Genomic DNA, 243,793 nt, shown 5'->3' on the forward strand with positions numbered 1-243,793 from the left:
GGATGGTTATATGAACAGGAAGGGTTTAGAGGGATATGGGCTAAATGCTGGTAAATGGAACTGGATGAGTTTAGGATATCTGCTCAGTGTGGACAAGTTGGGCCATGCTGTATAACTCTATGACTCTTTGCTTATGTGACGATATTATGGCTTTAAGATGTATATGTTCTCCTTTTTTTTTCAAATGAAGGAAGGTTGAGACAGAGGCACTGAGCAGTCTGCTCAAAGCCAATAAAGAAAACAGTTATAGAGCCTTGGGTTCTTCTTTAAGTTGGAACAATAGAAGCAGTCTGAATGGGTGGGGTCAATCACCCACAGAACCAGGATTTAGTGTTATCTTTCAGTTTAAGGCTAGATGTGGAAGCTCTTATTCTTCTCTATTTTATAGCTAAAACTCAGGGTTCTCTTACTACTCCTAGAATTCCATGTGAGAGAATCTATCTTACTGAATCTGCCTTTACTAAGGTATGTTTGTGGGATGTTACCATATTGGCACAGTTAACTAATAGTAGTTAAAACACATGCATTATTTTGTTCAGCATTTCAATAGAGTTACATGTAAGCCAATTCTTCTTTTTTTAATTTTGTCTATATTTTAACTGTAGTGTAAAAATAAAATGTGTTTTGCTTAATGTCGAGTAGTTGGCTAACCGAATTGCACCTGGAATACAACACCTTACACTTACATTTAAAATAAAGTAAAGTTAGTTTCTAGGCTATCATCTTAATATATTTTGAGAGGGTTGATCTGGTCTATAATACTTAAGAAAACAGTTCATGGGTTTAAAGTAGTAGGGTTAATTTATCTACTAAATAAACTTGCAAAACTATCAAAATAATTTCTAAATTGGTTTCATTCATTTCAACAAATTTCTAATTCTGAAAACTGAGGTGTTTAGAAGATGGGCAATTGGACATCAAGTCTGTGCTTGATTAGCCAATTTCAGATACAACATTGGCACATAATACACACATCGGACTTAGAAACAAGAGTTGGCCACTTGGCCCTTCCAGCCTGCTCTGCCTCTCAGTCGGATCATGGCTAATCTGATTGTGGCCTTAAGTTAATTTTCTAGTCTGCTTCCTGTAAACTTTGTTGAATCTCAACTGTGGCTCTGTTAACTGCACTCTTGCTTCTGAGTCACAATTGGCTCAAAAGTCCTTTGAGACATCTGGTGGTTATGAAAAGAGCTATATAAATGCAGCTCTTTTATCCCCTCTCAGAGAATCCATAGATTAGGAAGGGTTAAACAGATTGTGTTTCATTTGCTAATCAGTAACTAGCTTGAAAGTAGATGTGCATGATTTGATTTGATTTGATTTTCTGTCACGTGAATTTATTAAAAATCCAGCGAGAATTGTTGTTTAGTGTCACCACTCTCTAGCGTCATCTTACAACACAGAAAATAAACCAAAACAGAGAATACACAGCCTGGAAAATAAACCGAAGAAGTTCATCTTAGAGTCTTATCTCAATAAAGCTAGGTGGTCTTTGGAACAGCTCTTGCTTGTAGCTCAGCCATGGGCCTGGATCCAGGCTCCTCCATTCTGAAGCTTTAAGTCCCTGATTCTAAATCGACAATGCTGCTGCAACTGCGCTTCACTGCTGCTGGTACAAAGGGTCACTACTTTCCGGCACCATCTCACCTCCACTAATGCACCCTCCTCAATGCGTTCATGCTGGGTCATCCGAACCAGTGCCACAGGGTCCTATGCTGGGACCAAACTCAGCACCATTGCTGCCTTTGCCTGTCTGGTGCCTGGGCCTAGCCACAGAACCGAAGCCTCAGCTCAGCCTGGGTGTCTGGACCGGGGAATTAAGCCTGCTCTTTGTTCGCCAGGAGAGCTTGGGCTGGAGTGGAGTGACATCAGCCTCATCCTGCCTTCGCTGCCACCAACTCCAGGACACCTTCTCCTTTGTCACTTACTCAGCCTCATTGCTTCGTGGGCTCATGCCTCCACCTTTGTTCATCATTCGGCAAGCATGCATGAACATCAGGCAAGGATAGGAATGGGAGCTAAGATCAGCAACAAATATCAGGCAGATGTCAGAGTCCTTAGGACAGATGGGAAGGGAGAAAAATGGCTATAAAAAAAGCCACCAGTTTTGACAACGCAAATGGTCCTTTTCTAAGAAAAAATAGCACAACGCAGTATAGTTGAAACACATTATGCATTACAGGATTGTAAACAAGTGTGAGGGACCAAGAAAGGGTAGACCACGTACTTTCCAGATGGAATGAGGTCAACTATAATGGATGCCTAAAGAGACTTGAGTATTCAGGTGCATAATTCTTTAAAATGTCATGAACACATACACAAAATAAACTAGAAGTTTAATGGAATGCTGGCCTATATATCTGGAAGACTGGAGTATAAGGATACAGAAGGTATGCTGCTGTTATATACAACCAGGGTCAGACTCCACTTGGGAATACTGAGAGCAATCTGGCCATTACACCTTAGGAAGTATATCGTGGCATTGGAAGCAGGACAGCATAGGTTTATAAGAATGATACCTGGGCTTCAGGATTAAGTTATGAAGATAGATTATACAAATTAGGTCGGTTTTTCCAGGATTTGGATGGTTAAGAAGTGACCAGCTCAAAGTTTTCAAGATATTAACAGAACGAGACAGGGTAGACTCAGATAAACTATTTCTACTAGTTAGGGATCGTAGACATAGGGGGCATAGTCTGAGAATTAGCATCAGGCCATTCAGAAGAGATGTTAGGAAGCACTTCTACACAGAAAGGGTGGTAGATGTTTGGGACTCTATTCCACAAATGGCAGTGGATGCTGGCTCAGTTGTTAACTTTAAATCTGAAATAGACATTTTTTTTGTTAAGCAAAAATATTAAGGAATATGGGCTAAAGACAGGCAAATGGAGTTAGGCCACAGATCAGACATGATCTCATTGAATAGTGGAACAGGCTTGAGGGGCTGAATGGCCTCTTCCTGTTTCAATGTCTCTCTGCTCCTGTTGTAGAAATGACAATATTGTACTAAGCCCAGCTAGCTGCAAAATCATTGAATCATCTATTTCCTATAAATCATTGAAATATTTTTTAATGAAAATGGTATATTACTATTTTCTAAAGATGCTATGCAGCAGTAGTCACATTTTTTGTTGGCAGGTCATCCTGAGATATCTCTTATGGCACTGGTTAAATATAAATTACAAGTCATGTGAAGAGCACAGCCATTGCTTAAACAAAAAAGTCTCACTCAATTTTTTGCAACATTACTGCATTATCTTTGCACAAGATTTCAGGGTAAAATAATTGCACCGAAAGGATGAAATGACAAATTGATGCTACACGATTCCAAATCTATTCTTTTTGCCTATGTTACACCTATCACCCCTGTCCATCTTTCTAACAGGAATGCTCTAAATGTGAATGTGTTCTGAAGCTCATTATTAACACTATCAAGTAAACAATCCGTCATTATTCTTGAATGGTTTGCAGCCTGCATAATATATGATGAGTTTGTTTTCTAGCTGTACAGAACATCATTTATCAATCAAGGCTCTTAGAACAAAAGGTTTTCATCAGCAATAACTCAACCCACACATTGATCATTGCTCACTTCATTTAAAAGGATGAGGTTATGAGAAAGAAAACACATCTGAAAAACCACTGCTAGACTTGCTATTAACTCAGCAGAGTTGACATATGGCTGTAAAATAGGAGGCTCTAACTTGAGAAGCCAATTATCGCACAGAGCTCATTTGGTGCACTAATAGGGCAAGCCCTGAAAACGTCGAAGATTTACCATTTGCACATGGTAGCCATGCTAAATACTCGTCTGTCGTGACATGGACCAATGCCAAAACAGACCAATTGTGGAACAGCCTTGGAAAGTCGCATTCCTCACTGTACTCTAAAATGGGAATTCTGAAACATTCGACTCAAACCTCAAATCTTCATCTCTTTAACCTCAAGCAGACTTTCCATGATTATAGGGGAAGTAATTACTCTCACTCCTGATAACTCATGCCCCAGGAGTAAATCAACTCCATGTACAAGTAATTTCTAAACTACCTGACTAGCACTTGTCCAAACAACCTCACAGTCTAAATGGATTTTGTACAGTGGAACAGGGTTACACTTCCCACCCATCTCATTTACCAACACTTAGCTTTTCATTGAACACTCTGGAGGGAAAATTAAATCCTTCTACAGCAAGTGAGTTTGAGTAGACCCCTGTGTTCCTTCATATTATGATTGGTTTGTATACATTATTTGAAGAATAAGTGACTATTTTCACATAAAACACTTAATGCCTTTCATCTACCCTACTAATTTCTTCTCCACTCACAGCCATACTTACCTCCAGGCTCTTAGCTGTCATTAGAGCTACAACTTGATTAATGGCATTTTCCTTTTGAGTTCCCTTTTCACATTCATTCTTGCATATTCCAATAAGTCCCATGGGGTTTCCTCGCAACTTCCAGCGTTCTGAACAAATGTGTCAAAACGTGCCCCACCTTATTACACTTTGGTTTTGATTTTCCCCTCCACCCCCAGTACTTTCCCTTCTGACCTGTGGAGGAGACATTGGGATATGCCCAACTATCCTTACTTTTATCTTACCTCTTGCGACTCGCCTCTTTCACATTCCCAAATTATGAGGATGACCGAAAAAGGTTTATTTTCATGGATCTGTTTACGATCGCCTACAATTGCTGCCTGTTTAGCAGTTGGTCCTCAATGTAAGTTCTTGTTGTGGATAGTAGGAGTTTTTAAATTCCTCTAACATAACAATCCCTCTAATAGGTTCATATGTGGTTTCAGCTTCTAAAGTACATACCTTTTAACCCTTTCTGATGCAATGTAGATCTGCCCAAGGTGTTTCTTTAAATTTCATAACCTTTGCCTACATGCCTCAGGCACTAACTAATATGAAGCCAATACAACTCTTTCCCAGCATCGTAATCCTGAGAAAACTCCTCCGACATGAGGCATACATTTCCTATCAACTGTCAACTTGATCTACATGAACAGTGTCAAGTCTGCTATTTTTCCCAATTCATTAGTCTCACTATTTTGTCAAGTGACACAAACAATGCATCCATATCCTTCTGCTCAAATCCTGCTACAGACTGCACAAACTGAAACACTTCCTTGCTGGACTTTAAGTTGTTAATCAGATCGCCCCTCAAAACCTGAATCATCATCTGAAGTCTTCTATTTCAACTGCAAAGTATGATAAGCTTTAATCTGCAGTTTGAGAGGGAGAAGGGAGAATCGGAAGTGTCTGTATTGCAGTTGAATAAAGGGAACTATGGAGCTATGAGGGAGGAGCTGGCCAAAGTTCAATGGTACAGTACCCTATCAGGGATGACAGTGGAACAACAATGGCAGGTATTTCTGGATATAATGCAGAAGGTGCAGGATCAGTTCATTCCAAAGTGGAAGAAAGATCCGAAGGGGAGGCAGGGGTGGCCGTGGCTGACGAAGGAAGTTAAGGACTGTATAAAGATAAAAGAGAAGAAGTATAACATAGCAAAGATGAGCTGGAAGCTGGAGGACTGGGAAGCTTTTAAAGAGCAACAGCGGATAACGAAAAAGGCAATACACTGAGAAAAAATGAGGTATGAAAGAAAACTGGCCAAAACTATAAAGGAGGATAGTAAAAGCTTTTTTAGGTATGTAAAAAGAAAAAAAGTGGTTAAGACTAAAATTGGGCCCTTGAAGTCAGAAACAGATGAATTTATTATGGGGAACAAGGAAATGGCAGAAGAGTTGAATAGGTACTTGGATCTGTCTTCACTAGGGAAGACACAAGCAATTTCCCAGATGCAATAGTGGCTGAAGGACTTAGGGTAATAGACAACTGAAGGGAATTTATATTAGGCAGGAAATGGTGTTAGATAGACTGTTAGGTCTGAAGGCTGATAAGTCCCTGGGACCTGATGGTCTGCAGGCAGGGTACTTAAGTAGGTGGCTCTAGAAATCGTGGACGCGTTGGTAATCATTTTCCAAGGTTCTATAAATTCAGGATCAGTTCCTGCGGACTGGAGGGTGGCTAATGTTGTCCCACTTTTCAAGAAAGGAGGGAGAGAGAAAACAGGAAATTATAGACCGGTTAGCCTGACGTCAGTGGTGGGAAAGATGCTGGAGTCAATTATAAAAGATGAAATTACGACTTATTTGGATAGCAGTAACAGGATAGGTCAGAGTCAGCATGGATTTACGAAGGGGAAATCGTGCTTGACTAATCTTTTGGAATTTTTTGAGGATGTATCTATGAAGATAGATAAGGGAGAACCAGTGGATGTAGTGTACCTGGTCCTTCAGAAAGCCTTTGATAAAGTCCAGCGTAGGAGATTGGTGAGCAAAATTAGGGCACATGGTATTGGGGGCAAAATACTGACTTGGATTGAAAATTGGCTGGCTGACAGGAAGCAAAGAGTAGCGATAAATGGGTCCCTTTCGGAATGGCAGGCGGTGACCAGTGGGGTACCACAAGGTTCGGTGCTGGGACCGCAGCTGTTTACAATATACATTAATGATATAGACGAAGACATTAAAAGTAATATTAGCAAATTTGCTGATGACACAAAGCTGGGTGGCAGTGTGAAATGTGAGGAAGATGTTATGAGAATACAGGGTGACTTGGACAGGCTAGGTGAGTGGACGGATGCATGGCAGATGCAGTTCAATGTGGATAAATGTGTGGTTATCCACTTTGGTGGCAAGAACAGGAAGGCAGATTACTATCTAAATGGAGTCAAGTTAGGTAAAGGGGAAGTACAACGAGGTCTAGGTGTAGCAGGCAGTGAAGAAAGCTAATAGCATGCTGGCCTTCATAACAAGAGGAATTGAGTATAGGAGCAAAGAGGTGCTTCTGCAGCTGTACAGGGCCCTGGTGAGACCACACCTGGAGTATTGTGTGCAGTTTTGGTCTCCAAATTTGAGGAAGGATATTCTTGCTATTGAGGGAGTGCAGCGTAGGTTCACGAGGTCAATTCCCAGAATGGCGGGACTATCATATGTTGAAAGATTGGAGCGACTGGGCTTGTATACACTGGAGTTTAGAAGGATGAGATGGGATCTGATTGAGACATATAAGATTATTAAGGGATTGGACACTCTGGAGGCAGGAAGCATGTTTCCGCTGATGGGTGAGTCCAGAACCAGAGGACACAGTTTAAAAATAAGGGGTAGGCCATTTAGAACAGAGTTGAGGAAAAACTTCTTCACCCAGAGAGTGGTGGATCTCTGGAATGCTGAACCCCAGAAGGCAGTGGAGGCCAACTCTCTGGATACTTTCAAGAAAGAGATGGATAGAGCTCTTAAAGATCGTGGACTCAAGGGTTATGGGGATAAGGCAGGAACAGGATACTGATTGTGGATGATCAGCCATGACCATAATGAATGGTGGTGCTGGCTCGAAGGGCTGAATGGCCTACTCCAACACCTATTGTCTATAAAACTTTAAGCTTATATTCATATTCTCTTGCTGTTTCTTTCTCTCTTGTCATTCTAATTCTAATTTTCTTTTTCCATTACTATCGTTTCCATCTCATTTTTCTTGACCTTTCTTGCATCTCCAACTCTTTCATCTTTTCCTCGTTCTTAAGCTTTAGCCATATCCTGATACTATCTGATACTGATGTGGCACTATCAGAGTGTCTGGTCCCTTTATTGTTTCTGCTGAACCACATGATAGTACCTCAACTATTTTTGTCTTTTTAGCTCTTTCAGGCAATGCTACCTCTCGTTTGCCTTCCAATTCAATCAGCTTTGACTTTGAAAGTTCACTTAACACTTTCAGGAGCAGCTCAGCCACCTGTAGAAAACCCTTTGCCATTTCCAGTACATTTCTTAAATCTTCCACAAAGCCTCGGCATTCTTCTTTACCTGTGTTATGGATTAATACCATACCCAAATCCTTGTCATCTCTATGAAAGTATCTGGCACCTGCCCCCAAAATCTTTCACATTTTAGTGGAGTAGAATGCTGGAAATCAAGCTTGCTATTTCCAGAACCATCCCAAAAATTAAAGATATGATCAAAGCATGCAAAGTCCTCAGTTTACTTATCAGATGGATTCAGGCTGATGGAAAGCATGGACCAAAATTCTATACTGAACCAGAACTACTGTTTATTCCAAACAATTAGATTCTAACTGTAAATAAACAACTATGAACAATTCACAGATTACTCTATTAATTAAAATTGTAACCCTTTTAAACACCCTCTCTCCTATACACTCATAAAGACAAACAAGAAAACATTGCTGCTGTAGATGGAGAGAAATGGGCCTAAGCTATGTCTGCCTCTTGTAGGTTACACTGGCCCGAAACCCCACCTCTTCCTCCGTTACATTGATGACTGTATCGGCGCCGCCTCATGCTCCCAGGAGGAGCTCGAACAGTTCCTTCACTTCACCAACACCATCCACGCCAACATTAAGTTCACCTGGACTCTCTCTAATACTTCTATCTCCTTCCTGGACATCTCTGTTTCCATCTCTGGCAACCACCTGGAAACCAATATCCATTTCAAGCCCACCAACTCCCACAGCTACCTAGGAGACATCTCCTCCCACTCACCTTCCTGCAAAAAGCCATCCCCTATTCACAATTCCTTCGGCTCTGCCGCATCTGCTCCCAGGACGAGGCATTCCACTCCCGTACATCCCAGATGTCCTCGTTTTTCAAGGACCGCAACCTCCCCACCCCCGCCGTGGTCGAGAACGCCCTCGACCTTGTCTCCCTCATTTCCTGCAACTCATCCCTCACACCCCATCCCCGCAATAACAACCAAAACAGAATCCCCTCTCATCCTCACATACCACCCCACCAACCTCCGGATCCAATGCATCATCCTCCGACACTTCCGTCACCTGCAATCCGATCCCACCCTTATCTGTTTTCCAGAGGGACCACTCTCTCCGTGGATCCCTTGTCCACTCCACACTCCCGTCCAGCCCCACCACACCTGGCACTTTTCCCTGCAACCGCAGGAAGTGCTACACCTGCCCCTATACCTCCCCCCTCACCCCTAGCCCAGGCCCCAAGAAGACTTTACACATCAAACAGATATTCAACCAGAACATCCGCCAATGTGGTATACTGTAACTGCTGTTCCCGTTGTGGCCTCCTCCACGTTGGGGAAACCAAGTGGAGGCTTGGAAACTGCTTTGCAGAACACCTACGTGTGGTTTGCACTAAACAACTGCGCCTCCCAGTCGCAAACCGTTTCAACTCCGCCTCCCATTCCTTAGATGACATGTCCATCCTTGGGTCCTGCAGTGTCACGATGATGCTACCCAAAGGTTGTAGGAACAGCAACTCATATTCCGCTTTGGAACCTTGCAGCCCAATGGTATCAACGTGGACTTCACAAGCTTCAAAATCTCCCACCCCTCCAACCGCATCCCAAAACCAGCCCAGCTCGTCCCCGCCTCCCTAACCTGTCTCTCCTCCCACTTCAGGCCCCACCCCCATCTCACACCTACTAGCCTCATCCCACACCATAGACCCGTCCATCCACCCTGGACTGACCTACCTCCTCACTATCTCTCCACCTACACTCACCTTTACTGGCTCCATTCTGACCTCTTTGACTGGTCTGCCTCCTCTCCACCTATCTTCTCCTCTATCCATTTTCTATCTGCCTCCCCCTCTCTCCCTGTTTATTTCAGAACCCCACCCCCTCCCCCATTTCTGAAGAAGGGCCTAGGCCCGAAATGTCAGCCTTCCTGCTCCTCTGATGCTGCTTGGCCTGCTGTATTCATCCAGCTCTACATTTTGTTATCTCCCTTTCAATAGCACCATTACTCAGGATTTGATAGAGTGTTCCTTTTGTTTCTGATTCCCTCATTTCCCCAGGGTTTTCCTTCAAGTTCTCTTACTTCTTCATAGGAGGCACAGCACAGCTTCACAAATTTACGAGTTATAAAGTCGCTGATTTATTGGCTAAAAGCAACTGCTTACAACAACCTCTCAAAGAAAATAATTTGGCTTTTTTCAGACTTTCGGTTTTTTACTGGAGAGGATGAGACATACACACACATCATTCACGCTTTCAGTGGTCTGAGGGTTTCTGCCTGTATTGTTCACACTGAAGCTGGTCAGCTTCTGAGGGCCAAATTAGATAGTTTTGGTCAGGCTGATGGTCTTTGTCATCCACAGCAGGTCTCAACTCCACAAATCAATCGACAAATTGAATCTCAATTTGAGTGTACTTCCTGGTGCTGGTCTGTCTACAAATGGCTTCCAACTGCTTGAACAAAGCAGAAGTGTAAACATAACCTAAGTTTCAATAACTTGCATTTTAAAAGAGCAACAATTCTTTCCACAGTCCTTGGTTTGAAAATTGTTCTTTTCCCGTCTTAGCTTACACCAAAAGTAACACAAGGTGGTATTTATAAAATAGATACTCATCTTCCAATTAAGTGCTTTATGTGTTAAACTGATTTCTGGCTTCATTATGTTGAAACTCATGCTTGTTATACTTACCCAGCATGGGGTATATTGACATGGGATATAATGACCAAAAACCTTTCTTTATGCTGTGCAGTAAAATCCTGTTCTGTGAACAATACAGTGAAATCCCTCATGACTAACTGATGAACATTCAGTGACAGTTGAATTGTTAAGCAATGATCTGAGCACAGGGCATAAACATCGAAAGCTTTGAAACAATCTGTATAAGACGCTCCCTGATGATTCAGACTCATTTTAAACAGGCCTTCCTTTTAACTATTGAAATGTAAAGCATGGGGAGAGTACATTGAGATGAATAACTGTTCAGGGAGAACTTGAAAATACTGGGATAACTTGCCCCATTCTTCTGTCCACTAATTTTTGCCTAGACATCAACGAGCAAACACAACACCAATGATTTATTTTGCAATTTTTACCTGGCCCTGATAAAACCTATTTGTGTTGCAGAGACGTTGCATCTAGTCCACTGGTTCTGGATTACAATCAGGCAAAATAGTCAAAGTCCTTTATTCTGATTGCTATGCCTTCTGATAACCCCTTCTGAGGCAAATTGCAAGAATATCAGGCAAGAAAAGATCAGTCTTGGCTACGATGTATTTTAATGTCAGATGGCATGCCAAAAGTCATTACCAAAGCCCACAGGTAAGCAATGACCACAAGGTAACCCCATGCAGTGGAATTACACCACGGTGGGTTTCAACAACCACTAAAGAAAGGCTAGAGGGAAAAGTCAAGAAGAAAATGAAAGAGAAAACAAGCAACAAGCTAGAAAATAGTGTAACAGAAAGAGAATAACTAGTTACAGATACAAAATGAATTAGGAGGGAACTAATTGGCAAAGACTAAACAGTCATGATTTTTACAATTGCCAAGCTATTTTTACACTTCCAGTGCTCTTATTTAACAGGGCAACTTACTGAATAGTAAATACTCCCCACGTTTCTGCCATGTCTGATCATTATCTCCATTCCAAGATTAAATCTATCTAAAGTATTCATAACATAATATCTAATGTAACAGTGATTTCCTTTTACATACAGAGTATGATTTTGCAACAAATAAAACAAATTCTTATCTATAACGTATCATACAGTAAGTTCTGTGTTACTGGATTCGTAAATGTGGAGGCCCTGGTGTTGGGCTGGTTTGAACAAGGTTAGAGTCACATGACACCACGTTATAGTCCAACAAGTTTATTTAAAATCACATGCTGTCAAAGCACTGCTACTTTGTCAGTTGAAGTGACGAAGCGGCAGGTTCCGAAAGTTTGTGATTTCAAATAAACCCATTGGGCTATAACCTGGTGTCATGTGACTTTTGAAATTAATTCATAAATGTCATGACAAACTACACAAGGAAATTGGCCTTTAATAATGTGTGAGTAGGTGGAGGGAATTGCATATAGGATTTCTTTATCACAGTAATTGATTATTTGAATACTTGTCACATTTCATTCTTTACAATTTCTGTCAAAATAATTATGTAAAATTGTTTTTTTATCATTCCAACATTACAAATGTATCATTAGGGAATGTCAAAATTGAACCAACAAATCATTTGACTATAATACTAATAGCTTTGTCCTGTTGCTGTTTACTAGTTGGATGTTGGAACCATCTACTATTCTGCATTTATCCAATCCTTTTCTTTCTCTCCTCTCAACAAAGTCTTAGAATAACAGTGTCAGAAGCTCTTTTGCCTGTCATTCCCTCTGAACAAACTGTAGGAAGTGCAGATTGGTGGGTATTCAGGAGTTTTTGATTTATTTAAGTATATGGGAGGGGAGATTGAACCATTTAGATGAAGTCTATGGTAGAACAGATTGCTCCTATAACCTTGAGGATGGATTTGATAAAGTTTTTCTGTCTTCCCTCTATTCAGGTTTTCTACTGATTATTGATTGCAATTAACAATTGTGATTACAAAACAATTTATATTGTTTCCTTCAGTTTCCATCACATTCTTGGAAACAATGGCAAACCACAATTTTATTACATAAGCAATCAGGAGGATCATCTGAAACAGGATCCATATACCTTACTATGGATCGTAACATACAATTCCTCTCTACTCGATGATCAAGGATCAGCTCTGTCATCTGAAACTTAAGAATTCTCCCTGCTCCATCATCTCTGACAGGTAATCCTAATTGGTTTTTGATACACAGAAGTGTATTTTGCTTTTGTTTTAATACCCACCTTTCTTTGTACCTTTGATACTATGCATCTTTCCTAACAAGGCACATCAATTTTTCTTTTGAAAGGAGCAACTAAATGTTTTGCACAGTGTAGACATTTCAGATTTACATCTGTATATTTGCAAATGAATGGAAATTTACCTACTTTTGTTCATTTAGAGTTCAATTTTCAGTTCACCTCAAACATCAAGTACTTACGAGGCAAATACGATTTAGTATGAATTTTATGCCATATAACTTACCAATATCGAATCAAATGTACAATACAAATTTCAGAAAACAGAACAGCAAAGAAATAAAAATCAGATGAAGCCCAAGGTAAAATTTAAGGTTGGTATTGTAATACAGCTTCTGCAAGTCAGCACAAAGGTTGGCAAGTCGCTAATATTCAGGCAGGTTCCTTTTTTGAAACAGTCACTCAGCTGGTGTGAAATGTACAGCTTTGGCTGCAGTGTGCAGTACTGAAATGACATGCAGAAAGACATAGTGTGTTGATGACAGATGATCACAGGCTCTGCCTTGTAAATTTGCAAGCTTCAACATCAATCGTAGACAGCAAAATAAATGTGATCCATCAGATTTATTTCTTTTCAGGGTTATGTCCTACAGTTTTGATAATTCTAGAGGAGCCACCTGATACAATATTTGTTAATTTGGCTATGGGGCCTGATATTATACGATTAAAATGTTAGCAAGTGCCACACTAAATAGTGCAGGTAGATCACATTTCACAACATATTCATGCTATTTCCTATTTCTTATGCACTAATCAAAGAGTTTTGCTGATGAGTGTCGCTTTGTGCGCCCATGACAGGATCCACTTCACTAAAATTGTAAGTCAAATCATTAATCAGGACTTTTCCAGTTGGTAATTACTTCAGATACTAACACCTGAAATCTGAAAGTAATTTGATGTTATGCCCCCAGTGAAAAAAACAAACTGAGAAGGAAATGCAGTCAGAAATTGCTCATAGAAAGTTATTCTGAAGCTGCCATGTTGCATGTAAATTAGGATTTGGGCTCAGATACATTTCTACAGCAGATTCAATTCCATTCAGTGTGCCACACAAGAGGACCTGAAATTACAGTAAGGGTGTAAATTTGTTGTTCACTACTACCCAGTATTCGAATTTAATGAGATTTATCCTTGAGATCTGCATTGGCCGATGTGACAATGATATGCATGTGGTCTTTAGACTGTTGGGCACAAATGTGATTCTCCTGATATGAGGTATGTATTCTTGACTTCTTAATGGAGGTTGCTCACAAGACTTAACCCACCTTCCTGCATGTAGAACGGGAGATCACTGGCTGATTGTATGCCCATTACTGGCGTGTCCTCTTCTGAAAGTCAATCTATTTCTATACTTTAAAAGTGAACACAAAAGTCTGAAAAGTATGGCTGCCCAGGAAGTCGCCTGATTTTGTTTGTGAATTGAAACAAAATCCCTGTCCCGGGAAGGAACAAATGAACATTCTAGACTGATATGGATTACCACATTTTCCAGAAACCAATTTAAAATGGTATTTATCAAATTTAATGGGTCAGTCAAAAGCAAAGCCACACACAGTCTCAAAACTTTCAAGGTCTTAAGCAACAATGTGGGATTTTGGATTCAACACTCACACCACCCTTTATTGGGAAAAGGACTTTGAATTTGTTCAAGGTCACATAATGAAGGAGTCAGGTTTTGTCCATGTTTACAAGCTGCTTGAAGACTGTTCTAACAAAGCCATCAAATTGGTGCAAGAATTCAAAGCAGCCTAAGGAAATTAACAACAATGTTGTTAAAGTAAGAGATCCCATTCTGAAGAACCTCCACCTATTTCAACTTGAAGCTTAACTGAGAACCAACCTAATAAAAATTCAAGGACACGAAACCCCACTTCCTTAATTTTACAAGACATTCCTTTCAACTTTAAATCATCAGTTTCATTCAAGCAATCAGATGTGCCATGGTAGAGATGAAGACCACAAAGCAGAGACTGAGTTCACTTCCACTTGTATCTAACCTCGGCAGATGTGATGAAGCATGTAAGAGCTGACGAGTTAATTCAAGCTAAGCATCGGGCTGAATCATCACAAAAGCTTAGAGTGTTCTGCTGTGTTCTGCAGTGGTAGTGTCCTACATAATGAACTAGAAGATCCAGTTCAAGTCCCACCTGCTCCAGATGTTTGATAACATCTCTGAACAGGGTGGTTAGAAAATAATAAGTATGTGAGATGAAACAACTTTCTTTATATTTTTACTTACAATGGCTTGCTCTTGGAATTATTAATTTAGTTACAAAAGTTGAGGTTAAAAACACCTCTTTTATAAAAAAAGTAAGAAACATTGGCAATAAAGGGAACAAATAGGGCTGAATTTTACCAAAAAATGACTAAATATCAGTTTCACTGAGTTTCATGGTGTACTCAGCAATGACAGAAACATTCACCAATATATTTGAGGGTGCCCAGCCATTTTTATGCCACAGCTTTGCACTTGATCAAGCACCACCAGCCAACAGTAACCCCCCCCTCACAGTTGCAGTTTTTGAAGAATTGTCCCAGAGATGGCCAGCAGAGGCAATTGGCTCCCAGATTTGCTGACAGGAACCTGGAGGTCCTCCTGGACAGCTTTGTGCATGCAAGGTTGCCATCTTTCCTCAGGACCAGAGGAGACAATGATACCCGACTCTACCAGCCTCACTTGAAGATGCCATCCCATTGCCCATAGTGCAGAAGAATGCCCATTAGTGACTAGAGTGAAAACGTCATCACCTTCTCTCTACTATCTCACACTCTAGTCCATCCCTACTACCGCATCATCTCCCACCAAAGCTCATGCTCTACCTCTCACACTTTTACAAGCAATATCGTCTCTCATTCTCTCTCATCTACAAATCCACCCACACTACGAGCCTTGCATTAGCGTCTGCCCTTCTTACTCATTCATTCAGAACACCTCACTACTTTTCCCTCACCTGCACCACCACCAACAGTTGTGCCAGCCGTGTTCATTTCACTTAACCCCTACACTTCATCTCATTCCAGGAGAATATGGCCCACCATAGTACATAGAGAACCAAGAAAGTTGATGGAGTGCTTGACATCGATTTCCTTCCATCTACAAGGAGAGAGTGCTTGCCTTAGTGTGAGAAGACAGAGGTTGGTCATCATGTGATGCCGAGACTTGCATGTCCCTTCAATTGAAAAGGGTAATACCTTTACTGTGCCGTTCTCCCATTACTGCCATTGGGAATACATTCTTAACATGACTGAGCTTCTACCCTTATTTCCCAAAACTTAGTTTCTCCTTTGTTGCCTGCAAGGTCCATTGGCACCTGCACAGTTCTGCTTTGAAGAGAGTTGAAGATGTCATCTCCTCACCCACTTCTCAGACATCCCTTAGAGGATGCCCTAGCAAGGCTGCCTTTTGCGTTCTTCACTAGCTCCCTCAGTGGATATGTTAGCTAGGTTAGAGATTTGGCAGCACATTCTGCCAAGCACTTCACTACCACGTCTCCACAGGTGGTCGAACAGGAAGCAGCACCTGCACGCCCCTCACCTCCCCCAATGACCCCTGCCACCACCAACCCTATCACTAGCACTCAGGAGACTGCCAGAGACCAGGCACTTACTCAGACCCAGGGAGGAGTAGACCCCACGCTATGGGGAATTCTTAAATTCACCAAACACAGGCAGATTTATCAGAGGCAAATTGTCGCTACCAGTGCTGTTTGCTCCACACTAGCAAGCGAGAGCCTGGCAACCTTTGTGGACTGATTGTTTTGGAGAGCCATGTTCAATAGTCTCAGAGACAGGTAGACATGCACAGACTTGTACTCCTTGATAGAGCTATTTGTGCTCAGCATCAGCCACAAGGTGACACCAAGACACAGGTGATGATCTCACTCCTGGTGCCCCTTCCTCACAATGAGACAAGATGGTGCCAGTAGGTACCCAGGCAGATGAGGAACCACACACAATTTCCCCTTAGAATATACGAGAGAGCCACAAGCCACCCCTCCACCCTGTCTTCCGCCCTCAATCATGTGGGTGTTCAAACTGAGAAGGGGAAACTGCAGCTGTACAGGATGCACACAGTGTCTCCAAGGTCTGCACCGACAAGATTCCCCGGGGTTGCCCACCAGATTTCTGCGTATGGCCATATAATATTGAAACCCAGTCTGAGCAATATCCATCCTTCCCATAGTGTCCACACTGGTATGAAACTTTGCCAGGATTGTATGAGGGACTGCCAGATGTTATGGGAGCTTCCGTCCATTTATGACATTAACTCTTATTTTAACAGAATGGACCACATCGAAGAATCAAAGTGTTAAGCTGCATTTGCAGTTTGATACATGAGAATGCTGACCTTGGCAGTACCAAACAATTTTCAGTCTGTGACCATTATACATTGAATGTGGTTTGCTCTGAGATATTGCAAAGTGGTCACTGCCCAAGGGCTGCAGGCTCACATGCTGGGACCTGTTGCCCATGACAGACAGGTACCTGCTCTGACTTTCAAGTCAGGAATTGCTGCAGTCTTGTCCCTCTCCAGTACATCATAGAATTGGAAACCCCATGTTCATGAGGTGAAGTTGGGTACTAATAGCTTGCTAATTCATGTAAATAGGCCGTTCATTGCTTACTGGCGAGATTTTCATCTCACCATTCACGACTTGGTTGCAGAATCAAATTTTCCTTGAAATAAATGGAGAGAATTGAGAATCTCATTTTCCCAATCCTGGATTCACTAGAGGTCCCTACATTGTACAGGGGCTGGTAAGGTTCCACGCATTAATTTAGCCTGCCACAAAGGTTAGAGACCAGGCTTTTCCAGCAACAAATCCACATTGTTACTGAACATTTGGAGTACCAGATGGTATGGTTATTAAATAGTCAAGGAGGCTGCAAATTTTCAGCTAAAAATCAAGCCCAGGGCATGCTTTAATCAACAACGAGCATCTACCTACAGTTGGAGTCAGTGTGGTTTTGACCAAGTCCAGAAATTGTAATTGTTAATGGTCCTGGCCTGGTTTGTGCTATCAATGTGATTTTCTAAGTACTAGAGGACTAGTAAAGACTTCTAGAGGATAGCTTCATGAAAAAAACAAGAATTCAAATTAAGAGCAGGCTTGGGCTAACCAGCCCTTTGAGCCTGCTCTCCCATTCACTACACTCAAGGCTGAGTTGAAAACTCCAGTTATTCAATATTCTCAGCAACCCCTATTATGATTTACCTCGTGCTTATCAAGGATTGATCTGCCTTTTCCTTAAAAAAATATACAAAGACACGGGCTAACCCTTATCACATTTTGGCCACATGTCATTTTCATTAAGTTTCAACATTTGCTGAATAATCCTGAGTGTGTGAAGAATTATGCTAACAACCATGTCACAATTGTCAGTCAGACCACAATGTAGCAAACATTTGCGTACTGCCAGCTACATATATTAATACATATTGCCCTTTCTTTGCAAACCGAAAATAAATATATATGCACTGAGCCTGTTTGTCAGCTATTTTGTTAATTTCAATCATTCACTTTTTCATTTCTCAGGGTAATGCTTTGACCAGTCAACATGTTGTTCAACATTCAAAGTCTGGGAATCAGCTATTAGCCATTAGAAACAGTGCATTCTCCATGACAGGGCTCTCCTAAGTAGTTTCTACGTGCTAACCAATCAGCACAATCCACAATTTAAATGTTAGCTTTCCCCTTGAATTGATATTATTGTGAATTGTCCTGATGAGTGCATGATAAAAATCTTCAATAGATTCTGTAATTTTTCCTTCCTTAAATAAGGAGGCCAATACAGTAGTATTCCAGTTGTTGTCACACCAGGGCCCTGTTTAACATAAGTATAACCTCAGAGGGTCTAGGCACGAAACATCAGCCTTTTTGATCCTATGGTGCTGCTTGGCCTGCTGTGTTCATCCAGCTCTACACCTTATTATCTCTATAAGTATAACCTTCTTAATTTTGCATTTGATTTCCCTCAAAATTAACAATTGCATTATCTTACCTTTCCCAATGACTTGGGTAGCCGCATAATAAAATTTTATGATTCATGCACTAAAGCGGTCTCTGCATCTCAGAGCTCTGTAATTTCTCACAATTTGGATAATATGAGTCTTTTTATCCTTCTTCCCAAAATGGAAAATTTTGTGTTTTTCCACATTAAACTCTATTTGCCACGTTTATGCCTACTCACACAACCTACTTATATATTTCTGTCGCCTCCTTATGTTCTGTTCACAACCTAATTTCCTGTCCATCAGTAACTTCATCAACCATACAATCCATCCTTTCATCTAAGTAATATGAGTTGTAAACAGTTAGAGTGCCAGCACCGATCCCAGCGGCACATCATTCATTAAATCTTGCCAACCTGAAAATGACCCTTAGCCCTGTTAAGTAACCAATTGTATATCCATGCCAACATGTTATCCTCTACGCCAAGAGCTTTCTGTTTCTGCAATAAAGTTTGATGTGGCTTCAAAAAAATCTAAGTACAGCACATCTAGCATTTCCACAGCACATTACTTCTTCAAAGAACACCAAAAAATTAGTTAAACATGTTTCAGCTTTTGCAAAATCATATTGATTCTTTTGATTACTTTGAATTTTTCTTCATGCCTTGCTGAATAGCATTTTTAACTTCTAACCTCTCCAAACCTCTCCCTGTGATAAATGTTAAGCTATCTGGCTTGTAGCTGCCAGTTCCCTCCCTTTTTGAATAAAAGGGTTACATTCTCTACTTTGCAATCTGATGAAACCTTTCCCAAATCTAGGAGATTTCAGAGATTGAAAATCAAAGTATAGGCTGTTGAGCAAGTCCCACAAATTATTTAGTGTCATTTCCTTGTTAATTGTAATTTTCTTGAGTTTCTCCCTTTCTCACCTTTGCTGATTTATAGCTATTTTTGGGACGTTATTTGTATCGTGTAGAGTGAAGATTGATACAAAATAATCGTTTGATTCACCCGATTTTTTTCTGATATTATTGATTCCTCAGATTCACCTTCTTTAGGATCAAAATTCACTTTGTTAATTTCAATAGAGAGAAATTCTTACAATTTTTTTTAATGTCTAGATGGTTTTCTCAGGTATTCTAACTTTATTTGCTGTCTTCCATACTGTGTCCAATATTTTATGATCCTGCCCATCTTTGCTTTCTGTTTAAAAGTGGTGATGTCTTTAACTAATTTAGTTAACTATGGAAAGTAGAACCTTCCTTTCTTACACATTGGAATGTGTTTATTCTACATATTCTGTAATATCTCTTTAAATGTCTGCCAATGCATCCCTATCAACCTACCCATTAACATAATTTCCCAATTAACTGAAACTAGCTCTATTTTCACGCTGATGTAAATGCTCTTATTTCAGTTTAAAGTACTAGTCTAGAAACCATTTTTCTCTCCATCGAAATAAATGTAACGTTCAAAATATGCTGTCATCACCGCTGACCGGGGTATGTTCATGGTGAGGTATGCTTGTGTTATTTATTTTGATTGTCAATTTCACATTGTGTGCAATTGAAATTTGTTAGGACTGTAGTTTCAAAGTTGATAAAGCCATTACAAAAAAACAGTAGTCTACTTAATTGCTGGCATTCACCAATGACATAAGTTATCAGGCATCAGAACGAAATGTAATCTTTCAGGTAGTTGTGACTAACTTCACATAATTACATTCTTTAACATCATTAGAAAGCTTTGGACTGTGGGCAATGTTGAACTCCAAGCTGTTTTTGGCCAGATTCGGGATTCCTTGCAAAGGACAATAGTAAAGAGTATCTGGTGGTTTGATTCTAAACCTCCAAATTAAAAGATTGTTTTGATAATGAAGTCTGGAATTTATGACTGTATGACTGCCAACAAGGTAGACAGGACAGCAAGTGAGCGAGCCAATGACTTTCCATGCCTCCATAGCCAAAGTCTTAAACAAGCTGCAGCTGGAGCGTGCCAGTCAGTCATCAGGAAGCTATGTTAAGGTGGTTGCCAAAGGAGCAAATGCTGTTAAACAAAGACTGAGGGCTTCACTGAGATTACAGAAATCTCTTCAAAACAACCAGAGGTGCTGCAAAGCAAATTAAGATGCCAGAAGCTGTGAGATCACAAGCGAATATTTAGAAATAGTATTAATCTGCAAGTGCGCATAATTTTAAGATGTCCATAAATTACATCAGGATGGCACTCAGTTCAGCATGTCTATACTAGTCAAAAAAGAACCGTTCAAACTAATCCAGCTCCCCAGCTGCTGGCCTCCATCCCTGCAGTTTACAGCACTTCAATTGCAAATCCAAGTGCTTTTGAAATACGATTATGAATTCACTAACAAGCTTTTATTTTGTGAGTTACTCCCCCCACCATGCTCCAGGTGAAACAATTTCTCCTAGCTCCCTTCAAACGCTTAAATCTTTGAATCAATGCTCCTTGGTCATTGTCCTCTCTGTGACGAGAAATAGCTCCTCCCTATCCACTCTAACCATACCCCTCAAATTTTTGTGCATTGCAATCAAATCTAACCTCCACTTCTTTATTCCAAAGAAAAGTTTGACACAACAATAATTCCAATTTATTATTCAATGGGGTATAGTCATTCATCATTGCTAAAAGTTATTCTGGGCTAGAATTAGTGACAAGTTCACTGGCAAACCCCAGGCTGGTCAAGGAGCATTCTCAGGTTCCAGACACAGAAATATATCAACTTGGCACTTGAGCATACAATGAATTGAAGAGATGGCAGCACACCATTATATAATCTCTGGAAGAGCCAGAAGGCAAGTATTTATTGATGATGTTTGCACTTAAAGTCTTCTAATATCCTACGCACAAGACAACTGCATGGGTTAAATACTCTTGTCCTGAATCAAACTAAAAGTAACAATGATAGAATGAGGTGTAAGCTGGCTATGATAAATTGTTGAGTATGGTTTAAAGGGACGATAGTGGTTAAATGTGGCAAACATTTCAATAATGCATGAATGAACTCTAACACAAAAATAAAACAGGAAAACGTGGCTTGACCATGGCTACCAAGAGAAATGGAAAATAATGTTAGATCTGAGGAAGGGGCATACAACTTGACTAAAAAAAGCAGCCGACTTGAGTATATGGAGCAGTTTAGATTTTAACAAGAGAGCAAAGGGATTGGTTAAGACAGAGCATGAGAGTAAGCTTGAGGGGAACATGCAGAGAACTGATGGTAAAAGCTTCTAAATGTATGTGACAAGAAAATGGCTAGTGAAGACAAATCTGGGTCCCTTACAATCAGAAAAAGGAGGAGTTATAATGGGAAACAAAGAGATATTAGAACAATTAAATACATTCTTCACAAAGGAGGATACAAATTATGTTCCAAAAATGTTTGGGTCCTTGGGGTTTTGTGAGATGCTGGAGCTGAAGAAAATCAGTGTTTATAGAGAAATGGCATTGGGTAAATTGATGGGATTAACTCTCCAGGACCTAATAATCTACCCAGAGTATATAAGAATTTGTTCCTAGAAATAGTGGATGCTTTGATAACCAACTTTAAAAATTCTAGAGTCTCTGGAACAGTTGCTATGGATTAGAAGGTATGAAATGTAACCTCACTAATTAAAAAGGTGGTCGAGAGAAAACAGGGAATTATAGACCAGTTCGCTCGACATTGGTAGAGGGGAAATGCTACAGTCCATTATAAAGAATTTAAAAGCAAAGCTCTCAAAAAATAGTGACATGACTGAACAAAGGCAGCATAAATTTATGAAAGGAAATCATGCTTGACAAATCCATTGAAATTTTAAGAGGATGTAACTAGTAGCTTTGATAAGGGAGAGCCAGTCAATGTGGTTGGCTTGAACTTTCCAAAGGCTTTTGAAATGGCCCCTGATAAGAGATTAACATGTAAAATTAAATCACATGAAATTGAGTGTAGTTTACTGACATGGGTGGCAGACAGCAAACAAAAAGTAGGAAGAAACTGGTCTTTTTCCAGCTGGTGGCAAATGTCTAATGGAGTACTTCAAGGATCAGTACTTGCACCCCCAAGCTATTAAAAAATGCATATGTTGATGACTTGGATGAAGGAACTAAACATAATATCTCCAGGTTTGCAGATGACACAGAGCTAGTTTCAAGGCCAAGCTGTGAGGAAAATACAGAGATGCTTCAGTATGGTTTGGACAAGCTGAGTGGGTAAATGCTTGGAAAATGAAGTATGATACTATTAAATGTGAGAATAAAGACCACAGAAAGACAATATAAAACAAGGAGAACAATTCTAAAAGGAATGCAAGAGCACAGGGACTTGGGTTTAATTGTGCACAGATCATTGAAGAAGGCAGGATAGGTGATGAAAGCAGTAAGTAAGTAATACTATTTTCCTGGTTTTATTACTAGGATGGTTAAGGACAAGAACAAGGAGGTGATGTTGAACCCATGCAAGATATTGTTAGACTTCAATTGGAGTATTCTGCACAACTATCGGCACAACATTATTGCTAAGGTGTGAAAGCATTGGAGAGAGTAGAGAAGTTGTTGAGAAGAATGGTTCCAGAAATGAGAAATTTCAGTTTTGAAGATATATTAAAGAAGACAGGGTTGTTTTCCTTGGAGGGTAAAAGGTTATTTGATGGCAGTTTCAAATCCTGTGCAGGACAGACAGAGTAGACTGACAGAAGCTGTTCCCTCTCATAAAAACAAAAGATTGAGATGGCTTCAATTTAAAGCAAGGATGATGTGAGAGGATATTTTTTATTCCACAGTGAATAGTTAAGATAGAAAAAGTATTGTCTAGAAATGTGTTGCAAGCAGGTCCAACAAAGGCATTCCAGTGAGCATTGTATGATTATTTGGGCAGAAACAGTGTGCAGAAATATGGGGAAAAGGCAGGAGATTGGCACATGGGAACGGAACTGGTGCAGGCAGAATGGATGGAAAGCAACTTGGTGATTCTGCAATTCTAACAGTAAATGGCAGGTGATGTATTGCATGTGGAGGAAGGTGAGGTTAAAGGCCATTTTATCTGATTTGGGGCAGGAAGGAGTCTATTTTAAGTAACTGGTGATGTATAAACTAATATGCAGCATTGCACTAGAGTACTTATAAAAAAGCACGTGTTAAATTTGCCCTGAATTGTCTTTGAATGAAAGCTAAAAGCAATTGTTTATCATAAATCTGTTGAGGATTTTGGACTTCAGATGCATTTCTGGCAGATAGTTCTGCAAACATGTACACACGTATCCTACATCTACTGTGGTTTGTGCGGCATAGCAAGGTGAAGTAAAGATTCTAAAACTTTATCTGATGGAATGAATATTTAACAGGACATGCTTGGTGGGTACTTTGTGATCAAGAGGGTGGAGAAAACGGACTCCCCTTTTTGTAGATAGTTATACTGCTTGGTGGAACAGTCATGTGGAGTTCCTGATTCTGCTGTTGATTTCACAAAGCCTGAAACCTATACTGACTAATTGGCAAGCAAATGTCCAATATGGTTGAAAGAAGGAACCAGTCGAACTTTTAGAGATCAACTTGGGTCCAAGGTAAGATACTAGGGGGTAGAAATTTACCAAGATATCCTAAATTACTCTTGTTCCATTTGCCAGCATTTGGCACATATCTCCCCAAACCCTTCCTATTCAGGTACCCGTGAGATGCCTTTTAACTGTTGTAATTGTACCAGCCTCCTCCACTTCCTCTGGCAGCTTGTTCCATACACATACCACACCTTGAGTGAAAATGTTGCCCCTTCAGACCCCTGTAAATCTTTCCCCTCTGATCTTAAACTAGTGCCCTCCAGTTTTAGACACCTTTACCCTGGGGGAAAGGCCTTGGTTTATTTACCCTATCCATGCCCCTCATGATTTTGTAAACCTCCCTAAGGTCACTCCTTAGCCTCTGACACCCCAGGGAAAGTAGCCCCAGCCTATTCAGCTTCTCCCTATAGCTCAAACCCTCCAAACCTTGTAACTCTTTTCTGAACCCTTTCAAGTTTCACAACAGTGTCAGAAGCACAGTTGACCAGTTGATCAAGCTCACTCAGGCTGTATGTTACTTTTCTTTTAGATCCTTGCGATCAATGTTCTCGTCAACTTACAAGCAGTGTTACAATCTTAGCTGATGCTAATACTGGACAAGTCAGATCCTAGAATGAAACCTGGCTTTGTTTTGTCTCTTTTTAAAGCCATGGCAGTCAATTAGTAAACATATTCATAGGACTCTGCAAGTGTACTTTAACACAAAGAGTAAAATATTTATTAAACAAAGGAAAAAAAGTGAACTGTATTACTCCACACAAAAAGGTTGGAAAGATTTCAGCCTATTTACTAGAAAAATGATCCAATGGAAAGATTTCAGCCTACTTACTAGAAAAATGATCCAAGTGAGCCTTACCTCAGTTGTTGGTAAAGTGTTGGAAAAGGTTATAAGGGATAGGATTTATAATCATCTAGAAAAGAATAAATTGATTAGGGATAGTCAGCACGGTTTTGTGAAGGGAAGGTCGTGCCTCACAAACCTTATTGAGTTCTTTGAGAAGGTGACCAAACAGGTAGATGAGAGTAAACCGGTTGATGTGGTGTATATGGATTTCAGCAAGGTGTTCGATAAGGTTCCCCACAGTAGGCTATTGTACAAAATGCAGAGGAACGGGATTGTGGGAGATATACCAGTTTGGATCGGAAATTTGCTTTCTGAAAGAAGACAGAGGGTGGTAGTTGATGGGAAATGTTCATCCTGGAGACCAGTTACTAGTGGTGTACTGCAAGGGTCGGTGTTGGGTCCACTGCTGTTTGTCATTTTTATAAATGACCTGGATGAGGGCGTAGAAGGATGGGTTAGTAAATTTTCAGACAACACTAAGGTCGGTGGAGTTGTGGATAGTGACGAGGGATGCTATAGGTTGCAGAGAGACATAGATAAGCTGCAGAGCTGGGCTGAGAGGTGGCAAATGGAGTTTAATGCAGACAAGTGTGAGGTGATGCACTTTGGTAGGAGTAACCGGAAGGCAAAGTACTGGGCTAATGGTAATATTCTTAGTGGTGTAGATGAGCAGAGAGATCTCGGTGTCTATGTACACAGATCCTTGAAAGTTGCCACCCAGGTTGACAGGGCTGTTAAGAAGGCATACAGTGTTTTAGCTTTTATTAATAGAGGGATTGAGTTCCGGAACCAAGAGGTTATGGTGAAGCTGTACAAAACTCTGGTGCGGCCACACTTGGAGTATTGCGTACAGTTCTGGTCACCGCATTATAAGAAGGATGTGGAAGCTTTGGACAGGGTGCAGAGGAGATTTACTAGGATGTTGCCTGGTATGGAGGGAAGGTCTTACGAGGAAAGGCTGAGGGGCTTGAGGCTGTTTTCATTAGAGAGAAGAAGGTTGAGAGGTGACTTAATTGAAACCTATAAAATAATCAGAGGGTTAGATAGGGCGGATAGGGAGAGCCTTTTTCCTAGAATGGTGACGGCGAGCACGAGGGGGCATAGCTTTAAATTGAGGGGTGAAAGATATAGGACAGATGTCAGAGGTAGTTTCTTTACTCAGAGAGTAGTAAGGGAATGGAACGTTTTGCCTGCAACGGTAGTAGATTCACCAACTTTAGGTACATTTAAGTCGTCATTGGATAAGCATATGGATGTACATGGAATGATATAGGTTAGATGGGCTTCAGATCGGTATGACAGGTCGACACAACATCGAGGGCCGAAGGGCCTGTACTGTGCTGTAATGTTCTCGGTTCTATGTTCTAACCTCATGTAATTCCTTTTATCCCAACAATATCTTCACAAGAATCAAACGCAAGAGAAGATTCACATCATCACCACACTAATGCTCACACTCAAGCTGGCACAGTTGCAACTGGTTTATGTTTGGCAGACTCCTAAACATTTACTGGATGCTTTGCTGGCATCTTTCCCTGAGATACCTAGAAGAAGCTGCAAGCTGAACAACTATTACTTTAACGTCTGGAAAAATACAAATTCCATAAACTGTCTTTCTGTACGTCCTTGGACCCTTGCCGTGAGGTAACAGCACACATTTTTCTTGACCGCTTTTAAAAAAACATACATTAAGCCATTTTTTTACCTCAAGGGTTGAAAAGTCTCATGGAAAATTCAAGTATGCTAAGCGACCTGTAGATCTCCCATTGCAAAAGCCTGTGAGAACTACTATAAAATTAAAGTAAGACTATGACTTCCTTTTCTTTACACATAATAATACAAAAAAAGCCTTAGATTTATACATTTATACATCTCAGCAGGAAGAAACTCACTTCCAGGCTATTAAGCTGGACAATTTTCATTAGTTAATGAAGGACTCTTGCATACTCATAAGGGTCAGTCAGCCCTTTCTCTTGGCAACATTAGATAAGTTGAGTGTGTTCTTATGGAAAAGAAGTGGGCATTCTATATTTGGAAAACAGGAACACTGCATGTGGGCTTCTTGGTAAGTCAACTTGAAGTCTGTTAACTGTAGGCTAGGCAGGCAACTAATTTGTTCTGAGTACAAAAAGAACATGATCTTCAGGGAAATAATATAAAGCAAAGGTTAAACAGAACAGTTATAACTGCTGCATTCTATGAAAATATATTAAGCCATGACTTCTATACCTTGCAGCTTTGAAGCCAAAGCATCACAAATAATGTTTAAATTGAAAACATTTTATAACAGGGGAAAATCTGTTTTTAATTTTCATTCTTGTAGACTGGTGCCCAAAAGCTGCATTCATCTCCACTTAACCAAAAGGAAAATTCACAGCAAAACCATTTCTATAGAAATAAATTATAAATTCCCAAATTGATATTAGCTACATAGAAGTCAGTACTAATGCAGACCACATTTGATAGATACAGTAACCAAAGATAATGTTCTTGGCTCTTAAGCAACATTTAATTCTTGGAAAAGTGCTGCTGGGAAAAAAAATCTACTACTGAGACTGCTCAACAACCTGGAGACAGTTGGCAGATAAAATATGGAAAATGGCTCAATGTATTATAATCATTTGCAGTATTTGTGTAAATGACAAAATAGTTCCAATAAAGATTCTATCACAATCTAAAATCTCTGGGAAGGTTGACAATTGACTATCAGCAAAACCTATGCACATGTCCATAAGATACTCTTAAATTTTCTGAATAAGACATTATGGTTAATGTTGTAAGATTTGTGCTTGGCAGAAACTATGAGTTGGAAATAGGGCTCTAACACTAATGGTTACTTCTGTTGTGCAGGTTTCATATGACTAGATTCCATGAACAAAATAGAACTTCACAAACTTACCCTTTTGCAACAGACTATGCAAGATTCATCTTGTAGTTGTTACTTACTTCCTTGCATGGTCCCCTTCGTTAGCAGAACTTTGGGTATCTGCACCTTGTACCAGGTAGGTCATCTTCTCTGCAGACAATAATGTGGTGGTATGATTAACCTCTACTATTCAAGCATGTATTTGTTGAAGGGAGAGACGGTGTTATATATTAAATTTCAAATCACCATAATTCCCATATCTCAGAACTGCAATTCCCCGGGAGAGCAGGAGTCCCGGAATGTATATTAAGACAGTAGTCACAGTGTGACTTTGTTCGTCAAAAGATACCTTTCATTTACTCACAAACAACCTAAACTCTCTTTATTGCTAACATGAATATTTCAATTTTTCAGTTTGGGTTAAAAGTGCAGATACTTTGTGGTATTTAAGTGGATTTAGCCAATAACTGAATAACTATTGTATTTCCTTTTTCTGTCTCTCCAGAAGGTGTTAATTGTTGAATTGATTAAAACAATTGAATTTGAGGGGTAGTGTACATTTTCTCTTGTAGTGCAGTGGAGAGCTTCATGTTTAATGTTTATTGGACAACTTACATTTTGAAGAGGTGTGGAATAATGAATTTATTTCAAGTTTTGCAGAAATGCCAGCATTGATGTCTTTAAAAGAGGTCCTTGAAAGCCATTGTGGACATTTGTGTTTCTTTTTATTTAATAAGGTTTCCTATAATTCACATGACTGGTCATTACAGCTTACTTTACTATAACCCTCAGCTGGGGCTTTTTGGATAATGACTGGAAGAGAAGTGTTTTAGTATCTGGATTAATTAGGGAACAAGATGTCTATGAGGAAGGGCTACTCAGATAATTTATTCTTTTTCTGAAAGAAATTCACTTTTGAAATTCAGGTGCAACCTATCTGTCCTTCTGGAAGAATAAATGAAAGAACTCTCACTCTTAGATTTCCTGAGCAAACAGTGTCTGCTAAACTCCAGAGACAATGGTACATGATTATTAACTGAGCCATACATGTGAGAACAGAGCAACATGCTTTGGAGCATTCTGCGCCTTATCCTATTGGCTTTAGGTATGGCCATAATAGGCATAAGCCATTTCTTTATTGCAGCTTCATTGAATAAGTATTATTTTGAGAAAAAAATTAATAATTTTGTGTCTAATATAAAAGCTATTTCATAAATATTTCTATTTCAATCTGATATAGATAAGGTATATTCATGAAGGCAATTCGTTTTTAACTGCAGTGTGTTCAGTCCGAAAGAGCATGCATGCAGATCAGGAAAATGACCATAAAAGTTTCTCTTGAAGGTGATGAAAACAGTTGAACCGTAATATTTCTTGCAACACTGAAATGAATCAAACTACTAGCAGGTACAATATGTCCCTAAGTAGAGGTAGTGGCAGAAGATAATATGCTATATTTGCTGTGCATTGATACTCATGAGAAATAGAAGTTGAAGGGAACTGATGGCAGGGAAACCAACAGGGAGTTATTAGAATGGTGACTGCCATAGATCTGTGCAAAGTCAGCATAACTGAAATGATTACATAAAACTTAGACATTGTCCCCTGCCACTTAATAGAACTGGAAGTGAACTCACTGGTGGATTTTTTTTTCAAATACACTAAGAGTTTGAAGAAATCATTCATATCAGCTCCATCTTTTAAAAATGGTTAAATTATTCTGCAATTCAAAACACAAATCCTGCTGATACTGGAAATCTGAGCTAAAAATATGAAAATACCGAAATGCTTAGCTCAGATAGCATCTGGACTGTGTGAAGGATTACTGATAAAAATTCATCACCTGAAGTTTCAGACCTCTTTCTTGATCACAGTTGCTCCTGACCTGCATATTTCCAGTAATTTCTATTCCTTTTACAATTATTCTGTTCTGAGCACAAACCTTTTTATGATCCACAGGCGTATACAACCTATATCTCAGTTTCTCACCTACGTTGATTATGCCTGGTGTTGTTTAGAGTCACACCCCTTCATCATCCTTCAATGATTTTACATTTTAAAAATCTCTCGTGGCATGAGACTGCGTCCCTTCACTATATAACAGGCGAGTGTTAGAACTGGGATTCACAGACATTTTGGAATAAGGCCAGTTGAGAGTAACCATCTCCATTGTACCCATGAGAATACTGTATTCTAAGTAGCTAACTTTGTGAACAGTTGTGCACCTGTTTTCTGTGTGCTTAACAACATTAAAGAACAGGACTTCTGCATCCCAAACATCCAGAATAGGTTGTGGGGATAGTGTATGGAATTCTGAAATTCCTTCCAAGCCATTTTTGCAGTAATAAATCATGTGGCATTGAATTATCTTGTCTACACTGCAAGAGTGAGCAATTATTGGCTTTTTTCCTAGTGATTTTCATTCAATTCGCCCAGCTCTACTTTCTTTCAGACAGGTGCCCAATTATGTAAAATTCAGCTTAAAATGCATTGGGTAGCTGGACATTGGGAAGACCAATTCATTGCATTTTCCCAGTCGTGAGTAAATGGGGGATCTGCTGGGCAATCATCTCCTAACTTACCCGTTGAGGGTCTCGCAGCAATTGAGGCCATTATATGACAGTCACCAAACAGGCATTGTCGTTCCATATAGTAACACCACTGAATTGCTGCAACTGTTAGATCATTCAAGTCCCAGATAAAATGCTGGTAGCGGTACTGAATAGAATCTTCATGTATTTTTACTGTTTTTTAATCATCGACTGATGAAGCTGTAAACATTCCAGGTGATAGGAGTTCATATTACAATACTTAATAACAAACATGACAATTATTGGCAATATTTATGTAGAACCACTGGACAGCTTGTTACAGACAGCACTTTACAATATATTAAGTCAAGGAATAGTCAATAAATTTGAGACATCATCAATAACTTAACATTGGTAGAGGTTATAGAGCAAACTTGATTTTAAAAACTGATTATCAGATACCCTAAATGTGTCCAATACTTTTAACATGAATTGTTACATGCAAGGAATACTGTTTACTGTGTGAGACAACTGCCCACGCTTGATGTTTGTGATATTGAAATGGTTTTAAATGGGTTGATGGAGGTCAAAATATGATGGATCAGAATTACCCAACTGCTCCCAATTTTACAATCTATCTCCATCTTCAACAATGGTAATTGTACAGAATGAAATCAGTTAAATTCTGAGATTTTAAAAGGCATTTTTGTTGAATTCATGAGCAAATGCACACACAATTTACAACAAGGCTTACAAATCATCATTAAGATAATTTTCATGTGGTAAATTTGTAACCCCATGGTAATGGTATTAGGTCTGTGTTATTACAAGGGCGGCATAATGTTTCAATGTTATAAATGGGAATTGCCTATCATCTGATCAACTATCTTGTCTGTTGCCCATGTAGTTTTCTTAAGTCTAGGTACAGATTTGATTAAAAGTGTTTGATCAGTAACTTGCAGAGGGATTTTTCACATCACTTTAATTCATTATTAATGCACCTTGCAATGACACAACCCTACTGCCACATCATTATCATGAGGATAGGAATTACTTACTGGTTGGTAATTATCTTAATGATGGCTTATAAGCCTGGGAGAAAATTGTGCATGCATGTATTCATGAATTCGACATAATTACAGCAAAATCTCAGAATTTGACTGGTTACATTTCACCATGTGTCCGTTGGATAGCTTTACTCATCAATTGTTCAACCAGAATATTTTTCTGAAGGAAGATGATTTCCATGTCTGTGGGTCTGAAAGGGTTAATACTGAGGTGTACCATAAGCACAACATGTTTTGACGATGCCATATTGACTTGTGAAGTGGATCTTGAAAGAGTGAGACCTGATAGCTGATCCTCCTCAAAGTACCTGTACCGTTGATAGTATCGAGGGGTATTGCAGGCTTCAGTGAGACATTGACAGAATGCAGAGCTGGGCTGAGAAATGGCAGATGGAGTTCAACCTGGATAAATGTGAAGCGATGCATTTTGGAAGGTCGAACGTAAATGCTGAATATAGGATTAAAGGCAGGATTCTCGGCAGTGTGGAGGAACAGCGGGATCTTGGTGTTCAAGTGCACAGCTCCCTCAAAGTTGCGACCCAGGTGGATAAGGTTGTTAAGAAAGCATATGGTGTTTTGGCTTTCATTAACAGGGGGATCGAGTTTAAGAGCCGTGAGGTTATGCTGCAGCTCTACAAAACCCTGGTGAGACCACACTTGGAATATTGTGTCCAGTTCTGGTCGCCCTATTATAGGAAAGATGCGGAGGCTTTGGAGAGGGTGCAAAGGAGGCTTACCAGGATGCTGCCTGGACTGGAGGGCTTGTCTTACAGGGAGAGGTTGACTGAGCTCGGACTTTTCTCTCTGGAGAGAAGGAGGAAGAGAGGTGACCTGATCGAGGTGTACAAGGTAATGAGAGGCATGGATAGAGTCAATAGCCAGAGACTTTTCCCCAGGGCAGGATTGACTGCCACGAGTGGTCATAGTTTTAAGGTGTTAGGAGGAAGGTACAGAGGAAACATCTGAGGGAGGTTTTTGACCCAGAGAGTGGAGAGCACATGGAATAGTTTACCAGTGGTAGTCGTGGAAGCAGAGTCATTAGTGACATTTAAGCGACTGCTGGACATGCACATGGACAGCAGTGAATTGAGGGGAATGTAGGTTAGGTTATTTTATTTTTGGATTGGATTATTCCACGGAACAACATCGTGGGTTGAAGGGCCTGTACTGTTCTGTACTTTTCTATATTCTATGTTCTACATCCATCACATCAATGCCACCTATAGTAGTTACAAAAATGCAATAAACAACTTCTTGTTTAATAAAGAATCTCTTCTGATTAGACCAGTAGCTGATGTTCCTCTACCACGCAGGACCAAGCAGGCTCTGTAGATCGCTGAACTTCAAGAGAAGGGCTGTAAAACCTTAATCATGAACAGCATTTCACACAGTCCAGTGAGCTTGGCTGTCAATACAGTCAGATCTACAACTTAAAGAACAAAAGCTCCACATCCTATGCATTCCAATTGAAAGAATTTGAGCTTTCTAGCTTGCTGATTTTTTTTCTATCAGTAGAAGGCAAGGTTGAGTTTGGACATATTCTCACCAGAGAACTGCAAGTTGCGAAGATTTAATTGCAAAAGGAGAGATTTTGTGTTTTTGCAGACAAAGAGAGATTTTTTGCAGGGAAGGCAATCAAAATTATGCAATGACTGAAACAAAACTGGCACAATGTTGTGCACAACATTTCGCTTTGATATCAGACTGAAGTACAACCAGAATAATTCTATTGCTCAAAGCATTTCCAGCTTCCAAAAAATCTATACATTTGCAAATTATATGGCTCAATATTTTAAACTCCAATGTCTTTCAATTTCTACATTGAAGACAAAATCTCCAAAAGTATTTATTTCATCACCTGCAGAAAGCTAAATATAAGAAATATAATTTTATTGGATCTCAGGTGAATAAACCACTTCCCACTGTATTCCAGACTGAGAATTGACAGAACACAATAAGTCAGGTTGTTTCAACAGCTAAAGTGGATTGAAAGAGAAAGCATCAAAATGCAGTTTATGATTTCAATGTATGGCACTATCACAGCATGTAGGCACTGAGGATTTCTTAGCTGAACATACTACAAGCCTCTTTGAAGCTTTTTTTTCAAAATCTGAGCTACATTGACATTAAGGAATTCATCAATTCCGTGAGATGGAGTGATTCAGAACTACAAATAGCTTGGATTGAAGGCCTAATTAGCAAACTACTTGAGCACAACTTTTAACACAGGTGTGCCTTCACTGCTTCACAGTATGCTTGGGATAGATTAAATTCATTCGGCTTTGATTGCAATCTAAATCAACAATACAAAGCTGATACCTGAAACAACTGGAGCATAATAACAGTTTACCATTGAATCACAGGATTGTCATAATTATAGAGATTTTTGTTTCTCCCTGGTGATTAACAATGATCAATGTCCAATTAATGTATTTGGTTAGAAGCCTCTCTGCTCTGATGTGAGGTGGCATGATCTAACCTCGTGGGACCATGGCTCATCTGCATAATGTTCAAAACACAGCGCAGAATACCACTGAGGTAACCCTGTGGGATTTCTGTTTGCATACTGGTAAATTATGAAAAACAGAACAAGCAGTGATATTTTTTGTTTCTAACAAAAAAGGGCACTCAGTGCAAGTCATTCACTTGGAAATGAAAGTGATTCATTCTTCTTATTTAACTTGCAAACAAAAAATAGACTATAATCTATTAAAAGCTTCCTGGAGGCTAAAAAGCAAACCAATTTATTAGATGAAGTGATGGAAACACAGAATGTGAAGAGTAACTGAAATGCTGGCAGAAAGGCAAAAGTTAAGGGAGCGGAAATCAATTAGGTATGACATTTTAAGTATGGGCTAACACACCAAATATAATTCTCAGATGTTCAATGTTCATGTAAAGACCACAGGAAAAAAGCATAAATTTCTGTTTTAACATGTTACGTTATCGATAAAATATATTCAGGGGCTGGAAAGGCAGATTTTTGCAGAGTAGTGGAGAATCCCAGGGCATTTGCAAATGGAGGGCAGGACCTGGTTCTGGAAGTCCTGCGTCAGTTTGTGACACATCCCATTTTCAGTAGTAGGGGAAATGGGGGCAAGATGTGACTTACACATGTGAGAAATGCAAACTCAGGAGCACGTGGGGAGGTAATGACCCTGTGGTGCCATTGTTGGTTTGTTAATCGAGAGACCCAGATAATGTTCTGGGGACCCAGGTTTGAATCCTGCCATGGGAGAATGTGGAATTTGAATTCAATAAATATCTGGAATTGAGAATCTAATGATCACCATGAACCCATCGTTGATTGTTGGAAAAACCCACCGAGTTCACTAATGTCCTTTAGGGAAGAAAACTGCCATTCTTACTTGGTCTGGCGTACATGCGACTCCAAGCCCACAGAAATGTGGTTGATTCTTAAGTGCCAATTAGGGTTGGGCAATAAATGCTGCCTAGCCAGCAACACCCTCATCCCATTAATGAATAAAGGGAAAAAGATTCAACTCTGTGCTGAGTTCAAACAAATCTTTGAGGCAGGAATCTTATCTTGCAGTCCTGAGGTTAGGATCATCTCGAGATGTTATAAATGTTCTTGAAGGACAGATCATATCTACAGAGTTGTCAAGTTATTTAAATGAGCAGACCTTTTTAAAAAAATCAAAAAAATCTGCTTGCCTGAGTCCATGAGAATGGAAAAAATCTGTTCTAGCAGTTTCAAAAGCTGTTTGTTGATATCATCATGAAGACGATAATTAGAACTTTATCAATACTTGGTTGCTTTCCATAATCTATAATTATCACCTTTGAAGTGTTCTAAATTCACAGTTCAGCAGTTCAAAGAGGCTAAAAAGGATTTGACATGAACTTATCAATAGAAATGTGAGTTTTCCAAGGGAGATTAAGTACTTGAAAATGCTTTCATGAATGGGAGTTTGTCGACTTTGGCAAAAGCTTTAATTGATATTTAGATCTTTGTTTAATTACATCTCAACCTGCCTCCTGATGTCTGCCTGTATTGAATAGTATGCACATTGGCATAGAGGTAATAATGTCAAGGTGAGAGGCCTAACATGAGACGCCATTAAGTTGGCATGGCAATTTTAAGGTGTTGGAGTTGGTTCATCGGGATGAGGTTTATGAGTTGATATGTGTGGATCCTGGTGAGCTGGTGGATTTTTGAACAGCCTGCTTTTGCATCTGGCACCTCTTGTAGCCATTTTCAATCTGAGTCCAGGGCAGCAGGCCTGACTCCATCCCACACCAGCCATAATCCCCAGAACAAAGATACCCATTCGAGGCACTTTTTTTCTTAGGGTTGTGCACTAAATCAGAATATGGCCCAACACAGGATACCTGCCTCAGGACTGTAAAGCCACCCTAATGTTATTTATTTTTATAATGGAATTGTTACATTTCTCTTATGTCGAGAATGTGAGTGCAGAGTGGTGCTATATTTCTGTCTGTGATGGAACACTATGAGCTGAGCTTGTGAATACTAGATCATGGCCTTGTTGTCACAGATGGGATGTGCACAGAAGTTTGGCACTTCCTTAATAAGAAGGGAAGAGACTGAAAAATAATTGATCCAGTCTCTTCTGAACATCTCCTGGCATTGGGTACAGCACATAGAAAGAAAAGAGTGCTTATACTTAGATAGAGGACACACTAATCTCAAAGCACTTTGCAGCCATCAGAATATACTATTTTGATGTACGCAGCAAAGATGTGACCCATTATTTTTGGTTATATTCAGTGATTTGACGCAGGAGAAGCCTGAAAGAAAACAAAAGAAAATAATCAGTTTGCCTGAACAGAAAAATGACCAGAATCCTTTGAAAGTACTTGGAAAATACAAGTCCTTTCTGTGGCATTGTTTATCCATGGTAAGGAATTGTATTGTACACATACAGAGATGGCAAAGGATGCTAAAATAAAGAATTTAAAAGGCTTTAAAATGTTAGAATTCAATTCAGAGATGAAGATTGTTAGCTTTGGCTGGATGCCAAAAGTTAAGACCCAGGCCTCTGTGGGACTATAAGGCTTCCAAGAACCAAACCTATTGTTTAGATTTTTAACATATCCTAGGCAACCTCACATGCAAGTTTAAAATTGTTTTGTAACCTATATAAATTTAATGGTCATATTTTACAAAACATCTACATAAGGTCAGTTGAGGGGAATTCAAATAAAGCTGAAAAATATTTCCTCAGTAATTTGATTAGTTCATTTTTGCTACAATTGCTGCATTGAATAAAAAACAAATAGTTTGAATTTCATATAGGTAATGGATTATGTTGTTACTTTTTTAACCTACAGGTTCCTGCCTATCACTGTTTAGATAATTTAAAGGATTGTTAGTAATTGACTCCCCCACACTCTGCATCAGTGACACTTTCTACAATGACAAGTAATTTACATATTCCACAAACTAGGTGGCACAAGATGCAACACAATTATTTATATCGGTATATTAGCCATGATATTCTGCCATAACTTTGGCAAGAGGTCAACTGAACCCCCAAGGAACAGCATAAACTGTCGGAAATGTAGAGGCCTGGCATCATTTCAAGGCTGTGATTTCTGAGCAATCCTCAGCAACTTAATCCAGTGAATAGTTGATTCATACTGACCCGTAACATCAGTCCTGAATCGACGTGGAACATTGGAATCTGCCAGAGTTGGCAGATGTTGCTGTTGGTCATGGAGAGGATCAGGCTCTGCACATGTCTACTAGCCAGTTTCACACAGAAAGAGAGGCTACTTTTATTGACAAAATGCCACATAACCATTGACCCTTGAGAGGTCATCCCTTGGTAAGGGGAATAGAGGAGGAGAGTCAAGGTGAGGCTATTAGCATTAAAAAGATTTAGAAGCCAAATGGATTTCCTTTAATTAGGAAACTGACAGAGTTAAGCACGCATATAGTGAGATCAATTTTCTTATTCTTTCACAGGATTTGGAGTTGGTAGTTAGACTAAAATATATAATCCATCTATAATTGTCCTTGAGGTAGTCGTGAGATACCTTCTGGAACCACTGCAGTTCATGTGGCATAGCTACATCCTCAGTGCTGTTTGGAAGAGAGTTCTAGGATTTAGCTGAGCAACAGTGAAGGAAAAATAAACGAGTTCCAATTGCTGTTAAACAACTTGGATCTTAAAATCACAATCAGTTACTTTCACTATCCACAGTTAAAGGGTTTATTGCAGAATTGTTCAAACCCAGAAAAGATGTTCACTATAAATGAACCAACAATTAACAAGACAATTTTTGATCTCTGTAAATATTGCTACAATTGTTATTCATGAGCAATTCTATATGTCACAAAATGAAGGTTTTGGTTCCAAAAATTCATAATTTAATGGAGTCTAATTTACTATTTAATGCTCATGCCATCTAACACTGTTGTATGTTTTCAATGAGTGATCATTGCAAATCATATTATATTGCTTTACATTCTTTTACATGTATGAAGATACATGCTTTGCATTAATCTCATTAAGTGAACAAGCTACTTTCCAAGAATTAGAAACATACAATTAATAAAAGATCATGTATGGTTCATGGTTTATTGTCCACATATCGATAAATTTCTGGAATCACCCAGAAAAAAAGACACACTCATAGAGTCATACAACACAGAAACAGACTCTTCAGCCCAACCAGTTCACACTAACCATGTCCCCAAACTGAACTAATCCCACTTGCTTGCATTTGGCCCATATCCCTCCAAATCTTTCCTATTCATGTACCTGTCCAAATGTCTTTTATATGTTGTAACTGTACCTGCATCCACCATTTCCTCTGGCAGTTTATTCCACACACAAGCCGCTCTCTATGTAAAGAATTTGCCTTCATGTTCTTTATCAGATTTTTTTCCTCTTATCTTAAAAATATGCCCCTTGTTTCGAATTCCCCCAACCTAGGAAAAAGATCCTTGCTATTCACCTTATCTGTGTCCCTCATGATTTTATAAACTTCTATAAGGTTATCTCTCAATGCCCTGTGCTCCAATGAAAAAAATCCCAGCCTATCCAGCTGGAAGACACCAAGAACTCCAGATCCTGGCGTTAGAGACAACACTGTGTGGAGCTGGATGAACACAATACGTCAGGCAGCACCAGAGGAGCAGGAAAGTTGATGTTGTAGGTCGGGACCTTTCTTCAGAACTTCTGAAGCTATTTTTTTGTAGGAATAATGAAGCCACCGTTAGTATCAAGTACTGCTAGATCACTTGAAAAGTGCATCATTCTTTTGATATGCAAATTTTTGTAGCTACATGAAAATAAGTGAGTGACAATATGTCAAACTTGAGCATAGCCCATGCAAATTTCCTAGATATTACAATGGTGGTTTTCCAAGGTGGTGTTTCAGATGGAAATTTCAGAATTTTGTCCAAATCTCTTTGATAAATTCCCTACTAAGTTGTAAATCTGATTGACAGGCTTGGTTTCCAGTTGGAGAGAGAAGTCTTCAGTGCACACAGCAGCAGCAGAGTCTCAATCCTGAGTGGAAATAAGGGTTGGGGGTGGATGGTTGAGGGTGAGTGGTTGGGGGTGAGAGATATCCAATGACTCTGAATGGGAGGGCCATTCTAAGGATACAATCCCTGATCTCAAGGGTCTTAGCATAATGGTGTATTTGATGGTGCGGGGAGAAATCTTCAGGGCAGCCAGGTAGAAGCAATCCTCTTTGTCCTGGCTCACAAGCAATACTGTAAAGAAATTTACCTTTTCTCTGAAGCTGTCTTTGCTTCCTTTTAGCTGCGTAAAATCCTGAGGTTTGAAAACATGGCTAGCCTAGGCTAAACAAGCAAACTTTTGAGTTGCCTTCATGTCTACCCATTCTCCTGCCTCCACTGAACTCAGTTGGATGTGGGTGTGGGCCAGGTTTTTAAAACTTTAACTGAGGACCCAACTCCAACTCAATCCCTTTTGGCTGTTCAAATTCAGCCCACATAGGAAAGAGAGATCAGGCAAGCAAAGGAAGGATACACCTCAGAAAAGCATTGTCAATCAACTATGCAATCATGAAAACAATTCAATATAGACTGCCAGGGTTTATTTTTGTTCTTTCTTAAAGGGAGCCTGCTAAGAACAAATAGGGAATAAAAGCCGAAAGAACTGTTGATGCTGTGAATCGGGAACAAAAACAAAGTTGCCGGGAAAGCTCAGCAGGTCTGGCAGCATCTGTTCTGAGGAATGGTCACCGGACCCGAAACGTTAACTCTGTTTTTTCCTTCACAGATGCTGCCAGACCTGCTGAGCTTTTCTAAGAATAAATAGAGTGTTCCTTGAGTGCATTTTCATGCTGCACCTTGATTATGACCCTCAGTGTTAGCATAATTCTAAAATGACATGGGCAGGAGAGTGCAGTAATGCATCCAAGGTGCCTCGGTGGGGGAATCCACATGGAATTTATTCCAGTACCAACTTGGCAGTATAAATGGAGTGTTAGATCCCTTGACTGGTGCTCAAATTACTCTGCTAATAAACCACAGTGAATGTTGGAACATCATCATTTTAAATAGATTTATGTTGCTGTTATATTTATGTTCATGATTTAATATTGGCATCTAGCCCTTGATGCCACGTAAACGAATGTCCTGAGGTTGCAACAGCTGGAACAGGGAATGCCAGCAGAGTTGCGTGTGTGACTTCTTCACCTGTGCATGTTCCATTTGAACAATGATCTAATAATTGCATAGCTTTCTCTATGATTAACTTTAAAATGTAAAATTAATAAAATAATAAATCAGTCTTGGCAGTACAGAATACATTTGGTATAAGGCAAAATGTAATTGGAGGAGGGCCAATTTCACTGGGTCGGGAGCAGACTTGTCCTGGGTAAACTGGAATAAAGATTGACAAGCAAAATTGTAAGAGAACAATAAGGTGATTGGATGAGTCAGGAAAATTGGAATCATAGAATTCTAGAGTATCGAAACAGGCTATTCAGCCCATCAAATGCACACCAACCCTCTGAAGACCATCTTACCCTGACCCATGCCCCTGCCCCATCTCTGCAACTTTGCATTTCCCATGGCAAATCCACCTAACCTGCACACCTTTGGATTGTGAGAAGAAACCAAGGCACCCAGAGGAAACTGTTCATAATCTATATTAATAACTTGGACAAAGGGACAAAACAGACATGGGGTGAATGTGCAAACTCCTCACAGACAATCACCTGAGGCAGGAATCTAACTCAGGTCCCCAGCGCTGTGAGCGACCATGCTGCCCAAGGAATTAGTGGTATATTCCCACATGATGTCAGACCACAAGAAGTAAGACCAGGAATCAGCCATTCAGCCCATCATGCCTGCTTCAGCCTTCCATAAGATTGTGGCTTTGACTTCAGCTTCTTGTCTGTCCTATAATTCTTGATCCCCCATAGATCAAAGCTTTGTCTAACTCAGCTCGGAATATATTCAATGTTCCAGCGTCAGTCCTCTTGAGGATAAAAAATTTAATCAATGAACAATTTGCAGATAAATAATTCCTACTCATCTCCACCTTAAATCAAAGGCTATTTATCCTTGAACAGAGCCACTTTATTTTAGACTCACACGAGGGCAAACGTCCTCTTGGCACTTTCCCATCAAATCTTCTCAGAATTCATTCTGAAGAAGGGTCTTTGGACCAGAAATGTTAATTCTTTTTCTCTCGCCATAGATGGTGCCGGACCTGCTGAGTTTTTCCAGCATCTTCGGTTCTTGTTTCGGATTTCCAGCATCCACAGTTCTTTTCTTTTCTCTTAGAATCATACAAGTTTCAATAACTTCGACTTTCTTATGTGCCCAGCCTGTTTAATTATTCCTCATGAGCCAATCTTTTGATCTTAGCAGTCAACCTAGTGAACCTTCTCTGGGCTGCCTTCAACACAAATATATACCCCTTTAAGTAAGGAAATCAAAACTATATATAGTACATTTGGTGTGATCTCACCAGTGCCCAGTACAATAATTATAAGATTTCCCTAATTTTGTGTTCCATCCCTCTTGCAATAAAAGCCAACATTTCAATTTTACTTGCTGTTCTTGCATTTCTTTTTGTGATTCATGTACAAAGACTCCCAGTTCCTCTGTGTTGTTGACTTTTGGAGTCTTCCTCCATTTAGATAATTTTCTACTTTTCTATTCTTGCCAAAAAGGAGTTGCTCACATTTTTCCCATATTATACTCCAACTGCCAAATTTTGCCCACTCACTTAAGGAACCTACATCCATTTTCAGGCTTTTGATATAGACTTGTTTCTCTACTTTATGATCTGCAAATTTGGTTACAATGCACTGGTCCCTTTGTCCAAGTTATTAATATAGATTATGGAGAGTTGACACTGATCCCAATGGAAATTCACTTGATGCAGTTTTTCAACCTGAAAATGAGTATTTACCACAGAGCTCTGTTTCCGGTCAGTTAATCAATCTTCTCTCGAAACGAACATATGACCTCCAACATCATGAGTGCTCATCTTTTGCACTAAACTTTTATGAGTCACCTCATCAGATACCTTGTTGAAATCCAAATGCACTGATTCTACTGATGTCTTCTAATCGCCCAGAGACACAGAAGACTTACAGCAAAAAAAAGGCCATTCAGCTCTTCATATACGTTCTGGATCTCCAAAAGAGAAATGCACTTAGTACCATTCCCATGATCCCCGTTAAGTCTCATCCTCTGAAGAGCCAAGGCACACGTTTTCTGTTTTTTTTCCCAGCATATCCACTTGCAGTAATTTTCAGTTGATATTTATTTTCTTGTCAGTGTTCCCCCATAACCCAATTCATCCCTTTATTATTTTTGACACAATTTAATGTTCCTAAAGCAAACAACATAATCAAATACTATGCTCACCCTAGTCATACTCCCTTCCACTCTCTTCCATTGGCAGAAGATATAAATTTGGAAAACATGTGCAAACACTCATACTATTGTAGTTTCATCAATTTCAATTTCTCGTTAAGTGTCTGCCACTTCTTATTTACTATCTTACTTTTAAAGCTATTTTTCTATTCTACTTTAGCCAATATCTTTCAGTGTGCCTGCAATTGCCTTTATTGAAGTTTGAGACACTAGTTTCTGACTCACATTTCTCATTCTTAAACTGTGATTTCTGTATGTTATGATCACTGTTACCGAAAGGATTCTTTATGATGATGCAAATAAATAACCCTGCTTCCTAACATATAGCCATATCAGGTTGCAGACTTGCTTGCCAAGCTGGTGTACTTGGTTGTAGGCGTTTCGTCACCGTGCTTCATAACATTGTCAGTGCACCTCTTGTGAAGCGTTGGTGTTCTATTTCACCCATTATTTATATGCCTCAGCTTGCCCGGTTCTGTTTTTCAGTGGTTTGTGTGTCGGGTCCAGTTCAATGTGTTTGTTGATGGAGTTCTGTTTGGAATGCCAGGCCTCCAGGAATTCCCTGGCATGTCTCCGTTTGGCTTGTGCTGTTATAGATGTGTTGTGCCAGTCAAATTCCTGTTCTTTTTTTTCCATGTGTATTGAGACCCGTGAGGATTGGTTGTGTCTGTGGTGGCTAGTGACGTTCGTGTATGCTTATGTTGGCTTTCTTCCAGTTTGGCCGAAATAATGGATCACAGTCTTTGCATGTTATTTTATAGTTTACAATAGTTTTATTGGTTGTGGGTATGGGGTCCTATATGTTTGTCAATGGCTCCCGCAGAGTGATTGTTGGTTTGTGAGCTACACTGATACCTAGGGGTCTGAGTAGCCTTGTGGTCATCTCTGTATGTCTCTGATGTATGGTAGGATGAATAGTGAGTCTGGCCATATTATGTCTTCTTGTAGTGGTCCATTACAGAGGTAATGGTGGATTGTGCTTTTTGCGTATCCATTCCTTTTAAAAACTCTGCATAAGGGGTCCTGTTCTGCTTTGTACAACTCCGGGTTGCTGCAGTGTGTTGTGGCTCATTTGGATAATGTCCTGATGCAGCTCCGTTTAGTGGTGTTGGGGTGGTCGCTGGTGTAATTAAGATGCTTAATTATGTGATTATTACAATGTAAATAAGTAAAAAGTAAAGTGCTAGAATTACGTAAACTATGTCAGAGAAATTTAGGGGATGTTGGAGTATAATGGTATATGCAAATGACACCTCACCATTTCTCACCATTTATCTGACCTTTTATTAGCTGAACTACCCCACCTCCTTTTCTTTTCATTCCATCCTTCAAAAATTTCAAATACCCTTGAATATTCTGTTTCTATCTGTGGTTACTTTGCAACAATGGATCTGTAATAGCTATCAAATCATACATATTTATTTCTATTAATGATGGTCCATTCATCCAACACTTTATGAATGTTCCACGTATTCAAATAAAGAACACTAAACCAAATCCTTTTTTAAACACTTGCTCCATACTTTTACCTGATTTGCTGGTACACCCTTATGTTTTAATGCTCTGCCTTCCTGGCACTCTCTAGTTTTTATATCAATATTCCAGCCCTGTACTGCTGCCCTTCTCTTGAACTTTCTAAGTTTTCCCTGATGAAAAACACACCCGGTTCTCCTTAGTGTAAAGCTCTCTCTACAGCCTCAGTTAAACAATTCTTCAAGGAACCAGTTCCACTGCAGTTCAGATGAAGGCCATTCCAATGGGACAACGCTGCCTTTTCCCCAGAACTTGTACCAGTGCCCACCAATGAAAACCCATTCTTATGACACAAATGACAGGTCGACACAACATCGAGGGCCAAAGGGCCTGTACTGTGCTGTAATGTTCTATGTTCTATGTTCTAAATCTTTAAGCCATGATTCAGTTCTTTGTTCTTATTAATCCTGTACTAGCTTGCTCATGTTTCAGAAATTATTACCTCATTATTATTCTTATTATTTAGTCCATTTGCTCCATCAGGACTTCTTTCCTCGTCTTACCTATGCTGTGGATCAAGATAACTGAACTTCTTCTTACCCCTTAAAGTTTCTTTTCAGCCGTGGGAGAAATGTCTTTAACTATGGCACCAGATGAGTTACACAGCATTTAGGACAGTGATTCCCAGCTTCAGGATCTATATTGCCCTCTATTACAACTACATTCCTTTTCATTCGTCCGGTTGAATGGTCCCCATCACTGAGGTGCCATGGTTAGTTTGCTCAAATTCCTGGCTGCTGTTGTTCTCATCCAACAAGCTTGAAGAACTTGGAACCTGCTGGGCAATTGCAAGGATTAAGGTTCCTCCATTGAGATCCTCTGGGTTTCTATACGCGCCTCACTGGCAGTCACATCTTTCTGTCCCTGAACACAGACCAAATCTGAAGGACCTAACTAAAATAGTGTGCAGAGATAGTAGAACTGCTGATGCTGGAGTCAGCAATAACACGGTGTGGAGCTGGATGAGCACAGCAGGCCAGGCAGCATCAGAGGAGCAGGAAAGCTGATGTTTCAGGTTCGGACCCTTCTTTGAAATGGGGCAGGGGAAAGGGGCTCTGAAATAAACAGAAAGAGGGGGTTGTCGGGCAGCAGAAGGTAGTTGGGATGGCAATAGGTGAGTGCAGGTAGGCAGTTGTGGGGATTGGTCAGTGAGGTGGGAGGAGTGGATAGGTGGGCGAGAAGACGGACAGGTCAAGGAGGCAGGGATAAGAGGGGCTGGGGAAGGTAGGTGGGATGGTTTTAATGTGGACTTTAATAGCTTCAACATCTCCCCACACCCAGCCTCATCCCATGACCAACCCTCCCCCTCATCTCCACCTCCTTGACCTGTCCGTCTTCTCTCTCACCGATCCACTCCTCCCACCTCACTGATCAATCTTGACCACTGCCTACCTGCACTCACCTATCACCATCCCACCTACCTTCCCCAACCTGACAATCCCCTCTCTCTATTTATTTCAGAGACCCCTTCCCCTCCCCCATTTCTGAAGAAGGGCCCTGACCCGAAATATCAGCTTTCCTGCTCCTCTGCTGCTTGGCCTGCTGTATTCATTCAGCTCCGCACTGTGTTACTTTAAAACAGTGTGCAGTTGCCTTCAGAAACAAAATGTCCATTTAACTTGCTGCTCCCTGAGACTTTGTTGTTCCAATTTCAGCTCATCAACTTTAAGGCAAAGTTCTTTGAGCAACAGCACTTATTATAAATGTGTTCGCTGTGGATCACACACGCTACTCCTTCTCACATGCTACAGCTGTGACCCATGATCTGTTCTTCCATTTTTATATTGCTTTATGTAAACAAACTAAAAACTAATTAAATTTCAAGTTGAGAGTAACACTCAACCAGTTACTTTATGAATTTGATATAACATTTATGTCTCCCCATCACAAGTTTCAATCAATGGCCCAGTTTAAAGAGAAGAGAAACAACTTATATTCACCAGTTCACTACCTTCTCACCCAATTAACAGCAGTGCCCTTCAGTTCTCAGCTCACTCAGTCTCGGTTTCCCTCTGTCTGGTTTTTGTAAAAGGCCATGCATACCTCGTCCCTTAATTACCAAATTCCTAGAGTTAAGCACTTAGTCTAGCCGTATGTTCTCAAACTAAATCTTCAATGACGCTGCTTTGTGTGAGTGTATTTAACCTTCTATACTTATAATAACTGCAATTCCAGTGAGGTGAGTCAGCCACTGCTACATAGGGAATCAGTCCTAAATAGTACCTAATTAACCAACCATAGCTAACTCTTAAAGCGAACTTAGTTATTGTGGTGATTGTAATGAGGTCAGCCAGCCGGGCTTCATCAATTATCAGTTCCCTAATTGTGGGCTGTTAATTGGTTCCAGTCAGGGAGCCCAGGCTGACATATAAAAAGGGAAGTATCAGAATTGCTGACACTCGATTAGCTGACTCAGAATGAGGCAGTTCAAAAAAGAAATCGAGGACCGTTCATATGTAAATAAAGGGTGATTTGGTGATAGTCCCTGTGTAGTTATTTCAGTTATCAATAAATAAGGTTGAAAGAAATTACAATTTACTAATACAGTCATGTTAAATGCTAAATGCAAGTTTTACTAGATTTTAGGAAGGGATAATCCCACAGAATTTCCAGATTTACAAAATTCCAAAAGTTAAGCACTCCATCTTACTGTGCTCAGTGTTCATGTGAGGAATAAGAATGCAGAGTTACTAAAACAGATACTTCTAGATGAAAAATAACATAGAGAGTAAGGTGAGGCAGAAAAACTGTGCATGACACATGTCACATTGATGGTATAAATGAGAACCAGACTGAACATGGAAGATTCAGAGGCCAAGTAGAAAAGGAAATACAGAAAGCAAAGAGAGGGCATGAATTAAGACTGGCAGTGTGAATAAAAGGGAATCCAAAAGTCTTCTATATGCAAACGAATTGTAAAAAGGTTAGCCAGCAATCTTCTTTGGATATGCTGGCAGTGCCAGAGGACTGAGGAGTTGTAGAACTTATACCCGTGTTTAAAAAATGTTAGAAGTGGTAGTGATGGGCCAGTCTGTTTAATCTTTGTAGCCAGAAAATGTTTTATAAGACTTAAACTAGTTGAAAAGAAAACTAACAACCACTTAGTCAAGTGCATATTAATGACACAAGGCCAGTCTGATCAATTTTTTTGTGAGGTAACAGAACATGTTGGTGAAGATAATGCAGTTAATGTGTTTTATGGGACTGTTCTGAGATCAGAGTTGTATCATATCAAACACCTAGGATTGTATAGGCTTTATGTTAGGTAGAGTGGGGCAGGCTTCTGAGGAGTGGATGTTTTTAACAAAGTGAAAGCATACAGCAGCCTTGTCGGGTAGCTATGCAGATATGAAGGGACAGAATGTAAAAACATAAAAACAAACAACAAATAGGGTCAAAGGTGGAAGAGATGGTAAAACAGCAAAATGAATGGCTCTATACTTAAATGTTTATAGGGTACAGAGCTAAAGAATTAACGGCACAATAGACGTTGATTGGTTTGATCTTATTGTCATTACAGAGACATGGTTACAAAGAGATCAAAGGCAGGAACGAAAACATTCAAGGGTATGTGGCCTCTGGAAAGGACAGACAAGAAAGAAAGGGTGTTGGGATAGCTTTGTTCACATAAAATGGAATATTAGAACTAGTGAACTAATGAAAAATGATCTGAGATCAGAAGATATACAATCTTTATGTGTAGAGATAATCAAAAATAAGGGGAAGACAACACTGGTAGGTGTGGTGTTTAGGACTCCTGTATAGTGTAGTAGCTATACTGTAGGACACAGAACAAATAAGAGATAATGGGGGCATATAGAAAATCATGGATACTTTTAATCTTTATGTAGATTAGATTCAAAGAATGTATTTGTTCAATTTCCTAGAACAATATGTTGTGGTTTCAAGCAAAGATCAGGCTATAGTGGATCTGGTAGTATATAACAAGGCAGTTTTAATAATTAAGCTCAGACAAGAGATCCCCCAGAAAACAATGTCCATGATATCATAGAATTTAACTTCTAGATTTTTAAACTGAGAATGGTGGGCCAGAAACAAGGGTGATAAACATAACCAACAGTACTTACAAAAGAATGACAGCCGAACTGGACGAGTATGACTGGGAAACGTGATTAGCTGAAAAAGTCAGTTGCAGAATAATATGTTTAAGAAAATAGTTCATGACTTCCAGCAAAGGTACATTCCAGTGAGGAAGAAGGATTCTAGGGAGGGGATAAACCAACTATGGTTAACCAAAAAAGTTAAGCTTCGTATCAAATTGAAAGAAAAACATACAAAGTGGTAAAGATTCATGCTATGCCAAATGATCGGGACAGTTTTAAAAGACGAGAAAAGATGACCAAAAAAATGTGAAGAGGAGGGAGATAAACGTTGAGGGATAAATCAGACAGTAGGGGTAAACTAGCAAGTAATATAAAATGGGCTGTTTTAAATATGTGAAAGAAAGAGAAGGCCAAAATAAACGTAGGCTCCCTCGAGAATGAGGCTGGGCAAATAATTATGGGGAACCAGGAAATGACATAGGAGTTAAATAAATACTTGCGTCAGTCTTCACGGTAGAAGATATTCATAGTATTGCAAAAAAACTAAGTAGTTAACAGGCAAAAGGAGGATAGGAGATAAAGACATTAACTAGGGAAACTGTTGAGGCCAATAGGTCATCCAGATCTGATGGCTTACACCCTAGGATACCAAAAGATGTAGATAAGGAGATAATGGATGTAATCTTCCAAAAATCTTTAATGATTGGAAAATTCACTGAGTCTTGGAAGACTCCCAGTATAGCACATACATTCAAAAAGGAAAGAAGAAAAGAAATTAACAATAAGCCAGTCAGCTTAACCACTGCCATTGAGAAAATATTAGAATTCATGGTAAAGTGTATAATAGTAGAGAGCTTAGATTAGATTATATAATCAAGCAGAGTTAGCTTGGCTACATGAATGGGAAGAGATGTCTGACAAATTTATTAGAATTCTTTGAGGAGGTAACAAGCAGGATAGTTAAAGGAGGAGCAATACATTTCACACATTTGGATTTCGAAAAGGTGTTCAATGTAATACCACACGTAAGGCTACATCATAAGACACGACCCCCTGATGTTGGAGGTAGCATTTTCGCATGAATAGAGAATTGGATAATTAATACAAAATAGAGTAGGGGCGTTTTCAGGATACCACCCTGTAGCTAATGGCACACACCAGAAAAATTGTGGCTGGGGCGGCAATTATTTACAAAGTGAATTTGTTATAAGGAAGCTGGGTGGGACTTTTTTCTCTGGAGCATAGGAGGCTCAGGGATGACAATAGAGAGGTTTATAAAATCATGAGGGTCATGGATAATATGAATAGTCAAGGTCTTTTCCCTAGCAGCCCTGGAGGGCATAGGTTTAAGTTGAGAGGGAAACAATTTCAAAGGGACCTGAGGGACAACTTTTTAAGAAAGAGGACGGTACGAATATATAACAAACTGCCACGGGGAGTGATGGAGGGTGGTACAATTACAATACTTAAAAGGCATTTGGATGTGTACATGGATAGGAAGGTTTAGCGTAGACCTGGTTTGCACAGACAAGTTGGGCTGAACAGCCTGTTTCCATGCTGTGTGACTCTATGACTCCATGGCTTGGATGAGGAAATTCAATTTACTATCACTATGTTCATGAATAACATAAAAGTAGTTGGAAGAGCTGGAGGTGAGGATGACAAAAGAGTCTACTGTGGGATATTGATAGGTTAAGTGTGTGTGCAAAAAGTTGGCAGTTAGAATCTAGTATGGGAAACATGAGGCAGGAAGAACAGAAGAGTGGAGTGTCATTTCTATGGAGAAAGATAACAGAAGGCTGCAGCAGAGAGAGGGATTTGACTTCCTCGAGCACAAATCACAAGAAGCCAGCATGCAATTCAACAATTAATAGTAGAGGTGCCAATGTTGGGCTGGGGTGGACAAAGTCAGAAGTCATATGACACCAGTTATAGTACAACAGGTTTATTTAAAAATTTTTTCAGAGTGTTGTTCCTTCATCAGGTGAAGCTCTGAAAGATTCAGATTTCGAATAAATTTGTTGGACTATAACCTGGTGTGATGTGACTTCTGAACAGACAAAGGAATGCAAATGGAATGTCGGGCCTTGTTTCAAAGGTATAACAATAGAGAATTCTTGCTAAAAGTAGACAAAGCACTTGTTAGACTACAGTTAGAATACTGTGAACATTTTTGGTTTCCTCACCATACTGACATTGGAGGAAGTCCAGTGAAAATTCACTGTGTTGATCTGGAACATTGAGGAATTTTCTTACAAGGAGAGGTCGAATGGTTTGGTCCTGAACTCACTGAGGTTTAGCAGAATGGGAGGAAGTCTTATCGAAACATAGCTTTCTAGGAGACTATGCAGGGTAGTTGCTGAGATGCTGTGTCTTCTTGTGAGAGAGTCCAGGACCAGAGGGCATAACCTCTCAGTAAAGGTTTTCCCATTTAAGATAAAGATGAGGCGTTTTTTTTTCTAAAAGCATCATGTATCTTTGGAATTCTTAACAGCAGACAGCTTCAGAAAGTGGCCCAACAACTATAAACAAGGCTAAGAAAGACAAATTTTTAACAGTTAGGGAATCAATTGTTATGAGGCAATGGCAGGAAAGTGTAGTTGAGGGTTATCAGATTAACCATGATCTCATTGAATGAGAGAGCAGACTCAATGGGTTGAATGGCCTACATCTGCTCCTACTTCTTCTGGTCTTATGTCAACTTCAAAATAGCATTTGATTATTTGTTATATAACAGTTTTTCCAACAAAGTGGAAATCTCTGGATTAAGTGGTAGCGTCACAGCACAAATCCAAAGTTGGGTATATGTAGACAAAAAGAAAGTATGTGTGATGTGTTATTCAATGGACTGAACAAAGATATTCAGTTTGTTTCCTCAGAGGGTGGTACTAGATACACTGCCTTTCTTGATGTATATTAATGAGTTAAACATGGATGACAGGGAAAAAATTAAAGATTGCAGATGACACAAAATTTGGAAGCATTGTGAACTTTGTGGTGGACTTAAAGAGTTCATAGATGTGCTAGTGGAATAGATTGCACATGGCAGATGAAATTTAATGCAGAAAGAGGTGAGGTGAAATATTGTTGTAAAATTGAAGTTGCAGACCATAAGCAGACCATAGGATTGCTCTCTCATTTGAGAGAGATGACTGGTAAGGGAAGAGGTTGAAAAGGAGAGTCCTTCATGGTAACCTAAATCAGTATGGGTATTGAATCTATGCAGTTGGCATCACTAACCAGCTGGTCAGCCAAGCAAGCTAAATAACCCTCTTTTACTCTAGTAGGAACCGCGAGAAGACATAATGTAAGTTAAAGGGCACAATTCTGAAAGGGAATATTCTGGGAGTACATGGATATAAATAGTTGAATATGACAGGATATGTTAAAAAAAATTATGAAGACATACAATCTCGGGCTTTATTACTAAAAGTATTGAGCACAAAAGCAAGGAAGATATGATGAAATTTTATAAAACACTGGTTCAGCCTCAATTTTGAGTATTGCAATCAATTCTAGGATACTGCATTTTAGGAAGCATGTAAGCATTAGCGAAGGTGCAGAGAAAACATAAAAGAATGTTCCATGCAAGGATGAGGAATGTATGTTTTTTGGGTAGATTAGAGAATCTGAGGTTCCCCTCCATTGAGACGTGGAAGATGAGATCAGACTTGGTGGAGGTGAGGTTGTTGACTTGCTCGCCGAGCTAGCTAGTTCTTGTTCAGACATTTCATCACCATATTAGCTGGTATCATCAATGGAGCCTCCGATGAAGTGATCCTTGCTATAAATGGAAATCCCCGCAACTTCATCCTTAGAATCTTACTAAACGGACAGCAACAAGAGGATACAATACACCTTAACACACTGGCCACACAGCCCTACATCAAGAACATATCTGAACTGACAACAAGACTCCAAAGACCACTAGGAATCATGGTGGTCCACAAGTCCACAGCCACTCTACAACAAACACTTACAAGGATTAAAGGCCCCATTCCCACAACATGCAGAACCAATGTGGTTTACAAAATACCATGTAACAACTGCCACAAACATTATATCAGACAGACAGGAAGGAGACTAGCCATCAGAATACATGAACATCAGCCAGCAGCAAAACGGTGTGATGAACTCTCCTTAATATTGGTACTTGGACAATGAAGGCCATTAGTTTAAGTGGGACAAAGTAACCATAGTAGCCCAAGCTAAACATAGAGACGTGTGGGAAATCCTAGAGGCATGGTTCTCCACCTGTAATGCTATCAACAAATACGTAGTATTGGACACCATATACAAACCCCTACAGATCAAATCTGGAAATGACAGTACTCACCATAACAGACCAGACAGTATAAATTCCAAGTGGAGTAGAAGAACATCACTTCATCGGAGGGTCCACTGATGATGTCACCTAGCCTGGTGATGAAACATCTGAACGTGAACAAGCCAGCTCAGCGATCAGGTCAGCGATCAAGTCAGCAACCTCACCCACAACCTGTGCTACAGATCTTTGCCAAAACTTTAAATTTGGTGGAGATATACAAAAATCATGAGAACTCTGGACAGACTTATTAAGAGAAGGACAGTAAAGAACCAAATGGTGCTAATGTAAGGTGATTAGTAAAACTCCAATAATGACATGAGAACAATCTTTTATACATGGCGATTGGTGAGGGTCAGAAATGAGAACGTGGTAGAGGCAGATTTAATCTTGGCTGTCAAAAGGAAATTGGCTAAGCGCCTGAGGAGGAGAGTTATCATAGCTTGGAGGAACTTTTGGGGGAGTGGGATGAGCTCAATAGCTTTGTTCTCCTGTGCTATAAGCATTCTATCTTTCAATTCTGACATCGGTGGGTTTTAAGATAAAGACAGCAGATACAATGCTTTCCTTCCTCTTCGTTTAACACCTAGCCACAGCCAAAAAATTCAGAGTAGTTTACACAAGTTAAATTTCCCTCAACTGCTCCATCATTTCAACCCTTTTGAAAACACCTTACCTGGAGGGACTGGAGATTTTGTTTGCTGTTGTTCCTACTTATTAGAGTCATGGAGGTATGGCATAATATCTGATGCATTAGGAACAATGAGATGAGTCTTACCACCTCCAGAAGGCAAGGGGGACTTACCAATACCCGCCCCGACCCGTACGTTTTCCAAAACCAGATGATAATATTACGAACATAAAACATGCTTCAATGCATGGATCTGTTCCCTAACACAGGGGTAGGCCAAGAGTAAGGTGGAATACATGTTCCATAGAAGATGGGCTGATTACTCTTTCAGCAGCCATAAGCTAATAAAATGCACTCACACAAACTACTAGCAGCAACAGCACTGCCATTATGGCTGGAATCAACGTCTATTTTTTAGAACATATCATCTGATATGTTGATATTCTTCAGAATATCTTCAAGCAATCAAAGAATATTCAATAAAGTTATTTAATTCTTTTAATGTTAGTTTTGGTTTTTGTGTTCACATCTACCCAGCTCAACACTTCCAATGTAATCGGACTGTGTCAAAATGTGTTAAAATAGACTCATTTGGCATGCAAAAATGAAGGGCAGCGTCTTCACTTCAGCAATGGCAGGGTTGATTCTCTTTATTTACAAAACAAACGGAGATTTAAAATCATGGATAAAATAGAACTAAGGGCTTTTCTTTCTCAGGTTTTCAGTGTTTCTTAATTGTGTGAGCACTGCACGACAGTGCATTGGGAGTCTTAATTAATCATACCTAAAAACCAGTGAAGCTTCTCTCTGTCTGGTACCTGTGTGCATTTAATTTTTCAGCAGTTCACTTGGCATTGTCAGCTGTCTTGTACTGTTTGAACTATGTTGTAGTAAGCCTTTTGAATTTGATATTCTTACCATTCTCAACGAAATCCAGATTTCCTTCAGCCGCAGAATGAAGCTGGTCTGATGAAATGTTATTGACTGGAAATGTTAACTTTGTTTCACTTGTCACAGATGCTGCCTGAACTCCCTTGCTGAGCATTTCCAGCACCTAAGTTGGCACTACAAAGTGGTGCTGCGAGCATGCTGCATTGTTAGAGGTACCAACTTTTGGCAATAAAGTTAGGCCCGAGGCGATCTGTCTCCCCACGTGGGCATGAACAAAGACGAGGGTATTCGTCTAGAGCCCTGGTTGCTATTCCTTCCTCATACAACTCGACCAAAAATAGTTACTTATTTGAATTGAATACACTGCAAATCACAGCTTACTTGTTTTTTATTTATTTTATTCATGAGAAAACTAAATTGGTCCTCATTGGTATGTAAGAAAATCAGATGTGCTTGTGGAACTTTACAATAATGTTATTGTGCAGTTATTGACCGTCAGAAGGGTCACCGGACACGAAACGTTAACTCTGTTTTCTCCTCCATAGATGCTGCCAAAGCTGCTGAGCTTATCCAGCAACTTTGTTTTTGCTCCTGATTTACAGCATCCGCAGTTCTTTTGGTTTTTATATTCCTCTGCACATGGTTTGAGTCATTCTCATCACTTGCCTTCTCACCTATTTTGTCATCAGGAAACTTGGCTATAAACTACATGCACTTTCTTTATCCGAGTCATTAATGTATTTTGTAAATGATTGTAGGCCAGCATTGGTCTCTTGGCACTCCACAAATTACAGGTTGCTATCCTGCAATTATTTTCATTATCTCAACTCTCTGCTCTTTATTATTGAGCCAATCCTCTATTCATGCCAATATACAAACTCTTATCACTTTGCCTCTTATTTTATTCAATAGCCTAATGGCTGGTACCTTATCAAACACCTTCTGAAAATCCAAATATCCACTGTCTCCTCTTCATCTATCTTGTTTGCTACCTAGTGAATTTGTCAGGTATGAATCCCTTTCTAAGGAGCAGGAATAATTTTTTGGCTGCTTGAGCCTGCTCCACCATTCAGTCAGATGAAGGCTTATTTGACTGTGATATTTAACATTCATTCTGAGAAATCCCATTACAGCTGGCCTGTCTGAACTGCAATATTTGTTGATTAGGTACACTGAATGTAGAAAAAAGTGAATTTCAAAAATCAAATATCATGAAAATAAGATGTCCTTGTAATTTAGAAAATGTAGTAAGGGTGGAACCTTTACCTTCTGGCATGTGTCTCTTTCAATTATAATTCATAAAGATGCCCTAATTTTCGCACAGTTAGCCCCACTTTGTGTGCAGCCTCTCACACAATGTAATTCATTCCCCGCTAACAGGTGAATGGGTCACAGAGGCTTACTGTTTTCACTATCTGCACTGAGGATTGTACTGCCTTACAGCAGATGTATGAGAACAGAATGCGACAGGGAGTGTTGTCACTTGCAGTTGGCAACTTGACAGAAAAATGTGATTAAACTTGCCCTGAACATAGGGAAACTGACTCACATTCCAACCACAACCTGGCCTCATGACTACTTATGGTCCAGGCATTATGTTCAAAGGAAAGACATTTGTCTACTCATTGGATACTGTACACTTGGAATCAAATTGAATACCATTGTGCAGCAAATCACATCTTACCTGTCTTTTGCTCATTTTATTCATGAGAAAATTAAATCGGTCCTCATTGGGATGTAAGAAAATCAGATGTGCTTGTGGAACTTTACAATGATGTTATTGTGTACTTACTGAGATTGTAGGACAAGCATTACTGATTGTCTGCAGCTCTCCAGACTGATACTCTCACATCATCTTACACAAACAGTTTCGTAAAAGATCCTCCTCAGAACAGACAGTGCAAATCATTGAGGGAATGGAGAGACCAGATTATGAAAAACCATTGTGTAAATTGGGGATGTTGTCTCTTTAAATGACTAGGCTCAGAGTTGCTCCAGTTGCTGTTTTGATGACACTAGAAGCACTCAGTAATGCAGATGAGGACGGATTATTTCATCTTGGCCAGAAAAGGCCACAGTATGTTTTTGATGAGCTTAAATTCAAAACTGATCGATGGAAAATGTGGGCACAGTGTTAACAGTTCAAGATCACAGCAGCAGAGGAGGCCAGATGCAGTTCAGGAATTGAGTGACACGGGCCATGTTTTTAACTAACACAGCCTTTAGCATTGGTTGAAAAATCCAGAATCACAATTAGAGTGATGGTTAAAGTTGAGAACTTTACCTGGCATTTAAGGATTTAATTTGGCAGGATTTGAACCATTATAGAATTATCAAATGGAATGATGGAGTCTCAATGTGGAAAAACCCTCTGGTTATCTACAGCTTCCCTAAAGATCCTGGTAGGGGCTGGAAGGGCCTGTGTGAAATGCCTGCGAGACCACCTTTTCAAATCAATTGTTGTAGTTTGTAGAGATTCAGGAGGACAGCAGCGGGACTGTGACATCTTACGTGTAGCTCCACAGCAAAACGCAGTTCAATGATCTCATCAGGACTGCAAAGGTAAGGGGCATCCCACATTAAAGTGTGAACCCAGTTACTCTGAAATCCCCAGCTCTTCATCTCACAGCTCTCTTACAGTTCCACTTGTTCCTCTCACAGCCCCATCTGAACATCTACCATTGTCATGACAGGAGTAGGGAACATTCAGAGGGAAATGCCAGCCAAAAACAAAAGTTGTTTTAAGTGAGCATATTGGTCTACCTGGACCACTATTTTGAAACATACAAATATACTGGGTTACACTAGTATGCCTCATTTGCCAGATTTACTGTGTTTTTCTTCTGGGCTAGAACTCAGGAGAGACAGAGAAGCAGGATTAGCTATTCAACTACGGTTATCCTGACCACTACAGAGGAGGAGACAATGGAGATGAGCTGAGCGGTGGAATGGGTGCCCCTTGAAGATGGAGCGATAAGGTCGTCCTAAATATCCTTTGATTTAATTTGATTTATTATTGTCACACGTACCTAGGTACAGTGAAAAATTTTGTTTTGCCTGTAGTACAGGCAGGTCATGTAATGCAAAATGCAAAGGGTAATAGAGAAAGAACAGAGCAAAGAATACAATGTTATGGCCACAGAGAGGGTACAAAAAGAGCGAGTTCAATATTAAATTTAAAATTTGTGAGGTCCATTCAGAAGTCTAATAACTGCAGGGAAGAAGCTGTCCCTGAATCTGTTGGTGCATATATTTAAGCTTTTGTATCTTCTGCCTGACAGAAGAGGTTCCAGTAACAGAAACAGCTAACACACCACCACATGTCTTGGAGCACTAACTCAGAGAGAATTGTTGACACTAGTAACTGAAGTATGAATGTCTGCACAGTAGAGATATTGAGCTCTTCCCTTGTCTTTGCTCTAATCCTCACCTTTCACGTGCCAAAGATCCTTCAAACAGGAGCAGGAGCTGTAGAAGGTCAAGTCTCTTTGAACCCGGAGGCAGCACTGATACAAGAGTCAACATGCATTATCCACCAGCTCATAAACACGCACTTTACTGGGACTTCTCATGTGGTCAGTCACACTTCACAGGTGAGCAGGAGCAGGTACTGGAGGTGGCGAAAGCAGCGGATGGTTACTGTCAGAGAGTGCAGGACAAATTGTCTTCACATGAACATATAGCCTAGCCCACAACAATCATCAACAAAGAGGTCTACACAGGAGCAACTGGAGAAAATGTTTGAGGTCCTGCCATCCTCTGAAGAGCTGTTGAACACAATTGGAGGAGTTAACATCAAACTTGAGGTCACAATGACTCCTTTGCACTGACCGTCTATTCCATGAAATATGTGGCTGCCTGCAGTATCAAATATTGTAGGCAATACTGTGCTTCTGCAATGCCCTGAACTTTCATTCTGTCAGCTTAAATATGGTGGAAGCGAGCCTTGCTTTGGTGTTCAGCACCTCACAGCAGTGGAGCAAAGTCCTCTCCAGATAACAGCAAAATGCAAGCAGACCATGAGTAGGGAGATGGGGAAAGGGCACATCAGGTGCGGGAACTGCTCTAGGTGGCTCTCAGCCTGCCTTCTTCCACTGCCACCCCATTCAGGCAAAGCCACACAAATTGCCCCTTGCCTGGAGTTTGCCCTTACATGGGGCAGGGCCAAAAGTCTTTGGAAGGATCTTTGGAGAACTTCATAGGAAGTCCAGTAGCTCATGTATCAGAGCAGAGGTATGACTAACCCACTTCTCATTGCACTCGAGTCACAGGCATAACATCACATAGAAATAGGAAAAAAGAAGAGATAAACTCTGTTCTGAAGAAGGGTCATCAGAGTCAAAACATTAACTCTGATTTCCCTCCACACATGCTGCCAGACCAGCTAAGTTTCACCAGCAATTTCTGTTCTTGTTTCAGATTTCCAGCATCACTGTGCTTTGTTTTAATGTAGAGACCTTGCAGAAGCTTGTCTTTGAAGATTCCTTGCACTGAAGATGAATTCAGTTTCTGAAATTTGTTTCTATTCTTTTGGTAACTCAAAATGGTGCCAGGTTCACTGTGTCTTTCTAAATATATGACAATATTGAGTTAGTTATTGTCACAATGTTCATGCGCAATCGTCTTTATTTCAAATCCCCATTGCCCACTCATCTCCATTGCCCTACCCAACAGCCTTAAGAAAGGTGCTAGAGTCTAAGACAATCAATGTTCCTCTTATTACAATTCCTCCTCATCCAAGGTATATGTCTTCCTGTGGTTCCAGTTCTCTCTATTACACCATATTGTGCCAGGCCCAACAGACCATGACCATTCAAGGCACTCCTGCTGGTAGGCGTATTTTAAAAGTGCTTTTCAAAGGTAACCCTTATTCTCAATGAGCCATCCACTCACTCTGTTCAAAGGTGTGTGGGAGATGTGGCTTGCACAGAACAAAATTATCCTGGCAGCTTCGAAGGATATCTTGCACAGATGTGGATGGAAACTGTCTCCTGGTTAGTTTTCAGCTGATTGCTAATGGAGTAAAACCCCTTTCAACTGACAAATACTCCCGGGTGATCTGAGGGAGCTTTGATAGCAACACGTGTCCCTTGTATGATTCTGTCATCCTGTGGGAATCCAGTCAATTGCAGCAAAAGTAAGAATGCTTCACACTCACATATCACCGGCAACAAAGTGGATGTAAATTGAAAACATGGCATCAGATACAAGTGGGAGACACACTTGCATGAACCAGATTTTCAAATCCTTCAGATTCCACCATTGGCTCCCTGGAGGAAGGTTGTGGCAAGGAAATTCAAGTTGTGGTGACCTTGAAGTTCTGTGACAATGCACGCCCACTCGCTCACCTGTTTCAGGAGGTTGCATGGAAAATCTCAGAATCCTGAGGCACTGTCACTCTGACATGTCCAGAATGCTGATGCTGTGCATGTCTGAGGGGTATCAGTTTCTTCAAGCTGGAGTTCAGCCCCTCAGGCCTGGGAGCAGCTGAGGGAAATGCAGCTCCTGTTCCCATCAGCCTTGATGATCCCATCTCTACTCTTGCTGTTCCTCAATGATTCCACTCCCCACCATATCATGACAGTGGGGATGAGCCCCAATAGTCCAGCTTGAGGACCTTAAGTTGGAAAAAACATAATAACCTCAATTGGGCTGAGCACAGATGGACTATTGGGGCTCATCCCCACCCAGCAAACAATATTGAGATCTGGTCAGGGATGAGTTGAAGACATGCAACATATCCTTAACACCACCTCCGGCAAAAGTAAACAATAGAATAAACATTATTGTGTGCTTGTAAAGTAAGAATAAATATTTGAAATTGATATACAGTAAATGGAATAATTATCAAGAAAATGTCAGGAAATTTTGATTCCAAAATGAACTAATGCGACATCAAAATAGTAACAACTAATTTGAGACGCTTGCAAGAGTAGGAATAAAGTCTGTACATGGGCAGAGAGGAAATATCATTACAAGGTTGTTGATGAATGTAAATTGGATTTGATTCTGAAAGAACAACAAACTCCTTAAAACGCTACAAGCACCTGCACAGAAATAGCCTGCAGCAGTTTTGGACCAATGAGTATTTAATGCTATCAACTATTAAATTAGCTGATCTCTTTCAGTCTGGATAAATCCATGGAATAGTCAGAAAGCAAATCCAAGCCACTCTGGTATTTGTTGGCTTTAAAAATTCCAAGAGCAGAATACTGCATGTGCTGGAGCTGTGGAACAAAAACAGCTAGTGCTGAAAATATTTAGTCAAACATTGACTTTTTATAAAGCAGAGAGACTATACTCGGGAGATAAAGATTAATCAGCTGGGGAAATCCTATCGGGTTAGCACCTGAAATGCATTAGATTATATGGACACCGCGGAATAGGCTTTCTTTAAATAGCACATACTTCCCTTTATGCAATATTCTGACTTCCTCAGCTTCCAGCTGACCTAGTCTATCTGGGCACCGAATGTGGAAAATCTCCTCTAATATGTTTGCAAGTGTGTTCAGCTTCAAACAGTTCCAATACAGGAACACGCTTGTTCCCCCAAAGTAATGTTGCTCACTCTTCAAGCATTAACTTAACCAAGATGTTTCTTTTATATATTTCTAATGGCATTTTTACTACTACAATTTCAGCTGCGGTCTTGTTTTTATATTTGGCATTTAACAGATCCTCTTTTTGCCCAAGTCTCTGGGTCATCGTGCCCTAGCAACTGACAGTTTCCTGATGAAAAGCCAGGATTAACAGGCCTCTTACTTTTCCCACCACCTTCTGCGTAACAAAGTTCCAACAGGCTGCTGACTTACAGCTGTTCGGTCAGTGAGCTGATATTCTGTGAGAGTGAGAAGCATGTGTCAATAAAACATCCTTTGTACCAACATGATATGTGCCTGTAAGCTATGGAGGAACTGTATTCGCCATCACCATTTAGTGGCCGTTCTGTTGGTATGAAGATGTACTAGCTAAAATATTAATTTATGATGTCATACCCCTTTATTTCAAAGCAAGGGAGACTAGCAGCAGCCACTGAAATGTTGCATTTGCAAACAACACAGACACCTGGTCTATAGAGCTTTCACGGAGATGTCACCTGGCTCAGTTTATGGGTGTAAATTATACTTTGTTTGAACTAAGAAACTGTCAGAAAGAAACTGACATCGGGCTAATAATCTTGCCCTCTCTCTTTTTCTCTGAAATCTCTCTCATCAATGTTTGTGAACTGAAAACTCAATAGTGGAGTTATTTGTTGCAAACTAAGAATTCCTGAAGAGAGCAGTCTGAATCAACACCACCGTTTCAGACGTAAAGAGAAATTAATGAGCCATGATTCTTCCAGCCAGAAATACCTAGACAAGCAGCTCTTTGGAAAGTGACTCTTAAGCCACAAAGTAGCACTGCACTGCCTATGAACAGCTTTTGTCTGACTTTAAGTGTTATTTGCCTGGGTCTTATGATCTGATACTCAGTGCCAGTCACCTCTTTGTAGTGGGGCTTAAATCCATGCCAATGACACAGAGCTGAGAATTTGCAGAGTTTTACTGTTTATTTCTCACAAGAAAAGCGGGTTGGGGGTAGGAGAGCATTGTTTTTGCTTCAAATAATTATAAATGCTTTTGATATGAGTCTTATCTGAAACATTCTGAAGAAAAATTATACCTGACACAAATGTTCGCTCAAGAAATAACAAAGTGTGGAGCTGGATGAACACAGCAGGCCAAGCAGCATCTTAGGAGCACAAAAGCTGATGTTTCGGGCCTAGACCCTTCATCAGAGAGGAGGACGGGGAGAGGGTTCTGAAATAAATAGGGAGAGAGGGAGAGGCGAACCGAGGATGGATAGAGGAGAAGATAGGTTGCAGAACACCTCAGCTTGGTTCGCAATAAACAACTGCACCTCCCAGTCGCAAACCATTTTAACTACCCCTCCCATTCCTTTGACGACATGTTCGTCATGGGCCTCCTGCAGTGCCACAAGGATGCCACCCGAAGGTTGCAGGAACAGCAACTCATAGTCCGCTTGGGAACCCTGCAGCCCAATGGTATCAATGTGGACTTCACAAGCTGAAAAATCTTCCTTCCCCCCACTGCATCCCAAAACCAACCCAGCTCGTTCTCTCCCCCCACTGTATCCCAAAACCAGCCCAGCTCATCCCCGCCTCCCTAACCTGTTCTTCCTCTCACCTATCCCCTCCTCCCACCTCAAGCCGCACCTCAGTTTCCCACCTACTAACCTCACCCCGCCTCCTTGACCTGTCCGTCCTCCCTGGGCTGACCTATCACCTCCCTACCTCTCCACTTATACTCTCCTCTCCACCAATCTTCTCCTCTATCCATCTTTGGTCCACCTCCCCCTCTCTCCCTATTTATTTCAGAACCATCTCCCCATCCCCCTTTTCTGATGAAGGGTCTAGGCCCGAAATGTCAGCTTTTGTGCTCCTGAGATGCTGCTTGGCCTGCTGTGTTCATCCAGCTCTACACTTTGTTATCTTGGATTCTCCAGCATCTGCAGTTCCCATTATCTCTGACAAGAGAGAAGGCACTCTACTTGCTCCATTATCATTATTTGATGCCCTTCCATCAGTTTATAGAAGCGTTGGGCACATTATATGGTCAAATTCTCAGCTCTGAGTCATTGGCATGAATTTAACTCTCACTACAAAGTGTGGACTGGTACTGAGGGAGTGCTGCACCATTGAAGGTGCCAGCTTTTGGACGAAACACTAAAGCAAGGCCCGACCTGCTATTCCAGGACGATATAAATAATTTCAAGGCACTAATCAGAAATGAGCAGACGAGTTATCCCACCATCATTGCTGAGATGTAGCCCATAACTAAAGTCAGTGAAATATTATTTCATTGCTGTTTGAGGGGTTTTGCAAGAGATTGGTTACCACATTTCCTGCATATAAGTGCTTAATTGAGTGTAAAACATTTTGGGATATCCTGAGGTCATAAAAGGCTCCACATAAATGTAATTGCTTTTCTGTGATTTAAATATTTTATTTCATAGTGTATCAGGGCAATGACCCTCAATTGTTCAAGTTAACTGTGGCAAAGTGTCTGTAGAATACAAAGACCATTACTTTGTTCCTTTATATATCCTCCCTAAAGTGCCATGACTAATGTTCAAGCCTCAGGGCACCCAACAGTGCTGTGTCCATAATTGCTGTTACAAGTCCACTATTTGTTCTAAAGCAAAATATTCACATGGTGTTGTGCAGATTCTATTGACATAGTCAATCTTTGGTGAGTTCTAATAACATGTGATGTAAAAACTGTCAAGTCCTAGAGTTTTGATTACATGTATTAAAATAGTCACAGGAAAATCTTCTAAAGCAATTTAGTGAATTACACAATATTCTGAGGGAACAAGCTATAAATGGTCTTTGGCTGGCACTCCAATTGTGGTCGCCATGTAATGGCTTTGGCCTGTTTCCAGATGTAATATGCTCTGGAAATATCCCATCATAAGAAAAAAAAGCAGATGCTACATTTATTCTACTCATGAAAATCTCCTGTTTCCTACACTATAATAACGTAGGAAAAAAAAACACACGAAAAACATACAATCACGGCTGATCAGCCATCTCAGCACCCTGTTCCCACCTTGTCCCAATACCATTTGATCCCTTTTTGTTCTAAGAACTAAATCTAACTCATTCTTGAAAGTAGTCAATGTTTTGGCCTCAATCATTTTCTGTGGCTGAAAGTTCCACAAGTTTACCACCCCCTTGGTACAGAAATTTCAACTCATCTTGGCCCTACATGGCCTGCCCTGTATCTTAACCTCTAATTCCTAGTTCTGGGCTCGTAATCATCAGGAAAATTCTTCCTGCACTTACCTGTCGAGTCCTGTTGGAATTTTATACATTTCTATGAGATTCCCCCCTCATTCTTTCAAAGTCTTTTCAAAATGTCCTGTTTTTAAATACTTTATAATGGACTTGAGCAATTTCTGCACTAGCACTGCAAAGCTAATCGGCCTATAATTCTCTGTTTTCTCTCAACCTGCTCTTCTAAATAGAAGGGCAACATTCACTAACCTCCAATCTATTAGAACTGTGCCAGAGTTAATAAAAACTTGAAAGACAACCACCAATCTTCCTCATCAAATCTCAAAAACTTCAGACACTCATTTTGTTTGATGAATAAACAATAGAATCTGTCCTTCTTCTGTGACAAAAATAATTCCGGCATGAGATTCCAAACTATTTTGGCGTACTTTGTTCAAGATAAATGCAGTCTACTCTTGTCCTTACAGATATGCCACTTAGTAGCTTCCAACAAGCTGATACTGGGATTTTTCTATTCATCTCAGGGCACTATTAAATTACTGATTTTTTTCTGGCTGTCCTTACCTATGTTCTTCAGCTTATTATAGGGTAGATTTACCTCTGCTTCAGTAAATCAAGTGTTGACATTTCAAAGGTATTCAATTATAGGTAAGTTTTCTCAGTGTGAAGCCTCACTAAACCTGACCATGGGCTGGATGAATGAAGTGACAATACTGCAGCTGTACCTCTGACCTATGCTCACTCTTGTGCAGAGGTTTCACACAAGCAGGGCAGCCTCTTAATTCCTGCTGTTAGAAATCAAGATAAATTCACTTTCCTCATCTGATTAAAATGAACTGATTCAAATTTATAATAGCCACGGACATAAGTAATTTATTTTTTGAAATTGCAAACTAAATAGTATTTTCATGGTCCTTGTAACTCCATCAGATACACATTATGCTTACAGGTGCAGATGGCAGTCCTTCTTATTCAAGTCCCATATTTGGACCCTGATTTCCACAAAGTATCAGTTCTAAAAAATTACACTTGGTGGGCTGTTCAGAAGTAAGTAGTAGACTTTTACTACAACTAAATACAGATACTGCTTTGACTAAATACTGTACAACTGTACAGTATGTCAAATCTTTTTTAATAGTAAAAAGGAATTGGAAGCCGTTAACTCTCGAATGATCACTTGAAATGGGCTGTTAAGATCTGGTTAGAAACTTGCGCAGAATCGCCTTGCCAGTATCCTTTCATTTGACATATCTGAATGATTTAGACTGCTTCCATGCTGTATGACTCAATGCAGGGGGGAACAGTGAAAAAGTTTGCAGCCAGTGTGAAAAATGACATAGTTTTTGAGAAGAAGACTGCTGTAAATCACAGAAATAGGCAGGTCAGATGGGTAGGAAATTGGAAAATGGAATTCAATTTGGAGATAGGTAAGGCAATGCATTTGGGGAGAACAAACAAGGCCAAGAATATGCAATAAATGACAGGACACTGAAAAATCTACAGAAACAGGAGAAATTTAGAGTGTATGTCTACTGTTCACCAAGGTAGCTAGATGTGCAGATAAGCTGGGTAGAGGACATATGACATATTTTCCTGAATGAGCCAACTCCATGAACGAAAGAAATTATGCTAAAACTCTATGAAATACTAATTAGGCCACCATTCGAGGATTGCTTCAGTTCTGGTGAGCACTTTACGGAAAGCAAACAATCCTACAGGAGAAGGTACAATTTCAAAAGAATGTGCTGGGTCTCAGGTATGTTCACAATGTGCAAAGATTGGATAGGCTGTTGTTGATTTTTTTGAAACAGAGAGAGTTCAAGGGAGTTTTAATTGAGGGATATAAAATTACGAAGGATCTAGATAAGTGAGTAGAAAAGTCTAATTTCCCTTGATGGCAAGGTCAATAATGAGACGAAACTAAGTCTGACCGTTAGGAGGTATGTGTCAGCTCAACCTAAACCAGGGCATAACAAGATATGAATAAAACTGATTGAAATCTAAACAAACAGAACACTACCATTTGTGGCATGATATCTCAGAATTTGATTACTGTTGAAACATGGTAACATACACCTTTAAGGGGGGCATATTTTTAATACAGTCATCACTTACCTCAATATGTCATGATGTATTAAGCCCATGACTTGTTGGGCAGTGTGAAGCAACAAGTGATAGGAATGAAGTATACCATACTTAACTCCCCATGAACATTATCAATAAATGATGTTCACACAATGAACCCGCATTATTGCCTCATCAGTCCTTGTGGGCTATTGGTGTATTTACATTGAGAGGAGTACAAAATGATGTAGCTTGTGGATCCTGAAAACGCTCAATGTTTAAGTATACCATCAGCAACATGTTGGCGGCATGGTTTAGCAAATTTGACTGCAAAATACACAAGGCTACACCTTTCTACATTCAGCTGAATAAGACAATGCTGTGAAAGAGAAATAACTATCAAAAATCTCACCATGTGTAAGGATATTGTACCTGTGCAGGGACTGTAATACTATACTTTAGTTCTGATATCACACCTAGCTCTGGCCAGCAAGTATTGAGTCCGAGCAAAAATGTGCAAATTTGGAAGAGCTTGAACTCTAAATTCTAACTGTGAAGCTAGTGCAGATTCCTGCAATTTAAATAGCAGTTTCTGGTGTGAGATCCAGAGAGAGGAGATTGTATCGCTGTTGAAGCTAAATTCTGCACATGGGGCTGGGGAAAAGAATTGATGTAGTAACAAGACTGAACAGCTAAAGGAAGGTTATGAAGCAGCCAGCTCCAATTCACATCTAAATTTACACACACGGAACTTAGAGCTAAAGTCAGGAAAAAAGATCAGAGTGCGCAACCATGCCACTATTGCAAACAGGAAATAACCTACAACCAGTTAAGGCAGTGGCCACTGAAGGTGCGGAAACTCAGCTAACTCAGCCCTGGAAAAGATGGAAGATACTCATATGTCAGCCAAAAATTACAGATAGCATCAAAATTCCTAAACAAAAAAAAGCAAGATGACCACAAAATTTACAATACTCAATTGGAAAGCATTTTTGAGTTTAATTAGTTCCGACAACATCTCATGTTTTGATCCTGGACCTCAATATTTTCAAAATCAGAATAACAAGTCTTAAAAATCAGAATTGCTATAGGCAACAAAGGCTTCTACAGACTGAACTTGTCATATATTTCTGGCAGTCATCCGAAAAATCCCAAAAATGATCAACTCGAAGATCAGCTATGAGTAGAGCTCAGTCTTCAAATACACTGTCCAGAATTCCTGTCTTTTAGTGAACAACTGACAGAGACAATTGACCCAACCAGAAATAGACACAGAGATATGAGTTGTGATTATATCTTCATGGAAACCCAGCTAACCAACTGAAAAATCAAACTTCTGATAGGGTCTGCCCCAATAGAGGCTTTTCAAACTAACTTCTTTGACTAACCTAAAGATTACACTGTGGAAGCACTACTCTAGTGCAGAGTTAAGTACAAAGTCTTACCACTAGTTTGACAGGATCTACAGGCAGTGTGTAATCATCATTCACCATTGGCAAAATAGTCATTGCAAACAAGCCTAGTAAATGATGTAGCCACGCAGAAAATGTCCAGCTTTTAATGGCCAATGCAATGCATGTGATACCAGTGGACAATGAAAACACAAAGGTAGAAAACAAAGATTAGAGCAAGTGGTTTAATGTCACCAGGAACCTCAGACAACAGCCAGTCAGATACAGTATTCAAATAAACAAGAATACATTCCAAACAGCAATAAAAAGAACATTCACAAAATGTCTAATCAAGTTATCTGGTCGGAGGATGAAGGTGATTTTCAACACCTCAAGTGAGCTGACATTCAGGGCAGTGAATGTTAAAGAATGTACTGGCACAGTGTTACCAAGCTTTGCAACTGTGCAGTTTATATAGCCACAGGTGCAGGGTCGGGCTAACTCATGTAAAAAACTGGACAGTGATGCAGGTAGAAGCATCCTTCCACTGAAATGCATGCCCCCATGGAAGTGCAGAAAAAACGCCAGCCATCATTTTACAACCTTCCCAAAAAAGTGCAAATAAGCTCCACAATCAGGAAAAGACTCTCTTCACAATGCAGAAAGCTGTGATGACAATTACAATGGTCCTTAATCACAATAGATGCCTGTATAAACATGGAAAAGACATTTGCTTTTAGAGGTAAATGCTCACAGTATTGCTTTTCTCTCAATGGTCACTGTGCACAATAAATTGGACGAAGGAGCTTCAGTCTGCTTTCTATTCGGCGGTCTCAAATGACTGAGTAAGGTTATACTAGTAGTTTCCACTGCAGGGACCTGGAGAAACTAACCTCACAGTCAAAGACTAGCTTCAGGTGATGTTAAGAAAAAAACCTTAAAAATTGTTATAACACTGTATGCTGTCAATGGCCAGCCTGCTCACTGCTCAGGCAAAGAGATGCATAGCCCTCAATCTCATCCTTAAAATAGACAAAGTTGTCTGTCAGAAACCTAGTTAATGAGCTCAGATAGTTCATAAAACTCACTACAGGCTTTGGAAAATTTAACTACATACCAAATCACACCGAAGGCAAATGACAAACCCATTGGCTTGTTTGCACCCAAGAAAGTCCCACACACACTTAGAACCAAAGTAAAAATAGGAGATCTAAACTCTGTGCCAAAAGGGGTTCTTTCAAAAATCACACAACCAACTATGCGGGGCCCTGCAACCATGCCAGTTCCTAAACTCAATGGATCTATGAGAATTTGTGTTGACTTACATTGATTGTTTGATTGATTTATTGTCACATGTACCTAAGTACAGTGAAAAGCTTCTTTTATAAGCAGTAGAGGCAGATCATAGTAAGCAAGGATGTACAGATCAAAAAGACTTAGATAAAGGCATTCAGGTTTCACTGCACAGGGCCTGCACTGAGTGAGATCAGCGTTAGCAAGATCAACATTATTTGAGGCTAGAAAGTCCATTAATCAGTATGATAATAGACCATAAGACCATAAGACATAGGAGTGGAAATAAGGCCATTCGGCACATCAAGTCCACTCCACCATTTAAATCATGGCTGATGGGCATTTCAACTCCACTTCCCTGCACTCTCTGCGTAGCCCTTGATTCCTTCTGAGATCAAGAATTTGTCGATCTCTGCCTTGAAGGCATCCAACGTCCCGGCCTCCACTGCACTCTGTGGCAATAAATTCCACAAGCCCACCACTCTCTGGCTGAAGAAATGTCGTCTCATTTCAGTTTCAAATTTACCCCCTCTAATTTTAAGGCTGTGCCCACAGGTCCTAGTCTCCCTGCCTAATGGAAACAACTTTCTAGCGTCTACCCCTTCTAAACCATACATTATCTTGTAAGTTTCTATTAGATCTCCCCTCAACCTTCTAAACTCTAATGGCCAGGAAGATGCTGTTTCTGAACCTGCTCATGTGTGTGTTCAGGCTTCTGTATCTTCTGTCTAAAGGAAGCAGTTGTAGGAGATCATTACCAGGATGTGATGGGTCTTTGATGATATTGGCAGCTTTTGTGCAGCAATGAGCTGTGTAAATAGAGTCCATGGTTGGAAGGTTGGCTTCTGTGATGGTTTGGGCTGTGTACACCACCTTCTGTACTTTCTTATGGTCCTCGGCAGCAGCAGTTGCCATACCAAGCCGTTATGCACTCAGATAGTAGCTTTCAATGGCGCCTCTGTAGAAGTTGGTGAGGGCCCTTGTGGACATGCCAAATTTCCTGAGCTGCCTAAGGAAGAAGAGGTGTTGTTGTGCCTTCCTGGCTGTCACATCCATGTGGGAAGTCCAGGACAGGTTGTTGGTTATTGTCACCCCAAGAAGCTTAATGATCTCCACCTTACTGACATAGAATAAAGACATGTTGTCAAATATCTGGCCTATCAGTCAAAATTATAACTGACCACAAGCTCGTGATGAGAATGCAAGAGATATCCCACGGAATCCATAGATTTCTATTGTGGCTGATTCAGTATGAAATGGTCACAGCATACATACAGGGAAACTGAAGATTATTATTGATGCTCTGTCAAGTATCCCCATCAACAGCCCCAGCAAGGAAGACAAAAAAATGTTCAAAAAGTCAAAACAATTACAACTTTAACCATTACTATTGGTTAACCACAATGAAGCTGCTGTAGGAATTTCATGAGGCTCAATTAAATGATGAAGAGTGTGCACAGACCCACACGGTGGCTCAGTGGTTAGCACTGCTGCCTCACAGCACCAGGGACCCGGGTTTGATTCCACCCCGGGTGACTGTCTGTTTGGAGTTTTCACATTCTCCCTGAGCCTGTGTGGGTTTCCTCCCACAGTCCAAAGATGTGCAGGCTAGGTGGATTGGCCATGCTAAATTGCCTGTAGTGTTCAGAGATGTGTAGATTTGGTGGGTTATAAGGGGCTGGGTCTGGGTGGGATGTTCTGAGAGTCGGTGTGGACTTGTTGGGCCAAAGGGCCTGTTTCCACACTGTAGGGATTCTATGATCTGTGATCACATATTCCACCTGGAGGCCTGGCCAACACATATCGTTGTTGCACTGAGGAAGGAGAACTCTCAAGTCTGCATTGTTCAAGCAAGCAAAGATTTCATCTATTTGCAAGGGAGAAGTTCATTTCAGTTACTCAAAAAGAAACATCTCAAATAAACAAAGTTTTCAATACACATCTATAATTCTGAACTTGATGCAGGGCTCCCCATTATCTCTTCCAACCTTGGTTCTGCTAGTTTCTACAGTAAACTCAATCTTCTTATCTGGTTTCAGCTTCCCTTATCTTTTTTTTCTGTGTGACAATAAACAATCATTACAACTGAAATTGAACATAACTACTGCTAAGACCATTACGCACTTTAATTTCAGCCTTACGAATATTAACCTCTTTGCCCCACTTAAGTACCCAATAACACAGTGTGGCAGCAGCATATTGAACAATGCCATAAAGCTGTATTATCAATTAGCTTTTGTTTCAGTCTGAGCCGTTGGTAGTAATACAATCTCTCCATCTGGACATTCACTAGAAGATTCCACAGAGACATCTGAGCATTTCCAAGTCCCATGGCACAGCAATATACATGATGGTCTCCTATATCCCATCCTCTTGAGACAGTGGTTTTCAACTGCACTAGCCACATTGCTCATAGAGAGGAGCAGAATGAATCTCTTCTGCCATCCTTCTTTCCAGCTACACCATGGAAAGCATTAGTATGTTTCTCTTTGAGTTTAAATGGAGTGGTTTTCTCATCTTTCACAAGCCTTATACTGGACACAAGACCACAAACATGTACAACCAAAAGATAATCATTAAGGGACAAACCAACCTCATACCTTCAATCAGAGAGACGGTGCTGCTCAGTTTCCAATACTGGGCAAGGGCATCCAGACGTAACTGAATAAAACCAGCAGTGCAAGTGCACATTGCTGGCCTGGATCCAGTAGCTGAGATCATACCCTATCTAAACAAAATAGAAACAAAAAGCTAAATGGCCTGCATTCTCTGACCCCCAGAGGAATACTGTAATAACAACTGTATCAAAAATTGAGGATGCTGAGTGAAGCAGTTTGAAATAAATTGACTATCCACAACCTCTAAAAGAACCCTGTCCATGTTCAGGGAGAATTGACGAAGGGGGATAAAAACTGGGCAGGCTGTGAGGGGGGATGATGTGCCATAAAAGATTAAATATATGTTCATGCTGAGAATAGCTACTGAGCATATACAAAAAGATGTATGGAACCACAAAGTTCCAGAAACCATGTGCCCTTTTCCAACTCCCTGGAAATAGTTATGTTAACTAAAGCCTTTTGGTGCTTTTCGTTTCTGGCAATTATACCTTGTTTTATTTTTTCATATGGAATGTGGCTTTGAGCATCACTGGCAAGCCAGCATTTGTTGTCCATTTCTTCATATCAGTAACCAAATAGAACAATGCAATGCAGCTTTAATGTGTACTGCAGTTAACACAAGTGTAAGGTGGATTGAATAAGAAATAACAATTTGAAATGTTCACTGTCATTTTGCAACTCACCTGTGAGTTTACATTAACCACTTTTAACGTTCATGACTTCCACTAAAATGTGGGGAGTGGAATCAGTTTTAGGAAACAGAACAAAAAGAATAATAGAGAACCATCAATCCATTAACTTCAGTGGGAAGCCAAAATGTATGAAAGAAGGCTGCCAATTCTCAATGGCAACTTTCCACTACTGTCAAAAGTCAATTTCACCCCCATCCGTTTGCACTGTAACACTGTGAATTATTGTTTGAACTAGTAAAAGCTTACATACAGTTGGAACCAGTTCTTTCTAAATTGATATATTTATTGGAGGAAATAACTAATCTGCCAGTTTCAATAAGAAATACTTCCCACATTTTTAAATTAACGTGTTAACAATAAAAAAATCAGTTCCTGTATTTTGTTTATATTTTTTAGTCAAACGGTTTTTTTTTAACTTTGATTTCAGTTATCTGTGTATTTTAATGTGCTTTTACTCAAATTAACCTGCCAACAACCACAATTTAGAGTGTGTCTTTAATTCACACAAAATCTTTTCGCTTATGCAGAGTTAAAATTGAGTGTAATTATTTGAGGATAGCCAAGTCGTTAACAAAGAATGAAAAGACCAAAATTCATATGCCTGCCTCCCAAATAGAACCAACAAATAGCTCCATTAGAAAATTACATTTGATAAATCAGCAACAAATCAATGTTACAATAAGTAATTCAACACTAAATGTTGTGAGCTGACTATTTAAAGTCTCTGGCAGCTGTCCCTTAAATTAAAGCAGCATAAATTCATATGGATGTAAATTTAGTGTATTCATGTTAGCAATAAATAACATCCAAAAATCTGAGAATACTTTATCAACCAATGGAAAATATATGTCAATCATATGTAAGTGTTGAATGAATCAAGTTTCAAAATGGTAGAATGAAGACTTTACAGAAAATATTGAAGACCCAGTATATAAATTGAAATGTTCCCTATTTTGTTCTGCCACTCAGAAAGTTTTCATATATCCTACGATTGAGTGAATTAAATACCATTAACACCAATTAAATAGTAAACTAAGGAGTTGGGAATTGTCAAAGGAGCGTTATTATTGCTGCAGAGACATTAACTGTTTTATTTTCACAGTTAGTACATGATTCCTATTTTTAAAAAATCTAAAGCAGAATTACCCATAACTGCCATCCCAATTCCGGTGTTGCTATTGTGTCAAATTTGAGTTTCCCTGGGTTGCCTGAGCTGAATGTTGTTCTCAATATTCCAATACTGTTCACTCAAAACGAGCTAAGTTCATTCACTCATTCAACATTTCTTGGTACGAGAAGTAGTAGCCCATCCTAGCTTTCAGGGAAATTTTAATGCTTATTCATGCAAGTTACAGAAACAGTGGGAAGGTATTAGGAAATCAGTTAGAAATGGTCACATTGTTGATTAACACCTCAGGCTATCAATAAAACAAGCCTTCTTTCAAAACTGGGGAAGAATTCCCTTTAGGTTAATTAGGTCATGAATGGCATATTGGTTACACAAAAAGTAAAGTTATTCACAGAAAGGTCTGTTTCTCTTTCCATCCTGTAGGTGATCTGCATTTTTTGTCACTGCCAACACTAAGCTTTCTGAGACTTAATGGACTGACACAACTTAGCTCACAGGGGTTACTCAAAAAAAGGTATTTGGAGTGTTAAAATGTTGAGCTATTATTTTTTCCATTATGTAGATGTGTCTCATCCTTGTTTCAAATCATTATTAAATTATACACGGCTTTTCCCTACCAACAAGAAGCAAAGACTGGTATGTAATCATCTCCTAGAGATGTCCTTCCTGGACTTCACTTGGGAACTTTGTCGTGACCTTTACTCTTCTTGACAAGTATAAGTAACCTTGCCAACAAATTTTTAAAAAGGACATGACTGTTTATAAATGACTACATGGTTTATGCATCAGTATTCAGCAAGTATCATCCATAGAAAACAGGATTCTTGAATTACTTAGGAAAAATCTTGAGTTTTGCAACAAAATTATCAAGTTATATCTTACCAAATATTGTCTATCCAGTCTTAGAGAATGCAAGTTTTGTGTGGGACCTGTATGTGGTGAGAAATATAAATAAAATTGAAGTGATCTAAAGGATCCCTCATGATTCAAAACAAATCAGCCTGGAAAATACACCAGTGTCACATCCCTCATAAAAGATTTGGAATGGGGATCAATACAGCAAAGGAAGGCAAAAAATATACTGACTACGTTCGATCAACTATAGAATGATAAAAATGGCAATTCTGTCCGATGGTGATAAAACATGAAGTTACTATCCTCACAAACTATAAAGACCCTCTGTTTCCAAAATATTTACTAAAGGAAATAGCTACAGCCCCAATATTTTAATCTTTAGATTATTACTATTTTTGGAGTGCCCTGCCTGCCAATGTAGTTGCCCTGCCAAGTCCTTGGATAAGCATAAGGATAACGATGGGATAGTGTAAGGGGATGGGCTTAGATTGGTTCACACGTTGGCGCAACATCGAGGGCCGAAGGGCCTGTTCTGTGCTGTCTTGTTCTGTGTCCTATGTTCTATTTAAGAGTTTTCATTTTTAGGACTAGATTCTCAGCTAGACATGTCTGGTTAGTGAGCCCTACCCAAATGGATATTGTTGGAATATGGAAATTAGTTTGTGAGGTAACAATGCTAAAGGCAGACGAAGCAAAAATCTCTTTATGGCCTCCCCATTCCCTACGTGTAATCTCCTCCAGCTCATTTGCTTCCAAGATTATCACAAAGAAATAAAATAAACAAAGAATTGCAGATGCTGGAAATCCGAAACAAAATCAGAAATTTCTGGAAAAGCTCATCAGGTCTGTGGAGACAAAGCAGAGTTAATGTTTCAGGTCCAGAGATTTCTTCAGGACGAAATAAAACACCCACATTGTCCCTATACTGGGGGCTAACATCAGATTTAATAATTTGGATGATACCCCTCAACAAACCATTCAAGGATTATATTTGTTACGCATGGAACAGATGGATGTTGATGGAGGAAAAGCCTTCACACAGAATGGATTCAAGCATGATGGCCTGCATGATGTTTATTAATGTTAACTAGTATATAAATTTTCATCAAATTGTTCAAAAGATGCAGAATATCCAATTAAATGGCCAGAGGTTCAGAATCTGAGAGCACCATTTCCATTCCAGAGTGGGGTCCTGATGATGAACCTATTGCACAGTGATTCCAAGGAATTCCATTAATTCCTTATTGGATGTCAAAAACAAACAAATTTGGTGGCTTTTAAAATGCTTTCATTGTTAGCAAAAGTATCTTTGTAAATTAACTTCTTCAATAAACTGTACCACAGTGATTCAATGGGAGTTATCAGCGTAAATTTCATTGTCACATTTCAAAATGGTAATCACCTACACCCACCTTGTTGGTGCAAATTTTATACTTCATGTATAAGTTGACCCCCACTTTTGGAACGATATTTGGATGTATTCAAGTTTCAATCTATATGCCAGATTTATGGTAGCAACAAGCTACTTTTTTTAGAAAGACATCAGCCATGATCAAATGGAAGAGCAGACTCAAGAGGTCAAATGGCTGAATCCTGCTCCTCATTCTTATGACTAGGTACTTACGTACTCACATGTTGTGCCAAAGAGTAGTGGAACATGATTTCCTCCATCATTTAACAGTAGATTCAGATAATTGAAAGATGTGAGAATTATTCCACAATTTACTTTATTTCCATTGAAATAAATCAAACTGGGAGTTTTTACAAAGTGGAGCTTACAGAATCAGTCGACTGTCACAAGAAATAAACAATACTTGAGCAGTCTCAACATTTGCTACCTGCATTTATGTTTGGTGTAGGAGTGTGATACAGCTACTCCTTCCACACACATTTTATTGAGTCATCCTGGCTACCAGCCTTAATCAATCTGGCAAACTCACTTAGTGAATTGCTGTCATTGAATAGGACATGTGGAGAATAAAAATACCTTCAATAAAGAGGGATAAAACTCAATCGATGTATATTTACAGTTACACAGACTCTATGTAATGGGTCTTATCATGGGAAAAGATAAAAAAGATTAGAAGATTTTTTTTCACCTAGAAGGTAAGTGTAACATAGAATTCTTTACTTAGAGAAATGGCTAAAACTGAAACACTACTTAAGTGTGAATTGGAGAAGTATTGGTAAAGGAAGAATATACAGTGATAAATGGGAAAGGGAACAAAATAGAATTAAAGAAGATTCTTTCAACTAAAGAGGTGGAATTGACACAAACATGATCCAAATAGACTTGTTCTGCACTGCAATTTCTACAATTTTGTGAAAAAATGTAGCCATTAATAGTTTTAACCATCATCATTTATATAAGTTTGTGATAGTCCATAAAAAGCCAACTATTCTATTGAAAAGTCCAGTTTAACTGATTCGAATGAACGATGGTGAACATTTATCCTTTCTCCTGCAGCCTGTAAAATTAATTGCTTACTTGTTCCCCATAGCCATGTAACAAAAGCTTCAGAACATCTCAAGAAATTATTTATTAAAGCTGGAAATTTAGTGAAGAGCGAGTTTATATTGCCAGTCTGGTGTGAATCTGCAGCAAAGTTTCTGTCAGTGACCAGTAAAATTTTGATTGCGTACCTGTCACATTGTGAAAAAGTTGACAACATGATGTCTATTCTTGCCTGACTCATAAATATAGAAATGTTTATTGTCAGTCATTTGTTAGCCAGTTGCGTCCTTTCTTTTGTTCAAGACTTGAGCACAAAAATCAAATCTGATCCTCTAAAGCAGTAATGAGGATGTGCTTCACTGTCAGAGTTGTTATTTTTTTGACAAGATATGAAACTGAGGCCCTTTTGGCTGTATATAACATATCCCCTTTCACTATTTTTAAAGAGAACCAAGGAGTTATCCATGGCACACTAGCCAATTTTTATCTCGCTATCCATTAAAGAAATGACCTGGTTATTATCAATTTGCTGTGCATGGGAACTTGCTTTGTGCAAATTGACTGTTGTGTTTCCTATTTAGAACAGTGCTTACATTTCAAAACTTATTTCATTGGCTGTGGAGCTCTTTGTTACAGCCAACGGTTAGGAAATATGCTATATAAATGTGTCTTTTTTCTTTATAATGCTTGTAGAAAACCGAGAATACCAATAAAGCTAACAAAACAAATAATCCCACTTTTGTTTTTGCCTGGGTTTAACGTGAAACTGATCCAAATAGTCAAACCATTTGCTTGTCCCTCACTCTCATCAGATATTAAAGCTCCCAGAAGTGAAATTACAAGCAGATGGTTGTTACAACAGGAACAAACTTAAAACATATACTTCAGCCTCATGACTTAGACTTTGATGATTTTACAGATGCTCCTGGTTTCTTTTTGTAAGAGGAAGGAGATTGACCTAGGAATGGATATGTACTGAGACATATACTGTGAGAGTTGCTGACCTGCCCAATATTTGAACAGCTGTACTGAAATTTCAAAGATATAAATCAGTCTGAACCCAACAATCCATAGAGATACCAGCCTTCTCCCAGAAAACAGCAAAAATCTGATCGCACTGCATTTCTGTGAGAGTTTTGACTTCGATTGGCTGTGCTTGAGAGTTTCTGAGTTGCATTTCAAAAAATGGAATCTACAAAGTAAAGGTTCTAAGGGGACAGATCTAGGACTGAGAATCCTAGTGTGCTATTTAATATAAGCAACATGATTTAGCCCACCAGCTGGAAAGTTGGTGAGAGACCCCTTTGGGGAGTGCCTTTCACATGGACAGCGACCACCCTTTCTCAGAATTAAATAACCCAGGCACAGAAATCCCACCCACCCTATTCCTGTGAGCTGACAATTATTGAAAGCAGCTGATTCAGGATTGATGGTCTCTCATTAAGCTGTGTCTTTCTCTTTTATCTTATTCTTAAATCTATTGGGAATGGCACTGTATTGTGGTGTCATTGAAAAAGCTTTTCACTGTATTTTACTGTTTTTCTCACTGTAAAATACAATGACAATAAAATCATTCATTCATCATTCATCATTATTTTTCTTTTATGTTTCTTATTTATGAGTTGCAGTTGAGAATTGAACTCGAATAGCAGCTTGTTTTTAAAAAAAAGCAGGAGGAGAAAACAAAAGGCTGATGTTAATAGTTGGGAACTGGCCTGAAAAGATAATGCAGATTAACTGCTAATAGTACTCTAGACAAACCGGCGCCAAGATTTTTTATGCTCAGGAACTTGCAGTTGTTTGGAAGGACTGGTGCTGACTAGCCAAACATACAGAATGTTGAAAAAAAGAGAAAACCAACAGTGAACAAGTAATAAATCACTCAGAGATAGCAAGAACTGCAGATGCTGGAATCAGAGACAACATCGTGTGGAGCTGGAGGAACACAGCAAACCGGGCAGCATAGAAAAGCAAGAAAGTTGATATGTCAGATCAGGACCTGTCTGAAGAAGGGGTCTGACCTGAAACATCAACTTTCCTGCTCCTCTGATGCTGCCTGGCCTGCTGTATTTGTCCAGCTCAACACTGTGTTTTCAGTGAACTGGTCATGACTTCTTCTTTGGAGAGGAGACATTTGGAGTTGAAATCTGTGTCTAGTTTTGCTCTTTCTAGTTATTTCCCAGTTATCAACTTGTTGAAGGTTCTGAGAAAAAGATCTCAGTTGTAAGAGATAAGTAATAGTCTCGAGATGTCAGCAAAGCCATTTGCATTGTCCATCATTATGGAATTCAAGCAGGATATAAGTCCTCCCCCCACACATGTATTAAATCCCATCATCAAAGGGATTTCACGAAGGCCAGATATTCATTGTTGAACCGGTTGTCAAATTGGCAAATTATACCATTTTTAAAAATTTTCTTTTTGATTTATCCATAACTGTGTCTGTTCATGAGTGGGAGGTTTGTATTCAAAGTATATTGGGCTGAGATCACAAATATTAGATTGTCTTATTGTTTATCCTGTGTTGTGCTAAAGTTTAATCAATAATATCAAATTATTAATTTCTGTTGAAATGATAAACTTGGTGTCCAGGATCTGGTATTCATAAAGCCTGGTTAGGGGCAATTAAGCAAATTTGAGGGACATGGATGCTTTAATTTCACAGTGTTCGGAATCCAGTGATAGGGAGACTGATTTGGTTTTGTTTACTATCCATGTGTCAAAACACAGCCAGAAACAACGTCAGCTGCAGCAATGAATTCTCCAATAGCCCAGGATCACTGAGTAATACTAAGTCCCATAGAAAAGAGAGTGAAGGAGTAGATTCATAGAGTAAGCATTGTAAGAAACGGAGGTAGGCTAGGCAGTACAGGTGTACAATTATGGCAATATCACTAGGCTAGTAGTTGTGTGGCCCAAGCCAATCCTTCAGGTGCGTAGGTTCAAATTCCACCACTGCAACTGATGGAGTTATCTTTTATTGGTTGATCTCGAATACGAAGTTCTTGTTATTAAGGGTTAATATGAAACTGTTATTGATTATTGTAAAAACATATCTGCTCCACTAATGTATTTCGAAAATCTGAAATCTTATCTGATTTGAACTACTTGTGACTCCAAATCTACAGCAATGCGGTTAATTTTAAAAGCATTACTTGAGAATGTCTTTCTCTCAGTCCAAATAAACTTATGTTTTCAAAAGGGATAATTTAATAAGGATTTCTTGGATTAATGAAAAGACTGAGCTATTAATGATTAAACCCAAGAGCAAATATTAACATAACACATACATACACCTAGAAATAACAGGTGGGTCCAAAAAGATAAAAGTTTAAAAAATATATGGACCAGTCCCTGAATTGTTTATGAAGAGAAAAAGTTGACCATCATTGTTAGTGTGGTGGATGCTATCAATGACATTGACATCTGTCATTAAACAATCAATCGATTTCAAGATTCTTGTCTCTTCAAGCTGACTGAAACTTTTCTGTCCTGATTCTTGTCTTCAATGGCCACTGGAATCACTTGAAAATGAGAGAACGTCTTTTGCCCTTTTCTTTTCCTGCAGTGTTTAAATGGCTGTTCTCACAGCTGTGAGACTCAGAGCGCAGCAGTCCTAACATTAGGACATTAAGCCACTAACATATACAGACCAGATATGATATTCCCTTCTAACCTCTGTCCCAATGCATTATTAAAACAGAAAAAGATCATATGCCTCTCTCCCAGACTGTTTTTGTTTTACTGTCATTTTCACAGTCTGATACTATAATTTCAGTTTGTGATGTATTTTTCTCCTTTCTCTGATATCTCTTCAGCTCTGATATTCCAGTATATCTCTTTGGAGATAGCCAAAGAATTCACTACTAACAATAACCTTTTCCTTTTAAAAAAACACATTGTAATTATACCTTGATATGTCCATAGGTGGTCTGCAGTTATGACCACAGACATCATTGGGGAAAAAGGGGGTGCTGAACTAATCACAGCCTATGCATTGAGAAGGATGCCAGATTTAGCAGCTGCAAGGGTTAGGCCGACACCAGAACTTCATCCATAGTGACCAACACTAATCTTCAATGAGAATGGTGTTAGACATTGCCACTTGGTCAAATCCTGGCATATCAAAGGGATTTTGAGGTCGATCCTTTCTAAGATTACAGCCCACTGTTTCTGTTTTGACATTTCATGCCGTAGAAATATGCGTTACTGAAAATCTTAAAGATTGAATGTAATGCCATGGCCAAATAAGCAAATTTCTGAACTGTAGTCATAATCCCATGCCCTGGCTTGATTTTGATTTAGTTACTAGTGGTAACCTTCCATATGGTCTTGTTATAACATGGTTGAGAGGGTTCATATCTCAAGATGGAGCATAGTTGAGACAGTACTACGACAAAGTCCTTTATGTGGGTCAGTTAGCTCAGTTGGCTTGTTTGCAATGCGGAAGTGATGCCAGCAGTGTTGGTTCAATTCCTGTACTGTTTGAGGTTACCATGAAAGACTTTCCTTCTTGACCTCTCCCTTGCCAAAGGTGCAGTGACCCTCAGGTTAACTGCCACCAGCTGCCTCTCTCTAATGACAGAGAGCAGCCCTGTGGTATGGTGGGATTATGGCTACTTTTACAAAAAGATTTTTTCTATGATATGAAGACAGAGACAATCAATTCAAATCACTCAAGTTTTATTCCTTTTGATTACGAAATGTTTATATACAATCATGTGTGGAATGAACTTCCAGAGGAGCTGGTGGGTGCAGGTACAATTACAACATTTAAAAGACATTTGGATAAGTACATGAATAGGAAAGGTTTAGAGGGATATGGGCCAGGAGCAGGCTCTGATTGAGTTTGGGGTTATGGTCAGCATGGACTGGTTGGACTGAAGAGTCTGTTTTCATGTTGTATAACTCTATGACTATGACTCTATATGCAACTAAAATACATAAATCCACACATAATCAGTTCTCACTTGAACAACCAATGCAAAAATATTTTGAGTGCAAAATTGACAAAATTACATCCCACCTCTTTAAAGAATTGACGTATGTCGAAGAAATCAGTAATTTTAACTGAATTACCCTTGTAATTTGTCTCTCTCATTACTTGAAGGGGCTTTCTCACATTTGCAGCTGTTAAATTGATATTGGCTTCCAACCATCTCAGTGATTTTTCTTGGCAGTAAATAAGCGAATCAGGCAAAGTGAAAATTTCCCCAACTCTGCCCCTTAAATCATCAGAGGCTGCCATTTCATCGGCTGGTCCTAAACCTAACTAGGTGTTTCATTGTTAAAATAAGAAAACTGAAACTGGCACAGTGGCTCAGAGGTTAGCACTGCTGCCTTACAGCACAAAGAACCTGGGTTTAATCCTTGGGTGATTGTCTGTTTGCAGTTTGCACATTCTCCGCATATCCATGTGGGTTTCCTCCCAGTGTTCCAGTTTCCTTCCACAGTCCAAAGATGTGCAGATTAGGTGTATTGGCCATGCTAAGTTGTCCATAGTGTCCAGTGATGTGCAGGCGAAGTGGATTAGCCATGGGAAATGCAGGTTACAGGGATAGAGTAGTGGGTGGGTGTGGGTGAGATGCTCTTTGGAGGGTTGAGTGTGGAATCATTGAGCCACATGGCCTGCTTCCACACTGTACGGATTCTATGAAAGCAGAATCAAGGATCCAGCATTAACAACGATTGCTATTTCATGAAAATTAAATATCATTTCTAAATGCATATGTCATACAAAGTGAGGCTTAAAATTAAAAATGTTGACAATAAAGTTACACTGGATTGATTTGCTGGCCCAGTAGCAATAATTTCATGTAAAAATGTTGCTGTTCAAAAAGGACCCACACTCAACTGTGTTCAGTACTATAGCAAACTGTAGAATAGGGCCTCAATGTGTTTACTTTTGTGGGTTGTCAGGGCTTTTTCTGCAGATTAAAAGCATGAAAGGGCTTACATATGTTGTATTGTTATGTACAACAGTATGAATAAATAGTAAATAGGATGGGTTTAAATTCAGTATGGGCTAAAGCATCAAATATCTTTTTTTTAATCACTGCAAGAATCCTATATTAAATACGTTTCGATGATTTTAGTCAAGCCCTTTGATGGACATGGGCCAGTAGCTTAATTTGCCACTAGTTTGGCAATCTCATTCATTATGGCAGGCATGGGGAATGAATAAGTGCCACATTGGAATAGCCGCTCAGGGGCTGAGGTTGCAATAGATTGCTCAAATGGAGATAATAGGAGCTTAACTCTGTTTCTAGCCTTATCCTGAGGATCTGATGCGTAAACTGTTTGCCTGTTTTATATTGCATGAGCCACTGGGCTCTCACTCCGTTGGGCTGCAGGTTACGCAGCAGAACCTGCTAAGACCCAATGCTGGGTAAGATATTTATTTTTCAGCAGGTCTTCTGGTCAGTCTGTCCGAGAAAACACTGGAAAGTTTCAGATTTGACTTGCAGCTCACGGATCACGACTCCTGCTGTGGGGCCTTTAGCAGCTCTAGCCTGTTGTAAAAGCAGCTGAACGCTGTTGACTTTGAGAGTGCCACAGGCAAAGGCTGATTAAATAACCTCGAAGGGGAAGGAGGGGTTCAGTTCTCTTTGAGCTTAGTGATGTTAACATAAATGAAATCACAATTTAATTGCTCAAAAAGTGGCTGTATTGAGGAGCTATTTGCTTTTGGAAGTGAAAGGCAATATTTTCTCGTTAAAACATTGTTTGACTTTTATCTTCCATCCGAGATGGCAGTGGATTACATAAAATCCTTAGTAATGTCTTTTAGAGACCATTTTCTTGAGAGTTTTCTATTAAGGAGAAGCAGCCTGCATAAATCATTGGTCAATTTACTGGCTGAGTTTGGTTATCACTGCCATAGGCACATTAAAGTAGAGCTCATTGCATGGCAAGTAATAGATGACTTTTACCGGAAACTAGAAGGCTGGAAGCTAATAGGAAGTTTGCATTTGAATGTTAAGGCTGATGTTTTGTTCCAGTGATATGTGTCCCACTATTGGTTTGAGAACCAGTGGAAACCACCATTTGCTTCTTTGGGAGAGATTCTAGCCCCAAGAACTGCAGTCGGAGGCCTGCAGCTCCCCATTGCAAACGTACCACCAAAACTGCTGCCAGAGATATTCCAAGGTCTATCCAGAGGACTGACATCCTTGGGGACGGTGAAAAGGGGCTGAACGGAAGAATGTTACCAGGGTGAGTGTGACCCCTTTCCAATACCAGGTCTCTCGATCAGGCATTGAGCACCTGTCAATGAGAGACACCCCTACACAGGGGAGCACAGGAAGACCCAACAGGTTTTGCAGGGAGGTCTTGGGAAAAATGGGAAATGCGTGCAAGTCTGTTTTTAACCTCAGACCCCCCATTAAATTTCAATGGAATCAAGAATAATAAGCTTTAAGCAGCCCAGTTATTAAACAACACTGCTATCTGATAGAATTCCTCCTTGATTCTAGCTTATTAGGGGGTACTTTTCCCCAGTGCCAAGAATTGAATGATTCTGATTCTTGAAATTTCACACTGAGCGTAGCAGCATGCCTGCTGTAATCAGCTCCTCTAAATTCAGTATTTTCTTCTTCATTCATTCTCAGGGTCAGGGTGCTTCTGGCAAAACAGGCATTTATTCCTAGTTTCCCTGAGAAATTGGTTACACAAGTGACTGAGTGCCTTACCAAGCCCCATTCAATGATCATTCTTCTTAGCTGAGATTACACAGGGACGGTCAAATCACAATGAAACTACAGTGGTTATCACAATGGAGACCAACCCTGCCAACATTGGATGTCCGTCTTGGTGTATTTGCCAGCACGGCCAAGAGAATCAGGAGCAGCAGCTCCATGTGAATGTGGCACAGAGGCTTGAGGTTTACTCTGCTGCCTAAGATCAATTAACTCAGCAATGTCAACCGTGGACAATTTTATATCATTGGATACAATTACTCAGCTTTTTTTATTGTTTGTGAATATAGGAAGCCTTCTAGGTTTTGATTCAGTGATCTTTCCCATTTGAGTTTTCCCATGGAGTTTATGTTGTCCTTCAATGTGTGAAAGTTTATCTTATCAATGGTACCAGCCCACCAATTTTCTGAATATATGATAGGTGGTAGACATTAACAGGATCATGTCAGTAGATCAAGGACTTTTACTGGAAAATAAAGCTAGGATATTCTTGCTTTATATCAATATAATTTAACATTATTTTAAAATAATCCCTTTTATTACTGGGCTGAATCATTCCTTTCTGTGTTTATACTTATTGCTTAACATCTATCCAATATGGAAGGTTTTAATCCTATATACCATCTCTTCATCTTTTGATCTATTTGTACACACATATGTAAGATACAGTCTTTGCATTCATTTTATCAGTTTTAAACTTGTATTATTAATGGACTTTGGCTGGTGCAGCCTCTTATGTGTCATTCAGCAGCATAAATTACTGCAATTCTTTTTTCTGTTTTACCCACTGTTTCTCATTTGTTATGACTAGCCAGATATATCATTCTTTGATTTGTGTTAACAGACCAGTTATTGCTTTTAAAATCAAATGTTCAAATGCTGTTCTCAAATTGAGAACTTGAATTGAGGACTTTTTAACAAAACAAATATGCATTGCTGATTTTACCCTGAATAACTGACTAAAGTACTGTGATAATCACTCCACTGCGTGCTGCATAAATGTATGTTAATGTGTTCCTGGATCAGCAGAACAAGGTTATATTTACCCTTATTAAACTAAACTAATAAGATTTTCAAATGGCTAAATATCACCTTGTATTCAGTTATCCCTAGTCAAATATTTGAGCTCTTTTGCAATACAAACCCTTGCCCTATGTAATTTATTTTTGTATGGAATAAGAGTATATTTATTACATATTAATGAATACTGTTAATAATGCATGACAGTATCAATAAAATAACACATGGCAATAACCATGGTAAATAAATTAACAGTTCAAGAGCATTTTTTTGCATTTTAGCAATAACTCTGCATCTCAGGTGCAGCCAAGAAAGGTTAATGCTTATATGCCCAGGAATGTTTGAATTAATCTAACCCAAACAATCCATCAGAATTGACAGCTTATTTCGATCACAACAGGTGCCATTGCACTTGCCTTTGGGGGGAGGCTACTCACGGCTGCGAAAGGCAGTGCTTTCTGGATGAAGCGCCCCCATTAATGATAAGCGAGGCCACTGTTAAACTGTGAGGGTATGTCACCAATGCCATTTTGTTGGGCGATCAGAGAAAAGAAATAGGACAATAAAATCCAGCTGTGACGGATTAGCAATCACATCCATATTTAATAAGCATAGATCAAGTATACTACTTCAATTATCATTATGTTCACCAGATAGAACTTCATGAATCAATACAGCACTTTCAACCTTAAGTGTCTCTATGATTTATTCTTTTTATGGGAAAAAAGCACTCAATTATTCTATATCAAACGCTAATTCTGAATATACAAAATCTGGCAAGTGACAATGTGAATTGAAGAACATATACATTTAAGGAAAGAATCATCCTGAACTTTCCAATCAACAATCTACAGAGACCTAAAACACACTTGTAAGTTCCTCTTGATAATTGCCACTACAGTCTCTATATATGCTAATAGATCTGTTAATGCCTTACTTAACATTCTGTAGGCATACAATAGCAACACACAGCAATGGATACTGTGTTACAGCAATGATGAAGTGTGATATGGCAGTGTTTAGGAATTCAATTTTTATTCAATACAGAAGGGACTTAAAAGTGTGTGATGAATCTTCTGAAATACTAATCTCAAAACAGCATCCAATTTCTTTTCATCTGTGTGGCAACAATAAGAATGCAGTTCACACAGAGTGCAGTATGTGTAACTATTATCATGTGTCCGATGCATGTTCAGTGTGGAAAGCCTGTCCTTGTGGAAGTGATTTATCATTGTGACACCTCACAATGCCGAATTGGCATGGCCAAAAATGACGTCTCAGATAATTGAATGCAGACCAGAAGGAGACTGAATAAAGAGACCTGCATTCACGCTTGTACAAATCTTTTTTCTCCATTTCTGCTGTGATTTGTAAATGGATTCTAATTCTTTGGTCTACTTAAAAAGTGATCTGTCTCTCCACTCGGACCATATCTCTTTCACTTGTACCTTCAGTCTAATGGAGTAGCTATAAAATGCCACGCATTGTTTGCTCGCTGTTATCACTGCCTGTATGTAATGACTTGTAATTGTTGCTGGAGTGTGCTCCCAAGCTTAGAGAATTTAGATGTAAGCCTCAGGCAAACAACATCAGCACCCCCTACTGGTATATACAACCATTGTAGCCTGTAGATCCTTTATTGTTGATGTCAGATCTCTGACAACCTTAATCAATTATAAGCTTCGAGTGGAGCTGCAAATTTGATCATTAGGATTTTTGCTTCTGTATTCACAGTTCTTGTATCCCCAAGAAACAGAAGCTATGCTTCAAAGTTGGCATGTAATTCAAATCCTGGCCTTTTCTGCAAATTTACGCAGATACTTTAAACATTTAACTCATTGCCATTCATTACGCATGACATGGCATTCGACGTGAGGTGTATTTGTGGACATAGGGCACCTACACAGAGAAAATGTATAATCTGTTTTTAAATTTAAATTGTATACATTTTTGCCATTATAGATTATATATTGCATGTGAATTGCATATATCAAGGACAGTTGCACACATTTAAACAGTGCCACACAGTGAAACAGCCGGGGGTGAAATTGCTAGGTTCTGATTCTGAGTGAGATTATAAAGGGTCATTTTGAATTCTTGTCGAATTTCAAAACTTTAACTTCAGATATAAGAGGAAAAACACACCTCTTGTTGTCAAGACAAATTGTAATGTGTTTGGTTTTGTTTTACTGAGTTCGTTTACATTCATTGTCAATATGGACAATTTGAACCAGCTTTCACCAAACGTTACATACATGTTTTAGATTTCCTTATCGACTCCCTGTGCAATCATGATGCTTTGTTTTTGTATATGAGTGCACTGCAAATAAAGCATGGAAGTCACTTACATGCGGGGCCACATCTTGTGTAAAACTGTAGATGCACATGACCAGGTTGGAAATGTTACTGAACATCTGGTGTGAAATACCCAAAGGTAATGCAGTGCCAGCACTCAGTTCAAGTGCACCTCACGAGGTAAGAATGTTTGTCAGCAGTAACTTTAGTGGAATCTATAGTGCCTTAATCTACCCTTCAGGTTAAATAATTGCAGAGGACTGAGTCACACAGGATTTCTGGAATTATGACATTCAGCACACCTACTTCACAGAAAAATAAGCAGCAATTGGGATGTTTTAAAATTCCCAGCACATTAAATAGCCAAAAGCTATTATTTTCCTCTCAGTTATCCATTTATGTGGACACCAAAACCAGACAATGAAATGAATTGTGCAATTTTTATGAGCAGGCATTTTAACTGTTGCAATTATGCTGCTTAAGCATTAGCACAGCTTGATTAAGGCACTTAAATGAAATTTATTCATCCAGCATTTTAGCAGAAAAATTAACCCATTTAGTTTGAAATAGGTTAACACTTCCTTTTAAATATCAAGCTGGAGAATTTTGTTTAAGTATCCCAATGCTTATGTGCACACAGCTTAATTCTAAGGCCTTAATCTTTTGGCAGCTATAAGCTGTGACTAAATAGAACAGATGGAAGACACAGTTGGTAGGATTTGCAAAGTGGAAGATATTTATTTTACATATAACAATGTAACATCCTTTTATCATTTTGGTTCTGCCTTTTCATCTTCCCTTTTTAAACAGTTTTTTTTCACTCTCATTTCACTGACTTTTCGTTTAAAATGAAACTTCACCAAGATTAAATGGTTTTGTCATCTTAAAATTATCCATGCAAGCAGCCAGCAAAACGCTCACTTTTTTGCCTCTGGCTATCACCTATATACAAGTGACTTAGCAACAATAGCCAATGGTGTTGTGATTGTGACATATCATCAATCAACTCCCATTGAAAACCATTTATACCATATAGGCAGATGGTCACACACATGGTCATTGACAAATAATTCATTAATGATTGCTTTAACATGGTGCGGATAGGAATTTACAAGGAACTATTAACTAGTGTGTTAGAAAAAGTGCACAATGAAAATTAAAGCCTCATTTAAGTCACCATGCCTTCCAAACTGTGTTCTGAAATGGTTAAAATAGATTAATGCTTTCTTTATTAAACTGCAGCATTTCAGGATTTTTCTGAAAATCTCCAAACACATTTTTGCTACAGTCTCAATTTGGACAATCCCTGTTTCTAAATCAATACAACTACACTGAGGGAGTGACCTTAAATTGGCAAGATAATCAGTGGAAATGGGATGCTGCCAATTCAGTATTGAACAAATGTATAAACCCTACAATTTAGAAACACAAGCATAATAATTCTATTTGTTGAGTCTGGAATTTAGATAACAACTAAATTAATAGATAACTGAATCATATATAAAGATACCAGCAATAACGAATCTATTATCGATTGTCAGAAAAGCCCATCTGGTTCACTAATGTTCTTTCGGGAAGGAAACTGCTATCCTTGCTTGGTCTGGTCTACATTTGACTCTAGACCCACAGCAATGTGGTTGATTCATAACTGTCTCCTGGGCAATTAGGGATGGGCAATAAATGCTAGCCCAGCCAGTGATGCCTTGGTCCCATAAATGAACAAAGAATAGGTATTTTGTTCAACAAATCGAAAGCAAAGTTTTACTTCACAGTAAAACGTTCAGCTCTAGACTAAACAATCAAACAGAAACATGGAAACATGTGATAATCATGTAGAAATAAATTCAGCGGTAAATAGGGCAGCTGTGGATAAGATATTAGAAGTGGGAATATTGAATTAACATTATATTAAAATGATATTAAAATTACAAACCAATACACTCCCATTCCTACTTTACAGGGACTGAAGTATACATTTATTTCAATATGAAGGAACTGTATAATGAATAGGGTTACGTCAGTAATTTTCAGTCCTCGATCTGACAGGATTGAATTAATCAAATCTCCAAATTTCTTTGATTTCTCTGGCCTTGGTGTGGTGATAAATCAGGTACGCTACATAAGGGATTTTCAGAACATTGTACAAGCGTTGGCCTAAAACTTCGGATCTGTATTAGAGCTGTTGCATCTGATACTGATCAATCAGAAAATTCTGCACTTATCTGGATATGGTTAACAGAATCTGATTATCTCTGTAGCAGCGTGAAGAACTCCCTCAGCACAGAAATCCACATGGAGATCTGCAAATAAGGATTAAAAAAACACCCTTTTTAAAGGCACTGGCTACTAACATGGGACATTTAAAAATCCAATCTGAAGGTTTGTGAATGGGTGAGTGAGTGAGTCGGGGAGGTAACCGAGTGAGGTTGTGAATGGGTGGGTGAATGGAGTGGATATGTGAGTGAAATGGGTAAATGGGTGAGAGGCCTAATTGAGGTAAGATAGGCACAAATGGATTGGGGTAGTTGAGTAGCTGCGAATGAGTCAAGTTAGGTTAGTGGTAGCCAAGTTATGTCAGGTTGTTATTCATGTCAAGTTTGAAGGATAATAAAAGTGGGATACAGCAGGTGCTGGAAATCTGAAACAAGCATGGAAAATGCTAGAAAAGTTCAGCAAGCCTGGCAGCATCTGTGGACGGAGAAACAATGAATATTTTGAGTATATTATGAATCTTCTTATTCCAGAGATGTGACACAGAGTTTAGTCACAGAGTTTTAGAATCATAAAGTTATACAGCACAGAAAAAGACCCATCGTTGTGACTCGTCCATGTCACTAAGCCTCCCAAACTACAACTAGTGCCATATTAGGGTAGCAACATATAGAGCTGGATGAACACAGCAGACCAAGCAGCATCATAGGAGCAGAAAAGCTGATGTTTCGGGTCTAGACCTTCTTCAGAAGGAGTTTAGTCAAGTTTTCTTCATTTCTGAAGGAGGGTCTAGACCTGAAACATCAGCCTTCCTGCTCCTCTGATGCTGCTTGGCCTGCTGTGTTCATCCAGCTCTACACCTTGTTGTCTCAGATTCTCCAGCATCTGCAGTTCCTATTATCTCTGTAACACTAGTACCGTATTCTTGCTTTTGGCCCACAGCCTTTCCAATTCATGTACCTCTTCAAAAGTCTTTTAAATATTGTAACTGTAACCACCTCTAGCACTTCGTCTGGCAGTTCATTTCACATACGAAACACCTCTGTGTGAAAAACTTGTCCCTCAGGTCCCTTTTAAATCTCTCACCTTAAAAAGAAATACCTAAATACTGTGAAGCAAACCCATAGAATAAAGTGCATATACGCAAGTTGGTGTTTAGCGATGTTTAGAGAACAGTGATGAAACTTTAAATTCACTCTTTTAAAATGATAGTGTTCATTCAATTGCCTTATGTAAATTTTAATTTGGGATTTTAACAAAAGATGTTATTATTATTGACATTTTCAAGTTTTCTAGAACATTTTGATGCCCAATACTTCGGCAAAATATGGTGAGGCGCAAAGATTATAGAACAATCACCCTGTACAATGGCCTCCGCTAAAGGGTTTGAGTTATGAGCAGAGGCTAGATAGGTTGGGTAAAAAAAATGAAAGAACTGCAGATGCTGTAAATCAGAAACTAAAACAGAAATTGTTGGAAAAGCGCAGCAGGTCTGGTAACATCTGTGGAGAAAAATCAGAGTTGACATTTCTGGTCAAGTGACTCTTAATCAAAACTCATAATATATGAGTGCAATTATGTACATGCATTGATATAATGCTTACATAATCATAGGAGGCTGTAGATATATCTTACCCATTTTATTCTTACTTGTACACCAATTGTTGTGATATTTCTATATGTAATATATATCAAATACACATATCTGTTTCATAAACAGCAATATTTCAATAAAATTCATAGACAGTCGGTATCATTTTGCATGATAAATGATAGTTCATAGGGCATGAAAACCATATTTTGCCTGAGGCAGGCTTACATTGGTTTACATTGAGGTTCCTACTGCTTGCTATGGAAGCGAACCACAAATCATAATTCGTCACTTCCCTTCTTTGTGTCGTATAACACCATTTGTGCAGCTTCCAGAAAACTATTAAGGAAAAGAACCTAACATTAAATATTTAAAAAAAGAGTTACCTTCATGTACAGGATACATTTTTAAGGCATTGACACCAGTCTGCCTGGTTCTAAAACCAGTGGATTTGCCCTCAACACTGTAATTCCATTATCCTTAAGGATCTGCTGTCAGTAATGGAGAGATTAAGTGCTTCAGGGGAATATACCATTTGAATAAGTCTTTTCTTATGACTTAGACCTTGTAAGCTAGGTGTCAGCCCTTTCTGTGACCTCAAGAATTGGATTTGCAGAAGCACCTTTCCATTTTGGATGATATTATCTTCTTTGTTTGTCAGGACTGTATCATTATAGAACTGAGCAGACAGTATAATTGGTTCCAAGCCAATATAGACTGTAGAACAGTCTTAGGACACATTTACACTAATAGGACTCATTTTGTGAGGCTCCTTTCCCAGTATAGAACCTTATAAGCTAATAGGGATTTTGTCAGATGCACTGACTGTCAGTTTGAATGTGGCCTACAAGAATGAAAACTTTGGACTTATATAAGGCACTTTGTGATCTCAGGTCATTAATTTGTGCTTTGTTTTGTTGTAATGTGTAAAATGCAGCAGCCAATTTGGATAAACCAAACTTCCAAAATAGTACAGATCCTGGCTATCTGAAAAAAAAGCAAACATTTCTGGAAATTCAGGAAGCCCAGCAATATCTGTGGAGAGGCAAAGCAAAGTAAGAGAAAAACTGAAATATACCAGGAAAGGAAAAAAATTGGGAATCAGAGATATGGTCTGAAGTTGTGGAAACACAGTTGAGTGGGGAAGATTGTGAAGTACCTAATCAAATGATGAGGTATTGGTATTGAGTGACACTAAAACAATGCAGCAGACCGTGGATGGTGATATCAATGTAAATGCAAGGCAGAGAATTAAAATACCAAACAAGCAGAAGCTTAGCATCATGCTGTACACTGAACAAAGTGTTCTGCAAAGCAATCACCTAGCCTGCAATTGGTTGTCCCATTCTTTATAACTGCAGTGAAAATAAAACTATCAATATTCATCTATGGGCAGCACAGTGGCTCACTGCTGCCTGACAGCACCAGGGACCCAGGTTTGATTCCATCCTTGGGCGAATGTCTGTCTGACATTTGCATATTCTCCTTGTGTTGGTGCGGGTTTCCTCCGGGTGCTCCAGTTTCCTCCCAGAGCCCAAAGATGTGCAAGTTAGGTGGATTGGTCATGCTAAGTCAACCATAGTGTCTAATGATGTGCAAACTCAGTGGGTTAGCCATGGGAAATGCAGGGTTACAGGGATAGGGTAGGGATGTGGGTCTGGTTGGGATAATTTCTGGAGAGTTGATGTGGACCAAATGGCCTGTTTCCACAAGGTAGGGGTCCAGTGACCTTTCTTCAGTTTTGAAGAAAAGTCATTGGACTTGAAACATTCGCTCTGTTCCTTCACAGATCCTGCCTGGCCAGCAGTTGTTTTTGTTGTTACTTCAATTTTCGTAATATCTGAGAGGTTCATGGTCAAAAATCAGATTTGGAAAGGATCGTGTGGGTCTAAATGGCTGCTGAGATCGCTAACAAGCCTCAGAAATCCACATGGAAGAGACAAAAACTGACTGCCCTGGAATGACCAATTCAATCAAGAAGATCTGAAACCCAGTGAAGTCTCTTGAAACTTATACCTCTTGTTCTGTTCATATTATACGATGACATCATATATTGAAGTTGCAATGTTACCTGCAGAGTTGGAACAGTCAATGAGGCATATAAATGAACCATTTTCAAAAGGATGCTTTGAGCAACAAGTGCAGGGAGAAAGCAACATGGATTGAGAATGACAAGTACACAGAAAGATCCTCCCTCTCTGTATCTCAGCCTCAATCTTGACAAACTAGAATCAGTGAAAAGAATCCTAGAAAAACTACCATGGACTGAGAAATCAAGGATAGTTATAAGTTTCACCTCTTCTGAGGAAACAAGGCAATAGCTAAGTGGTTAGGTCTCAGGATTCACTCTCGGAAATCTAAAAAGTATGGAAATGGCAACAGTCTCTACCTCCATGTTGATACTAAACAATCTTTCTCTCGCCAACTTCTTTGTAAGCTTTGTTTCATGTGTGTGTTGTATTTTTTGGGAGGAGGTTTACTAAACTTCTTCTCATATACAAAAGACAGTCTTGAAATTCGCTTCCCCTCAGCTTTGATCTGATTAACTAAATGTAACCCAAGTGTGGTAACCACCTGTTTAAAAAAAAAGGTGTTTGTCACAACTTACTGCATGGATGTTAAAGTACATGGAATTCACTACGTTACCTGAAAAAAAATTTGGGAGCTTGGATGATGAGGAGAGAGATGTTAAAAAGGCAGGTGTTGCATCCCCCGCGGTTGTCCATAGTCCGGTGGCTTGGTGGTTGGCACTACTGCCTCACAGCACCAGGGATCTAGGGTTCAATTCCAGTCTTGGATGACTACATGTGTGGAGTTTGCACATTCTCCCCATGTTTGTGTAGGTTTCCTCTGGGTGCCCCAGTTTCCTCCTACAGTCCAAAGATGCCCACGTTAGGTAGGTTGGCCATGATAAATTGCCCATAGTGTGCGGGGTAGGCATATTAGCCATGGCAAATGTAGGGTTACAGGGATAGGATAGGGGACTGGTTCTGGTTGGGATGCTCTTTAGAGGGGCTGTGTGGATTTGATGGTCTAAATTGCCTGCTTTCATACTTTAGGGATTCCATGACTTCATGTCTGAACTACTTCTTAAAATGCAAATAATCATATGCAGGATGCCCTCCCTCGAATGGGTAAGGTAGAACTGAAATGGATTTTGCAATCCCAATGGTATATTTACCTGTACTGAAATCAATTACCTTCCAGGTACATTGTCTCACACTCGATCCTTAACAAAGAGAGGTGCAGGCAAGCAGGTGTGAACACCCATCATGAACCCGCCTCACCCATTATGTGTCGGTACAGCTTCCAGGTTTGATTCATTGTTACGGTCACATTATCAAAACTGAACTTCAGATAATGAATCTTATTACTTCAAATATCCAGGTAGAGACAGGTTTATTAGGCAGCCATCACACGAAGGACATTCTGTGATCAGACAAACGGAAACCTGCCTAACAACAAGGCAGCGCGAGGGAAACTCATTTGTCTTCATCTGCATAGATTTGCTCTCTGCAGAAACTTAGCCATAGCCTCATTTATCCAGAGAATGAGAAGAGAGAAATTATTCAGGTCTGCAATGCATGAATTTCAAAAGTATTGAAATTTAGATGTATGATTTAATACTTGCATTTCTGTTAATAAGCTAAATGCATGCTTTGTCTCAAGAAACCATTTGCAACTATGACATAAAACAATCCAATGTCACAATGATCAAAACAAATAAGCTTTTACAGACTTATTTGGATATTATGAATAACAAACTTCACCAACTTTCTATTATCTAGTTTAATTTACTAATTGCTGAAATTGCACTCAGTCCTTTTTCACATCAATGGTCTAAATGAAGCCTGTTGATTGTTTTAAACCTAAGGATGCATTGTGCTAATATGAACATCAGCACAAATTTCAGGTTAGATATATGTTTTGCCATATGTGGTACCACATCATAGGATCAGAAAAATATTTCCATATTGTCAGGGTTTTAAATGGATAATCTTCAAATCTTGAATGTGGGGACCCCTAAGAGGCAAAATAAATTGAAACTGGGTTTACATTACAACTCAGTATTGATGTGATGTGGCTTCAGTTTTAACCTCATGAACAATAGATTTCTTAAAGCTTGAATTCATTTAAATGGAGGGAAACGGGATGTTGGGATAAATTTTCCACTTTATCCTCACCTTTCAGTTTTCTGCAACAAGATGTATTTTAGACACAGAGGTTTAAACCTTTTCAGACTTGTGAGTTTCAGCAATAAACATGAAGCAGGCTTTTGTGGATGTTTAAATCAGAGGCAAAGATGAGACTGAATCTTACCTTTGGCTAAGTGTCACTTCCGCTAAGTTTCGTGGAGGGCTTCTCTTGACACCCACCATTGCTGGACGTTTTTACTGTTTCAGGGATATCCTGGAGGAGATTGGCATCCCTGGTTCTGGTACCATATTCAAAAGGATGTTGCGCACCTGGACAAGAAGGATATTCTGGAGCCTCCCTGCATGGCTGTGTGTATATCAGATGGCAAACCAAGGGAGATTGGTGCACCTTTTCATTCACAGGGACTTTGAGCTGCATTAGAGGAGGCACATTCTCTTCTACCAGGGCTACCGGAGAAGACCACACCTGCAGACTCTGCCAGCCTGGTTTGCAGACACGACCCAGGTCAATGCAGTCTCCACAGTTCAGAGCGACAATGAGTATTGCAAGGCGAAGGTCAATGACCACCTCCACTCAGCCAAAGTAAGTGCTACCATTATCTCTCTGTCAACCCCATATTCTCTCTATCTTAGCAGTGGCTGAGCACCCAAATCCTACCCAGGCTCACGCCCTCCTACCTTCATTTTGCATGCAACATCTTCCCTCACTAACTCTTAACCGCCTCTAGACATCCAGAGCACTACCCTGCATGTCCTCAGTACTGCCTGCCAACAGACCTTCTAATTTTTCTTTTTGGTGCAAGTGACTGCAGAAACCGGAATTCAATGCCTCAGTGGCTGATTACGCTGTGAATAGAACTTTAGAGAGAGTACTGCTGCCTACTCACTTACTCAGGGAAGTCAACACCTTTCCTCCATCTGCCATGTCACTAACAGCAATGCTACCAAATGTCATCTCACTTACTCACTCACTCCCTGTGCCTCATGACAGAATGGGCCCCACAATAGGATTGAAAGGACGAGGATAGGCGACAGGCTGCCAGATATTTAGCTCCTCACCTCCTACCAGGAGAGTATCTTGCTCCTTACCAGTGAGAACAGGGACTGCTCCTGTGGAGAAGTAGAGATGTCCATGTCCTAACAATGAAGTAAGAATCATTGCTCGTTGGAGATCAACCCTCCCATACACCCCACTGTCAATGTATTTTTCACCAGCCACAAATTCTAACCCTCAGTCTCTCTTCTGGGTCTTGCAGGTATCAGCGAGTTGTCCACATTGGCCAAGGTCAAGAAAGCCACTCTACTGGGCATCCTTCCTCCTCCTCTGAGGAAGAGAGCATAGATTTCTCAAATCAATGCGCTGGCAAGGCTGCCCCCTGAATCCTCTACCAGCTCCAAGACTTACACCGTTGTGGGTGTTTTAGTTAGGCTGAAGTCAGGAGTATTGGATGGTGATCACCTCATAACCAGTCAAGGAAGAAACACCTCAGGTAACTGGCACAAGGAGGCATGACCAGGCACCTGCTCAGCCCCCCAGCCAAGGCATAACCCCATAGTGTTGGTGATCGGAGACATCAAAAAAATGCACACACAGACACAGGAGCAGCGGGCAGCTTTATCACGGCCAATGGCCCCACAGTGCAATGCTGCAGCAAGGTCCTAGACACATGAGATGAACATGAGATGGCTTTTGTAGTTCAGTCTACTTCCTATGGAAGCCAGGGTGCTTCCAAGCTTGATGCCCACTCCTCCCACATAATGCCTTACCCAGCAATGTTCTATTGTCGCCTCCCCCCCACCATTATTGTAATCCCTTTGCACCCCAACATTTTCCCCTGTGCCCCACCATTAAGTTCTCCAGCCTGTCTCCTGTAACACTGATAACCTGATAAGCATTTTCAAGCCTTGGACAGATTTTGGCCCCTTCCGTTGGGTAACATGGCTAGACAGGCCCAAATGATACTGACCAGACCCCTGACCGTTATCTGTACAGCTCCACAGCAATGTTTCCATGAGTCCCTAGACTGGCTGCACTGGACCCACAGGGCTGAATGTGAACCACTTCTTGGACTGGACAGGTATTGACACCCCCCCATGACCAACCACCCTGACTGTTCCCAAGGACTGTTATTGGAGCCTCCCATTGATTTACTGTGACAGGACCTTCCTTGACTGACTTTGTACCTCCCTGGACATCAGTAAAGGCCACTTACCTTGGACTTTGAGATGTGGTTGTTTGCTTGAAGCACAATCAGTGTGTTTGATGTGTAGAGATCTTGCATTTGGTGCACATGCGATGTAGCATTGTGCTGTGCACCAACATGTCTACTCCCATCCCCCTTGATTCTTTTTGCCTTTATTCATTAACAGGTTGCAGACATTGCTGGCTGGACAGCATTTATCGTCCATCCCTAATTGCCCAGAGGGGCAGTTCAGAGTCAGCGGCATTGCTGTGGGTCTAGTTATATGTAGGCCAGACCAGGCAAGGATGGCAGCTTCTTTCGCTAAAGGACATTAGTGAACCAAATGGGTTTTTCCTGACAATCGACAATGGATTAATGGTCATCGTTAGATTCTTAATTTCAGATATTTTATTGAATTCAAATTCCACCATCTGCCATGGCTGGATTGAACCTGGGCCCCCAGAATATTATCTGGTTCTCTGGATTAACAGGCCAGTGATAAAGCCACTAAGCTAGTACCTCCCCTTGATTACTGACTGCCAACGACCACGGCAAGCTGCCTGACTTCATCTCAGGCACTAAACAGCAAGGCACCACAACAGCAGCGGCACTATCCACCTTTAAGGTCTGGCCAAAGGAGAACAGCACACAAAGAGCAAGGCAAGACAGGGATGCAGTGAACCTGCAGAGAAACACAAAGCCCATGAGCACTAAGGGAGAAAGTGAGTAACCTGGAGACACAGCCTGCTCCAGTTTGCGAGCTGGTGTCCATCCGAGTGTGCAGTGTCCTTACAGCAGCATTCTGATGCTAGTTGCTGGTGTATTCCAATGTGCAGCATTAAAGGACAGGAACATACTGTAAATGGATCAGAGATAACACAGAGAGGCTGGCATATGTCAGTTACCAATGTCTGTGGACACACTGTGTATGCAGCAGCTTGCCCGTAGAGCATACCCATGAAGTGCACCCTCAGATGTTGGTTCCTGGTCTCCAAGATAGTGGCCCAGAGGAGTAAGTGGAAAGCTGGAGTCACCAAGTACCCTCAGACTTCCACATTGGCATTTAACTTACTCACAGCAGGTAGTACAACAGGAAGCTGTGTGAGGTTAGATTTGGAGTTAATGAGAGGGATACCAAGCAATAATCTCCATCAATAGGCAGCGTGGTGCTGTCTAGTGAGAATCTTGGCTTGGTGCCTGCAAGTCCATTGGATTATGTAGCTGGTGCTCCCAATTTCAGGGTAGGCTTTGCTTGAAATCTCATAAGATTCTCGCAGATTCCCCATGACAGTCTAATTGCTCAGGGCCTGGGAAAATTCTGCCCATCATGTTTATCCACCCACCTCTCTCATAAACACAATCAAACACAGTCATCTCGGCTCACTCACTCACATGCACACACAGAAAAACAAACCGTAATGCACACATACACGCATATGTGCACACATACGTGCACATGCACACATGGAAATACACACACGTACACATACACACACACATGCATGCACAGACACACATACACACACACATGCATGCACAGACACACACACAAATACACAGACACACACACACACACAAACCTGATGAGTTCACTAAACATGTTGGCTCACGGTAAACCTCATTAGCAATCATTGATTTTTTTGAATCAATAAAGCTTCTCTGTGCTTGTTTACCAAAATATCTTAAAGCATTAAAAGGTCAGATACAACAAGCTGCTCAGGTAAGTTCATATTTATAACCACAGATCAAACATTTACAACCGAATCTAAACTCCACAAGTTTAATTTTCATGACAAAATTTAGCAGACACTTGTCAATTTAATTTGAACTCACAAATTCTACAGGTACAGGCAGCATTGTCTTCTTTTCAATACAATGTCTAATAATTCCAGATGTGTAATAATTTTGTGGTGATAAATTGAAATGGCAGTTTTGCGAGTTTTCATTTTAAAAACTGTGGGTTTAATTACTAACTCAGTACTCATGGCTGGATTTGAACCTGGGCCCCCAGAATATTATCTGGGTCTCTGAATTAACAGGCCAGTGATAAAGCCACTAGGCTAGTGCCTCCCCTTGATTACTGACTGCCAACAACCACGGCAAGCTGCCTGACTTCATCTCAGGCACTAAACAGCAAGGCACCACAACAGCAGCGGCACTATCCACCTTTAGGTTCTGGCCAAAGGAGAACAGCACAAAAAAAGCAAGGCAAGGCAGGGATGCAGTGAACCTGCAGCGAGACACAAAGCCCATGAGCACTAAGGGAGAAAGCGAGTAATCTGCAGACACAGCCTAATAAATATAACAAAAATAAATATAACATTTTTTAACATTTGTCCATGACATCTGGGCATCACTGGCTATTCAGTATTTATTGCCCATCCACAATTTCCAAGAGAGAATTAGAATCAATCATACTGCTGCGGAACTGGAATCACACATAGGCCAGACCATGTAGTCTTCCTTCCCTAAAAGGAGGACCAGTTAGGGTTGGACAACATAAACAATGATTACCTGGTCACTGATAAACTAGTTTTTGCATTCCCAAGTTTTACCTTCTACTGCTGTGGGATTCAAATCCATAGCCCCAGACCATTAGCCTGGGATTAGAATCCCGAGAATGCAGAAAGAGGCTATTTGGCCAATCAAGTCTGCAAAATCCCTCTGAAGAGCATCATGCCCAGACCCTATCTCCGTAACCCCGCATTCGCAATGGCCAATCCACCTAGCCTGCGCTTTGGGGAAAATTAGCATGGCCAATCCACCTAACCTGCACATCTTCACCCGAGGCTAAAATTGAACACAGGTCCTAATGCGGTGATGCTGCTGTGCTAGCTACTGAGCCATCATGTCACCCAGCATTACGAGTTCAGTAACAGTACCATGACCCCAATACCTCCTCCAATGCACTGTTAAAGATGTTGATTTATAGAAGGTGGCCAGCCATCGTACTGGTTTAAGGAACTGACCTTTTTGATAACCATCTAGAGCAGGCCATGTCTAAGAGGTTGGAATTAGGTCACAAATGCAACTGAGTGCTAATGTGCTACATGATTTCTGGGTCAGTTCATTTGCATCTTTATTTCCTCAATACAGTTGTGGATAAGGTTCGAATCTGGTGTTAAATGAAATTTAATGGGATGAGGGCATTGGGAGCAATTAATTGTCAGTGCCATATGAGAGTTCAAAAACCTTGGAAGATTTTAGTGAAGACCAAAGGGATGTCAACATATTAACAATGATTGCTGACCAGCCAAGCTGAAAGCAGATAAATTGTCTATCATCTGCTAAGCAAGAAAGCTGATTGGCAAAGTTTATTTTAAAATAAAGAATCCTTCACGTATCCAAGCCTGGTTTGATAGAATGCACTCATTTGGAGGGCAGCAAAATTCCCATTCTATTGGTATGCCAGCTGTTCCTGTTTCACAGGCTGCCTTTGGAGCCAGAGAGGTGGTGTTTTCGACATTGTTGGTAGGGCGTGGGGTCGATCATTATCCCATTGACCATCTTTTGTCCTGTGAGAGCAAACAGAGATTCTACCCCCTTGAAAGGCAGTCAGCAAGTGACGGAGATGAGATAAACTCAGACCTGGCACTCTCCTGGAGGATCTGCTAGTTTCCCTCCAGAGGAATTTCAATGCTAATAGCCCTGTATTGTATTTCTCTATAAGAAGCATCTATCTAAAAGGAAAACCGGCTGAATGGAATCAGTTGTACCTGTGAGCATTCTGCTTTTCATGACCTTGAAGTCTGGAGGACCTCCCTACAACTTGATTGAGTTTTTTTGAGGAGGTGACAAGAATGATTGATGAGGGAAGGGCAGTGGTTTTGTTTACACGGACCTTGATAAAGTACCTCATGGCAAGCTGGTACAGAAAGTAGAGTCTCATGAGATCCAGGACGTGCTGGCCAGATGGATACGAGACTGGATTGGTCAAAGAGAGAGTAGTGGTGGAAGCATGCTTTCCTAAATGGAGATCAGTAACTAGTTGTGCTCCAAAGGGATCAGTGCTGGGACGTTTGTTGTTTCTAATCTATATAAAAATGATCTGGAGGAAAACTGTAGGTGATCTGATTAGTAAGTTTGCAGATGATACCAAAATTGGCAGAGTTGCAGTTAGAGAGGAGGATTGTCGAAGGATACAGTTGGATATAGATAGATTGCAGACTTGGGCGGAGAAATGGTAGATGGAGCTTAATCCGGAAAAATGCAAGGTGATACATTTTAGAAGACCAAATTCAGATGTGAATTAAGCAATAAATGGCAGAACCGTTAGGAGCATTGACATACAGAGGGATCTGGGCGTACAGGTGTACGGATCCCTGAAATCAGTAACACAGGTGGATAAAGTGGTCAAGAAAATGACTATATAGGAAAATAGGCCCAAAACGTCAGCTTTCCTGCTCCTCTGATGCTGCTTGGCTGGCTGTGTTCATCCAGCTCTACACCTTGTTGTCTCAGACTTAAAAAGGGGACAGCAATTTGACTTTGTGTCTCTTTTTAACAATGTCTATACATTTAACTGGCAGAATCAGCACAACTATGTGTCTTAAAGAAGAACAGAAAGTGCTGGGAAAGTTTGTTACATCTGGCAGCGTCTGCAAAGAGAGAACAAAATTAGTGGTTCAAGTCCAACATGGTCCTTCTTCAGAAACCCAAAGAAGAATCAGCAGTCATTTGCTTTATAAACATGTGGCTTTTTTGGGTTTATTGTTCACCAGCTTGTCAATAAATCAATTAAATACAGGTCATCATGAACAGCTAGATGCGAAGTGAATATTTTACAGGTCTTTGATTTTTTGATTTGTCTGGTGCATTTGAATAGAAAGAAGATTATATATTTATTATGTTCTTATGTCCCTTATATTACTTCCACCATTCCCCCACACCATGCAGTTCTACAAGAATTTTCTTAGGATAGACCTGAACACAATTTTCCTTTGCGTAAAATACTGAAAGACAAAACAAAATTGACACCATTTTACGTAGCGCTACCTACCATTTTCTTTTAAATTAATGGAAAAGATGTCCTAATGTGAGTATTGTAATGAGCTTAGCAATGAATCAAAATGTCATAGTTCATCCAATTCAAATGCTCCAATTAATCCTCTGTGTACTGCAAGAAGATCTCCTGAACACACTTATTAAACATGCTAAAAGGCTTCGAAAGGAATTTTTAAAATTGCATTGTATAACTGGATTTTCAGAAACCAGGACAACCCCCTGAAGCTATGAGAAGGTGGAGTTCTATAATGATTGACATACTGGGTGACCCATGGCAAGAGTGATTGCACTGGAGAGGCTGCAGAGGAGATTTGCCAGGATGTTGCCTGGACTAGAGAGTTTTAGTAATGAAGGGAGATTGGATAGGCTGCGGTTGGTATCCTAGGTGTAGAGAAGACCAAGGAGGGACAAGATTGACATGAATAAAACTATGAATGGGATAGACAGGAAGGAACATTACCCTTTGGCAGAGGGATCAATGAGCATGGATGTAGATTTCAGGTAAGAGGCAGAAGGTTCAGAGGGGAAGCGAAGAAAACCGTTTCACCTAGAATGCGGTGAGAAGCTGGAATTCACTGTCTGTAAGGTTGGTAGGGGCAGGACCCCTTATAACATTTAAGAAGATGTGCACTTGTGATTGCCAAGGCACACAAGGCAATGTGCCAAGTAAAATAGGATTAGGACAGTTAAGTGGCTGTTTTTGACCTGCACAGATTCAATAGGGTGAAGGGTTCATTGTTATTATTATTATTATTATTATTTCATTTCATATTTAGGGATGAATTTAACAAGAAATTGGCAACTGACATTTTCATCAAGGCTTTTCATTCCACAGGTCCTAACCTGTTTTCCCATGCTATCATCCCAAACTCATTAACCAGGCATGGTGCTCCTTTCATCTAATGCTCGCCTGATTCTTCCACTTTGCCAAAGGTGGAAGCATTTACTCCTGCAAGGGCATTCTGGGATTCTTGGCGCTGGCACCACATTTAAACCTTTGTGTGTACCCAGCCCATACTTGACTCACACAGATTGTGACATTTATCCTGGACATGGGAGATAAGGGCTCATGGAGGCCTTAGTGGACTGGTTAGTGCAGAGGAAGGCCATTCTCTTCTCCATGGGCTAGCAGAGGTCACGACACCAGAGCCTGCTAGTCTTGATGCCACTCAGTTCAGTGCTGTCTCAACCATCCAGAGGAATGCCCAGCAATTCCAAACAAAGTTCAATTATATTTTCTGCTCCCCTAGTATAAATGCCATAATATCTTAACTATTACTTCTTATATACTCTATCTTTGCTACTGCACCCACCTCCCACTAAGTCTTGTGCTTACCTCTCTTACTGTCATATGCAACTTCTTCCCCTCATTTCATTCACCCAATGCCCCCAGGGTCCTAACCTTGCATTACTTCTCCCCCATCTGCACCAGCACTAACAGCCATGCCTGTCATTTTCATCTCCCTCTGTCCCTTCCTCTGCCTCAATCCAAGATGAATTGGCCCACAATAGGGCAGAAAGAGCCAAGACAGGTAATGGGCTGCCTTACATGCGGCTCCACCTTCCCTCGAGGAGAGAATTCAAAGCCCTCTGAGTGGCCGACTGGCCGTACCCACACCACTGGACCAAAACTGGTCAAAGCCAGTGACTGACTGTTTGGAGATCTCTTGATTGACAGCAAACCCCCTTGGGATTTGACTGAGAACAACTCCCCTTCGATTCTGAGACTTAGCCATTTGGCTGATGCACAGACAATGGCATTGCCACATGTGGTCTGTTGACTGCTGGCAAAATTGAGATAGGGCAGTGTCGAATAGCAAACTGTCCGCTCCCTGGTCTGACTTCTGTAGGCAACCACAACATGATACCAAGGTTTGTGTCTGCGCTAAATGGCAGAGCAGGGCAGAAGGACTGTGAACCAGGGTCTTCGGGGGAAAAGTGCAAAAATACATGGCTATGTTAAGGTAAGGCAAGGCAGAACGGGAATGCTGTGTGTATCCAAACAGACACAAAGTGAATACACAGCAAGCAAGAGCAGCCATGGTTAAATCCATGAGTGGGGTTCTTGCCCCTGCATGTAAACCATCCCTGCAGCAACAAAGCAATGAGAGGTGCCCATAGGCTCCAAGGGATATCCCTCCATGAGAAAAAAAAGGAATTTAGGGATTAAAAGGAGCCAATTTAGCCAGGTTTTTTTTTTGACTGCAGAATTGAAGGCCAGAAACATGCTGTCAATGGATGAGAGATGTTCATATGGTGATACACTTGAACACTAAATTCTCCTCAGTCTGGCATAAAGGATATCCATAAGGGATAGGATCATTTTAAAATGAACCTAGCCATGATAAGCCCAGCGGATGGGTGTATAAAAAAGGCAGTTTAAATATCAGTTCATCACACCTCACCCAAAAGCTTGACAATTTGGGGTCTTCTACAATATCCAAAATTAATAAAATGGGAAAAATTGAAGTTCGTGTCCATAACTTCAACTCACAGCAGAAACAAGAGTTCGAGTGGGTAATTGTCATTTTGAAACCAATTTTTGAAAAAAATTCAAATAGCTTTCTTGAGGTTGCAATACTATTGTAAAGAAATGCTTGTATTTAGTGCCAATGCATTCCTATTGGATTACAGGAAGCTATTTTTCAGGATTTAAACATTCTCTCCCTCAAACAGTTACAAGATTTAGTAAGGCACTTAGGATTAGAACTTCACTTGAAAGCCAGAAAATGCAAGGCTGTGCCATGTTAATATGATAAAGCAATATCCCTATCATCAAGAAGGGGACAAGCAGGTAATGGCCAGTCTCATAGCCACCAACTAAGGATGAGGATCACAAATGAAATCAAGGAAAATATGGGTAAGGCCCATATTGAACACCGTATCACCCAGCTCGCCAATACAAAAGCACTGAGACTCCTATTAGCTGGGCTGCATTGTGGCACAGTTGTAATCATTGCTGCCCTACAACGACAGGGGCTTGGGTTTTATCCCAGCCTCAGGTGATTGTCTGTGTGGAGTTTGCACATTCTTCATATGTCTGCGTTGGTTTTCTTTTTATGATCCGGTTTCCTCCCACGGTCCAAAGATGTGCAGGTTAGGTGGATTAGCCATGCTGAATTGCCCATAAAGTCCTGGGATGTGCAGGTTAAGTGGGTTAGCTATGACAAATGTGGGCTTATGGGGTTATGGTGAGGATCTAGGTGTGATGCTCTTCAGAGGATCGGTGTAAACTCAATGGGTTGAATGGCCTCTTTCTATAATTCAATTCATCCACCTAGGCTCAAGCACGCTTATTTAGGTTGCTCACTACATTGAAAGGTTTGTCTAAAGTCAAGCCAGGATGAACCGTCCCACTCTGCATGATGTGGGAGTGGCCCATCCAATAAGGAAACAGGTCGGTCCAGGTATGGGAGGAACTTAACCATACACAGCAACATGAACTGACACAGCCTAACAGTAGTCACCGAAGTCCAGATGTGCTAATGCCCAAGTAAATCCTATTAGTCAAATTATCTCAACATTTAGAGATGTAATGCCAGGTACAGAGAGACCACAGTCAATGCCAACTACTATGTGTTCGTTTTTGTGGCATATGGAACAAATGCTGGCTAATGGTGTTAGATCAGTTAGGATGTTAGGTCCATGTGGATGAGTTGGACCAAAGAGTCTGTTCAGTGCTCTATAATTCAAAAGCTCTATGGGACCATTGAATCCCAGAAGGCCTCCATCCTTCTACGAGACCATTCAAGAATTGTGCACATTGCCAGGAAAACAAATGTGATTGCAGACCACCTTGTCCAAAATCGAGAAAGACCTGTTTTGAACTAAAAATATCCAAGTGGCCAAAGGTAGAGGAATGAATGGTTGCAAGAATGTGTCTGTTGTTTTGAGTTCTTTTTTGGGTTTTATCCATTTTTTTTCTTTATGGAATGAAATAAATAAAATTTCATTTCATTTGTCATGCAGGGCAAATGTCTTGACCATAAATCACCTACGGACATAGCTTTTTTTTTGAAAGAGGACTGATACAACTGCAGATATAATTCTGTCTGGAGAGAAATTGTAGAATACCAATCTCCAGTTGGTCAATGAAACTTCAAATAGAAAGACTAAAAAGAAAAGGTAAATAAAAGGCTGACTATCCAACCCTCGATCAGCAGGGGGTCATCTCCTATTTCCATGTTTGTTTTACGCTTCCAGAGATATATGAAAATAGGTGTCAAATGACACCTTCAGCTCTGGTCTGGAATATGTAGTGGTTTGATATATTAGTGCATACACTAATGTGTTGTAAAGGTAATAAAATGTGAAGCTGGATGAACACAGCAGGCCAAGCCACATCTCAGGAGCACAAAAGCTGATGTTTCAGGCCTAGACCCTTCATCAGAGACCCTCTCTGATGAAGGGTCTAGGCCCTAAACATCAGCTTTTGACCTCCTGAGATGCTGCTTGGCCTGCTGTGTTCATCCAGCTTCACACTTTGTTATCTTGGATTCTCCAGCATCTGCAGTTCCCATTATCTCTGTACTGTAAACGTCACAGCTTTGAGAACAACCATTATACACACCTGTATTGCAGGTCATGGAAGGAAAATATTCCTATTTAAATCTGAGTGCTGCCAGCCATGGGTAATATCCAGTGTACCAACAACAATGTTCAATTATCTACTCATCACGAATGACTCTGTATATCTTCTTCCCACTTTTATGATTCCTAATCTGTACGCATGTGCGTTACATTACTACTTCTTCTCACATTTAGTAACCAATAAACTTACTTTCTTTGTTAACTCAAGAAAGCCTGTTTAACTTGGTCATTTTTAAAATGTAAATTCATTTGTCCGGGGGAGAAGTGTAAATTAAGCTTGTTGGGACTGACCAAGGGGAGAGGTGAATAAAGAAGGGGAGACAGTTCATCCCACCTTAACTAGGAGTTTAACAATTTGATGCATTCCATCTGGAACAACAAATTGGAAACCTCATCCGAGGACTGGTGATAACACTTCACAGAATCCTTACATTTGTGAAAGCAGGCCATTCGGCTCATCAAGTCCACACCGACCATCCAAAGGGCATCCCACTGAGACCCACCCCTCTACCCTGTAATCCTGTATCTCCCATGCCTAATCCAGCAATGCTGCATATCCCTGAGCAATTTAGCATGGCCAATCCACCTGACCTGCACAGCTTTAGGCTGTGGGAGGAAACAGGAGCACCCAGAGGAGCACCACGCAGACATGGGGAGAATGAGCAAACTCCACACGGACAGTCACCGGAAGGTGGAATCAAGCCCACCCTGGTGTTGTGAAGCAGCAAGGCAAACCCACTGGACCACCATGCCATCCCAAGAGCTTTCAAACACCTGTAGATTGAATATTGCAGAACCATTCAGTGTTATTAGATTTTTCAAGTCTCTGACCAGGAGTCGATCGCTAGAAAAAGATGCTGAACGAGCTGGCTCCACTTCCCAGCAAGCAGCACAGCCGAAGTTTAATTGGATACAAGTGACAGGGGTTGAATGTCACTGGGACAGCGGCTCTGTTGGAGGAAAACTGGGATCATCACAGCCCAAACAAAATGTCAAGTTAATCCAGTCAGTACACAGAGGTGAAAATCTATTCTTTCCCCTCCCTTGTCAACCAACAAGCACTCGGGGAAATACGTAAATACATTTTCGGTACACACAAAAATAACACAGCCAGTCAAAGCGGTGTGCACAGACCGACTGAAACAACTGATGATCAATGAAGTCATTCTGCTTTTACCTGCCAGACCTGAGACACATTGTCAATGATGATTCGCTCTGTGACCGCATTTGCAAATCCCTCGGGCTCGTTCATACTGCAGCAGTCTGTCTGTGGCTGCACAGGGATGACGCATTTCTTTACAGCGAGTGGGTGTTAATCAGTAAACTGCAATTAAAATATTTGTAATTCATAGGATAGTGATTCACTGCTTTTCTGTACATCAAAGAATTCCTTCTCAGGCAATCAGAAATAATCAAATGAAAGTGACATAAGGCTGGCTTTGAGCTGCACGGAATTTTATTGCATTTGTCAGTGTACATTTAGCAGTTGAAAATAAATATTTTAATTTTAGAACACACTCTCCTAAAATTTCAATTAAGAAAGTACTTTCATAAGCCATAGATATTTTCCAATTAACCTGCTCAGAGATTTAATTACACATTTCTGGGACTCCTAACTCCGAGGTTGGGCCACTCTCACGGCATCAGAAGAGCTCTTAATTTTTTTAAATGAACCAGTTCGGGCATGCTGTGACACATCTCTGGAACAAGTAGAGCTTGAAGCGAGGCCTCCTAGATCAGAGATAGGGATGCTACTATTCTTCGAAAAGAGCTCTCTTCCATCAGCAGTATATTGATTAGATATCTATTATCCTGGGTTGGATGATGGAGTGATTATCTATAACACTAAAATAGTCATTGCATATGTGCAGATGCAGGATGTGATGGCCACTGGCCACAGGGAGTATTTGAATGTCTCACTGGTGTTACCAAGCCGGGGATAAGGACAGATGGAGGGGAAAAGATGAAGCTGATGTTCTATTTACCAGCAGTGACTATGGAACTAATCTCCTCAGTTGCTACTCCTTCATTATGCTCTCTGCACCACCAGTCCCTCTCTAACCAACACATCACCTGGTGTTTTCTTATGTTCTTGTGGATTTTGTAACTTTTGATGCTGCACATTAACAAATGCTCTGAGAATCCAGGTATAGTATACCTACTGACTCTCCTTTACCCACAGCACATGTTACTTTTACAGAGAACTCTAGTAAATTGGTTAACATGGTGTCCCTTTGACAAAGCCATGCTAACACTTCTTGGCGACTTAGTTTTTTCCAAGTGTAAAGCAATAATTTCCACAATGTTCAATTTTAACATTTGCCTCAAAACCTCAAGCTAACTGGAAACTATAATTTCCATCTTTCTGCCTCCTTATCTTCTTGAATAGAGGAGTCATATTTGTTCATTTCCAGGCTGATTAAACCTTTCCTAAATCTAGGGAATTTTGAAGAATTAACAGCAATGCATGTAATACAAGGTTAACTACCTCTGTTAAGACTCTAGGATGAAGTTCATCAGAGCCCAAATAATTGTCAGCCCACAGCTTCATCAGTTTACTTATTTACTGCTTACACTGCAATTGTAATTTCACAAAGTTCCTCTAATCTTTCCACTTCCTGACTTACAGCTATTAAATGGACATTTTTGTATCTTCTGTTGTGAAGATTAGTAAGTCTCAATTTTTACTTCCTGGAGAACCAAGTTTACTTATATTTTTCCTTTTTAAATACCTGAAGAAATTCCAGGAATCCATTTCCACACTCCAGCCAGCTTCCTTTCCAACTCAAATCTCTTCTTCCTAATTATCCCTTTAGTTATTCTTTGTTGTTCTTTATATTCTGACCTTTCATCTGACCAGCCATTCACCTTTGCTGAGTTATGTTTTTTTCTTAAGTTGAATGCTTAACCTAACTTCTTCAGCTTAACACAGATAGTGGGTCCTCCCTTCAGATTTGTTCTTTGTAGTAGGAATATTCTTATTCTAAAATATCCACTGAAATGTCTCCCATTATGTCTCTATTGATCTAACCTGTAGCCCAGAATGCCAGTTCCCTTCAGCTAGTCCAGCTTTCATGCCCACATAGTTGTCCTTACTTAGACTTAAAATATTAATTTCCTCCATTTCCAGTGGTTGTAAAATTCAAACAAATTGTTATCACTGCTACCTAAGAGAATCTTTAATCTGAAGTCATTAATTAATCCTGTCACATTACACAATATCACGTCTAACAAAATTTGCTGTCTGGTCAGATCCAGAATGTGCTGCTCTAAGCATTTATCTCAACATCATTGAATGAAGTCCACAACCAGGCTATTATTGTCAATCTGATTTTGTCCACTTTATATGTAGGTTAAACTCATTCATGATTTTTGCTGTCCCTTTATTACAAGCACGGACTATTTCTTCTTAAAAACAGAAAGAACTGCGGATGCTGTAAATCAGGACCAAAAACAGAAGTTGCTGGAAAAGCTCAGCACGTCTGGCAGCACCTGTGAAGAAAAAAATCAGCTACCAGAATTTAGAGACACAATTATCAGGAATGGCTGAATACACTGAGGCTCATATTTCTCCTAAAAAGCTGAAGAAGTGAGAGTGCTTTCTAATTGTAAAGGTGATCCGCAAGACAGATGCAGCACAGCTATTTCCACATTTTAGGGAGCCCAAAACCAAGAGGCATAGAAATATCAGAAAGACACTAATAATTCCAACTTGGAGTTTGGGAGAAAATGTTTTACTCAGAATGGTGAGAATTTACACACACAGTTACAGATGTTTGCATTATATTATAGGAAATACATCACTACATTGAAGAGAATGCGGAAACCTTCTTCAAGATTGGTTCCAGGAATATGTGAAACTTCACTTATGAGGATAGACTCAAGAAGCTGGGATTCAGACAGAGATAAGAGGAGATTTGGTACAGATTTTCAAAACCATGAAGGAGCTGAATAGTGTAGATTGGGAGCAGTAGTTCGCACTTATAAAAGATTAAACAATGAGAGGCTGTAGGATTTAAAATTATATGTAGATGAAGCTAAGGTGATTTCTTTCTATATTGTCAATAGTTAAGGTAGGAATACCCTGCCTGAAAATGTGGTGGAGGTTTAACTGAGGCATTCTAGAGGGCACTGGATGATTGTTTGGATAGTAATGGTGTGCAGGAATTTTTGCAACAAAGAAGGAGATGGGCACAAGATAATAATGTAGGTGCAGCATGATGGCCCAAATGGCCTAATTCTGCTCCATAACAATTCTGTGATTCTGTGAATGTGGGACTGTGTACCAAATGGAGTGATTAAGGCATGTATCTTAAATTCATTTAAGGGGCAGATAAGTAAGTTCATGTAAAAAAATTAAAATGTTTAAAGGATGAGTTAAGATGGTAGGAGGCTCATGTGGAGCATATGTAATGTCCTTGTCTTAACTTGAGGTGAAATAACCTATTTTTGTATTACAAGGTCTATGATTGGTCACAGTGACGTGCGGTTTGAATTGCAATCCGACAATTCCATAGTCACTCATCTTACAGATATTTCCTGAATTGTTTAAAATCGAATTTAAGCTCTCAAACTACAATGATGGGATGGGACCTCTCATTTTCTGGATTATCAGTGCAGTAAGCCAAACACTTCTCTCTTATATCCCCAGGATGACATTAGAGTATCAGTAAGGACTTAGTTTCTAGAAGGGAAGGATTGCTGCTGGAATTTCACCTTGCTGAACAGGTTGAATGGCAACCTCACTCCACAGTTTCACAATTCAACATAACAAAGCCCACCATCTGCTGAAAACAACTACACATGGCACATCGACTGATGCCAGTAAAATCAGCAAGCAGATCTTGGCAGACATAATGCAGTGGAGAAGATGAGCTGTGCAAACATTTTCACAGCTACAGGCTTCAGGCTCAGATTTGAAACCTTCCACAACCCACGACAGATGCTACAAGCACCTTACTGCTGAGCCTGAACTCCTTCGGCCATTCTGGTATTCAGATAGCTCCTGAAAGGGAGGATCTGATTGGGGGAGGAATTGTTTTGACCATTTTTTCTCCCTCAATCTATCACTATTCCATGAATAAGGTAACCTAAGGTTTTTGTTGCCTCTGGCATTGCCTGTGGTGTATCTGCTACTGTGTAGTTTGTAATAGTTGCCAACACCAGGTGGAAACGTATTAATTATGCATCCTGCTGCACATTCAATATAATTAAGATCACTATGCTCTTGTGCACACACAATTTTTTTTTGGTTGTTTTCCACACATCAACCTTCTCCCATCCCTTTCTCTACTGTTGAATCCATGGTGTATTTCCATGTGTTGTACTTCAGGTGTAGCCAGTATACATCTGTGACAATTAACAGTGAGTGTTAGTTGGCTGTCTGCCCTTGGAAGAAGCACACAAAGGTGCTCTTGTGAAGCACAAGGATGAATTTTAAATGAAAATGTCAAGTTTGGATTGGTTTGGTTGTGGTGGGGGAGGGGGGAGACAGTGGGGGGGCGGTGGTGGAGTTTAAACTCTTAGAAAGCTATTTACCATCCCAAACTGCCTCCAACTTGTCCATTTCTGACTTGACAGAAACTGGGTTCCCTGCCAACCTGACCCAAGGAGGCAGATTGCAATTTTAAATATGATAACAACGTTCTTAGCCTATCATTCAGATTTTCAAATTCGACAGCTTCTGGCCGTAAGGAACTTGCCTGAGCAGGCTCTGAGAATGCAACCTGTTTGGCCCCTTTCTGCCTGGGAGTCTTAAATCTATCACTCGCCCCAACGTACTGTGCCCCCACCCCACCCCTGTGGGTGAAAATTCTTCCAGAACCACTGGCAAAAATTATTTGTCCTCAGTGGTCTGTTCCTATCCTGTATATTCTATGTAACATTCCATGATACTCTGTCAACGTTCACCACTTGGGTAGGCCACTATGACCCTTAAATAAGGCGTCCGTGAAGGACTATCGCCCAAAGAATTCTACCCTCCTTCAGGAAAGAGAGAAGAAAAGCACATTTTTCCTTGGGTTAATTCAGTTTTCTTTGCCACCCACACAGACACACACACACACACACACACACACACACACACAGGCCATCAATGTGCAAGAGAAAACTGAGATTAAAAATAACTATTTTGAAAATAATTATACTTTGATTATAGGATCAGAGCACAGGATCTACCGCATAATGTAATTTTGTTGAGCAAGTAAATAATTAATGATAGAAACGGTTAAATCATGCCTTTTTGTCAAGTCCTTCACTGCACTGCTAATGTAAGATAAACCTTGCTTTTAGTAATCGTACAGGCCTCCATCAATATTATTCTGCTTGAGTATTCAAAGTACTTTCAAGGACATTAGAGCCAATGTATGGGGATTACGAACATGTTTATGTTAAACACTCAGTTGGTATCTTGCCAACATATTAGTAAAAATTTTGAATTTATATGAAGTCATTAAAGAGGGATTGGAGTGCTAATATAATGACAAACAAATAGTGTGGCTTCAGAAGATCACTTTCTTAATAGTGAAAAACATGATAATTTGAGCTGAAAAAATTATTTGTTTAGTGCCTTGTGTTTTAATCTAAATAAAGATCATAATTGAGTTGATTCCGCTGAACACTTAACGCAGCATCTGTGAAAATGAATTTTTAATAATATTCTAAAATCTGACTGAAAGCAAAGAGATTAATATACGTTGAGTGTGGCAGAATTATCTAAAAGTGGCACTAAAATCTGTTCTGATTGTATTCTAAACTAATCTAATTTAAACTCAACTGATCTTAATTACTGGATTAACCGCTGTTTATTTCAGTAATGAAAATTTGTGGAGCTCAAAAGTAATGCATGGCTCTCCCAGATGGTTCCATAAGTAAATACAAGGGCTAATCTCCAATCGACGGTAACATGACTTGTGCTCTCTGCAATTGTATCAACTCAAATCTGTGGGATTCGTTCAGTTACATAATTAAAATATGTTTACTGTGTGTTTCCAGTGCAGTCCAACAGCTTCACTTGACATGTCTTTGCTAAATCCAATTCAATGATTAGGGTCCTTCCTCTCTGTGTTCTTGCAGAATGCCTCCACAATAAGTTATAACTGGAGAAAATAACTCAATAAATGTAAACTGACTAACCAAATATGCATAATTTCCGCTGCTCCATTCCATTACTAATATAGTGCATTCATTATTAGGTAAAATGAACCATAACAAAATACTTCTGGTTCAGAATTGGGTCTATTTTTGGCTGCCTTAGAAATTCATCTTTGGTAATATTCAAATAAACATTTTCTGTTAAGAACCAGTACTTACTGAAGACCAATAGATATCTTATTGATTGTATTCTTTATATTAATAGTTTCTTTGTTAATAGTAATTTGATTGTACAGAATTTGGCTATTACTGAGAAGGTATATTTGTCAAAAGGAAAACACCATTAATACTGTATGAAAATATTGCACTGATCGATTAGAAAGCGGATTGTGATTGGTAGTTGCATTTTCATGGAGATTGTACCAGTTAATGATGCCTGACAGTTACTGTTTAAATTTTAAATCAGACAAGTTGACTGTGATTGCTCATGATATTGCCTTGAGAAATGAACCAGTGAATGGCTGTTCCCTATCTTGCTGAGTTTAAACAAGCACAGCCTGTGTGTACACGTGTTCTTTCCATCTACAAATAACAGGCCCAATCAGTTTCAGCCTGCTTTAGTACTTCAGCATTTCCTGAGAATTGTCTTCCTGCAAGACAAGAGATTTGAAATATCAGAGCTAGGCTTAGATGGCTGAAGGAACTACAAATATTTGAGCAAAGGGAGGCCATAAGAGGTCCAATCCAGATAAATGGTATGGTGTTGGAAGATTGGAGAGCTAGAGGCTACAGAGAAAAGGAAGCAAAGTTTTGAGGATTTCAAATTGGAAGTATTAGTGGATGAGGATCATGGCCTTCTGGATGAATGGGACATGTTAGAACATGAGCAGCGGAGATAGAAAAGGCGCAGAGGAGGTTTCAACATCTGAATCAGCAGAAAAGATGAATGGTGTTAGAGAGGTAGAAGAAGTAGTCTATGTGATTGATATGGGGTTGGAAATTCTGTTCAATGTCAACTAGGACAGAAAGGCCAAACTGTCAGTCAGTGTCAGACAGTGGCTCAGGAGGAACGTGGAAACAGTGGCATGCAGAGAAGCAGGGGATGGCAACCATCTACCACCACTTTATTGGAAGATATTGTGGGGCAATCAGGTCTGAATTTTGAAGAGACATTCTGATAGATTTACTAGTGGGATCAAGCGAAGAGATGGAAAAGTAGAACCAGGTTTCACCAACCATCAAGCGGTTCTGATACTACATATTCACATGATGTTGCCAAGGGATAGAACATAGGTGAGGATGGACAAGGAAAGACCTTTGTGAAACTCTTAAGGTAAAAGCTCAGGGTGGAAAGAGAAGCCATAGCTGGAGATTTACTGACAATTGATGGACAGACTAAAGCGAAACCATGTAAGGAACATTCTAGCCAGCTGATTAACAGAGAAGAGGAGCTTCAGGAGACTGGTGTGATCAACCACCTCAGAGGCTGCAGAGAAATCAGAAACGATGAGAAGGGATTACTCACCACAGGCATAGTCATAATGGATGTAATTTGTGCTTTTGATAAGGGTCATTTCACCACTGTGACAGTGGTAGAAACCTGACTGGGGAGACCCATGCATGCAAGGAAAGGTGGACCACAAATTTAAGAAGCAGTAAAATGTTCAGAATTGATGGGGAGTTTGGAGATTGGGCAGTAGTCTGCAAAGTCAAAAGACCAAGGGTGTGAGCTTTTGAGTCAATTTTCCAAATTCTAACCACTACCTGCGACAAACCTACCTCAGCAGAATGCTGCCCGGTTCTCAGATTTTTGAGGCCCCAAAATTTAATGACAGGAGCAAATCACATTTCCAGTTCTGAGCACAAAGACGTGAAGTTGTATTCTCTTATTCACTGAAATAAAATTCAAGAAAGTTCTACATAATTTAAACCTATTAGCCCTTGTAGACTGATGTAGTAGAGACATTGTAGTGAAGGCAACATTTTATTTCATAAAATAATGGATGTGTTAATTACCTTCTGGTACCTGATGATAAAAACCTCTTTAACATGTGTAATATTAGGGTGTAAGAGTCTTTCTTTTCTAATCTCAAAAGTATGAGTTATTCATTAAAAATCTCTTTGTATATATAGATTTTCACAAAAGCATTTCAGTTCTGTACAGTTTCAAATCAAGTAAATAAACAAAATATCGGACTTTGTCCAAAAAATCCAAAGACCTCTCTTACACATACAGTACTAATATTTACACATATTTGAGGCACTGGGAGGGTCTGATAACTGAATAGAGCCCCATTTAGCTTCAGCAGGAAGACCCCAGACAATGGTCTTTCCCCACTGTGCCTTTGCAGCAGCTGCCCCAAGCTTTAGTGTGTTCCTTAACACGTAGTCCTGGACCTCGGAATGTACCAGTCTACAACATCAGTCAGGGTCAACTTCTTGCTCTGGAAGACCAACAGGTTCGGGCAAACCAAAAAATGTCTTTCACCGAGTTGATGATCCTCCAGGCACGGTTGATATTTGCCTCGGTGTGCGTCCTGGGGAAAAGACTGTAGCGCACAAAGTCCCGCATCATGGAGCTGCTCAGGATGAATCTCAACAAGAACTACTGCATCTTCTTCCAGACTTGCTTTGGGAAGTTACATTCCAGAAGGAAATGTGTGACAGTCTCAACCTTCCTGCCTGCCACTGCTGCCACCAGCATCCCCACGATATCAGAGTGGAAGAGTCAGATGGTGAGGGCCCCAGACTGCAAGGAGGCATCTCAGACAAGCTCATCTCTGTGCTTTCCTGACATCCTCCCATTAATGTTCGAAATAGGCTAGCTGGATAGTGGGCAAGAGCAGGAAACCTGGGGAAACCAACACCAATTGTGGAGCTCCCTTTTCTGATCTGGTGAAGAATGGCCAACTCGACATGGGCAGAATTGAAATGAGGTCCTTTTGTATAGCTCTGACTCAAGCCCTGGTGTTGAGACCTTGCTGCTTAATCTTGAATGCCTAACCTCCAAAGACTTAAAATGTCATTATTGCTGCTCTGTTTTTGACTGAAAATTGACTAAATATTCCTGCTCTTATTTATTAAAATAATAGTTTAAATCCTTTTAATCTGCTGTCTTCTTAGTCAGGTCAAAGATTGATGTGTGTATGTAATGTGTGTTTTCATACAGTTTTAGCTCATACTAGGGGACAAAATATTGTTTTCTGGCTCTCTGCTGCCATCTACCTGCATTCCTCCTTGAACAGCAGAAGCATTATGTCATTCATCAAGGAAACCAAACCATAGCCCATCCCATTTTGCTCTCAGTGTGAGCTGGGTCATCAAATTGACCTAGATTATATTGTTTCTCACAGCCCCACTAGAACACTGCTTTCGAACTGCAAGTCAATCGGAGCAGGCTGGGACTTTGCTGTCTGGAAAATAGATTGATTATATCTAAGAGAAGTCTTTACAATTGCAAGGGCCATCAATAGGGTGGCTGTGAGAAATTATCTTGTGTATGAATTCAGAAGAAAGCATTATCAATATCATTTCATCACTAACCAACAGATCAAGTAAAGAATTTAAGAGGAATTTCTTTACGCAGAGGTTGGTGGAAATGATCTGATTATTTTTTGACAACCTGCAGTGTGCCCTGCAGTTTGACAGCACCATTTCTGCCAGTTTCATGTTTAAGAACAAAATATAACAGGGCTGTATCCTAACCCACACACTGTTGGGTGCCTCTTGTCCCTGCTCCTGATCATTGTATTCGCTGCAGTTATGGGAAGGTATTTACCCACAAGCTGGGCCAGATTATTAACTCTACAATCTGTCCAGACTGAAAACATGGATAAAGTTCTTGCACACCTTGAACAAAGAACTCCTCTGCATGATGCTCAGCCCCCAAAAAAAAACTGTAGAGTGGAATCTTATGGAGTTCTGGGTGACATGGGCTGTGGTGAGATTTATGAATGAAAAGTCTGCCCAGGCTTATCACATGTTATGAGCATCTCACCCAATTACCTGACAAATGGTGAAGTACATTTCTCACTGAGCAGCAACTAAGGGGTCATACTGTGATTGGGATCTTGCTGTACTGGAACAGTGTGATAGTGTTTTCCCTCTTTGAGAGAACTATGGGTTTCTGTGATCACTGTGATGGCACCTGAGGAGCAACTTTTTCCATTAGAGGGTGGTGCATACGTGGAAAGAGTTGCCAGAGGAAGCAGTAGAGGTAGGTACAATTATGACATTTAAAAGACATTCAGACAGGTACATGGATAGGACAGGTTTAGAGGAATATAGGCTAAATACAGGAAAATGAGACTAGATCAGTTTAGGAAACCTGGTCAGCATGGACAAATTGGGCCAAAGGGTCTGTTTCCATGCTGTATGATTCCAAGCTTACAAGGAGGCCATTTCACTATGTGGCTGGAGAGCTAAATGCCCAAAGCTCAGCTTCAAGGATACTTTGCTTTTACTTACTTGTGGGATGTGGACATCACTGGCTGACAAGCATTTCTTGCCCGTCCCTAATTGTCCTTGAGAAGGTTATGAGGAGCTGTCTTCTTGAATGGCTGCAGTCCAAGTGCTGCAGGTAGATATACGAAGCTGGTAGGGAGGGAATTCCCAGAATTTGACACAACAATGCTGAAGAAACAGCAATAACTTGCCAAATTGCGATGACGACTGGCTTCGAGAGGAACTTGCAGGTGGTGATATTCACATGTATCTGCTGCCCTGTCCCCCTGTAAGAAACTGTTTGCGGATTTGCAAGAGGCTATCTAAGGATCTATGGTAACTTTCTGCAGTGTGCCATGCAGCTGGTACACCCACTCTCCTGAGCATTGGTGGTGGAAGGGATGGATGCTTATGGAAGTACTGCCTGTCAAGAGGGTTGCTTTGTCCTGGCATTGCACTCATCCAGGCAAGTGGCGGGTATTCCTTCACACTCCTGACTTGTGCTTTGTAGATGGTGAACAGGTTTTGGGAAGTCACGAGGTGACTTACTCACTGCAGTATTCATAGCCTCTGAATGAGTCCAGTTGAGTCTTCGGTCAATGATAGCCCGAAAGATATTGATGTTTTGGGATTCAGGGATGGTAACACCATTGAATGTCAAGGGGCAGTGGTTAGATTGTCTCTTATTAGAGATGGTCATTGCCTGGCAATTGTGTAGCGGAAATGTTACTTGCCATTTGTCAGCCCAAAGCCTGAGTTTTGTCCAGATCTTAAAAATAAAATGGAAGAACTGCAGACGCTGCAAATCAGGAGCAAAAGCAAAGCCACTGATAAAACTCAGCAGGTCCAGCAGCATCTGTGAAGAAAAAAAAACAGAGTTACATTTGGGTCTGTTCTGAGGAAGGCTCACCAGACCTGAAACAATAACACGTTGTTTTTTTTCCTTCACAGATGCTGCCGGACCTGCAGAGCTTTTCCAGCAACTTTGTTTTTGCCCAGATCTTGTTGCATTTGAACAATAGACAATGGTTTCCCATCTCTAATTCCAGATATTTTTATTGAATTCAAATTCCACCATCTCCCATGTCAGGATTTGAAACCAGCTACCCAAATCATTAGCTGAGCTTCTTGATTAATAATCTAGTGATAATACCATTGGGCCTCTAGAAGAGAGCACATGTGACAGGACCTGTTTATTATGGATTGATATCTTCTGCCATCATTAAAAAGGCATCATGTGAAGATGCCACATCCCATGTGGATTTGATTTGTTGTCTGTAGATCATCTTCAAAGATAGAAGGATGTTGATGACAACAATGAGAATATGGAACTCATAGCCACAGTTGTGAAACAGCTAACAGTGATACATTTAAGGTGAGAGAATAGTGGTCAGCGTGGGAAGAGTCAACTTGAATGCAAAGCGGCACATATAAAGTATAAATGTAGGCACAGATCAGTAATTGGATTAAATGGCCTATTTCTGTGCTGTGGTTCTGATGTGATTCCAGTAGGAATAATCTAGAAGGGAGACACTAGTGTAAAAATGGAAGGTTTTCTTACAACTAATCCTATAAATGCACTCAATGCTTATGCAGTATTGTTTTTGAACTATTTGATATGTATGTTAAAACATTTGCAGCAATTTGATAGACTAATGTTGTAGCTTTTTAATAATTTAAAATTTACAAAGCCAGGGCCAAAAACATTGAAAATTATTGTCGTGCTTTAAGAGTATATTTCATTGTTGAAGCATTTTAACAGTAATTCATGTAACAGTGCAGCCACTGTAGTTGTTCATCAGGCCCAGCCAAATAGTGAGATATTGTGTTGGGGAATGGAGTGGGAGACCTGAGAGATATGGGAGTCTTAAAAGGTATTGTGTAGCATAAAGGAGGAAGGGTGCTGAGTAGCACAAGATGTGAGGTATAGGGAGCTTTTGCGCAATATTGAACACTTGACTGCAGCATTGAGAAAAAGAACTAGACCTTCTACCAGCTCACATCTGCACCCACATTCCAGCAGCACTCCATGTGGCTTACAAGTTGCATTGCAGACACAACTCCTCCATGAAAAGACAAGATTGCCAAAAAATTGTGCGCATGAGTCAGTTGTGCTTTTTGGAAACTGGGAAAGTCACTTTTCCAAAATTTACACAAAATGCTGGGCCACAGCTCCCACAGTTTCCCCAACTGTCCAATATATATTACTTTTCATTTAGAGTTGGCTCCTTTCACACTCACATGATAAATAATCTTTTATTTTAATAGCACTTCCATGTTCCAGTTAAGTGAAGAGTTTTAACGACTATGAAAACAACATTGGACAATTGCTTGAGAAAGAGGCATCACAAAACAATGTGGAACAAACAGGAAAATGGGATGATGTACACGAGGTAACAATGACGCATTTGTGGTACATTTTTCATGACGTCTCGAAGCAATAGGTAGCCAATGAAGTACTTTTTAAGTGCAATCATCATCTTACCTTGGAGAAATGTAGCAGGCAATCTATTTCAAGAAGTGTCATGGGATGTCCTCTAACTTACAAGACACACAACAACTCTGATGACAGAGATAGCATTCCAGCAGCACTCCCTCAGCAGAGCATTAGTGCCTTAGCAAGGATAATGTGACCAAGACTTTTAAATGGGGAATTACCCCAAGTTCCACTGGCCTGAAGACAAGAGCTATTGAGACAATTGATATCTGGATGATGGTTCAGGTCGGGAAATAGACTGGCATAAATTTGATAGGCCAAATGGTCTAATTATTTATAAATTCTACATTCTATAACTTTTTTAAAATCAAATAAATTCTACAGTTTGATTATTCTTAATCCAGCATTAGGGGAATGGTTGCTGAGGCAAAGTACTCCAGCTGATAAAAGATCGTTTAAGATCTTAGGACTTCGCAAAATCAGCTTCAGCAGGACTTCACATAAAATCACGGATCCCGGAAAACCTGTAAGTAGTAAAAACTGTAGTACATAACTACCACAACCCAGACAAATAGCATGTAAAAGAAGGTAACATTGATCTTGGTTCTGAGCTGAGGGAGACAACTGCCCTGTACAGGATACATCACATATTACCATGAGGCATGATAGATTTGGAGATAATTTTGTTTGCTCATCAGCTTTATTTCTGTCTATTCTCCACAAAAATAAACAGCTGATGTGAGTAGTTTGCACTGTTTCCTAGGGCAGCACAAAGCAACCAGGGAGAGTCAAGGACAGTCACGGTGTATTATTGACTTGGCAAAACGCTCAACAATAATGGATTTGTACTGTAGAATTTGCCAATTTTTCTTTTCGGTCCCAGAAGGACTGGCTCAAAATGAAGATGTAAAAGAATAAATTAGCAAACAAGGATTTTATTATGACTGTGGATTTTCCAAACACCATATTTAACTGTAATTAATTAGCACATGGGTTGATTGCCGAGATTCTGTTGGCTCCAAATGCATTGTCCTCTTGTTCTCTCATTCTATTCTCTGTTTTCTATCATCTATTGTACCTCTGTTGTGTGCATTAAGCTATTCTCCAACTGTCAGCTCAAGTCATCATTTCATGATAGATTTGCTGAGACAGTCTGGTGAATCGTAATCTAGGATAGTCCTGTGACCACCACCCCCACTCCTCCCCAATACCACAGGATTGTTGTTGAGGCAACAATTTCTCTTTGTTTCCGTAAATCATGGCCATATACCAGATTAACAAAAGAATTTTGACCAATTAAAGTGGCACATTGAAACAAAGGTACTCTGACAAAATATTGATAAGGTTCGACCTGAAAGAAGAGTCACTAATGACACAATATGGGTCGAAGTGTGCTCTCAGGATTTCATATGTGGATCTAAACAATGTTGTGCAGGAGATGCTATGTATTCTAGCCTTCTCAAAATGAACGCTCTCATTGCATTTACTTTCCTAACTGTCGACTGAACCTGCATGTTAATCTTGAGAGAATCCCGAACCAGAACTCTATGCATATCCAGCTACTTGGTGTGGGTGTCCTCAATGATGAAGAACATTGAGTCCCTGAAAGGACCTACATAACTGGATGTGTAACCGAGTCCAGGGCTTACCCAGATGTCGCTGTGAACATGGGGGAGCTGCTGGCTCATAATTTTTGTCTTTAGCGCGCTGAGCACTGCCCCACCAACGCACCTCTGTCTACATCCAATTCTGGCCACCTGGCACAACATCACGCAAACATCTTCATTTTGGAAACTCCTGGATGAACCTGGCAGAGGTCAGCCATTATCTAGCAACAATCTTGGCTCAGGGCAATCACCCTTGAACCCCCTCCGCACCCCCCCCCCCCCCCGCCCCCCCATAATAATATGCCATCCTGTCCTGTGATCTGGTCTCTCCAGTTTCAAAAAGGGTTCAATTCTGGTTGTGATGTCCCTTTGGTTTCCCCCAGCAGCTGTTTCAATTTCGCCCAGACCAGATCTTACTGTATCTGAAGTCTGATATTATCTACCATGACTGGAACTGTGTCCAGAAAATTTAAAACCATTATGGACCCTTACAGTACGACTGGTGGTGTGTTTGCCAGCGGGAGGCAGCACAATGCATCCTCATTTGCTACTTGACCTCCCAGGCGGTGTTCAAACTTGTAATTATACACACTCAGTATTAGAGCCCACTGCTGACTTTGGCCTGAAGTTATGGGCAGCACTACCTTGTCCTCTTTTAAGTAGGCCCAGCAGGGGTTTGTGGTCCATGAATATGACATACAGCTGCCTGGAAGAAATCTCTAAGGACTATGACCAAGTTCTCTAAGTAGTCTCTACTGGTCTTCCCTGTTATTATCACGTCAGTTGGACAAATGGCAACCTGGACTAGACCTTATGAAGTGTTCTCCATCATATGCTGAAAGATTCCACCAGCTGACGATACCGCAAATGGCAGTCATGTATATTGGTACAAACCCTTATGGGTGTTAATTATACTATACTTCTGGGAATTGTCATCTAATTGCAATTGTAAGTACATGTAACTTATGTCCAGCTTCATGAAGGAAGGCGTCTCCTGCCAGTTTTGCGTATAAATCCTCTATGTGAAGGATTGGATATTTATCCAGCTGCAAAAAGTGGTTTCCTGTTTGTTTAAAATCCCCACAAAAGCAAACTGATTTGTCAGGCTTCAAAATCAGTATGACCAGTGCTGCCCATTCTGAAGCTAGATCGGTTTGATGACTCCTTCACTTTCCAGCCTTCTGATTTCTGCCTCTACTTTTACCCATAAGGCAAATGGCACTCATGGAATTGCTTCCTGGTCAACATGCAAGGTCATCTTGGCTCTTTTGGACATCTCTAGACATTCCCAAGAATCTTTTTGGGCACTTAATTAGGACTTCACTCAGGCAGTCATTTCCTAATTGAAAAATGTTGAGCCAATCGAAATTAATCTTTCTCAACCGTTTTCATCCCATCAAGCTTGGGCCCAAGCCTTCTACTATAAGTAGTGATAACTGACCTAGATGCTTCTCAAAAGAGAACGGAATTGAAGTTGTACCCTTAATCTGTAAACGTTCCCCTGTATACATTCTCCGTTTTAACAGAGGTCATGGGTTGGAGTCCAGAGCGAATTTTGTTAAAGGCTGAATTATTCTGTGCCCACTGAAACAGTTGCACCAGTATCGACCTCCATTAGAACTGGGTGACCATTTAACAAGTTATTTAGTTAAATTAGTTCTGATTTGGATGTTACTAAGCAATGTAACTGTTCCAAACCAGATGTAGGTGGCCTTTCCAGGTTATGCACTCTCCTGGATATTGGCCAATGAGTTTTCTTACTCAATTTAGTTCTAACACCACTTTTTTGTTGTCTCGAGTCCACATACTGGCAGCAACTACAATGGCTTGCCAGCCTGGACGCTGAAGAAAAGTTTGACCATTTGGCCAAAGCTTGGCATTGTTTTGAGGTTTTGCTGCCCTCGAGTCTCTCTGTTCATGGTATGTCCTGAGAGAGGCTATGCAATTGCCTTCACTCAAGTGGTGTTCCACAAGCTCAATCAGACTGGCAAGGATTTCTACTTCCATCAAAATATCCTGCAACTCATATGCTCCACCTGCTGAATTTTTCAAAGATAAAGCCAGTTGCCGTGCTTATTTGAAGCCCACTTGAGCTTCAGTTTGTAGGCACTTTTGCATGGTTACATCAATAATCCCCACAAACCAAACAGCCTCTCAGCATCTCATTAAGGTTGTCTTAACCATGTCAAAAATCCCAATGTAGGTTCCCCTGGATCTCACAATTGTCGAGTAAAACTGACGGTGTTTCAGACAGAGAGAAGGTTTGGGTCATAATATCCTTTAACTAAATTCATCAACTCTTGAAAGCTTTAGTATCTGGTGCATCAGGGAAAGTTAGGCTCCTAATAACCAAAAATGCTATGGGTCCACAAGCTGGCAGGAGAAATAGTCATTGTTTTTCATCTGCCCCAATACCACTTGCTCATAAAATATAACGCACATACTGGGCCCAGTCTTTGACAGCAGGAACAAATGAGTCAAGCTTCCCAAATGATGTAAAAAATGCTGACCTAACTCAAAGATGACTGTTGTGAGCAAATTTCTTCAGGAACATGCTCTCCTCTCATCACCGCCAAAATAATTCCACACAGGCTAGTATCCACTTGCAAAGTCACTCTTTATTTGCATGTGGAGAATCTTTGACACAGCTCTAGCTCCCTCAAAACCACCTCTTAGAGTTAACAGGATGTCTGACACTCCTATTCCTAGCTGTCAGCCAAGGCTCGCTGATTGGACCAGATTAACAGCCCCAAACAGGGAACTCACATTCTATGACATCTACCTGGCTGATTTTGTCACAATGACTACACTTTTAAAAACAACAAATAAACATTTGGCAATACAGAACTTGAGTAAAACTGAAAAGGGCCTTTTCATTTGCACTCATCAGAACAATCCGCAAGAATACTGTGGCTGTAAGAACAGGTCAGAGCCCAGGAATTCTGTAGTGAGTAACTCAGGTGCTGATTCATGGAAGTCTACAAGGCGCAAGTGAGGGGTGTGATAGCATATTTTCTACTTGCCTTGTTAGTGAAATGCCAACAATACTCAATACTATCTAGGGCACAGCATCCTGCTTGATCTACATTCCATCCACCATTGTGAACATTCAACCCCTTCACCGCTGTCACAATGTGGCAGAAGTATATATCATCGACAAGATGCAATTGCCAAAATATGTAGTACTAACCTGCATGATGCTCTGTGTATCAGCTGTACATTAAGGGAATGGAATTTTTTTGTAATTGCTGTACATCTGGGAATTTAGATGCAGCATCAAAGCAATAAGCCTGCAGTCAATGCCACCCTCCACCATGGGAAATCCTATTCTCCTGGTCAGGCCATGTGGATGTTGTATCTGCCTCTCTCTGCCACTGTTTAGCTTCATGCTCATTTAATATGCCTGCATACAAAGTATATGTCCTGCATGGTGATGCTTTTCCTGTTTTCGCAGTTGGCTTCTCTATTTTTGTACCTTTTTTATATTCTTACTGCTTTAGAAATTATTATTTTAGATGTTACTGCTTTGAGAAAAAATAGTTGAGCTGTGCCTGTATGTGGCATTTCTTAACAAAAGAGATGTTAAGGTGATATCCTTCATGTATTTTTCCCAGTTTTGCACTGTTTCTGAAAGAACTAACAGGCAAAATCAAACAACAGCAGAACACAGGTAAGCACTTACATCGAGGGATTTTTTTTTTCCCTTGGAGTTTCTTAGCTGTACATTGTCCTAGGATCAAATTCTAGCTGCACATTTCATGGCTTCTTGGAAAACTACAGTTTTTTTTCAGTCAGATACACTGAAAGAGACATTCAAGATCTTATTTGTTTGCTCCAATTTCTGAAAAGAAACAGAATACAAGAATATTGAGCAGGAATAGGCCATTCAGCCCCTCAAGCCTGCTCCTCTATTCAGTAAGATCATGGTTGATCTGACTCAATCCTCAACTCCTCTTTCATACCAGCTCTTCATCCCCTCAACTCCTCAATATCTCAAAAATTTATTGATCACCTCTAACGATACTTCCACCAATCTCTGTGGTGGAGAATTCCAGATGTCCACTATCCTCTCAGAGAAGAAAATCCTTTGCATCTCAATTTTAAATGAGTGTTCCCTTATTTTTTAACTATTTGTCCCAGTTCAAGAATCCTCCACTTGTGGAAACATCTTCTCAATATCTATCATAATCTTGTCTGTTTCAATAAGATTATCCCACATTCTTCTAAACTATAATGAATAAATGTCCAATCAGGCATAACTGTTCTTATTAAGGAGTCAGCTCAATAAACCACTTTAGAACTGCCTTCAATGTCAAAATATCCTTTCTTACATACAGAGACCAAAACTTTACACAGTGCTCCAGGCATAGCCTAACCAATGGTCTGTACAGTTGTAATAAAAACTCCTTAGTTTGAAACTCCATCCCCAGAAAAAAGGCCAAAATTCCATTTGCCTTCTTAATTATTGCACAACCTGCATTTCATGTGCAATAAAACCCCAAACTCTGCAATGCACTTTTTGGACTTTCTCTCCATTTAAACAATATTTGCACTGAAGTTTATGACCTTATTCTACCATTCATTAAACTCCAGCTGCCCACTCACTCAATGTTTCCATAAGTCCTCATCACAACATGCCATTCTATCTATTTTTGTATTATCAGAAATGTGGATGCATTACATTCTGCCCCACCTCCAATTCACTAATGTAGATAGGAATTACATGCAACCGTAGGACTGATCCTGACTCTATATTCCGTGTGTTAACCAATCTTTATAATCGACACTAATTCATTACTCCAATACCATGGAACTCCTACATTATAAATGACCTTTTATGTAGCACCTTACTGAATGCCTTCTGAAAATCCAAATAAACGTCTACCAGTTCCCCTTTATCAACTCTGTTATGTCCTCCAAGAACTTTAGCAATTTTCGGCAACCATGATTTCCATTTCACAAAACTATGCTGATTCTGTTTGATTGTGGTCAGCTTTTTAAATGTCCTGCTGTTTTTTTCCATAATAATGTTCTCTAGCATTTTCCCAATGACTGATGTTAACCTAACTGGCCTATTCTTTCCTGCTTTCAATCTCCATTCCTTCTTGAACAGGGGTATTACATGAGAAATGTTCCAATCCCAGAATGCTCCTGGAGTCCGGTGAGTTGTGGAATATTTCGACCAATGTCTCCACTATCTTTGCAGCTACTCCTTTTAAAGCCCTTGGATGCAAGGCCATCAGGTCCTGGGAACTTGTCTGCCTTTAGCTTGTCTCATACCTTGCTCTTCATGATACAGCTTTCTTCCAATTTGTATCTTGCTTACCTGTTATCTGACATTTCTTGTGAACTTACTTTGAATATCAATATTTTCCCTCTTTACGAGCTTCTTAGTCATCCGCTGCTGATTCCTAAAAAAAATTCCCAGACCTCTGGTCTACCATTAGTTTTTATCATGTTGTATCCCTTTATTTTTGATTGCATGTTCTACTTGACTGCTGTCATTAAGCATAGATGGTTTATCCTTCTCACGGAGTTCTTCATTTTGACCAGAATTTTTTTTGGTTGAATATTATGACATACCTGCTTAAATGTCCACCACTGCTTTCCCCTTACTATATTTTCTTAGCCCACTTTAACCAACTCCTTCTTCATACCTCTGTCGTTTCCCTTATTTAAGTTAAGGGCATCGGTTTGAGACTCGAACTGCACTCCCTAAAACTCAATTTGAAATTCTATCATGTTGTGACTGCTATACCCAAAAGATCCTTAACTATGAGATCACTGATTATTTCTATCTCATTATTCATTATTAAATCTAAAGTAGCCTGCTCCTGGGTAAATTCTGCAACAAACTGCTGTAAGTAACAATCTCAGATGCATTCTGCAATTCATCTTTCATATAACCACTGGCCATCAGATTTGTCCAATCAATAGGCAGACTAAAATCATCCATGAACATCGTAATGCCCTTCTTATGTACCACTATTCAGCATTTCTAATTCTAGCCATGTGTGGTCAGGCTGTTTCCTCTGAGTATATATTTTTTTATGTATACCTTCGCACTAAGTGGTACAAACATAACAAAGCCTTTTTCACTGTATTAGTCAATAGTGGCAAATTTCATGAGCTGTCCCTGAAAGCTTACTCTCCAGCTCTAAGGATCAATGTTGGACTGGCCACTTGAACTGCTGCGCTACCCAATCAAAACAGACAAAAAAAGCTACCTCCTCTGCTTCTTGAAGCTTCAAATTCAAATGAGCAAACAGAGTTGCCTCTATTCTTAAGTCTCAGCAATGCCTTCATGGAACACAGTAGGATTCCTATTCTTCAACCTGAGCTGTCTTAATTCAGTCTCTTTCCTGACAGTTTCCCATAAATTCTCTCTCTTCTCTTCTTGCTCTTTCCAAGCTTTCCCATCAATGTGGACTTCACAAGCTTCAAAATCTCCCCTCCCCCCACTGCATCCCAAAACCAGCCCAACTCGTCCCCTCCCCCCACTGCATCCCAAAACCAGCCCAGCCTGTCTCCGCCTCCCTAACCTGTTCTTCCTCTCACCCATCCCTTCCTCCCACCTCAAGCCACACCTCCATTTCCTACCTACAAACCTCATCCCGCCTCCTTGACCTGTCCGTCTTCCCTGGACCAACCTATCCCCTCCCTACCTCCCCATCTATACTCTCCTCTCCACCTATCTTCTTTTCTCTCCATCTTCGGTCCGCCTCCCCCTCTCTCCCTATTTATTCCAGAACCCTCACCCCATCCCCCTCTCTGATGAAGGGCCTAGGCCCGAAACGTCAGCTTTTGTGCTCCTGAGATGCTGCTGGGCCTGCTGTGTTCATCCAGCTCCACACTTTGTTATCATTTCTCTCCTTTTCTCTTTTCTTTCCCTTCCCTTTCTTTCCCTTCTATATCCAATTTTTCTTTGCTTTTACCCAGACTAGCCTGCAGACAGCTCCAGACAGGAACATGGTTGAGCCTTAATTGCCCTCTGAAATGGCCTAGCACGGCTCCTAATTGCATCAAACCACCAAAGAAAAGCCTCAAAAGAGGAATGAACTCAGATGGACCACATGGCAAGAACTGAGGTTGTGGAAATGACAGAATTCTACCATTCAACTCATGTCCCAGACATAACCAAAACTGAGTCCGAGGAAGGGCTCAATCAGCAAAGGTGGTGGTACAGATGGTGTACAGTCAGGAGGGAATTTCCTGGGAGAGCTCAACATCCAGGCAAGGAGACCTCCTTTTGATTGCCACATATTGTCCCCTCCCAACCCCAATCTTGGAATCAGTTCTCCTGCATGTTGAAAATCACTTAAAAGAAACACTGATTACGGCAAGGGCGCAGAATGTACTGTGGGTGGGGGACCTCAATGTCCAACAACAAGAGTGATTGGCAGCACCATGACCAACCAAGCTGGTTGAATCCTAAAGGTGGTGAGGGAACCAAAAAGAAGGAGACACAAAGTTTGGTCTCGTCCTCATCAATCTGTCAGCCACAGAAACATCTGTCCAATACAGTGGACGGTTGGATTGACTTTTATGCAATCCTTGTGGAGGCAAGGTCCTATCTTCATCCTGATGATACCCTTCATCATGTTGTGTGGCATTATCACTATCATTGGTACCCATGAGGCATTACGGACCATCAGCAGCAGAACCATACTTTTATAGCCTGGCATTAGCTTCCACTCTACCGTAACCATGAAGCCAGGCAATCAATCCTGGTTTAATGGGTAGTACAGGAAGGCATGTCAGCAGATACCTACCTAAAAAGGAGGCATTAACCTGATGAAGCTACAAAACAGACTGCTTACTTGGCAAACCCCATAAGCAACAAGTGATAAGCAGAGCTAAACGATTCCACAACCAATGCATCTAAGTTCTGCAGTCCTGCCACACCCAGTCATGAATGGTGGTGAACAATTAAAACTCATTGGAGGAGGCTTCATAAATATCAACTTCCTCAATGATGGGGCAGCCCAGCATATCAATGAAAAAGACAATGTTGAAGCAGTTGCAATAACCTTCAGCCAGCAGTGCTGAATGGACGATCCATCTTGGCCTCTTTCAAAGGTCCCTAGTATCACAGATACCAGTCAATTCGCTCTGCATGAAATCAAGAACTGACTGAAGACAATGGATTCTACAAAGGCTCTGGGCGCTGCTAACATTCCAGCAATAGTACAGAAGAATTATGCTCCATAATTTTTGGTGCCCCTAGCCAAGCTGTTCCTGAACAGCTGTAACATTGGCAACTATCTAACAATGTGAAAAATTATCTAGGTATGCCCTGTATACAAAAAAAGCAGGACAAATCCAACTCAGTCAGTTAGCTGCCCAGCAGTCTACTCTCAATCATCAGTGAAGTGATGGAAGGTATCATCAACAGTGCTATCAAACAGCACCTGCCTCGCCATAACCTACTCAGTAGTGCCCAGTTTGGGTTCTGCCAGGGCCATTCAGCTTCACAACCACTGAACTCAATTGTGGTTTAACAATTCTGTCCTGTAGATTTTTCAATCATGCAAATAAGGAAAGGCAAAGCACATTGACTGTCTGCTGAGTTGGTTGGCTCAGCCAGGATGGTGGTTGCATATTATAATCAGCATTCCCTGGGTCAAGGAAAAGGAATACAAATCAGCCTGCATTCCCATTCTTAGCTGGTTGGCAGTGATAATGGCTGAAAAAGCTGACAATGTGTGTTATTGGCGGATGAGATCTGGATTGGGCCTGGCTGATATGTCACACACAAACCCATTGCATGTATACAAGATGTCGGAAAACATCTGCTGCCATCTGTGGAATTTCAAATGTTCTGGAGAATGGGAGAAACCAGGCAGCTGAGGAAATGGAGCTTGAACTGTCATGTTCGGATGAATATCTTCGTCCACCGTGGCTTACAACTGTGGATATTCAAATGATCTCTAATGTCATGACATGTAAATAAATGTTTTGGGCGCTAATCATTTCACACACCACATGGAACACTGTCAATCAAGACCATCATGATTACAAATTTGACACTTTCTGTGCGTGTTTGTCCAACTCTGCTGATGATAATTGAAACTGCCTTAAGAGTTTTATGTAGAAATTCAACTTGCGAGTTTTCTACAAGGCTACACAGAATTCTGATCAAGAAAACATTTGTTTCACCACATTGATGGTTTAGAGTTTATGATCAGTTTACCTGCTCTGATGTGTCTGTACATTGACTCATCAAGGAATTTCACATTTTTAGCAATTGATATGCAACTTTAAGAGATAAGGTAATGATTTTAAATTTTCACTTTTATGCTTCAAAAGTCAGCAAGGAAAAGATGTTTGATTAAAGCATTAATATTAAGGGAGCTTGTTACATTGGCAGTCAAACATTAGAGAGAAAAGATTATTTTCACATACTTTCAAATCAGGCAATAAGAAAATTTATTCTTTACACTTTTACTCTGTTTTAACACTATGGGAAGCTGCAGGAACATGGTGGCAGCTGTGTTTATGTCAGAGATGGATTAGCTTTGTCTCTGAATGCTTAATCCTCAATAAACATCTGTGTGTGGTTTGAAGCTACTGAACCAGGCATAAATCGCCACCTACCGAGCATAACCTATGATGGAAGAAGACAAGCACTTTGGATGATGAAACACAAGCTCATGCTGCCATTTTAACATCAAATAAGTATGTATGTTATTCCTACAGTCTTTGAAAAATTTATAATTGTACCTATTATGTCTCCCTGCTCCTCACCCTGCTATTAATATACACTGAAAGGGAAAGCAGTTTCTGTCATCATGCATACCCAGGGAGTGCGGCAAAATATAATTAACTGACTTAGGAATCATTTAGTTCACTGCATCATCTGCCAATGAATTCCAACATGATCTTGCTTATTATTTCAAGAACAGAGTTGGAATTTATGCTTTGTTGTTAACCTCAATCCAGACACTATGTAGATGTTAATGTGACTTTTGAGAGCACCTAAGACAAAACTTGCACCTTTCAAAACCTCAGGAAGTTCCAAACATTTTACAGCCTTTGAAGGAGAGTGACTGATGTAATGTTGGAAGTGAGGCAAACAATTTGTGCTCATTAAATTGCAAAAATAACAATGGGAAACTACCAAGTCATTATGGTCTCAGTGATGTAATAAATATTGGCAAAGACATCAGGTGGAATTCTATGTGCTCTTCTTCAAATGGTGCCCAAAATAGATTTATCTATAAAGGCAAATGGGCTTCAGTTTGCCATCCTACTTGAAAACAATACCAACAACAGGACAACTCCCTTGGTATTACAGTGGCATATCAGCTGAGATTTGTGCTCAAGTTTCTGAAATGAGACTCAAACCCATAATCTTCTAATTTAGAGGCATGCATATTATCATTGAGCCACTGCTGAAATAACAATGCTGCCTTTCTTCTGTGATGTAGAGTATGGTGAGACAAGGTATCATTAATCATATTGCACATATAATCTCTTACTATATTTGCATGACATGGCTTGTTTTGCATTCATCAGTATAAGGTTTTCATGTTTAAGGTCCATGTAGAGGCATTCCATGGCCCTCCTGGTGGGATTTCTCCATGTCTCACCATATGCTAAACCATCAAGGGTCAGATGGCTCACAGAGATGGCTGCTGCAAGACAAGGGCTACCCTCTGCTAACAAGGCTGATGACCTTGTTAGACAAGCCCATGACTGAGGCCCAGCATAATACAAGGTACTCCATTCTACAACAAGGGAAATGGTGGACACAACAATGGGCCTATTGAAGATAAAGTTCTGATGCTTGGATTAATCTGGGGTTTGGACCTTACAGTACATCTCAGACAGAAAGTGCTGCATAATCCTTGCATGCTGTGTTCAACACAACTGGAGTAGACAAAGACAGGATGTGATGGATGCTGAAGAGTTTGAAGACAGGCAACATTCTATCGAGGAGGCAGATGAGGACATGAAGCTGAAGGAGACATCACTTTCAGTACACTAGAGTGGTGCAGCATCAGGTACAACAAGTCAGACAGGGCTTAAGTGATCGACAGTGCCAATAAAAGTAGGTCATCCTTGTCTGTTCTCAGAAACAACGGCAATGTTTTCTGAGCTAGTAGGAACTGCCGATGCTGGAGAATCTGAGATAACATGGTGTGAATCTGGATGAACACAGCAGGCCAAGCAGCATCAGAGGAGCAGGAGAGTTCACGTTTCGGGTTAAGACTCTTCTTCAGAAAATGTTTTCTGTTTGTTTCTTTTCCTTGTTTGAGCTGCTTCTAAATAAAAGTGCAAGTTTTCAACCATTTGTCAGCTTTCTAGTAGGTGATGGCCCCATATTGACACACGAAGAGAAGTTAACCTATGCTGGGCATCAGAGAAAGAGTCGCACTCCCTCAGACAGAGCTTTCAGATAGGATGAGGCTAAGGATGGGTATATGGTGTAGCTTTGTAACTAAATACCAATACAATCATAAATAATCACTTGTGTTTGTAGCAAAGTGTCAACTGTGCCACCTATGAGCCTTCAGAAGTATTTTTTGACTCCCTTCCCATTCCGTGCACAGTAAAGAGCAGTGTTTGACCTGTTACATGGCTGGGCTATAAAAATAGCACTGGTGCCTGTAATCCTGGGAGGTCCCAGCAGTGGTCAGTACTTTCACTTATAGCAAAAGGAAAGATAAGACAAGCAAGGTGCCACAGAGGCACAGCGCTGATGTGGGTTTTGAAGAACAGGATGTGAAATCTTGTGACAGCCCACAGAGAAAAATTTACAATGAAGCTTGCCAAAATGGACACTAAGACCTCAGACACCAAATGGTCAGGACCCACAATGCTAGCAACATCCAGGATTTCCATCCAGCAATAATAAAGGAACAAAGAGTCATGTCCAAATCAGGGCGCTTTGTGACTTAGGCAGAAACACGGTCATTTTCCAAGGTGGGCATTGCAGACAATGCCACTATTTGTTACACATCGCTAATTGTCCTTAAGATGATGGTAGTGAGTTGCCATCTTGAAGCACTGTAGTTTATCTTGTGCATGTTTATTCTCAGTGCTTTGAGAAAACAAGTTCCAAGATTTTGACTCAGCAACAGTGATAGAGTCACTTTATGGTTCCAAGTCAGGATATTGTGTGGCTTGGAGGGGAACTTGTATACAAATGGGTGCGGCTTCATTCTGACTTAGAGATATCTATTGCCAGTAACTGTTGTCACCAGGCTTATTTGTGCATGTGTAGCTGGTCATTGCGAAGGACATTTTGCATTTGTCCTAATCTCTTCATTATGTAAAATATACAGAGCAGAAACAAGTTGCGTAGGCCAACGCTTCAGTAATGCTATTTAAGCTGTTCACAGGTTTTCTCATAACTTCTCTATTTTATTTTGAGATACCTTTCTACTCCCTTCTTGTCTAGTATTTGTCTAGTTTCCTTTGAAAACATCTAAGCTATTTGTCTCAACCACTTTCTGTACTATCAGTTCCACATTCTAACCATTACCTGAGCAGAGAAATTTCTTTTTACTTCTCTGTTGAATTTATTAAGCATTCAACTACCTTGAAAAAATGAACCTTTTGAATTAATTCTCCCAAAATTATAAATGTTCCTGCCACATCTACCTTCTCCAACTGACTTATTATCATAAAGAGTCCAACAGGTCAGCTTTAAGTCTAAATAAACTTGTGAAAGAAAAATGCCCAGAATCATAGAATGGTTGCAGCACAGAAGGTGGCCATTCAGCCCATCATGTCTGTAATGTCCTTCAAAACAGCAATTCATCTAGAGCCCTTGCCCCCTACCCCTGAATTATTTTCCTTTTGACCTGTTATCACCTGTTCGATAATTCCTAAAAGTCATCATTTCTCAGTTCATTATTATCTTTGCATTTTAAAAACATATTTTTCCAGTGCTTTTACGTCATTTTTGGAGACAAGAACAGTGTACAACTTTTAAGTCATGTATACATATAAACAAAAGGAAATGTTACTAACATTTTTATTGTTTTTTTGATATATTGTTCACTTGTTTCCCTGGATACTTTTCTATTCCATCTTCTGTTTAAATTAATGGGATGTCAGTCAAATTTTGTGTTATCTTCCGAAATGCGCAGAAGTGTGAGGTGTAGAAAAAAAACAACATTGTGGAATTTGTATTGTTGCTGCTCAATATTTTGAATGTTCTGTCACAGACACAGAAGGCTGTATTATTTTGAAGTTGGAAAGACTCTGTTGCTAGGGTGGAGGGTGGGGGAGCACTGGGGGGGCAATAAATGGCAGTGGGCCCCAATTCCAGGGTTTCTGAGTTTCAGGATCGTCTTTTATGTGCGCAGGCTGTTTCAGGTTGCAAGCTCATGACCTGCATTCTGGAGCTGGTACAGGGATAGGTATGTTCTAGAATTTTTTTCAAATTTCACACCATGTCAGCTTTTCAATGAGACATGGTTCAGAGCACCACAGAGTTGTCAGAAGTCATAGTTATGATGAGAGAACCATTTGGGAGGTAGGTTCAAAATGCTTTCCCTATGCCCTTTTGACAAGCTTTGCCCCTCCACCTACCCACCACACCTCCAAGATGTGCACTTGCGCTTTCATACTCATTCAACTACTGTAGACGCTATCGCACACGTTAATAATATAATAAAAATAGGATATATTTATAAAGCTTCAAAAAGACTCAATCATACATTCATAACGTACCACTCTGTTAAGAAAATTTCCTTTTACCACAGGCCAACAGAAGTGGCAATCATTCAGATTCTTCAACATATCATTAGTAGAAAAATGCAAACATTTGAAACCTTGTTGTCTTCGTAAATTAATATTGTACAAATGACAGAAGAGATCAGACAGCCAGAATGACCAAACAATCAACACATGACCGGGGGGCTGTCTCATGGGTGTGTAGGTTCTCAGCCAAGACTCATTACATATTCTTGACGAAAAGTCCATGAGGTGAGTTGAGAAGAAGCAGCATTGTAACCTGGAATGGCCCAGAAGTATGGAGGAGAGAACTGTTAAATGAAAATAGCTCCTCATCATGCATCAACCTGGTGACATGTCATCCACATCTAACTAAAGAATGGCACTTTAAGAAGCAGCTATTTGGTAGACACTTGTTCCCAAACTAATTAGGACTTGGAATCAGGTACACAGCAACACAAAGGACTCTCAAAGCAAGTTAAAGTAACAAACATACCCAATTTCTATACTACAGGATATCTCTGCACACCAACAGAAGACATTGTGCAGATCACTATTTCACCACTCTGTCTGTAAGGAACTGATTCAAGAATCCATCTACTAAGTTTAAGCATGAGCAATTTTAATAACAGCATCTAACAATTTAGCCAGTCATATGAAATCCCCTGAATACCGTTGATTGCAGCCATAGTTCATTTATCTAAGCAAACTGGGTTTTCTAAGTGTACTGGTAAAATTCAAATCAAACATTTTTCACAGTTTCAAGAGGAGACAAAGTGCAAGTCTGCTTCAGGGAAAGATGGACATCTAACTCTAGAACCTAACAAGTCCTCTCAAGAAGACATATAATTATACATAAATATCGGGTACGATTAGACGCAAATCTTTGGTATTCAACAATATCTCTGATGAATGGATTGCTCTGGTCATCCTTTCAGTTTGATCTGGTAAAAATGAACTCAATAATTGTTGAATGTTGCCTGCTGTTCAGTGTTAGCATCAAGGGGGTTGCATATTAACTTACAAAAATGGAGCTAGCATCTCTTCAGGAAAAGATGGATCAGAATATTGAATCAGAGGATGAATCACCTCCTGATTCAACAAATCTTGTCAACCAGCTACAAGGCACAAATTGTGAGTATGACGAAATACCTTATATTTATTTGGATGAATGCAGCCCCAACACTCAAGAATATTGATATCATCCAGGGCAAAGCAGCCCCTTGGATTAGCACCACACACATATACACACTCTATCAGCAACATTCAGTAGTAGCAGTATGTACTACCTCCACAAAGCATTGCAGAAGACAGCACCTTCCAAACTGACAACCAGTATAATCCAGATGGACAAGGGCTATAGATGCTTGGGAAGACCACCATCTGCAAGTTCCCTTCCAAACCACATCATTCTGACTTGGAAATATATCACTGTTCTTTCAGCGCCACTCAGTCAAAATCCTCCCTGGCCAGTGACACACAGATCCTGTGAATGAGTCAAAAAAAGCTTGAGCTTCGCATAATGGACAGTCATGGTTCCAATATGGCTCCATTATGGATTACAGTTAGTAAGGACGCACTTCAGGAAAAGGTAAGGGGAAAAAGAAATTGAATGTGTCGATAGGGCAGATGAGATAAAGTAGGAAGAAACTCATATGGTGCAGAAGTAAAAATAAGAGAAATTTTGGTCAAATTGACTTTTTTGCAAACAGATGAGCATACAAAACAATAGCAGAAACAACCCATTCAATCCTTCTTGCCTGCTCCAATCAATAACATCATGGTTGGTCTGTTTGTGTTTTGAATTCCACATTCTCGTCTATACTGGATAACCTCTGGCTCCCCTATGTAACAAGAAACTAATCACCTCTATCTTTAAAATATTCAATGACCCTGCCTCCACTGACTACAGAAGCAGAGTTCCAAAATCACACAACCCACTGAAAGAAAAATAAACTCCTCATTTCTGTCCTGGAAAGGCAACACCATAATTTTAAAACAGTGCCCTCTAATTCAGGACTGACCCACAAGAGGAAACATCCTTTCCATGTCCACCTTGTCAAGACCAATCAGGATGTTATACACTCCAATCAACTCACCCCTCTTCTAAACTTCAGTGGAAATAAGCCCAGCCTGTCCAACTTATTCTCATAAAATAACACACTTATCCTGGATCTCAATCTAATAAACCTCCACCGAAATTCATTTGCATCCTTTCTTAAGTAAAGAGACCAAAACTGTACACAATGTTCGAGATGTGCTCTACTTGCTGCCTTGTATAACTGAAGCACAACATGTTTTTATGTTGAATTCTTCTCATATTAAAGGATAGCCTTCCCAATATAGTCCATTAGCCTCCTTGATTACATGCTGTACCTGCATACTAAATTTTTATGTATCTTGCACTGGAGCACCTAAATCCCTGGAAATCTCTGGTCGTTCACCACTTATGTCATACTCTAGACTTTTATTCTTCCTGCCAAAGGCATCCACTTCTCATTTTACTGCACTATATTCCATCTGCCAAATTTTTGTCCGTTTGCCCAACTTATTTATATCCAACTTTACGTCCTTCTCACGTTTCTGCCGAGCCTGATGTCATCTACAAATTTGGCTACTGTGCCTTTGCATCCCTAATTGAGTCATTGATGTAAGTTTTAAAAATTTGAGGCCCCAGCATAGTGTCCTGCACGATTCCATTGTCACATCCTGTCAATCAGACAAAAACCCATTTATGCATTTTCTGTTTTCTGCCAGTCAGTTAATCTCAGAAACATTATGATACATTACCCCCTACACCACAAGCTTTTATTTTCTGAAATACCCTTTACTATGGCAAATATCTTCTTGAAATCTAAGTACAGTATATCTCCAGGCTCGTCTTTACCTACAGCTCATGTTTCTCCTTCAAAGAACTCCAGTAAATTGTTTAACTTGATTTCATTTTCATAAAAACATGCTGGCTCTTCCCAATGGCCTTGATTTTTTTTGTATGTGCACAGCTACGACCTCTTGAATGACTGATTCTGACTGCTTCCCCATGACAGGTATCAAGCTAGCTGGCCTATAGCTCTACTTTGTCTGTCTGCTTACTTGAATGGGGAGTTTATATTTACTGCTCTCCAGTGTGATAAAACCTTTTCCAAGTCTAGGAACTTTTGGAAAATTAACACCATTTCAACTATTGTTTCATGATCCACCTCTTTTAAGACCCTGGAATGGTCCATCTGGGTCCAAAGACTTGTCAGTCCAAAACTCAGTCAATTTAAATAGTATGACTTATTTTGTGATTGTAATTTCATTGAATTCCTCAATCCTTTCTATCTCCTGATTTACAGGTACTACTGAAATGCTGTTTGTATTCATTATGGTTTAGACAGAAGCAAAATATTTGATCACTTAATTTGATATTTCCTTATTATAAACTATCATTTTCTCATTCTCACTCTCTAAAGGACCAAGACTTGCTTTACCTATTCTTTCCTTAACAAATACCTGTAAAATCTCTTGTTATACTAGTCAGCATTTGCTCATAATCTAACTTGTTCTTCCCAATTAATCTTTTAGTCATTCCCTACCATGGTTTCTATTCTGACCTATCATCTGATCTGCCATTCACCTTGCAGTTATATGTCTTTTCCATTAATACTGATGCTTGCTTTAACTTCTTTAGTCAACCACGGATGGTGGGCCCTCCCTTTAGAACTTTTTTTATAGTAGGAATGTAATTATTCAGAGTGTTCTGAAATATCCCTTTAAATATCTGCCACTGTGTCTATATTGATCTATCCCCTAGTCTAGAATGCTAGTTCACATCAGCTGGTTCAGTTGTCATAACTACATTGTTACCCATTTTTAAAATTAAAGTACTGGTCTAAGATCCACTTTTCTCCCTTTCAAACTGAATGTAAAATTCAATCATGTTGTGGTCAATGATACCTAGAGGTGACTTAAGTAGTTGTTTAGTAATCATATCATGTTCCACAGTAGCAAGTCTAATATAACCTGCCCTCTGGTCATGGTGTAAATTCTAAGCAAATCTTACGCTCCATGCTTAATTATTCCAACATCCCCCATGCCATCACCATCACTCACTGGTCTGTTCACAATCCCTTGTGCAAGCAGAATAGAACATGATATATTTGTAAGGACATTTTATGTCAACTGACTCAACATCTTGTTGACATAAGAAGACAGAAGATAAATTCATCTATCACAGTTCACAGCAGGAAGCTGCCCTTGAAGGAATCTTTAATATTCTGGTGTCTAGGTGTCAAAAGCTAGTGGCTTATAATTGAGGTAGAGTGTTGCCGTCCATCCTCCTTCCTATCCTGGTCTAAAGAGCTATTCAGCAGTCAATGATCAAGGATTAGAAGACATAGTTTATTGTTTAAAGTAACTATTCACAGGTTATGTTAACTCCTGAGCATATTAACTATTACCAAAAGAATTAAAAACTCCAACTGATTCAGCACCCAGAGTCCATGTGGCATCATTAGATCTTGTGGAGTTCAGCATGGATCAAATATGGAACAAAAACAAAGTTGTTGGAAAGGCTCGGCAGGTCTGCCAGCATTTGTGAAGAAAAATTCAGATGTAACGTTTCGGGTCCAGTGACCCTTGCTCAGAACTGAAACTTTCGTTCTATCGCCCTATCTCCAACATCTACTTTATGAAATGTGGTTGCACGCTTTTGGATCAATTTATTTTACATTTTATGTTTTCTTAAGGTGTCACCCTCGGCTCGATTGTAACATTCTCATCACTGAGTAACACACTCATGGATTGGTGTCACACTGCAGAGACCTGAGCACCTAATCTACTTCTGTGCAGCACAACAATGGGTGTTACTGCATCTGATGTGTTGCTTTTCAAATGAGGTGCTCAAATATTACACCATCTGCCCTCTTACTAAAGGATCTGTTTTGTAGAGGAATTGCCTTTGTATCCAGCCAACATTTATCCTGTTACCAACAGATTAAGCAAGAGTTCATTGCTGTTGATGGAAGCTTGCTGGGCACAACTTGCTGTGTTTCCTACATTGCAATACTGTATAGGTACTTGATTTGGTGTAAAGTGCTTTGAGATGTCGTAAATTCATGACAGGTTATATTTTTCTTTGAGTGGTGTGAGAACTTTTGAATGAAAAGAAATAGTTGCACTTTAACAATGTTCGCCACTTGTTTTGTATCAACATAACAGTGTACATGTGTGACAGGTCGAATGCAAAGTGCTGCTCCTTACCCCTGGTAATTTGTTACTACTGCAAAACTATCCAACTTCCCACCTGTATGTAGTCCTGGCATTCTCCCTGAGACCTATACACACCGAGATTACTTGCCAACTTTATCAGTTTACACTGCATGGACTCAGAGATCTGAAAATGGCTGCACCTCATGCACAGTTTAGTATTTAATTAGAATACTAAACTTAGAAATTAGGTTAGGTTCAGTATCAGGAGCTTGAAATGTAACAAACTGGAACACAAAACAAACTATTATTCATGGTTTTGGGCACTGTATGGTAGACACTTCTGTACTCCACCAAGATAAAGAATCTAATAATTGTCCTGTCCTCACTGCTGATACCAATCTCTTATGTCAGATATAAGCTGAAATAAGATGTGTAGATTTGTAGCTCAATTCTTCTTGGTGATATTAGTCTGTGCTATCGATTGCATGTGGGAAAGGATGCCTACATAACACCTTTGGCAGGAGATACATTTAATTGTGATGAACAGTAAATAGGTTTATTACATTTAATTAGTAGCTTGTTAGAGCTCTCAGAGCCTTATTTGTTGTTTGTTCATAGAATTCAAATAGCCTATATTTGAGCTAAAACTTAGAGGTGCTGTTAAACACCCTTTAATTGTTTCTTGTGAGACATTAGGTTCAGTGTTAAGAGTAAGTTTGTATTACAGGTACGAAAACATTGCTACTCAGTACTTGTCACAAACACACAACCAGTGGTAAAACCAATTAGCTCTTCCCAGGATCAATACTTCATATCCCAATGAGCGAAACCCCTCTCATGATGTCAGATAACCCTTTCAGGTCCCAACTGCCTTATACAACAAAGAACTCACCCACAGTATCACATTGATTTCAACCTACTTTACCTACAGTCAGCATTAAGGGACAATTTAACAGCGTCACTGCATTTTCAGTTCAATTGTGTATTATTTGAATCCCAGGAATGAACCATAAGTAAGGCTCTGAGAATTCTGACAAAAACGGAAGGGGGAACAAAATCATTTGTCTTTAACAAAATGTAAGTCCATGAAGAGCAGATTAAACATCTTGGGAGCACAAACTTTAATCTAATTATGAAGACTGTTCTAATTAAAGATCAAACCCAGAATTCTTTAGGTTCAACTTTGACCAGGAGAAAAGAGGATCATGATGAGACAATTTCTGGTTTGTCAGGACATAACCCTGATCTTGAGATCTGGATTCCCAATTCTCAACCTTGAAAACCAAAGTGATCAGAATAATAGCTGACAACAACTTAAAGACAAAGAAACACATTGAGCCCAATTATAATTCTCAGCAAGTGGAAAGATTTTGAATTCACTAAAATCTTGGCCATTCTACATACTATTTTTAAATTCTGATCCTTTACAACTTAACAGTTTTCATGGAATCTAATTTTATTTATCGTTGAATCATTTATTTACCCAAGCTTAAAAAATGTGTCCCATAGGGCCCAAATTTAAGCCTTTGAATTTTCATTGTAAGAAAATCCAAAGTGATTCAAGTTGATAAAAGCAAGAAAAGTACATTTCTGCCACTTTTGCAAATACTATTATATGACAAAAGGTTCATAAATTTCCACCCACATTTCAAATTGCAAGACATTCTGTAATGATATTTGAACATGAAGCTGATGTAGTTAAAGTACATTGTAGACCTAGAAAAAGCCTTGAGGAGTGTTTGTCATTATGGCATTACAAATCGAATGTAATAACGATAGCCTTTATCACAGCTAATTTTTAACATTTTTTGATGTGGATTAAAATGACAAAGGAGCAGGAGAGACTGTGCTGCTGCCTAAACCATTTCAGTTGCTTCCTTGTTAGGTTTGTCAGCATTTTAGAGAAATTAATACTTAAATGCTTTCTTTTCTGTTATCCAACTGGTATTTTTCTACTTTTACAATAGTATTTCTGAAAATGTTTTACAATATGAGTCTGGCTCAAATTCAGCTCTTTAAAACATCTTACTAGCCAAATTTCTTTTGGATGTAGTGTCAAATAAATCATTTATGTACAGGTATGCTCATTAAATTACATGCTCGGATAGATCAGTGAAGCATAACCAAGTAATCTGTTTCTATGTGAAGTATAATGAACTAAGCCTCTTCGTGCTGTTAGAACTTATGTGCTAGTGTGCATATCACACTTCAACTAATCTAACTGCCATCATTTGAAAGTGCTTTACTAATTAACACCTCAACATACAATTGGCATTTTGATCTTTTAATTCATTCACAGGATGCGGGCATCACTAGGCCAGTATTTGTTGCCATTCCTAATTGCCAAGAGGGCAGTTAAAAGTCAACCACATTGGGTCTGGAGTCATCAGGTAAAGATGGAAGTTTCCTTCCCTAAAAGGCATTAGTGAGCCAGATGGGATTTTCCCAAACAATTGACAATGGATTCATGGTCATCAGTGGCAGGATTCAAACCCACATCCCAAGGACATATTCTGGGTCTCTGGATTAATAGACTAAAAATGTTCCCAGTTTGCCATTACCTCCCATACGTCACGTAACTTATGTTTGCCAGAATTAACCATTTATTTCAGTTATTTTCTAAGTTGGCTTGTTTATTTTTAATTGACTAGTTCAGTGATCATAGTTTTAATTTCATGATTCAGAATTTGTTTTAATATTAAGTCTTGGTTTCTGGAAATTATTCCTGAGTTATCATTATTGTGACCTCAAACTATCTAATATATGGTCCTACACAATTATATACATGGTGTGTACATGAGGTTGTAAACTCCTCAGGGAGGTGTGTTCCTACTGTTTCCCGAAAACTGTTGAGTGACAAATACTGCATTTGACCGATGCAGCTAAATCGATGGATACAAAGTCTCTTGCAATCTTCCTTCATATAATAATGAGACTATTTAATCTGCCCCACGTTCAGCTGTCATGACCCTTACAGTTTTATAACATAACTGCTAATTGACTTGCGGACATTGTAAATTGATCATCACCATCAGAAAATGCATTTGAAAGTAAATTAAAATTTACAATGAATCTCATTCTTAGAGGATTGCATTGAGAAGGGCAAAGAAAAGGAGATAGCATGTGCTTGGGATTGATCCTGACTTTGAGCAAATATGTAAAATGATTGCTAACAATTCCGTGGTCTGATTACAACCCTTGCTATCTTTATTTCCATTGACTTCCACAGAAATAACTGTCAGAAGAGCTGTTCAGGCAAGCTAAAGATTTGCTAATACTCATGTTACACACTCATGCAAAGTTCAAACCCTGATCAATGACTGAAGGCTGCTAGATGTAGTATTCTGCACAAGTCAATGCACAGTTACTCAGTGATAAGTGAAACACTGTGCAGATTCCGGACACAAGTATCCAAAAAAAGCATAATCCTCCATTACCTCCACAACAGACCACAGCAAGAAGACACAACATGGCCAGACATACTAGTCACCCTACCGTACATCAGGCACATATCAGAGATGACCACAAGACTACTCAGACTCCTAGGTGTCAGGGTAGCCCACAAACCAACAACCACCCTGCAACAGCTACTGATGAATGTTAGGGATCCCATATCCACAACCAATAAAACTAACATAATATGCAAATTATCATGCAAGAACTGTGAGAAACACTATATAGGCCAAACTGGAAGAAAACTGACAATATGGATAGATGAACACCAACTAGCCACCAAGAGACACAACCAATCCTCACTTGTTTCACTACACATGGACAAAGAAGGACACAAATTTGACTGGCACAACACATCCATAACAGCACAAGCCAAACAGAGACACGCCGGGAATTCCTGGGGGGCTGGCATTCCAAACAGAACTCCATCAACAAACACTTTGAACTGGACCTCATACACAAACCACTGAAGAACAAAACCAGAAGTAATACCAACCACCCCAGCAAACTGAGGCATTTAAATAACAAGCAGGACAGAACACCAACATTTCACCAGAAGGACACTGACAATGTTGCCTAGCTCAGTAACCAAGTCTGCAACATCCAGCTTTTAGTATTTTCCCATCGAAATAAAAAATTGAAACTGTCACCATACTGTGTTGAAACAGAAAGAACATTCCCTGATTATATTGTAAATGGTGTTGGATATGTTATTCTTCCTGTTAATCTTGGACTGGCAATTCAGTTTGCCCTGAATCATGCGGAAGGTTTCATTGTTTTCGAGCACAAGGAACATCATAAAATGCTGTAGGCAAAAATTATTATCAATCTATACTTTTCAGACAAAACAAAACAAAAAAGAATCTCAGGGCAGATTCATGAATATGCAAGATAAAATGGATATAATACTTCTTTACTTGTGAAAATATGAGTTGGTTCAGCCACTCATGCTTGTCTGATCAATATGTTTGTGGGTGTGATTGTGCTAGATAACTGGCTCAAGCATAAGCAGTCTCACTTGGGTCTTCCTTAATGCAATGCCTTCACTGTCACAGTGATGGATACCCTCGTTCAAATATGCTGATTCAATCTCGCCTCTGTGCCATTTTCACATAACCTGGGCCCTAATAATAGCTTCATCTTCCACTACCAATTAAAGGAGTTACAGCTATGAATTTCAAAATTCAGTTAAATATCGTCTGTTAATTCTGAGAAAATTACATTTGAAATGATAATGTGCTTCATTTTGAGAAACCCAGACAGGACAAACAAAAACATGCTGCTAAACAGATTAATCAACTGTATCAAATAAAGATTCAATTAAGTAAGGCTGACCAACCGTTTAATCTCCCATGGCAGAAGCTTCATAATGACAATATGGAGCAGCACCAAAATATAGATTTTAGATTTCAGAATATTGTAGCAAAACGTTATTTACCTTTTTTATTTGTACCTAGGCTTGTAGTTAAGCTGTTCAGTTTGGGTTCAAGTGGATCCCTTTAACGCTGAGGCCTTCTCAGCTCTGTAGAAAATAGCTGTCACAAATTATTAATCGGCAGTATAATGCAATGCAAAGTGGAGGTCTGCAGAATGTGTTTAGAAATCAGATGAATGTGTACATGTTGAACTAATGTCTGCAATTCAAAGTTGAGAAGGTACATGTTCAAAAAGTCCTCAGCACTTTTGGAGACATTTTACATTCAATGGGAAGGGAAATGAGACAGTCCATTAACTTTTCATGTGGCACCTTAATTACTGCCTTTTGGAAATCCGAATACACATCATTGACTGTAGCCCCAAGTCAACATTTTTTAATAAAGTCATAAAGATATGCAGCACAGAAACAGAACCTTCGGTCCAACTCATACATGCCAACCAGATATTCTAAATTAATGAATTTCCCCTTTGCTCACCCTGCTTGTTGCATCCTCAAAGAACTCAAAAATATTTATCAAATACAAGTTCAACTTAATTGTATATCTTATTTTCAATTTGATACTATCCAATTTTCTAGAACAGACAAGCCGACACAGCTTAATTTTTTAAGACTGATTTCTAAGCACATTCCGCAGGCCTCCACTTTGGATTAAATTACATTGCCAATTAATAACTTGTGACAGCTATTTTCCACCTTGCTGAGAAGGTCTCAGCATTAAAGGAAGTCACTTAAACCTAAACTCAACAACTCAACTACAAGCCTAAGTAGAAATAAAACTAATAAACAATATTTTGCTACAATATTCTGAAATTTAACATCTATGTTTTAGTGTTGCTATCCCAATGGTACAGAATAATATTGGTGCCAGTGTCCCCTGCATGAAGATCAGTTTCTCCCACATCAATCTTCAAACTCACATTCAACTCACTGAGCTTGTGTACTCTATGGCAGTTTAGCCTTGGTTCAAGTAGTAATCCACAGATTATTACTTTTGGTGGTTCTGTTTTTAAATTTAGTAGCCAGCTGATCATACTGCTGTAGCAGAACCTCTTTATCAGTTCTAACATTGTTGATGCCTCATGGACTACAATAATTGGATCTTTCCCCTCCCACTCTAAAGTTCCTCTCCAGTGCTGAAGAGATAGCCTTAACTCTGTCACCAGGCATCAACACATCCTCAAAGAATCAGGTTGTCAAGTGTGGAGAACAATATTTATTCCCCTACTGTACTGTTCCTTGCCATTGTCACATTCCTTTTTACTCTTACACTTAAATTGTACCTGTGCCAAGGCATTGTTGCTAATTTCTGCATCGTTGTGGACAAATCACCACAAGTTACCTTTAAATCAACTACTTATTGAAAAATCTAACAGACGATCAAGTACGGAAACTTTATTACATGTAGCAATCAAAATAAGACCACAAGAAAGCAAATTAGGCCTCACATCCCAACTTAGCCATTACCCGATTACTGGTGGAATCTGGCCAGGTTTTCACCAACAGTGATAACAAAGTGTGGAGCTGGATGAACACAGCAGGCCAAGCAGTATCTTAAGAGCGCAAAAGCTGACGTTTCAGGCCTAGACTCACTTTTTCTGATGAAGTGTCTAGGCCCGAAACGTCAGCTTTTGTGCTCCTGAGATGCTGCTTGGCCTGCTGTGTTCATCCAGCTCCACACTTTGTTATCTCGAATTCTCCAGCATCGGCAGTTCCCATTATCTCTTTCACCAGCAGAGGTCTGTTTCTGGAAATGTCCAGGGTTTGATCCTTATGCAGTGTTATGCTTCGAAGTTCTGCTACTGACTTGTTCTGTCGTTGGATTCTTATACAATTTTGTCTCTTTTAAGTTTGTGCTGTGACTTTGTTAATGATTCAATAGATTCTTACATCTAAATTACCACAAGTCTGAAACTTGCCTTCCTAGCAGAAGTAGTTTATTTGTTCCTCATGACGTTTGGCCTTACTGTCTGTTCCAAGACAATTTTCTTGTAGTTAACACCTTAAGTTCTTTTGCAGGGCAATCAATTGTCCTTGTGGCAAAAAACATTCAGTTTATCAAGGAGGTGTCAAAGCAGTTTTGTCTACATAATCTCAACTTCCTCCTTTCCAAGACATGGCTAATTACTTTTAATTCCTACATAATTTGTCCTTGTCCTTTAATAATTTATTCCAGACAGAGTTATTATTGATACCTTCCATGTATCACAGTTTGTCATTGTTGATTCATTCTATCCAAAAGCAGTTGTAAAGTTCTAAAGTCTCTAATTTCCTACCAACTGCCCCACTGTCCTGTTCTAATCCGCACAACTCCAGGAAGTTTACATCTGATGGGCAAGTGCAAGGAGTGAATTTCTTTCAGCTCTACTTTCTGAATCCATAAATTGTTTACCAGGAACCAAATCTGATGTACCTAAGCTAAAGGGTGTGACTATCTCGTGGAACAAAATGTTAGGATGACTTTCTGCCTCCCTGATGCATTTCCCAGATGACAGTTCATCAAATCTAAGATGAAGGTTCTCAAACTACAAACATTTATTGCAAATATGGTTGCTATGGATCACATTGGTGGATACCAGCTCTCACATGCTACAGTTGCAACACATCATCTGCTTGCCGTCATTGTCATATTTTATATAACTCACTAGGAGTCAAGTACAGAAATATCATTTTACAATTATTTGTAGTTTTATTCAGTCAGTTAACTGGTCAAAGTATAAATTTAAATGAGTACGTATACCTTATCATACTTTTCAGAATTACTCCCCCATTTCAGTAAAACAAAAATCCTTCCGTCATTGCCCCACAATTGGCAGCTATGCTGCTTGGCCTGCTGTGTTCATCCAGCCTCACATTTGATTATCTATGTACTTACATGGTTGGCTCCCAGGTTTTGGAATTCCCTCCACAAAGCCTTCTACGGATCCATTAGTTTCTAAAAGTGCCTCTTTCAAACTTTCTCTTCAACCATGTCCTTCTGATCAATGATGTCTTTTTTTCATTGGTGTCTTTTTTAAAATTAAGTATTAATTATGTATTAATTTTGTATTAATTATGTGTGGCATGGTGGCTCAGTGGTTAACATTGCTGCCTCACAGCACCATGGACCAGGAATCAATTCCACTCTCAAGCAACTGTCTGTGTGGAGTTTGCACATTCTCCCCGTGTCTGCATGGGTTTGCTCCAGCTGCTCTGGTTTCCTCCCACAGCCCAAAGAAATGCAGGTTATGTGGATTGGTCATGGTAAATTACCCATAGTGTCCAGGGATGCACAGGCTAAGTGGATTAGCCATGGGAAATGCAGACTTCCAAGGACAGGGTAGGAGCGTAAGGCCTGGATGGGATGCTCTCTGAAGGGTCAGAGTGGGCTTGATGGTTCGAATGGCCTGTTTCCACACTGTAGGGATTCTATGAACTCTCTGTGAAACACCTCTAGGATTTCTTTGGCATTAAAAGCACTGTGTAAATGCAAGTTGTTCTATATAAACAATTAGATACAAAGTTAAAAGAAACAACTCAGCTCTCTATGTGACACCAATATTCACCATTTTCAGAAACCGTGAACTAAATTAGATCTTTCTTCAATTAAAGTTTAAGTACAAGATTCACTTAGGATTCTTGAATATATGTTTCAAAAACTATGTGTGGGCAGAGCATTCTGTTTGTTACAATGCTTCCAGAGAGGAATTCCTGAAATATAATACCTTATTACAATGTTTCCTTTTTTCACATTTCTGTTAAAATTGAACAGAAAATTGAGCAAAAAGAATTTTAGTTAAAGCTTTCAGTGACATTTACAGTTTGATATATTGGCTTAGTTGCTTGAACTCTACTTTCAGTATGAAGTTAGAATAATAATACATTTATAAACAGCTATATTTTTGAAATGAAACTGTAAAAAAATTATAATTAAAATTATGAAGTTAACATAGCATCTTTGTATCTCTAAACATTTCCTTGTTCAATTTTGTTTTGCAAGTTTAGAATTGAATACTTGATTGCCTTTTGCCTTAAGATTTTTTGAACTTATAAAATCATTTACCTTCTAAGATAATTTTGTGCAAAATACTTTTAAAACAATTTCTGAGGAAGGGTCACTGGACCCAAAATGTTAACTCTGGCTTTTCTTCACAGATGTTGCCAGACTTGCTGAGGTTTTCCAGCAACGTCTGTTTATGCTCTTGATTTACAGCATCCACAGTTCTTTCGGTTTCTAAAACAAACTTGTTGGATTTTGAATTCTACTGAATAATTACTTTTCTGCATTCTGTTTGCATTGGTTTGAGTTCAACTGTTCAGTAAGCAACCCAGCAGTTTCGAAGGCTGTGGCTTCATTTTTCCAGACACCTGAACAGAAAGCCCGGCCTGACACAGCAATGCCTCAGAAAGGAAGTGCTGCACAGATGATGGCATTGTCTATCAAGTGAGTGGTTAAACTGCAACCCACTTACTTTTACAGATAAAGGTAAAAGATAAAAAAAATCCAGAGGATCCCTTCAGAGTAGATAATGAGTTATTTCTGGTGTGCTGGTTAAATTTATCCATTAGACAGTAAAACAGATTAACTTGACTTTATCACTTTACTATTTTTGAGGCCTTACCGTGGAAAAATTTTTCCAACACTACACAATGCCTACATTTCAAAAGTAATTCATTTGCTGTAAAAGTGGGTAGATATCAGGAATGTTGTTGTACAAATAAACATTCTTTATTTTTTGGACTTACTTCGGTATTAAGAGTATAAAATTATTTTAAAGATAATCAGATGGGGAATAATCCCACATCTAATTTGTTTTACTGGCTTTAATTATGGTCCCTGCTGGAGTACTCTAACAAGCTAAAATTGTCTAGGGTTCAGTGTAGCTTGGAAATCTCAACTAAAAAATTCATAAATATGGTGCAGAAAATAGAAAAATGTCAACATTAAAATAGAGTGCACTCACTCAAGCCAGGCTGAGATACAATTTGAGGAACAACGAAGAAATCTTCCTTCTTTATTTCACTCTGCTGTAACTGCATTTTTGATGCTAACATCAAACACTTGTTTTCATATGGGCCATTTAATACAATAAAATATTCCATGATGATACATACAAGCATTGTCAAAGGCAGTTTAACACCAAGCCACATAAGATTATATTAGGACTAGTGTTGAAAAACCTGGTCAAACAGGTAGGTGAGAACAAATGTGTTAGAATAGGAAAGAGAGGCTTAGGTAAAAATCTTAATCTTATCTGTTAGAGGCACAGCCATCAATGATGGAATGATTAAAATTGGGGATGCTCAAAACGCCAGATTTATAGGAGCACAGATATCTTGAAGTGTCTTACAGCTGGAGGACAGATCAGCAAAAGTAGCTTGAGTCAGGATACAGAAATAAGCGGTAACACAGTGTGGATGTGAAAATTTTCTGAAAAAGGCTCCTAACCCGAAACATCAACTTTCCTGTTCCTCTGGTGCTGCTTGGCCTGCTGTGTTCCTCCAGTTCCACACCGTGTTATCTCTCACTCCAGCATCAGCGGTTCTTGCTATCTCGACACAAAAAAGTCTTTTGGATTACCTTTATAGAGGGTATAACCTGTGTGGCTAAGTAGAATTGGAAAAGTCAAGCCTAAAAGTAACAGAAGCAAAGATGAGATGAGGTGGGGGTGCTGGTGTTGGGAGGGGCAGAATCCGGTGATGTTACAGATCTGAAAGTAGCCAGTCCACGTGGTGACGCAGATTTGTGGCTGAAAATTCTTCTCTGGTTCAAAGTCAGGTGTAGCTTCAAACAGTTGTCAAAGACAAGGATGGTGTTAGTGATTAGGGAGCAGAACTGGTGGCAGGAAAAAAAAAGACAATGGCTTTGGGCTTCCTAATATGTCAATTTAGGAAATTTCTGCTCATCTGTCACTTAATGTCAGACAAACAGTCTGATAACTTAACGACTATGGGGAAATCAAAAGTGCTGGAACTGTATATCACAAACGAACTAGTGGAACCTGTTGTTAGGCTTTTGGGTGATGTTGGCTAAGGATACCACGTAGATGTGAAATAACAGGGTGCTAAGTATAGATACTTAAGCAACATCAGAGATACAAATGTGGGTCTAGGAAGAGACTATAAAGCTCTCAAATGCAGAGGGATCTAGATGTTTTAGGGCATAAATTGCAAAAGGTTAGTATGCCAATAGAAGCAAACTACAGGAACATTGCAGATACAGGAAAGCTAATAGAATGTTATACTTTATTGTGAGGGGAATTGAAAAGTCGGAAGATTATCCTTCAGTTATACAGGGCATTGGTGAGACACGTAATCTATTGTATACATCATTGGTCTCCTTATTTAAGGGAGAATGTAAATGCATTAGAAGTAGTTCAGAAAAGATTTACTAGAATAACACATGAAATTTTTCCTCTCAAGGGTCATGATTCATTGGAAATACTTTTTCAAAAGATGGCTGAAGCAGAGTCCTTGAATATTTTAAAGGCAGAGTTAGATAGATTTGCAATAAACAGGGGTTGAAAGGTTCTTTGGGGTGTCAGGAAATGTAGAGTTGTGGTTACAGTCAGACCAGCCATAATCTTATTGAATGGCACAGCAGGCTTAAGGGGTTAACTGGCCTATTTTGCATGTTAATTTCAAATTCAGGCATTTCTTTGACAACAACTAAACAGTTAAGGATGAAACAGGGTGATAGCACTTCAATAGCAGTGGAGAGAACTTAGAAGAGGATGGCAGGGTCAAGTCTATCAAAAGCCTGCAGACAGATAGAGAAGGATGAGAAGGGAAAATTTATCTTTGCACAGAATGTCGTTTGTCACAAAGTGGGAATTGGGGTGAATTTAAATTACGTTGCTGTTTCCATACTTAAGACTGAGGCACAGGTATTGTTTGGTTTAGTCCTGTTTCCCAAACCTCAGTTTTCATTTTCAATTTCTGCAATGACCCCACAGAAAAATATCTTTAAGACGAAATAAAAGACAAGGGCTAAATGACGCAGGGGAATTGCTTCATTGCTACACACACACACACACACACACACACACACACACACACACACACACACACACACACACACACACACACAAACTTAGGAAATTAAGGAAGACATGACAGGAAAGGAGATAGGTTACAAATTGCAAGTTTTTGTAAATTCAGAGATATTTATAAAAGTGCACTAAACCTTGTCAATGTCCATAATAGTTCCTTTGGTGAGCTAGGTCCAGTTGCTTTTCCTTTTTGCAGCTGAAGTGTAGGCTTCTTTTCAGCCAGAGACTTGGAAATAGAGATGGAGGGTCCGAGATTGACTGCTAAACCACTCCGGAGTCCTGCTTTCTCTCTGGAGGTCAAACAGCAACTCAGAATCCCAAAGTTGTGTGTTCAGCAATTCAATGAGCTCAGATTTGTCATGAGACAAAGATGGGTATTTTAGGTGCTGACGTCTCAAGTCAGTAGGTAGATTGGAAGGTTGTTCAGCTAACTATGTGGTTTAACCTTTCCCATTAAGGTTTCCATTGAGAGGTGTGAGATGTCTGTAAAAGCATTCATGCTTGTTTTAGCACAATTTCTCTAGATGGTTTCTTTTGTCAAGAGGTTCACTGGAGCAACAACTCAGAAAGCCATACAGTCATACAACATGGAAACAGAACCTTCAGTCCAACCAGTCCATGCAAACATAATCCAAACTAAACTAGTCCCACCTGCCTGCTCCTGGCCCATTTCCCTCCAAACCTTTCCTACTCATGTATTTATCTAAGTGTCTTTTAAACATTGTAATTGTGCCCATATCCACCACTTCCTCAGGAAGTTTATTCTGCATGCAAACCAGCCTCTGTGTAAAATTTTGTCCCTGATGTATTTTTAAAATCTCTCTCCTCCCACCTTAAAAGTATGCCCCGTTGTCATGAAATGCCCTATCCGAGAGAAAAGGCACCTGCCATTAGCCCTATCTATACCCCTCATGATTTCGTAAACCTAAGGTCACCTCTCAACCTCACATAATCCAGTGACAAATGTTCCAGGCTACCCAGCCTTTCTTTACAACTCAAACATTCCATACCTGGCAACTTCCTGGTAAATCTCTTCTGAACCCTCTCTAGCTTAATAATATCCTTTCATCACCAAGGTCATTTCTCTTTGTATCTTTTAGCTGGAAAAGAAATTTGAGGCAGGGGATTTGAAAGCTTCTGGAAGTATGGTCATATGATCGGCCTCAGCCATTTTATGAATGCAGCAAGAGCATACTTCTTTTTAGAAGAAAAAAATATAAATAAGAAAATAAAGAAGAAAATTTTGTATAATTCAATATTTTTCTTTTTACTCTCAGGCCATGGGACATCTATAAACTTGATAAGAGCCAGTACAGAGCTGTGACAAGACTGGAAACATAACTGGGGGAATTCAAACAGAGATCTGAGAAAGATAGACTCAGTTTGGGAGGTGACAACACAATTTAGGAAAACTAGAGAAGTATTCTGAACCTTACCATCAACGTCTTTCTTCTTATTAATCATCTACAACAACTTGCATTTATATAGCTCATTCAAGCTAGTAAACCATATCAAAAGGTTTGATAAATTTTAACAATAAAAATATTTCCAGGTTTTCTGACACCAGACACAGTGAAACACATGGTCACCAATGGAGAAGTGATTAAAATCCAACATGCCCAAATAGGCAGAATTGAAAGTAGATACTTCAAAGCTGTAAAGGCTAAAGGTGGCAACACAGATAGGAAGGGACAAAGGACACAACAGGACTTGAAAATAAGGGTTATGATGAATCTGAGATAACAAGGTGTAGAACTGGATGCACACAGCGGGCCAAACAGCATCAGAGGAACAGGAAAGCTGATGTTTCTGGTCTGGACCCTTCTTCAGAAATGGGGGAGGAGAAGGGGATTCTGAAATAAATAGGGAGACGGGGGAGGGGAATAGAAGATGGATAAACGACAAGATAGGTGGAGAGGAGGCAGACAGGTCAAAGAGTGAGTGAAGATGGGGAATTAGGAGGGGTTAGGTCAGTCCTGGGAGGATGGACAGACCACGGAGGCAGGATGAGGCTGGTAGGTAGGAGATGGGGATGGGGCTTCAGATGGGAGGAGTGGATAGGTGGGAGGAAGGACAGGCTAAGGAAGTGGGGATGAGCTGGGCTGGTTTTGGGATGCGGTCGGGGGAGGGGAGATTTTGAAGCTTGTGAAGTCCATATTGATACCATTGGGCTGCAGGGTTCCCAAGCTAAACGTGAGATGCTGTTCCTGCAACCTTCAGGTGGCATCACCGTGGCAATGCAGGAGGCCCAGGATGGACATGTCGTCTAAGGAATGGGAGGGGGAGTTAAAATGGTTTGCGACTGGTAAGTGCAGTCATTTGCTACGAAATGAGCATAGATGTTCTGCAAAGCAGTCCCCAAGCCTCCGCTTGGTTTCCCTGATGTAGAGGAGGCCACATCAGGAACAGCAGACACAGTATAACACATTAGCAGATATGCAGGCAAACAACTGTTTGATGTGGAAGGTCTTCTTGGGGCCTGGGATGGGGGTAAGGGGGGAGGTGTAGGGGCAGATGTGGCACTTCATGTGGCTGCAGGGAAAAGTGCCGGGTGTGGTGGGGCTGGTGGGGAGCGGAAGCCAGACAAGGGACTCACGGAGAGAGTGGTCCATCCAGAAAGCAGATAAGGGTGGGGAGGGATAAATGCCTTAGGTAGTGGGGTCAGATTGCAGATGGCGGGAATGCCGGAGGATGATGCATTGGATCCAGAGGTTGGTGGAGTGGTATGTGAGGGCAAGGGGGTTTCGTTTTTGGTTGTTATTACGGGGAGGGGGTGTGAAGGATGAGTTGTGGGAAATGCAAGAGACATGGTCTAGGGTGTTTTCGACCACTGTGGAGGGAAATTTGTGGTCCTTGAAAAATGAGAACATCTGGGATGTCCGGGAGTGGAATGCCTCATCTTGGGAGCAGATGCAAAGGAATTGGGAATAGGGGATGGCATTTTTGCAGGAAGGTGGGTGAGAGGAGGTGGCTGTGGGAGTCGGTGGGCTTGAAAAGGATATTGGTTTCTAGCTGGTTGCCAGAGATGGAGACAGAGAAGCCCAGGAAGGAGTGAGAGGTATCAGAGATGGTCCAGGTGAACTTAAGGTTGGGGTGGAAGGTGTTGGTGAAGTGGATGAACTGTTTGAGCTCCTCATGGGAGCAAAGGCAGCGCCGATATAATCATCAATGTAACGGAGGAAGAGGTGGGGTTTGGGGCCTGTGTAGGTGCGGAAGAGGGACTGTTCCAAATAACCTACAAAGAGGCAGGCGTAGCTTGGGCCCATGCGGGTATCCTTGGCCACCCCCGCTTTGTCTGTAGGAAGTGAGATCCATGTATCGGCAGTTCCTACTATCTCTGTTCTGATGAATCTTCTTTTTTTAACACAGTTTTTATGCTGAAAGCAAGCATTCTGTTAAAAATACAGTATTGTAACATATAGGAGCACAAGGATTTCCTGGAATAGTTGGACAGCAACAATCAATTCTGCCCTGTGATGGGAACGTGGCTTACTGCAAGGGTTTCAGTAGGTCACTCAGAACAGTTCAGGGCTGGATGAAAAGTAGTTCCAGGGTCGTAGATATTTGGAGAAAAAAAGGGGACAGCTACAAACTCCATGTTGGGACAGCTGATTTTTATTGTTCTGCTGCAAAGTCATAGAGAGTTGTTGCATGGTTCTGTTCTGTCGGAACAAATTGACAGACAAAAATTCCAGGTATAAATAGGCAGCTAAGAATTGGAGTCAGGATTCAGAAGCAGTTCTGTGGATTTGAGAAAATGAGGAGATTTCTATAATGGGGTATTGAGGAGTTTAGAAGAAACCTGGCAGCATGAATACTTCAGTACAATCAAAGGTGGGGGTTGAAAAGTCATAAATACTATTTGCTTCATACAACAGAATAAGGGTAACCCCAAGGACATATTTAACTAGGTGAAGCTAGATGTCAGTGAAAAACTGAAGTTATTTTTTTCAATGAGTGCACTTTCCTTGCATAGGGAGTGTGGAACGAGGTCAGCAGCATGATCGAACAGAACAGGCACAGCCATTGAGGCAATTCAGGAGACAATGTCAGTTCAGGGTGTTTCAAGGTCATAACTACAATTCATTGTGAAATTTATTGAGATTTGATGACTCACATTAGCATTTGGGGCAACTTCCTGAGAAATCCATGGGTCTGTCCCAAATTCACTTGTTATTTGATGCATACTCTGGCATGTTAAATACAGCATAATACCTGTGTTTACCACATGAGAATTCTGGGCGTAAGAAATAAGCTGTATATGTATCAAAGGTTGTATTACTCTTCTAACATGTATTGTGAACAGCTGTTGTTATTTGAAAACCATGGAACCTTGCAGCTTTAGCCTGTTGGTAAGTCCCCAGGATCTCACCTTTATTCGGCTTTAAAAATAAAATTACTGTTCCTTAGCCATATCAGAGCATAATGTGGTGGTCTCCACCAGGATCATGGTATAAAGTTGACAATCAGTCTGGAATCAAACCCAGTGAAATTTTAAAATTAATGCAATAATTTGTGGGAGGGAATGAAGGTCAGAAAATAGTAGCGATGAGAGAACATTTACAATAAGTCAGCATCTGGGCAGCAGAGTTTTGGATGAGGCCTGCTTTAAGAAGATAGGCACCTGGCCACTGCAGCACTGCAATAATCAAGACTCAAGGCAACAGTCACTGTCACTGAGATGGCAATTTGTAACTTCAATAACAACAAAACAAAAACCGAAATTGCTGGAAAAACTCAGCAGGTCTGGCAGCAAGTGTGAAGGGAAATCCAAGAGGTACTGAGGAAGGGTCCCTGGATCCAAAAATTAACTCTGATTTCTCTCCACAGATGCTGCCAGACCTGCTGAGCTTTTCCAGCAACTTCTGTTTTTGTTTCTGATTTTCAGTCCCTTTGGTTTTTATTTAGTAACTTTAACAACAGCTATTTTCGAACTGCAGCGAGGGTAAAAACCTAATTCGGAGGGATTCCAAAATGGCATATGGGAAAGATGGACTCAGATTTAGGACATAAGAACCAGGAACAGGAGTACGCAATTCAGCTCCTCTTGAGCCTGCTCTGCTGTTTGATATGATCATGGCTGATTTCACCTCAGCCTTAATTTCACCTTTCTGTCCACTCTCCAGAACTCTTTAACCAATTACAAATTAAAAATCCATCTATCTCCTCCATACAGTTTCTCAGTGTTCCGGCATCCATCACAGTCTGGGGTAATAAATTCCCTAGATTCCCGGCTTTTTGAGAGAAATAATTCCTCCTCATCTTTGTCTTAAATCTGCTACCTCTTAGCCTAAAACTATGACCTTTCATTCTAGGTTGCCCCACAATGGCAAACATCCACACAATGGTCAATCCCTTTTAATCTTTCATAAACCTCGCTTAGATCTCCTCCATTTTTCTAAATTCTAGACAGTATAAGCCTGAACTACTCAATCTCTGTTAATGAGACATACCCTTGCTCTCTGAAATCAAGCTGGTGAACCTCTTCTGAACTGCACCAATGCAACAACAACCCTCCTCAAGTAAGGGAACCAAGCCTGTACACAATACTTCAGGTGTGGGCTTACTAATGACTTGTACAGTTGCAGCAACACTTCCCAACTTGTATACACTATTCCTTTAGCAATATTCCTTCAGCAACATTTTGCAAGAGATAATACATTCAAGGACTTAAGAGACAAAAGGGAGTTTAGAAATACAGTGATAGTTTGTGGGTACTGGACACAAGCTGATAACATAGGTTTGAAAGGGAAGGGCAGTGCGAAAAGGGAGGGGAGCGCCAACAATATCAGTTTAACAAATTGACTATGAAAAGAAAACTTGATCCTCTCAAAAAGATTCTGAATTCAATTATACTATTTCTTCACTTAAATAGTTGGCTCGCTATCATTTTTAAATTTTGCCAAATAATGCTTTCTTTAGGGAATCAATATGCATGTGAGTGACAAGAATGCTAGCTTAAGACTCACATGACCTCAGCAAATCAAGATGGTCTGGGCCTAGGGCTCCCAGCTCATAAAAATTATTAATGAGTGTGCCAGCTGCATTCCCTGCTCTCTCAGATATTCTTAAATCTAGTTTGCTCAATGCTGGTTTGCCTAGAAGCTGAGAAAAATACAATTTACACCAATCCATTAATTTCCCTCTGACATACACCAAACAACAATGAGCAGATTGTCAGCCCAATGTATAAGCAAATCTCTCAAATTAATGGGGATTAAAATCTCTCCCAAGTGCATGCTTCCTTATGTAGATTCTGCTGCTCTCATGGTAGATCTACATCCAATTTGTTTGACAGACTGGCCAATTCCTCCTCCTATTCACAGATAAAGCTGTTGGCTGATGTATTTTCAGTTACAGTGCACTGAGTTCAGAATCTTTATTGAAAACAACAAGCTAAAATGTTATAATGTTTTGTATCTGTACATGCAGGTAAGAAAGATCACTTTATTAATCATTAAAAGGCCAGCATTCTATTTAATTTCTCATTTTTAAACACTCTAAGGTAGCCTGTTTAGTGGCACTGATTTAAGTCAATTTAGTTTCTTTTCCATTAAAGTACGACGAATGAATCCACTAAACTAGAAACAAGTAGACCACATTTTGAGAGTTAAAAGGAAGGGTTTTTTTTGCTTAACGAGCACATTCGTGAGTATAATAAAAAGCCTTAGCAAGCATGGAGGAGATAGGCACAATATTTGGGTTTCACCTCAGAATTCTGAAGGGCTAAGAAAGATCTAAAAACATAAATGTTGAAAACTTATTGTACAGGACAGAATGACAAATAATAGGGAATTGGATCTAGCACATGTACTACATAAAGAAAACAGATTTTACTCAACTTATATAACCATATACTCAGCATTTAATGAGAAGAACATACATTGGGAAAATTTTCACAAGAGGAAATGGATGAATTTAGTGTCATAAAGAGTTGATGGGAGACAGGAAAAAAGATAGAGAAGAGGGGCTAAATTGGTTGGTGTCACTCGAAGTTAACCAGTCACCCAGAAGAAATTAAGTACATCGCTTGTTGCTGAGGGAAGCAAGGGTGGAGATAGCAGAAGCTCCAATTACAATCCTTCAATTTTTCTTAGATGTGAAGGCAGTGCCAAAGCACTGGAGAATTGCAGGTGTAACCCTTCTGTTCAGTAAAGGGGTGAGGGATATACATAGTAACTACAAACCCATCAGATAATGCTAGTGGTGGAAAATAAATAGAAATCATTGTCAAGAACAAAATTCATTCAGTACTCAGCAGTCAACAAGGATTGTTTAAGGGCAAGTCATCTGACTATTCTGACTGAGTTATTTGATGAAGTATGAGTAGGATGCATTAACTGTACATGGACTTTCAAAATGCTTTTGATAACATATCTAACAACAGACTTACTGGTAAACAGAAGCATATGATATTAAGGGGATGTGGTAATTAAGGCATATAGTTAGCTAAGGGATAGGAGACAGAAAATAGTGATAGAAATATTCTTCTTAGACTCATTAAAAAGTAGGCAATGAGATTCTTAGGAGTACATGTTAGGGCTATTGCTTGTCTTATTGATACAAGGCTTGGCAATGTAGTCAACAATGAGCAGGATTGCAACAGATTTGGGAGAAAGATGACAACCTGCTGAGATGGGCAGATGAAATTGAATGTGAATAGGGATAGAGTGATACATTTGAGAAACAAGGTGAAAGGGACAATAAAAGGGATCTTTTTAAGGGGTGCAAATACCAAGCTATCTGGTGGTATATATTCACTAATCCTGGGAAATGGAAGGGCAAGTTGATAAGACGGCTAGAGAAGTGTACGGATTTGTAAGTAAACTTGGCTTTTTAGATAGTGTTTGCTTTTTATTGCGATGTTTCATGCACTTTGGGGTGAAACGTTTATTTTATGTTGAAGTAGTGGATTATTTTAGAACTAGGTTTCCCTCAAAGATAATTTATTGTTTTAAAAAAAAGCTTACTTCCAGTAACTGATCTTGCAAACAAGTTGCCAGGGGGATAAACATTACTTCAGGAAAGGGTAAGGAAGAAGTTAATTACCATGGGGCATTGATCCCTGCAAGTGGTTTTGTTTGCAAGCTGTTCAGTTTTGTACAAGTTTGGCACAATATGGCTCTACCAAGTGAATTCCGTTGAAAATCTGTATTGGGTAAAAGAGTTTTAAATTCCTTGATAGCTGAAGGACTTTGCTAACACTGAGTTGAAATTCTGGGATAGCCAAACTAAGAAGAAAGAGAGCGTTCCTAAATTCAAAACACCAGAGCTAGAGAACATTAGAGTTAGTAGAGTTTGATGACTACACTTAAAAATGAGCTATGTTTAGGTTGAATTTGGAGTTAACTTCCTTGGTATTGTTAGATGAGATTGCTGGAAGTCAAAGGCTCAAGAAATCTCAGTCCTAATATGAATCTTTCACACTGCACTTACACCAAATGGTTCATCTTCCAACTTTTATTAATTATCAGACTTGAACATAAAGGATAAATAGTAGAGAAGAAAACTGAGCTAAGAAGTTTTTTGTTAGTGTTGAAGTATTCAAGTTTTCATAATTATGTATTAAAGTTACAGTGTCGTTATTAGTATCCAGTTGTTTGAATTTTGTTTAGTAAAGTTCTTTTGTTTTAAACAGTGAACTTTGTGGTTTCAATCTGTTGCTAAGTACTTGCATTTTCACACTTCCAAATGAAAAAGAAACTTACTGGTCTCTACTGAGATCATAATGTCAAAGGTATTATTTTTGCATTTGGATAGGCCCAACTTTCTTGAGTCAGATTGTCAGGGATCAAGAGATATGAACATCTGACACAAAACAAAACAGAAATTGCTGGAAAAACTCAGCAGGTCTGTCAGTATCTGTGGAGACAGCAGCATTCATGTTTTGATCCAGTGACCCTTCTTCAGAATGATGACTGTGCACAAGACCTCCTGTCCACTATAACTTCAGGAGTGAGGATGATTCACAATGTTCAGTACCATTCATGATAACTCAGATGCTGAAGCAGTCCATGTCCAAATGCAGCAAAAATATTGAGTCTTCAAATAATAAATACCAAGTAATGTTTGCACCACACAGTGCCAGGCAATGACTATCTCAAATAAGAGAGTCTCATCGTTGCCCCTTGACACTCAGTGGCAATACCATCACTGAATCTCCCAATAACAATATCCCGGGGGTTACGATTGACAAGAAACCAAACTGGATTAGCCAAATATTTACAGCAGCTACAACAGCAGGTCAGAGGCTGGCAATTCTGCAGAATAATCTGAGTCACTCATCTTCTGGCTCCCCAAAGCCTGTCCTCTATCTGCAAGACACAAGTCAGGAATGTGATGGAATGGTTCCTACTTGTTGGACGTGTGCAGCTTTAAAAACACCGAAGAAGTTTTGCACTATCCAGGACTAAACAGTCCACTTAATTGGCACCATATCCACAAATATTCAATCATTTCACCACTACAGTACAGCAGCAGCAGTGTGTACCATCTATTAGATGTACTGCAAACACTCACTAATGCTCCTTAGATAGCAACATTCAAATTCCTCATCACTCCCAACTGACATGACAGTGCAGAAGATACATGGGATAACCACCTCCAAGTTCCCTTCCAAGCCATTCACTATCCTTCAATGTCACTGGGTCAAAACCCTGAAACTCTCTCCCTACACCAAATGTTGGCTTAGCCAGTGAAGTGTGCATCTCATGAATGAATATTTTTTAAAAAATGGTTCCACTGATGTTTGACCTCTGCAGGAATTACTTATTGATTGACAGCATTATCTGGAACAGGGCTGGAAGAATTGCAAACAGTAAAAATGCTATGAGTCCGATGCAAAAGATTTTAACATTTGTGAGCATATCGCTTCCATTCTACATGATTCCAACATGATGCCATATCAAACAATATTTGTCTATTTGCAATAAATTTTGGCACAAGACCTAGGCATACTCACATATTCTTATTCTTTCACCAGCCTCAGAATTTTCTTATTAGTTGCAAAATGATCATCTCCTTTCAGTGCAGTGGAAGGTCTGACATAGGACATCATATGGCATTTTGGTTTGAGACTTATCAATGACATGTAAAGTCCTACTTTTCTGTAGTATCTTATTCCAGGTGCTCACTTAGTGGGCTTTGAGACAACATGAGTTCAACTATTTTTATGTGGTGCTGGGAAATATTCGACTGTATCTTATCCTCTCATATTCAATCACCAATCAGTTTCATTGAGGGTTGGCTGCTCTACCGAGTGTCTGTGAATGGTGAGAAATCTTCCCAGCAGAAAAAACTAATGACTGTAAATGAGTCTGAAGGCTCCATGTCACACATGTTTTAGATTGGCATAAAAACAGATTAGGCCTTCACCTAAAAGTTTATCCTATGATGAATGCCTTAAATATTGGAAAAGAAAAACTTATTAACGTTGATCTCCCTTTCAGCAGAGAAGCCTATAGACAGTAAATTCTACTTCACGCTAGAATTTTTATTACATCTGAGTCATTATTATTATTCCTAGATTTTTGTAACTGCAAATGTTTCTGCCACTAATCTGCTGGTAAGCTGATTCAGCTGTTCCTCCCCTTGCTGATTATAATGTATTTTTATATTGTGGAATGAACCTGTGGATTGAGTCTGTTTAAACTTCATGAATAGCACTCTTCAGTAAGTTACTAAAAGTTCGATCTTTCGTTACCACCACACTGAAGAAGGGTCTAGGCCCGAAATGTCAGCCTTCCTGCTCCTCTGATGCTGCTTGGCCTGCTGTGTTCATCCAGCTCTAGACCTTGTTGTCTCAGATTCTCCAGCATCTGCAGTTTCTACTATCTCTGAAATAAATTTTAATTCAGATTGTTTGGAATAATCAGGATGGTAGCAACCTAAAAATAGTCAGAAGTTTCTCCATCACCATAGTCTTATCAGATCATAGGGCTGCTATTTCATTAGAGACAGGTGACTGGTGGTGATTTAACCTCGGGGTTACCATACAGAGGCAAAGGGAGAGTTTGAAAAGGAGAATCCAGCATTGTAACCTCAGCCCACGTGGGGACTGAACCCATGCTGTTGGCATCCCACGTCTTCACAAATCAACCATCTAGCCAACTGAACTAAGATTGGTTGACTGAATCACTCACTTGTTTAAAATATTGAGCATCTTGGTTCTAATGGAGATGGTACATCATACCGATGGCGGGGTCCTTTTGCCACAACTGTGCTCACTTTATCCAGATATTTTTCCCTGGTGATTCAAGTTAGAGGGAGCCTCTAAATAAATTATTGATTAATTTTGTGGAGTCAGGAAGAATAAGAGTGATTTCCTCCAGACAAGAATTTAGAAAGGTGACATTCAGAGATGCCAACCCAGAGGAAGAGAGATAGAGTCGTAAGAATAAAAATTGGGTGCATTATCATCTATCTACATTAGATTCAGGAGCTATTTTATTTTTTATAACAATTACAAAACAGGTAAGAACTTAAGTAGATACATTACTTTAATAAGGTAAGTACATGTAATAAATTGTGTATCCTAAACTTGACTGTACAAATGAATAACTTAGAATTGAAAGTGAATGCTGACGATGGCAGCTTACAAACCTGTGACTTTCCTTCAATACCACCTTCCAAGCCTTCATCTTCTTCTACAGCATATTGCAAATTCACAACATCTACCACCTTAAAGGACAAGGGCAACAGATGCATGGGAACCTCAACAGCTTCAAATTGCCCTCCAAGCCACTCACTATCCTGACTTGAAACCATATCTCTATTCCCTCAATGACACTGAGGTGTACATACACAACAGTTCAAGAAGGTGGTCACCACAACAATTTCAAGTGTAATTTAGGGATGGGTAATAAATACACCAATGTAGCCAGCAACGCCCACATCTCTTGAAAGAATAACTTTAAAAATATATTTTTTAAACATCTTAATATAGTAAATTTTCCCAAGATGATTTATTGGAGCATGATAAAGCAAGTTTGAACTTCAGGTTACATAAGACCACTGGATGTGAGTTTGCTTGCTGAGCTGGAAGGTTAGTTTTCAGAAGTTTCGTCACCATTCTAGGTAACATCATCAGTGAGCCTCCGACGAAGCGCTGGTGTTATGTCCCGCTTTCTATTTATCTGGTTAGGTTTCCTTGGGTTGGTGATGTCATTTTCTGTTCTTTTTCTCAGGGGATGGTAGATTGGCTCCAAGTCAATGTGTTTGTTGATGGAGTTCCGGTTGGAATGCCATGCTTCTAGGAATTCTCGTGCATGTCTGTGTTTGGCTTGTCCTAGGATGGATGTGTTGTCCCACTCAAAGTGGTGTCCTTCCTTATCTGTATGTAAGGATACGAGTGATAGTGGGTCATGTCGTTTTGTGGCTAGTTGATGTTCATGTATCCTGGTGGCTAGCTTCCTGCCAGTTTGTCCAAAGTAGTGTTTGTCACAGTTCTTGCAAGGTATTTTGTAGATGACGTTCGTTTTAATTGTTGTCTGTATGGGGTCTTTTAAGTTCATTAGCTGCTGTTTTAGTGTGTTGGTGGGTTTGTGAGCTACCCTGATGCCAAGGGGTCCGAGTAGTCTGGCAGTCATTTCGGAAATGTCTTTGGTGTAGGGGAGAGTGGTTATGGTTTCTGAGCCCGTTTTGTCTGTTTGTTTGGGTTTGTTGTTGAGAAATCGGCAGACTGTGTTCGTAGGGTATCCATTCTTTTTGAATACGCTGTATATGTGATTTTCCTCTGCTCTGCGTAGTTCCTCTGTGCTGCAGTGTGTGGTGGCTCGTTGGAATGAGCCACCACACACTGCAGCACAAAGGAACTACGCAGAGCAGAGGAAAATCACCTATACAGCGTATTCAAAAAGAATGGGTACCCTATGAACACAGTCCGCCGATTTCTCAACAACAAACCCAAACAAACAGACAAAACGGGCTCAGAAACTATAACCACTCTCCCCTACACCAAAGACATTTCCGAAATGACTGCCAGACTACTCGGACCCCTTGGCATCAGGGTAGCCCACAAACCCACCAACACACTAAAACAGCAGCTAATGAACTTAAAAGACCCCATACAGACAACAATTAAAACGAACGTCATCTACAAAATACCTTGCAAGAACTGTGACAAACACTACTTTGGACAAACTGGCAGGAAGCTAGCCACCAGGATACATGAACATCAACTAGCCACAAAACGACATGACCCACTATCACTCGTATCCTTACATACAGATAAGGAAGGACACCACTTTGAGTGGGACAACACATCCATCCTAGGACAAGCCAAACACAGACATGCACGAGAATTCCTAGAAGCATGGCATTCCAACCGGAATTCCATTAACAAACACATTGACTTGGAGCCAATCTACCATCCCCTGAGAAAAAGAACAGGAAATGACATCACCAACCCAAGGAAACCTAACCAGATAAATAGAAAGCGGGACATAACACCAGCGCTTCGTCGGAGGCTCACTGATGATGTTACCTAGAATGGTGACGAAACTTCTGAAAACTAAACTTCCAGCTCAGTGAGCAAACTCACATCCAGAACCTCAACCTGAGCTACAAATCTTCTCAAAATAAGACCACTATTAACAGCTCATTGCCAAAATCTTCTGTGGGCGGGAGAAAATTACAGAGATAGTGAGGGACAAGGCCGTGGAGGGATTTTGAAATGAGAATAATAATTTTAGAATTAAGACATTACTTGACAGGGAGTTGATTTAGGTCTGTAAGCAGAGGAGTGATGGATCTGTTTAAGTAAGGAAATGTACAAAATAGTTTTAGATGCCTTCAGGTTTACAGAGAATAGAACATAGGTGGCTGCCTGGGAGTAAATTGGAATAATCAATTCTTGAAGTAACAAAGGCAAGAATGAGGACTTCAGCAGCAGATGAGTTGGAGCAGGAATTAGGTTGGATGATATTACAGATTTGGAAAATGATGTTCTTGGTGCAGACGTGTGTTCAGAAGCTCATTGCAGGTTCAAATATGCCTCCAGGATTGTGAACAGTCTGATTTAGTCTCAGACATTTGGTAGCTGGCAAAATGACTTACAGCAGAGAACAAAGTGTTGTAATATTTGGTTGAAGGAAATTTGTTACTCTTCCTGTTCATACTCGGGTTTAGTGAGCTGGGTTGTGAGTTAAAGACATTCTAGAACATAACAGAGGGAAAACAAATGTTTGGATACTTTAGTCCAGAATCCAAGCACTTCATATTTAAGGGGAAGCAATGGCATGGTAGCATTATGCTAGACTATTAACCCAGAAACTCAGCTAATGTTTTATGGTCCCTGGTTCAAATCCTACCATGCAGATGGTGGAATTGTTGATTGTTGGAAAACCCCATATGGTTCACTAATGTATTTTATGGAAGGAAATCTGTCATCTTCACCTTGTCTAGCCTACATGTGACTCCAGATCCACAGTGATATGGTTCACTCTTAATTGTCCTCTGGGCAGTTAGGGATGGGCTATAAATGCTGGCCTAGCCAGAGATGTCAACATCCTGTAAATGAATAAAAAAAAGAGAAACCACAGAAAGTAGAGCATACAGCTGATAGGCTATGAAGAACACAGAAGGAGGCAGTGAAGGAGTAATACAGGAGAGCGAGATCACAGCATATACTAAACATGGCACTTCATTGTTCCAATTCACAGGTCACACTACCATATTTTCTAGACGCTAAACTGCTAATCATTAAAGACTGTTACCATTAGGGAATGTGCTGTTTTTATATGTTTTAAAGGTCTTCAGCAATAGGTTCCTGGATTTGCTGCCTCTAGCTCTTTTCCTAATGGGATTTCAGATGCATTAGGACCAGGAGTATTTTATAACTCAATATCAAATTAAAAATGATCATAATAGATTCCCCAAAGGACACACAATTTTGTACATTGCTACATGAATTCTGTCCTTTTAGGTTGTCTTAAAAGTATCCTCACAAACAATTCTGACTCTGAGAAAACTGGTGTATTTCATATGAAATATGAATGAATAGAATAATGTCATCGCACCTGCATTATCTGTCCAACTAAGTCCCTGCCAGGTGTAATGAAAACCCATTGCCAGCATCAAGATGCAAATTACTCTGTGATGCGCTCATCGACTTCAAATTGTCTCAAAGCTGATGCATTATTCAGAAGTAAGCTGTTTACGATGGCTGAAATGGCTGGCCCATTTGGTATTCCATCCTGTAGCCAATTTAAGCATTTTAAAAAGCTTCTGTATCCCTAGGTGTTAACCCTTTGTAAGTTGAAACCTAATACGTAGCAATATCAGCACAACTTAAGTAAAATTCCTACTCAAGTAGGCAAGTAACGTGCAGACACTGAAAACAAAAACAACAGTGCTGGAAGTCACAGCATCAGGCAGCATCCATGGACAGAAAGCAAGGTAACACATCAAGTCTAGATGACTCTGGTAAAGTCAGCTAGACTCAAGACATTGGCCTTGTTTTCTCTCCACTGATGTTGTAGGATTGTTGTCGGCTCGTCATCAGGGTCATTTAGACTCGAAACATTAGCTTCTTGTCTCTCTAGGTTAGCTGCCTGACCTGCTGTGATGTCCAGTGCTTTTTGTTTTCAGCACAGATTCCTGTATCTGCAGAAAATTGCTCCTACAATACGCAGACACTGTTACAGTAAGTTAACAGTCAATTTTTGTCCTCTTCCCTGCATGAAATAAGGCCCAGACACCACCTGCCTTCTGTAATAATGGGAACTGCAGATGCTGGAGAATCTAAGATAATAAAATGTGACGCTGGATGAACACAGCAGGCCAAGCAGCATCTCAGGAGCACAAAAGCTGACGTTTCGGGCCTAGACCCTTCATCAGAGACGGGGATGGGGAGAGGGTTCTGGAATAAATAGGGAGAGAGGGGGAGGCGGACCGAAGATGAAGAGAAAAGAAGATAGGTGGAGAGGAGAGTATAGGTGGTGAGGTAGGGAGGGTATGGGTCAGTCCAGGGAAGACGGACAGGTCAAGGAGGTGGGATGAGGTTAGTAGGTAGGAGATGGAGGTGCGGCTTGGGGTGGGAGGAAGGGATGGGTGAGAGGAAGAACAGGTTAGGGAGGCAGAGACAGGTTGGACTGGTTTTGGGATGCAGTGGGTGGAGGGGAAGAGCTGGGCTGGTTGTGTGGTGCAGTGGGGGGAGGGGACGAACTGGGCTGGTTTAGGGATGCGGCGGGGGAAGGGGAGACATTGAAGCTGGTGAAGTCCAAATGTGGACTTCACCAGCTTCAATATTTCCCCTTCCCCCGCCGCATCCCTAAACCAGCCCAGTTCGTCCCCCTCCCCCCACTGCACCACACAACCAGCCCAGCGCTTCCCCTCCACCCACTGCATCCCAAAACCAGTCCAACCTGTCTCTGCCTCCCTAACCTGTTCTTCCTCTCACCCATCCCTTCCTCCCACCGCAAGCCGCACCTCCATCTCCTACCTACTAACCTCATCCCACCTCCTTGACCTGTCCGTCTTCCCAGGACTGACCTATCCCCTCCCTACCTCCCCAGCTATACTCTCCTCTCCACCTATCTTCTTTTCTCTTCATCTTCGGTCCACCTCCCCCTCTCTCCCTATTTATTCCAGAACCTTCACCTCATCCCCCTCTCTGATGAAGGGTCTAGGCTCGAAACGTCAGCTTTTGTGCTCCTGAGATGCCTGCTGTGTTCATCCAGCCTCACATTTTATTAACCTGCCTTCTGTAGGCAGGTTCGGACACGGGCAGCCTGGAAAATAGCAGAAAACTCCATTGGAGCCCTTTCCTGCCTCTAGACTGGTTTCCCAGGCTGTTGTACAAGACAGCTAAATGATGTCCATTTCACATCTACCATGTCGTATGAGCTGCTAAACTAAGTCTGCACCTCACCTTGGGATAAATATGCTTCTACAGCTGGGGTTTACTTGGTCGAGTAGGGTAGAGGAAAACTCATCCAACCAGAAGAAACTTGTGTTTTGGATAATTTGTTTATTGCATGTTAGCAACTAGTTACAAGCTACTCACTAAAGAGACTAGATGAAAGAACGCATGATGGCTTTTACTCTTTGAATATTATAGTGTATGGTGCTTGAGGTACTCCTCTACACATACCCTTTGATATCTTTACACTCAGAACACACAAGCTGCCATTTGGCAATTACCATCATGAAAGCAGGTAACCAATCACCCCACTTAAGGCTTCTCTCAAAAGGACCTCATTAATGGAGTTTTCAAGTCACCAGATACCATCCTACCACATCTTGGTTACAGAAATTTCTGTAGCCTTTGCAGAAAGATTGTTTTGAGAAGCCCTCGTGTCATGCCTCAGCAATGTCCATCTCCGTTCAGTGGTCTTTTGGGTTGTAGGACCTGTTGGCTTTCTTGTTAAGCTTGTATCCTATTCCTTTTGCCATTCTTCTTTAGATCTCAACATGGAAGCTACAAATTAGGAGGTCACCTCAAGTCACACTGATGGACATACTGCTAAAGCACGGGCTCCAGAGCCACAATGGCTGCAGGAAAATTCAGGCCCTACAACTTTAAAATAGAACTCGGTGCTAGCAGAATTAAAGTATTCAAAATTAGACTCAGTATATTCCCACTACTTTACTTCAGTTGCTTTATTCAAACAATGAGTAAATTTTCAAGCACTAAGTTCCTACCTTGCTTAAGTCAAATGATTATATAGTTGATGTTTTAGAAATAAATGAATTTGTAAATGCAAACAATAGTTTCATAAGAAAAACTCCTTAAAAAATGAATAAATTTCAATGCTGCTGAAATTTCTTCCTAAATTGTTGTTTTGAATAGAGATTAGCAGCCGAGATTATAGTTAATCCCAACCCAGTAATGGGCACTAGATAGCAAAAGATACAGCCATGAGAGATACATTTACACCGTCAATTTTATGTCAGTACGATAATTTCTACTCCTGCTCCAGTACGAAGTAGAGCGAGAGTGCCCGATGTCAGTTGTCTCCTGTGGTTGTTAGTTACTGTTATTAGCATGTAAGTCTACAAAAATATCGATCCAAGTTGAAAAAGTGACGCTGTTGGACTTTCTGGGAACTTTTCAACCCAATGGACTATAATTAACATGTTAATAAAGCAGGGATACTATCCCCGTTGGATGATTGCCCATTGTAGAGAGAATACTCTCTCAGTCAGAATGTTGACTTTGCTATCCAAAAGGAGCTCAGCAATGCAAACAAGAGTCTATCTAGCTAAAACCTGAACTGCAGCTCAAGTTCTGAAGAAGGTGACTGTATCCGGAATGTTAACTCTGCTTTATCTCCATAGATGCTGCCAAACCTGCTGAGTTTTTCCAGCAACTGATGTTTTTATTTCCAAACTGCAGCTGCCTTATTCAAACTAACAGCTATACTGAAGATGCGCCCTCAAATTTTTCATGTTAGTAAGATACTAATGCAGGCTGCAAACTTGGTGACAAAGGGATAAATAAACGGTCGTAGAATAACAAGTCTCATTGAGAGTTAACACTAAAAATATTTAACTGTTACACTATTCTTTATTTGGACATTATTCCATTTCATGACATCAAGAAAAGTTACATTTGCACAGTCTCCATACACAAATTAAGTTAGCTTACATTAAGTTAATAGCATCTCAAATATAAAACAAAAACACATGATTTATTCTTCAACCCTTAGGAAGATGCTCTCTGAAGTATAAGTTGTTTTTAATATACAACCATATGGAACAACAAGCACAAATGATGCTGTTTCATATTTTAATTCCCATATTTTATTTCTGGCTCATTTGCCTAGAGACTCTTTCAAATGAAAGAAAATAATGCACAACGATCGCCTTTCAACCTTTAGCATTCATTAAAGGATGGACTTTTTTTATTAAAAGCTGAGGCTTGTTTACTTACTGTCCAACTACGACAGCTATTTTTAAAACTTATTCTCTTTCAGTACCATTTCCTTATTCAAAAAATACTTAGGAAAGTTAAACATGCTCTTTTTCAAATTTGTTCAGTAATGCATCTTACTGCAAGAAATGTTTCTTTCAATTTTTGCCTCCCCTTTCTTGAAGTTGTAAGTAACCTATTTTTTGGAAATTCAGCCACAGCATATCACTTTAGATTTTAATTTGTATAGCGCAGAAAAACAGCTACATCTTTACTGAAGATAAGAATGCAACAATGCGGCCAAAACACAATATATATAAAATCTATGAAATGGAGTGGAGATAACCTAATATACGCACACTCAAATGTTCAGAGCCTATATTTAACTGCAACAAATCAATCTTGCTGCACAAATTATCATACTTCAGTGATGCTCAAAACATTAGAAAAATATGATAAATAGAATCACATTGAAATATGATTATATTGCTTTATGAATAGGCAAGACTTGAAACAATATGCAGCAAGCAGAAAAATCTGAACTGCTCATAAATCAAGAGTTGTATACATCTTAATCTTGATAAACACATGCATATATTTACATATCTTGTTCAAATTAATTTCCAAATATGCAAATAAACTGTAATTCGTGTTGCTGATGATTCTTTAGTTGCTGCCAGTCATCTGCTCAGGTTGCAATATTGAGCAAAGCACTAACTACACATTTTGGAGGAGTATCGTTTTGTATTTGGTTGCCTTGATTGCTGCCATCAAAAGTTGAAACAAAATAAAGAATAAATAATGATGTAGAAAAAAATGCAATTTCCTCATATTATAACAAAATTTCTACAGTCCTTCCACAGGGAGGTTGATACAACATTTGCTCATGACAGCTATTTTAACAATATTAATTAAAGTGGAAGTAGCTCTGGCAGATTTTCTCCATAGCAATACTTTGCAGCAGGATCTCTGTAGTTATTTTCATGTTGAACACTCTGTAGAGGGTGAAGAAAATGCACAATAGGTGGGAAAATATACTCAAAAGAGGAATGCCTGAAATAGGATATTGTCAAGATGTCTACTTAAGTAATAATATTTTGAAACAACATTAATATTGGGAGACAAAGCTGTGTTGCACCAGATACCTTCAAGGAGTGAAGTTATGAACAGATTCAAGTATCAGTTCAAAGTAAAACATAAATGAACAGCTTATACATTCTCAATTGGCATTGTCATATTCAGCCAACAAACACAGAGAATGCTGCCGAAACTCAGCAAGTCTGGCAGTATCTATGGAGAGAGAAACAGTTAATGCTTCAAGGCTGGTGTGAACAATCATACTCATCCAGGTTGAATTTGGGCATGTTACTATTGAAAACCATCCAATACAAATAACTAGGTTACAAAGGATTCAGCAGTCCTGAATTCACTTTCACAATATGGAGCTTTCTACAGAAGAAATCTATACCAATGGATAAATCAAGAAAATTAGAAATTACTTAGTATATTTGAGTTTTTAAGACTGAATACAACTTTTACAGAAGTTAATGAGATGAGCAATTTCAAAGAGTACACTGCTTTTCACACATTAAGCCTAGAAAGGTTGAAAAACGAAAAACTGCTGAAATAATGGCAAATATAATGGAACTGAATCATGCATGACATTGATTTTATGTGTTTTATTCTGACTAACTCCACAGTCATTTGAAATTACTTTATTCCAAACCTGAGATGATGTTCTGCACTTTGCCAGGCAAAGCTCAAAGTGATCTTCGATTGCTGTGAACAGATTCTGGAAGGCTTCTGCAGCCCTGTTCAGGAAACGTTCTAACAGAGGTTGCTGAGAAGGAGGAAATGGAGATTTTAAAAACAGCCAGGAGAACAATATTTTAAATATTATCCAGAATAAAATCAATTTATTTATTCAACACATTATCCTTTTGTGGGACCTTGCTGTGCACATTTTGGCTGCCCTGTTTCATATATTAACAATAGTGATTATGTTCAAAAAGTACTTAACTAAATGTGCAGCACTCTGGGTTATGAGAAATGCTCTATAAATGTAAATCTTTCTTTTTCAATATTAATTTCATGTTGAGAAATTATTTGAATGGTATTATGCTTTGCCATAAATATCTTTCAGATCAATTCCTGCAAAGCAATAGTAATCTCTTCCTGGGTTAAATATTAACTGTTCAGCTGGATGCAATATGCATAGTTTATTGTGTTTGAACATTATTGATAAGAGATATTCTTCCACACCTCCGGAGCAGATGGGACTTGATCACAGGTCAGACTAGAACACAGGTCTCCTGGCTTTGCTTTTTCTTCTGTAGTTTCTTTCTATCCAGAGATGCTATTATAAACTTCTCCACATTTGTTACCACCACCAAATCACCCATGTTTTCCTCATTGAAAGTACAATTTACAAGCACAGCCCATCAAGCAAGTACAATGACAATGAAAGTGAGGAAAAGGTAGAGAGGTTCTGGAACCTAGGGTTGATGTGAAACTCTATTTAAGCAGTGGCATGCCCAGACAGAGATATCACATGCCTGTGCATCCTTCCTTGGTATATCACATTTCAAGTGATGGATGCTGTCTGCCATGAGCTGGATGCCCACCGTCTCTCTACTCAGCAACTCCTGCAGAAATATCCAGCCCACTCTTCCGCCTGTCAGCATGTCCTTAAGTCTGGCCATGGGCCTCCATTCTGCAAACCACAAACCCATGGTGAAGGTGGTACAGGTTTCTGAATGGCGGCTGTCTGACAATAGCCACTACTCCTCAAGATACAGCATTAGTCAACCGTATTCATGACATTGATTGGGTCCTACTAAAAGACAGCCAGCTTCCGGACAAATACATCATGCTACACAAACATTGCCTGTGTTTAGTAATTGAGTTCGTACACCCAGTGAAATAAATATGTCGCCAGGATGTACCATCTGACTCTCTGTTTATCAGTTTAGGCATAGTCAAAGGGATTTTTAAATACCTGGCTCCCCGGTTCAGAAATAGGGACATTAATCACTGCAATATGCAATCATTTTAAGACGATCAGTCATAGCTGATCAAAATGTTATTTAGTTAATAAACTTGGAGACGTGGGTCCAAGTCCCAGCTGGTCGAGAGGTGCGAGATAACATCTTGGAACAGATTGATGAGAAAATGTTTTATGTTACATTATTGGGGCTGTTGTGGTACTGTGGTAGTGTTCCTGATGTATAATAACTTCTCTGAATGGGATAGTACAGAAAATATCTACATCGTATTATCACCACAGAACAGCCATGCCACCCAACATGTCCTATACCAGTGTTTGTGTTCTACACCAACCTCCTCCCACTCTGCTGCATTTAAGACTTAAAGTTGAATTGGTTAGATTATTAATTTTGAATCCTAACACACCACAAGGTTTGCTCTCATTTTGAATTGCTACACACAAAAATCTCTATTAACGACTGGAATTTTTTGTATCCACACTTCATTCAGTCAAAACCCAGATGTAGGATAAGTAGGATGCAATTTCTCACCTTGTTTGGTTGTAGGCAACAGGAGACACAGTACTCATACACAGTGCAGCAGTCATTGGGCAAACAAGTATCACATGCATAAAGCTTTGTGCTAGGTGCATTTATGCTGCAGCAGCCATTCACAAGCAAGTCTTTCCTTTCACATACATAACCTGCAATAAAATAGAAGAGAAAGAGGAATCATATTAAAATCTTGCAGCACATTTTAAGAGTTGTGTATATTATTTCAAATGGGTAATAAGCTCCTTATGACAGAGAATAAAAGTTATTTACAAGAAAATTGATTCATTGAAAATACAAATCTAACAATAAACAACAGCCTGGTGCAAGACAATGAGAAAGTAGAAATGCTAGGCAGATGGAAACTAGGTAATGTCATGTTCCTCACCTTGTTCATCTGTAATTAGCAGTTTACCCTGGATGGAGTTTCGACACTGTGTATACGGCCTGCTGCTGTTGCCAAGGTTGAAGCGCACCTTTAACACTATTCGCCTCTCAGAACCTCTAAGCTGCATCAAGTTTCTGTCAAGGACTGTTTTTTCCTCCTGAATGTAACCAGGAAAAAGGAAAATTGTTTAGTTGATATTAAAACTTCATGGGAGTGATATCTTTCATCATTAGTAACTTAGGTTAAAACAACCTAAAGCACAAGGCTTATTCAGCATTCGATCCAAGTAAACTTGGCACCTGAACTGAAACACTTTTAAAAACAAAACAATTTTAATTTATACAGTATCTCTCAGGAACTCAGTGATAGGTGTAGCAACTAATTGGCTTATGGCAAGGTCCACCAAATAATAGTTGAAAAATTGTTAAACTGTTTTAGTGATGCTGTTTGAGGGATAAATGTTGACCAAAATACTGGGAGCACTAATCTTGTATTCTCCAAGTAGTGCCAACAGGTAGACAGGATCTCCAGTCAGAAGTTCTATTTATAACATTACAGCTCTGTTAGTACAGCACTCAAATGTCAGTGAAATCACATATTCAAGGGCTGAAGACGTCCTGACTCAGAGATAACAGTTTCACAATTGAGCCAAGGCTAACATATTTAATAATTTGACATGAGGATTGTACATCCTTACACACGGTCACAGACTATATTTCGTTCCCCAATTATATAGGTATGAATAATCTCTCTGAGATAATTTAAACGTGGCAAAACAAAATCTGAAATCACTTAAGAGTATATTACCTTAGTGGTGACAGATTGCAGAGGTCTGACATAGAAAGGAGCAGAGTGTCCTAGTATATAAGTCATAAAATGTCAGTGTGCAGGAATAGCAAGTAATTAGACCATAAGATGCAGGAGCAATCAAAGGTAATTCAGCCCATTGAGTTTGTAACATCATTCAATGAGATCATGGCTGATCTGAGTATCCTCAACTCCACTTGTCTGAATTTTCCCATAAGTGCCAACTCCCTTACTTATTAAAAATCTGTCTATCTCAACCTTGAATATACTTAATTGACACAACCTGAACAGATGTCTGTGGTAAAGAATTCCACATGTTCACCACCCTCAGAAAAGAAATTCTTCCTTATCTCTACCTTAAGAGGTTATGCCATCCCATCATAGACTCTCCCACAAGAGAAATTAACAAATATATAACTACCCTGTCAAGTCTCCCAAGAATCTTGTAACTTGAAGCAATCAGGTTGCCTCTCATTCTTCGACATCCAAAAAGTACAGCCCAATGAACTCAATCTCTCCTCATAATACTGTCTCTCCATGACTGGTGAACCTTCCATGGACTGCTTTCAATGCCAATACATCTTTCTTTAGATAAGGGGCCTAAAAGTGTTCAGAGTATTCTGACTGAGGTCTGACTAGTGATTTGTACAGTTTTATTAAACTCTCCTGGCTTTTCTACTCCATTTCCTTTGAAGTAATGGCCAACATTTCATTTACCATACCTGCTACCCACTGAACTTGCACGCTAGTTTTTTTTGATTTATGGACAAGGACTCTAAGTTTCTCTGTTCTGTAGCTTTCTGTCATCTTTCTCCATTTCAATAATATTCAGCAGTTCTATTCTTCTTGCTAAAGTTCATAACCTCATGCTTCCCCATATTATTTTCCATCAGCCATGCTTTTGCCCACTTGCTTAGCCTGCCTACATCTCTCTGCAGGTTTGTTGTGTCATCCTCATCACTTGCTTTTCCACCTACTTTTGTGTCACCTGCAAACTTGGCTATTCTACATTCACAATCCTTACCCCAGTTATTAATATATACATTGTAAATAATTGTGGCCCCAGCACGGATTCCTGTGGGGTTCAACTGCTTACACAAAGAAACATTAAAAAAAGGAGCACTAGTAGGCCCTTCAGCTCTTTGAGCTTGATTCACCATTCGATATGACATGGGTGATCAACAGCCAGCTTCTGCTTTTCACCCACATCCTTTGATTTCTTTAACCCCAAGTATTACATCTAAATCCTTCTTGAAATCATACAACATTTTGGCCTCAACTTCTTTCTGCACAGTGAATTCCACACCACTTTCTGGATGATGAAACTTTCCCTCATCTCAGTGGTAAATGGTTTGTAGGGTATCCTTAGGTTGTAACCCCTGGTTCTGGACTTCTCCATTAACAGGAACATCCTTCCTGTATTTAGCCTTTCCAGGACTCTAATTAGAACATAGAACATAGAACAGTACAGCACAGAACAGGCCCTTCAGCCCACAATGTTGTGCCGACCAATCTGATAGAATTTTACAGGTTTCAATGAGATTACCACTTCCCTCCCCTATTCTTTGGAACTCCAGTGAATATAACCCTAAAGATTCAATTTCTCTCATACGCTAGTCCTATGACTCAGTCTGATAAACATATGCTGTATTCCATCCATGATTTCTTAAGAGGAATGGTTGGACAAACTAGGTTTGTATCAGCTGGAGCTTGAAATATAAGAGACAACTTGATTTAAACATAGGTCTTGACAGGGTTGATGTGGAAATGATGTCAGCGCTTATGGAAGAATCTTGAACTAAGGGTCACCATTTCAAAATAAAGGGAGAGTCCATTTAAAACAGCGAAGATAATAATCTTTTTCTCACAAAACAGTCGTGAATCTTTGAAACTCCTTTTTTCAAAGACTGTATTTGCTAACACCAGCCAATGCAGGCTATGTGCTGCTTCAATTAGCGCATGCAAATTTAAGCAGTTCCAGGTGGATGGGGCCAGATACTTGAGGAGAAAAAAAGAGGGTAATGAGGCTCATGCACAGGTGTGGGTGGAGACAGGAGACAGGAGTACGGGAGGGAATAATAATCAGAAAACTGGAAGTGCAGGCTTTGCATATTATGTCACAAGTAAATTGTACATGATGAAGTATTGGGTCTAGAATTGCGTGCACACGTGTTTTTGAATAAGTATGTATGTGCAGTTCCCCACAGTTGTAGGTGGCAGCAAACACCACCTTCCTCAAAAGGTAGCGCAAGTTCAGTCTATGGATATTTATAAAACAGAGGTGGACAGACTTTAGATAAGCAATATAGTGAGAAGTTATTGGTAGGAGGGGGTGCAACACGCGGGAATGTGGAGTAATCAGATCAACAATACTCTTATTGAATGATGCAGTGAGCCTGAGTGGCTGAATGGCCTCCCATCGCTCCTAATTCCAATCTTTGTGTGACTGTATCTCTAGACTTTTTATTAAACAGTCCATGCATAAATAACAAAAACCTTAGATATACCCACCATCACACCTAACTGTAATCCTAGTCATAACATTTTAATTATAATAAATCAAAGGTAAATTGCAATTTTTGTCCAATTTAGCACTATTTTCCCTTAATGCTGCATAAATAGAAAAAAATTGAAGAATTTAACAAGAACGTTAAACAGCCCTATGATAAACCACCACCACTGAGCTATCTAGTCTACTAATTGTTTTGACAGAATGTAAAATTTTATACATCTATTACATATACAACAGATTATAAAATGCCAGTGTGAATAAATGACAATTTTAATTAAAAACCTTTGTTAAGCACTACAGATGATTAAAGAACTCATTGAGGGCTTTGGTTATTACCACAATTCATGTTTTCCATATGTTTGGGCATTCAATACATTAATTTTTGCAAGTAATTGTAATGAAAATACAAACCCAGTAGACAGATATTCTCACTTTTCTTGCCAAATTCTGCACTCATTGTCATTATTTTAGACATGGTAACTCCACTGGTACAGACGAGCTGCTGCATGTAAAGTATACATTTGCAAATATGCCATTCACTTTAAAATGGAAAGAATAATCTAATTATATTAGTTTTGAATTCAAATTAGGTGCAAATAAATCTAGTCAAGGCTAAACAACAGAATCAAAAGGATGGCATTGATCTCATTCCTTCTGTGAGTATCTGCTCAAGAACCAAATGTAACCAAAGGATTTGACGAGATGATGGAAGTGAAGACCACAATCTTAAAACAAGTGCTGCGGTTAGTCACTTTTGTACCATGTTTGGGTAAAGCAAGGCTCTTCAGCGGTCAAATCCTGGCTGCAGCTTCCGAGTAATCTCATGGGCATATTATTTGAAATAATTCATGGTCTTAAGTTGAAATGGATTTGGCTGCAATAGTTCCCATCCACCTGCAGCCTATCCTATTTCACTGACAGATGCCGAGCAACAACAGATGTGATATTCCCATTATCAACATCTGTAAGTCCATTTTTATCTCGAAAGATAACTCAGTTTGGCTGGAATATATTGAACTAAGTTACAGCTTTTATTTTGCGGTTTGCCAAGACTTAATGACTTCAACAGATTCAAACAGTTTTTGCAATGCAAATGCATTAGCCACTAAAATGTCTCCAAATGTTCATTAATATAACTTCAAGGTGAATGAATTAACTCTTCAGAGGCTCTCAATACCCAAACGTTAATGTAAAGTCTCCAACTTATTGAAAACAAAACATTAATATATTTGCCACCCCCTTGCCCGCATCCCACGACAAAAGTAAAGCACTCCAAATGCTGGAAATCAAATACAAATAGAAAATGCTAAATGTCCTCATCAGTAACGGTAGGGAAACAAAACAAATATTTCAGGTTGAGTACCATTCATTAGAAATGGAAAAAATTAGATTTCATGAAAGGTCATCCAACTTGAAATGTTAACTGTGTCTCTGCACAGATGCTACCTGATTTTCCATCATTTTCTGTTTTTATTTCACAGTCCTTCCAAGAGTTCTTTGGAAAGATCTGCTTGATACAATATGCATTGTATTTGGAAAAAAGAAATTTGAATTGATGTTTCTTTCACAGCTCTCAGTTAGATCACTATTTTGCAAACTTTGTAAGTAAATAGACTGTATGCTGTCAACCTGTCTATTTTGACTCATATATCCTTTTTATACTAATGTGTATTCAATATAAAAGTGACAATCACTCTTGAGCACTCTGAACTCTAAGTTAGATTATGGGTTCCAGTCCCACATTAGAGCATTGACACTTCAAAAAAAATCTTTATGGAACTGTTTCTAGTTTTGGGCACCTTGAAGACATGTGAAGTTTCTTTTCTTTTGCACTCAGTGATTGGATGGTTGATTGACTGTTGTTTATATAATGCAGACCGACACGCGGTACTGATGGAAGTCTGCTTTCTCAGGTCAACACCTAAGATTTGACAATGCTATTTGATAAAGATTGGGACCCAGTATAATCACAAATATTTAGCCTTCAATCAACATAGTTAAAAATAAAATAAATAGCCATAGATCTCATTGCTGATTGTAGGAGTTTATTATTCTCTTTCCCAACATATTATCAACAGCTGTTGTTTCGAACATAAAGAACACAAGAACCACGAGCAGGAGGAGGTCATCTGGCCCTCCTAGCCCAGTCTACCATTCAATAATATCATGGCGGATCTTTTTGTGGTCTCAGCTCCACTTACCCATCCTCTTCACTTAACCCTTAATCCTTTTTCTGTTCAAAAAAATCATCTAGTTAGCTTCAAAAACATTCAATGAGGAAGCCTTAACTACTTCACTGGACAGGGAATTCCACAGATTCACAACCCTATGGGTGAAGTGGCTCAATTCAATCCTAATCTGCTCTGCCTAATTTTGAGGCTATGCCTTATTGTTCTAGTTTCACCTGCCAGTGGAAACATTTCTCTCTGTTTAAATCTTGGTCGTGCCATGCACTGGACTACATTCTTTTATCATCCAGCAAAACAATTCAAAGCAAGCTCAGCCAAAGCTGAATAGGTAAAATCCTGATACAGCATTACACCAGATCCAATGAACTCACTCACTTCCACTAAGAACAAGTAAATCATACTGCTGTGGCCTGTAACGAAACTATTTATTCTCGTGAGCAAAGTTCTTCAGAAACACTGCTCAATCCCTATAGGCTACCAAACAGAACTCCACATTATTCAAACCTAACTGCAGCCATCCACAGGCAAACTGTTACCCTATTCTTGCAGCAAGAGTATCTCTTTAAAAAAAGGTTTTGCCACATAGTTAACCATATAATCAGTGAAGATGTTCCTAACCAGACGATTATTTATTTCCTTCTGACTGACATCAGCTATCGTCATGCATTGTTCTGCATATCCACATCTGAAATATTGCTTCTCATCAAATTTTGCTTATGGCTCATGAATTTTGAATCAAAATTGTCCATTTCTACACAACACAACTCTGAATTCTAAAGTTCTGGATCATGGTTTCTGGCTCATTTATTCTCCACTTATACACAATCTCTCCTTAAAAGTCTGCCGGTACAGTGTGAAATATTTCTGAAGCCTATTGTAGGTTTTCTCAGTTACCTGTGATGTTCTACTAGTATCCCATATTACACTTTCAAACATTTTCACCCATACAGAAATCATGCGTCATGGTATAATTAACAAACGCACACATAACCTCTTTCTTTTGTCTTTTGTTATGGTTGGATCGAGTGTCTGTGTTGGCATTTCAAAAAAATTCCTGATCGGCCTGTTCATAATTATGAGCGTCTCGAAGACAAGTGAAGTTTATTTTCTTTTGCACCCAATGATTGGATGGTAGTTACTGAATCTTGGAATTTGGCTAGTTGACTAGGTTGTTAATCAAACAGAATTAAAGTTGATCACTTCGAATCATAGAATCCCTAAAGTGCAAACAGAGGCTGTTCAGCTTATCAAATCTGCACCGATCGTCCAAGGAGCATCTCACAGAGCCACAACCCTAACTCCCTGTTCTATCCCGAAAACCCCAAAATTTCCCATGGCTACTTTACTTAGCCTACACACCCCTGGACAATACAGGGCACTTTAGCAGGGCCAATCCACCTAACTTGCATATCTTTAGACTGTGGGAAGAAACCCACACAGGAAAAGGAGAATGTGTCACCCAAGAATGGAATCAAACTTGGGTCCTTAACGCTGTGAGACAGCAGTGCTAAACAATGTGCCACTGTGCCGCCACCTCTTCTTTTTCCCCTCTCAGAAACATCCCTACACAACAAAAACCTGCATTTATGTTGGGTTGCTTGGAAACGTCCAAGCAAGCTTCAGGGGCGAATAATGAGGTAAAAATCAAAGCCACACTAAAGGTGATATTAGGAAGGTGACCAAAGCCTGATCAAAGCATTGGTGAGTTTTAAGGTGGCTCTTGAGGAGGGCGAGCAAGTGAAAGAGAGAGGGAGTGGGGGAGGAAGAGAGAGAGAGACGCAGAGAGAGAGACAGAGAGAGAGAGACAGAGAGAGAGAGACAGAGAGAGAGAGACAGAGAGAGAGAGACAGAGAGAGAGAGAGACAGAGACAGAGACAGAACACACGAGAGCGCAACAGCAAGAACGAGACAGAGAGCAAGAAAGAGACAGAGAGATAAAAAGGTAATGACAGCAAGAGCAAGAGAGAGAGGAGAGAGAGCAAGAGCGAGCACGAGAGCAAGCACAATGTAGATTAATGACTTCCAAAGCACACAAACAGCTGAAGGCACAATTGTCACTTGTGGGGCAGAGACTAAGTGGGGCACAAGAGACCAAAGTCAATTTAAGTATGAAGTGCAGTCACTGTTTTTTAGCTGAATGTACTAAGTACATTGCACTTGGTAAGTTATCACCACTGTAGCTCTGGAAAGAGTATTTATTCGGTTATCAGAAAAATTCTGAGCTGTTTGATATGCTCTAATATTCACTTTCCTACAGGGACAATGTGAGGCTTGAGAAAGATAAGATTTATTGAATGTCTACCCCAGGACCAAATAGCCAGCATCAAGCTAGAAGGAGAACAATCAGACATGCTCCAAGTGGAGAGGCATTCAACAAGGTTGTGTACAATTCACAAGATTATTTGATTTGCATTCAGAAAACTATGTCTGTGGTAAAAATTGGAGGCAAGCATTACTTTGAAGGAAAATCAGAACACAGTCTGTAAAATATCATTGCTCCAGAAAAATCTGCAAGTTTAGAATGTGGTTTGAGTACAGGCACCAAAAAGACAAAAACACAGCAGATAGAAGGAATATATTATAACGAATACAATGAGGATTGAACTGAGTGGTGTCACACTACAAGTGGATATGTTTGGCTACCTAGGACAAATAGTCATAGGAGACAGCAGATGTGATACAGAAATTAGAAGATAGGCAGAGATAGTGAGAAATAATTTTATAAAGGTGAAGGATATGTTAACAGCAGGAAAGCTCAAAATTGCAACTAGCGATGATGCTGCATTTTATCCACTTTTCAGAAAAAAACCTTGACAACAAGTAAGCTGTGGAAGAAAATGCAGGTCTTCAAAGTGCAGATGCTGTGGCACATGGTACAATTCCACATACAGTCAAATAGAGGAGAGCAAAGGAATTCTAAAAGGTGATAAAGAAACAATCAGTATTTCAGTCATTTCATCAGTTCTCTTCTAGAGTGTCAAGCTGATAGCACAGATAGGAATGGGCCTCAACAAAGTTGGACAACAGATGTCAGAGCCATTGTGGACAAGCTACAATGAATGCTGATACAGCTGAGTATGGGACATCACGATAGCCAAAGTCATAGTTGTTGACGGTCAATCATCTCAGCTCCAGGACATCTCTGTATGAGTTCCTCAGGGTAGTGTCCTCGGACCAGCCATCTTCAGCTGCTTCCTCAATGACCTTCCCTCCAACATAAGGTCAGAAGTGAAGATGTTCGCTGATGACTGCACAATGTTCAACACCATTCGTGACTCCTCAGATACTGAAGCAATCTATGTTCACATGCAACAAGATATGGACAATATCCAGGCTTGGCCTGACAAGTGGCAAGTTACATTCGTGCCACACAAATGCCAGGCTATGACCATCACCAATAAGAGACAATTTAACCACCATCCCTTGGCATTGAATGGTGTACCATCACTGAATTCCCCACAATCAACATCCTAAGGGTTATCATTGACCAGAAACTCAACTGGACTCAACGCATTAACACAGTGGCTACAAAAGCAGGCCAGAAGCTAGGAATACAGCAGTGAGTAACTTACCTCCTGACTCCTCAAAGCCTGCCTGAAATGCACAAGGCTCATGTCAGGAGCGTGATGGAATACTCCCCACTTGCCTGGATGAGTCCAGCCCCTCAAGAAGCTTGACATCATCCAGGACATAGCAGCCCCCTTGATTGGCACTACATCCACTACTCCCTCCACCACCGACTCTCAGAAGCAACAGTGTGTACTATCGACAAGATGCATTGCGGAAATTCACCAAAGATCCTCAGACAGCACCTTCCAAACCCACGACCACTTCCATCTAGAAGAACAAGTGCATCAGACGTATGGGAACGTCATCACGTCCAATTTCACCTGCAAGTCACTCACCATCTGGACTTGGAAATATACCGCCGTTCCTTCACTGTCATTTTAAAATCCAGGAACTCCCTCCCTAACAGCATTGTGGGTCAACCCACGGCAGGAGGACTGCAGCAGTTCAAGACAGCAGGAGGACTACAAGCAGCAGCAGCAGAATTCAAACACACCAAAAATTCATTTTCTAACAGATGAATAAACAACGCAGGACTCTTTTCATATTGTAATGGATTGTGGGGCTAGATTATTTCTCAAATTATGGTGTAGAACTTGTAACTCAACTCTTTGACCTGCAGCAAAACTAATTACACCTGCCCTATCAGACACTGCCCTGACTCTGTATTCAGTATACCTGGCATTCTATCTGTTGTCGGGCACAAGTCCTGAGGACATGTAGTGGGGCTAAAGGACACTGATGTTACCTTGAATCAGAGAACATTGATCTATTCCCAGATCAAGAGGACAGCAAGACACCCCTGAAGGCTGACTTTCCCCCAGAGACCAACCTGGCTCTGGGCACCATCTGGCCCCAGTCACCATCTGGCCCCAGTCAGAGACCTGCCTCTGGACAGTGAACAATCCTGAACACTGACCAGGCCCCAGACAGTGGCCAGTCACCTGGACAACAGAGTTATAGATATATGCAGCATGGAACCAGACTCTTTCATCTAACTCATCCATGCCAATCAGAAATCCTACATAAATCTAGTCCCATTTGCCAGCATTTGGTCCATATCACTCCAAACCCTTCCCATTCATATATCCATGCAGATGCCTTTTAAATGCAGTAATCATGCCAGCCTCCACAACTTCCTCTGGCAGCTCATTCCACACATGTACCAGCCTCTGCATGAAAATACTGCCCCTTAGGTCCCTTTCATATCTTTCCCCTCTCACCTTAAACCTATGCCCTCTAGTTTTGGACTCGCCCATCCCAGGGAAGAGACCTTTCATTTCTACCCTATTCATGCCCTCATGATTTTATCAACCTCCAAAAGTTCACCCCGCAGTGTCCAACACTCCAGGGAACACAGCCCTAATCTGTTCAGCATTTCCCTATAGGTCAAACCCGCCAACCCTCACAACATCCTTGTAAATGTTTTCTGAACTCTTTCTAGTTTCATAACACCTTTCCCATAGCAGGTAGACCAGAATTGAATGCAGTAACCCAACAGTGGCCTAACCAATGTTCTGTACAGTCGCAACATGACATACCAACTCCAAGACTCAATGAACCGACCCAGAAAGGCAAGCATCCCAAACACCTTTTACAGTATCCTGTCTACCCTCCACTCTACTTTCAAGGTACTACGAACCTGGACTCCAAGGTTTCTTTATTTAGCAGCAATGACCTGGCCCCCCCAGACACTGACCTGCCTCAGCGTGCTGCTCAGGAAGTAGATGAGTGAGAGGCCGAACACCACGGCGAGGACCCAGCGCTTCCTCAGCACCTTGCGCCACACCATAGAGAGACACTGCAGCATCGAGACTACACCGATCCGCGCTACCGGCCCCGATTCATGGCGGGTACAATCCCTCTACCCGAGGTGAGGTACCTCCCGAGCGGCTCTCCTCTGGGGCTGGCAGCCTGCCGATCGGTTTCCCTCAGCCGCTCGGTAAACAACGAGGAGGCGGAGCTCCCGCCCACCAGCCGGCTCGTTCTATGATTGGACAATTCCTGGCCGACCTCTCACATCTGTTGGACAGTAAGGCAGTCAATCCAACCGGCGACGTGCCCCTGACGTGCCGCGTCACGGATGTCAAAGGTCAAAGAAGTCAAAACAAAGGAGCGCCTGTCAGTCATGGTGAATGTGGCTGTAGAGAATGATTGGGGGTGAGCTTCAAACTCTAACTCCGATTGCAAAATAACGCGAGCAGAGAATTCTTATAAACCCAAGCCGCATACAATGTTAAGCAGTGTGTTTGCCGCCTTGCTTGGAAAATGCTCTAAAGAGTCATGTTATAATGGGCTGTAGATGGTGCAGCCGACTGGGCCTTGAGATTAAACAAATAGTAGTAGGACAAGCATCAAAAACAGAAATTGCTGGGGAATCTCAACAGGCCTGGCAGTTTCTGTGGGACGTTTCAGAAATTTAATGAGCTCTGATGAAGAGCTCAAAAGGTTAACCCTGCTTTCTTCCCACGGATGCTGCCAGATGTGTTGAGTTTCTTCTGCAATTTCTCCTTGTCTCTCTGTTTCAGATCTCCAGCATCCGCAGCTTATTGTTTTATTTAAGTGGGGCATCGATTTGATAAGCTTCTGGGATAGGCGGCCTGGGTTCAGGTCTCACTTGCTGCGGACACGTGTGATGAAATCTCTCTGGGCCAAGATGGCTTGGTCTGAGATTAAAATGATTCAATATTGTGCCACTTGATGACGTGATTTCTGAAACTGCTAAATTCGACCGCTAGTAACGTAATTGCTGGTCCTTATTCTGTTGTTTTTTTTCACTTTTTATGTATTAGTAAAAAATACAACTTTTCATTGCATTTAGATTTTTTTTTCCAATTTAAGAGGGATTGGAAGAAGATGCAGAGAAGGCATAGTAGCAATGCTGACAACATCCCACCAGAAAGGCAAGTGTCTGCACTTTGTGAAATCTGTGGTTTGTAGTGGGTGGGACAGGGCGGGTGTCAACATTATTAATGTCAGCCTTGAAAATATTTAGTAAATTCAAATGATTCTTTTATTCTGAAACTTGTTTTCACCACTTTGGCTATGTTTAGAAACTTCATTTGGAAGTGGAATCTTGGCATGACCCAGCTGAAACGGATGTTTTTAAAAAAAATTTAGAGGTTTTTGAACCGATGTTGGTTTGGCTCGGCTAATGTTTTTAACAACTTGCAAACTCAGTGACATAGAAGTCCTGCCAAATTCAATGGTAAGACTTCACTTTTAAGTTTTTCCCCATTTCCTGGTCTCCGTAAACACTGGTCACTTTAGGTGGCTAGAACGGAAACCCAGCACTGATGGGCCACAACGGGATGGTGAAGAGGTGAGGAGGAGAGTGAGATCATCATTTGACAGAGGTTGTTGGTTGTTGGGAGAATGAGGTCACTGGATGCTAGTGGGTCTGATCACAAGGAGGGAGACAATTATCATGGAGAGACTGGAAAAGAAAAATGACATCCTTTCAACGAACATGTGGCGCTGAAAATGCCCTTGCCTCTTGGAATGGATTGCTGTGGTAATGATAGGTCAGCTGTTAATATAAGGTAGTAATAGGTCAGCTGTTAAGATAAGGTAATGACCAAGAGACACAATAGGCAACTTGGAAAAAGCTCCTTTACCCAAAGAGTCATGAGAATATGGAACTGTGTATAATGAAGTATACACATATCATGGAACTGAGTATAATGAAGAAAAGATTGATGTAAATAGAATAGATGCACTTTAAGACAGTATTGATCAATCACTTAAGGGAATAATAGATTTAAACAGGGAAAGATGGAGATGCTTGAGTCTAGAAAGAGGCCTGCAGATAAAAAATGGCAAATGATGACACAGATCACAGACTGAGAAGTTTTGAGAAGAAAAAATTCTAGAATTGCATTTGAATCGTTAGAACAAAATATCTAAAAATTATATTATTTCTAGCAGTTTTTCTTCGGTCTTGTACCAAACTTCTAGCATCTTTCTTTTGGCTTTTATGTTATAGCGTGTTGTTCAAACAATGCATACCTCAGCAACAACCTTTGACTTTTGTCTTCTCTAGCAGTCAGAATTTATCGATTTTCCTGACCAATTATCCCATAATTTTTGAGTATTGCAATATATTTATGTGTATCATTATGGCCTAGACCAAACCACCTCAAAATATTCATAAGATAGTCTAAACCCAACCTTTTCTTATTTTAAAGATAAATACAAGATGTTGCATTCCAGATGCAAATTGATTGGTCAAATGACCAGACTTAAAGTAAAATACATGTTATTCATCTACTATAATTAAAATACAACAAAAGAAAGAAGGCATTGGAATAACAATTCTATTGGAAACCTTAACAGAACCATAGATGCGGTAGCTGTTGCTAATTAACCATTCTAATATAGTAACAACTCAAAGACCCACCCTTGGCAAAAGGCAGATTCAGAAAACAGATGTCTGACATGCAACTTCCTTAGCAGGCAGAAACCCCCCAGCTTTTGGCTGTAACAGAGAGGGAAAAATAGCTTCCACTTCTACAAGACCTCAACACCAACTGCTGAGGACTAACCATCCTGATTCTGTGGCAGTTTGACCAGTCCCATTCGGACTTCTTCTATTGTTCCAACCTTGTATTAGAACAAAATCCCAAGGGCTCACGAGATGTTTATTCTGGTGGTTCTAGTTGACTGCTTTGTCCCTCTGCTTAAAACCACTTCAGTAAAAAACCAGGTCAAAACAACCTCTTAAAGCCACAAGATTTTCACAGTATGTAAATATATATTATGTATGTGATACTAGTATTATTGCATTTTTAGACAAAAACATCTTTATTTTAGTACTCTTTGCAAACTTGATTATTTTTCTCTTTTTTTAGGACAAGAAGTCAGACAGTTGGTTCAGAGACGAGTGTGGATGAAAATGGCGTTTTTGAAGGACTCAAACCTGAAAACCCATCAGCTCAGCAGATGTTTTCCAGTTTGACAAGTATGCAATCGGGCCCAATAACTGCTGCTTCCTTCCAGTCTGGTCTAGTCTTGGGATCTTCACTCAGTGCTTCAGTTGGAAGTGGAGATGTGTTCATTCAGATGACACCACAGGAGGAGGGAGCTATTCGCACAGAGAATATGCAATATCATCATCGCCATCGGCATCATCATTATCACCACAGCCATCATCGTTCATCTCTGTTGCATGTTTCTGGTGATCGCCATGGCAACACGGAAGATGTCAATGATGACCCTGGAACTCCTGCCCCGGCGCTTTCGGAGCTCAAGGCCGCAGTCACCTGGCTTCAGAAAGGCCTTCCGTTCATCTTAATATTGCTGGCTAAAGTTTGCTTTCAACATAAGCTTGGTAGGGGTATCCATCTTCTAACTTGTTTCCTCATAACAATTTGACTGAGATACATATTCTTTAGCAGTTACTGGATTATTTAAAACACTGTGATAATCTTGTATTTATTCTTCTAACAAATGTTTTGGACTATCTGTGTTCACAGCAAGCAATTAGATTTTCTAGACATTTATTTCACTGAGCGTTGTCTACAGATACACCCTATTACAGCAAATGCTGAACAAACAATATCTTTAAGAGCAGCAGGTGATCTGTTTAGAGTCTGTAAAGTACATATAACTCATTTTTTATTTAAACCTGCTTCCTGTTAATCTGAGAACTCAGAATTTGTTAAATTATTCAGTTGAGATGCTTATGCATAAATCCTACCACCCTTGAAAATAGTAGGAATGTGCTTACGTGTGCTAATATTCTTAGTGGATTATAGTGACCCTCAAACCATTGGCAATGCAATTATGATATTGCAGCAGCACTTCTTTTAAAATCCCCATCCCATGTGGTGTGTCTTTGCCGGCCACACACAACCTATTCCTTTCATCTGAGGCACTTGCTCCCTGCGTGGATGAGGAACAGGGCTGCAGGAAGGATGAGTCAACTGACTAAGACACCATGGTCCAGGAGGCCATTCAGGAGGGGATGCTAAAGGACAGCTTGTAGTTGTAGGGGATTCCATTATCAGGGGGATAGACAGTATCCTTTGTGAGCAGGATAGAGAATCCCGCATGGTGTGTTGCCTGCCCAGAGCCAGGGTGCGAGACATCTCTGACCGGCTTGAGAGGATACACGGGGGGGGGGGGGGGGGGGGGGGGCAACGGGGGGGGGGGGGGGGGGGGGGGGGCAACGGGGGGGGGCGTGGCGGTGGGGGGGGGCAACGGGGGGGCGTGGCGGTGGGGGGGGGCGTGGTGGTGGGGGTGGAGGGGCGCAGGGGGGGGCGCGGTGGGGGTGGAGGGGCGCAGGGGGGGGCGCGGTGGGGGTGGAGGGGCGCAGGGGGGGCGCGGTGGGGGTGGAGGGGCGCGGGGGGGGCGCGGTGGGGGTGGAGGGGCGCAGGGGGGGGCGCGGTGGGGGTGGAGGGGCGCAGGGGGGGGCGCGGTGGGGGTGGAGGGGCGCGGTGGGGGGTGGGGGGGGGCGCAGCGGGGGCGGGGTCGGCGGTGGGGCGCGGGGGGAGGTGGTGGGTGGGGGGGGCGGCGGGGGCGCGGGCGGGAGGATCCAGTTGTTGTGGTCCACGTTGGTACCAACAACGTAGGCAGGATTAGGGAAAAAGACCTGTTTTGGGATTATGAAAAGCTAGGATCAAAACTTAAAAAAACAGGTCTTCAAGGGTCATAATCTCTGGACTGCTGGCTGAGCCACGTGCAAGTTGGTATAGGGAGGCGAGGATCAGGAGAGTAAACACATGGCTTAAAGAGTGGTGTAGGAAAGAGGGTTTCCTTTTCATGGGGCACTGGCATCAATTCTGGGACAGAAGGGATCTATACCGCTGGGATGGACTCCACCTGAACAGGGCCGGGCCCAGTGTTCTGGCAAAAAGGGTAAATAGGATGGTTAATAATAGGACAGGTTAATAGTCAGCAGGGGGGAAGGGAGAAGTGAGCATAAAGGGACAATGACAATTAATGTAAGGAAAAGCAGCAGGTTAGCAGGTGACAAGGAAGTTTCATCTCCATTGAAAATTAGGAAAAAAGTTAAAGGGAAGGAGACCTTGAGCTGTTAGTAACGGAGGTAATAGGACCCAAAAAGAAGGTGCAAAAACTGGCATAAGGGCACTTTATCTGAATGCTCAGAGAATTTGAAACAAGGTGAATGAGTTGACGGTGCAAATCATGGTAAATGGGTATGATTTGAGGTATACAAGATAATGAGAGGCATAGATAGAGTTGATAGCCAGAGACTATTTCCCAGGGCAGAAATGGCTAACACGAGGGGTCATAGTTTTAAGCTGGTTGGTGGAAAGTATAGAGGGGATGTCAGAGGCAGGTTCTTTACGCAGAGAGTTGTGAGAGCATGGAATGCGTTGCCAGCAGCAGTTGTGGAAGCAAGGTCATTGGGGTCATTTAAGAGACTGCTGGACATGTATATGGTCACAGAAATTTGAGGGTGCGTACATGAGGATCAATGTTCGGCACAACATTGTGGGCTGAAGGGCCTGTTCTGTGCTGTACTGTTCTATGTTCTATGTTCTATTTATTGGCCATTACAGAGACATGGTTACAGGATGGTCATGACTGGGAGTTAAATATCCAGGGGTATCAAACTGTTCGGAAGGACAGACAGGAAGGTAAGGGAGGTGCTGTTGCTCTGATTTTTAAGGATGATATCAGTGAGAGATGATATAGGTTCTACTGAACAAAACATTGAACCCATTTGGGAGGAAATTAGGAATAGCGGGGAAAAGCAGTCACTGATAGGTGTGGTCAGCGGGCCACCAGATAATGACATTGTGGTGGGGGGGTGCAATAAACATAGAAATAGCTAATGCATGTAAGAATGGTACAGCAATTATCATGGGGGATTTTAATCTACATTGATTGGTCAAACCAGGTCAGTCATGGCAGTGTTGAGGAGGGGTTCATAGAATGCATCTGTGATAATTTCCATTAACCATTTATAATGGAACCTATGAGGGAGCAAGCTATCCTCAATCTAGTCTTGTGTAGTGACACAGGAATAATTAATGGTCTCACAGTTAGGGATCATCTCGGAAGGACCGATCACAGTATTGTCGAATTTAAAATACAGATGGAGCGTGAGAATGTTAAATCCAGTACCTATGTCCTGTGCTTAAACAAAGGAGACTGTGAAGGAATGAGGGAGGAGTTAGCTAAGGGAGAATGGGAGCAAAATCTTCATGGTGGGTCAATTGAGGAACAGTGGAGGACTTTCAAAACGATTTTTCAGTGCTCAGTGGAAGTATATTCCACTGATAAGGAAGAACTGTAGGAAAAGAGAGCTAGCCATGGATGTCTAAGGAAATAAAGGAAAGCATCAAATTGGAAAAAAACACATACAAAAAAAAAGTAGTGGGAAACGAGTAGACTGGGAAATCCTTAAAGGCCAACAGAAAGCCTCAAAAAAGTTTTATAAGAAAAGTAATATAGATTATGAGAGTAAACTAGCTCAGAATATAAAAACAGGCAGCAAAAGTTTCTATAAATATGTAAATCGTAAAAGAGTGGCGAAGGTAAACATTGGTCCTTTAGAGGATGAGAAGGCCAATTTAATAACTGGGAATGAGGAAATAGCCAAGACATTAAACAGTTATTTCGTGTCGGTCTTCACAGTGGAAGACACAAATAACATGCTGAAAACTAATGGCAAGAAGCTTGTAGCGGGTGAGACTTAGAAACTATCATCATCACTAAGGAGGTAGTGCTGGGCAAGCTAATGGGGCTAAAGGTAGGCAGGTCTCCTGGCCCTGGTGAAATGCATCCCAGGGTTATAAAAGAGGTGATGGGGGAAATAGCAAATGCACTAATAATTATTTACCAAAATTCACTGGACTCTGGAGTGGTTCCCGGAGATTGGAAGACAGCCAATGCGACACCATGTTTAGAAAAGGAAGTAGATGAAAAGTAGGTAACTATAGGCCAGTTAGCTTAACTTCGGTAGTGTGGAAAATGCTTGAATCTATCATTAGGAAAGAAACAGCAAGACTATTGGATATAAATTGTCCCATTGGGAACACCCAGCATGGGTTCCTAAAGGGTAGGTCATGTTTAACTAATTTGGTGGAATTCTTTGAGGACATTACTTGCATGGTGGACGACAAGGAACCTGTGGATGTGGTGTATCTGGATTTCCAGAGGCATTTGACAAGTGCCACATCAAAGGCTGCTACATAAGATCAAGTTGCACAGTATTGCAGGTAATGTATTGGCATGGATAGAGGATGGGTTGACCTGTAGAAAGCAAAGAGTAGGGGTAAATGGGGGTCTTCCTGGTTGACGGTCCGTGGCTAGTGGTGTGCTTCAGGGATCAGTGTTGGGGCCTAAATTGTTTAGAATTTACATAGATGATTTGGAGTTGGGGACTAAGTGTAGTGTGTCAAAATTTCCAGATGACACTGAGGTGAGTGGTAGAGCAAGGTGTACAGAAGACTCTGAAATTCTGCAGAGGGATATAAATAGTCTGAGTGAGTGGGCAAAGGTCTGGCAGATGGAGTACAATGTTGATAAGTGTGAGGTCATCCGTTTTTGGTAGGAATAACAGCAAAATGGTCTATGTTTTAAATGGTAAAATATTGCAGCACGCTGCTGTGCAGAAGGACATGGGAGTCCTTGTGCATAAATCGCTGAAGGTGGGATTGCAGGTGCAGTGGGTAATTTAAAAAGGCAACTGGAATTTTGTCTGTGATCAGAGATAATGGGAACTGCAGATGCTGGAGAATCCGAGATAACAAAGTGTGAAGCTGGATGAGCACAGCAGGCCAAGCAGCATCTTAGGAGCACAAAAGCTGATGTTTTGCCCCTGGACCCTTTCTGATGAAGGGTCTAGGCCCGAAACGTCAGCTTTTGTGCTCCTAAGATGCTGCTTGGCCTGCTGTGTTCATCCACCTTCACACTTTGTTCTCTGGAATTTTGTCTGTCATTGCTTGAGGGATGGAGTTTAAGAACAGTGAGCCTATGCTGCAGCTGTATAGCATCCTGGTGAGGCCACACCTGGAGTACTGTGTGCAGTGTTGGTCTCCTTACTTGAGAAGAGACATATTAGCACTGGAGGGGGTGCAGAGGAGATTCACTCGGTTGAATCCAGAGTTGAGAGGGTTGGATTATGAGGAGAGACTGAGTGGACTTGGATTATACTCATTGGAATTCAGAAGAATGAGGGGTGATCTTATAGAAACATATAAGATTATGAAGGGAATAGATAAGGTCGAGGCAGGGAGGTTGTTTCCGTTCGCAGGTGAAACTAGGACTAGAGGGCACCGCCTCAAAATAAACGGAAGCAGATGTAGGACTGAGGTCAGGAGGAACTTCTTCACCCAGAGGGTTGTGAATCTGTGGAATTCCCTTCCCAGTGAAGTCGTTGAAGCTACCTCGCTGAATGTTTTTAAGGCAAGGCTAGATAAATTTTTGAACAAAGAAATTAAGGCTGATGCTGAGTGGGCGGGTAAGTGGAGCTGAGTCTCAGAAAGATCAGCCTTGATCTTATTAAATGGCGGGGCAGGCTCGAGGGGCCAGATCCCTACTCCTGCTCCTCATTCTTATGTTCTTATATCATCTTATGTGGCAAGTTTTCAATCATCCATGATCATATTAGATGCTGGAGCAATCTTTATGGACTGAATAGCCTACTTCTGTTCCTATGTCATGTCCCCATCCCAATTATTTTCCTAATGTCATCTCCATCACACACTCCAGTGCTGATTTGCTTCCATATTATTTCATCAATCAAAACATTTTTTGTTGGACTTTTTACTGTTGTTTCTTGTCCTCCACAAAGTCATCCACATCCTTCTGTTGCTGTCACGGTCACTAATTAGTCCTCCTATGTTAATCCCTTTCCCACCTCCCTATTAATTCCTCAAGCTAGTATAAATTTGTTTTTGGGGTCTCCTTCCCTTTTGCTGTTCTTGACCAACCTCCCATCATTGTCTCCAGCAAAGTAAGCCTTTTTGAGGAGAGGTGGTGGGTGAAAGAATGTGTAGACAATTTTGATCTCTATTCCTGATACTTCCTCATTTTTCAATCTGTATTCTTGGGGAAGATGTGAAAGTGACTCCAATTTGTGGATGGATGGAGACAAAGGGGCAGGGGAAAGCTATAAAATTATTCAACATAAATGAAAATATAGTAATAGGGCTGTTTTGTGTTGAGTCAGCTCTGTGATTCCCCAATTATATACAGTCAGTATTTCGCTTATTCCAATTGCTCTAGGCTGCACACATGAAATCAAACACCTACCCTATCAGAAAATTCCAGACAGACAAAAACTGTCAGCTGAGTTTTCCTAAAATTTGGCCACGTCAATTTCAGGGAGTTTCTTCGGAAGTTTTCTCACAAAGATTTGTGGTGCTCACCTTATTAAGAATGCACTCCAAACTACCCACTCTTGTATGACTGTGGAACTCTACAGTAGCGAATATGCTCATTGCTTCCAGCACCTTTTGGTTTTCACAGTGTTTGCCCAGCTGTGCATCTGTTTAAATGCTGCAAGCCGCGCAAAGCTCATCACAGTTGCACACTGGAAAGAATTGCCCTGGAGGCGGTGGATAGAGGCAAGTTGACACTTCAGTTTACTGACACAGCACTAGAGATTCTGTGAATGGTGTGTGGGAAGAGGATAGCTGCTCTCTTTCCTCTAGATTGCCAGAGGAGGCAAAGGCACTAGACTTTGCTAGCTTGGTCTGAAGCTGCATCCCTGGTCAGTGCAGTGTCCATGCTCTGAAAGAACAGCCAGCAATGATGCAAGAAAGTTAAGGACCTCCTTCGCTCTGCAAGGCTAAATGCCACCATCGTTTCTCTGCTACTCCACACTTGCTCTAACTGCTATTGCTCACACCTCCCACCAAGGCTTACGATCTACCACTCTCACTAATACATGCAGCATCTTTCTTCAACTACTCTCATCCATCTCATCACTCAGTATACTAACCCTGCATGTAGTTTGCACTTCCTACTCTTCCGGGACACCGCCACCTTTCCAACATTCACCCCACCACTAACAGCCCTGCCACTTTACTCTCATTCAATCTCTGCCTTTGCCTCACTCCAGGAGGAAATAACGCACAACAGGGCAGAGAGGGGAAAGGTGGGTGATAGGTGTTTGACAATCATCAACTTACCCCTCCTTACAAGTAGAGAATGCTTGCCTTAGTAGGAAAGGATTTCTCATGTAGTGATGCCAAAACTTTCATTTCACACGCACAAAACAAGAGTCATTTATCAAGTGCAATACTGGTCTATGATAACTACCAGTGAATGTCTTGTTAACGTCCCCAAGTTCCTATCCCTATTTTGCATCATATTCCCTCTTTTGTCTTCTGTAGGCACGAGGAACATCCACACAATTTCCGCCCTGAAGACACTACCCCTCCAGTTATCATCTTCTCTTCCACCTCTTCGGCAAAAGCCGCAAGCACACAGGCTGTATCCTACATTCTCCATCAGCTCAGACACTGACACCTCGGTGGGTACTTTAGCTAAATAAGAATCAGGAGCACATGCTGGTGAGCACATCATTGCCTTGTCTCTGCAGCTGGCTAAGAAAGAAACACCCAGGTCTCTGGCAGTCAGAGGACTGCTGGAGATCAGGCATCTGCTTAGCCCTGAGCAAGAGAGGAGCCCATGGTGTCAGCCAGGAATAATGTCATTAAAGCTGCTGCAGCGGCCGCAGATAGGTTTGTCATAGGCACTTGGTTAACTGGATTGAAGGTTGGAGGAATCCACCAATACTGTCTGCGCAAAGTTGGCTCCAGTGTGGAGCCTCTGGCTGTCGCCACGGACAGGTTGGCAGCTGTCATGAAGAGTTGGTCCAACACACTTAATGTGTGCCAGATATACACACAGTCCAGCACTCAATCTCTCTTGCCTTGGTCTCAGTACCAGTGTCAAAGAAGCAAGATCATGAGGGACCCCAACTTCACATTAGGTGCGCCTTCATTATGTGGAGACGGACTGGGCCAGTAAGCACTCAACCAGAGCAAAAAGCGTGAACCGGGCCTCCAGAAATCTCCTCTCCAAAAGTACCTGGCCTCTTCACTTTCATCCTGATTGTGATGTTCAAATCAGGGAAAGTGAGCTTTTGTCTGACTATAGAACGTTATGTATGTCTGGCCCTTTAACCACCTGAAGGTCATCTACCAAAACTCCAAGGCCAACAGGCTGCACTATAAGCAGGCTCTCTCCACTCCAGCTGCAGTCCCTGAGATTTATTGGGAGGGAGTGGTTGAAGAAAATCTTATGAGGGCACGTACAAGCATGAGTGACACCTCATTATAAATAGAATACTAGAGTAATAAATAAAAGTGCTGATGATGAAATGTGGTTGACTCTCACTTTAGTTACAGCTAGAAGAAAGATGGTAACATTGTTATAAAATAACCCCTTCTGAAAGATAGCTATTCTTTCTGCCCTTGCTAACATAAAACCTCATCATTACTGAATGAGGGAGCATCAGATATTGTGAAGGCTTCCAACAGATTACAACATTAACTTTTATTAAACAAGAGAAAAAGTTAAGAAGGAGCACACTGGAAACTGCATTTACATTTGGAATTAAACAGGAAATGTTTGCCTCTGCAGCATCAATGCATTTACAGTATTTGAATGATGACCTCACCCAGCTCAGTTTAATTAAAAACACTTACCAAAGAAATCCAGCACGGGTTGCTGCAGCCAAGGGGGCTGCACTGTAGGATAGTGAAATTGATGTTCCTTCAGAGGAGCGCCCTCATTTTTCCTACTGAGAACAATGGTATTGTTCTCTTTGATTCTCATCGTCCATCACGTCCCTTCATCGTGTCCTGCAGTTGTTCGGTGCAAAGCACACAAGGATTATGCAGCATCCTGTCTGTACTGTACTGCAACAAACCCCAGTTCATAGAAACATGGAAAATAGGTGCAGGAGTAGGCCATTCAGTCCATCAAGCCTGCACCACTTTTCAATATGATTGTGGCAGATCATGCAGTCTTAGTATCCCATTCGTGCCCTCTGTGACACCTTGATTTGGACTTCCCCAATGTCGAAAACATTTTTCCCACAACTAGCCTGTCCAGTCCCATCAGGATTTTATATATTTCTCTGAGATCTCCCCCCACCTCACCTCATTCTTGTAGATTCGAGCGAATACAAGCCCAGTTGATCCAGTCTTTTTTCATTTGTTAGCCCTGCCATCCTGGGAATCAGTCCAGTGAACCTTTTGCTGGACTCCCTCAATAGCAAGAATATCCTTCCTCAGACTGGGAGGCCAAAACTGCACACAATACTCAAGGTGTGGCCTCACCAAGGCCCTTTAATACTGCAGCAAGACATCCTTACTCCTACACTCAATCTTCTCACTGCAAAGGAGAGCATGCCATCAGCTTTCGTCACTGCCTGCTGCACCTGCATGCCAAACTTCAGCGACTGTTTCGCCATGACACCCAGGTTTCGTTGCACCTCACCTTTTCCTAAGCTGCTAGCATTCAGATAATAATCTACTTTCCTGTTTTTGTGACCCAAGTGGATAACCTCACATTTATCCACATTATATAGCATTTGGCCACTCAGCAAGTCTGTCCAAGTCACTCTGCAGCCTCTGAGCATCCTCCTCACAGCACATACTGCCACCCAGCTTAGTGAGATCTGCCAAATTAGAGATATGGCATTCAGTTCCTTTACCCATAATGTTAATGTATATTGTGAACAGCTGAACCCTGCAGCGCCCCACTCATCACTGCCTGCCACTCTGAAAAGGACCTGTTTATTCCAGCTGTCTGCCAATCAGTTCTCAATTCATGTCAATACATTACCTCTGAAACCATGACCTTTAATCTTCCTTACTAATCTTTTGTGTGGAACGTGTCAAAAGCCTTATGAAAGATCAATTACACAGCATCTGCCAATTCACCATTGTCTACTGGTTACCTCCTCAAAAAATTCCAGAAGATTTTCAAGCGTGATTTTCCTTTAGTGATTCCATGCTGGCTAAGATTGATTCTGACCCTGCTTTCCAAATGTTCAGTTATTGCATCCTTAGTGATTGACTTCAGCATTTTCCCCACCCGGTGTTGTCTCTCCCTTCCTTTTTACAGAGTAGAGGTACATTAGCTACCCTCCAATTCAGGGGAGCTCTTCCAGAGTCTACAGAATGCTGGAAAATAATCATAGCAAGAATGGGAACATCATGTTGAGGACAGATTTTATAGTTGTTGATGGCACCAGTGGAAGAAAATGTTACGTTGCTTTTATGACATGACATGGTTTTCTAACCACTACCTCTGTATGCTGCGTCTGCTCTGCACCTTGAATGCTGCTGCAGCTGACACAATTTTATCAAGGTGTTCAGGGGCGTTCTCCTTCTGCAGTGCCATTGGCACGCTCACATCTGGAAGACATCATTGGTGGTTCCTCACAGATGAGGATGACTCTCTTCCACTCTCAGGGTGAGTCCATAACCGGCTGGACAGTCTAATGCGGCTTCTGCAAACTCTACCACACTTAGGGCAAAAAATGGTCACGGGAAGGGGTGGTCCTTGCGTTATTTTCACCTGGCTTCTGCTTTTTTCCCGACTGCAAGCTTCGAGGTGCTTGACGCTTTCCCTGATGCTTGCTTTCCACTTTGAATGGTCTTGGGCCAGTGATTCTCAGCTGTCTGTGGGAATGCTGCATTTAGCCAGTCATGCCTTGAGTGTATCCCTGAAGAGCATCCTGTAACCCACTGGGGCTTGCCTGCCGTTTCAGAGTTAGGAGTAGAGTGCCTGCTTAGGGAGTCTTGTGTTGTCATGTGGATGACGCATCCAGCCCATTGTACATGATCAAGGGTAGTCAGTGCCTTGATGCTGGGGATATTGGCTTGCTCAAGAGCACTGGTGTTGGTGTGTCTCTCCAGGATCTTGCACAGACACTGTCAGTGGTACATTTCCAGCATCTTGAGGTAGCTGCTGTAGACAGTCCACATCTCAGAGCCATGTAGGAGAGTGAGAACCAACACAGCTCTGTCAACCATGAGGCTGGTTTTGGATCTGATGTTGCACTGGCGCATTCTCATCCGGAAGATGTGCTGAAAAATGGCTGACTTTGGTTTTTCTGTATTTCCTTTGTGTTATGAGTGTATCTTTTGCTGAAAGTTTAGGCCACATCTGCTGGAGATTGAACCTGGTTCTGTACTTCCAGTCACATGTTCCTCATTAATTTCAGTGGATTTTATAATACAACCCACAGAGACATCAACAGGTTCTGTGCCTTGATCCATTAATAAAGGCTCCAACAATCCTCTGTGGGCAGTATCCGAAACCAAGCAGTTTCTAAGTAATGTGATCAGTCAACAGTCTGAGCACAAACAAATAACATTTAATCATTGGGTTTCAAACTTTGACAAGGATAGCAGTGGGATGCCTTAATTGACCCTTTATGCAGTAAACCTGATTCAGGTATTTGCTGTGCAAGCTATATGGCACATATGCTATAGGAGATTGTAAGTGTGATCGGAAGAATAAGATCTTTGCCCCACATTACCCAAGAAATGTAGCGTTAAATATCAGATAATGGTGTGAATGCTTTATACAGCAGAATGTGAAGTAAGCAGTTCCTGGACCTTGTGCAAGCTATTACACCTTTGAATGTGTTTATATGAATGTTATTAATAAAAGTTCGGATCCTGCAACTAGTGAAGTGCCACCGAGATCGGTATTGGGACCGATTATTATTTGCAATATAAATAACTTGGATGATGGAAATGAAGTAACTATCACCAGGTTTATTGATCATGCACAAATAGGTGGGAAGGCAAATAGTGAGGATGGCACAGAGTCTACAGAGGGATATTGGACAGGTTAAGCAAGGGCCAAAAACTTGACAGTTGGAATATAGTATGAGATTATGACTTTGGTATTAAAATAGAGGAACTGAATGTTTTATGTGGAGGAAGACTGCAGATAGCTGCTTCACAGAGGGATTTGGGAGACCCTGAGAATGAATCTCAAAATAAAGGCATTCAAGTTTAGCAGGTCAGTAGGGAAGGCAAATGGATTCTTCGCGTTTATTTCAAGAGGACTAGAATATTAAAGTGGGACAATACTGTAACTGCGCAAGGTACTGGTTGGACCACACCTAGATTACTATGACCAGTTTTGGTACCCTTATCTGAGGACAGATATGCTGGCATTGACACAGTCCAGAGCATGTTCTCCAGGTTGAATCTGGGGATGGAGGAGTTTTTTTTTAAAGAGGAAAAGTCGAGAGGGTTAGACGTTTTCTCATTGGAATTTAAAAGAATGAGAGTTGATTTTATTAAAATGTAAAGTTTCTTTGGGGGCCATACAGGCTAGATGCTATGAAATTGTTATCCCTTGTGATAGATTCTAGAACCTGCCTAATCTTCGAGTAAGGGCAGAGAGATAAGGGGGTATTTCGTGTCTGAGAATAATGTATCTGGAATTCTTTGTTACAGAGGGCTGTAGGTTCTGGCTCATTAACTATATCAGAAGCTCAGAAGGACATTTTTTTCAACAGTAAGGGAGATCAAGAGTTATCGGGAAAACACAGGAAGTTAGATTTGAGGATTATTATGATTATTCATACTCTCATGGAATGGCCGACATATGTTCATACATTCTATGGTCTTACGGTGAAACATAGGTGAATGTTTATGGCTCAGTTGAAGTTACCAGTAGTTATCATAGAATCCCTATAAACGTGGAAGCAGGCCATTTGGCTCAATGAGTCACCACTGGCCCAGCAAAGAGCATCTCACCCCTCACTCTATCCTGTCCTTATAACCCTGCATTTTCCATGGCTAATCCAGTAGCCTGCACATCCCTGGACATTATGGGCAGTTTAGTACGGCAACCTTTGAACTGTGGGAGGAAGTCCGCACAGACGTGGGGAGAATATGCAAACTCCATAGAACATAGAACATTACAGCACAGTACAGGCCCTTCGGCCCTCGATGTTGCGCCAACCTGTGAAACCAATCTGAAGCCCATCTAACCTACACTATTCCATTATTATCCATATGTTTATCCAGTGACCATTTAAATGCCCTTAAAGTTGGCGAGTCTACTGCTGTTGCAGGCAGGGCATTCCCTGCCCTTGCTACTCACTGAGTAAAGAACCTACCTCTGACTTCTGTCCTATATCTGTCTCCCCTCAATTTAAAGCTATGTCCCCTTGTGCTAGCCATCACCATCTGAAGAAAAAGGCTCTCACTGTCCACACAGACAGTTGCCAAAAGATCGAATTGAACCTGGGTCTCCGGCATTTTGAGGAAGCACTACTAATCACTGAGCCACTGTGCTGCCCAAAAAGCTGTGAAACAGAAGTAACTTGTAGTGATCGGTGACACAGTCAAGATTGCATGAGGCCAGGATTTTTTGTCAACATGGCTGGTTATTGTGTGATGTTCACATCCAGAATTCCGTGTTTGCAACATGCTTTAACCTGTAGGAGCAAATTACTGCAGATGAGTTTACTCTGTATTGTGCCTCATCAATGCAATTGCTGCTTGAAGGTTTTCACATTCATAAAAGTAGAGCCAACTAACTCAGGGAAAAAAAAAATCACTTACTCTGCCTGCTGCAGCTGTGGTGGTAGTCATTTTTTATTTCAGCCATGCACTTATGGTTAAGGTAGAAGACAACAGAGTGAATCTCAGGCACAGCCTGTCAAAACATGTGACCCTCCAAACCTTCATGTTCCTTACTTTCCTGCATCCTCTGTTAATTCCATCAGGTTGAGCCTCCCAACATTCCTATCCAGTTCTTTTAAGTCTTTTTCTCTCCACTTTACTGCCGACCCCAGGCCTACAGCTTAGTTATTTCCAAACATCATGATGCACTGCCACCTCCCAACACAGTGGGTGGTGGTGACCATTGATGACTCCCACTCCTTCACTGCCTCTTGTCCTCCCATTGCTCTGTCGACTCCCTTATATGTTGTTTTGAGGAATGGCCCTTCTCCAGACTGTTATGATACAGCATCCCTGACCCTATACGTCCTGATTGGACAACTGACTGTGTCCAGACCCATTGGATAATGCCTTTGACTTAAGTGTGCTGTTACCTCCTGATTGAAAGCAGTCTCTGTGGAGTTGACTGAGGGGGACACTTTCCTCTTAAACTTTCAGAGATGACTATTTGTTTACAGCGTGTTTAGTGTATTTGCTGTATAAGTTGCTGGCACATGGTATAAGTGTGACATTGACATAGCACAGTGTCATATATCAGCATGTTCACCCCTTTGACTAAGCATTGATGACAGACATGATAGGCTGCCTGCCTTTGTGTCAGCACTAAAAGGCAAGGCGGAAGTACTTTGAGCCTTTAAGGTTCTGACTGAGGTGGCAATGAACCAAAAGGCAAGGCAACGCAGAGATGCTGTAAGCATTCAAATAGGTGCAAAGTGAGCGAGTGCTGAGAAAGCAAGCTAACAGTCCTGAGATACAGCCTGTGACGGTGCATGAGTTTGGAGCCTGCCACTGCGTGCAAAGAATTGAACCAGCAGAATTGAAATGTTAGGTGTCAGTGAGTTCCCAAGTGTAGAACTGAAATGTGTGTGTCACGATAGCGTGCTGAGGCTTGGGTTTGGCCATTGTCAGCCACTTGTGCAGTGTCCAAGCAGTAAGTGTCTGTGGAGGTGTTATGGAATGCTGGCCAAGATAGAAGCCTGAAGAAGACACCAGCAAGTTGCAGCTGACATAACAAGGTGTAGAGCTGGATGAACACAGCAGGCCAAGCAGCATCAGACAAGCCTGAAGGCTGACGTTTCGGGCCTAGACCCTTCTTCAGAAATGGGGGAGGGGAAGGGGGTTCCGAAATAAGTAGGGGGAGAGGGGAGGCGGATAGAAGATGGATAGAGGAGAATATATGTGGAGAGGAGACAGACAGGTCAAAGAGGTGGGGATGGAGCCAGTAAAAGTGAGTGTAGGTGGGGAAGTAGGGAGGAGATTAGGTGTCCTCCCTGGACTGAACTATCTCCTCCCTACTTCCCCACCTACACTCACCTTTACTGGCTCTGTCCCCACCTCCTTTGACCTGTTTGTCTCCTCTCCACAAATCTTCTCCTCTATCCATCTTCTATCCGCCTCCCACCTCTCCCTATTTATTTCGTAACCCCCTTCCCCTCCCCCATTTCTGAAGAAGGGTCTAGGCCCGAAACGTAAGCCTTCCTGCTCCTCTGATGCTGCTTGGCCTGCTATGTTCATCCAGCTCTACAACTTGTTATCTCAGATTCTCCAGCATGTGCAGTTCCTACTATCTCTGAAACAAGTTGCAGCTGTTGGGTATCCTCTGTTGAGAATTGCTACCATCTAGCTACTCTCCACTGCTGGGAAAATGGCAACCTGCATATAAATAAGGCAAAATTAGACAACAATGATGAGATATTAATGCATACAAATAGGTCCCTCAACATTCACAAATGAGATTCTCATCTAGTCATTGAAACCTCATGCGCAAAATCAGACATTTTTGTCACAGCATCAAAAATCACAAATTTCCAATCTCACCGCACTTTTCCAGCTGTCTGACCATTGCCACATTGTCCAGAGCATAGGAAAATTCAGCCGTGTATCACTTCGGCTTTTTATCACAAATTGAGCATATTGAGTATGTTAAGATATCCATCTGCAGATCAGGCAGTATCTGTGGGGAGAAGTAGAATTAAAATTTCAAGTCTGCTGAATATGATCAGATTTGTTTTGTATTGTTTTAACCTCCGATTTCCAGTTTCTGCAATATTTTGCTTTGGTACAGTGATATCATTTCTTTGGTTCTATGCATATTTCTTAATGTTAAGCCCTCAATAAAAGAAACCTAAAGAAGACAAATGTCTAATTGAATTTGAATTCAAGCTTGATTCTAAATATTAGGAAGGAAGGTATTAGTTAGTTAGTTATTTGTGTGTTATTTTCTAGTTTTTAAATTTATGCATAAAGGCCAAAAGGAGGCATAAACAACATTTCTCATTTTATCGCTCAAAATTTAGCATCATGTTTCATTGCTGGCTGTGATTAACCAGCAGTTTAAAAAAAACAAAGTCAAGATATAGTCAAACAATTTGTACTTTTCATCCTATCCCTATTCAGTATTACGTTTATATGAATTTAAAAGTTGCAGTTAAGACAGGCTCCAGGACATCTCTGCAGGGTAGTGTCCGAGGTCCAACCATCTTCAGCTGTTTCATCAATGACCTTGCATCCATCATAAGGTCAGAAGTGTGCATGTTTGCCAATGATTGCACAATGCACCATTCACAAAAACCCCAGATACTGAAGCAGTCCATGCCCAAATGCAACAAGATCTGGACAATATCCAGGCTTGGGCTGACAAGTGGCGAGTGACATTTATGCTACGCAAATGCCAGACTATGACCATCACCAATAAGAGACAATCTAACCACCACCCCTTGGCATTGAATGGTGTTACCATCATTGAATCCCCCAATATCAACATCCTGGGGGTTATCAGTGACCAGAAACTCAACTGGACTCACCACAGAAACACAGTGGCTCCAACAGTAGGCCAGAAGCTCAGAATACCACAGCGACTAACTCACTTCCAGACTCCACAAAGCCGGCCCACCATCGACAAGGCACAAGTTAGGGGTGTGATGGAATACTCCCCATTTTCCTGAATGAGTCCAGCCCCAACAACACTTAAGAAGCTTGACACCATCCAGTACAAAGCAGCCTGCTTGATTGGCACTATATCCACAAGCATCCACGCCCTCCACCGCCGATGCTCAGTAGCAGCAGGATGTACTACCTGCAAGATGCAGAAATTCACCAAAGATTCTCAGACAGCATCTTCCAAACCCCTGACCACTTCCATCCAGAAGAATAAGGGCAGCGAACATATTGGGACTCCACCACCTCCAAGTTCCCCTCCAACCCACTCACCTTCCTGGTTTGGAAATATATTGCCATTCCTTCACTGTCACTTGTGTCAAACCCTAATGGCATTGTGGGTCAGCCTTCAGCATGAGGACTGCAGCAGTTCAAGAAGGCAGATCAGCACCATCTTCCCAAGGGTGACTAGGAATGGGCAAGAAATGCAGGCCAGCCAGCGACGCCCACATCTCACAAATGAATAGAAAAAAAACCCAGCAATTTCACCATTCTCTGGAAAATGCAGATACAGTTACAGCATTTAAAAGACATTTGGACACGTACATAAATAGGAAAGGTTTAGAAGGGATAGGGGCCAAATGCAGGCAAGGGAGACCAGTTTAGTTTGGGAAACTTGGTTGGCATGGACGCATTGGAGCACAGGATCTGTTTCGTGATGTATGACTGTATGACATGAAATGTTAACTTGCTTTTTCCATAGACGCTTTCTGAGCTACTGAGTATATCCACCATTCTTTGTATTATTTATTCTCAACTGGTGCTGAATTTATATGTGATTTCTACACAGGAGCTGTGCCTTTAGATTCTGGCTTTACTTAGATCTAGTTTGTCAAATTTGCATGAATACACAGAACGAATGTTAAGATTGAAGTGATATTGTTCCATCTGCCAGACGTCCTGTTCAAATTTTTTAAAAAACTCTTTTTATTGCTTTGAGTTTGATTAGTGACAACAGTGATCATTCGAGGAACTGTCACTTCAAAAACTTGTTATACCAAGGTTGTTATCCGTAACTCATTGCAGCTAAGTTTAGGAGTTTTCCCAATGGTGCTAATTACAAATTACCCATAACAATTCAAGAAAAGAGAAGAAATGTGATCATCCCAATGCAAAGGAATGAACGCACTTTGCCATTCTAAAGATAATGTCAAGTAAGACACCAAGAGCTGAGTATATCTCGGAGTGCCAAAAATTTACTGGATATCTCATTAACCCTGATACATAGACTTGTGTAAACTTTGAATCCTGTCATTACTTATTAGTTCAGCTACCTTGTGAAGTGTGTGATTCTGAACCATTGGTTTTTATCTTGTAAAATCTTTAAATTTATTGTTCAGTCAACATCACAAAAAACAAATTATCTGATTGTTGTCATGTTGTTATGTGGGATTTCGGTGCATCTGTATTGCCTGCCACAGTAACTATATTTTGACAGTGACTACATTTGACTGTAGAAGTACCTTGAGACATCAAATGGTTGTGAAAGGGACTATTTAATGTAATTTTTTTTGCAAGAGAAAATCCTGGTGATTCAACATATAACGTGAACAAAAGAAGTGTTTTCTTTCTCAATACAGGTATTGCTGTGTGTATCGGAATGGCAAGTACCTTTGCATATGCAAACTTAACAGTTAAACACCAAGTTTCTTTAAGAGTGAGTATTTTACTTGTGAGCTATTTTCTGTTGTCTTCAACATGTATTAATTATTTTTTAGTTTCTCTCCGTCATATGTCATGTCCTGTTCTGCAATTGAAGAGCAGAATAATGTGGACTGATATAATTAATTCTTTCAAGCCTTCACAAAATTTGCCTTTGCTGTATGTCAGAACTTCAGTATCCTTTCTTCACCATGTTTGGTTAACATCCTTAGAATGTCGTGGACATTTGTCTTGCGATTTTAAACCTTGGGATTCCTCATTTACATTCAGTATTCATTATTATTAATAATAAATATTAGGTTTTGGGATATTCTGAATGTGTAAGGACTAACCCCTGTTAAATAAGTGAATTTCAAACATAGTATCATGTTCAACTTCTCTCATTTTCATAACTTAATGCCATTTTGTCATTTTATTATTTCTAACCTGCAGCTGAGGTTTTATTTTCTTTTTTTCTGAGGTTTGGTTTCATGGATGTTGACTTCCTTTTCAATAGCCCATCCAAATTGTTGTTCTAATATGAGCTCAGATACGAACTCCTCACAAGCTGTTTCACTATCAAAGAGCATTACAACCAAGACCTTCTGTCCTCAATCAACATTAATGCAAGCAGTTTGCTGCAGGAGTTGCTGGATAGCTGTCAGGATTGGGAAGCTTGCCTGATTCCTCCTCTCAGTTGTTGCTTCCCCTTGCCATCCTGTCAGAGATCAAGTAACGTGGCACAGCAAAAATCTGCGACTAATTACATTGTTTACTATTCTGCCTACAGTTCCTGCTTCTAACATTTTTTAGGGGTAAAACAAATTGTTTGACAGTTTTATTTTCTGTCATTTAATTGTTGATATATTGATGAACAATTCTACAGTGATTCTATCACAGTGTTGAATCTTTTAACAAAGACATTGTAAAAGAGCAAATATATGGAACATGATCCTGGTAGTTGAGTTTCCCTTAATACCTTTCCTAGCAAAAATATCAAAGCTCAGTAAAATTGCGTCACATTATGTTATAAGAACAAAACAAATTACAGTGTGGGTAATCTCATCTTTGAAGTTGAAATGACTATTATAAATCATTCAGGCGTTTCTTTTTCTTACTTGTTGGACCCCTGTGTGAGCTCACTACCTTGTAATTTTTCTTAAGTAGTTTCCTGTGTACAAAATGGAGAGTGTCATTCACTGCTCTTGCCACATGTTGCAGTAATCATCCTGTGTGCTTTCCAATTAATCTAAAGAGCTAACTAATGACGTTAAAGAGCTTGTTTGACGTCTAAGTGCTGCTTTACATTTTGGCGTATTATCTTTTAAAAAAAGGTTTTTTTAAGCCTAAAGATTATTTTTCCCCTACTCCCATATTATTGCTTCTAGAAGCCTTGAGAATATGTCCTTGGCTCCTCCTTTCCTCCTTTTCAATAGTCTTTTATAGGCATAGGATCAAATTCTACATGCATGCTAGTACCAGTTGTAACTATCTATTAACCCCCTCTTTCAATCCTTCAGCTATGAGACTGCATGTCTATTATCTAGGTCTGGACAAGTTCCTATTTTCTGTAGGTAAATACTGGGGAGACTGAAATCAATGTCTCTGACCTCCACTACCAAATCCATATGCTTGCCACTAATTTCATCACCCTTCCTGCCACTGCCTCTATATTCGATACAATTCCATGTTCTGTTGTTGATCTTCCCTGTTTCTCGCCTGCCAAGTTAGAGGTTACGCTATTTTATATGGACAAGTATTTTATGTGTGGAAAATGCAATGTATGTGCAATGGCCACTTACCAAATCAACTAATAGCATGATGACAGTAACAGTAATATCATGATAACATAATAACATGAGAATAACATGAACTTGGGAACAAACAGCCTGGACTTAATTCTACTTGATCTTTTAAATTTTTAATGTTCACGTTGCTTGATTTGTTTTTTTACAAACAGGAGCAAAGATCAGTACTTGTATGCCTGTGGATATTGGTATTTCTCACCGGGAACACATTGTTTTTTTATTATACTTTTAGTGCCCAGGAACTCTATAAGAGGTAAGATATTTCAATATAGTTTATTGTGTGTTTGTAAAATTATATATTTAAAAATGTGTTGGTTTGCTGCTTATTAGAAGTTGAGGATTTTCCAGTTCATTGTAAGGATATATGCATTGCTGACAAGCCTAGCATTTATTGTCCATCCCAGTTCCCTGAGAAGGTGATGGTTGGCCTTCCCCTTGATCATCCAACAGGAGTTTCATACAACTTGTCTTGCAAGGCTATTTTAGAGGACAGTTGAGAGTCAACCACAATGTTTACCTTTTCATAAGTATTGGCCCCAAATTGCCACTCTAGCCAAAAAAAGGCTATTGGATTATTGGTAGTAACAAAATTATGGAAATTAAACTAAGCAACATTAATGTTATATTAGCATTATGATATTTTATGCATATAGAACCATGAGTATTGATTCATGTTTGATCACTTTTTAGATTAGATTACCTACAGTGTGGAAACAGGCCCTTCGGCCCCACAAGTCCACACCACCGCTTGAAGCATCCCACCCAGACCCATCCCCCTATAACCCACACAGCCCTGAACACTATGGGCAATTTAGCATGGCCAAAGCACCTAGCCTGCACAACTTTGGACCTTGTGAGGAAACCGGAGCATCCGGAGGAAACCCATGCAAACACGGGGAGAATGTGCAAACTCCACACAGACAGTCACCCGAGGCTGGAATTGAATCTGGGTCCCTGGCACTGTGAGGCTGCAGTGCTAACCACTGAGCCACCGTGCCGCCCCAAATGTTTATCCAGGGCTCGGTTTGAGCATTTGTAATTTGTTTGATTTGCATTGTGAAAAAATGGATAAAGAACTTCTTAAAACATTGGCAGTCCTCAAAATAGAAGAAAAACCCTGTGCTTATGAGATGCACCAGAGGTTACTGAGGGAAGTAAAGCTGGAGATGGTAGAGGTTCTGGATGTAATTTTCCGATCCTATCAGATATGGGAATTGTGAGAGAGGACGTTGTACCCATATTTAAAACGTGGAGAGTCAGAAACGCATCAACTGCAGACTTGTCTAGTTAACCTTTTGAGGGGACACCTTCAATAATGAATCCAGGACAGAATGAAGTAGCATTTGGAAAATTATGAGTTAATAAATAAAAACCAGCATTGAATTCTTCAAAGGCAGTTTCGGTTTGGGTAACTTAATTAGGCTCTGCGATGAAGTAACAGAAGAGGTTGATATGTGGATACAAAATTATCTTGGGGATATAAAGCAGAAAATAGTTTTTCAGACTGGAATGAAGGGTGCAGTGCTGATTCCCATGGGAGCAGTGTTGGAACCTGTGCTCTTTTGTATATTAATGTTCTAGGCCTATGCATACAGGACATAACTTTGAAGTTTCAAAAGGTGACAAACTCAGACATGAGGTAAACTGTGAGGATGACCAGAACAGACATTAGTCAGACTTAAATGATCTGATAAAATAACCTATGCATGGGGGACTAATTATTTTTTAGTTCATTGGATGTGAGTGTTGAAGGCTAGAGCAGCATGATTGCTTATCCCCAATTATCCAGAGGACATTTAAGAGTTATACACTTTGCTGTCACAAGTAGGCCAGACAGGTAAGGACAGTAGATTTCCTTCCTTAAAAGATACTAGTGAATAAGATGAGTTTTACAACACTTGACTGTGGTTACGTAGTTGTCATCAGGCTAACAGAATTTTATTCCAGATTTTATTGAATTTAACTTTCACCATCTGCCATGGTGGGTTTCGAACGCGGGAACAATTAGCCTGGGTCCTCAATTATGAGACCAGATGCATTACCAACTCACCACCACCTCCTTTTTAATTGGTAGGATAAATTAGAAGATGCAATATAAACTAAATAGTACAATTTTAAAGGGGTTTCAGAACAAGAGAAAGCTTGGGTATACATGGACAAGTCTTTGAAGATGGCCGGGTAACCTGAGAGGTCAATAAAAAACACACGTTGGATCCTTGACTGAATAAATGGAGATGCATGCCTGGATTTTGTGGTCAACAGTGAAATGATTGCATTCACCATTGACCTCAAAGAAAATTGCCCACAAAGTGACAAACATCTCTTGTGATTTAAATTTCCCCTTTTCTGAATACACTTTGAATATGGTGCCAAGTCAAGAGGATCACTAGGGTTCCAATGGTAGTGATGTTATCAAATACGGTAAGCAGCTGTGGGCAGTAAACCAGAATTATCTGCGTCTTTTTTCACTTTTTAATGGAAAATATACAGACAGCAAAATAAAGGATTGGGATGCACCCTTGGGACTAAGATAGAAGCTGCGTATGTATACAACATTAGTTTTCTCAATGGAGAAATTTGACATCATACAAATATAAAATTAATTCTTCAGTGATAGTTCAGCAGTAAATATGAACTTTATTTAAAAAATAACTCACATCATATTCAGCTAGGTGTAGCTTTTCAGTCTTTTGCATTGAGACCAATAGCATAACAAAGTAAGTTTTAATCACAGAAGGGAGTTTGACCTGATTTTAGCCTGATGAACTGTTTTCCATATAGCAGAGAAGGTTACAGGGTGGTTAATAGATATTCAATTCAAGGATAATTTTGATAAAGCAAGTCAGCAGAAACTGTTTCACTTGTCATAAAGTACAGATTTGAGATGATTGGCGGATGAAGCACAGACAGCATGCGAGAGAGAGATTTCCTCTACTTGTCATATTCAGGAATAAAATGCACTGCAAAAAGAGCAAATAAATAATTTAATAATTAGCTTCAAAAGGGAATTTGATCAATAGTTAATATGAAAGAATTGTTAAACTATGAGGAAAGAAAGGTGAAGTGAGATTAATTGGAGCTTTCAAAGAGCTGACACAATAGCTTTTGTGCTGTCTCATACCTCTGCTGTTGTCATGTGTGATAACATTGTCCAATTTTAGTTTGCATTTTTCATTTTAGAATGTGTTTTTTTCATTATTTTTCCAGTCTTTTCTGTTGTCTCTTAAAGGCTTTATTCCTTCCAAATTAAAATTGTTGTGTAAATGTGGAATCAGGGCTGAACCGAATTTTGGTGTGAAATAAAATTAAACTCCCTGGAGGAGGAACTCTTACTTCTTTTACTCCTGAGGGACTCAAAGTTACACAACAATGTTATACTATAAGTGCAAACTTAGGGCTTTTATGTAGCTAAGCAGTCTCAATTGAGGTGAGACCATTGCAAAAGAATCTTGCCATTGTTTGGAATTAACATTTTAGCAATCACTGTTTGGAAAGAAAAGTGCTTGTATTTGTTGAGAGAGGTTTTTTAATGTTTACAGAACTTTTGGAACTTTCCATGCATTGTTCTAAGCTCTAAGTTTCCCATGGTAAACCTAAGCAGCAAATGTTTGCTGGTATTGTATACAAAGAGGAAAAAAGTATTTCATACTCTATTATGCATATTCCATGCTTTATTAAGGATTGTGCCAAAATTATACAATAATTTGTTTAGAAAATGTTTAAAGTGGGATATATCAGCAATGTCTGCTGTTGTGGGTGCTATATATCTGTGGAACCAAAAGCAGGTGTTGATTAGGACCCTCTGTTTTGCAACATCCTAACTTTTTTTTTAAGTTATGTTTCCTGCAAATATATTGGATTTTTATTTTGCCCTGTATGGTCTTCATGGTACCAATTTTATTTTTCTTTTGCGTTCATTCCTTTGTAGGTTTCATTTGTATATTCAGATTTTTGAACATTAGTTGAAACACCTGTTGTTATGTGATCTCTCTTTCAATGTGAGTATTTGATTTTGTTTTCATTATTTGATTCCAAATTGAAATCTTTTGGTTAGCTGAGGGCACACCTAATATAGTTCTTCAAGATTTTTAGCGTTTTAATATTTCAAGAGACCTAACATTTCCTCTTTTTCAATTGACTTCAGGTATTGTCTTTGCTTTGTAATTCTAGTTATAATGCAGAATCATCCAGCTCCGAATCCCTGCCAAAATGGCAATCTAATCTTTGAAGCCTAGATTATATAGCCTACTTTGCTGTTTTTTTATATATATTTGTGGCTGTGTTCTATTCCTGAGCCTTGCAGTTTAAACAGGGCTCCCTTTAGTGCTCAAGTTCAGGTAGTAGGTGTAACAAGTTTGGAGTGTATAGACTATTTAACAAAAATAAATGCCCTGGTATTTCATATATGGAAATACGGGGCACAGTCAGAAGAGCTGATCAAAAACATGGTATAAAAGATGGATTTTCGGAAGGATTTAATAATAAGTTTAGAAACATGAGGATCTCCAAAGGATTAGGGCTATGTCAACTTGTTACTTTATGTATTGTGAAAGGATATGAGTTTTTTTCCCTTCTTGCATAGTCAGAGTAGTGCATGTTGGTAGTGGTGGAGAAATTGAACGCTGGAGAGGTTGCAGAAGATGAGCACAAACATCCCAAAATTTGTTTGTGTTGAAGGAGAGAGAGCTAGTGTAACATCTCTGAAGAGTGATTGGTAAGCCATGCAGTGAACTGTGCAAGCAAAATACTGCAGATGCAATAAAAGAAAATCAGAAAATGCTGGAGAAGCTTAACAGGTCTGGCAGGATCTATGGAGTGAGAAACGGAGCTGAAATGGTGCATCCCATAAGAGGATTCTACGTAAATAAAGAAACTGCTGCCAATTTTGAGTTTGGGTCAAGATGAGAAATAGTGAAAGTTAAAAGTCATGTATAGGAGTAGTCCCCTGACAGTGCATGACTGTAAAATATGGCAGAGAGCAAGAGATGATTGTGGCTTTGTGAGAAAGGTATAGCTATAATCATCGATAATTTTAATCCACATAGATTGAATGAATCAGTGGTAAAAGTTGTCTAGCGAGGAATTCACAGAATATTTTTAGGTACAGTTTCCTGGAACAGCATGTTCTATAGCCACTTAATGATCAAGCTGTACCAGATCTGGTTATATTCAGTGAGACAAGATTAATTAATGACCTCATTCTGAAGGAGCCCCAATGTAGCAATGATCATAATATGATTGAGTTTTGCATTTAGTTGGAGGTAGAGAAGAATGGATCCAAGACCAACATTTTAAATTTTAAAAAGAGCAATCATGGGGCAAAAACAATCTTGCTGGAAAAGCTCAGCAGGTCTGGCAGCATCTGTGAAGGAAATAAACAGAGTTAAGGTTTCAGATCCGGTGACCCTTCCTCCGAATGGCCATAGGTTTCACCATTTCTGACATTTCTCTGAGTCTAGCACCAAGTGAATGGGACTTTCAGCTCTCATCAAACAGAGAAAGTAGGCAATCACATCAAAAAATTCTCCGAGACTGCAAATCAGCAAATAAAACGCTGTGTCAAGCTGAATGAACGCAGCAGGCCAAGCAGCATCAGACGAGCAGGAAGGTTTGACGTTTTGGGTCTAGGTTGGAAACGTCAAACTTTCCTCCTCCACTGATGCTGCTTGGCTGCTGTGTTCATCCAGCTTCACACTGTGTTATCTCAGATTCTCCAACATCGGCAGTTCCTACTATCTCAATAAAACGCTGTATTACCCTCCTCTTTTCCTGTGTTTTGCATAACAAAATAAAGATTGCAACATAAATTCTAAGCTAAAATGTCATAAACAAGTGTTTAAAAATGCGTTTATCATATTATACTTGGGAACTTTTATAGTTGCCATTGCAGAAATATTAAAATAGTTTTCTACAGCTGTAGATGTTTCCTCGCAGTAGTGATGACTAACATTGTTAAAACCTCAGTTGCACCTAATTAATAAGGTATAATACTTCATGGGTTTTTTCCATGTTACAAACTGCTTTAGTAAAACCATTCCGATAAAACTTCTTGTCAAGGGATAATGGGAACTGCAGATGCTGGAGAATTCCAAGATAATAAAATGTGAGGCTGGATGAACACAGCTGGCCAAGCAGCATCTCAGGAGCACAAAAACTGACGTTTCGGGCCTAGACCCTTCATCAGAGAGGGGGATGGGGAGAGGGAACTGGAATAAATAGGGAGAGAGGGGGAGGCGGACCGAAGATGGAGAGTAAAGAAGATAGGTGGAGAGAGTATAGGTGAGGAGGTAGGGAGGGGATAGGTCAGTCCAGGGAAGACGGACAGGTCAAGGAGGTGGGATGAGGTTAGTAGGTAGCTGGGGGTGCGGCTTGGTGTGGGAGGAAGGGATGGGTGAGAGGAAGAGCCAGTTAGGGAGGCAGAGACAGGTTGGACTGGTTTTGGGATGCAGTGGGTGGGGGGGAAGAGCTGGGCTGGTTGTGTGGTGCAGTGGGGGGAGGGGACGAACTAGGCTGGTTTAGGGATGCAGTAGGGGAAGGGGAGATTTTGAAACTGGTGAAGTCCACATTGATACCATGTGGCTGCAGGGTTCCCAGGCGGAATATGAGTTGCTGTTCCTGCAACCTTCGGGTGGCATCATTGTGGCAGTGCAGGAGGCCCATGATGGACATGTCATCTAGAGAATGGGAGGGGGAGTGGAAATGGTTTGCAACTGGGAGGTGCAGTTGTCTGTTGCGAACTGAACGGAGGTGTTCTGCAAAGCGGTCCCCAAGTCTCCGCTTGGTTTCCCCAATGTAGAGGAAGCCGCACCGGGTACAGTGGATGCAGTATACCACATTGGCAGATGTGCAGGTGAACCTCTGCTTAATGTGGAATGTCATCCTGGGGCCTGGGATAGGGGTGAGGGGGGAGGTGTGGGGACAAGTGTCTTGACAAACTGTTTTGTGTAATATGAGAAGTTCTTGTCCCTTTAGGGACTTCTAATTTGTCATCTGCAGAGACATCAACCACATACCCTGTGAAGGAGCAAGGAATCACTGCAATGCCAACCTCTGGAGTTCCATGTTTAACTGATCTTGTACAGATTGCAGACTTTTCTATCAGTTTCATGGTTGCAATGGCATGAATGCTGACAGTTTTGCCATCATTAAACTGCAAGATCTGGCCATTGTGTTTCCAGTCCATTAGTCTGTTAGACATATAATGCATGGCGTAATTTTACTTGCTGCTTTTTCTTTATGCTCCTTTGCCTTTATGCTGCTACGTTACCCAAATGATTAAATTCAACGGCCATTGCAATACATAAATCAAATATTTTACTTGTTCTGTTGTTTGTCCTTTTTCCTCAGCTTGATATTTCTGAAGACTAGTGTGGAAAGCAAGGATTTCTTTGATTTGCTTTGGATTGCAGGAATTACAGATTTTGTGCTGAAGTACATTACAATTGGTTTCAAGTGCTTGGTCCTTATTCTGCCCAGAATAGTATTAGCTTTCAAGTCAAGGGTAAGTTAGCCTAACTTGCCTGAATTTGTTTCACTGCTACCGAATAATCTTTTAACGATAGAATTTTCATTAATTTTAAAAAGATTGATATAACACTTATAAGACAATTATACATTTTTTCCAAATATTTGATGTGAACAGATGTATATTGTGTTAACAAAGCAAAAGAGCATGTAACTATTTTCCAACTATTCTGAAGTAACTGAACTTCAGAATTATTTCATTAGCCATAAACAACATTGAGGTGTCTGTTTTATGCTATATAAATGCAAGTATTGCTGAATAAAGAGACATGCTGACAGAGGTTTTTTTGTGATAACAAGGTGTGGAGCTGGATGAACACAGCAGGCCAAGCAGCATCTTAGGAGCAGGAAAGCTGATGTTTCGGGCCTAGACCCTTCATCAGAAATGTTTTTTTTTAGGCCTTGCACGCAGAAGGCTCCCTTAACAGATTTCTGAAATTAAGCATTGTCTTGTGAGGAAATGTCGGTGATCTTACTGAATTATCTAAGATCTTGAGGGGACTAGAACTAGAGATGTAGTTTAAGAATAAGTATCTTTCATTTAAATTGAAAATTTGCGGAGTCTTTTTTTCTCTCAGAGGATCATTAGCCTGTGAGATTCTCACTAAAGAGCTGTGGAGGTGAGGTCATTGAATATTTTTAATGCTGAGTTAAACAGATTTATAAGTCAGATGGTTGTCGGGGGAGACGGGAACTTTGATTGTGGTCTCAATTCTGATTAACCATGATCTTACTAAATGACACAGCATGCTTGAGGGGCTGAATGGAAGAATTTTGATCCTTTTTGTGTATTAGCCTTGGAAGAAGCCCACCACAGGTTTACTAAAATGATGATGTAATTCTTGCAGTTCAAGTATGAAGTGGGACTAAACAAATAGTTGTGTTATTTAGAATGAAGAAGATTTAGTTGTGATTTGACTGAAGATTTTGTCACAGATAAACTGCATCTATTCTCTTACGGCCTGTAATCAGTGTGTTTTTATGGAAAGAGATGTGTGTTTTGTTGCTCTTGCTGTGTGTCTTCCAGCTAAATAACTTAGAAGGCAAGCTTTCCAGAGATTAAAAATAAAGCAGGTTTTTTTTATCCTGATACGCTTGTCCCAAATTAATGCAATGTCATATACTTGATCTCAAGAATATATATATTCTTGAGAATACACACAAAGCTGTGTTACACATAAAGATCGGGCACTTTTGTAGATTGTACATCAGAGGCCAAATTAAATACAGTCTCCAGTCTGCCATGTGATGGGCATGTGGCTTCTTGAATGGACGTGATGATTTAAAATTGAAGTGCAAGTCTGTAAGACAAAAAGTTCACAACAGATTACGAGGTCAGTTACTTATTGTCAAGTCTCTGGGAGATTGGTTCACAAATGAACTTGAATAGCGTAAGGGAGCCCTTTTCTCAGTTGGAATCTCCCACTTTCAGACTATTGCTGTTAACTGACTTGGCTACTTGATGCCTTGCAGTTTGATCGTGATCTAGCTCTCTGACCAACCAATGATTAACTGCGAATAGCTCTTCACTGATTTTTAAAAGTAGTCAGTATCATGTCTGGGATCGCATCAGGCTTTCCACAAGTTCAGGTCTTTGCCCACATCAGGTGCTGGGGTCACATTGATTCCAAAGCCTGTGTAGTGTATGTAGATGTTCACCAATTGGGTTTGAAGCAACCTGTCTCTTCATTTTAGAATGACCAATTTTCTGCTTGGTTTCGGGAAGCGTATGGACTCTCATCAGTTTAGAGTGGTCATTTGTTCCCTCTAAAACAAGGAAGTGGTTCTAATCTACAATACAAGTCAAGTGACCTTGGGAGGGCAACTTTGCTAGCTGTTTTGTGCCTAGACTTTAAAATCTAGAATTAGTTTGAATTTCAGAATACAATATGTCTTTACTGGACAATAACAATTTCAGAATTTTACCTCATAACTCTTTTGATCCTTTTTTTTCCCCATCTTGCAGTTATTTGTGAGAATATTTATAACAACATTTTGAAATTGTAGAATGAGATTTGGGAAGCAGCAAGCCAAACACTGAGTGCAGAGTAGTTATAGATCCAGATGGCATTTGGAATATTTTGAACAGTTTTGGGCCCTGTATCTAAGGAAGGATGTGTAGTCTTAAAGACAGTTCTGAGGATGTTCACAAGAATGATCCTGGGAATGAACGGCATGTCACATGAGGAGTGGTTGAGGACCCTGGGTCTGACTTGATGGATTTTAGAAGGATTGGTCAGGGGTGCGCAGGGTCTCATTGAAACTTACAGAATACTCAGGGACCTTGGATAGAGAGGACTTGGAGAAGGTGCTTCCATGAGCAGGGGAGGCCAGGACTCAAGGGTACAGCCTCTGAGTGAGGGGGTGATGCTTTAAATCTGAAATAAAGAGGAATTTCTTCAGCCAGAGAGTGGCAAATCTGTGGAACTCATTGCCACAGAAGGCTGTGAAGGCCAAATCATTGAGTCTTTATGCAGAGATTGATAGGTTCTTGATCAGTAAGGGGATCCTGGGTATGGAGAAAAGGCAGGCAAATGGAGGTTGAGAAGTATATCAGCCATGACCAAATGGCAGTGCACACTCAATGGGCCAAATGGCCCAGTTCCTTTCTTCTATCTTATGGCAATTTACACCGATTTTACATCTCTCTTTGCTTTTCAGCCCCATTAACAACCCATTTGTCTTTTGCACTGGCTTCTGCACCTACTGTTTCTTTCACCCTCCCCTCTGCCTCTGTCAACAGTGTTAAAACAAAATTCTGATCCTTTTCAGTTCTGAAGAAGAGCCATAAGAACATAACATTAGCAGGAGCAGAAGTAGGCAACTGGGCTCAAAACGTTAACTCTGTTTCTTTCTCCGCCAATATTGCCAGAACCTGCTGAGATTCTCCAGCATTCTGTCTATTTGTTTCAGGTTTCCAGGTTCAGTAATATTTTGCTTTTATTAACCGAGGAGCACTGACCTTACACATGTAAGAAACATCAACCCTCAGTTTTGGAAAGTTCAATGCATTTTAAAGCCCTGGAATTGAGCAGTACAAAGCACTTCAACAAGAAAGATGTAATTTTCAGAAATGCTTGTTTTGCGATTGGAAATAGACCAGGATTAACTGATCTGCAGCTTTCGCTACATCAAATTCTGAATTATTTGAATTATTTTTATTATTGATGTATACAGTTCATTTCTTAACATACAAAAATCAAACAGACAATTTTATGAAAAACAGCTTTCTTTTTCATAAAAGCTGTGAGGTGCAAAGCACAGGGTGATGTTCCATTTTTGGTATATACTAGCACATGCAAGACAAATCTCAGCTGGATTTGCAACAAACTGTACTCCGTATATGTGATCACAGTAAATGAATGCAGCAGCTTTTCATTACGAAGATAAATCTGCTATTTTACATGTGAAAAGGAATGAGTTCTGGATGGATTCCATGGTTTTCTTAACCTTTTCTGTATTAAACAGATTAAAGTACAAGGAGAAAGCATCAGATAGATGAACAATTTAACCACTACTGAAGATAGATGGTGCTTTTTTCACAGTTCGTGCACTTGTCGAATTGTCTGAATGATTGTTTAAATTGGAAACAATTTTTCCCAGATGTCACCCTTAAATTTAGGTCACTTGACATTCCACCCCTGCCACCAACTCTTGTTTTCCTCACATTTCGTGAAACTGCATTAGAAGGACAGTGTGAGGTTTCTGCACTTCAGTCTACAAAGTATGATGTCATTCTTTGGATAGAAATGCCTTTCATGTCTAATCAACATAAATTGCTGTTGGGCCATAACTTTGATCCAGTTGCATTTGTATGCTGTGGGTTTAGTTACCGTCAAAGATTTCACAAATTAATGCTATTTTAAATAGTAAAAGGGGGAAGTATCAAAATGTACGGGAAAGAGGGTGATTACGGAAGGCATGTAGATACACTGGAATTAATAAATGACAGATTGAAAATCAGTGAAATGGGCAAATGTTGGACAAACATCAGAAAATGAACTATTCAAATTGACAGTATTAAATAGTGGGATATTCTGGTAGAAATTACTTTCTAGCTTGTTCTGATTTTGCTTTGCACATATTTATGCTTGATTTTTTTTTTTGATTCCTTGCTGATTAGAAGCTTTAGCTTTCGTACTGTCTTTATACTGATCAGTCCTTAGGACCCAAGAACATTGTTACCAGACACGCAGTCCAAGTGAAAGAGGCATGCATCTAATAAGTAAAGCAAATCGGAATATTTTCTTACCTTCATGGATTTAAACTCATCCACTGCCCATATTCTAAGTTGCACCAAGTTCCATTCACTTAGCACCCATGTCAATGACTCAGTTTTAAAATGATCATCCTTGTTTTTTTTTGTTTCTGTGACTTGTCCCTCCCCACTTCTGTTACCCCTGTAGTCCCACAACCCTCCAAGTTCTGAGTGCTTCCAGTCTGGTGTCACGATGATCTTCAATTTTAAGAAATTTTGTCATTGGTGACCGTACCTTCAGCTACTGAAAACATAGGCCTGGAATTAGACCCCTAAACCTCTCTTTCATCCTTGATGATGCTGTTTAAAACTTGCAGCTTTGGTCATCCCCTTTAACATTTCCTCGTGTGGTTTGATGTCAGACATTGTTTGACTAGACTCCTGTGAAGACCTTGAAATGCTTGGTTACATTAAAGGTTATAAACATGGTTAGGTGTCGCCGAACAATGTTATAAACTTACGAGAGATGTTAAAGTCACAGAGGATGAGGCACAAAGATGAAGACTGCTGATATGGGGATAGTCTAACTAATAGGAATTCGCATGATGAGTGATCCGTACTCTGAATAGGACTTCCAGTTGGATGGTATAAGAAAATATTAAAATAATTTAAGAAAGCTGTCATGGGGGTATGTAATTTTCTTTTTGTACATAGACTAGCTGCATATTCGTCCGCCCCTGTATCAATCTCCACTAAACATTCACTTCTATCAGTACCAACGTGAAACTTGGAAATCTTGCCCCTTTGCCATCTAACTAATTGACAGGTCTACATCTAAGGTCTGAACTTAATTTCATTTATTGTCTTCTACTACCATGAAATGATGTAGAATTAAGAGGAACTTCTGCAACAATGTCTACTTTTTGTAAGTTCATTTTAGCATGGAAACAGATTCAATATTGCACTAAACTAAGAGAAAGTTTGTATCTGCCTTCTATCTGTTCTGCTCATCTGTTTACACTTCTTTTGCACTAACTAAAGCTGTAATATTTTGCACTGTGCCATTGCGCAAAGAACTTCACTCATCCTTTGGTAGTTTGAAATCTTGGACCAGGTCTTTCAGTCAGAGCAACTTAATAACAACTTGTGTTTATGTAGCACCTTTAATACACTAAAACCATTCCAAGGCACTTCACAGTAGTGGCATCAAATAAATGTTTATAACTAACAATGTGTGGAGATAGTGGGATAGGAAATTGGTGAAAGAACGAAGTAGCAAGGCACAGAATTTCAGGAGAATAAGGCAAAACGCTCTGCCCTATTTTTTTCAAAACTATTATTATGTACCTTTCTCTCTAACTATTAATTTCAGGGAGGGGCTGGTTCATTGCAGAAAAAAATTGACAAGTCCTTTACTGTGTTTATTCAACATCGTAAGATATAAATATTTAAATTACATTCTCTGCAGACATTTTGGTTGTGGTTTGATGATTTAAACCTGCATTACAGTGGTAATATATGTTTTGAATTATAAACTGATGAATTTAAGTTATGGTCACATTCCTGTGAATTCTGATCAGTGCTGTACAAAGAATTGAAAGAAAGACTTGCATATGGCATTTTTCAACCCCAAGTCAACTCAAAGCATTTTATAGATAATGAAATACTTTTCGACACATAGTTACAGTGTAAGAGAAAAACTGCAGCAGCCTATTTTGCACAACAGTGCTCTAAAGACAACCACCACATGTTATGTTTAGTGATGTTGGGTGAAGGATAAATATTGATCAGGAAATCGAGATTCCCCTGTTCTTGTTTAGTTTGTATCTTTGAATCTTTTCCACCTACTTAAGAGAGCACTGGGTCCTTGATTCAAAATTTTAACCAGAAGGTGACACCACCAACAATGCAGAACTCCCAAAGTTATGTGATGGATTTCAGAAAATGAAAACAGCAGAGCCAACATTTTTTAAAGAGTCAAAATGGCTGGAAATAGAGTGTGGAATCGTAGAAGTTCACAGAACAGAACAAGGTCATTTGGCCTGTCATGTATCTGCTGGCCAAAGAAGAACTGCCATTTCTAAAGAGGGGTCCAGACCTGAAACATCTGCTTTCCTGCTCCTGTGATGCTGCTTGGCCTGCTGTGTTTATCCAGCTCTACACCTTGTTATGCCAATTTGAATCTCAGTTTCAAATTCTTGGTCTGTAGTCTTGCAGATTATGGCATTTCGAGTGCATGTCGAGATACTGTTTAAATATATTAGGCATCTCTGCCTCTAAGATTTTTTTTTAAGCAGTCAGTTTTAGACCCCACCACTGATCACTTTTGCAATAACTCCTTCCAGCAATTATTTTAAATTTCTCCTGCCCACCCTGTTCTTGGTTTCCTACTAAGTGAAATAGGATCTTCCTATCTACTCTTTCACAACATCTCAAAGTAATATACTTTAATTAAATCTTCTTTTGGCCTCCTATGTTCCAATGTATAAAAGGGCATATGTCAGATTATTTCATTACTATTTTCATTGTAAGCTTTTTAAAAATATTTTCTTATCTGAAATAATTAACCAGAAATTTTGCAAGTGTGATTTTTGTGTTGTAGCATCTAATTTTGCCAACAATAATGTTTTCTGTATAATTCTATTACGTAAATTTACCAGTGCTCCAAATTAACTTTTTAAAATTGAAGAAAAAAATCATTCAGCGACAATGGAACGCCCATGCTACATGGGGGATTTTGCAAGAGACCCTTTATTCATTTCATATCTCATTGTATTATTTTTATTTTGTTTTCTGTAAGAGTAAATTCACAATGCTCAAGTTTTATTTATTTATATTGTATATGTGTAAGACAATATTTAGAAAGTCAGAATTTCCATCATCCACGTGTGATGGATTATAGATTCTTCTGTACTTTCAAAAACTATAAAATATATCTCTGTTACTGGCTAGGCCATGCTGCATAATATATGGCTCTGCATCACTGCCAGTTTTGTTACTCACTTTATACTACACTACCTTCCTTTATTGGTTAGGATATTCAAAACTGTAAGTTTAAAATGTACATATATCTATAAAGAATAATTGCACATAAATTTAAATTGTAATCCAGAACAATTGTACATATATTGGGAAAAATTGAAGCTGAATTGTTCTGAATCACTGCATAGGAAATAAAAATCTAGAGCAATGTAAAACAGACTTCGGATTCATTATGATCCATTTTCAGTTAACATTTAGTCAAAATGTATGCATGGCGTTTAACGAATTTGGCACTAAACATTAGTTCACAGAAAAAATTGTGTTTGCTTCCATTGAAAGCCTCACGCCTTATACAATTGGTTCTGAAGACAATTGTGGTATGGAATGGACACCTACAACATAAACAATCCAGTTCCATTGTTATAGACGCCACCCGCTCACCCTTCATCTTCCAGTAATTGGATCAGTCTTGCTCCAAAATTGCTGCTGACAACAAAAATAGAAAATCCACACAAACAGCTTTGCAATTGAGTCCACAACTTTGATTTTGTCTAAGCCAACATTCTGTTGGTATTTCTCAGTCGATGTAAAGACAACTCTTGCAACATTTACATAGTATTTAGATGTTCACTTGTTATCCCATAGCTGCCAGGGCAACAGGCCAAGAGTCGGAAAATGAGATCAGTCAGTCAGGTAACTGGTGTATATATATATGGACCCAAATGGCCACCTCCTGTGCTGTAAACGTCCAAGAATCTAAGAATGAGAAACAAAAGTGAACTTATGGAAAACTCAGGAGGTCTAGCAGCACCTGTAGACACCAAAACAGAGTTAATGTCTTAAGTTCACAATCATTCATTAGAATGCAAAAGCAACTTTATAACAGTTTGTTACTAAAAACTCCATTGCATACATGCTTGTTAAGGCATATGGATTGCTTCACTCGACATGGTGTAAATCAGGAGAAACCAGCACTGATACAATGTATGACAGAACTGGTTCTACTGGAAGTAAAGGGATACATAAACTCAAGTTCTGGTGTAAAAACACCATTAACAAGATCAATTGTGTGGAAGTTATTTGTATGTCTGGAGAATGAATATAAACTTTTTTTTTAGAAATAGATTATTAATAACAGTTAACTCAACTTTAGCATTTGTTTATTAATTTCACTTGTATACACTTATTTTAACTGTAGGTAGTGATTACATCATTGAGGGACTTTTGCTTGGAACAGCTAGAGGCATTGGAGATTGAACCATTAATCAGGAGAACCCTGGTTTTAATTGTATAGTTTGGATCCCTTAGGCCACTTGGCTCAAAAACTGCTCCAACTCAATTTGTCTTCATGAAATCACCACTCTGCACTTTAAGCAAAAAATGGTTTAAGTTTAATTTTTAAGAAGTCATTTAAGGGAAAACTAGGTAAGTACATGAGGGAGAAAGCAATTGGATGATATTCTCCTTAAATAAAATGAACAAGGCTCATGTGGCTCATTAAAACCTGCATTGATCATTTGGGCCGAATGGACTATTTTCTGTTATAAATTCTGTGTAATAGTTCTAATACTATTCAGCAAAAGCATTGTTTATTTTTCAAATTTCTTTGTCCAGCCTCCTCTCTGATTTAGCCCCCCCGCTCCAATGACAGTTAATTATATTGGAATATGGTTCCAGGGGTGCTGGCAAGCCTCACATTCTTTGCCCAAGTGGCCGTTCTTTGTGTTTGAGGTTGGACAGTGATTGCCAGCAAGCTCGACTGTTAGACCCATCACAGCCAAAGCAGATCCTGTCTGCACCTGTCATCCACACACACTATCCAGCAGGGGTCACTGGATAGTAATCAGGAATGGGTAAACCAGGCCAGTTTTATCCCTCTCTCTCCAAGATCAAGGATGCAGAGACTAATTGTGGCAACAACCTTATTTTTAAACAAAACTACTGTGGTTGTTTTTCCTAGCATTTGTCAAATTTGAATTAAGCATCTCATCTGGAAATAGAATGAGTCATTTGAGTCATGTCAACAAAACCTAGTCTTATGTAACTGGCTAGGTATTTTGCTTCGGTTCTGCTTTCTGTAAGGCTAAGGCTACTTCTTAAAAGAAGACTTGGTTCTAAAACTCCATTCTTTGCACTGAAAATCTCACAGCACAAATTCTTTGCCAGATTAATAAGCCTGTAGATTAGTAGAGATTTTAGGACTGAAATGATTGCTGTTATATATTTGTCCTAAGCTGTCAGCTGCACAAACCAGAAACACAAACTGCACTGGCTGCCTGCTGCAGAACTGACATCACTCAATTCCCTAGAGATATGAGATCACAAGAATGCCAAGGTCTGAATGATTATAATTGTTCAAAGCACAAAAGATTAGAGTGACAGCTTGTTATATGATCTCATCTCCAAGACCCATGAGATATCTGTGCTGTTTTATTGGGTGTTCCAGCATGGAGCCTATCCTACAGCACCAGACGTGGGGGAAAAGGATGACACGTGAATGTGGCTATGTCAACTTGACTCATGGTCTTTGGAAGGAAAGCAGGTGACTTTTATTCCTGTTGCAGTGACATCATGCTATCTTCACAAGGAGCCATGGTTTCCATGTCAACTGTTGTGATGCAGCTGTCCTTGGTGTAATTTGTGTTTATACCTGTAAATGTTTCACTTGCAGCATTCAAGCAGTCAGTTTAAGAAAACTTAATTCCCTGTTTTAGATTTGGGGGATAAAAACAGTTGTTAAGAATCAAGACATTAATTAGAATATAAGCAAAAATGCTGCTGAGCTATACAAGCCAATCTGTCAGCATTTGAAAGAGAAAGGACAAGAACAGCTTGCATTCTTACTCTGAAGTATGTCTGAGTACTTTATAAAGGGTTTTTGACTGCAGGTGGGAGGAATTAAAGATGAGGGAGAATAAAATGCAGACAAATGAATAGGCCTTTAAAGAAACCTTAGGAGGAAGGGTAAAAGACAGTCATGCGAAATAGCTTCCAGAGTGTGTTCCAAAGAGCATGGAAATAGAATATACCATTAACTGCACTGCTGCTGAAAGAAGGGACACTGGTGAGGTACCTCTACGGAAACTTGTTTCTTGCATTAAAACAGTATTTCAATCAGCAAGTGGGAAAGGCAGGGACACGTGAAAATTTGTTGCTCTGATTTTGAACTGAAAAAAATTTCAGCTCGCCCAAGTCTTTGCACTAAATGGACACGTAGGTAACTTGCCACTAACCTTGCTGCATATGGCGATTGGCTAGGAGCACTTAAATTTGACTTTCATGCATACTTGTGGTAACTGGTTCTGGGATGGTGGGTTGTGGTGTGCAGGAAAGATAAGTTGACAGATATGATGGGATCAAGGTTGGAGCACTGGGATTTCATTTGATTGGGAAACTGTTTGTGGAAATATTGTTTCTGTTAACCGCATCTGTTAATGTAGATAAGAATAGAATTAAGAGATGGTGATGTGTGCGTGTCAGACATGGCTTAAAGGAACATTCTGTGAGTAGAAGATTGTAGATTCAAACTCCATTCCAGAAACTTGAGCGCATCATTTGGGCTGGATGTTCATTGCAGTATTTAGAGAAAACTGCATTATTAGAGGTACCAATTTTTGGATACGAAATCAAATTAACACTTCATCTGCCCTCTTCTAAAGAGTGGGAGTGTGCTCCCAATGTTCTTGCTAACATTTACTCCTCAAGCAATATTGCTGTATAAAGGATTAACTTGCTATTTCACTCTTGTGGCACCTTGCTATGGTAAATTGGCTATGCATTTGCCTTTAATGCAGTAGGAACTGCATTTCCAAAGTATTTTATTATCTGCAGAGTAATTTTGGTCATCCTGAAAGATACTATGTATATGCAAGTAGTCATTCATTCAAGATGGAGCATGTAAAATAGAGAATAGTAGGGAATTAAATGCTCCAAAGTGCTGATTATCAAGTATTTAGAGGAAAAATTCCAGTCACTGTGGTGTACGGTGGTGTTTGTCACATTCATAAAGTGCTATGAAAAGACAACAATGTTAATCTCTCGTCAGATTTAGACTACGATGCACCTGTATATTTCCAGTATTTTCTCCCAGATCTTCAGCATTTGTAGTTTTTTTTCATTGTTGGTCTCCAGAGCCAATTTGTTGCATTTCTATTTTCTGTACAGGTTTTCACTTTAGAGAGACAAGATTATTTTCAAATTCTCAATATGAGCTATAAAATAGAACTGAAATTAACCATAAATTACATTTACAAATTTAACAATGTGGAGCTTGTTACTTTATTGAAGAAAACAGGCTCTCAATTAATTTTAATCCTGTAATCCTTTATTTATATTAGTAGTGTTGGCTAAAGTGAATAACAACCAGGTTTACTTAAAGCTTTGATACCATAAACATATTATCACATCTTTTTTAAAATATTTGTTTTACTTCCATTTCTTTAAATCACTATATCACTAAAGCAAAATATCACAGGAATGTCTATTTACATGAACAAAAGTTGTCAAAGACTGTCTTTGTAAATGGGAAAGAAGTTTGAATTCAGACCTACTTATAAAAAGGAACAAAAAAAAACTCTCACTCTCCTGGTTGTGAGAGTTCTAATTGAAGTGAGTATGGACATTCAATGAATTCCTAGTGTCTATGATTTCAGAGCTTTGAACGATGAGCATTGAACAATTCTCTATGAATTGGCACTCAATGGGAAATGCATAGAGAAGAATGACTGAACTTTGAAATACAAATTGTCATGTTGATGCAGTAGGGGGCATACTTCTGATATTGGATGAAAGTTTCTTGTTGAGGTACTATAAAGAAGAACTATTATTCTACCCCTCGTCACCATCTGTACCTGACCTGGGAGTGCTTTATGCTAAAAGTGAATGGAAATTGTCCATTTTCCTACCTTGCTCCCCTCAACTTGAAAAACCATATCAATGAGGAGAATTATTTAAAGTGAAATAAAGTGTTAATCACTTACTAGACACATCAACTAATTGTCTAATATTACTGAAAAAGAAAGCTCTACTGCGTTTGTATGCTTTGTTTAAGGAAATGTTACTCATGTTCCGTATACACTTTTAATAGCAAATAAAAGTCTTGAGTGGAAGAGGTTTACCTATTATTGTGTAGTAATCAGTTAAATGTTTGAACTAAAGGAGTGTTTTTAATTAGTTACCAATAAAGTAAATTGTCCATTATGCCCATCAGTAATATTTTGACAATTGGAAATAATTTAAATGTCCTACCATTTAAAAATGCACAATTCATCCTCTCTTTAATAGCTCTATGATTATCAAAACACCATGTGATGTGGTAAACCATACTGAATAGGGATCTCTTTTATATATAGTTCTCGTTCTGTTAGCTTACTCATCTTAGCCAGAGCAGCTTTAGAAATTCAACAAAGCGTTTGGTGTTCCGTCATTAGAAGGAATATTGCTAGTAGTGCTTTCCCCTGATTGTTTTCTAGTAACTGCCTGGAAAGTGTGCATGAATGGATTAACTGTGAGGAACGGACAGAGTTCAGTGTTCTGAACTCACGTGACTTTTGTGTGTCCACTTGAACAAAGTAACTTGATGATTGCAGTGGAACTGTACTCCAATGTAAGTTGTGTCCTCAAGAAATGAAAAGGGGCAAATTAGATTTAAAAAGTGGTAGATTAGCATTTCTGATAAATTCCTAGTTTGGTGTTTTACTTGTTAGTGGGGTGAACTAAATGATCCCTACCTGTACACAGACTGGAAGAATTCCAAGCTAGAACAGGTGACAGACTTAACAGACTGAATATTGGGTCCATCATTCAAGCTGCAATGAACAAGTTTGGGTTAAACATTTACCAGGGAGATTTTTTTTTTAATTATGTATGTGGGGGTGATGATTTTTTTTAAAATCAAGAATAATCTTACACTTCATTCCTGTGATCCGTTTTAAACTTATGAATTGATTAAAACTTGCAATGCATTACTGAACAAAGTGACATCACTATATGCGCTGACACTGGAATAGAAGTATATGGTTGGCTCAGAAGTAAAAATAAAATTTGTGTAAAATTAACTCTTTTAAAATCATTTTTGCAGGGAACACTTTACCTCCTAATAGAAGAAATGAGCCAATTATTGAGATCCTTGATGCCTGTACAGCTGTGGTACAAATGCATAATGGGAGAAGACTCCATCAATAGTTACCTGTTAGAAGGCACCCTGATTGTTCTGTACAGTCTTTGTAAGGTGAGTATTCAGAAACATTTTCTTGCTTTTACTTTCATGTAGATTACAAAGAACATATTTTCAATTTGAATTCATTCAATGAAAAATTGTGGTATGTGATATGAGATTAAAAGTAGATTTATTGCCTATTGGCCATTGAGACTCCTCCAGCTTTTACCCCCAATATGTATTCTGCAGAAGTAATCTTCTTAAAGTAACTAATAGTTTCACTAAATAAGTACCAAAACAAGACTGGTAGGTGCAATTTAGAACACTTGTAACTTGGGCATACTTGATAGAATCACAGAATTCTTGCAGTGCATAAGAGAGCCATTTGATGCATCGTATGTGCAATGGTCTCCAATTGAGGATTATGATCTAGCACCAATCTTCTGTCATTTTCTCCATACTCTTGCAAATTGTTTCAGTTTGGATAATAATCTAGCACTTACCTAAGAGCCTCAATAGAACCTAACTCCACCATTCTTCAAGAAGTTCATTCCAGGCCCTAACTAATTACTGTGATCAGGTGTTTGTTTCCACAACATTTGTTCCTTTTGCAAAATGTTTTAAGCCTGTGATTTCTTGTTCTGAACTCTTGTACAAGTATGAATGGTTTCTCCCAATCTACTCTGTCAAGAGCCCTCACGCCTTTGAAAACTTCAGCCAGATTTCCTCTTAGTCCTCTCCACTCCAAGGAAAATAGTCCCCATGTCAGCAATCCATCTTCATCGTTAAAGTTTCTCATCTGTGGAACTATGCCCATTAATCTGTTCGGTACCTTTTTTTCAATGCATTTGCATTTTTCCTGAAGTGTTTTTCCTACACTGTGCACAGTACTTCAGATGAGGCCTAACTACTATTCTGTCCCTGTTTAGTGTAACCTCATTGTCCTCGTGTTTTATATTCCTATTAATAAACACAAGAAAACTATTCCTTTATTACCTGCTGTCCTCATTTGTCCCGTTACATTTAATGACTTGAGTACATATACACCCAGATCTTGCTGCCCCTAGACAACCTTTAGAGTAGTGCCTTTTCTTTTATGCTGTCTAGCCATGTTCCTTCTACCAAAATATCTCATCTCACATTTTTCCATTTTAAACATCATCTGTGACCTGTCTGTCCTGTCCACCAACTTGTCACTGTCCTTTTGTAGTACTGCACAGCCTTCCTCACACTTTACAATTTTTCCAAGTTTTGTCTCTCTGGAAAAATGGAAACTGTGCCTGCCAATCAAGAAAAACAAAGGTGCCAGTAGCAAACCCTAGGGAACTCCATTTATCCATGTGACAATTAATTCTACCCTGAATTATTGATTCTGGAAGTTTCATCACAACCAAAGTCTATAATTGCTGGCTTATTCTTGCACTTTTCTTTGAACAGGGCTTCACGTTTGCAATTCATGCAAGATTCCTAAGTTTAAGGAAGACTGAAAAGGTTTGGACAGTGTCAGCTGGCCACAGTTTCCACACTCACTCCGTTCAGTATTCTTAGATTCATTTCATCTGATCCTGGTGTCATGTCCATTTTAAGTACTGAAATCTATCCAATACCAACCCCTTATCAATTTTGAATCTTTCCAGTATCTGAATTTCATTCTCTGTTAATCTGGCCTAGGTAGCAGCTGCTCCTTTGATAAAGTCAGGTGCAAAGTTTGCATTTAATACATCAGTTATGACCCCTGCTTCCATGTGTGAATCTCCTTTTTCATGCTGAATTGCCTTGTTTTTCCTTTTACCACTCTTTTACTATTTGTGTCAAAAGGAGAGTTCAGGATTCCCTTTTATGTTAGCTGCCAGTCCCTTTCAGAAACCCTCTTTTTTTAATTTGCTTTTTCACTTCTCTTCTGAGCATCCTGTGTTCAGCTTGGTTATCAATTGTTTTCCTGACTGACATCTGTCGTAACCAATGTTTTCTTATCTTAATCTCTTTTTTCATCTAGAAATCTCTGGATTTTGTTTGCCATAACTTTCCATTTTGAGGTTGAATGGCTTGACTAGGGATCAATGACCAGGAGCATAGATTTGAGATAAGGGGTAGGGGATTTGGAGAGGATGTAGTAAAAAGTCTCACCTAGAGGATGGTGACACTCTGAACCTCACTGCCTGTAAGTGTGGTAGAGGCAAAAATCCTTCCTAAATTAAATATAGTATTTAGATGCACACATATGATGTGAAGGTATACACGCTATTGATCAAATACTGGGAAATGGAATTAGAAAATGGAGGGTTTTTTTTCTTGAACAGTGCAGTCTCGATGGGCTGAAGGACCTTTGCCTGTGCTTTAGTTCTATGCCAGATCTATGGACTATGTTAGAACTGCATCAGCTACATTTTGTTCTTGCCACATTGAAATGAGCTCTCCCACTCTTAGTCTAGATTGCTTACTGTTCTTTTCTACTATCATCCACACCTTATGACAAAATGATCACTGCCACCTAAATGTTCCCCACAGACACTTGGTCTATTTGGCCCACATCATTCCAAAAAAACAGGTCAAGCAGTGCCACTTTCTGATTGGACTGATCACATACTGCTGTAGAAAATTTTCCTGCTCACAATTTAAGACTGCAGGCCCCTTTTGTCTTTGAATTCCTGGGGCATTCTTTTTCTGCAAGACTGCAGTTCTGTTCTTCACAAATCCCCACCCCTCCTTTTCTTCCTTTCCAATCCTTCCTGAATACCAGTATCGGGAATATTTAATATTCAATCATGCTTTTCCTTAAGCCAGGTCTCTGTAAGAACCATACACTATAATTCCACGTGACAATCTGTGACTGTATCTTGGCTGTCTTACTTACTATACTCCTTACATTTGGGGTCAGTTAGCTCAGATGGCTGGATAGCAGTTTGCAATGCAGAGTGGGTTCAATTCCTGCACCAGCTGAGGTTACTGTGAAGAACTTGCCTTCTTAATGTCTTCTCTCACCTGAGGCATGGTGACTGTCAGGTGACAGTAGAACCACCACCAGTTATCTCACTCTTATGAGAAAGCAGCCCAGTGGCCTCTTTTATCCTTGTATTCACAAACATGCATTATAACCTAGAATTACAATGGTTTAATTCCTCAACGATCCCTTATTTTGACACCACCTGTTCACTTCCTGCTGTCTATTCTGGCTCTCCCTGTACTTTGTGCACCCTGGTAGCCATTTCTGATATTCTGACTTCTTTCTCACAGCCCTGCTGACTTGGTTCAATCTCTTCCAAAGAACTAGCGGAGCAGCTACAAAGACATTTTGGACATAATGTTTGCAGTTTGAAATTTGTTGTAAGATTGTGTGTATCTCCTTTGATAATCAAATACACAATCTTGTTACAAAGTGCAAACAATGAAAATGTTTCAAATCACAATGGCAGGAGGGAACTTTTTGTTCTGTTGTGTGCTGCTTATTTTTGACAATTTATCCAATTTTCTTCCTTTTGACTGATTGCATATCGTCTGTTTGCAAATTGCTGCAGCTCTTGGACGTCTGTGGTCGAATAGCGGGTTTGCGAAAGGCCTTGAAGATCTTGTGTAAATCGCAGGTAAATTGTGTTTGAGCTACAGAAGCATTTTTCACCACCACCTATACTTGTAACAAGAAAAGTATTATTTGGAAACCATGTATTTCTTTATGGGGTGGAAGGGAACATTGAAGAGCACTTCACCTGTTGCTGCTGCTACATCCCTGGAAGCCATAATGAGAGACATGGCAGCAAGAGGTCTGTCTTAATCTCTTATTAAAGTTACGGTGATGCCTAATAATAATGCAAAAAAAGTGAAGCAGAAGGTATATTTTAAATGTGTTTTGTTTTAAATCTGAGCTAAATTTTATTTTCAGATATGTTTCATTAACATTATTTAATGTTACTGTAAAACCTGAGATGTGAATTTGATCAGAGTACATACATTCAAAATTCCAAAGCAGGGAACAATGCCATTGAAGCATGTTAATCAGTGCATACTAATTTCATGCAAGTGCTCTCATTCTGTACAAAAATCTGCTAGAAGTTGTGAATCTGTCTTATTATTCATCAATAAACATTAATTAGGTTCATAGAACTGTACAGCATGGAAACAGACCCTTCAGTCCATCTCATCCATGCCAACCGGATAGCCTAAATAAATCTAGTCTCATTTTCCAGCATTTGGCCCATATCCCTCTAAACCCTTTCTATTCATATACCCATCCAGATGCCTTTTAAGTGTTGTAATAGTACCAGCCTCCACCACTTCCTCTGGCAGCTCATTCGAGTTGTTAAAATATATTTATGAGTATGCTTCTTCTCACATTTCCGTGTTAGTAAGTTTTGGCGAAGGAAGGTTTACAGAATTTCGTCTTAGAATGAAGCAGTGAACTGTTGTTTTTCAGACTAGAGAAAGTAATAAAGTGGGGTTTCCCATGATTTGGACCTAGGACCGCTGCTATCCTTGATATATGCTACAATTTAGACTTGAGTGTAAAGGGCAGAATTTCAACATTTGCAAATGACACAAAATGTGGTAGTATTGCTGAAGATGGTGATAAACCTCAGGGTAACAGGTTGGTAGGATGGGCAAACAGACAGCAGATGAAATCTGAATAATTGAAATGCAAAGTAATACATTTTTTGTAGGAAGAATGAGGAGAAGCAATTTAATTAAAGGTGCAATTCTAAGGGTTTTGCAAGAACAGGGAGATCTGGAGGTATATGTGCTCAAATCATTCTCAAAAGCAGGGCAAGTAAAGAAAATTATTAAAAAGGCATATGCAATCTTAGACTTTATAAATTGAGGCACAGAGTACATATACAAGGAAGTAATAGTTATAATTAATCTTTTATAACACAATAATTCAGCCTCAACTACAGTATGGTGAGCAATCCTGGGCTTTGCAAGTAGGGAAGTTATGAAGGTTTGACAGGATGCAGAAAAGATTCAATAGAATGAAGTTCCTCATCCATGGAATCAATGACATGAAGCTGGGATTGTTCTCTTCAAAGAACAAAACATTGAATGAAGATTTGATACAAAATAAAGAAAGATGAAGTACATAGAGTGAAACTATTACCATTAGTGGAAGAGTTGAAAACCAGAGGACATGCATTTGATTTGATTGACAGTAGAACCAGAGGGACATGAGGGAATGCTTTTTTTTGTGCAACAAGTGGTTAGGATCTGAAATTCACTGCCTAAGGGTGTGAAAGAGGCAAATTCAGTACTGGCTTTCAAAAGGAATAGAATAAATACCTGAAGGAAAAGTAATTGTAGGCTTTTGGAGAAACAGCAGAAGAGGAGGGTTAGCTGAATTTCTCTTACAGACAGCCAAAGTGAACTTGATGGACTGAATGGTCTCCTCCTTTGTTGTAACCATTCAATGATTCCATCTATTCCTGTGTAAGGATGGACTGGGAAATTTGAAAGGAATCTACTTCTTTATTACTAGCCAGTGACTGCAGGTTGAAACAGTTTATGTGTGGGCAGTGTTCAATATTTATGATGCCAGCTGTGATTTATTACATCATGAACACTCTGTTCATGCTGAAAAATGCAGTATATCTGAATGAATAAGGTAATGGAGACCTTATTAATGCTAGTGTAGTTATACCTAGCATGACTTATTGCCTTCAGGAAAAGACAGTTAGAGGTCAGGTAGGAGGACCAAGGAACACCTGTCTTATAGCTACGCAAGCATGGCAGTACCACTTCAGAATTAGGCCCAAGTCTGATTTCAAAGCAATAAGACCCCCTCAGACAATTTAACAGTGCTGGGTTTGACATCATGTGATCCTAACTCCAGTTATATGTAGTATGTACCTTTTAAAAGTATCAACAGGTTCCTTTGATCTCTTTGACGCATTTTATAAATTCTCAAATGCTGCTTTGAGCTTGTAGAAACTCCAGGCTGGCTAGGGAAAGAGTTATGAGCAAAAGGCAGAGATGCAAGCATGATTCCAGTCAAGATTACATGAATCACATACTGCTAGGATGAGACCTGTTTATGTTCTCAATCATGGGCATGTGAATACAAGTACAGTAGTGTACCAAGTCAAGGATTGGAATAGTCTTTCAGAACCCAAATCTCATTACAAAATTGAATTCAATAAATCTGATAATTTGTGGAACTGGCAGCATTTCAATGACTGAAAAGCCTGCCAGATTGTGGTTAAAAACCCAGCTGGTGCATGACTGTCCTTCAGGAAAGGAAACTTGCTATTCCTACATGGTCTGCCCCGCATGAGATTCCAATTTCTCACTAAGTCGTTGACTCTTGTTGCCCTCTAAAGTGGATGAGCAAGTCAGTTATGTAAAACAAGCAGTACTATCTTATCAGAACAACAAAGGGAGATGATAAATGGCATTGGCAAAATGCCTGGGAGCAGGTCAACTTGCTATCTTTGCAAGAGAGGGGGTATAGTATAGTAATGAAGAAGGTAAGGTAATAATGAAGAAGAAAATAAATTTTTAAGTGGGGGCAGAAGCAAAATTTGTACCAAGTCAAGATAACCATTCCAGCAAAAAAAAGATTGTGGAACTTTACAGCATAATTGATGTCTGAGACAAAATGCTGTGTTAATTTTACAGCTACTGATGATGTAATCAATTCAAGAGGAGCATTTATGTTACAAGGTTGGATGTGAAGTCTATTCTAATTAGATTATACAGCTCTGACTTAAGAACGATGAAAGGGTCCTGTTGGTGTTATATCAGCACAATTAGCATTATGTCAGCTGTACTTCTGTTACACAAGGTGAAACTTTTATATTGGTTTTTAGATGTAATTTCTTATTGGGAACAATGACTTATTTCATGTCTATCATCAGTTGCCCCAAATACATCTGCGGTTTCCAAAAATTGCCATAATATTGGAAAATATATTTAAAAACAGCTCCAAAATCACGGCTTTTCTTAAAAAGGAGTCTTAGTATTGACAATAATCTGCATCTCATTTGTGTTGGAACACAGCAATATAAAAGCTGTGCTTCTCACTGCAATTGCCTTCTCTTTTGGCAGAGCTGTGGTGTACGAGCTACCAGCCAGCAGTGCAGTGAAGCTGGAGATATCTGTCCGATCTGCCAGGCAGAATTTCGAGAACCTGTGGTGTTGATTTGCCAGGTAGGGGGAAGGAGGGGTAAACAGACAGACCTTCGATTGTTTTTAACCGACATGTAAAGGATAATTGTTCTGTGTTCAAATCAATGATGTCCTTGATGAATTGTTAAATCTGGCATTGTCAGCACTGGCTGAAATCTTGCTCAGGAAAACTTTCAAGATTTTAATTACCTGATCCACAAATGCAATATTAGCAATAATCTCTATTACAAATGTACGTCAGTCATTACCAGGCAACAACCCTGATGATACATATTTAAGTAGCGTTTATCATTGTTGCATTGGGAAATGCGACAAAAATATAATTGTGGAAATATGTAAAGAGACAGTGGAAAAGAAGATCATTGGATGATTATTATGCAGTGCACAGTGCAGCTCGAAGCTTAGTGCAATAAGAAATTCAATATGTTGGAAACAATCAACAGAGTCAGGCAGTATCTATGGAAAGTGAAACAGTTAACATTGCTTGTTGTTAATAACCTTTTGAGATTTTTAAAATCTCAGACATTAATTATTTTCCACAGAGGTCACCTAACCTGAGTATTTCCAACATTTTCTGTGTCTTTTGTGGTGATTTTTGCTGAATATTTGGAAGTGTATAGTAAAATAGGGCAAAGTTAGCATGGTTTCATCAAGGGAAGGTCATGTCTGATAAATCTGCTAGAATTCTTGGAGGAAACAATGAGCAGGGCAGACCACGGAGAGCCATTGGCTGTTATATACCTGGACTTCAAGAAGGCCTTTGATAAGGTGCCACACAGGAGGCTGCTGAGTAAGTTTAGGGCCCATGGTATTAAAGGCAAGTTGCTAGCATGGATTGAAGATTGGTTGTCTGGCAGAAAGCAGAGAAGGGGGATAAAGGGGTCTTTCTCAGGATGGCAGCTGGTGACAAGTGGAGTTCTGCAAGTTTCAGTGTTGGGGCCACAACTTTTCACTTTGTACATTAATGATCTAGACGAAGGAACTGTGGGCATTCTGGCTAAGTTTGCAGAGGATACAAAGCTAGGTGGGGGGACAGGTAGCATTGAGGTCATGGTGAGTCTGCAGAAGGACTTGGCCAGGTTAGGAGAGTGGGAAAAGAAATGGCAGATGGAGTACAACGTGGGAAAGTGTGAGGTCATGCACTTTGGTAAGAAGAATAAAAGCATAGACTATTTTCTAAATGGGGAGAAAATTCAGAAGTCTGAAGTAGAAAGTGACTTGGGACTTCTAGTTCAGGATTCTCTCAAGGTAAACTTGCAGGTTGTGTCAGTAGTCAGGAAGGCAAATGCAGTGTTGGCATTTATTTTGAGAGGACTTGAATATAAAAGCAGGGATGTACTACTGAGGCTTTATAAAGCTCTGGTCAGGCTACATTTTGAGTATTGCATGCAGTTTTGGGCCCCATTTCTCAGAAAGAATGTACTGATCCTGGAGCAGGTTCATGAGAATGGTCCCAGGAATGGAAAGCTTAATGTATGAGGAACATTTGCCGACTGAGAGTGTAGTATAGATGGATGAGGGGGGGATCTAATTGAAACTTTCAAAATACTGAATGGCCTGGACAAAGTGGCTGTTGGGAAGATGCTTCCATTGGTAGGAGAGACTAGGACCTGAGGCCACAGCCTTAGAGTAAAGGGAAGACCTTCTAAAAGGGAGATGAGGAGAAACTACTTCAGCCAGAGAGTGGTGAATCTATGAAATTCACTGCCACAGAATGCTGTGGAGGCCAGGTCATTGAGTACATTTAAGACTGAAATAGATAGGTTCTTGATTTTCAAAGAGATCAAGGGTTATGGGGGAAGAAAGCAGGAAAATGGGGTTGAGGAACTTATCAGCCATGTTTGAATGGCGGAACAAGACTCGGTGGGCCAAATGGCCTAATTTCTGCTCCTACGTCTTATGGTCTTATTTCCAGCATATAAAAGACTCTTGTTGATCAATGTGCTGTATTCGGCTTTACATCTTGACGTATAATAATAAGTAGGAGGAGTAGGGAATAGACCCTTGAGAGATACCAAGAGTATCAATGTAGGTGTGGCAAGAGAAATCATTGCATTTGATTCCCTGTCAACAACCAGATAGATAAGAATGGTAACTTGGGTTAATAAGTGGCAAGGGACATTTGCAGCATATAGATGTGGTCAATGACCATCTCAACAAGAGAGAATTTAACCATATCCCCTTGATGTTCAATGCCATTACCATTACCGAATCACCCATTATCAATATTTTGAGAGCTACCATTGACCAAAACCTGAAGGGAACTATTCAAATAAACACGCTGGGTACAAAAGTTGATTAGGGGAATGGAATTCTTTGTTGAGTAACTCATCTACAGACTTCCTACAGCCTGTTCATAATCTATAAGATCCAAGTTTGGAATGTGATGGGCTGCTCTCCACTTGCTTGCATTAGTGCACTCAAATAACACTCAAGAAACTCAGCATTATCCAGGACAAAGCAGTTTGCTTGACTGGCATCCCATCCAGCATCTACAACATTCACTGTCTTTACCACTGATGTGAAAGTGACAACACTGTGCACCATCTCCAAGATGCATACTAATTCACCTAGGCTTTTTAGTCAAAACCTTCCATACCAACAACCTGTACCACCTAGAAAACTAAGAGCAGCAGATGTAAGCGAACACTGCCACCTGCAAGTTTGCCTCTAAGTCACACACCATGTTTTCTTGGACCTGCTTTGCCATTCTTTCATTGTGTCTGAGTCAAAATCCTGGAATTTCCTAATAGCGCTGTGAGTGTACCTATACTAGATGTACAGTATCAGCTCACAAACATCGCTAAATATTACCTTTCCAAGATTAATTAAGATACACAATAAAAATATTAGTCTTGTCAGCAACACCCACATTCTCAGATTTTATTTTTTAATTATATGAATGTCTTACCTAGCCAGCTCAAGGATGGTGGAGAAGGTTTGGAACAGAATTTTGTGGTCAGCCTTGTCCAGCGTCTACAGCCAGGTCAAGAAGGAAGTCATTTATGACTATCATAATGGCTGTTTCAGTACGGTGTTGGTAGCAAAAACCAGACTGGAGGGTTCCTAATGAAATTCTGGAAAAAAAAATAAGGGAATTGGGAGGCAACAACTTTGGAAAGGAATGTGCATTTGGAAATCGGACAGAAATTTACAAGGATGGGGATCAAGGATTTTATTGTGGAAGAAAAGTGATGACACCACTGTCTGAAGGAGAAGGTGACAGTACCAAAGGATAAAGAATTGTTAATAATATCAAATAACACAGGAGCTGAGAGGAAAGTTGAATGGTCACTAGTTTAGAAGGAATAGAATCTAGACAGTTTGGATCCTGGTTAACCAATACATCAGTTCTAAAATCCTCATCCTTGTTTTCAGATCGCTGTGTTGTCCCTCCCTGTCTCTGAAATCTCTTCCATTCCCAAAACACCCTGGCTGTCTCCAGATCTTCACATTTCTACCCGGTTTGTGAACATCCCCAATTTTAACTTAGCCCAGCATTGACAGCTGTGCCTTTAGCTGTCAAATTGCTAAGGGCTGAGATGCTGAGTGCTACTTATCCAGTCACTCAAAACCTTCTTCTTTGACCGAGCTATTGCTCATCTGATCTTAGCATTCTTTGTGCCTTTCCTTTCAGTTTTAATTTGATAACTGCCCTGTCAAACACATTGAGGTGTTGTCACATTGAAATATGCCAGATGAATGTGTGCTGTCGTTAAAGAAAACAAAATACTGTGAACTCTAGAAAAGAATATTTCTTTACAACAGCAGACAATGCTGGGAATACTCAGCTGGCCAGCACCTTCAGTGGAGAGGAAACCAACCTGGAAAATAAACCATTGTTTCCTGTCTCAACATAAGCTGCCAGACTTGCTAAGTATCCCCTATATTTTCTGTCTTTATATTTATGACAATTTCGAATAAGTTATTCTCTTCTGTGAACTTTACCCATTTGGCAGAAACCCAGCTGTGGATTAAAAGAATAATAATATTTTTCGTCCATCCATCAATTTCCATCTGTATTCGCGGCAACACAATTCAACACAGTTGAGTTTGTGCTTGTTATTTTTCGTGGGTGAATTGGGAGATCTCACGAAAAGTTCAATTTTTTAGAATATGAAATTGCAGTAAATAAGGTGTACATCCACCGACTCCCTCTCACCCCACCCCCACCCCCACCCACACCCCGCACCCACACCCACACACACACACACATACACATACACATACACACACACACACACACACACACACGTGAAAAGCACTGTTCTAGTATAAAACAGCTCAGCTGCTTGGGTACCCAGTTGACGTGACTTTTACCTCCACTGACTGGTGCATTTCTGGCAGCTTCACATGCACGGATCTGCCTGTGGTTTTTTTTAAGTGCCCTGATTTTCTTTTAAGTGCGCGCTTTGTTCTTTGCTCTCGTCGTCTTCTCCAGCACGTCTTCTGCGACGAGTGCGCTTGCCTGTGGTTTGACCGAGAGAGGAGCTGTCCAATGTGCCGAACCGCTGTCAGCGAAAGCCTGCGGTACTGGAAGGACGGGAGCACCTCGGCACATTTCCAGGTGTACTGACGGCCAGCGTGGCATGGAGACCAGCCCTCGGGGGTATGCGGGAATGCAGCTGTGCAACAGCTGGGATCGAGCTGCCGGTTATTTATCGCGAAGAAAGTATACAGTCTTCACGTGTAACTATAATCATAACAATGTTTCAAAATCAGCGTTTCTTCGGTGAAGATTTCCCACTCTTAATGATTGATAAAATACCTTACCAAGCAAAATAAATGTTTTCCAGCGTGTTTTATTTCAGCAACAATTTACATTGTGCAGGTAATATTCAATGAATTATTTTCTTTTTTTTATTTCTGTCGACTGGAGAGGGTAATCTTCATTAAATATTTGTTTTCACTCATTGGATTTGTAATGTATTTTAAGTGACTCTGCAGAGGCTGTTCTGGTTGTGAAGCATTTATTCAGAATGTTCATGTTAATTTTCAACAATTCTATGAAATAACTGACTAAAAAAGTAACCAACATCGCCATAAATATATTTACATGAAGACACGAAGATTTTTTTTAAAAAACATCATGTGTTTGTAATTACATGCAGTAACGTCAACGTGTAATGGTATAAAATTGTGGTAACAAATGTTACATTCCAAATTTTCAAAGCATGCATTTTTTTTCTGTGTTTTGTTCCCATGTCTTGTACAATGTAACCAGTGCAATTTTCCAATCCAACTCCTTCACATTCCGATGATTTGTACAGCCCAAGTTTGGGACTGAGTTGCACTCTCAAGCAACCTTCACTGCGTCAGCGGAACGACGGATTCTGCACCTGCCACTTGAAAAGTAAAGGAACAAGTTCATTCTCTTTCTATTAACTAATTACTCATATCTATTTTTTTAAAAAACTAATGTTACTGTCCGTACGAAACGGACAACCACAATGACATTCTTTCCTCAGTAACCTCACGTAACACTTCTCATGAGGAAGGCACCGCGAACATTGATTTTTTGAACGATATTTGTGGCTTGAGCTCATGACTTTGGTTTGATGCTGGTCACATGGCAGTCATTTCTGAAGGAGAACAACTCACTCGCTCCCTGGCCTTAAGAGGTGTCATTGCGCCTTAGATGCTAGAATAAATGTCGCGAGTGGGATGAATCGGCGCAGACTCGATGGGCCGAATGGCTGTTCTGCGCT

General features: G+C 40.1%; 2 protein-coding genes across 5 annotated transcripts; one reads left to right on the top strand and one right to left on the bottom strand.

Moving 5' to 3' along the window:
- Positions 1–80,850: 80,850 nt before the first annotated feature.
- On the bottom strand, positions 80,851–187,044 carry spring1 (SREBF pathway regulator in golgi 1). 3 transcript variants are annotated; one of them, XM_059655089.1, is made up of 5 exons: positions 186,775–187,044; positions 176,001–176,157; positions 175,613–175,764; positions 173,803–173,916; positions 80,851–81,745 (listed from the first exon to the last, which is right to left on the bottom strand). In XM_059655089.1, the coding sequence occupies exons 1-5, from the start codon at positions 186,883–186,885 to the stop codon at positions 81,707–81,709; spliced, it is 573 nt and encodes a 190-aa protein (XP_059511072.1). In that variant the 5' UTR covers positions 186,886–187,044; the 3' UTR covers positions 80,851–81,706. The 3 variants fall into 3 exon arrangements, with proteins under 3 accessions (XP_059511072.1, XP_048412249.1, XP_048412247.1); XM_048556292.1 differs by lacking the exon at positions 80,851–81,745 and adding an exon at positions 171,712–172,840; XM_048556290.1 differs by lacking the exon at positions 80,851–81,745 and adding an exon at positions 171,712–173,071.
- A 106-nt stretch (positions 187,045–187,150) lies between these two features.
- rnft2 (ring finger protein, transmembrane 2) lies at positions 187,151–243,227 on the top strand. 2 transcript variants are annotated; one of them, XM_048556288.2, is made up of 10 exons: positions 187,151–187,235; positions 187,897–187,978; positions 189,926–190,404; positions 208,246–208,322; positions 210,267–210,367; positions 217,462–217,615; positions 230,898–231,047; positions 234,491–234,556; positions 238,005–238,106; positions 242,527–243,224. In XM_048556288.2, the coding sequence occupies exons 1-10, from the start codon at positions 187,226–187,228 to the stop codon at positions 242,659–242,661; spliced, it is 1,356 nt and encodes a 451-aa protein (XP_048412245.1). In that variant the 5' UTR covers positions 187,151–187,225; the 3' UTR covers positions 242,662–243,224. The 2 variants fall into 2 exon arrangements, with proteins under 2 accessions (XP_048412245.1, XP_048412246.1); XM_048556289.2 differs by having other exon boundaries at positions 187,177–187,235; positions 187,917–187,978; positions 242,527–243,227.
- The last annotated feature ends 566 nt before the right edge of the window (positions 243,228–243,793 follow it).

The sequence above is a fragment of the Stegostoma tigrinum genome, chromosome 26 (assembly GCF_030684315.1).
Source record: "Stegostoma tigrinum isolate sSteTig4 chromosome 26, sSteTig4.hap1, whole genome shotgun sequence".
NCBI classification, from domain to species: Eukaryota; Metazoa; Chordata; class Chondrichthyes; order Orectolobiformes; family Stegostomatidae; genus Stegostoma; species Stegostoma tigrinum.

Coding starts and splice junctions, on each gene's coding strand:
- spring1 (XM_048556290.1), bottom strand. CDS start 186,885: ATGCTGCAGTGTCTCTCTATGGTGTGGCGCAAGGTGCTGAGGAAGCGC. Junction 176,158..186,774: donor TGAGCAGCACGCTGAGGCAG/GTCAGTGTCTGG, acceptor GGTTACATTCAG/GAGGAAAAAACAGTCCTTGA. Junction 173,917..175,612: donor GTTGCCTACAACCAAACAAG/GTGAGAAATTGC, acceptor CCTCCTTCTCAG/CAACCTCTGTTAGAACGTTT.
- rnft2 (XM_048556288.2), top strand. Junction 187,979..189,925: donor GACAACATCCCACCAGAAAG/GCAAGTGTCTGC, acceptor CTCTTTTTTTAG/GACAAGAAGTCAGACAGTTG. Junction 208,323..210,266: donor AACACCAAGTTTCTTTAAGA/GTGAGTATTTTA, acceptor TTTTACAAACAG/GAGCAAAGATCAGTACTTGT.